This window comes from Pocillopora damicornis, chromosome 9 (genome assembly GCF_964200805.1).
Source record: "Pocillopora damicornis chromosome 9, jaPocDami1.2, whole genome shotgun sequence".
In the NCBI taxonomy this organism is placed as follows: Eukaryota; Metazoa; Cnidaria; class Anthozoa; order Scleractinia; family Pocilloporidae; genus Pocillopora; species Pocillopora damicornis.
This window is the reverse complement of record NC_142678.1, coordinates 21156137-21426136: the sequence shown is the minus strand read 5'-3', so window position 1 is coordinate 21426136 and position 270000 is coordinate 21156137. Positions and strand designations below refer to the sequence as shown.

The window sequence follows — 270000 nt, the reverse complement described above, 5'->3', positions numbered from 1 at the left end:
TTTAATTGTATACGTGGCTATGTCTCATCTGACGCCTTCTTCGCCGCCATTTTGCATTTTGTGACTCGCGCTACCTTAGCAGCTCCAGTCTACGGCTGGCCTCGCGGTCATCTCAATGTTGAATGATAATTACTTCATTTTGGTACATTTGAGAAGTTATGATAATTCTTCATTCAGGGAGGAGATCGTGTTGCCTCAAGACATCACATTTCAAGCAAGGTCTTTTTCAGTAGGCTTACTCTGATAAATGTTTTTTTTTTCCCTGTAATGTTCTTCTAAGTTTTTCCAAATTCCAGTTGTTAACAACGACGGTAATAAAACTGGATTCACTTGACATTTATTGATCTCTACGTTCCGAAGCGTCAAGAATTTTGACGTTTAACAATCGTCTTGAAATAAGTTCATCACAGATAACTCCGCAAAGTAAATTGACGAGCAAAATAACTTCAAATTATCGCCGGTAACGGCTTGTACCAATTGGGAGAATATTCAAGACGCCGTTTAATGCAAATAGCACCATGATTATGGAATATCAGTTTTAACAGCTGACAGCTACTAGCCTATTTCGGACAAAATTTCGTTTCCCTTAACTTTGTGGTTTTTTTTAGACAGATGCAAATTCAACTAGTGCATGTAAGATAACAAATTCTCCAAAAATTTTCCATCGTAGATTTTCTTAGCCTGTGAAAAGATTGGTCGTTATGAATGATAAAATGGAATAAAAACGACACGCAGTACAAAGTCATATGATGCGGATATTCAAAGATCCATGCCCCTTGCAAACCGGCCTAAATGTAGAGACAATTTTATTTTGCGTGGGTAATATTTACACGAGAAAAACAGTGGTTTCTTTCCCTCGACCTTTGAGAGCAAAAACAAAACAAAACAAACTGGAGCTTCCGTCCTGTGTAAGTTGGTGTCTTTCTCTCGGAAGTCTCCGCTGCTATAGAGCCTGGTTCTAATAGCAGTAGATCGATTTGGTGCTGTGGTATATCCCTTCCATTCTCCGTTCGTCAACTCAAAGCGGTGTTCCTTGTTCATCCTGGGTACTTGGATTATCGCCATGGCCATCCAGTCCCCTTTCTTTATCGCCAATGAACTTGTTCAGTATCCCACAGCAGTGATAGAGTGTGAGCCTCACTGGGAAAATGTCTTCAGCGATACTTCTGAATTCTTAGACTACGTCGTGGCAAATATAAAAGCACTTTACTATATGCCTATGGTGATGATTGCCTTTCAATACATTATCATTATTTGAATATGAGAGACGGTAAGTTTTGAGCTCGGTAAGGAAATAGAAAAAGATGTTTTTCGTCTTGTCACGAGCGTGGGACCAAGAAAACATTCGGAGTCCCCATGAGGAATCGAACCTCACACCATCGGATTCCGCCGTCCGATGCTCTAAAGCATGGAAGCGCGGAATATGAAGGTCTGAAGTTATTTTCGATCTCCCTGTCAAAATGTCCTGGATCTGCCTTTGTTTTATTTATTCTTTTTCTTCTGCGCAAAAACGATCTCGAATTTGATAACTTATTTACTGAATGAGAAGCTTGATGATAAAGGCGCTGTAAATATCATTTATACGGTGTGATCACGTGCAAGTGAACCAACTGTCCTCCCTCAGACATAGCGGAGGCTTTATCTGGCTTTCTCCCACCGACTTCAGCAGCTGAGTAATTCTGTTCGGTGACGATCACCTAAGTTTTCTGAAACTTTCCGACCCATTTCTTAGATGGTATTGATGAGATAAGGAATGCCTAATTGACATATCGACGGAGTACAGAACATTAAACAATATTGTTGTTAGCTTTAACGCCCACTTATTCTCTTTAAGCTGCGAATCGTCATTCATTAAGTGCGAAAATCGGCAGTATAAGCATTTATCTATTTACTTCATGTTTTCTTTTTTTCATAGAATAACTTGTCGTTCACATGGAAAGCTGGAAGAGGAACTCTTCAGTATCAATCCTTTACACGATCTGCTCGGCTGTTTTATCTCCTCGAGCATAGTGCAGGATGCTTTATTTGGCTATTTTTTTCGCCAGCTTCAGCGGCTGTAAAATTCTGTTCAGCGACGTACAAATTCTCTTCGTGGAGATAGAAAACTCCCCAATTAACATAAAAATTGTCCTGAGCCCTTCCCTTTCTTTATAACTTCGTGAAAAGCCGTAAAATGTACTTGAAAAACCTCCAACCAATCAACTGAGTAAAGAGCCTACTGAGTAAGTTCCAGGCTGGATTAAACTTTCGATGACAACGTGATTAAAAATGAGTCCTTAATAAAAATGTTGGTGTAGAATATTGTCATTTGATTGATTGGCTTGTTTTAATACGTGATCATCATCAGTAAACATCTGTTGCTGGGATATTTCTGGAGTCTTTTTCTTGTCATTTCGTCAATAGTAACAATAATAATTTCAATAATAGGAACAACTTTCGAAAATTCTCCTTTTTTCTCCAACCATACTCTGAATTGGAAAAGTATATCGATAAGATAACTCCGACTCTGGTTATCTGTTGGAGGAAGTTTCGGGTGTAGACTGCCGATTTTCTCAAATTTCTAGGCATGTTTAATAATTAAGCATGTTTTATTTATATAGATAGATATGATTCATAAGCTATGTTTTTCCGGCTTTGGTAGAATATAAGTGGCCTTCGCAGAGCTGCTGGCTGAAAACAAAACTGAACTCCTGGCACCGCAATATGTCAGCAAACGTGACAGCAACGATGAATGGAACACAGTCCCTGTCGAGCTGCTTCAACCCCACAGCGACAAGAATTGGTGAAACCTTTGCCTTCTGTCTGCTATTTGTTGTGTCGCTGGCTGGAAATATCCTCATTGGAATTATTGTCTACAAGGAGAAAGCTCTGAGAACACCAATCAACATTTTGATTGTAAACATGGCAATTTCCGATCTGTTGTTCTCGATTCTCAATTTTCCTGCACTTTCTGTAAGGTTAAACACAGCCAGCCACTGGCTGCTCAGCGGTCCATTTGGCCAAGCGTTGTGTAGACTAACGTATTTCGTTAGTGATGTCTCCTTTGCTGTGTCCATTCAGAGCCTAGTTCTAATAGCAGTGGATCGATTTGTAGCTGTGGTATTTCCTCTCCGTCCCTCACTGATCAGTTCAAAGCGATGCAGGCTCTTCATTCTCGTAATTTGGGTCGTCGCCATGGCAGTCTCTTGCCCACAATTGTTTACGTGGAAAGTTGTCGAGTATGCAAAAGGGCTGGTTTGTCAGCGGGGGTTGAACGACATATTTAGAAAGTCCTCATGGTTTAAAAACTACATTCTGGTAGGGATCATTGTATTCATCTATGTCCCTTTGGTTTTGATTGCCATACTCTACTTTTCCATTGCCGTAAGAATTAAATCGCAGCAGATTCCAGGTGAGCCTTTAGTAAACGCAAGAAAACAGCGCTTGAAGAGAGAAAGAAGTGTTCTGAAGATGTCCGTTGCCATCGTGTTCGTTTTTGCAGTATGCTGGCTGCCATCCAGTATCATTTTCTTCTTATTCTTGTTTTCATCAGACAGCGCCATGATGTCATCTTGTGCCTTCCAATACTCTAGACATATTGCCTTTTTTCTGGCTCGATCATACTGCGCTGTAAACCCTTGTATCTGTTTCATATTCAGCGGTAATTATCGTCAGGGTCTTAAGAACCTCCTCGGCTGTTTCTCTACTAATAGAGTTGCCCAGACATAGTTGTTGCCCCAATCTTTTGCATATTATTCAGCGTTATTCGAGGAATAATATTTGTTTCCCATGCCAACAGTTGATTGCGCACATTTTCAATCTTTGTTTTTGTTTTTCTAACTTGTAAGGTCAAACCTTTTTGTAAACTAGTGCATTTAGCATATCATATCGAAAATAACAGTCAAGCTCTTACGAACATCGCTTTATTGCATCCAAAATGTTTGAAGTAGCACTCAGTGAAAGTAAGTTAATAAATAGAAGAGAGTATTACGATTTTTCCTTTTTTCCTCGTTTATCTATTTTCAGCTGCACATGAAAAAGGACAACGTATTTTACCGAGATGAACTGCGATCTCTATAAGATACGTTAAATCCAGTTGTTTCCTAAAACTTGTAAATAATATTTATTTAATTCATTTACTTTAGTTTACCTTATAACAAGAGAAACTTTGTTCAACGGTTCAAACCGTCTTTTGAACTCTGACTTAAGGACTTCCGTTGTATTGTGTACAGTTTGCGGTTATTAAAGTTTTACACTCTTCGTGTAAAATAGAGAGGTTTCCAATCAATATGTGATGGAAAAAGAAAAAGTAAAATCTACTTGACATCTAATATTACAAATAAATATTATCAAGAAAGCAATGGGAACTAGTTCTGTTTCTGCTTCAGCTTCAGATTATTTGTTATCACGGTCATTCCTTTTTATGGAAAATTAAAGGTTTGGGGGAAAAAAATCTAATGGGTTAAAAAATTGCCTCTCTTCCTGAATTCTAACGAGTGCTGAGTTAACGTTAAAAACCTTTAGTCATATTTTTTTACATTGAGAGTAAATTTGACAGAGTCCATTAGGAGGCCAACCGAATTTAAAAAAATTCTCATTAAAAAACCGAACTTTTGACATTCTTCTGGGAGGAACAAACCCTGGAGAAGAAGAAGGCGACCTAATGATGAGGACTGTAACTAAAAGTATATATGACCGTAAGCAAAGTGCAGGCTCAGAACTTGTCTGACTCCTGTGAGCCTCATAACGGGGAGAGAGCCTAAAAAGCATCTGCACATTTTACTGCGCATGTCGAACTTCCTTGGGCTCATAATGGAAACCGTGTAGAGGGTAGCAAAGCTGTCTGACTCTCGTGAGTCTCATATTTTCCGCGCAGAAATATATCAATAGGTGTGATCTGCATATCATGGAAACTTTGAAAAGAGAACATTTTACCGTTTCAATGAGCGACATATGCCCAAAAGAGCCGCTAAATTACAGGGTGACCCTATTCAATGGAATGATAGAACGCTGGAACTGTGAATGGTAGAACGGCGGAATAGTTGAATGGCTGAATATCCCAAAACCTGTCTTGCAATAGCGGAATATCCTAAAACGTGGAATGCCTTGCTGTATGAAACAAAAGTCTCACAAAAATATAATTGTGATGAAATACGAAAATAATTCAGAGAGCATTTGAACTCTGCTGCTTGGAAAATCGGTTTTGGTTCGAGTTAACACGCGAGGTTCAAGTCAGCAGGGGAAGATTTATGAGTACATGCAGTCGTTTAAGGCAATGGGAATGGGGAAAAAGGGCTCCGATTTGACCCATGTTTTCTATAATCTCCCAAAATATTTTTAATAAAATTGGGAAAAAATGGCTGGTGTGAGTTTTTTTAAGTGTAAACAGCTTAAACAGACAGCTAAACGTTCAATAGTTACTATTAGCAATATTATTTGCCGTTAACGACACGCTTAATTTCTCTATTTTAAAACAACATAATCGAGGATTCTGAGACCAGCTGTCAAAATTCATTCATTATCAGATTTACATTCCCATCAGCCCTCGCGTTGAGCTATATTGCTTAGCAAGTAGCCACCATTTATTTGTCGAGGGATCTTCTTCAATGACCCAGGGCCATTATTCCTGTGTACGCCTCAAGCAAATTGAATAAGTAGTTTAGTACATGGCACTCGGACCAAACTTGTTTATTTTGAATTATTGTATAGGTCTTAATAAAAATTTGACTCTTATTAAAAAATAAAAAGTTCAGAATTGATGTAAACTGATAGGATACCTTCTTAATAACCGTCAACCGTTCAGACCCTAAAATTGAACCGTCGAAAGCCTTAAAATTAAACCCCTAACCGTCAAAACCGCAAAAATAAAACAATCGTCAACCGCCAGAACTACTGAGATATTGTCACAAGATGTTATGAGTAACTAAAATTAGGAGTGTTTTGGAAAAACCAAAATCAGGAGTGTTTGGGAACAGCTAAAATGAGGAGTGTTTGGAAACAGCTAAAATTAGGAGTGGTTGGGGGTTTTTCAGTTATGCCTGTTAATTAGTTTATCTCGAAATCTTTATGCCAGTCTTGTGAGCCTTGGTTTGTCGTGTGCTGCAAGACCACACACTTATCTTTGCCTTTTGAGTGATTTGTCCTGACCGTTGTAGGAGGGCTTAATTCTCCCACGATAATCGTCATCGCTAGTCGTGTTTGGGTTTGCCCTTGACCTTGCTATAAGTCTTCAACGGGGAGTTTTGTTTACGTTTTAGTTCTCAAAGATTGGTTGTTTTTTATTAATTTGTTGTTAATTTTGAATGTCTTGTGAGATTGTTTTAGTTAGCATTCTAAAAATATGTTTACTCCGCCAAGGTCAGTTGTCCCGTATGCCCGAACATGCCTATCGTAGGATATTTAAGAGTGTGTACTTCGAGCTGAATTCGTGAGAACAGAGACAGAAATACATTTCCTGAACAGATTCTTGGTGTCTCCCGTTTGTTCAAGTTGCTCAATCTAATGAACACCAAACAGTCCAGCAAAGAAAGCTATGCAACGAGGTAGGAGATCTCTTTTGCCACTACACAGTTTTGCGCGATAAATGAAATGCGATATATTTTACATTGGGTTTTTTTTTTAGGTTTCACTTAACTTTCACTTCAAGAAACGGCACTGAGCACTTTTTAAATGTGCCCTTACACTAGGCTTGATATGTTCCGTATTTATATCGATGCACAATTATCTACAAAATTGATTTTTCCTCAGATCGTGTTACTCTGAAGGAGATTAAAACATCTATCATACCACTACGAACATTGGACAACTGCTTGATACTCAAGCAAGTAAATGTTTTACAGTCAATTCATTATGAACATTTCATAAGTTTACACTTGTTTTCAGTTGTAGAGAAGTTGTAGGCTACAATTTGCATACAGACCAAAATTGCGGACAAGGCATAGAGGCACAAATTCAATTATATTAACGGCTTTAGGTCGGAACGTTTTCAACAGAAAAAATAAAATAAAGCAGGATCAGAGTAAATGCTTTGAAAACATTACTCGATAATGAGAGTCTTTCGATCAAGACGTATTACAAAAAGAATACAAATATGATAAAATCGAAAGAATAGATTAAGCATTTAACCTCAGTAATCTAAACTCGTGTCAGTTTAAATACTATATTTGTCGGTTCAGTGTGAAACCTGAAAAAATGGAAAATAAGGTGAAAAAAAAGGAAACTTTTCTCTTTCTCCATTTAGTTTAATGCCACATGTTGACGTTATTTTTTATTTATTTCTAAACAAACGCGTGCAAACAAGGAATCTGTTTGATATATTAATAAAAAATGACATTAATATGGTTATAGGAAGATCAGCAGTTAGAGATGCGTATATACGTATGATAGATGAGTATAATTACATGTACTTTCTTTAAATAGAGTATTGGTAGCCTCCAGATACCTACTGGCTGAAGAGAAAACCTATCTCACAGTTCTGAGAAGGTCGGCAATAGTTACTGCAACTATGAATGAAACGAGGTGCTTTAGTCAAGAAGCTGGAAGGGTTGGAATCACCGTGGTATTCTGTTTGCAACTTGTTGTTTCGTTGGTTGGAAATAGTTTTATCGCAATAGTTGTCTACAAGACGAAATCCCTGAGAAAACCCATTAACTTTTTAATCGTAAACGTGGCTATGTCTGATCTGCTCTTTCCGATTTTCCTTATTCCTGAGGATTTGATTGTTTTATACAACGGCCCCTGGCTGACAAGCGGTCCTCTTGGCCAACCCCTGTGCACGTTGGTCTTCTTTTCAGTAAAGATCTCCGTTGCTGTATCAGTCCAAAGCCTGGTGCTGATCGCCGTGGATAGATTTGGGGCTGTGGTATTTCCCCAATGTGCCCCACTCATCAGTTCCAAGAAGTGCCAGTTCGTCATTCCCGCCACTTGGATCTTGGCCGTTACTTTCCTTGGCCCCTCTTGGAAACTTGTCAGTCATCCAGATAGGCCAATGTGTGCGGAACAAAGAAACAACTCTTTTGAAGTGCCCTCGTCCTATAGAAACCTCGTTATGGCTATGGACGTGCTATTCCTGGATGCCCCATTGATATTGATCAGCATAATTTACCTAGTTGTTGCTTTTAAAATAAAATCCCAAAAGATTCTAATCGAGCAATCAGCCAACGCGAGGGGACAACGTTTACAAAGAGAGCGAAATGTTTTGAAGATGTCCATTGCTATCGTGTTAGGGTTCGCGGTGTGCTGGCTGCCATATAGTATCATCGTCCTCTATCCGTTAGACATAAAAGCATCTTGTGGCATCCAATACTTTACAGGTTTTGCTTTCATTCTGGCCAACTCATATTGCGCCATAAACCCATTTATCTGTTTCGTTTTCTGTGGAAATTACCGACGAGGTCTTAAGCGGCTCTTCAGTTGCTTCTATGTTGGTCAGAGGGTCGATGAAATTGCATCTTAGTTTGAGTCCTGCGCTGTTGTATTTTATTCACAACAATATTCAAGGATTTATTTTTTGCTAAGCTTTTTACACTGAGACCTACAAAAAGGCAGGTCTTTCACGTGAAAGTCCCGGTTGAGCAATCGAGCCGAATTGTGGATATTTCTTAATTTTGTCCATTAAAATAAATACAGGTTCCGGTCAAAGCCAGGTACCAACTTTTACTTCTCAAAACGAGATAAGTTCCTTTACTCGGGAATTTGAAGCCTTGTGAGCTAACTTGCATTTAGAAGGTATATAGTTCAAACTTAGAGCTTTAGAAACTTTTAGCACCGGTTAAACCGGATCTTCGGTTTAACTATTGCTTTGTGGCATACATTTTGAATACATGATTTGAAGAAATTATTTAAAAATGTATTACCATATGAGAATAAAAACAACAGTTAGAAGAAAGAAAAATAAAATAAACTACTTAACGGCAACTTAGCGGTGTCCATTTTGTTACCATGGTTTCCTCTTTAGTGTAATCTGCGACTTGAAAAATGAAAATGAATTCAGAAAAAATGTATTAAAACTTTCTGCTTCTAATGTCAACCAAATAATATCTTGTATCTTCTTTGCATGGAGTTGATTCCTGTGGTGCCATTCAAAAAGTCTATGAACCCCGAAGCACATGTAGAAATACAGCTAGCTCTATTTCGTGCGGGGGTCTGTAAACGGAGCGCCTTCAACAGTTAAGTTTGGTGCCGTAAATAAATCAACAAGTTACAAATTGGTCCTATCCTGGTCGTTTCTTCTTTGCCTTCGCAAACTCTATTCCGCGAAAAAATGTAAAATACCAAAAGTTAGAATCCATGCAATTTCTGTTTGAATGGATATTTGAAAATGTCGCGGCTTTGCCCGTTCAGTTCATAAACTAAAAGTTTAGGGTTCAGGCCAGAGACTAGCGTAAAACAAAGGAAAATTATTTATTTGCTTGAAAAAATTTTTTTTGACAAAGATGTGTTTCGTCTTGTCCCGAGCGTGGGACAGAGACACAGAAACTCCATGGTGAGCAAGGTCCATTACGAAGGTCATATTTTAAAAAAAGCGCTCGTTGATTCCGTGGGGATTAAGGGTGCCGATTTGGAATATAAATTTTTGTTCTAGTGTTTTACGGCTTTCCGAACTGCCTTGATTTCAAGACCGAGGTTGACAGTTTTTCACCATACGGACCGACCCTTAGCCGGTAAATAACATATTTATTTTTTTTAAACTTGACGAGATTCTTTCCGAAAGAACCCGAATGATTTAGGGCTGTAAATACGGCAAGATCTTCCATAAACTGAACAATTTTTGACCGAGTAACTGGTTAAAATAGAGGTGATGCAAATTAAAGAGAGATGCCTCACCGAAGCATTTTCATTTCCGCAACGATAAAGGTGATTTAAAAGGCTTCTTAACAAACTTTGAAACATTATTTTTACAAGTATCTGTCACAATCTGACACCTGTCAATTAGAGAGCGCGTAACAAGAAAAAAGCGCAAGAAGATTTGAAAAACAACGGAACTAGTTTGGCAAGGACTGTCACGACAATGTTTTCTTCAAAAACAGTCAATGATCTAACGAAAAGTATTATTCACTCTGATCGACGACTCATTCATGTTCGAAGATTTACCTCTGTTCATTATGGAAACGGCAAGGAAAATGATTGTGAGTAAATTCGAATTTTTTAATTTGAAGTTGTGAGAGTTTACTCGTTTGTTTGCTGCAATGGCGTGTGTAAATCTGGTCTTTCGTCCACAAAAACTAAATTCGAATGGCACACTCCAACGAGACACAAGGGGATTTAAGGCAGCCTTTTCTCAATAAATTCCTTCAGTTTCTGTTGTGCAATTTACGGTACAAATGTCCAAATTGAACGGACTTGGAAAGACTCACCGGGGGCGTATATTTGTTGTAGAACTGAAATTAAAACTTCTCTCGCTCTTTCACTACGAAAAATTGTTTGAGAAGATTCAGATATTAAATAAATGAAAGTTCCATCGTTCAGTTAACTGTAACCAAGTACCTCACGTTTTAACTTTCTAGGTATTTTTTGTGAACGAAATTTTTTGTTTACGGTACAAATGTCCAAATTGAACGGACTTGGAAAGACTCTCCGGGAGCGTATATTTGTTGTAGAACTGAAATTAAAACTTCTCTCGCTCTTTCACTACGAAAAATTGTTTGAGAAGATTCAGATATTAAATAAATGAAAGTTCCATCGTTCAGTTAACTGTAACCAAGTACCTCACGTTTTAACTTTCTAGCTATTTTTTGTGAACGATTAAAATTAATTGCAGACGGTTTATAGGCCGCTTGTCAACCGACGTAAGGACGCTATTGCTTACACAAATTCATTCTGAAACCAATGTTTTTCTGTCAACCAAAGTGATTTGAGAGAGAGAAAAGAGAGGATTCATTAGTTATTTATCGGCTTGAGGTAGTGGCCGATGTGTTTGCTTAAAAATACCACCCAGCCGGAAAAACGAGGTATATTTATGAAAAATGGTAACGAAAGTTGGGATGTACTCGGCGACTCACGAAAGCGTTACCGTGGCCCGTGGGCAGAGATAGGAAAATACTGACCGGGTAAAGAACCACTCAGATTGCAGGATTTGTTATCGTGCCCTCTAAAAAAAATAAATAAGAATGTTTATTGAAAAGGAAAAAGAAGAAAAAGGAAAGGAATGAAAAGACAAATAAAAAAATCGACGTAGCCAGGGCTCGAACCTACTACCTTCAGACTCGAGAGGAATAATGTGAAAATTCAGTTGATGCACATTAAATACATGTACATATTCTATTAATTTCCTGCCCTGTCCCCAACTTGTCAATAGTCCATTAAAAGTTGTGTATTTGGTTGCCAAGCCTTTTAACAGGAGTGGGGCTAAGGGTGACCTTGTTATGATACAAACCTTGCTGCTTTTCAAATTTAAATTGCTTTGTTGTTATACTAACTAGGTACTGGTCTCTATAACAGTAATGTCACCTTCAGCCTCACTACAAATAAAAGGCTTGCTGTTGCCCAGTGCACAAACTCTCGTCTGACCAAGTCTTTCTTTTCTCACAAGTTTGGCTTTGACATGAGCTATTTATCAACCTCTCTAAACATTTCACACTACATTGCATTTTTACTGATATTCTACACAACTATTGTAAGTCATGGACTGCCTTTTTTTCTCTTACGGTACTCGTATTACCATTACTTGCTGTAACCACAGGGATCTAGATTTGTCGCTCGACAATGTTTACACCCTAAATAGAAGGCTTCACCGGAGTGCAGAACGTAAGTGAGTTCATACCGGTCATCATGTTACAGCAAAGGAAAACGGAAAAAGTGAACACATGAATGGAATAAAATTGGCATTGACATAATCATTACAATTTCCTCAAATATAATTCACCTTTTGGGCTTTAGATTTCACGTGTAGTGTCACGTGACTTTTGGTGTAAACAAACCCCGAAAGTACGGACATTGAGTTGAGCTCGCAGCACACGACTCCAAACTTCGGCTTTGGCAATTTTTTTTTAAATAACCTCCTACTTTCAAGAAGCGTTTCTTTGCTCAAAATTGACATCTTTCTTGTATCATTGATTTGATTATGTATCAAGCAAGTTGTTACTTCGCTGCCGTTGAAGTAGATCATGTCGAAGAATGTGTCAGGAAGAATTGCGGCATGGAATAATCGAACTAGTTCTGCGTACGGCGATGAGTCTGATCAGGTATTTTCAGGGTGTTAAGCATTATGTAACCATTATGTTTAAGTATTCACTTACATAACAACTGAAATCGTACACGTTCATAGAGTTGAAATCGTTTTATTTTTGGGAATCAATGCTTACTTACGTTCTACAGCAATTTGTGGGCACTAATTTCCTGTCAGACGTGGGTCTATTCGACAATCTACGCAGGTAACTCCCAGACAATACGTGATCAGATACATCACTGTACGCAGAACTAGTTCGATTATTCCATGCCGCAATTCTTCCTGTGACATTCTTCAAAATAACTACTTGCTTGATAAATGATCAAATAAATGATAAAAGAAAGATGTCAATTTTGAGCGAAGAAACGCTTCTTGAAAGTGGGAAGTTATGTAAGAAAATTTGTCAAATTCATGTGCTACGAACTCGACGCAATGTCCGAACTTTCGGGGTTTGTTTATACTAATAGTCACTTGACACTACACGTGAAATCTAAAGCCCAAAGGGTGAATTGGTGCATTAGCTGTATTATTTTTCACTAATAACTCTGTGGAGTTGTAATCGGACAGTTGATTACGTTCACTCAGCTAAATCCACCAATCACAGTATTGATTATAGCAACAACAACTTACCCTATAAAACTGGCGAATTTCCAAGATGAATATGTTTTGGATAATTAATATCGAAGGCCCATTTTCAAATTAGTGTATGTGGTTTCTTTTTTCGGAAACTGTAATGGTTATGACTAGTTGGTAACAGGTGACTCAAATTTCCTAACTTCAAAATATTTTTAAATCAGTTGGCAAACATCGGTTTTTTTCGCATTTAGTGTGAACGTTTTCGTTTCCAGACGTAAACAGCTGACAGAGGACCGCTAAACACTCAATGATCGCCGTAGGCAGTACTATTTTCCGTTTACAGGCATGACGCTTTCTCCATTTTCAAACAACATCCTTTGTCGTACGCGATGATTCTGAGACATGCTGTCAAACTTCGTTAAATATCATTACATAAGTCTATTTGCGTACTCGCCACCTCGTCACGTCCTCAATTTTTGTTTTGTTTTAAATTCAAATCCAGCCTTGCATTTAGCTATCTAACTAAGAACGAGTCACCCGCATTCATTTGTAGAGGGAACTTCTTCAGTGACAGTATGAGAGCCAATATTCTCCAGTGCGGCTCAAGCAAGGTGGGCGAATAGGTCATTATATGGCACTCGGACCGAACTTGTTAATTTTGAATTTTATTTTGAAATTGGCTTTCGCGACCAAAATACACGGTTTATGACCGTTTGATGTTGTTTGCACCTGTGATATCGGTGACTAATGTATTTTTTGAAAGTAATAATTATTATTAGAAGCCTTACAAAACTCCTCTTCCGTTCATTTCTTCAGAGAAAAAACTGAATAAGTTTTAGTATAAATTGACTCGTATTAAAAAAAAATGAAAAGCCCAGAATATCGTTTAACTCGATACAGCACCATTTGAAGTAAAAAGGAGTATTAAAGGGGGCCAAGAAGACGAGATAGTTATAACTTTTTCGGTTTGTTTCTCAACGCTAAGAGGAAAAGTGGCAGCAGAATTTCGAAAAACCACATTAAAAGTAAACCCAGGTGGCTTGCTAGACATCCATGGCGACTTAAAAGTGGTCATTATAGTAAACTAAACGCAAAACAGCCAATAATTATGTCGTTTGACCGAGCGGACCTGAGAAGTTTATTTGACAAATGAGTGAAAATATTCTAAAAACAAATTATTAAGCACAAAATAATTCATTTGAAAGAGTATAAAACCTAGATTATCCTAAATCAAGATGACAATTATTGAAAGAGTTTTTCTCTTTTTTTTCTTGTTCTCTATTGTGGGTTCACATCTCAGGTACAATTAAGCGCGCGTTGTTGTAACTCAACTCAAGACATTTTTTCATCCTGAACGTAATTGTTCGTAGTCAGCCTCAGCTGAAGCTCAGTTCCACGAAAACTAAGATCCCTTGTAAATTTGGCCGTTAAATGGTTAGATTAACTGGCCGTAAGCTGTAAAGTAAAAACTGTCAGGACTCTCGATTCGTTCGAGCACAAAAACGTTGGACGTTGCGACGAGAAGGTGGTCGTATTAACCGAATGTTCATAAGGCGAAATTCTTTGGTGATTTATCGGCAGAATGACTTTAACTTAAGTTGAGGTTGGTAAAACTATATTTTCATTTATTCAGCCAGTTTCTTTTCAATTTTAAACGTCGTTATCAATGTTTTGCTGTCAAAAAATTGACATCAGTTGCAATTAGTGGTAGCCCGAATTGTGAATAATATTACCAATCGATCGTTATGGAAACTTTATTCGAGGCGATGGCGTGTAAACATCTTCATCAAATTTATAGTCACCTGAAACTTGCCATGAGAAAGTCAAACAGCCTGGATCAAGACTCTCTCTTGAGATCCTAAGATCTTCCTCACTCAAAGACAGGTATGATTCAAAAACTTTGTCTTCCAATGCATTTCCAGAAATTCGAGGGTGACACACTTGAGTTTTTTTTTTTTTTCTATTTTATTTGTTTTTGGGTTTTTACAGTTTTTACAAGTACGCAAGATACATCACAAATTTCTACATGCATAAATTTACATTACACTACTCTATTACACAAAGAAAATACCACTACACTGGACTACGAGAATAAAAGAAAAGAAAGAAAGAAAATTAAAAAAAAAGAGGCATCGCGTATTGATATAAATAATAAATTAGTTCAGCTATTGTTCTATCAGTTGAAGGAGGGGTTTCCATTTGTTGTAATGGATCTCAAGTTTATTATTCTTTCTGGCTATAAAACGTTCTATTTGAAACGTACTCTTAATTCTTTGTGGCTATAAAACGTTCTATTTGAAACGTACTCTTAATTCTTTGTGGCTATAAAACGTTCTATTTGAAACGTACTTTTAATTCTTTCAAAAAAGGATTTAAAGGATAGAGAAGTCTTATTTAGCTTGGTGCGATAAATAAAATATTTACCTTCTATTACAATATAATTAAGAAGGATTCCGTCATTGTCATGATTAGGCGCGTCAAAAAAACCAAAAACAATATCTTTAATATCAGGAGACTTCGAAGTAATGCCCTGTGAGTTTAACATGACAGTGACTTCATCCCAGAAAGCATGCACTCTTGGACAATAAAATAACAAATGTTCTAAAGTCTCTAACTCCTTTTCGCAAAAATAACACAATGGGGAGTCTACTTTCTTAAATTTAAACAACATAACATTTGTGTATAAGATTCTATTTAGTATTTTATATTGAAACTCCCTTAGTTTGGTATGCAAAGTTGTTTTAAAAGGCAGTAAATAAATCTTCTCCCAATCAAGATGAAAAGTGTCTGTATTAAATGCTTTGTCGTATTTCTTCATTGCAGTTGATATACTAGATATCTTAGAGACGAAAATCTGGTACAATGATTTTGAATAAAGCTTCTGTAAAGTCTTCTGTTCACCATCAACCCACAGGGAGAAATTACTTAGATTTTGGTATTGTGTGTTTCCGTAGATAGAAGTCCTATTTAGTTTCAATTCTCTACGCCACTCTTGTGGGAAAGCATTGAGGAGTTACCATAGTTAGCAATAAAGGGAACAACAAATGGTGATTATGTTACAAAGGTGCAAACAAGTGTTCTGATGACAATGATAACCTTTCAATTTCGAAGTTGACTTTCACCAAGAAATTGTGAATTTCTTCTTTTTCAAGTTTAACTTACGACGACCTAATAATCCAATACATCCGTACATACGACGACCTAATCATCCAGTGACCGTTTGAGCTCTCAGGATTGTTGACTTGTAAGGACGGAGAGCGGAGAGTAGAGTTAGCCTTCTCGAGATGTCTAGAATAGTTTTATTCCAGCAAACGAGCCACAGACTACTTGGTTTTATGAACTGAGTTGATAAAGTGAATTGACCACCATAGAGATTCTTGAGCGTTAGCCTTTCGTCAGAGCGAAGGTCTCAAGGCCTGCTGTTTTCGTGCTTGCTCATTCAGCAAAAACGAACAGTTCATTTCTGCTCAGTGTGTCGGTCGCACGTATCTCTGGCTTCTTGAAGATTACAGCTGATCTCAAGACTAAGTCACTAAAACATTCTAGACCTCAGAACAGTTATATACGAAATAACCGTGACGGGAGGAAATTGTCAAACACGGGTCTGCCAGAGAGTTATTTTTTGAACAGAATATTCGTCATTCCTAATACTCTGAAATATATTTGATAAAATGACCATGAATTGAAAATGAGAACAATGTAATTGAGCACTGTATGATTATTGCCAAAAAACATCTTCATTCTGATAACCTTTTCTTTCAGTTCTCAGAGAATGTTAATATTAAGGAAAGTAATGAATAAATTCTGAAGAGTTCTTTTGAGGAAAACTAAGTAAGCTTTTAGGCTTCTTGGTATTTGATATGTAAATCCTCTTTCAAATGGAAAATAATCTGAGAGTGTTTTACTGTAATGTTTAAAGGGAGGAAATTACAAATCACGTTCATTTGGAGTGCAACAACTGCTGCAATCCGAAACACAAATTAACAGGAGATGGAGTAGTTACTCTACGGGCAGGGTCGTTTTCAGCATACAACCTTTGACTTTGGCTGCGCCTCGTGTGCCACCGATGTTCTACCACATTTTGACGTCCTCTCTGATCTATTACTGAACAGACGCACGGCGAATCTATTCGTTTTATATGATAAAGAAATAAAAAAGTTTTAATGACGACGTCATCTATACGTCTGTCCTCCAATAGATCATAAGTGAGAACCAATCAGAATGCGTGCATAACTGAGCTTATTATATAATTGTAATTGTCACAGCCAGCAATGTCTCCTACGTTTTCTATTTTTGCAGGCCTAGCAAGGAAGAGAGGTTCTTGTTTGCCATGGATGAGTCAGAAAATGCGATTAACTCGACTGCCTCGCCAACCATTCATAATATTGATGTCTCACCAACTATGATGACATTTTCCATAATTTACGTCATCATCATCATCGCTTCGCTGTTGGGAAATATCATAGTTTGTGTGGTCATACTGAGCACCAGATCCCTACGGCAGTCCATCAACTCGTGCTTCATCCTCTCCCTGGCAGTTTCTGATCTGATAACAACTTGTCTGGTGATGCCGTTTGACTTGGAGCAGATCATTTCATTCAAGCGCTGGAGACATGGTGAGATCATGTGCAATGTATGGACGACAACATACTTAATTGCTGTACCCACGTCCATTCTCAGCTTGTTGGCTTTGACAGTTTATCGATACCGACTCCTACAAGAACCTCTGGATATCTACAAGGCATCGCCACTGATGACTCGTAGGCGCGCCTCTATAGTCGTTTGCTGTTTATGGGCATACTCCGTGCTCTTTTCACTCGCCCCAGTCTTTGGCTGGAAACGGCTTCCAAGAAGAGTTTATGATGAATACTGTTATTTCAACCTCTCTTTGACTTATTCAGTCTTAAGTTCGATGATAAATTTTGTGACACCAGTTATAATAGCTTCCCTTCTTAACTGCAGAATGTTCTGTCTCGCAATCAAGCGGTCGCATACTCAGAAAGCTGGCCGCAGAGATGGCAAGACTCATCAAAACCCAACAAGACCTACTAATCTAGTCCAAGACAACGCCATTTCACCCCAAAAAGAACAACAGCTCGTTGAATCCATGCGATTACAACATGAAGCCATCCTCATCAGAAAACTACAACGAAGGAACATTCGCGCAGCCAAGACAACGTTTCTAATCGTTTTCTCGTTCGTGGTCTGTTGGTTGCCTCACTCATTTCTTAGCATCATTAACGCTCTGTGCAGGACGTGTGCTTCAAAGATCCCATACTATCTTCAGTGGATCTTTCTCATGATGGGTTATCTTAATTCAGCTATTAACCCCGTTTTGTACAGCTTTCGGAGTTCTGAATTTAAGAAGGCGTTGAAAGATTTCAATAGAAAGAAGCGCCTCTTTCGAGGTGCACAAATCCGGGCCAAGGTCGCGCGCGCTATATCTATGAAAAGGCGTGCAGTACCTCTACAAAATATACCTTCCACTGACGATTTCGGAGTTAATTTGACATTTTACAATCAATTTAATAGTACTAAGGAGATTTCTGAAGTAAATTTTTAACTCACTCGTCACATACTTCTGGGAAAGTGTGAGTTAGACGAATGAGACAAATTAGAGTATTTGAGCGCAAGTTACACACGTACATGAAAATATCGGTAGCGAACACTATTATCAGTTTCGGAGAAATATTTCTGTAATTATGATAAAAAAAATGATAAAATAAACATCAAATATAAAGCTCTCAGCGTGTTTCTGTTTGTCTCAGGCCAGCTGAAAAGGGAGAAATTATCAGCATACCACTGACTTTTTTTCTTTCCCAATTTGTATTTGTTAGTTTCCTCTTTCATCTCCACTTATGTCTGGTTTACCACCCTGTACTCAGTAATTCAAATAAAGTTCAAATTGCACCCTCTCTTTTAAGGTTTGACCCCTGGGTGTTTATGATCGCCATTTAACAATACGCATCTACTATTTTCAAATTCTCATTTAATCCGATGAGTCTCAAGAACAGATTCTTTAGAAGCTAAAAATATCACATCTACAAGGAATAGGCAACGGGGTTTACATTAGAAATTGGTATCGTCACAAAACAGTCTTAGACAGCCATTACATTGTTTTTTTGGATCAATATCATTATCTGGGCAACTGCCCACCTACCCCTCCCCTAACTCAATAACAGTTAATGTTGGGTTAGGGGTAGGTGGGCAGTTGCCAAGATACTGATATTGATACATTTTTTTATTGAGGACTATAAACTTGATCAAAAAGTTATCAGAATCATGATTATAAGCCAAACCCTCACAGACTGTTCAACCACATTTGTTTACTTTACTTCCTTTTTGTTCTGTGCTACTTAATTCAAAACCTACCCTTCAGAACTTGTTAGATAAAATTTATTTTAAACTATTAGATCTATTCATGAATGGTGTATGTTTTGCATACTTCTAAGTTTTAAATCTAGAGTTTAATCTAAATAAAAGCAGGTTAGCGATAAGTCTGGTACCTTGATTTGTAAGTATCGCATCTGAGAACGCTCACTGGGCCAAAAACTAAATTATTTGCAGCGCTTACAAAAAATTGTACAGATCTCAGCCATTTGATCAAACATGCATGTAGATCAAAAGTTGATATTTTTATTGCTCGCGAGGGCTATAGCAGTTTCCAAGAGAGAGATGTTTCATCGTGGTTTTTCTTTCCTCTTGTAAACAAAATAGACAGGAACACCAGGGACGAAGGAAAAATGCTAAATTACAAACATTGCTCTCGCACACATACTGCAACGAAGCAAAAATGTCAAACTGGCATATTGCGGAGTGCAAAATTGTTCCAATTGTTCCATATATATGATTTTCTTATATCTACAATCATTATTCGTCACTTGGATGGTTCATTTGGCTCCAACATAATGAGCAGCTCCCAGTTGGCTTGTTAGCTCAGTTGGTAGAGCGCTGCATCGGTATCGCAGAGGTCATGGGTTCAAATCCCGTACGGGCCTGAATTTTTTTCAGGTCTTATTTCAACTACTAGTTCAGTAGTGTTCATAGTTGCGAGGATCTCTTATATTCGTTTCTTCACCGCAATGCATACATATGACTTGCATATATCTACAATCATTATTGTTCCAGCTTGTCCCAGTATTTGGCTGGAAACCACTTCCAAGAAGAGTTTATTATGAACACTGTTATTTCAACCTCTCTTCAGCATATTCAGTCTTAAGTTCGATGATAAATTTTGTGACATCAGTTATAATTGCTTCCTTTCCGCCTGAACTGCAGAATGTTCTGCGTCGCAATCATGAATCATGCGGGCGCATCCTCCAAAAGCTGGCCGGCGAAATAGAAAGACTAAACACACGACTAGATTCAAAGCAAAGAGAGGGAAAGTTTCAGTAGCAGAACCAGGAGGCATTGAAAACCCAGCAAGGCTTAGTACAGTCCGAGAGAGCTCCAATTCACCTACCTCAAACAAAACAACAACCTGTCGAATCTATGCAATCACAACATGATGCCATCCTCATCAGGAAGTTACAACAACAGAACACTCGCGCGGCCAAGACAACGTTTTTGATCGTTCCCTCGTTCGTGGTCTGTTGGCTATCTCATGCATATCTGAGCATCATGTACAGTGACATTTTGTGTCGGAAGTGTGCCATCGATATCAAAAAACATCCTTAATTGGGTACCGTCTTTCTTATGTTGGGTTATCTTAATTCAGCCATTAACCCCGTTTTATACAGCTTTCCAAGTTCTGAATTTAAGAAGGCAGCTAAAGATTTCATTAGCAGAAGGAGCCCCTCTCAAGGTGTGCAAATCCAAACAGAGAACACTCGCGCTATGGAAAGGCGTGCAGCAACTCTGTAGACTAAACCTTCCGTTAACGATTTTGAAATTAATTTGACATTAATTAGTGCTGGGGCGATTTGTGAAGCATAGTTGTAATTATCTCGTCACATACTTTTGAAAAAATGAGAGTTAGAAGGAGAGTGCAAACTGATAAAAGTGCTGCAAGGGGAGAAATAGTTTACATATAATTTCACTTTTTTTTTCTCCCAAGTTATTCTGTTTCTCTTTCCTTCTCACCTCTAATGTCTGGTTTAACACCATGCACTCCATATTCCAAATAAAGTTGAAATTGTACATGAACATTGTTCATGTAATCGCTACATCACAATAAATATCTACTGTTTCAAATTCTCGGTTATGGATCATAAGAACAGATTCCTCAATGGTTAGAAATATCACATTCAAAGGGAATAAGCAACTGGGTTTTCATTAGAACTCGGTATCGCCTCAAAATAGTCTCAGATAGTCTTAAACTTCGGAGAAAAAAGTTAAAATAAGAACTAGAATACAGAAGGATTCGTTTTGTAATATGATTATGGCCTTTGATAGACAACATAAATGAACAAGAAAGGAATAATAGCAGATTATTCTATTGAAATACGTCAAAAGAGCTGAACCAACCGTTGAGGTTTTTATTTGCAGCGACCAAACAAAAACAGACATTATCAAGGGATGTTATGTTACAGTGCTTGAATATGAATCTCACCTTCCAATGTTTACTGATTTACTCAACGAATATCTCGGTAAACCTTGCCAAAGATCCATAGAGAAGATAATGGGACTTTATTTCCTCTTGGTTCTAGGAATTGAATTTTACAAATTGGTCCATATACTTCCCTCCCTTTTTGTTTTATTTCCGCGTTTGAGAAGATTGGACCTCAACTTATCGAGGAAGCTTTAATTAAACGAAAGCCTCCATCAATCATTTTCCCGATGTGTTCGCGTGCAAGTCAGTCATCTGTCCTCCCCCATCAGACATAGCGGAGGCTTTATTTGACTTAACGTAATTTTTTTCAGTGAAAAACAAATTCTTCCGGTGACAAAGAAATCTTACCACCAAATATGTAAATTAGAAATCGGCTCTTTATTTCAGCTCTTGTTTTATATGAATGAATGTCAGTAATTAGGCCATTACTGTGTGATTCCCTTTCCTGTCTGATTTACATTACCAATTAAACCATTAGCTTCGAATTACACCTTTCGGTGGACATGAATGTAAGGCAGTACTTGCATTGCTTTGGCAGAATAACTTTAACTTAAGTTGAAATTGGTAAAACTAAATGTTTATTTATTCAGCCGGTTTCTTTTCTATTTTTAACGTCATTATCACTGTTTGCTGTCAAAAAATGGACATCAGTTGCAATAAGTGGTAGCCCGAATTGTGAATAATACGCTGGACGTTGTGACGAGAAGGTGGTCGTATTAACCGATTGTTAATAAGGCGGGGTTATTTTATGTTTTATATAGAGAAGATAATGGACTTTATTTCCTCTTGGTTCTAGGAATTGAATTTTACAAATTGGTCCATATACTTCCCTCCCTTTTTGTTTTATTTCCGCGTTTGAGAAGATTGGACCTCAACTTATCGAGGAAGCTTTAATTAAACGAAAGCCTCCATCAATCATTTTCCCGATGTGTTCGCGTGCAAGTCAGTCACCTGTCCTCCCCCATCAGACAGCGGAGGCTTTATCTGGCATTGTTCTACCGAATGTGAATAATACTATCAATCGATCGTTATGGAAAATTTACTCTGGGCGATGGCGTGTAAACATCTTCATCAAATTTATAGTCATCTGAAACTTGCCACGAGAAAGTCAAACAGCCTGGATCAAGACTCTCTCTTGAGATCCTAAGATCTTCCTCACTCAAAGACAGGTATGATTCAAAAACTTTGTCTTCCAATGCATTTCTAGAAATTCGAGGATGAAACACTTGAGTTACTATAGTTAGAAATAAAGGGAATAACAAATGGTGATTATGTTACAAAGGTGCAAAACAGTGTTCTGATGACAATGATAACCTTTCAATTTCGAAGTTGACTTTCACCAAGAAATTATGAATTTCTTCTTTTTCAAGTTTAGCTTTAAAAAATATGACGACCTAATCATTTAGTGACCGTTCCAGTTTTCAGGATAGTTGACTTGTAAGGACGGAGAGCGGAGAGTAGAGTTAGCCTTCTCGAGGTGTCTAGAATAGTTTTATTCCGGCAAACGAGCCACAGACAACTTGGTTTTATGAGTTGATAATGTGAATTGACCACCATAGAGATTCTTGAGCGTTAGCCCTTCGTCAGAGCGAAAGTCTCAAGGCCTGCTGTTTTCGTGCTTGCTCATTCAGCAAAAACGAACAGTTCATTTCTGCTCAGTGTGTCGGTCGCATGTTTGTCTGGCTCCTTGAGGATTACAGCTGATCTTAAGACTGAGTCAGTAAAACACTCTAGACCTCAAAACAGTTATATACGAAGTAACCGAGATTGTCAGGAGGAACTGGTCAAACACGGATCTGCCGGACAGTTATTTTTTGAACAGAATATTCGCCATTCCTAATACTCTGAAAGATATTTGATAAAATGACCATGAATTGAAAATGAGAACAATGTAATTGAGCACTGTATGATTATTACCAAAAAACATCTTAAAACTGATAACCTTTCCTTTTAGTTCTCAGAGAATGTTAATATAAAGGAAAGTAATGAATAAATTCTGAAGAGTTCTTGTGAGGAAAACTAAAGAAATGAAAAATAAACTTTTAGGCTTCTTGGTATTTGATATGTAAATCCTCTTTCAAATGGAAAATAATTTGAGAATGTTTTGCTGTAATGTTTAAAGGGCGGAAATTACAAATCACTTTCATTTGGAGTGCAACAACTGCTGCAATCTGAAACACAAATTAACAGGAGATAGAGTAGTTACTCTACGGGCAAGATCGTTTTTCGCATGCAACCTTTGACTTTGGTCTTAGCCAATCAGATGCCAGTACATGTATGTATATTTAACAAATAGATTCCAAGTTGTCGTACGCCTGTTTAGTAATAGATCGCAGATGACGTCAAAATGTGGTAAGAACAAAAAAGTGGCACACTAACTATTAAAACTATTTGTTTTATATAATAAAGAAATCAAAAAAGTTTTAATGACGACGTCATCTATACGTCTGTCCTCCAATAAATCATAAGTGAGAACCAATCAGAATGCGTGCATAACTGAGCTTATTATATAATTGTAATTGTCACAGCCAGTAATGTCTCCTACGTTTTCTATTTTTGCAGGCCTAGCAAGGAAGAGAGGTTCTTGTTTGCCATGGATGAGTCAGAAAATACGATTAACTCGACTGCCTCGCCAGGCATTCATAATATTGATGTCTCACCAACTATGATGACATTTTCCATAATTTACGTCATCATCATCATCGCTTCGCTGTTGGGAAATATCATAGTTTGTGTGGTCATACTGAGCACCAGATCCCTACGGCAGTCCATCAACTCGTGCTTCATCCTCTCCCTGGCAGTTTCTGATCTGATAACAACTTGTCTGGTGATGCCGTTTGACTTGGAGCAGATCATTTCATTCGGGCGCTGGAGACATGGTGAGATCATTTGCAATGTATGGACGACAACATACTTAATTGCTGTACCCACGTCCATTCTCAGCTTGTTGGCTTTGACAGTTTATCGATACCGACTCCTACAAGAACCTCTGGATATCTACAAGGCATCGCCACTGATGACTCGTAGGCGCGCCTCTATAGTCGTTTGCTGTTTATGGGCATACTCCGTGCTCTTTTCACTCGCCCCAGTCTTTGGCTGGAAACGGCTTCCAAGAAGAGTTTATGATGAATACTGTTATTTCAACCTCTCTTTGACTTATTCAGTCTTAAGTTCGATGATAAATTTTGTGACACCAGTTATAATAGCTTCCCTTCTTAACTGCAGAATGTTCTGCCTCGCAATCAAGCGGTCGCATACTCAGAAAGCTGGCCGCAGAGATGGCAAGACTCATCAAAACCCAACAAGACCTACTAATCCAGTCCAAGACAGCGCCATTTCACCCCAAAAAGAACAACAGCTCGTCGAATCCACGCGATTACAACATGAAGCCATCCTCATCAGAAAACTACAACGAAGGAACATTCGCGCAGCCAAGACAACGTTTCTAATCGTTTTCTCGTTCGTGGTCTGTTGGCTGCCTCACTCATTTCTGAGCATCATTAGCCATCTGAGCATGACGTGCGCTTTAAAGATCCCATATTATCTTTACTTGATCTTTTTCATGATGGGTTATCTTAATTCAGCTATTAACCCCGTTTTCTACAGCTTTCGGAGTTCTGAATTTAAGAAGGCGTTTAAAGATTTCATCAGAAAAAAGCGCCTCTTTCGAGGTGCACAAATCCGGGCCAAGAACGCGCGCGCTATATCTATGAAAAGGCGTGCAGTACCTCTACAAAATATACCTTCCACTGACGATTTCGGAGTTAATTTGACATTTTGTAATCAATTTAATAGTACTAGGGAGATTTCTGAGGTAAATTTGTAACTCTCTCGTCACATACCTATGGAAAAGTGTGAGTTAGACGAATGAGAAAAATTAGAGTATTTGAGCGCAAGTTACACACGTACATGAAAATATCGGTAGCGAACACTATCATCAGTTTCGGAGAAATATTTCTGTAATTATAATAAAAAAAAATGATAAAATAAACATCAAATATAAAACTCTCAGCATGTTTCTGTTTGTCTCAGGCCTGCTGAAAAGGGAGAAATTATCAGCATACTACTAAGTTTTTTTCTTTCCCAATTTTTATTTGTGAGTTTCCTCTTTCATCTCCACTTATGTCTGGTTTACCACCCTGTACTCAATAATTCAAATAAAGTTCAAATTGCACCCTCTCTTTTACGGTTTGACCCCTGGGTGTTTACGATCGCCATTTAACAATATGCATCTACTTTTTTCAAATTCTCATTTAATCCGATGGGTCTCAAGAACAGATTCCTTAGAAGCTGAAAATATCACATCTACAAGGAATAAGCAACGGCGTTCACATTAGAAATTGGTATCGCCACATAACAGTCTTATATAGCCATTACATTGTTTTTTTGATCAATATCATTATCTGGGCAACTGCCTACCCACCCCTCCCCTGACTCAATAACAGCTAATGTCGGGTTAGGGGTAGGTGGGCAGTTGCCCAGATACTGATATTGATACGTTTTTTTATTGAGGACTATAAACTTGATCAAAAAGTTATCAGAATCATGATTATAAGCCAAAGCCTCACAGACTTTTGAACCACATTCGTTTTACTTGACTTCCTTTTTGTTCCATGATACTTAATTCAAATGACTAAATTATAAACTTACCTTTCAGAACTTGTTAGACAAAATTTTATTTTACACTATCAGATCTATTTATTAATAGTGTATGTTTAGCATACTTCTAAGTTTTAAATATCTGGAGTTTAATTCAAATTAAAGCAGGTTAGCTATAAGTCTGGTACCTTGTTTTGTTCGTATCTGAGAACGCTCACTGGGCCAAAAACTGAACTATTTGCAGCGCTGTTGGTGGGCACACTCTGGCAAAGAACGCCAAACATTGTACAGATCTTAGCCATTTGATCAAAACATGCATGTAGATCAAAAATTGATATTTTCGTTGCTTGCAAGGGTTATAGCAGTTTCAAAGCGAGAGATGTTTCATCGTGGTTTTTTCTTTCCTCGCGTAAAGAAAATAGACAGTAACACCAGGGGCGAAGGAAAAATGTCAAACTGGAATATTGCGGAGTGCAAAATTGTTCCAACTAGGGATAGTTACGAGTTCGACTGATTGGAAGAAATGAAACCCGCGCTTTCATTGAAACTTAAAAAAAAAAAAAAAAAAAAAAGCTTTCAGAGCTGTCCGTTTTTTACCTTTTCAAGTGTTGGTAAAAATGAATTTCCATTTGTTCAGCAGGTTTATTTTCTTAATAATAATTTAACATCATTATCAACGTTTACTGACAAAAAAAGGACATTAGTTGCACTAAGCGGTAGCCCAAATTGCGAATGACATTATGGAAAGCTTACTCCGGGTGATGGCGTGTAAACATCTTTAATAAATTTAAAGTCATCTGAAACTTGCCCCCGTGTTAGAGTCATGCCATGAGAAAGTCAAGCAGTAGTCAAGACTCTCTATTGAGATCCTAAGAACTTCCTCAAAGACAGGTAAGATCAAAAAACTTTGTCTTCCAATGCATTTCCAGAAATTCGAGGGTGACACACTTGAGTTACAATAGTTAGCAATAAAGGGAACAACAAACGGCGATATTGTTTCTGAGGTGCAAGGCAGTGATCTGATGACAATGATACCTTTCAATTTCGAAGTTGACTTTCACCGAGAAAATATAAATTTCTTCTTTTTCAAGTTTAGCTTTAAAACATATGACGACCTAATCATCCAGAGACCGTTTCAGCTTTCAGGATAGTTGACATGTATGGACGGAGAGCGGAGAGTAGAGTTAGCCTTCTCGAGATGTCTAGAATAGTTTTATTCCAGCAAACGAGCTACAGACTACTTGGTTTTATGAACGCTGCACCGGTATCGCAGAAGTCATGGGTTCAAATCCCGTACAGGCCTGAATTTTTTTCAGGCCTTATTTTCACTACTGCCTAAGTAGTGCACATTACTGCGAGGATCACTTTCACTCACTTCTTTATCCGCAGTTCAAATATGTGACTTTCATATATTCTTAACCGTTGGTTTTATGAGTTGATAATATGAATTGACCTCCATAGAGATTCTATCACTGATGTCTCGAGCGTTAGCCCTTCGTCAGAGCGAAGGTCTCAAGGCCTGCTGCTTTCTTGCTTGCTCATTCAGCAAAAACGAACAGTTCATTTCCGCTCAATGTGTCGGTCGCATATATGTCTGGCTTCTTGAAGATTACAGCTGATCTCAAGACTGAGTCACTAAAACATTCTAGACCTCAAAACAGTTATATAAGAAATAACCGAGACTGACGGAAGGAACTGGTCAAACACGGATCTGCCAGACAGTTATTTTTTAACAGAATATTCGCCATTCCTAATACCTCGAAAGATATTTGATAAAATGATCAAGAATTAATAATGAAAACAATGTAATTGAGCACTGTATGATTATTATCAAAGAACATCTTTCATTTAGTTCTCAGAGAATGTTAACATAAAGGAAATTAATGAATAAATTCTGAAGAGTTCTTTTGAGGAAAACTAAAGAAACGAGAAATAAGCTTTTAGGCTTCTTGGTATTTGACATGTAAATCCTTTTTCACTTGCTGATGGACTTATGAAAAATAAGCTCAGAATGTTTTGCTGTAATCTGTAAAGGGCGGAAATTACAAATCACCTCCATTTGGAGCTCAACAACAGCTGTTATCTGAAATACAAATTAGCAGGAGATAAAGTAGTTACTGTAAAGGCGGGGTCGTTTTTCGCTCAGGTTTTTTTTCTTTTTTAAATATTATTCTGAAAACAAGTCAACGTAGTCAAAAGTACCCTGCGTATTGAGCAGAGTGACAATCAGTTATAAGTTTTCATCTGAGCTCTTTCCAAATTACTCGGAGACATTATCGGTTTGCAAATGCATTTCAAACTGATTTGCGATGGACGGTTTGGTTATTTAGCAAATTTGATTAAGACACCATCAGTGCTCGCGCAATTACCAACATTAATTAATTTTTCGAGCCAATTCATTTTGGTTTAAGCCAATCGGATGCTAGTGAGATACATAGAGCAATACCTCCTCCTTCTTTAATTTTTGCAGGCTTAACAAAGAAAAAAGGTTCTTGTTGGCCATGAATGAGTCAGAAAATGCGATAACTTAATTGACCGCTCACCGGCCATTTACAATTTGTATCACCTCAGTAGTCTAATTAAAGCTTTCATCTGAAATAATTCTTGATTACCAGTTGACAGTATCAGTTGACAACTGCATTTCAAACTTATTTAAAAATGATGGCTTGGTCACTTACCAAATTTGTTCAAAAGATTAAAACTGTCAGCGGAAATATCACATTGTAAGAAAAAATTATAGTCTCGTTTTATTCATGCAATCTTCGATTTTGGTTTCAGCCAATCAGATGTTAGTACATGTATGTATATTTGTAATTGTCACAGCCAGCAATGTCTCCTACGTTTTACATTTTTGCAGGCCTAGCAAGGAAGAAAGGTTCTTTTCGCCATGAATGACTCAGAAAATGCGATAAACTCGGCTGTCTCGCCAGCCATTCACAATCTTGATGTGTCACCAACTATGATGACATTTTCCATAATTTACGTCATCATCATCATCGTTTCGCTGCTGGGAAATATCATAGTTTGTGTGGTCGTACTAAGCACCAGATCCCTGCGGCAATCCATCAACTCGTGCTTCATCCTCTCCCTGGCAGTTTCTGATCTGGTAATAACTTGTCTGGTGATGCCGTTTGACGTGGAGCTGATCATTTCATTCGAGCGCTGGAGACATGGTGAGATCATGTGCAATGTATGGACGACAAAATATTTGATTGCTGTACCCACGTCCATTCTTAGCTTGTTGGCTTTGACAGTGTATCGATACCGACTCCTACAAGAGCCTCTCGACATCTACAAGGCATCACCACTGATTACTCGCAGGCGCGCCTCCTTAATCATTTGCTGTTCATGGGCATACTCCATGCTCTTTTAACTCGCCCCAGTCATTGGCTGGAAACGGCGTCCAAGAAGTGTTTATCGTGAATACTGTTATTTCAACCTCTCTTTAACTTATTCGTTGTTAAGTTCGTTGATAAATTTTGTGATACTAGTTGTAATCGCTTCCTTTCTGAACTGCAAAATGTTCTGCGTTGCAATCAAGCGAGCACATCCTCCAAAAGCTAACCGCCAAAATGGAAAAACACACGACTAGATTCAAAGCAGAGAGAGGGAAAGTTTCAGTAGCGGAACCAGGAGGCATTGAAGACCCAGCAAGGCTTAGTACAGTCCAAGAGAGCTCCAATTCACCTACCTCAAAACAACAACCCGTCGAATCTGTGCGATCACAACATGATGCCATCCTCATCAGGAAATTACAACAACGGAACATTCGCGCAGTCAAGACAACGTTTCTGATCGTTTCCTCGTTCGTGGTCTGTTGGCTGCCTCACTCATTTCTGAGCATCACGTACCTTCTCTGTTGGAAGTGTGCTATCGATATCGCAAAGCATCCTGAATTGCTTACCGTCTTTCTTATGTTTGGTCATCTTAATTCAGTCATTAACCCCGTTTTGTACAGCTTTCGGAGTTCTGAATTTAAGAAAGCAGTGAAAGATTTCTTTAGAAGAGGGCGCCCCTCTCAAGGTGCCGTGCGATTCCGGGCAGAGAATACTCGTGCTATGGAAAGGCGTGCAGCAACTCTATAGACTACACCTTCCGTTAACGATTTTGAAATTAATTTGACATTAATTAATGCTGGGGCGATTTGTGAAGCATAGTTGTAATTCTCTCGTCACATACCTAGACAACACAGACAACATAAATGAACAAAAAAGGAACAATAGCAGAATAATCTGCTTAATAGCAGATTATTCTATTGAAATATGTCAAAAGAGCCGAACCAACCGTTGAGGTTTTTATTTGCAGCGACCAAACAAAAACAGACATTATCAAGAGATGTTATGTTGCAGTGCTTGAATATGAATCTCACCTTCCAATGTTTACTGATTTACTCAACGAATATCTCGGTAAACGTTGCCAAAGATCCTTTATAACGGACCCTGTTGTGTGATGAACTTCCGTGTGGACTCTCCCAAAAGTTATCATTTAATTTACATCTCAACACTAGCATGACTAGCTGATTTCGCAAAAAACCGCGACACGTGGCAAAGGACTTGATCTTTAAAGGAGAAAAGTTCATGTTTTAAAAAGAACATGTTTGCCAAGATTTTTAAGGAACAACAGTTTTTGCATCATTTCATAATTTAATAATTTATTTTTTATCTTATAATCGAATCCTGTCATATTTTATATTTTAACTGTATATATATATATTTTAGCTTACAGTATTTTAGATTGTAAATAGTTGTGAGGGCCACAAGTTTATTAGCCTTTGGCTATTAAGTGCCACCCTCTTTAAATAAAGGCTTTATTATTATTATTATTATTATTATAACGTATAATATCGCTACAAACACAGCAAAGGTACTCATAAAGTTGACAGTCTCCAATTCTTTTAACAAGTTGGAACTTCTGAAAGTTTTATTTTTTACCGAGCGCGTTCTAATCTGAAATAGCATACCGATAACTTTATTCGTAATACAAGCTGATAGCAATAATTTAACTGAATTCTCGAATTTCAGGAAATCCTTTTCTAGGAACGTATGCAAATGGTTGGCTTTGTTTTCCCTAAACAAAGTTTATAGGCAGCCTCCAGAGAGTTGTTAACTTCAAAATAAATTGATATTCAGTTCTTAGAATGTCGGCAAACGTGACCGGAGCGATGAATATAACGTTGTCCATTTTGAGCTGCTTCAACTTCACATCACAAAGAATTAGTGAAACCTTCGCTTATTGTCGCAATTTGTTGTCTCACTGGTAGGAAATGCCCTCATTGGATTAATTGTATACAAGACGAAAATCCTCAGAAAGCCCACCAACTTTTTCATTGTAAACATGGCCATGTCCGATCTGCTGTATCCGATTTTCCTGTTTCCTCGGGATTTAGAACGGTTACACATCAATATTCAGCCTTGGTTAATCGGCGGTCCTCTTGACCAAGTGTTGTGTAAACTGATTCACTTCGCAATAGACGTCTCATCTACTATTTCAATTCAGAGCCTGGTTTTGATAGCAGTGGATCGATTCGTAGCTGAGGTATTTCCCATCCGTTCCCCACTGATCAGTTTAAAACACTGCAGGTTCTATATCCTCGCCACTTGGATCATTGCCTTGGCTGTCTGGTGCCCAAACTTGCTCGTCTATACCCTTGTCGAGTATCCAACGAAGCAGTACTGCATGCCACAATGGAATGGCGCATTTGATGACTTCAAGTCCTTCCTAGACTACAATATAGCATGGTGCGTTGTCCTCTTGTATGTCACTTTGGCTTTAATGTCCATTCTTTATTTTGTCATTGCCTTAAAACGTTTAAATGAACGTTTTCATTCTCAGGTGTAAACAGCTGAAAGAAGACCGCTAAACGTTCAATAGTCGCCGTAAGCAGTACTATTTGCATTTAACGTCACGCTTTCTCTATTTTAAAACAACGTCCTTTCTCGTGCGTGATGATTCTGAGACCAGCTGTCAAGCTTCGTTCCATATCATTAAATAAGTCTATTTCGCTACTCGCCATCCCGTCATGTCCTCAATTTTTGTTCGTTTTAAATTCAAATCCAGTCCTGCATTGAGCTATCTAACTCAGGAAGGAGCCACCATTTATGTGTAGAAAGAACTTCTTCAATGACTGCATGAGAGACAATATTTCCCAACACAGTTCGAGCAAGGTGGGCAAGTAGTTCATTATTATATTGCACTCGAACTTGTTAATTTTGAATTTTTTTTCTTGAATTTGCTTTCGCGTTCAAAATAGACGGTTTAAGACCGTTTCCGTAATCAGCAAAGTTTGTTTGCACCTGTGATATCGGTAACTAAGGTATTGTTTGAAAGTAGTCATCATCGTCAGAAGTCTTACAACTCCTCTTCAGTTCATTTCTTCCGAGAAAAAACTGAAAATAGCGTTTGGTATAAATTGACTCGTACTAAAAAAATGAAAAGCCCAGAATATCGGTTTAACTCAATACAGCCCATTTGAAGGAAAAAGAAGTACTAAAGGGGGCCAAGGAGACGAGAGAGTTGTAACTTTTTTTGTTTGTTTTTCAACGCTAAAGGGAAACGTAGCAGGAGAATTTCGAGAAAGCAAATTAAAATTAAGCCCAGTTGGCTTGCTAGACATCCATGGCGACTTGAAAGTGATCGTTAAACTAAACGTAAAACAGCGAATAATTACGTCGTTTGACTGAGCGGACCTGGGAAGTTTATTTTACAAATGAGTGAAAATATTCGAAAAACAAATTATTGAGCACAAGATAATTCATTTGAAAGAGTATAAAACCTAGATTGTCCTAAATCAAGATGAAAATTATTGAAAGAGGTGTTTCTTTTTTTTCCCTGTTCTCTATTGTGGGTTTACATCTCAAGTACAACTAAGCGCGCGTTGTTGCAACTCAACTCTTCAGCTTAGACATCCTCAGCTGAAACTCAGTTCCATGAAAAACATTTCCCTTGTAAATTTGGCCGTTAAATGGTTAGATTAATTGGCCGTAAGCTTTAAAGTGAAAATTGTCAGGACTCTCGATTCGTTCGAGCACAAAAAAACGCTGGACTTTGTGACGAGAAGGTAGTCGTATTAACCGATTGTTCATAAGGCGAGGTTATTTTATGATTTATCAAGAGAAGATAATGAGACTTCATTTCCTCTTGGTTTCAGGAATTGAATTTTTACGAATTGGTCCATAAACTTCTCTCCTTTTTTGTTTTATTTCCGCGTTTGGGAAGATTGGACTTCAACTTATCCAGGAAGCTTTAAACGGAAGTCTCCATCAATCATTTTCCCGATGTGATCGCGTGCAAGTCAGTCATCTGTCCTCCCCTATCAGACATAGCGGAGGCTTTGTCTGACTTTGTTATACCGACTTCAGCAGCTGCGTAATTTTGTCCAGTGAAAAACAAATTCTCCCGGTGACAAAGAAATATTACCACCAAATGCGTAAATTAGAAATCGGTTCTTTATTTCAGCTCTTATTTTAGTCAGTAATTAGGCCATTACTGTGTGATTCCTTTTCCTGTCTGATTTACGTTACCAAACCAATAGTTTCGAAGTACATCTTTCGGTGGACATGAATGTAAGGCAGTACTTGCATGCTTTGGCAGAATAACTTTAACTTAAGTTGAGGTTAGTAAAACTAAATTTTCATTTATGCAGCCGGTTTCTTTTATATTTTTAACGTCATTATCAATGTTTGCTGTCAAAAAATGGACATCAGTTGCAATAAGTGGCAGCCCGAATTTTGAATAACGCGATCAATCGATTGTTATGGAAAATTTACTCTGGGCGATGGCGTGTAAACATCTCTATCAAATTTAGAGTCATCTGAAACTTGCCATGAGAAAGTCAAACAGCCTGGATCAAGACTCTCTCTTGAGATCCTAAGAACTTCCTCAAAGACAGGTATGATCCAAAAACTTTGTCTTCCAATGCATTTCTAGAAATTCGAGGGTTACACACTTGAGTTACTATAATTAGCAATAGAGGGAACAACAAATGGTGATTATGTTACAAAAGTGCAAGCCAGCGTTCTGATGACAATAATAACCTTTCAAATTCGAAGTTGACTTTCACCGATAAAATATAAATTTCTTCTTTTTCAAGTTTAGCTTTAAAACATTCGCGACCTAATCATCCAGTGACCGTTTCAGCTTTCAGGATAGTTGACTTGTAAAGACGGAGAGTGAAGAGTAGAGTTAGCCTTTTCGAGATTTCTAGAATAGTTTTATTCCAGCAAACGAGCCACAGACTACTTGGTTTTATGAGTTGATAATGTGAATTGACCTCTATAGAGATTCTGACACTGATGTCTCGAGCGTTAGCCCTTCGTCAGAGCGAAGGTATCAAGGCCTGCTGTTTTCTTGCCTGCTCATTCAGCAAAAACGAACAGTTTGTTTCCGCTCAGTGTGTCGGTCGCATGTATGTCTGGCTTCTTGAAGAGTACAGCTGATCTCAAGACTAAGTCACTAAAACATTCTAGACCTCAAAACAGTTATATACAAAATAACCGAGATTGACGAAAGGAACTGGTCAAACACGGATCTGCCAGACAGTTATTTTTTGAACAGAATATTCGCCATTCCTTATACTCTGAAATATATTTGATAAAATGACCATGAATTGAAAATGAGAACAATATAATTTGGCACTGTATGATTATTACCAAAAAACATCTTCATTCAAATAACCTTTTCTTTTAGTTCTCAGAGAATGTTGATATAAAGGACAGTAATGATTAAATTCTGAAGAGTTCTTGTGAGAAAAACTAAAGAAATGAAAAATAAGCTTTTAGGCTTCTTGGTATTTGATATGTAAATCCTCTTTCAAATGGAAAATAATCTGAGAGTGTTTTGCTGTAATGTTTAAAGGGCGGAAATTACAAATCACCTTCATTTGCAGTGCAACAACTGCTGCAATCTGAAACACAAATTAACACGAGATAGAGCAGTTACTCTACGGGCAGGGTCGTTTTCACATTTCACAGGTATTTTTCTTTTTCAATATTATTCTGCAAACAAGTCAGCGCAGTCAAAAGCACTACACTTATTGAGCAGAGTCAATTAAAATAATAAAAAAAAAAACTATGGCCCATCGAATCAGTTGTTTCATCCCAGTGACAGTCAGTAATAATAATCATCTGAGCTCTTTCTTAATTACTTGAAGACATTATCAGTTTGCAAATGCATTTCAAACTGATTTGCAAAGGACGGTTTGGTCACTTACCAAATATGATTAAGACACCATCAGTGCTTGCGCAATCTGTTTCAAGCAACATTGATTAATTTTTCGAGCCATCGAATTTTGGTTTAAGCCAATCGGATGCTAGTGAGATACATATAGTTATACACCCTTCTATTTTCATTTTTGCACGCTTAGCAAAGAAAAAAGGTTCTGCAGTGTTTGCCATGAATGAGTCAGAAAATGCGATTAACTCGACCGCCTCGCCTTCCATTTACAATTTGCATCACCTCAATAGTCTATTTTAAGCTTTTATCTGAGATCATTCTTGATTACCAGTTGACAGTATAAGTTCACGAATACATTTTAAATTTATTTTAAAATGATGGCCTGGTCACTTACCGAACTTGTTAAAAAGATTAAAACTGTCAGCGAAAATCTCGTTTTATTCATGCAATCTTTGACTTTGGTTTCAGCCAATCAGATGTCAGTACATATATGTATATTTGTAATTGTCACAGCCAGCAATGTCTCTTACGTTTTCCATTTTTTCAGGCCTAGCGAGGAAAAAAGGGTTCTTATTCGCCATGAATGAGTCAGAAAATGCGATAAACTCGACTGCTTCGCCAGCCATTGAAAATCTTGATGTCTCACCAATTATGGTCACATGTTCCATATTTTACGTCATCATTATCATCGCCTCGCTAATGGGAAATATCACAGTTTGTGTGGTCACACTAATCACCAGATCCCTGCGGCAATCCATCAACACGTTCTTCACACTCTCCTTGGCAGTTTCTGATCTGATAACAACTTGTCTGGTGATGCCATTTGACTTAGAGATAATCATTTCATTCAAGCCCTGGAGACATGGTGAGATCATGTGCAATGTATGGACGACAACGTACTTATTTGCTGTACCCACGTCCATTCTAAGCTTGTTGGCTTTGACAGTTTATCGATACCGACTCCTACAAAAACCTCTGGACATCTACAAGGCATCGCCACTGATGACTCGCAGGCGCGCCTCTATAGTCGTTTGCTGTTTATGGGCATACTCCGTGCTCTTTTCACTCGCCCCAGTCTTTGGCTGGAAACCGCATCCAAGAAGTGTTTATCGTGAATACTGTCATTTCAACATCTCTTTAACTTATTCGGTGTTAAGTTCGTTGATAAATTTTGTGATACCAGTTTTAATCGCTTCCTTTCTGAACTGCAAAATGTTTTGCGTTGCAGTCAAGCGGACGCATGCTCCAAAAACTGGCCGCAGAACTGGAAAAACTAAACACATGACTGGATTCAGAGCAAAGAGAGGGAAAGTTTCAGTAGCGGAACCAGGATGCATTGAAAACGCAGCAAGGCTTAATTCAGTCCAAGAGAGCTCCAATTCACCTACCTCAGAACAACAACCTGTCGAATCTATGCGATCGCGACATGAAGCCATCCACATCAGGAAATTACAACAACGGAACATTCGTGCAGCCAGGACAACGTTTCTGATCGTTTTCTCGTTCGTGGTCTGTTGGTTGCCTCACTCATTTCTGAGCATCACGTCCATTCTGTGTTGGAAATGTGCTATCGATATCGCAAAGCATCCTGAATTGCTTACTTTCTTTCTTATGTTGGGTTATCTTAACTCAGCCATTAACCCTGTTTTGTACAGCTTTCGGAGTTCTGAATTTAAGAAGGCAGTTAAGGATTTCATTAAAAGAAGGCGCCCCTTTCAAGGTGTGCAAATCCGGCCAGAGAACACTCGTGCTATGGAAAGGCGAGCACCAACTCTTTAGACTATACCATCCGTTGACGATTTTGGAGTTAATTTGACATCTGACAGTCGACTTGATTGTAAAATGCTACGGCGATTTGTGAAGCATAGTTGTAATTCTCTAGTCACATGCCTTTGACAAAATGAGAGTTAGAAGGAGAGCGCAAATAAAAGTGCCGCTAGGGGAGAAATAGTTTGCATGTAACTTAACTTCTTTTTTTAGCCTGAGTTATTCTGTTTCTCTCTTCTTCTCACCTCTAACGTCTGGTTCAACATCATGTACTCCATATTCCAAATAAAGTTGAAATTTTATCTTCTTTTTTACAGTTTGACCCTTCGGTGTTCATGAACGCCACATCATAATAAGTATCTACTGTTTCAAACTTTCGAAGAACAGATTCCTCAATAGTTAAAAATATTACATCTACCGGGGCAGATCCAGGGGTGGCTCGAAAGTCAGTTCTCGGCGAAACTCGTGAATGATAGTACTGTAATTGGATACATAAAAGTATTAAGAATTCGGAGTTCTGAATTTCGGAATTAAGTAAGAATTAAAGCGAGTTTGAAAAACAGTTTTTAAAGATGTTTTAGCTTTGGTAGGAAAAGGTTATTAGACGACGCCTCTCGTTGGACAGTGAAGACTACATAACTAAAGGAACGACACAGAATCGAAACGAGAATAAGTTTAAAAAAAACGAGACAAACGAGTGCATCCATTATTGATGGATTCTGATGCATCGGTAACTGCCTCTCAGTTGACAAAGAGTGGAACCTTCATTTGCCTTCTTTAATCAAAACTTATGGGAAAACCACTCGTGAGATTTCTGTTAACTAAGGAAACTACGAAAAAGATGTATCAACATATCTCTCGATCAAGCTGTTTATTAAATACGAAACCAATAGAAACTTAAATTGAAAGAATTTTCCTTGATGTATCATGAATTGTTTCTATTCATAAGTGGCAGATAGGCGCCGAAAAAATTTATAGGGAATAATTGATGCGCAAGTCAGTAAAATTTCCAATAATTTCGTCACAATTTTTAATAAAATGGGAGTTCTATCCATTGCGTGAGCTAAGACAAAAAAAGTTGACGAAAAAAGGAAAACTGCAAAGATCAAACAGAAGTATGGTGATTGAAGCCTTAAACTGAGTTCGAGGCTATTCTGCAAACTATTTTCCTTTCGTTTCTCATTTAGAGAACTTAAAAGCTCTACAAACGTTGTGGCGTTCTTGGAGAGAACAGAGGGCGGCCAACTGGGGTAGGTGAGGCCTGGAACCAAGTATATGTGATCGCAAACGAAGTGCAGGCCAAGAACGTGTCTGACTACCTGGCTTTAGAAACAGGAACAGAGCCTTAGAACATCAGCGTATTTCACACAAACCATGGCAATGCAATTCTCGGGAAAAGGAAAGCGTACGCATGATCCTGTACGACGAGAACGGTCTGGTTCCAATTATTCCTCTCATGTGTATCACCCCAAAACATATTTAGTCTCATAAAGATCTCGACCCAATCTCTTCTTGCTAAAAGTTTCTATCCCATACCGCAAGGATAATTTTTGCTCTTTCTCGAGAGACCAGCCTTCTAACATTATACTTGGGAAACTGAGTAATTTTCAGCCAGAGGGGCTGATAAACTACAGTAAACAATGAAAGACTTGAAGAGGGAAAGGACAGTAGGCACACGAGAAAAATGGTGCATCTTAAGGCCACCAGACAATCCCCATTTTCACCAGATTTGAACAAAATGTTGGTGTTTCAACAGTCTCACAAAGAGAGTCAACAAGTTCCATGGTTACTTTGGAAGAAAGCATGTTACAAACATCTGAACAAAAACCAGCAAGCGTAGTGTGAAACAATACACTCCAGTAATATATCTGTCAAGATAATAACTTTGTTGATTTGTAAATCTATCAATAAATAATTTTAAACGTGGCTTCACCAACACTTTAGAGAGTCTACTTTAGACAACATAGTTTTGATTTCAGGGGAAATAAAGGGTAAGTGAACTTATGTACCACACCAAATGAATGACCAATATTGCACATATGCAAAAATTGGCAGGGGTCAGCTGTTCCTCTGACAACTAAAACTGACAATTGTTGCCAGCCTCTTATTTTTTCAATCTCCCCTGACTGAGAGACTGACACAGGCAAAAATATGTGAAAATCAGAAGGTTCAGTACATCAGATGACAGCTGTGTGTAGTCAGAGGAGTTTAATTTTGACACATGTTCTGTACATTTCATTGAATGCTGCCAGCATTTGAGGCAATCCTTGGCCACAGATCTGCACATTCCTTGGCTACAGGGCCAGTGATAGCAGAGCCTATAAAGATAACAAGAGACTTGTCACAATTATCTTTAAAAATACAATCACAATAAGGATGCAAATTCTATTACTTGATTTGACACCTCACAAAACTTCACCATCAATCTACACATTCAACTTTGATTCAGTCAACAAAAACACTTTGTTAACTAGCACCTTTTTTTTCAAATAATTCACATTGTTGTTCACCAAACTGTCAGTTGCGATAAATCCTTATCAGCTGCATCTATCTTGTATTAAGAGTCTGTCACAGTTTGCTTTCTTTTACCTTTCATCTCTCCTTTGTTATTCACTATGACTCCTGCGTTATCTGTAAAGAAAGAATATCCATACACAATTCTTGTTTACTCAAAATAAAATACAAAGACCCCATGAAGCCTAAGCAATGCTTGACAATCCTCAATTTTCCTTTTTCTTTGATTCTGATTGACCAAGAATGGAATTACAAGTATACCAGGAAAAAAGAGAGAAAGAGTTCTGTGAGTGCTCTATTTCACTTGAATTTTTCAAAATTTCCATGAAATGACAGACTTTAGATAAACCATGATATTGACACTAATCAGTTATGTGTTTGCTGCATATGCTGTCACTTCATATAAAATCATAAATCAACAATTGGTTCATACGTCAGCGTGCCTTCATCGAGATATGAAGCACGCAGGAAGTTTGGAGCATGAAAGATGCCTAAGGGTTGCTCGAAGCATAGCCGAGAGCAACTCTAGCTTCTTGAGTGCTCTCCAAACTTCCCAAGTGCTTCATATCTCGATGAACGCACAGCTGACATATGAACCAATTGTTTTATAACATTTTCAATTTTTTTTCTCAATGGATTTGTTTGCTGATGTCATGAGCATGCACAATAGGAATATGAAGCATGCTCACGCAATTGAATTTGATTACACAAATTTACTACCCATGTTATAATGTTATTTAATTCAGTCACTTGAGTCATGAAGCATACCTTCAAAGTAAATGAACAGCCCATTCTTCCTTCTAAATGCCTTCCGTTGTCTGATAACTACCGCAGGCATTACTAAAAAATAAAAGATTAAAAAATATTTACTAAAAGACAAGCAGAGACTTGGAGGAACATGGTTAATGTCTGAACCCTTTAAACCCTAACATCAGTATACAGATTCTCCACACTGTTCTCTATACATTTCCTAAGGTGCTGAAAAGGAGAATTTGTTTGCCAATCAAAAGGTTCCTTCCCTGGTGACCATTTCCATTATTCTTATGACCTTAAGAGAGAAATTGGATGCTAGTCACTCTTGGGGTTTAAAGGGTTGAGTCAAATGATGGCAAGTTTGGATCATTGTTGTATCTGAGAAACCTTGCACCTACTCCTCCCCTAATAGAGTCAAGTGATAACAAGTAAGGGTTAATGTTGGGTTAGGGGAGGGGTAGGTGTGAAGTTGCTCAGGTACTGACATTGACCTCCAGTTCTTTCAACAAGCACACAAAACAGACAATAGATAACTGTACAATTATGTTAGTGACAACTTAGCCAACATTTAATAGAATAACTTTTGTTTACTAACAATGCCATGCAAAATCACACCCTAAACAGTAGCATAGTGGTTTTTCCTGCTCATAATTACTCTTAACTCTGAGCCTTTCCTACTATGCAGTAGTACATCAAAACATAGCCAAAGAATTTTCCACAGAAGCCTGAAATATCTCCCATCTCCCATGGAAAATAAAGATCCTGTTATTGTACTACACTGCACAACTCACCCTTTTTCCTAAGCTCTGGTTTTCCTTTCTTCACTGTTGCCAGAACCATATCACCAGATCCTGCTGCAGGCAGTCTGTTGAGACGGCCCTTGATTCCCTTAACTGCAATGATATACAGATTCTTGGCTCCTGTGTTGTCAGCACAGTTTATTACTGCGCCTACTGGCAGACCCAGGGAGATACGAAACTTCCCTCCGGAAGAACCACCACGTCCTAGCATGGAAAATGACATCAAATAATTCACAAACTGGTTGTAAAAATGTGACTAATGAAGTTCTCTACAATTCAGTGTAGAGTTAACTCAATTGAGAATTGACTCTCACGTCCAATTGTTAAGGAAACGTTGGTCTTTGCTGGTAACAATGATGCACAAAACAGGCGCAGCTATAAAATAAGATGTATCAACGAATCTAACTCTCCACTTAACATGAAAATAAAACCTTTTACGGCTTACACAGTGTGACTAAGATTTAATATTTGGTGAAAAAATAATCCTAACCAAATCCCCTTGTTTCTTTCGACTGAGAATATTATTTTATAAGTATTATTTTGCCCTAACTGAGACAGTTTCATGCTTCAAACGCAAGCTATCGCATACAAAACTCCGTGTCGTATCTAAGGTAAGGCGCAGACTAAATCACTCAAATACGAATAAGATAATTGGCAGAAAAATTAAGTTTACTATTCTAACGAAGAAACTTCAACCTAAACGCAAGCTAAGTTTCAATTTCAGTCAGAAACAAGTAAAATGTGTTCCGTAAAGGCAGCATAATGAAACACATCTGCAATCAACCTCTTCGAGAACACATTGACATTCATCGATTAAACTTTCAAAGAAAATTTACAATTTCATCAAAATTGATACAATGAAAATAAAGTTTATTTATCAATTATTTCATACAAAAGGTCTTTTACGGTAAGATGCGTTTCAACAAGCCGATGAAACACGATTGCAATTCTTCTCTCTCTGTATCCTTACCTCTCTTCGACATGTTGGATAGAGAAAGAGGATCAGTCAAGATCACGCATGCGTCTGATAGGATAGGACCCAGTACCTCTGGATATTTGTACCCGTGTGGGGTCAAGTAAGGTTGTTTTGCCAGTCGATTAATCGTTCTGTTCTCGCCATTACTCGTATCTATTTTGACGAAAAAATTTAAAAAAATGGTAATAGAGACAAAAGCATGCTGTTTCACGTAGAAAATTTTCTGACCAGTTTGAAAGATAGAAGGCAAAGTAGGACGGGGAAGATCCAGAAGTGTATTACGAGTACGAGCGATCGGCTTGAGAAAGCTAATTATACTTCTCGGTCTTAATATTACTACAGTAAAAATCAAAACAATGGCATACTACCACTTGTAGTGCCACTGGAAGCGATATCACTGACTAAGTCAGTATCCTACAAATTTAGGCGAGCGCAACGAGGATACGTTTATACCGAAACACTCCTGTTAGGTGTGTGAAGGTGTCTCTCCACCGAGCGCGAAGCATCGGGAGTGACTGAATATGGAATTTTGGGTTGGCATTGGACTCCTAGAAAGGGTACCGAACCAGAGCTGTTACGGATATCACCAGATCAGCCACGAGGGCGATGCGATGGAGATATCTGTAATAGCACCCTACGCTTCCGGATACGAGGAGCCACCAAGTCCATTAATATTTTCGTTGTATCTCGGATTTCACAGACATGTGGTAGTGAGATTGTTGATTTTGTGCAGCATTGAGGTAACGAACTGAGATTCTGGGAGAATTCGAATCGTAACTACCTATGGTGGTTGTTACTGCGCTATTTGAAATTTTATGGCAATTATTACAATTTGGGTAAATTTAGGACCATCCTCATGCGCATGCGTTTCAAAGGGTCACAGTGATGTTAAATTTTAGTAGGCAACTAACACTTGTAACCTTCTCATTGTTGATGCATTTTTAAGGAGGAAAGTCTGTAGGGCCCCCTGCTCTATGAAGGAAATTGCAGACGGGAGATAAACCTTCACAGAACTCATTTCGTTACATGAAGTCCCGTGCTATGCCTTTTACAAAATACAACCCATACATGTCGTCTTCAGCGAACTTACTTTATCATTTGTTATTACTTATTAGTGAAAAACAAACAAATAATTAAACAAACAAAAAAGGGTAGAAGGAAAACGCGCCTTGAGGAGTTATTTCTATTTTGGTAACGGCGCGCGCTAACTAGGACTGTCATCACCGGCACGAGGAGAATTGAAGATACACAGCATTGTTTTTTCAAAGGGCTGGACGCTCGGAACTTCAGAACGCACGCTGTGATTGTTTTACCAAACAATCTGACCATGATTTGAGAAGAGTAAGGGGAGAAATAGGTTAAAGGGAACTTTCTCTACCTAGCGTGCGTAGCTAGCAGTTTTGCGTGCGCGTCACGGTTTTGTGTGCGTTGGATGAGCAAAGATGCTGCGAGTTTTCAAAACTATCTTCTGTCCCAAGCCTCTCGCAGCTTTGTTGTTCATTTCTTTGAAAAAAAAATCTGCAGGCCAAAGTGCATCTTTGGTCGGATTCTTGAATAACTAATAAACTATGAATATTGTGTGTAGCAATAATATCGAGCATATTTAACATTTTGCGTGGCTCCTCTGGTGACTATTACTTGAATGAATATAAGTAATAGGAGCTCATTACCTGAACGTAACGAGATTTGAAAATGAAAACAGGGTCAAGAGATGGAAAACCCCACATAAATTTGAAACTTTCGTTAGATCTCTCTTTTTGTTTTCGCTTTGCAGCACAACTTCGGTGGGAAACAGATACGGATTAAAAAAGGAACAAACAAAAGAGAACGAGAGCTTAGTATTGCATAGGCTTATTTCTTATTGTCTACAAAAATAACCTTACCTGTCATTTTCACAAAACTGACAACCATTGTATTCTGTCCCAGTAAAATTTCAGTATTCTAATTGTGTTGGGGATAGGGGAGGTCGCTATGTAACACCACGTGATAGAAAGATCCCGCTCTTATCTTACGCCCTACTTCGTCTTCCGTTTTCTGAAGATTTACTCGACCTATTCTGGCGAATTTATTATCTTCGTCTCGTCGTCTTGTAAGCTCAGCAATGTCAAAGCCAAGGGTTTTTTTCGATATCACCATCGGCGGAAGTGCAGCCGGACGAGTTGTGATGGAGGTAAACGACTGAACAATCTTCTGCAATATTCGACAGTACAAGAAAGCGTTGTCAGACAAAAGCTTCGGTATCTTAAAACGAAAAGGTCTCTCTGTACTTCTCTTCATCCTATTTTTTTCAATTAATCGTTTTCTTACCGTTCTGTTAACAGCTCAGAAGCGATGCAGTTCCCAAGACTGCAGGTTTGTGCGAAATTTTATTTTATTTTGTTTCCTAGTTGACTGTAAGGTAATAGATAATAAGTTTAATCGTTTGCACGAAACAACTCCGATCAGTCAAATTTCACGTGTTGCTGCCGTTGAATTTCCTGGAAGAGCTCCTAATTGAACAAACTTAACTACAAACGTCAAAATTAGTCATCTCATCCTGAGTGAAACAGGATTTTGTCGTTTCGCTCAAAAAAATTTGCACCAGTCAGGTGAAAACTTCACGGCACGTGTTGTTGGGTCTTGTTGAGATTTCATATTTTCCCAGATGGTACTGTTAATTTTGAGAAACCAATTCAAGAGTCTCTTCCCAAGTCGAGCAAATTTGAGGATTAATTTAGACACATTTCAGTCCCTCCTCTTAATTATCGATGAAATTAGAGCAGTTTTTCAAAGGAGTGGTTAAACGAATGCAGAATGGAACGAGCTTTGCTTTACGATGCTGCATGATCGGATGAGAAAACTCGTGTTAATCTTTCAACCAAGTGGATGCAAAACTAGAGCTAATTGGCTAGGTCACTCACATGTACAGATTGCTCGCTTTTCGTGCGAATTCTGATTGTCACCTTAAGATCTTTTATCATCCCTCTGATTGGCTGTTGTGACGTCTTTGATTTTGAAGCTGGAGTCTGAGCAATGTTTAAGCGAGAAGAATTTGTAAGGGTTAGTCTTTCTTGCCAAGGCCTCCAGTAATCCAATGGTTTTTTTCAGTTTTTGAGTCAATGGTGCTCAAGGCAATGTAGACTCCTTGTCATGGAGTCAGACTGTGAACATTCCTATCATTTTTAGCGGCCTTACACATGCAGACATTGTTACAGTAACTAATTTGGGAGAATGGCAGAAAGCAAATTTCACTCCTTGCAACCATCACTTAGTCACTCCTTTCCACTCCTGTCAACTATTTACCTGCTAGTGTATAGGGATTTTGCGTGTTCATTTTAAGTTCCTGCTTGGGGCTCAGCTGATAGCAGTCTGCTGAGGAAGAATGTGTACTTAACCAACAGCTAAGATCTGAGACCAGATAATTTTACTAATGGCTGAAAATTGATGAAAATTAAGACTGAGTGCATAAGGTCTGAAAAAAGGTTTAAACAAATTCTGCGCATACAAGGTGCTTGGATAAATTACTTTCAAGGGTGACAAGTTGTCTAACATTTCAGTATTTGTAGGCCTTGTTTTAAAACCTTGTCAATCCAGAATTTGAATACTCGATCACCAAAAAAACAAAATATTGATGAACTATATTCTTAAATGTTTAAAACCACACCTTTTTTCGAAGAGCAGAAGAGGAAAGACAAACAATTTGCTTTAGTAATTGGCTTCTTGAATGCTGATTTCTGCTCAGAAAAGGTGATGTTCTGGATGAAAACAGAAAAAACATGCTTTTGAAGAATACATTTAAAAACAGGGGAACAAAAGGAAAAAGAAAGACAAAAAAAAATTTGCTACTGTCTTGAGTTGAATCCTGGCCCTTTACTTGCGAGGAGAGGCACAACCTTCTGTGCCAAGGGAGCAAATGTGATTTGAGACAAACCACGTGCTGTTAGTGAATGGACCAAAAGTTTTAATTCGGTGACCTTAATATTTCATCTCTTTGTAATTCCTTTTCTGAGTTCAGTAGCCCACAGCCACTTAAAATTGTATGTTTGTTCGCGTTGTTTACATTTGGGTGCTTTTATAAGAGTCAAACTCAATTTCATCAGGGAAGTGGTAATTTTGATTTTAGGTGCACAATCATTACATTTATTACAGCATTCAATGACCTATTTACTCAGGGATAAGCCTTGTGCTGGTAGCTTTTTTCTGGTCTGAAGTAACAGTCTACTAGGAATTGGTAACATGTCATGGCTGCCCTACTGGTTTCATGAGTCACATCACCCTTGATTGCTTCCAGCCACATCACCTTTAGCTCTGCAAAATGAACTCTGTATGGGTTTGCCTTGTATTTAAGGGGCCCCTTTAACTAAAAGCAGCACTTGAGAAATCCACTTGGAGAGCTGAGCCTCATAAGAGGATATTTGAGACTCATTGTGAAAACGAAGAGCAACATACACCCTTGTACCCTTTGGTGCCTATTTTTATTGGTGCACTATTGACTGGGTGATGCTTAGTGTATGGAAGTTCAGTGAAGTTTATGATACCAATAAGCTATGATCAGGGGGTTGAACAGGTCTGTCTTTGACTCACCCAGTTTTAGCTATTGTATGTTTTTTTTTAAATGATATTCCTTTTTAGAGAACTTCCGTGCACTGTGCACTGGTGAGAAGGGATTTGGCTACAAAGGGAGTAAATTCCATCGAATCATTCCCGGGTTTATGTGTCAGGTAAGTTTCTGTTACTGCTTTAGTTACAAATATAAATATTATCTTACCTAATTCTTATTAACGCTAAACTGTAAATCATTTTTTATGCTCATTAAGTTGATCTTCCCCTCATGGCCACCTTTCCACAGTAACCTCCTCATTTGTCCCAGCAAGTGTCCCACACAGTAACCCTTAATTTGTTCAAAATTGTTTCTGTCGTACACACCCCTTCCTTGCCATAACAGTCTCTTCTTTACACTGGTTATTTTAAGGTTGCTGTTGTAGAGAAGTTCAAGGGTTTTCAACATTAAGAAGTCAAATGCTAATTAAAAAATCAGATACTGATGAGTTTTCTAGACATAATGTCCTTCTTTCTATGCATGTCAAGAGCTTATTCAACATTAAGATTTTGACTGTCTCTGTCAGACTGTAGCTTATTGAGTGAGTTATAGTATGTCTCTGATAGGGTACAAGTTGTTATATATTGATTTATAGATAAAGAGCAAATGCAGCCTTTTCTTGTTGGGAATTTCTTGGCCAAAAATTGGTCAGATTTGCAAATTTCTTGTGAGATAGGAATCAAAATCCAGCCAGCCTTTTCAACCTCCTTAGGCACTTCTCTTTAATTTTAAGGATCTGCTTCCCAAATTTTCTTTAAATATAGTATATTTATGGTGCTAGGTTGTAAATGCCCTTGGACAGCCATGCATTCAGTATGAAAAAATGGAATTAAAAGGATACAGCCATCATGTAATGGATAAACAACTGTTGAGCACATTATGTACACATGTAACTTTCTTTAACCATTATATTTAACTAGGGTGGAGATTTTACTAATGGCAATGGAACTGGTGGCAAATCCATTTATGGTGCAAAGTTTGCTGATGAAAACTTTTCCTTAAAGCATACTGGTGCTGGTAAGTGTTTGCTCTGATTTTGTTTATGTTTAAGGTGAGATTTAATTTTCTTTGACTTAAAATATATTTTAAAGTATCTTGTTTTCTTTTGTTTATTTTGTTTGTTAATTAATACTTAATTTTAGGGATCCTATCTATGGCCAATGCTGGCGCCAACACCAATGGATCACAGTTTTTTATTTGCACCTCTAAAACTACATGGCTGGATGGCAAACATGTTGTGTTTGGAAGCGTTGTGGAGGGTATGGATGTCGTCAAGAAAATGGAAGCGATAGGTTCTGAATCTGGCAAAACAGCAAAGCCAGTAGAAATATCAGATTGTGGGCAGTTGAATTGAAACAACCACCTTTGATCTGCTGAACATGTAAACTGTAAAATGGTAGAGATCAGGAAATAAAACTTCAAGTTGTTTTTGCAGTTTGTTAACTATAAATTGTTTTCACTGATCTGTTAAATAAAGTTGTTTTAAAAGCGCAAGTCTCTGAACATATTCACAGAAAACTGTTAGTGGTCTGCCTTGAATGGACAATATCCAAAAATTGGAAAGGTTTGTGAGTACTCTCAAAGGGCCTTCCGTTCAATAAAACTCTAAAAGTGGAGTCAGAGATGAATGATATGTGCAAAAATTAGCCTATAACTCCAAAATCCAACCGGTGTATTTCTGTTAAGTGAAAGGAATGTTGGACAGTTTGAAGAACACTTTCTGTTTATTATGATGTTTAACTAAGTAAAAGCAGTTTATACCAAGCTTTGCTGATAAGAACCTTCTCATTAATTAAGACTGTTCTAACTTCCACTAACTATTTTAACTTACAGTCTTTTCATGTTATACAACATTTTCAACTTTGATTGGCTAACTGATATCTCAACTTATGGATGCAATTAATGACTTCCTTTGTCAACTTACAATAAATATAAATATTTGCTTAACTTAAAGCCGATGCAGTTGTCTCCAGAAACCAATCATGTTGGAAAAAAAAAGTTTAAAATATATTATCTTCACAGTTTAAAAAAAAAAACATGCCCTTGCTGTCTACAGAGGGAATTCTACATCCTTCTATTGCATTTGCCTAGATCTTGTGAAATACGACTTCTTCCTGCATGCAGTAAAACTAGTGCCTGGCTTTATATGTAATTAAATCACCCACATCAGTCTTAAAATGGTTCTTCACCCATAGCATGCCCAAGTACACTAAGTTACATGTTAAATATATATTAATAAATATCTACAAAAAAAGGACTCCAGTTATAAAGTTTTAAAATACCACTTAATAAAAGACTTTCAGGTCTTTGAATAAATATAAGGAAAAAAAACAGTTAATGTGGATTTGACCTTTCATGAATGAGTTACAAAGAGATGATCAAAATTATGTATTGCACTGCAAAGGTAGTTGTCAACTTTCCGCATTTCTAAAAATACTAAAATGTAATACGAGCTGTCTTCAGGTGGCTGAGTGTTGTTGTGCAAACCAAAACACATTTAGAATGATCCTGAAACCTTTCGTTTGCAGAAGTGATTAACATCTAATTTCTCCCTGTAACATCCATACATGATCCAGTAAAAAGCTAATGAGAATACTCAGACATATGTAGAAGTTGTCGTCTTGATATAACACCAAATTCTTGTTGCTACTTATTTACAAGGAAATGTGTTACAGCTGGAGGGAAGAATTGACGATCAGATTTTGGGAGTTACAGGGTTAATACTGAATTTACTAAATTAAACACCTTGGCAGCAAGCTGAACAAATCAATTTAAGTGTTAAGCTTAACTTAGAGGAAAGAAACTCAAACTAAATTGCCTTTGCCATCCAAATAATGTGTAAAATCATTTTAAAGAGCCCTTTGCTTTAAACATGCTTTAATCGCATTTTGCATTTGGTAAGTTGTCAAATTTTGAACAGTCTTACTTATCTTCCTCACCAAATTGTATTGAGCTCAATTATCTGGTTCTTACATCACATCCAAATCCATGTGGCTATTATCATTGGTAACCTCTTTATTAACAACTTCACTTTCATAATCAGTTTGCCCATTCTCAGTAACATCTACAGAGTCTTCCTCCCTGACTGGACCTTGCACTTCTGATGAAGTTTTGCTTTCAACATTTCCTTGTCTTGCTGATGTACTGTTACTTTCACATCCTTCTGCAGATTTGACAGAATTATCTACATCATATGTATTCTCTGTAGCCTTCCTTAACTTGAAGTCTTGCAATGTGGAAGCTGATTCTTGTGTAGCTTCTTCATGTACCTGGCTTTCCTGATCATCTTTATTCATCTCCTTATTCAAGTTCTGATTCTCAAAATCAAACTGTTGATTTGTCAATGCCTTAAAACATTTTTCATCATCGCTCCTTCTGCTACCTTGGTCAGTCACAACCTGTACCTCTAAACCACATTCAACTTCTTTGTTATCAGAAAACTCACTTGCTTCCATTGTGTCCTGAGATGCACTCGCACAACTATCAACTTGTACAACAGTCCATTTTTCATCTGGTACTGAAGGTTTGGAATCACAATTAGAGAAATGTTTTCCCATGTTTCTTCCCTTTTCAACATCCTCAGAAGAGCCTGTTGGACTATTTTCACCTTGGCATACAACAGACACCTCAGATTCACTGATGTCCTTGGTAAATGATTCTTGAAGCCTTTTACTCCCCTTCTGTTCATCAAGAGAGTTACAACCCTCTGGGTCACCATCTCGCTCGCCCACAATCAACCCACTGTTTTCAAGTTCTGCCTCTTTTGTGGACGAAACTATTGCTATCTTGAACCCATAAGATGGTTTTATTTGCAGCATAGTCCCACCTTCCAAGTTCATTAAATCTGTGTCATCAGGGGACTCTGCCCCAACCCCCTCCTCTCGCTCAAGTAAAAGGGCATCTAGGCTCTCTCTGCTGCGTCTCATTTCATGGATTTCTTCACTGATGCCTTCTAAGTTCTTCAGGGCAACTGAGTATTTTTGTTTTGCCTCCTGAAGACTTGCTTGTGTGATTTCAACTTGACGCTTGTGTGCCTAGTGAGAAGAACAACTATTAATACAAATAAATTTGGCTAAATCATAAAAGGGTGGACAATTTATTTGATTTGTTACAAGCTGATAAGAGCTGGGATGTACACAACATGTATGTGAAATTCCCAAAACATTCCTGAACAAATCATTTGCAGCACAAAAACATAGTAAATTATTTCTATTTGATAATTTATGGGTGGCTCTGAATTTCCCCTTTAATTTTGTTATACCCTGCACAAATCGTTGCTGTAATCTCAGATTAGTAAGCTAACTTCAGAGATAACTTAAAGCAAAAGTAGCAAGTCAACATTTTGAAAGGTTACACCACTGCTATCATTAGTGTCTCATTACATCAAGTGAACATTGGAAACATTATTCAGTTTCCAGACAGTTTCTGGACAGATGTACATGTATTAAAGTACAGGGTGATGGTGATAGGTGATGTTACTCAAAGGGACAAAAATGCTATGAACTATCATGTTACATGTGAGTGAAATTCATTACTAATCCGGTTTTATTTGCAAGGAATGTTTACAGTTAATTCAAGTACCTCTAATATTTGATCATACTTCATCTTCAAATCAAAATATGGCCTAGAAGTGAAGAGGGAAAAAAATTAGTCTGGTTTTACAGAGAAATTGCTATAGGTAGATCAGGTACTAAAAGGTACTAATATCAGTGAAAGTGCCTGACATTTCAACAACTTCATGTGAAGGTCATCATTACAATCATTGCTACTGATAGTCTCTAACCATGACACTAGACTTTAGCTCAAGTTGTCGAGACATCAGTCCCTAATACTGAAAAATAATCCTTTAAAGAATTCCTCTCATCTCAATGATCACCTAAATCAACTGTTACTTCTGGGTTTAATCCTTTAACTCCCAGATCAAATTTGTAATTCTCCTTACTATCAACCATACAATTCTTATAATGTTACCAGAAGTTCAGAGAATTTAGTATTGGATCAACTGAATATCCCAAAATTGATATTTTTCTATATTCTCATCACTTAGCTGGTTGATTTTGTATTGATACTGTAAGGAGAAATTCTTTCTTGGTCACTCATGGAAGTTAAAGGGCTAAAACTGACAGTATCTAACAGAAGTTCATGTTTGTGAAGACCATGATAATAATTGTATACCTTGACTTGTTGATAGCAGAATTCAGCTTTGATTTCAATTCTGTCACTTTTCTCCCAGCTTCACTGAAAGCTTGTGCTGTCTCAAGATGTTCTTTTTCACTCAAAGCTCGCTCTTTATCAGACTCCATAACCTACCATTAATAGAAGAGAAATGATTGAAACTCTCCATCATGTAAGGTTAGAAACCCAGACTTTCTGATTTAAATTCTAGTGGTCTACCAGTGAGCTAATAAATAATTGATGGTGAACTGCAGTGAAGGCGATGACCAGGTTTATATGTAACAAGCACCCAATACACTACTCAGATCAAAAAGGTTGGTAGTATCATGAAATTGACAAATTTTGAGTTCAATGTAGAAAGTTGTTATTCTCTGTGTCATATGAGTGTGCACCAGTTGCGAACACTAAAAGTTCTCTCAGTATGATTATGTTGGTCACTGAATAACATCTTCTTTCACCTAAAATGTAGGTGTAAAAATTCACCATCTTCATAGACACTATCCTTGTGCATAAGCATCACATATCAACTTCCTATCTAAGTAGTATGCAGAAAGTTTGTCTCAATGGACTTAATTGGATCTTTTTTAGAGTAATCTTTCAAAAAAAAAAATCTTTACTCACAGGTAAAACAAAAGACAAATTTTATACAGGACCCCCAACCTTAAGAACAGCTTGATTTAACATTTCTTGCCATGTTGGGTCCAGAACTTTATGCTCCTTAGATGTGGAGACAAGTTTCTGTTCTGCTATGGACAGCATTTTCTTGGCTGCCTGATGTGAGCTACAGGCCCTCTCATATTTCAGTGCAGCTTTCTGAGTTTCAATCTGTGACTAATAAAAGAAAGACGAAGTTGTCTTACTCTGAATACAAAACCATTAAATAATACATAGATTATACTTAGAAAAAATTGTTTTTTCATTTGGCCTGGGTACTTTACGCTTGGGTTTCAATCTGGAAAATTCCTCAAGCAAGTTCTTGAATTGTAATTAGACCCTTTAACTCCTATAACTGATTAGCATGTAACTTCTGCTTGTAATATTCATACATTATCCAAAAATCAGGTAAAGAGAATACTCAAACATATCACGTAGAAGTTATCTTGATCTAACACTCAATTCTCATAACCAATTAAGAAGAAATGTTTGTTAGTTAGATGGGAGAATTGGCAATCAGATCGTGGAAGTTTGAGGGTTAAGTGGACATTTAAACTTATTGTCTTATTGACATGGAGATGTGTGGCAGCTACACAAGAGAAGAACCCTTGTCCATGCCATATGTTAACTGACTGTAATAATATACATGAACAAATTATGCACATCTAATTGGCAGGAAATTAGTGAACTTTTAGTGTGACACAAGTGTAAAGTTGTAACATGAGTGAAAATTACAAACGGCGCACACGCTGATGAAATTTTGTCTGTTTTTCATGTAAATTATTAACAGTTAATGACATGATTTCTCATGCAATTTGGTGTAAATAAGCACTTGTAATTTTTCAAAGACTACAAATTGCACTTACCCTACAGGCACATGCAATTTTGTTGCACTCAAAATTGTGTACTCGAAATCATGCTGTTACCTATACCAATAAAATTACTAAAGATCACATAGAATATTCAGGTTTAATGATTGTACTTGAGAGTCAAAAAGTTCAAACCTGTTTTGCTTTCAGTACTGCATTATAATACGGCCGTGCTCGATCTATACATTTTGATCCAAGAAAGGTGGCTTGGCTTTTCAGAACATATGCTGACTCTGTCAGTGTCTGTCTGAATGTTGCTTGAAGCTCCTGAATATTTAAAAAAAAAAAAAAAGGCAAAAATAAATGATGCAAATCAATTGGAATTGTTGATAAGTAGTGGCCCTTCCATGGAGCAGCTCTTCAGTTTGAATTTGGAATTTTGAGTGTTAGTCTTTAATTGGAGGGAGGAAAAGATGAGCATATTGAAAAAAAGTTCTAGGAGCAAGGATGAGAACTAACAAAAAACAACAATCAACCACATTTGATTGATGCCATGCGCAGGAATTGAACCCTGACTGCTGTGCAGGTGAGAGGCTAAGTGCTCTCACTATTGAGACAGCCCATTTTCCAACCCAAAAAGGAATAATATTTGATACCGAAAAAAAAAAGAAGACCGTTAACATGAAGTTGTAGGGTAACTAATATATAAAGTATGCCCCTTATACACATGGCCTGCGTTACCACAGCTTATTATTATGGAACTCTCTCCCAGACACTTGCAAAACATTAAATTTTCAAGAATTCAAGTAGGAGATCCTCAGATATGAAGCTTTTCCACAAGTTATATTTTCCTCTGCATGCATAACGTTTTATATAGTTTATAAATAATATTGGAATTGTAATATAGCATATTTTATTTTATTTTAGCTTATTTTCTCGAAGATATTAGCTCTAGAGCTACACTGTGAATTTCGAATATAAATAAAGTATATGTATGTATGTATGTATCATCATTTCATCAACGGAATTTTAACCGAGTCCTTAACAGTAACCAAACCAACTTCAATATATCAAATAATTTGGAAACTTCTGATGTTCGATATTTTACCACAAATACAGTCAAATCCCTGGTATGTAGCCAGTAATTCGCAAAAGAATCTGAATAAATGCCAGTGAAAGGCTCAAACCGACGACTTCTGGGCTAAAGGCCCGAGGGCTAGCCCTCAACTTCAATGCTGAATACGTTTTATACACTAGTTCAAGCTCGTGACATTTGGAATGGACATCTTCAATATAAAATTATTGTGATCAATATCGTTAAAGAAACATTTGGCTCGATCGACCTTCAGAATCAACGTCTGCATAAATGTAAGTCTGCATCTATCTAGTACATCAAAGATAAACGCAAGCATTTATACAACTATTTTGATCGTTAAGCTGCACGTTATGATATTAATATACATATTCTTACCTCAAGATCGTGTTCCAGACGATTGATTTCTGCGGTCGAAGAGTTCAATCGCTCTAACTCCCCCTGTTTAAATATCACGAAAAAAACTCGAACACATTAGAATTGAAAAACATGTGTAGGTAATAAAGAAACACTGTTACTGTGGTAGTTTTCCAGGCAGTCAAAACTAAAAGATAAATATTAATGTGTACAACGGTAAATTTTAGGGTGTTGTAATCATTTAAGATAAACAACTGACCGTACGTGTCTAGAAACTGTCTACCTTCACTCGGGGATCTAAGACATCTTCACTGTCTTCCTCGTCTTCAGCATCGCCATCAGCGCTAAGAAATTGCACTTTACTCTCTGAATAGGTCTGCGAGGCACCTGAAGCCATATTCTAGGGCGACATAATGAAAAACAGCGGTGTAAATCGGTTATGTTTGAAACGGGCAGAAATAAGCGGTGACTCACACCAGGAGCAGATCAAAACAGGTGTATTTTGATGAGGCCTCAATCTCGAGCCCAGGCTCCTTTTGGCTTCTTGTTAGCATTATGGTCGGCAGTTGGCTTTCTTGAGAACACGTTTTCTGCCGCTTAAATTATTTTCCACTTCAAAACGTCAATTATTGTTTCTGAAGATGTAATTACTTTAACAGAATCTAGCAGAATATTTGGGAAGGACTGAAATGGGAGCAATGTTAAAAATCACACAAGGTGACACTTTTCAAAGCTGGCCTTTTGGAGTCCACAGCCAATGATTCAACTCAGCTGATCGACATGACCTCCGATAATGTCTGGTTCAAATATTTGTTATTTTGTACCAAGGCGATGGCGCGTTGCCGTTTTTGCCGTTGTGCTGTTGATGTTTGCCTATCTTCTCCTTGAACCGATGATCAAATCAAATTTGCCGAGTGATGTCGGATGTGAATACGAAATAAAAGACGTGATTGTAACGCCAGAATCACTCGGAGTAGGCCATTGCCCTGTCTGTTTTGGTCGCAATGAATCTATCTGTGAAGGTGTTATACACAATACTGTACGGTTACGCCGTAAAAAGAGGGCTTCATTGGGAGATAAGTGGAAACCAAAAGCTCTTGGTATATTGAATAAAGACAGAATTTCGATCAAGCATTTAGGAAATATCAGCGAGTTCCACAAGCTTGATAATGAATTGTGTAGCATGGTGGGAACGGTAAATGCTCCATGCGAAAATGATGTAGTTCGGAAACCGTTCCTTAATCTTTCATCAATAGAGAGGTAAGTGATGTTTTATCAAATTTTGAAAACTTCACTTTTTATTGGGATTTGTTACTAAATATTGATCGAAGTGTCAAAACAAGTGCTATTGCTACTATACTATGTATTGTACGTCACGCAATGCAAAACAAAAATATTTTTCAAAACAAATTATGGAGCTAATCCAGGCAAAAAAAAAATGATGGTCTTAGCAGGATAAGTGCCTTTTTTAGTGTAAACAAATATTGAGTAATGTCGGAGGTTGAGTGTGACACCTATTATACTCTTAAGGAGAGTGTTAAGAGGCTCTCCCCCAAATACTGATCAGGATTACCCAAAGAACCTTCCTTAATACCGATCATTTGGTTGCGCTAAGTAGTTTTATTGTTTTAATTATGGAAGGGCACAGCCTTAATACACGTTATGTTTCCTTCCAGTGATAATAGAGATTACAAAGAATCAAACAAAATGGCTAGAAAATCCCACTTGTGTGTCTCTCTGTGAGTCACTTTATTTGACAGAATAGTATTACATATTATCACTATTATTACATCACTGGCAGTACCCATGGGCAATATGAAGCAAATCCTGTGATCTGTTTAGCTACCTGAGTGGACAAGATGGGCCCATCTTGTCTGCTCTTGATTGCTTGCTTTGGTCCCATGCTAGATAGAATATTCCTTGGAGAAAACTTACAAAAAGGTTCATAATTTGGGGGCAGTGTCGCTGATAGAGTTGCAAAAAGTGGTTGAAGACAATCAAAATAAAGAAAAGGAAAAAGACTCCCATGGGTTTATTGAGCTACAAAACAGTTGACTGTCTTTCCCTTCTCTCGAAATAAGCAAGTCATTCTTGATGCTTAATGAACTTAAAAATTAAATGCAAAATCTTTGCTCTGAAATAAATCCTTTATTGACCAAGTTTTTTTTTGGTAAAGATGGCTTAATTGATATTAGCGTCATTGTTTTATGAACCTTGACTTAGTCTCAGTCCAAAAAAAAAGTTTTTAAAAAAACTCAGCAAATTTCAAGCTATCTTGACCTCACACTTGATCAATAACACATAATTATATAGTATGTTCAGTGTACTCTCCAAGTACAACTTTATAACTTAGTTTTTTCAACCCTCAAAATTGATGATATTTTCAGTTTTAATGGTGTTATCTTTCTTAAATTAACTTAAATTGGTAATGAAGAGAATTTGGTCAAATGAAGGGGTCCTTGGAATGAAGCGCTAAGTGACTTCTGATGCAAAATTTACCTCTCCCTATGTTCACAAGATAATACCTTACAATTTTAAAGCCATTAGGATAATTTTGGAGCATATCATGGGCTGTGGGCTTTCTTCTGCACACTAGACTGCAAGTGTTTTCTTTTTCTCTTGAGGAAGGGTGAGAACTATTCTCTTGAAGTTGAGCAAAAACTTTGGTTAGAAAAGATAGCGATGAGATGCAGCGTAGACTATGCTTAATTAATTCTGGCTCATGCATCTTATTTCCTTACACCTCTAGGAACATGTTACGCCTCTAGGAACATGAAAACTCGATACTTCTCTTTGTCTCTCAGTGCACCCCTTCAGATAAAAATCCTGATGCTGACAATTTTTTTTTTCTCATCATCTGTTAGTTTGTATTGTTGTAGTAAAGAGAGGTTACATATACAAGTTAATGATTCCTTATTGTTGAAGGTTAAAACAGTTATGTTTTAATTTACAGTGTAATGAAGGAAACCATGTATTGTCCATCAGAGAGATTCATCTCCAAAGTTAAAAATATTTATATAGGAGAGAAATTACAAAAGAGCCAAACCAGTCTTAGAACTCTGCATCTTACTTCCACACTTTATGTGAACCAGGAACCCATAATTTTTCAGGTGAGCAAATGCTATCCATTAATGTTTGTAGCCTTTTTCTCCCGTTCTTTAACAAACTGTCCAAAGTTTTTGCATTCTCTAACAAAACTTGTTCAAAGTTGTGGGCCAAAATACAATTTATGTCTAATGCTAGGATCAACGATGCCCAAATCATTCTTTGAAAAGGAAATTATGGAAATACAGTGGAAAAAGACAATCATTGTTCTTAAAATCCTCATGGTTTTAATTTTAGTGAATCGATTGTAATTGAGTACGATATTTTCTTCCTTTTTGTATCTTTTTTTGTAGGTTTTTCCTTCTGAAAAGGGTTGGCCTTTCCCCAAATTCTATGGAGCTTGTGGCAGAGTGATTATAGTTGAGGATGCAGGACTTCCTCTTGATTATTTTTTGTCATATCCCTGGATAGAGAGAGCAAAGCTGGCCCTTGCAGTAATCAAGATTGCAAAGCAGCTGTCAAATAATCCAGAAGATTGGGGATTGTATATGACAGAGATAGCACTGGATAATTTTGCCGTATCAAATGGAACAGTGAAACTTGAAGATGCAGATGGAATTTTAGTGGCTGATCTATCAGGTTCAGGTATCAAAGGTAAGGTTAGCAATACTGTGTAATTTTGTTTTTTGAATTCTTCTACGTACTAAGAAAATTTGGTTCTATCAACTGACAAAGTACTAATCCACTCTAGTGTATTAAACCAAAATTATCTTGTCTACTCTCCCTATGATGCAGCACCACAGTTTCTTGAGAAACTTGCCCCCTTTATTAATTTTTCTTTCAAATACCAACTTACTGGTGAGAAGAGCAATAACAGACAATAGATTTTTTAGGGTCAGTTAATGAACAATCTAGATTGAATGTAGGGGCTACATGGTGAAATGCATTTTGACCCCTCTATCCCTGGGGTAACTAAGGAGTACTATCTTCTTTTGATATCCATACACTATCAAACTTATGGGTGATATGAATAAGGAAATAAAAGATGAAGTAGAGGATATCATCTATTTAAAACTAAATTCTTGGAACTAACATAGTAAGAAATGTCTTGATAACAGACAGAAAGGAGAGTTACAGATAAATTAGAAACATCTAGAAGTAGAACCTTACCATGACTTGCGCTAACTCTATTTTATAGCCGAAAGAGAAAAGACTGTGGATGTTTGTGACTGGGAAGAGACAAATTGCTTGTCCTCACACCCGGCTGAGCTCTGCAGAGGAGTCATACGAGATCAAAATTATTATGCAGTTTGCCGCAGTGTGTTATCAGATATAGGAAGTGGAAAAGGACTGTTACACTCCCCTCCTGAAGAAGGGGAGTTTAACAATTTGCTCCAGGAGGCACTGACAGAATGTGTTACAGCACAAACATTAAAACGAAAAGAAGCTCTTGATCTGGTAGTGAGTTTACTTCAGAAGCAAATTGAAACATGATAAAATGCTTAAGCATGATGTTCATAGTAAACAGGTAGCTGCAATAATTCAACTTCTTATCCTTTCCAAACTCAATTGTTATTGTGCCTTTTCATTAACAGGAGACCTGTTAATTGACCTTTCCTTTGTGGAATTGTTGGGATGTAAGTGTGATATTTCACAGGGCTCCCAGCATTCTAAGACCACTTTCCTTGTGTGCTGATTGGCAATTTTTTTTTGTCTCTGCTTTCAGATGTCAGAAACATTTATTTAACCCTTTAACTGCCAAGAGTGACTAGCATCTAATTTCTCCTTAAAAGCTCAACCCTGAATTACACATTAAGGTAAAAAGATTAAAGGAAATTATCACTAACTAAAGAAACTCTTGAATGTTAGGTAAATTCTCCTTGTCAGCACCTTAGGAAATGTATAGAGAACAGTAGGGAGAATATGAATACTGATGTAAGGTTGTAAAGGGGTTGTGGTTGCTGGGTGGTAGACACTTTTGTGATGAGTACATCCTAAGACCAAAACTAACTGACCTACCACTGACAGTGATTCAGAACAACTTTCAACTTCACATGGAGCCAATGGAAAACTCATAGGAAAGGCATGTTAACTATGTAAAGGAGCAAAGAATATCAAAGTACCAGTGCAAAATTATCATTTTCAACACTTAATCTACCTGCAGTGCAGCTCAAAGATAAGGGGACCAAAATGTGCCCACTTAGAACTAGTCCAAGACCAGATGCAGACTAGTCTTGACAGACAAAGCAGATGCATCCAACAGTAGATGCGTCTGCTTAATAAGTATGTTAATGAGCTAGCTGATTGTTTTCTCTATTGTGGAATGATTATTGTTTATTTCAAAGGGCATTGTATTGGCAGAGTTTGTGTCCCTGAAAAGCATTTGTCTTTATGATTATTTATGCATCTATTTGCAGCTCCCTGTGTTAAACTGCTGGTGTTTTATATAATGCTTTTTGTTTCAGTATTCTCTGGAATCTTTATTTATTATTATAAGTGAAATACTTACTATTTGTGGTAATATATATAAGTTATTTAGGCAAACTTAACTCTCAAGACAATGGCACAACTATTAATATAACACCCTGTTTACCAAATTATTTGGATGCAATAGGGTCATATTTACATGTCATTGAGCAATTTCTTAAGACAGACATTCATTCATACTTGGTATAATTATAGAACACTTTGGACAAGCATCCAGTCTGTGCTTAAGTCTCAATTATTGTTATATATTTTGTAATAGACAGAGTAACCAATGAAATAATATTAACTGGTTACCTTCAAATAAGATGTTGTTTAATTTTTTTGGCAGGATGAACAGTTTTTTGCGACCCCTTATGCGCCAAACGAATGGTAAATAATTAGGAATTTTTTGACATGCAGATGAAATGTATTTACTGTTATTTATTGTTAAAGTAATGAAAGAATTAGATGAAATTTTTTTTTATTTTTATGAGCTACTTAGTAGCCAGAGTAGATATACGTATCAAGTTCATATGGAATTACAGAGAATTAGCTTATATCTTCGAGAAATAATAATTAAAATAAACATTAATAAAAACAAAATAATGCAAAAGAAAGGAAGTAGTGTGTGTATATATATATATATATATATATATATATATATACACTTATATATACACACTTATATATATATAACTAACTGCAGACAGTACTGTTTCGGCCTTCTGGACCTCATCAGTGCAGTGCTGATACTAGGATGGAGGTAAGGCCATAAAGCCACCCCAAGTGATCTCACACATGTGGTATGATCTAAGCCATGCCAGAGTGCTCAAACTAGAAAAACTAGTGAGCATGCATATATATATATATGTACACACACATACAAGATCTACAATAACCGTGCAAGACCTCTACTTTTCTTTTACTGGATTAAGGTATCTAGGCCTTGTATTTGTCTTCTATTTAATGATATACCTCGAAGCTTTGTTGCAGTGTTGTTACTTTATTAAAGTTTTGTTAATGACAATCGAAAATTAGGAAATGATTAACTAAGAGATTACTGTTGTCCTAATTTAAAACCATTATTTTCAGGAATCTCTCGGGGACATGAGAAGTAGTCTGCAGAGCAGCCTTAATTTGTTTTTTTGCGTTTTTTAGTGAACGGAGGCGAGCGCGAATTGTGAGTCACGCGCGAGGAAGGAACGCTGGCAGGCGTTAATTTTTTTTCGCGCTTCTCCCTTCGCGCGTGACTCGCACTCTCCTCCATTCGCCTTGCTCAAAGACGCAAAAGAAAAAATTCGCCTATTCTGCAGCCTATGCGAAACGAGAGGTTCATCTGAGGTGCCGCACGGAATTCCTCGCATTTTGCGGAAGTCGGGAGAGAAAAAATTAAAAGTTGTCACCTCACTAAAACCTCCGGAGAGAGCCCTCCCTCCTTAAAACATGTTTCATGCCCTTAGTGCGAGTCACTTCTCTGAAAAAGTGTGTTATGCAAAAGTCAGAAAATCCTCCTTTTGACACTACTTTACTCACCTTTCTTTTATCTTTCACGCTAAAAGAAAATATTTTGAACTTCTATAGGAACATCTCAAGGCGTACTGCCAAACAATCATAATTGCCCAGTAATATCCCGCGAGAACAAGAGACTCGCGGGTAAAATCTAGGATGAGAACTGGGATGACAGGTGATCTGGATGCAAGGAATATCGCTAAAAAGCTCATCATAGTTCTCAGTGGTATAGTCGGTTGGTTCTAAAGTACCCAGTCACTTCGCCGACATTTTAACTCCCTGACACCATAAGTCAAGTCGCCGACACCTAAGGTAAACTCACCGACAGTCCCTCTTTAGTCTTTGGTAACATACCAAGTAACAAATATTAGGGAGTTTAAGAAAACCACGATAGCAACGCGGCAACGGGAACGTCACTTAACAAAAGGTTTAATGAGCAGAACAATGACTGTTTACGTGCGTTAAAAAATTTTTGTAGATTTCTCTGCGTCCTCTGCAAAACAACAACGTGTAATGACCAAACTTTGCGCTGTCTGGAGAACGTGAACATCGACGGCTAATTTTTTAAATTTCTATTTCTAATTTAAAGCTGTGTTCCATTTTCAGTTTCGAGATAGTTTTGACCGTGAAAAACAAATTAAATGACTTTTGAGTATATCGCGAGATTCGTAGGTAAAATAAAGGTTCGCGTTTTAACCGACGTTGTCCACGGCGTCGCCGTCGTCGTCGTCGTCGTCGTTTCTTAAATTCCCCATTACTGTTGGCGAGTGGACCATTGGTGTCCGTGAGTTCTTAAATTAATGGCGTCAGCCAGTTATCATGTCGGAGAAGTGACCGGTAACCCTGTATATCGACAGTGGTAGAGCATCGAAGCGTGAGGGTCCAAGCTTTGAATCTTTGTTGGGTTTTGGGTTCTTCTCTTTAACACGTGCTCGTCATGAGAAAATTCGCATCTTTTTCTAAAATGTTGGAGCCCTTTTTTTAGTGCTCATATTGAGGTAAACTGTTGGGAAAAGCTTTCAAAAGTTTACTCCTGGAGCGAAACGACTTATTATCTGCGGCCAAACGACTTCGATTTCTCTCGGTAACGAAACGACCGTAAACCATTTGCACTTCTCAAATTGAAATCACCTGGCATCTCTGAAAATGCATCTGATATTGTCAAGAAGTTTAATTGGACGAACTTCTGTGAACTTTAATGACTGTCTAGTGTGTGGTCTATATAATATTTAGCCTCAACATAGGGTCAAGATCACCCTATTTACTAAAATAAACACCAAGAAAAGTTTTAAAGTATTTTGATTCCAGTTAATAGACGATGACAATTTACAAAATAAACAAAGAGTTCAAATTGAATTTATACCTTTCGGCAGTTGTGCTGAAGGAATAATTTTTTAAAATTCCCTTCTGGAAGGAGAAAAGGGAGTTAGTTTCCGCGCGATGTTGGAGTGCGCTTTTCCTGTCAGTAAAAGTCTTCACTTCTGCAGTCTCAAATAGTCATAATAAAAAGGTTTAGTATGCGGTTTTCTCTTGAGGATGAAGTTTACACTAAAGTGATTAGTGTAGAAAAAATATACTGGCGAAACTAATTAAACCTTTTTTTTGGCTATTAGGACATCGGCACTGCAGTAAGATAACACAATCTGCTCAAACAATTAAAAACCATCAATGATTCTTTGTTGTCAAGAAATTGTTCCTGTAGTTCAGGTACTGTAGACTTGGTCTTCGACTGTCTGTGCCAACAATGACAAGGACGAAAGAAAAAAGAGATAAAGTCTAACCGCAATAATTTATCTCGATGTTATCAAAAAAAACTTCCTCTGGAAAACAAGGCAGGTTAGTACGATTGCTATGCGAAGCTCTCTGCAGCCCGTGGTTGATCAGATAAATGCTCTCCACGTCAAATAACTGAATTGAGAGAGCTTCCGCTCTGATCATTTCTCATGTTACATAGCCATACCAGACTAATAAGTGAACGCCTCTTTATGATAAAAGCGAAGTAGCGGAGATATTTTCAACGCCCTGGCGTGTTGCGAGAAGATCATTTAACTTGGAACATCAACAGAACTCTAGGTGGCGGCTTGAATCCGCAACGATTTGGAAGAAAATGGAGACCGAGAGACTTTTTTACATCTCCGTGCTTCTGTGTTTATTTTGCATCTGCCAGGTGAGCACGTTGAATGCCTGTTTAGAATGAACTCCTTGCCGTCTTTATGATACTATCGATTAGGAGGGTTAAGAACGAATAAGCATTGATGACAAAATCAAAGTGACAAAAAATTAACTCCTGGTGTTGGAAACCGACTTAGTGAAGCATTACTGCGCGGTTGTTTAGCAAGAGGCTTACCTCAAATAATGCTGGATAACTGTTTTTCTAGAGTGGATTAATCGATCGGAAAAGCTGCTTTCTTCGAGGGATGTAAAACAAAATGCTCAACAAACGGACGGGTTTTTTTCGTCCCAAGCCACACTTATGGCGCCCCATGTGTACTAAGCAGAATCATTGATATCTGACCTATTTATGGTAATTCTGACTCACGGACTAAATCAGAACCTTCCACCTCGAGAGAAGCTGCATTTTCAAGTGCATTGATAATCCCTGTGTGAGAGTTTGCACGATCAATATTTATTCTTACAGATATTTAGAGATTGATGTTTATAACTTTTCTCAATAAGAGCAGAAACAATAACGTTCCTTGTTAACAGATTTCCCTTGTCGATTGACTAGAACACATTTTTGTATTCACCAGTTTCTTAACTCAAAATGGCCGAGCTTCTGCAAAGAAAACATACCGAAGAATTTCCTTTCGCCTAGTGTAAACACCTCTAAGTACCTTGGGGAATTTTGAAAAATTAACAAAAATATCAGTGATTGATGATTGTTATGACACTCAATCAAGACAAAGGAGGTCAGTTCCTAATTCATCTGGAACCTATCTCGCCTACCTCATTAGTTTCAGAAGTCAAATTTAGAGGAAAATTCCACCTCTCGATACAAACGAAATTCCCTTTGGTACAGGTTTTCCTGTTGAGAGCGAGTTCGTACTTTTTTTGATTTAATATCGATTTATACAGTTAACTGGAATGTACATTTTTCGTACCGTTTAGGAAATCATTATCCATAACCTGTAAGCCAGCTGATTTCTTGTAAAGGAATCCATAACAGACTCTGAGCTGGATTCTGTCTAAAAAGCTCTTGAAAGTTATTGAAACCTCTTGAGTTTTTAATGGGCGTAAAATAGAATGCTTTAGTAAATGCCTCAAATCCTCTTGATATTTTGATACCGAATACCTTTGAATCATCGGAGGTTCTGGTATTCGATGAGCTGTTTCTGCTTTGATTTGCAAATGTTTTGCAGCGTTTTTTAGATTTTTTCATTGTTTTTTTTTAAAAGCATACTAGCCTACTGAGATGACTCACTGGCATGTGAGGGTATAAATGAACTCCAGAAACTCTTTTGGGTAGAAATCTTTCAACACAAATACCTTTGCCGCTTTCGTCGCTTTCACAGATCATAACATAGCGATTTAAATGATTCAATGATTAAATTTCTCCAAGGGTACCTTGTTGTGGGCCTGTCTACAAGATCTTAAAATTCAGCCAACATGGAAACCCAAATGCCCGTATAGTGAAGATAAACCTATATTTATCGGAAATGAGGTATAGATTTTTTTAAAATGTTTTTTCTATAAGGATTGCAGCAATGATAAAAGACCAGCTGTTTCGTTGATTGCAGTGACCCAGGTCATAAATTCGTTAATTCTGCCTGGTTGTTTTCTAAGATATGACAATATGATAAGTAATATTTTTAGAAATTTTAAGGATTAACCCGGCTAGATACATGTTTTTGCCACGAAACTTCTTGAATGTAATGCGGTAAAATTTGAAAGACACCGCCATCAGCGACCTTAAAGCCGCAAAACTTTTAAGTTCTTGAAGTGAATTTTCCCTTGACTTTCCAGCAACTAATAAAAATTACGTAGATCGAGGTTTTAGGATCCTCGAATCTCTGACTTAAGACTTCTGCTTCCCTTCTCTTGTTCTAAATTTGTTTAGCATGTTACAAATCCGCTAAATAGCTCTCAGTCGTCTCGAATATCAAGCTTAAGCGGTCGGCTTTAAGACCTATCAGGGTGGTCTTTGCACATGGGCGTGATACCTGATCCACTCGAGAAAAACACATCTCCCCGCAGCTTTCTTCCGGACACTGGACAGAGAAATGCAAATGACTCATGATAGACTTTGAACAGTCAGTCTATCTAGGCACAATAAATCCGTAGCGCGAGTCTAAAAAGAATGGCTCATGAAAGACTTTGAACAGTCAGTCTATCGCGGCACAATTATGACGCAGCGCGAGTCCAAAAGGGAAATACCTCGCTACCCCGGAACTCGTAAACATTTTTTTCGTGGCCGTCTGCTACTACTGTCTCTTCGAATTGATTATTCGATGTTTAGGCTTCTGGAAGAGGGGGGGAAGGGATTTAGGCTGTAGTTGCGCTTGATTCTTTAATCGCTTGAGTTTTAGTCGACCTGGAGCTTGGTGGAAAGGACGTGACGGCTAGAACGAGGGGACCACAAGGAAAGGGGCGCAACGAGAACAGAGCGCCTATTCTTCGTGTGGTCTTCCTTCGTCCTTCGTCCAAATAAAGTGGATCGGAATGAAAGTATCGCTCGCATGCAATTAGCTGAAGGCAACCATTTGAAAGTGTCAAAATTTCGTGCTTGTTATATTTAAACAGACAAGGTGCTTGTCTCATAAAACGACAATCGGAAGTGACTGGTTATCTCCACGAGAAAATAACTCCATTATTTTCTCATGCAATCACCAAACCCAACTTATCTGAAAGTATTGTAAGAAAAAATTCCAATTCGGGAGAAGATTCCAGGACTTTTTATCTCGGCAGGTGGATATTTCATCACCCATATCCTGTTTTTCGCCCTTAGAGGGCTGATTTAGACAGCAAAGTTTGTTTCGCCTAGTTTCTATGATCTGCGAGGTCGTTTTGAGAGTTTTTTTTTAACGGTGGAGCTGTAGGTACCTGGAAAAAGGAGATGGAGGCTCGAGAAATTCACATTAACAAGCTAAGCAGGATATATATAGTTTAAAACGGATTAAGAATGCTGTACCAACACAATGCGAGCCCATGTATTTTACTCTATCAGGTGCACGGACAGGACGAAGATCCTTGTAAGGGTGTGGTCTGTCCAAGGGGGCGAATGTGTGTGTCCTCCACGGACAGCGGTGAAAGCTACACTACTTGCGAGTGTCCAGAAGAATGTTCATCAGACTCTGAACCGGTTTGTAGCTTTTATCATAGAGAGTTCAACAACCGATGCGAAATGCACAGGTACGCATGCGCACACGACCTGACAATGAAAGTAATGAACCGAGGAAAGTGTCCGACAGAGAGTAAGTGAAGCAGGTGTTACTTAATCTACCAGTTATCTTGTGATAAGTCGTTGACGAAGATATACGAGTTTAATTAATAGAAGAAAGTGAGAAATCATGAAAACCGACAAGTCTTTTTAACCCTCTGGTTTTTCTCGATTCGTATTTTTCCGTTAGTTTTTTTAAACGTTTACTGTTGATTGCATGAGATTGATGAGAGCTTAAAGCCAGTGACATCCTAACCGGTGTAGGGTGAGAAGAATGGTAGGAAGGGTGGAAGTGTTGTTATTTTTTCTTACTATCCTCTCCCCTCCCTCCCTCCCCCCCCCCCCACCCACGCGCTCTGTACTCGAAACTTCAACAATTTCAATTTGTCGTAAGTGATTAGGCGTTAATCCTTTAACTCCCATGAGAAACCAAGACAGAATTTCTCCTTACAATACCAATACAATATCAACCAGATAAATCGTGAGGAAAGAGAAAAATATCAATTGGGGGATAATGAGTTGATCTAATACTAAATTCTCTGAACTAACATTAGAAGAATTGTATGATTGAAAGTAAGGAGAATTACAAATTTGGTCTAGGAGTTAAAAGGTTTAGGAAACACAGACGGTTAACTCTGTACCGACTTAAACTCGCGATGAGGCCTTAATTCAGTTTGTAACCTCGCGTAAGAGATAGAGGGCAGGCGAGAACTATTGTCGATCCCTTCTGTTCAGACTTCCCACAGCAAGCCCACAGGTTCCAAAGGCGCCCTATTTGTGTTTCCTCAATAATTTGTCACGTCAAAATACGATGCAGTCAGAATTAATGGTTGAAACGCATAAATGACATCTTTTTCAGATCAGTATGCCTGTTTAGACCAGTTTCTGCTTCAGTTCCCGACTCGCTACCTAGAATGGATCACAATCGCACGAGAACATTCCATAGACCCCACCACCTCGTTGGACTTCAATGCACGAGCCGACGGGCTCACTGAAGACGAACGTAAAGAAATTTTGTCGGTGAGTGCGTAGTTAGGGGTGAATCCAGAAATTTTTGATGGGGGGGGAGGGGAGGGAAGGGGTTGACTTACAAGTTACTCAGGACAATCCGAAGAGGGCCTCGCATCATATCCTTTATTGAAATTTTTTCATTTCTTCTTTTATTTCAGTGGGAATTTGAGTACATTGACCGGGACAAAAATAACGTTCTGGATACAGCGGAAATTCAAGATGTATTTTCTGACGTTCTTGATTTCGAGCCATGTCTCTATGGCTTTCTCAAGTCGTGTGATCTAAACGAGAAAGAGGGAATTGATAAGCGCGAATGGGATTTCTGCTTTCCAAAGACAGGTATTTCTAGAACAATCAGAAATATTCAAACAATTCATTCCTAAAGTAAAAAAAAGATGTTTTCTCGAGCTGTAGAGAAGCTCGTATATGGTATACCACGCCTGAACGTTATCTGTAGTTTCTTAATCTTGAATAAATATTGTCGTGTTGTGTTACATTATGTAATGTTACGTTACCGCGGCTACGTTGTGTTATGACAAGTACTCAGGTAGTTCGGTTATTAGAGCATTACATTGCGTGCAGGCCATCATGATCAGCGCTTCGGTTCAAATGTTCCTTCGTCCGCCAGCTGGCGAGACATCCGCAGTCTGCAAAGGGTCTGTCATTGAGTATTAGCCAGATTCCCGGCAAGCCTCTCCCAGACTCGTCGCATATTTCTCCAAGGGCAGAGAAAGGCGCGTCTCGCATGGCTATTATTGGCTATTGTCAGGAGAATTCTTTTGCTATTTCAACATCCGAGCCGGAACGCGTAATCGTAAGAACTTCATTTCAAATCGGCAAGGTTGACGCAGATGTTTCTTTCTGTCCCTCGCTCGAAACAGATGTTTGAAGTCTTTCGTGGTACTTTATCTTGGTGTATGAATCACATATGGGAAAATGTTTACATTTCAGTTTTTGTTTACTTTTCAGGTACTGCTTTCGAGACCAGGAAATGAAAAGGCTTCAACTCACGATTTGGAAAATACATTATTGTACAATTTGTTTGACTGGGAGATTGCTGAATTTTCTCATAATGTTACGTTAAGGCTGGAAGAGCCAAATTTGTTGAACGTTTCAGTTTGTGTTTCGTGCTTGTCACGAACGCTATTAGATGTTTAGTTAGTTCATGTAGGTCACGGAATAAACACAGGCAGACGGGCACAAAAAGCAGATATGTTCACTCCTTCCCGTCCCTACTTTTCTTTGCCTCTGACCATTAGAAATTACTAAATAAACGAGAGACTACAATACGAGCGCCCTAATTGGTCAAAATCCTATTGTTTATTGCACCGGTAAACCATAGAAACACACTGCCCTTTCTATCGGTTGACCGGCGTAAAAAACCCATTTAGCTCTTTCTTTACAATTTTTTCCAGTGTTCTCTCGACATTCCGCGCCGGTAAACGGATAGAAAATGTGGTCTATTGCTTGAGCAGCGCTCTAGTTTGTCAAAAAGCGTCCCATTACTGTAACATCTCGACCTCTCTAAAATTCTTCTTTTCTAACAGAATAGACACAATTCTTGATTCATTATGAGGGACTACTGTCCATCTCAGTCAAACTGTTATGAATCATTTCTTTAGTTTCTTCGTCCTTGGCTTCGTTTGCTAGTTTCAGCGCACTCTTCAAAGCTTCCTTAGCTTTCACTACATTTCCTGAGGGGAGACAAAAAATTTTTTCAAAAATCATCAGAAAGGGTAAGGAAAAGGGAAGAGTCCGCCAGAGAAATTGCGCGGGCCATGGTGTCTTTAAAAGAAAGGTACACCCCTTCGTTTTTCTTCAGTTGAGCAACCTTGTGTGCAAAGGAGAGATCACGCGCGAGAGGATTTTTTTTTCGTACTTTTCCTCTTGCGGGTCACTCGTTCTTCGTGCACGCCTCACCACAAGTACGGAGAATGTGGCTGCAGGCTAGCTATTCCGTGAAAGAATCAACTCTAATTTAAAAAGTTTTTAGATCATACCTTCCAAATTAAGAATTGTTCCCAGGTTGGCCATAAACCGAGAGAGATGTGTGCTTTGTGTCTTCTCGGCGATGCGTATCGCTTCTCTAGCAAGTTCTTCTGCGTGTTCATAGTTGCCACTTTCCGCGTGGGCTTTTGCAAGGTTGTTAAGGATCACTGTCGTCTTAATGGAACAAAAATCAAAATCAATCGTAGGGTTTGCATCAACATGAAAAATAATTAATTGAAAAGCTAAAAAATAAATAAATAAAAAATACACATACATTTACCAAGACAGAAAAAATAATGCTAGGTATAACTAACAACTATTCACCCAAGTGAAGGTGGCTGGTGACCGTTATTTACCGAGCCACAAAGCGGCGAGGTGGATATCCACCACCAGCCACTAACACTGAGAAGAAGAGTTGTTTAACTAATACTAAACCAGTGAGATATATTAGCACAAAAAGACGAGTTAAACTAATTTGTTCCGGCAATGCGGAACTCACGAGTTGCTCAGAGGCGAATAGCAGGGGATTTGAAGTGTTTGAGTAGTCAATCAGAGCGCGCCTTCAACGCTGTTCACTGCTTTATATACTGACTAAACCTAGACAGCGTCTGTTTTGGCATGGAAAGGGAAAATTGATCAAACTGAAGGGAATTGAAAACAACAAGAGGGTGATAATTCCAAATGAGGCATACCTAAAAATATTTCACTCCATGTTGAATCCCTCCGAGAAATATTGTCATTTATTTGCTCTAAAGACTATTGTCAGACGGTTTCCCAAAGACACAATGTTCTGTTCCCCAATGTACTGTTCCTACCTGTTCATGGTCTTCTCCCAACACATCCTTGGAAATATTCAAGGCTCTTGATAACAGTTGGGCTGCCTGTACGGGCTTATCGTGAGCCAGTAGATAAGTGCCCCAACCTTCTAGACATACACCTAACAGTGCCTTACTGAAACAAAAGACACGCACTAAATAAGCCAGATAAGAGCGGAATAAATTGTTAAGTTCTTGTTTCGTTACCTTATCTGGGTACTCAAGCCACAGGCACACCACGCAATGCCTTCATGGTTAATAATTGTTGACTTGAGAAGAACAAAATATTTAGCGAAATTACTTTTAGAAAGGGAGACGAGGCTTGCAAATTGGTGGCCGCCAGCCGCGATCTTCTCCTCTTCAAAAAGTAATTTCATGCAAAGACACTTAAAACAGCCCATGAAGGCAAAAAATACCACAAGTTGAACATTCTATTTAACGTTATTGAGATATTCAGACCAAGATGTAATTTAGGTCTGCAATTTTCAGAGCTTTATTCATAACCCTCATAGATTTTGTTTGTCTCGTGTCAACAATCATTAACCACGAACACATAGCGTGGTCTGCCTTTGCTCAAGGTATGGGAATCAGTAAAAAAGCTGAAAATAATAACAATAATGATACTAGTAGAGCAAACCATTTTTCAGTTGCAACATGATTATAATTACCAACCTATTGTCTGTTGTAGCTGGTAGCTCATCCACTTTCTTTTGTATTGTATTGGTAGCCCACTGGAAACCTTGTATGGCCAGAGCATGCCTGTAAAATAAGAAAGAGTCTGTTGAAAAGTATTGCAAAACAGTCTCAAATAATACAAAGCCTCTTGGGTTTCAAAAAAATTTGAAGTACACAGCAAAAACTGCAAAGTAGGCAGTTAATGAAATTTTTTACTCCAATGTTCTTAGTTTCAGACAAAATGGGGGCCAATTTTGCTTGACAGAGATGGCAAATCTCTCTGGTACTGAAACCAATCCGTCTGTTTTAGTTGGTAAACAGCTCACCAGGTAGCCTGCCCCAAATAACAACAACATTTTAAGTAATTTACTTTTCTCTATCTGGTTAAAATCGACTTTACTCACTTGTCTTGATGAGCACATGCAATAGCCAGCTTCAGTGACACCTCAATGACACTATCATCATCCTTTGATACAAAGAAACAGAGCACCCAATAATGTTGCAGCACCACTTTTTTTTAAGAATAGGAAAGATGGCACACTTGAAGCTTTGTAATGGAATGAGAAAGTATGTTTTTTGTCAGGTCAAGACCTTGGGATAAAGAAAAAATTCTGAGTCCCCACAAGAAATTGAAACTCAGAAATTAGGAACTGGAAGGAGACTAAGACTTTGTTTTCTTTGTCCCATGTTTTTGACCTGACTACAAACCATCTTTCTTTAACATGCTTTTTATTAAACTGTTGACCATCACTGCTAAAGCCCAGTAATAACAGTATTTGCGAAACTATCTGTTCTCCTAGTGCTTCTTCATACCTAAACATTGTATATGTGTGAGGTTACCAAAAAGCAACAGAAATATTCTACTAATCTTGCATTAAATGTCTCTACTTAAACGTTTTGTTTGAGATTGTCTCTGTCTTTGACAGATATCAACTCTGCTAGAGAATTAATTTCACAGCTGTTAAAATGATGACAAACATCTTTACCATGGCCAATAAATACTTCCCCTAGTTGGCCTTTACAGACATTCCTGCCATAATTATTGAGATATAATTTGTTACGTATTTAATGATTCACAACACTAAAGATTTAATTGCCACTCACCTTAGGAGTTTCCTGTGACAACAAGTCTCTTAGTAAGAGGCGGAAATAATGCTCTGCCTGAATCAAGATTGAAGAAAATCAATGGTTTGAAAGAACATAATTATGAATGCTTCTATTAGCTACAAGCTCAAAATCTGTTCATCCACACATCGTCCAGCAAACAGGTAGTGAGAATACTCAAACTCATCAGGTGCAAGATATTAACTCAATCAAACTTTAGATTCTCCTAACTAGTTTACAAGGAAATGTGTAGCAGCTAGAGGGGAGAATTAACAACCAGATCTTGGAAGTTAAAGGGTTAAACTATGCTGCTGTCAGGTTTCAAAAACAACATGCTCAATAAATGCAATGGCATATGGTACCTCATTCCATCTCTGAAGCTCAAATGTGAGATTTCCCAGCTGCAAGTAGAGACAAACACATGAATAAAGTTATATAGAGTTCGCAATACATGCAACTTGGCTCAATAGAAAATAGGACAATTTGGTTTTCTCAACTGAGTTTAAAATGCAAACTGGCCTCTGTAAAGAGTTTTTAAAGCTAATGTTTTGAGTGTTAACAAAAAGATGGAGTGGTTACTGGTAACATTCAAAATGTCAACTTTGGAATCTCTTTATAGTGGCCAACTTTCCGTTGATAGGACCAAATTATCTTGTAATATGTCCCACTGACACAGCACCAGAGGTTGTTTAGAAATTTATTGCCTTTTGAAAATAGGATACTTTCAACATTTGATTCAGATTTAAAAACCTTCTTGTTCTTACCTGTTCCAGTACATAAGTGAGGTACTTTTGCACTTTTATTGTATCCTTGTCATCCAGATGAAGTTCTTCACCTGAATCTTGCTTAATTTCTTTAAGATAATCATGTATAAGATCAAGAGCCTCCTTCAGCAATATGATTGACTGTGTTTTGTCTCCATCTAAAGCTTTTTTCTATTAGAATAAAAATTGTTTATAAGTATGTTGGGTATCGAAAGGATGAAAAGATTCCAGTATTTTGGGTCATGTAGCTCTTCTTGATCAATATATATTAAGTCTTTAGTTCGGTGAGCAAACTTTCTGCCAGCCTAATGGTACAGAACAAGACAGTGAAAAAGGAATTTCTCTTTACAGTTTCATTACTATATTGCACAGTTGAGGGATGAGAGGACAAAGGAGTATCAAATAGGGGGATGTTTTGTAATTTAACTCTTCAACACCCATGAGTGACTTAGAGAGAATTTCTCCTCACAGTATCAATACAACGTCAAGCAGACAAGTAATGAGAATAAAAAAATATCAATTATTAGATTATCAGTTGATCTGATACCAAATTACCAACACTAACATCATTAGAATTGTTTGACAGACAGTTAGGATCTTAGGAGTGAAAAGGTTAAAACCAAATTCTCAATGCCAAATCTTTTAACCCTTTAAATCCTATGAGTGACCAAAACAGAATTTCTCCTTACAATTCCAAGACAATATAAGGCAGACAAGTGATGAGAAAAACGAAAAATATCAATAAGGGGATCATTAGTTGGTCCAATACCAAATTCTCCAAACTAACATCACAAGAACTGTACAGTTGACAGTAAGGAGAATTCCAAATGAGATGTTGGGAGTTAAAGGGTTAAAATTACAAAGAAGAGAATTGACATTTAGATGTGTAGATTGCAAGGATTAGGAATTAAGTTTTAGCTCAGTGTGGAATTTCACCTTCAAACTCCTAATCAGTAGTCCAGCACCCTACCAATTTACCCCAGCAGCCAGAGTTAAAATTGAAGGAAGTCAAATTAACATCTTTCAAGAGTTAATATTCCATGATATTTAGAGTCCTACGTTTTCTTACCTTAGCCATCTTTAACTTGTTTTGCAAGCTTGGGGGGCTCCTTTTGCCATAAAGAACTTTTTCATATTGTGTATATGTAAATACGAGAACACCACCCAGTGCTGTAATAACAAACATTGATCTTAAAATTTGCTTCTATAACACCTAATATATGTTTCAGTTAAAAGTGAAATTCAATTTGAAATAATTTCATACTAGATTCCTCCATTCTTTATACATTACCATGATCCCTTAGATGAGGAAAATAAAAACTGAAGCAGTTGGAAGTAATTTTCAATCAGAAACTCTTCTTAGCCCATAGTAAGTAATGCTAATTAAAAATATTTGTATAGCATTTTAAAAATAAGATCAGAACTATGCTACTTAAGTTCTAGCACATTTGAAGACTGTAATCTTGGTAAGAAACATCTGTTCAGTATGAGACCAGTGACAAGTCTTGCAAGTACTGCCTTGCATGAAAATTCAAATAATGAGGATAACATTGATGGTATGGTGAGGCAGGATGATGATGGTGATATTAAAAATACTGTTGATAATTATAATGTTGATAATAACAAATGTATGATTTGATGATCAACATGTAATAAAACCTCTGGGAAGTCCATCTGGTAAATAACATGGGAAGATCTTAGGCTAATATTCTGCCTAGGTCACCAAAGAGATCTGAAAAACTTAGAGAAGCACTTTCCTGACATTTAGGCATGCTGTGGCTCAGTAACTCTTAGTTTTACTTTTCTGAGCTTTGAACACATTGTCATAACCTAAAGGAAGACAGTACTTAAACTTTGTTGACGCATTTTAAAATTAAAAGATATTACATACAGATATAATCCCCATAGTTCATCATGCATGTAGTATTTGGATTAAGAAAACAATAGAAAACAAAAGATTACCCTTGGCAATACGCCCTTGATGAAAGTAGTATGCAGTAGATACTGCTATTTTTCCAATTGAAAGTTTTAACTATATCATATATTGCAAACACCTATTGCTTTTAAGGGCGATAGTCTTACCCACAATGATAATTGACCATATTTCATCAGGTAGAGTTTTTCTTATTCTTGTTAGTCGGCTGTCTTGTGATAATTTTGAACACTGTAAAGCTGCCGGAAATGGACGTTTTGGCGGAAAATATTTGCCAGAATTTATCATATGACCACATGTGAAGGTACCTCCTCGTTTACTACATGTTGTAAAAAGTCTTGCATTCGAAATACACCGGCTAGTGTCGATTACGAGTTTAAAATATCTGCTGACTCGGGGCATAGCATAAACGTTTATATTTTTGGTACTAAATGGATGGAAAATATCTGGAAAACGCGAGGAGGTACAGATTGTCCGCCATATTGGCTTGGTTACGAAGTCAAGTGAAGACCCGGTCACTAAGCAAGATGCAAAACGCGCGGGAAGTTTGTATAAGGAAAAATAGAGAAGGGCAGGTTTTCGCTTGTTTCGGGTTATCATAGAGGTTTTGTCTGGGTTTTTGAGGAAGATTTGAGAGATGATCGGATGGGAAAACACGAGGAGTGCCTTAGGAAAGCTGGAAGAATTGTTAACATGCAAAGTTTGGTATGTATTTCTTGGAGCACCGCGATTGTCTTATGCAGTTCCATAACAGGAATGCCTTCGTTACACGTTTTATGCTTATTTCACTTTTATCTTTCTATTAGTGCCAATCTTGTGTCTGATCCTTGTTCTCTTGAAGCTTGTGACCACATTTTCTGTCGGTACGTATGTGAATGATTGTATTTTATGAGCGGAGAGTTGTGTCAAGGTTATCTTGAACATAAATGCACTAAACAGCTGAATCAATTGTAACATGTACTCATGAATGTAGCTTGTGTAGTATGGATGTGTCCTGTGGTGCAGGTAAGTATTCTCAAAATTCCAACGAAAACGCGTTTCAAAACTTCTATGACGATTTTTGAGATATCGTTTTGATGAGCTCAAACCAGTACCAGTAAACATATTAACTAAACCGATATTTATGGAACTTACTTTCTGGAAGGATTGTGCCTCAAGTAAAAATGTCACGTTTCCTTCCTTGACATTGTTCTGTAGCTATAATGGGAACTTTAAAAAATGGTTCACAATAGTATTTTTAGTCACATTGGACAACAAATAACCATGAATCCACAAAATTAAACCTGGGTGAAAGTTGTTTGCTACAGGGGATATTAATGCCCTCCACACCAAGTGCCTGTTTTCAGTCTACAGGGATTGTAAAGGTCCTGGAAAACCTGGAAAGTTCTGGAATTTTATTTTGACATTTTCCAGGACTGGAAAGTCCTGGTAAAAGACCACAGGTCCTGAAAAGTCCTGGAAATCTGCTTAACTCAAGCAATAAAGTTTTCAGAATATACATTGTAAGAAATGTATGAAGACCATAAGGAGAGTTGATTTTGAAATCTTAGCAACAAGAGGGTTTAAGGTGAAATTTGGAGTCCTGGAAAAATCAATCTGAGTCCTGGAAAAGTTCTTGAAATTTGTTTCTGAAAAAGTATATGAACCCTAGGTCTGAACCCTTTAACTCCTTCTCAGGAACTGCTACAGTTATCTGACTCCAAATTGTTCTAATGATTTATCCTTTTTTTGCAGTAACTGTGTAGAAAAATTGGTTGGGGCTGATTCAAAATGCCCAGAATGTGGAGCATTTGCTTGGGTGAAGAACTTGAAAACCAACCGTCAACTTGCCAACACTGTCAGCATGTGTACAAAGATAAGAAAGCTTGTTAGATCAGATGATCATGATAAGAGTAGTAGTGGTGATGATGATAACAATGTCAAGTGCATCTCAGACTTGAATAACAAACCAGGTGATAATGACAGTTAATAAGATCTTGAAATACCCCAGAATGTGACAAATGATGGACATCTTTCTTCTTATGACAACCAAACTTTATCAAATCAACAGTGTTTTAGTGTGGTCTGTACTCCTATTTATTATTTGCACTATAATTATTTGTTGCAGACTCACTCAGCTGTGCCTCATGAGTCAAAAAGATTTTGACCACTGTGATGATGAATATTGATGTTGATAAGAGCACACTGAGAACATGCTAGGCCACTTTCGATTTGTTAATTTACTACAATATTGACATCAAATAAAAAAAATCTTTCAGAGTGTGACCATTACCTGACATGTTGATGCAAGCAATGTTTGTACTTGTATCAATAAAGACAACTTGGCCAATCAGATTGCAACATTACTGCTAATTGCATTGAAGAAAAAAAATCACCATCTCTTCTATTACACTCACAATACTTTAAGTTTTTATTGGACTCTGCTGATTCTAGGTATATCTACCATATTTACTCATTGCTCTGTAAATCACATGTACAGCATCCATCTGCAAAATCAAAGGATCTAAGGTTTAAATTATTGTAGAGGAGAAATTCTTCACAACACTTTATTTTTAATGGATGAACAAGCTCATATTTCCAATCTTTCTTTATTTTTTTGCAACCATGAGAATCAAATAGTAATGATGATACTGATGAGGATAAATGTTATCATAATGATGATGAGAAAATAACTGTTAGTGATGATTTTTTATTCACTCTGTCCCCAGAAACTAAAGCAATCTGGGAGGAAACACAGTCAGTGTTTGATCAAGAGGCTGATTCTTATCAATTCTCAACACCTGAAATTGTCATCCCTGCTAAGGCAACAAACAAATGTGATGTTGCTGTGCAGGAAATATCACGTAACAACAAGAAACAATCTAAGGAACCCACTCAGACAAAGAATCTCAGCAGGAAAACACAGACGAACATTGCAGCAAAAAGGGTTAGTAATGGGAAAGAAATTACAAAACAAGGTCTCTGCAGGGAGCTCGGTGAACAGGACAGTGAAACGTGTCCTGCAAATGAGATCCTCGCAAGTGGACAGGGATTCAAAGAAATTGTTGAAACTTCATTGTCAGGTAGTTCAAAAGATGAGATAAGAACACAAGCAAAGAAAAAATGTTTTGGAAAACATTTAAAGAAAACAAGATTAATAAAGAAAACATGTCCAGTTGTCACAGAAAATGATGTTTATGAAAATAAAGGACAGACTGATCACGTGTTAACAGAAAATATTGTCACTGAACAGTTTGAAGTTACAGATGAGGGGGGAAACAATACTGATAAAGAAAAAGACAAAGATAACCCTGACACAGGATGTTTTACAAGGCTAAGATCAAAAGGTCCACTTACTTCTGATGGCTCAGTTATGGTGCAAAATAAGGGACCTTTACATAAAGGGAGTCCTAAAGCTGTAGAAAGCACTCCAAGGACAAGGGCTCAAAAGAGGAACTTGAGAGGAACACCACAGAGTTCTTCACTTTGGACCCTGCCTCAGAATGAGCTGCAGAAAAATCTTACAAATGAAAGAATCTACAATGAGCAGGTGCTTATGAAAAAGAAAAAGACAGAGGCTACCAAAGAAATTCCTTTGAAGTCCCAAGGTTAGATTAAAATATGCTAATACAGCTGCTGTAAATATTTAATGATTGTTTACACTTGATGAAGGAGTTGACCATTTTTAAAAATATTGCCAATCTGTTATTCCTTGAAAACTTCTCCATGTTTAAGCATATGCTGTAGCTCCTATAAAAATGTCATGAATTATCTCTCTTATTTACTTTACATTGTTCATGAATTTATCTCGGCAGGAAATAGGAAAAGAAAAATGCCAGAGCAGACTTTAAGCAGCCCAAAGAATTGTATTCTCTGTCCCCCTGAAGTCAAGAGAAATAAACGTGGAGAAACACCTCTTCATGTGGCTGCCATTAAGGTACACTGTGATAAAACAGCTTTCTGATTAAAAAAAAATTGGAGATTTGGTTTTTGTGGAGGAAGGAAACTCGGAGAACAAATCTTAAACCAAAAATGAGAACCATCAGTTAACTAAACCCACAAGTAATGTTAGGTAAATGGGATATTGAATCTCTGCCACAATGGTGGAAACCAAGTACATTCTTTCACTTCACCATCCTTGCTCCTTTACATGTAGCCCTTATTGTCATATACAGTTTTCTTTTTCTTTTGTCATTCATAACATATCTCTGATGATCATGTCTAGTAACTTTTCTTATCTAATATTATCACCTTCATAGGGCTGTGTGGAAACCGTGAGAAAGTTACTTGCAGGAGGAGCAAATCCTAACACCAAAGATCATGCTGGCTGGACTCCTCTGGTGAGTTACATTCCTGACTATAATATGGCAAATCTTACCTGTTTCATTGTTCTTCCAATCTTAGGTGACCTATATTTACAGAACAGAAACACTCTGTCCAAATAGTGATTTTCATCTTGATATCAATTATTCCTTAAGTTGTATCTCTGACCTTGAAATCCTGCATTTTATTTTATTCTTCAGCATGAAGCCTGTAACCATGGCTATCTTACCATCTCTGAACTTCTGTTGGAACATGGTGCAATGATTAACACTCCTGGAGGGTTTGATCATGATACACCTCTGCATGATGCTGTCACCAATGGAAGAGTGGAAGTAGTGAGTCTGTTGATCTCCAGAGGAGCTGCTCTTAATGTCAGGTGGGAAACTCAATTAACTATCTCTTAGGTTTCGGTTTAAGAATTCTCTTCAATGACCTTATTTTATAGGATCCTGTATGGTGTACATGAAGATAGCCTTGGTTGAAATCAATAAACTAATTTAATTGTGGATTTGTTTATTGGTCAGCAGGTGACCGACTCTCAACAGGTAGTCAGCTTAGTCAATGCCCCAATAGTGGTTGTCATCTTAGTTTGGATGTAGACCAAGGTTTTTTTTTATGAAGTTTGAAAATTGGCTGACCACTGGTTTTCTTAAGGTTGACTACTGTACCAACCAACTGAGGTAATGACTGACTGTTAATTGAGATACATACACAGTATAATTATTGACCAAGACTGACTATAGCACACATGATCTCTTTACCCCCTCCCCCCTCTCCTCCCCCCCCCCCCCCCCATCTGTATTGACCATTTCATGTACTGGTAGTTCCAATCTGATCCTCAAACTACCTGCTGATCTTTTTTACTCACTACTGTAGAAACAAACAGGGACTCCTTCCAATAGACTATGCAGCCACTGAAGAAATGGTGTCCATTTTATCAACATCATCTCCCAATAAGGAAATTGACTCCTCAACAACAGTACCATCACTTCCAGACATGAAGGGTTCATCAGACTCCCCTAAGGTGTTACTTGCAACTGGCCTTAGCTCAGAACAAAAGGTATCATTTATTTACTTTGCTAAGTATCTAATTGTGCTTGTGGTAAAACAACTCAGCACATTTGATTTGTCATTCCCAGTCATTAGTGTGAATTCTGCTATAACTTACAGTAATCTTTGGTAACAGTGTTACCTGAAGTTGTTGTGATGATATCAACAATGTAGCAATGACCTTTACTGAATGTGTTTACAATCTCTGTAGGTAAATATACAAAAATGTGCGAGGATTCTAAATGCAAGTATTGTCAGCCAATTTTCTCTGTCTGGTAAGTAAAGTGTTCCTGTTCAGTCTGTTGTTTCCGTAACACTGATTACAAAGAGTATATACAGTATGACTAAATATTAATCAAAAGTTAAAAATGTTCGAATTATTGCTGTTTGTTTAGTGACACACATTGTGACAGCAACCAACAACAAAGGAGTTTGCCCAAGGACACTGAAGTATTTGAATGGTGTGTTGACTGGAAAATGGATTGTGAAGTATCAATGTGAGTCCATGGTTCATTACATTAACTGGAAAAAGCTTTGTTGGCATATAATCTACTCTGTCAGAAAACACCTCCACATGCTTCATATAAACCTCCAATGTTAGTCTCCGCCTTCCCTGGGTCACATCTCTGGATTATATCAAGCATGTCTCCTAAGAAAAAGTACTTCAGAGTGGGTGATTTGATCTTACATTCGATTGCAAATGTACATAATAAATATTACCATTCTTATGTCCCTGCTAAAGAGAACCTCCTGTTTTTCCATGAAAATTGCCTTCCTTGGCTGATTAAGAAGAGCATTTAGGGAGTTATCGTTGGCAAATGATCTAAAACTTGCCTATTGTTCAATTTTTTAATCTCAATTTGTCTCACTCATCTTCTATGTAGGGATACTGAAAAGCTTGCAGAGAAAAACCTGGGTAGATGAAACACCTTTTGAGGTTAAGGGTACCAATGATGCCATGATGGATGCACCTAAAAGAGCTCGCATCAATTCTCTGAAGCAGGTTGGTTGCATACTACATTCAACATCTTGAAAGAGCCATTAACAATGTTTTGATTTTTTTATAATTTCCAAGTGACAAAAGAAAGGTGTTGCAGCAAAGTGGTTGATGAACTTGTGTACCCAAAGTTTTACCAAAGCTGTACTTAAATAAAAAAAGAAAACCAAACAAAATTGAGGGTAAAAAAAAAATGAGGACAAAAACCAAAATGTGAAAAAGCTTAATGAAAATACAGAGTGACTAAGACTGCAACTTGAACTTTGTGGATAACACGCAAAATAACTCTTTTCATTTCTCATTATATTTTCCAGCTTCCTGGTTTGTTTGATGGATGCCAGTTTTTCTTCAATGGTGAATTTATCCCTCCTCAACCTTCAAAAGAGGATCTAGTACAGTTGGTCAAATATGGTGGAGGCAGAATCTTATCTCGTGAACCAAAACCAGATATTGATGAATCTCTCTGCTTACCTAGAACTCCTGAATCTAACAAGGCCTCTGTCACCTTAGCCCCTGTTGCTTACCATGCAAATCCAGACACTAAACATTACAGATGCACTCAATTCATCATCTATGATTCACTGGCAGAAAAGAAGCCTCACATTTGGGACACCGGGTCAGTTTGTAGCATGCCCTCGACATGGCTTATGGACTGTGCTTCAAACTTTCAAATACTGACTTTAGAGTGAGACTGTAATGCCTGTATGGTGTTCATTGACTTCATTAGGCAGAACAGATCTGGTGATTCTTCTGCTACTGCCCAGAATTCTCCTGCTAAATTTTGATAACCTGAGCTGCTAGCTATTCAAATGTGGAGAATATTCTTGTTACTTACTGCTACACCCAGGTTGTTTTAACCCTTTAACTCCCATCAGTGACCAAGACAGAATTTCTCCTTACAATATAAATACAATGGCAAGCAGACAAGTGATGAGAATAAAGAAAAAATCTTAATTTGGGGATTATTAGTTGATCCAATACCAAATTCTTTAAACTAACATCAAAAGAACTATATTGCAGACAGTAAGGAGAATTACTCATGAGATCTTGGGAGTTAAAGGGTTAACACCTTAATTGAGAAGAATGATCTGACCTCTGCCTATAATGACTCCACATCAAACATTTTTTCTAGAAATATTGTATTTAATATTTTCAAATTTCTAATGCAACTATTTAACAATGCTATTTGTCAGAGTTTTCATTAAAAAGCATTTAAGTCTTATCTAAGCAACCACTAATATGCAAATGAGGCATATGGTGCATTCTTGTGCAGTGAACCCACAATTTTTCATTTTGTTTTTGTCAAAGCCCTTAAACCTCAGAAAGAGAAAAATATGTAACTTCTCATCTCAATTTCATTACATATCTACCAAACAAGTGAAGAGAAAATGCCGTTTCATTTTCTAGAGGATCTATGGTAATATAACAACAAATTGGCGCAGTTATTTTACAAAGAACTGTATCTTCACCAGAAAGGAGAATCGCAGTGACTTTATCAGATCTTAGGGGTTACAGGGTTGAAACAGTGCGGCTTCTTTAATGTTAACTTTGGAAAAAAGTTAGGTATTGATTATAACCCTTCATGTACTGCTCTTCCTTTGATTCATCATTCAAACTGAAAAAAAACTCTAAAACAAATGTTATAAAAAATTTAGAGGACATACAGAAGATACTGGTATATACACTGTTAACAGTTACAAACAATATGTGGTTTGGTTATCTTGTGAAAAATACATCTTCTTTGGAGGAAAATGCTATTTAATTAAAGTAAAAATAAGGCAAATAATTAAGTAGCATTCATACTGTCTATTCTGACAAACAAAAGGCATAAAAAATGAAAATGAGCTCTTTGTATAAACATCCTCCTTTAGACACCTTGTAATGATAAGCATACAAAAAATCTATGCCATGCCAAAAGAAATGTACCCATTAACTAGCTACCCTTAACAAATGCCATGAAAAACAACTTTAGAAAAATGTCAAAAATAAAATACAGTAGCATCAAGTAAAAATTAACATTACTGCAATAAAGTATAGCAACCAATTAAATTGGTCACAATCTTCTCTCTTTATAAGCAGTAATGAATATATATTCATCTGCTTTATTTAAAATGATTATGTTCACCTACTGATCTATTTATGGTGCTGTTCAAAAAAGAATTGCCTTTCCCCCATTTTCACACAATTTATAATTTTACCCCAGATTAGTTCTCACTGCAGCACATATCTTCATAACACTACTTGTACCACTGAGGGCAAACATGGCATCCAAAGGAAAATCACACAGAAAGGTTCTAAAACTAAGAGACTAAAAAAAAAGTCTGAGAGGTTAGCCCAACATAATTATACTCAAGGATCCAAAGAAATCAAACGATTCAGGAAAAGAAAATGGCCAAGACAAAAATACAAAAATTGGTTTCCTTTAGACTGTCTTTACTTTTATCACTCAACTTCTCAGCTAGTAGTTAAGCTGGAGGTTGGGTTGGGATGGGTTAACGGTTACTTGTGATTTAAGGTTAAAATTTACATCTTATTAACTACTTCTCAACCAACGTCTGATTGCATCTACTGCAAGAATGAATCTCACAGGTGTTTGAGGCTGATCCAAGAGTCATAATACCATTATGACCACAACTGATATTCAGTCAGCCCTATGTGCTTCTTGGAATTTCTGCCTCTTCTTGTAGCTTTCACTACATAGTATTTACTACCCATCAGGGATCAGGGAACTTTCTGGCAAAGATTCTATGCCCTTCTACCAAGATGTGGAGAATACTTTTTCTAATACTGCATTTCTTAATGAACACCTTGCACTATGATATCATAATACTTGCATGTGCTTAAACCATTTTACGCATCAAAGGTCTTAAAAGCTAAATGTTTCTCCCATGCAGTGTCCAAACCGATGTGTGCTTTTAGGCTTACAGCAAAGTTGGTTCTTGTTAGTAACTGAAATGACAGGAATTTGTCTCCTGCCAACTTTAAATAGGGATTTATAGACAACCGTTATCAAACAAGATAACAATAAATTAGATGATCATCTAAGTCTAGAAAACAGTCTGAGTGTAAGCTTGATTTTGGCAAGCCCTTGATGCACACAAAGAGGATCACATGTTCAGGCCCTCTTAGAATTTGTTCCCTACCATCAGCCAAATGAGTGATACAGCTTTCTGTTGCTGAACACCACTTGTCTGGAGGTCTAACCAACTCATTCTGTAATAATGCAAAACAAGTTGTACCCATGCACCTCTGTAACTCTGTCCATATTGTTTGCAAATCTAGTCTACTTTAGGAAGATTACTGTCTGTTGTAACAAATTTAAGCATGGTATCCCTTGCCATTATCCAACATTCTGTCAATTTCTTCTGGGTCAGTAATATTCTTGTCAAACTTTTGTCGCTTGAAAAAACCAAGCTGAAAAAAAAAAAAAAAAAAAAAAGCATGAAATGTAATTGATATACAATTTAAAAGAATATAAAACCACTTTAAAAGGTTAACCCAGCATGCAAGGACCACAACATCACTGAATCACTGATAGCATTCATATGAGAACTGACCATCAGATGACACGAAGTCTAGCTATCCTAGAAATCATATTTGTTGTAATCGTCCAGTTGCCAAGTAGTAGGTTTTTTTTTTGCCTTTTAAACCCTAAGAGTGACCACCTTCTAATTTCTCCTTAAATATCACCCCTGAATCAAACATTAAGGTCGCAATAACCAAGGAAATGATCACCAACTAAAAAAGCTCTTGATTGTTAAACACATTCTCCTTGTCAGCGCCTTATCAATTGTACAGATAACAGTGTGGAGAATGTGCATACTGATGATAGGGTGTAGAAGGGTGTAAGATCATATCAACTTGCTGAGACAGCAATACACAAGGTGCAGTATGTCACAAATTTTAATTTTCTCTTTCATGTATTCTTATGCTAAGTTTATAATATCATTAAAATATGAAAAGCAGTTATGCCCTGCTCACTTACCTTGTACAGACAAAAGACTATTAGTACCAAGAGAAGAACAGCACTAACTACACAGACTGGTATAACCCATTTGGGGAGACCCTTTGAAGGAACTGCAACATTGGCATCTGGGTTTAGTTGAGTACCAACCTGGATGGTTGAAACATAACAAATATGTGAATTCCATGAGCTGACAGTAATTGAATGATGATGAAACAGGGTGATATTGACCACTGAAAATCACAATTCCTGTCGCAGTCAACAGAAAATGATGCATAAAACTCTTACTAACAAACAAACAAACAAACCTCAACAGTGAACTTAATCCAAGTTTTTAGGTTCAAAAGCTGGATTTTTTTGTTGCAATGATGGAAACTCTGAATGTTGCAGCCATGAAATAGAAAATCACCTCAGGTTACACCAAAACTTCCAGCTCTAGCTTTTTCATTTTGTTAAGTCCTTAAGCGTAACACTTTGCTTAACTCCAGGGAATGAATGGGTGATAACAAACTGTCAGATGAGATGCTGGCGGGGGGGGGGGGGGGGGGGAAAGAGAGGGGAGGTCAGGGAGTGATGGAATATCACCTCATATAGGAAGAAAAGCAATACAAGGCTTGTGTGCTGACTTTTAGACAGTGTTTAATTTACCTGTGCTTTGTTGTTTTCCTTGTTAGTTTCTTGCACAAAAGTATTAGTTGATCTTACACTTGCATGGGATATTACTCTTAACAATTCACCTTGATAATCCTATGAAAGAAAATGAAATAAGTATAATGCAACCCTGTTTACCTCCCTACTTACCAACTCAACTACTCTGTTATCAGTGTTGATAATACCCTGCAAGCTTTTACAACTGTAGGGTTCCTCACACTACCATAGTCATTTGGTCATCAGGCACACTGTCTTCAATAATTTAAGTGTTGACACTTTTTATCAAACACAAGATGAAAGACTGCACAGAAACTCAGCATTTTCACATGGTGATGACCAAAACAAATATATCTTAACCCTTTGATCCCTAACAGTGACTAACATCTCATTTCTCCTTACAATATCACACCTGAATCACATTAAGGCAGGTCACAAGAATACAGGAAATGATCACCAACTAAAAAAGCCCTTGATTGTCACACAAATTCTCCTTTTCAACATCTTAGGAAATGTATGGAGAACAGTTTGGAGAACATACATACTGATGTTAAAGTGGAAAGGGTAATGTCATATATAATCATCATCAAAGTACCTAAGAATTGTCAGTAGCCTACCTCTATCATGGTACCATTCCAAAGACGAGATATAACTGTAAATGTCACATCATCACCAGCTTCCAAAAATTTGATAGTGCAATGTATATTTGTACACTTTGCAGATCCTAACTTGCAGTCCTATAAAAAAGGAAAATCAAATGCTTATCCTGGTTAAATAAGGAAAGTAGATTTTGATATTTGAATCAGTTAAAGTAGCAAAAATTGAAGCAACACTAAGATGGTGTTCTAAAAAATCAGCAGGCAAGAAAGAATATCAGCTAGGTGTCATTTTCAACCCTTTCCCTTCCACTGTTCTAAGGTGTTCATATAGCATTGGAGATCACAAGAATCCACTGGCTTAATTTCCATTACTTGAGCTATTATTGAATTAATCAAAGAGAATATTCTCCACCTTCTAGCATTATTCTTATGTGATTAAATTTCTTATTTTTAAGCAAAAACATTTCCCCTCTGAGTATAGTAATAACATACAGCACCTCCCCTCCCTCCCCCCCCCAAAAAAAGGGTCCCAAGTCAAAGTGATTACACCATATTGCATTCATGTTATTGCTTTACTTGCTAGCTTTTAAACAAATGCTGAAAGTTTCACCTCAAACTATTTAGGAGACCTTCACAAAGCAATCATTATGCAAAGATGTATAGTAGAATTTACCAGGTCAGACTGAAGCTTCTCTGGCTTCTTAGGGTCAGTTTCTCTTTTGACTTTGGAACTTGACTCTGTCTTTTCCACTGCACGCCTTCTTCGTCTTTCTACCATTGCATCAACTGATGTGTCATTCTGTTGCTGTCCTGAGCTGCCACCAGATGATGTCTGAAAGATTTCAACAAGCATCACTCACAATCAGTTAAATACAGTAGAACCCCACTAACTCAAACAGTTTACTAAAATCCCCCCTGTAACTCAGACAAGAGCCTGATACCCCACAACATCTGATATTTAACAATGACCAATCTTGATATTAAGAAGATGCGAGACTATGGAAAGGGCAAATGAAGTGATTTCAGTTATTTACCTTTAAACCAAGCATATTCAGTTGCCCAGGTTTTTTCTCACAATAAGCCCTATTTCCATCAACCTAAAAAGGGAAAATACCATGACAACATTAAACCACCTCTACTAGCTTGAGTTAAGGAGACATGATGACAGAAGGTTACCATAGGGCATGACCACCGCTGGGTTGTTCAAAACACAATTAATCTTACACAGGATTAGTGTAAACTTTTAATTGAATTTAATACCTTTGCAAAGGGATTTTTCTTTTGTATGTTTTTTCCTGTTAGTTTCAATTCATACTAAGATATAATCCTGAAAAAACCTGCACTCTTCTACACAAGCAACTAAAGCCAAGGTTAACTGTTAATCCATTGATGTTGACCCCCTTTCGAACAACCCGACCCAGTGTTATTGAGATGTAGTCTTGCATAAAACACTTCACTACATCAGGGTCTCTCTCTTCCAGGAACCTGTCAGGGAAACCAGATCAAATGCTGGAAGGTGAGGTGGAGGAAGGAATGGTTGATAGATGAGCAGTAATAATTCTTAAGACTAATTAAAAGTGATCAATAGCTGAAGACCCACCGACTACAAACATTAATGTGAGTAATCTTAAACAAGAAAACTGAGGTAGAAAACATTTACCTTAACATTCATGAGGTAAAGTAAATGTTTCCCACTTGGCGCTTCAAAAGGCCACTCTATTATTACTTCTGTGTGGGGAACTGGATCTGGACCACGATTTTTCACCTAAATTAAATTCAAGTTATAGATATTGCATAATCAAACTGCTTCTAATAAAATTATGACCAGTAAGTTGAACAGATGGTTAACATAGAAACAAACAAAAAAATTATACAAGGATCCTTTGAACAGAAAATAGGAAAGAAGAGAAAATTTTTATTCTTAAACATGGAACAATCAGAGCAGTTAAAGAAGAGCTTTACATGTGCATCCAGTTTTTACATATGCATCCAGTTTTTACATGTGCCCCCAGTTTTTACATTTGCTCCCAGTTTTCTGCATAGCCTGTTCCTTTGATATCATCAAATGTATTCAGTTTAAAATAGCCTTTCCTTGGGTTTGCTGGGGAGAGACGTGAATTGCATGACACAAAACCAGAGAGGGAAAAAAACTCTCCTGTTTACAAAGCACAAGTGAGAGAAAGATACAGCTACTGAAATCTACTCCACACCAATGATCACTGAATAATGGTCAATAGAAAAATATGAAAGAAATTAAAATTCTTGTGAATTAAACACAGCTGTTTAATGATCCTACAAATGGTTAGTCATACCACAATAAACATTCCCATGAAGGGTCATGTGCATGGTCAGTTTTCTGACATGAATGAAACTACAAAACATATTAAGGTACTTACAAAATACTTGTGAATGACCTCATTACCAATGTCTTCTGCATTAACCATGGCACTTTCACCAACAACCTTGCCTCCATAGGCAACTTGTTCTTCAACTGTTGTACTGTAACAGATAAAAACACGATTATCATGAATAAATAAATTACCAATTGAAATCAGATTGACAAGTAACGTTTCCTTATCCATATCTAATTATATACTTTCAAGCGATAAATGAGAATTTCCTCACACCATCTTTAATGATGATGATAACAGTCACTTACCCATTAATTTCCAAGTCTGCCTGTGACTTGATAGATATATTCAAAAAGCGATAGTTGTCAACTAACGTGTTGCTGTCCTCTTCATTCGTACTGCACAGAAAACAATAAAAATTCACCCAACCTGTCAGTAAGTTACTATTTCAACTTTTCGCTCTCAATTTCAACTTTGTGCACTGTTTGTGGTTAATTGATGTGTTCTGAGCCAATGAGCATGCTGAAATTTTTGCATGTGTTGTATCAAGCCAAAAAATGAGAGCTGATAAGAACCACTCATATTTGAGCATTTTGTTATTAACACAATAATTTGACAATAAAAATCTGCGATAAAATATTATAAAGCATAACACGACGTTTCGACGTTTCCAGAACGTCATTATCAAGTAAACTAAAATAATAAAATCGAGTATATATATAATGAAGCGGTGAATAAATTACAAAGCGTTAAAAGTTAAACAAAGAGTTTGGCCCTAATGGAATCGCTCTGGGTGTTTAAATTAAAACAAAAAATTAATTTAAAATTAAAATTTAAAATTTAAAATTTAAAATTTAAAATTAAATTTAAATTGACACAATAATTATCATAAAAAAAGACTCTTTGTAGAAAAACCCTGACAGTATCAATGTTGAGTCCTTCTCACCTGTTTGTGCTAAGATGTATTGGCAGGAAATCTGGAGTGTCACTGTATCTTGAGGTGTCTAAATCAATTTGAATTGGTTGCTGAAATAAAAATAAACCACAGTTGTTAAAATAAAAACCTCTGTGTCCATTACTATCACCCACCAAATGTCTAATCCTATGATTCTTCATCCATAAGTTCATGTTTTTCCCATGATTTTTCAAAGGCTGCAGCCTCGAAACTTAAAGCTCACCAATAAAAATCTTAGGCCCAAGAACAAGTTAGTTATTAAATAAATCTAATGAGCTTCTTATCAAGACTTATTACCATTTCATGAGATGGGAAGTAGATTCTGAAGATTGGTTGATAACAAAGGAAACCACCAAATAGCTCTACAATAAATGGTTTAGTCAAGATCATATCTGACACACGGCATACTGAGTATCACCATACCTCTTTCTTCTTGAAGGGAGTATTCAGCTTAACAGTCACAAAGGTGTCATTAGAGGCCAGTGTTGTTATTTCAACAGCTTTTCCTTTAAATATCTTGAAAGAAAACAAGCATACCCACTGATAAGTGCTTAAAGGGGGTAAGTTTCTAAAGAAACTGTGGTGCTGTGTCATTGGGAGAGTGTAACAAGGTAATTTAGTATTATCAACAGTCAGAGTAGAAAACATAAATTGGCCATCAAGACATAAGAGTTCCAAAGTTGACAATTTCAAGTGTCAGCCCTTTGTCAGAGCAAATGATAAGTGTTTATGTAATCTTAAAATCCTTTACACCCAAACATCAGTATGTGTATTCTCTGAACTGTTCTCTATAAATTTCCTATGGTGCTGACAAGGAGAATTTGTTTATCAATCAAGGGTTTATTCTTGTGAGCTTAATGCATGATTCAGGGGTGACACTTTAAGGAAAACTACACGCTAGGCACTTTTAGGGCTGAAAGAGCCAAACAGCTTACTTCTTTATCAACACTGAAGATTTTTCCTATTTTTATTCCTTTAGGGATTGTTACAAACAACTTTGCATTGTAAGCATCATCTCCTTCATTCTTTACTGTAACTGCCAACTTGTAGTTTTTAGCACCAACAGCAAGTGTTCTATGGTTTCAAAAAGGAAGTAAAATGTTGATATCAATATGTATTTCAACACTGATTATATACATGTAGGAACTTAAATTTTGAAATTATGCATGGCTGGCTTTGCAAGCCAGAAAGACAAAACAATGGTATAGAACATAGAAAACTCACTGTTTACTCTCTTTGCCATCAACACAGCGCTTTATGAACACATTTGTAAATAGGTTGATATTTAAGCTCCATTTATTGTAATGATATACTTTTTAATTCATAATGTGTATGTAGATTTCTGTAGTTTTTTCAATTCATTGTAACATAAGATATGTAGTTTTATCTTATGATGGAATAAAGACTATAAAAATAAATGGCAGTGTTCTCGTTGGGTGTACAAGCAGGCATGATGGGCCTATTCAACAAGAAAAGCTTTAATTATGCAAAAAGAAAAAAATTGCCTGGTGCAAGTTTACAGTGACTAGCTTCTAGGAAAATTTATTTTTATTTCCTCCAAGAAAAATGCTTTTCTGGCAACAACTAAGTCACAAGTGCATCTCTACCTCAAAACAAAGGAAAACTTTTGGTTGGTAAATGCATTTGGCAGTTTTTTGACCCATGAAATCCCAAGTCTCCTTACTGTCTATCATACACTTCTTGCGATGTAAGTGTGGAGAATTTGTTATTGAATCAACTAATAATCCCCTAATTAATATTTTCCTTAAGTTTTTCTCAGCACTTGTCTGCCTTATATTGTCTTGATATTGTTAGGAGAAATTCTGTCTTGGTCACTCATGGGATTTAAAAGGTAAAGGCAACCTTTCTGTCTTTTTTGTTTAGTCAAAATGTCTGAGTGAATAATGGTCTCCATCTTTTTGCATTTTTCTTGTATGGAACTTAATCAATAAAAATGCATATAAAACCAAGGTTGCATAGAATAGCTGAATACAAGGGAACTTACACAAACCTCTTCTGATGATAACTCAAGAGACAACCTGAACCTTGACCTAAAGCTCTCTTTCTTTTTTTCCCCAATATCTTCCAATTTTAAGACTTCAAGAACATAGAAAACTCACCGTTTACTCTCTTTGTCATCAAGTTTCAAATCAGGAACACACTTCTTGCAATCTCTCTTGAATGAAAGCTAAGAAAAGGAAAAAGACTAGTAATAAGGCCATTGTGACTCTGAAACAATTCACTTTCACTGCATACAGACCTAACCTAGCGACACAAAGTGTAAAAGTAACCTCAAAAGACAAGCCATAATTGACCCACACAGCCAGAGATTAATATTTCCTTCAATCCTGTAATTTTTCCTGCCCCCAAAACACTCAATAACTCCTCCCTTCATCCAAAGAAGTTGTTCATGATCCAAAGAGCAAAAGATTCCTTACAACTGCGGTGGCTTCCTGTGGCTTCAAAGGATCAAAAACTGCAAATGGGACAAGTGAGGGTACATCTGTAGGGTCACTGACATTTGGTGTTGGTTCCTTCACAATCTGATAAGTCAGTGTAAACTGGATGTCAGGATAAACATCTGCATCTGTCACCCCTTCCTGAAAACCAAAGTGAGATCTAACATAAGCTTTTAATATCAAGCAAGATAAGTCCACTGTTGACACAAGCAAATATCTGGTCTTTGTGGTCCTTTTCAAGGTCGCACCACAATACAGTTCTCAAAAACATCTGAAAACAAAGATATTCAAACAAAAAGTTACTCACCCTTATATAAGCAAACCAGAAAAAGCAAGTATCATTGCCACCTATTGGCTCCGTTCGATTAATTTCCTTTTTCTGATTCTTTTGGAACAAAACTCTTGAGTCTGCTTCCCACTCAGGATCTGTGTCAGACTTCATAGTTAGAAGTACACCTGAAGAAATAAAAGTTTTCATGCTTACCTTAAATACATCATAACAAGTAGTTCATACTTGCCTTCCCTGACACTGCACAGAATAGCTGATGTTGGGAACAACTTACTTTTCAAGAAAAGGGCTAAATCTCCGGTTAAAATGACTTAAAACAGTAATGCAAAACATTCCTACTCTTGTGTATTCCAAACAGTTGGGAAATGTAAATACTCAATCATGGTTATAATATTATGTTGGTTTGTGTGAACACTTTCAATTTAATGTGTCTCCTTGTTGAAAATCCTGGAGATGTTGAAGTTCATGACAAAACAAAGGGAAAAAAAAAAAAAAAAAAGAAATGTAATGCAGTGGCACTTTTCCTGGATAGAATACTTGTTATAACCAATGAAAGGTTATCCCCCTTCCTACACCTGCATTTCTAGGGATTTATGACCAACCACTGGTATTGATTTAATATACCCTAACATGAGAGTAGCATGGTGAGATCAAATTATTTTGCCCAATTACAAGGCACAATACCCCTCCTGAGGAAGGTTCCAACACAAAGGCTCATAACACAAACTCAAACTATAACTTTAATTTATTACAATATTCAGCCTAACTAACTCACCAATTTTTTCTTTCACTTTTCCTGATCTCTCAGTATATTTTGTACAAACTTTAATGTCAAAGCTGATTATGAGAAGAGAAAAGAAATAGAAGACTCTTTAACCCTTTAACTCTTAAGATCTGATTGTTAATTCTCCCCTGTGGCTGCTACACATTTCCTTGTAAATTAGTTATGAGAACTTGGTGCTAGATCAAGATAGCTGCAGCTTCTACCTGATAAGTTTGAATATTCTCATTACCTGTTTGCTGAATATTGTATGGATATTGTAGGGAGAAGTTTCATGTTAATCACTTCTGGGAGTTAAAGGGTTAAGGAATATTGAAAGTAATTGTTCAACACATACAAAATGAACTGTAGCAATGACTGACTTTATTAATCTATTAGGTTAATATTATAGTGATGTGTATACAAGCTTTTTCTGGTGTGACTGTTAACCATTTCACAATGTTCAGAGCTAGGGCTCGTTTATATGAAGAGTTTATCTCAAAGTGTAGTCTTACCACGATGTGGCAAATTGTTTATTTCCTTCCCGTTCAGTTTCATTGCAGGTCTTACGGCCCTTGATGTCAAATGTGTCTGGGCTAATTGTGATTGTTGACAACATCGAAATGACAGGCTTTGCCCTGTAGAAAAAAAATATCAGTGAATATCTTTTTTGGAACAACTTCAGTAGGTGCTAGGGAACTGAATTTGAGATCACCAAATGTCTAAGATAACCAACATTAATAAAAATATCTGGGATCGCACCCTTTATTGACATACCTGAGAAGAACTGCAGTATCTGATTGATAAGCTCCAATGACAACATCTGGAACACGAATACACAAAATTCAATTTTAGTGAATTGTTTTGATGCCCTGAAACCTCTCACTGGTTTTAAGACCATCATCAAGAAACTACACTGACCTAAACTACCTTTTCTTTCATAGAGAAAATATCATGGCAATAAAATCACAGGATTTCATACAACCATATTTTTAATTGATTTACATATTATCCTGACACCATTGATGGTATTTTCTAAATGATGACAATTCAATTCAGTTCCTATCTTTTTAAAAATTTAATTTTCTTTACTTTGTACTAAGTGTTTTTTATTGTAATTTTAGCAGGTCCACATCATCTTTTTTTGCCATTCTCCTCACTGAAAGAACCAACTTTCATAATTGCATAAACATGTGCATATACATAAAAAAATTTAAAACTTCTGAAATCTGTGTTTTTATTCTTTCTCTTTTCACAAACAAACATGATCATGGTGACATACAGAGGATAGAGGCAACTGAAAAAAATTACAAACCAGTTTAAAATTATTTTGACTGGAAATTGATTTCCAACTAATACTGGTATTCAGGATAAAGTAAAATGCAAAGCCGACACAATCAATCAATTGTAACAAAAGTCCAGAGCCTCACCTGGGTAGCCATTGGTATCCAAGTCAAGTATTCCAGAAACGGAATATCCGAATGACTGAATACCTGCTGACACAGAAGAACCTTTGATAACCTACATGTAACCAAGGAAAAAAAAAAGTAACATTGTGATGTAGACAATGATTTGGTTGGTAATCAATGCTGTTACTTTTGCGCCCTTGAATACCCTCTCTTTAGACAGTGCCATTAATGTCTTCTTCAAATGGTGCATGGATGCTAAAATAGGGGGAAAAATTTTCCCTAAAAAGCCTAAGACCACAGTGACTGTAACAACTATTTTGAACTGGTTCCAAGGGTTGTTTTGTTTGTATTGAATTTATGTTGGTTGAGCATTGCGACAGTATGGGAAAATCCTCTTGAAGTTTGAAATGGTATTTTGGTACTATCAACTGAGTTGATAATGTAAATTGGCCACTGACTGTTAAGAGTTTAAAAGCTGAAAATCTTCACAGTGGCCAATTAATGTTATCAACACAGTTAATACTACCAAACTACTTTGCTATACTCTCCCACTGACACAGCACTACAGTTGCTCTGACTAGAAACTTACCCCCTTTATTTATTTGAAGTTAAAAATGATCAGCTTTTTGCCAATTTCAGGCTCCCCATTCAGTTATAATTTTACCATTAAGACCATTTTGCTGCTTAACTCAAATATGAACTTTCAGTGACTTGTAATGACCACCACACATACCTGCATTGGTGTTTCAACAAGGCCTTTTTCTGAGCCTCTGTAGATGTAAACTATACCCTCGCCACTATCCTCATATGGTGCCCCAACAGCAACATCTGGTAAAAAAATTCATTTAAAGATTATGCTGTGAGTTAACAGTCAAATGAACTTCCATTGTAACATGACTTCCACAAGAAATAAATCATGTATATAATACTTCTCCTTACAATAATTTATATCAAAGAATTATTCTTTGTGCAACTAAGTGATAAGAACACACAATCTGACAAGTAATAGTGTGTTAAATTCTCTTAACTAATTTACAAGAAAGAATACAATAGCAAGAAGGATGAATTTCTTATCAGATGTTAGAAGGTTACCCATACCTTGATATCCATCAAGATCAATATCACCAACAGAAGCAAGTGCGCGTCCAAAATTTGCTCTCCAGCGATCCTTCCTTCCACCTGTGGGCAGTTTGTGAGAAAGAACCAAATTTCCATTTCCTTTATTTTCATACACATACACCCTTCCTTGCTCAGGGTATAAATCATCAGAATAGAAAGGTGCACCAACTAAAAGTTCTGAAAGTCTGAAAGAGAACATAAAGTAATTCAAAGTTATAAGTGACATTGTGAATGAAAGTGATCCTTGCAGTAATGTGCACTACTTAGGCAGTAATGAAAATAAGGCCTGAAAAAAATTCAGGCCTGTACGGGATTTGAACCCATGACCTCTGCGATACAGGTGCAGTGCTCTACCAACTGAGCTAACAAGCTAACTGGGAGCTGGTCATAATGTTGGTTCTAAATAAACCCATGAAGTGATGAAATAAACGGTTAAGAATATATGAAAGTCATATATTGGCAGTAGTGACATTGTTAGTGACATTGACATAGTGTTAGTGACATAGTGTTTATAGTGACATTGACAAATTGTTAGTGACATAGTGTTAGTGACATTGACATATTGTTAGTGACATAGTGTTAGTGACATAGTGTTAGTGACATAGTGTTAGTGACATTGACATAGTGTTAGTGACATAGTGTTAGTGACATTGTGGTAGTGACATTGTGGTAACAAGATAAATTTTCTATTTTTAATTATTTTACCAAAATTCAAGTGATAGTTTTTGAAGGGCAGGCAAAATCAAAGAGCTGTAAAGGGCATGCTGTGAATGGAGGGTTAAATTTACATGTTCTTTTACAGGGAACTCTAACTTTCAACCCTTTGACCCCTAAGAGTGATTAGCATCTAATTTCTCCATACAATATCACCTCTAAATCATACAATAAGGTCAGGAGAATAAAGGTTATGATCACCAACTACAGAAGCTCTTGATTGTGAACAAATTCTCCTTGTCAGCACCTCAGGAAATGTATAGAGAACAGAATGGAGAATATGCAAAATGATGTTAGGGTGCAAAGAGATACTAGCTTTGGCCTGTGATGGCAAAATCATGAACAAATCTCTCACCCATCATTGTTGAGGTCCTCAGCACACAGAGCAATCCCAAATCCAGTTCCAGGTTGCCTACTGCCCTTTGCACCATCTTCAACTGGAGGCAAGAGGAGAGAGGGATCTTTTTGGAAATTTCCTGATCCTAAGTTTCTGAACACTGCCACCTTACAATCAAAAATGAATTAATAATTCAATCAACTGACAAATTCATAATGACATCAATTGGCTGGTAATATATTGAGTGATGAAATTTAATCAATGGGTTGTTGCAGGAAGATTTAGCAAATAAAATGGCCAACAAGAACATTGACTAAAACCCTGGTTTTCTCAAAATTCTAGTCATTTCAAAACTCAGGGTAGATCGAATCCCAAGCATTAAAATGCAATGACATTCTGGACATAGTACCTCCTAATCTCCTTACTTATAAAATCTTACTTCAACCAAACTATTTTTAAGACAAAATGCAAACAATGTGTTCACCAAATACACAAATTTTGTTAATTGGATTTAGGGACCTTGGAAAATTTTAAGACTAAACTTGGAAAAGCAAATTAAAGTTATCCATGAATGAAGGTAAACATGCAACATGAAATACAAATCATGACACAGTTTGATTGCTGAATCCTTATTAACAATACTAGTACACATTAAGCAGTGGACTCATCACCCAGAAATACTCCACATATTATTATAAATTCCCTTAAGAATGAAATTAACGATAACTTTATTGATTTCTTTATAAAAGAAGTTATCTTACCATGCCATGGTGGTCAAATCTAGGTGCACCAGAGGCAACATCTGAAAAAAATAAAACAAACCATGAAGTTAAAGATATGTGGTATGGCTAATTTTGAGAAATTCATAACTTAAGAGTAGATAATCACTATAATTGGATCACTTAGACGAAAAATTGGAAAATTCAGCTTTTCAGTGGTTACCATATGTCTTAATTTATTTAATGAACTCATCTGTTGGCAACATTAAATCACAAAATGTTCAGCAAAATTAACAGATCAGTCATCATGAAGAAAAACAACAACAACAAATACATTTTTTTACTTGCCATGGCAACCACATGCTTGGAGCATTATTGTATTGTAGAGGAAGATAGATTGATGACACTCAATTTGTTGACTTTACCTCTATGTGTTTATAAATCAGCTCAAATAATTAACCCTAATATCCCACTTATTGACAGGAGAGGTAGTTAATGTCAATATTTTCATAGAATATTTTGTAAAGCGCTTTAGAAATGTAAATTATTATTATTACTATTATTATATTATAAAAGATGAATGCAAAATGTACATTGTACTTAGATGAAGGAGTGAGATGGACTCACCATTTGCACCTTTTTTAAAAAAGCTTCCCTGGGCAAGTGCATAACCTGCAAAGATACAATTATTGTGGTGTCTTGGATGACAATTTTTTTTTAAAAATAATTTTGCTTCTTCTTGAGCTTGGTGAATAATAAGGTCATGAAGTGACAACAAAGATAAGATATCAGCTTTGGTTTATCATTTGTTACCATTGAAAGGAATTGTTGAAATAATTGTTTGAAGTAAGATTCCTTAAACTTGTCTGTCTAGACTAGCATTGGCTAACTGTGGGCCAGGAGAAAATTGTCCCTGCTTAATTATGATAAATATTAACTTCTTACAAACCAAGCCCATAAGGGTCATACTGGGAATTATTGGCCTAAGGTCATAACACTATGGACTAAGTGCAATGAGGTCTCTAAAAAAAACAACAGAGGGCTAATTTTTCTCAGTATGGCTTGGGCAGGCAAGGCTGGTAAGTAGTTTATTATATGGCTTTCCCACCTAACTTGTTGATAAATATACCTTGATATCCATATGGACTGTTATCTTTGTAGACTTCCTTCTGTTCTCTACTGTGATAAATAAATTCTCCTGAAACAAGAGACAAACAAAAAAGGAAAAACAGACTTTCTCTCACCGTCATTATTATTATTATTATTTTTTTATAAATAAGTGTTTGGAGCAGGCTAGCATTGACAAAAAGCTTGAGTGCATTGCACTATGTTACTGTCACCTTCACACTCGCATAGCATGCACAACTATGCAATTAGCATAAGCACGAGCATCCCACTTTGTATAAATTATAATGATTTTGTAACGAATTAAGGTTGTCAGTTTTAACATGAAACTGTGCAAATAACAAGTGCAAAATTGTATGACTCAAAGAATGTAATTTACAACAAAGTGCCAAACCTTGATAGTTATACACTCCAGGAGCTCCTACCAGTGGCACATTTTCACTCAGCTGCACATTATCAGCCTGTGGCAACAAAAGAAAACATGAGGAATAACTAAATAAATATGTAGTAGTTAATGATGTTGTTGTCTTTTTCTTAAAGGCAATGTTCTAAAACTTCTACAACATTAACAGCTCTGACAGAAATGAACTACACTGAGAGTAACAAAAGTTGTTATACGTTAGACCTACAAAGAAAAATCTGATTGGTCAAGAACATTCAATCAATATAAAATAGCTTGTAAAGTTGACATGATAAATTCATTATCTGCAGCAAATATTGCATTTAACATGTCAAGTTCAAAATTTGCCTAGTTTCCAAGCCTCTTGTCTGTGTTCTCACACTCTTTCAAACTCAGAAAGAAGTGTCTTCTTTTGCAAATTGTTAAAAAGTGTATAATAAAACAATTATTGAATTCAGTTTTTCAGCCTGATGTTTTGGAAAATGACTCAGACCTTGATTTTGATAAGTCATGATATCATGCTCAACCTCATCCAAAAATTGCTTAACCCTTTAACTCCCAAGATCTCATTAGTAATTCTCCTTACTGTCTGCCAAACAATTCTCATTATTTTAGTTTGAAGAATTTGGTATCAAATCAAGTAGTAATCCCCTAATTGATATTCTTCTTTATTCTCATCACTTGTCTGCTTGATTTTGTACAGATATAGTGAGGAGAAATTTTTTTCTTGGTCACTCATGGGAGTTTAAGGGTAAATACCGAACTTATGTGAATATAAGGAAGATGTTGTAGGAGAGAGGAAGGAAAAAAGTGAGGCTGGAAGGGAGGAAGAAAAAATGCTGAGTAAATCAAAGGATGCAAATCATGGAAAAAGAGGAAGGCAGAAAATAAACAAAGAGGAAAGAAGGGATTTGTGGATTAAAGAAATGAAAGTAGAGAGGAAGGAAACAGAAACAATTATTATTAATAGAATAAGCAAATGTACAGGAGAGGAGAAGGTATGGGGTAAGTATGGAGGTATGAGGTCCCAAAAAAAAAAAAAGAAAAAAAAAATCAAAAGCCATGTGAGATAACATTTCAACTTCTTGTGGCTGTTTATGGTTTGCAATAAAATCTCACCTTTAAGTGGGCAAGGGAAACTCCCATTTGACAATATTTGTGATCTTTGAAATTTATTGTGGTTGAACCTCCTTGATTTGCCTGATCTGTACAGAGATAAATGCAAAAAAAATTTTCAATAATAACTCACCAATGCACAATGGGGGATGGATGAATTTCCAAGACAATTACTCACAGTAGCAGTTTGCTGCAACTCATAGATGTTACACCTCTGTGCAGAGAGAGGAATTGTGAGGGTTAACTGCTCTGCTCCAGAACACAACATTGTGATCCGACAGGAGTTCAAACCAATTCAAGAATTGAGGGTGCCCATTAAAAAGTGACAAATCTCACCAACTACAATTTCAAAGCAACTGGATAATATCCTTATTAGCTGCAGTTGAACAATGCATGTGACTTGTTGAAGACTTGTTAAGTTTCTAAGCTCTCTCCTGATTCACCTTTCAAAGAAACATAATTTCCTTGTAGAGAAGTTGATGAGAATTTATTGCTGAATCATGAAAATTCCATCTCAATAATAAGTTTGCCATTCTCATCAACTTGGAAACTGCTCTGACACATAGGAAGAAACTATGTTACATTGTTTCATCCATTAACTGGAAACAAATGATGGTATGAACAACATTTAAATTATGTTTTAGTTCTGTAGGGGGGAGTTTAACCTTCACCCTTTAACTTCATGAAGTGATTAACAAGTAACTTCTCCCTATAATATCTAAACATTATCCAGCAAACAGGTCATAAGAATATTCAAACTTATTGGGTCGATAAGTCTTGGTCTGACACCAAATTCTCATAACTTATTTACATGGAAATCTGTAGCAGCAAGAGGGGAGAATTAACAATCAGATCTTAGGAGTTAAAGGGTTAAAGCAAATGAACCTACTTTGATTCCTTGATTCACAATAGTCTAATGTTCTCCTCCTTCCCACATCTCCATCATCAATTGGTGCCCTTATGCAACGACCAGGGTAGGTATAGAAGGAGCCTTCTATATGAAGTAGTCGATGAGAACATGCCTAGAAGTTATTTGTAAAATATGTATGTAAAATGCTCTTGACTAGAGACCTTTCTTGAAAGAGCAACAACAATCTTTTCAAACCTTTTTAAGGTTCAGAGAAGTAATCATTCAAGGCTTGGAGGAGTGGTTTCTTGGTAAGTGACAAATTTTTGGGCAAAACTTCAACTACCTTTGAGGATATTATTAAAAAGGTTTTTCAATTTCACCTAAATTCTGTCTCTTCTGGTATAGCTGGAGTATCTGTAGGATTTACTTCACAGCCAAAAAGCCAAATTTTAGTGAGTATTTTTTTTTTAAACAATCACAAAGTGAGCAATCTCAAGCAAAGAAGATAACCCACTCATGTAACCAATCAGCACAAAAGATTGGTATTCTTGGTTGTGACATCATCTTCCTCCAATCCCACATGCATGGACCTCTTTTTTAACATTCAGGCAACTTTTTACCTCAAAAGTACCTACTGCTGGGGGTAAGTCCCTTTGTATGGATGTAAAATAAGAATTTCATCCAAGTAATACCAAATTGCCATTTAGCAGATTTATCTTGCTTACCACAACATCAGCATCATGTCCTTCACTCATGACAGAAACTCCAAACCAACCATTTTCTTTCCTATCTCCATTTTGATTTCCTGCAAAACATGAAATAAGGAACAAATTTATCTTCCCAAGGAAAGCTGGAATCCTTTGAAAAATATATATATCTTTATTCTGTAAATTAAAATATCAATTAAAAAAAATGGGTTTAAAAAAATACCCTAACAATCCAAAAAAGTGTTTGTTCCATTTCTTTGAAAGATTCAAAGCTTTGAAACTCTTTATGGTAGCCAATTTATGTTAATAACTCAGTTGATACTACTAAATTACCCTGTTATATTCTCCCAGTGACGCAGCACCATAGTTTCTTTGGGTACTTGCCCCCTTACTCATTCCATCAATCATTCAAATGACTAGAGGTGGTAAGATTCTAAAGAAAGTGTGGTGCTGCATCAGTGGGAGATTATAACTGGGTTATTTAGTATTATCAACTGAGTTGATAATGTAAATTGGCCACTGTAAAGAGTTTCAAAGCTGATGTTTCAAGCATTAGCCCTTTGACTGAGCAAATAGAGGAATTGTGGGTTGTGTGTTCAGCTTTGAAACTTTTTACTGCAGCCGATTTACATTATCAACTTAGTCGGTCATTCAGTCAGTCAGTCAGCTAGTTACAACATCATTCAGTCAGCTAATCAGTAAGTCAGTCAACCAATGGTCAGTAAATCTGCTAAACAGATTATTGATCACTCAGTTAAGCAGTGAGTCTGTCAGATTGTCAGACAGTCAGTCAGTACATTGGAATGTCAGTAACTTATTCAGATCATTGTTCAGTCAATCAAAAATGAGTCATATTAATTTGAGACAATAAATGACTCATTTGGTCAGTTTTTCAATACCATAAACTAGACTATCAGTCAAACAGTCAGGTATTAAGTCAACCTAGCCTATCTCAGGAGTACAGCTAGCAAAATAGAGTGCAATAGCGAAATTAAAAGCATGATAGCAGCAATAGAGCTAGAGACTAAGATCAGGTCCAGAAGGAAAGGAAGATTTGGGTAGGGGGGACATTACACAACCCAAACCAAAGCTCTCCTTTTCTCAACCAGAACCGAGCCTCCCCCATTTCCATTCTGCTATCCATGTGAAAGGAATAAATTTATGTCTACAAAGCAAAAAAAAATTGAACTCTACAAGATGCAAATCAGAATCACAATATATACAAAGAATTCCAAGGGTTCCCCTTTTGGTTGCCATGGCAAGTGAAAAAACAATATGGCTTCTTACTCTGTTATAAATTTTGCAAATTTTTGCCACTTCTATTTATAGAAATGTAATTAGCTATGTTCTATTGAGCTAGGTGGTGAAGGCCACAGTATCTATGTTGTGACACATTGCACAAGTGTCCCAAATATTGTTATTTATTCTTAGTGACTTATATTTCATTTAGGTAAAAATCCTGACTCAAAAGTAATTGGAGCTTGAAACCCTAATAAAGCTGGATGGAAACTGCAGTAACATTTTTTCTGACTGAAAATTCAAAATATCCTGAGCAAGTTTTAATAAAAAATTAAAAAGCCAAGCCATGAAGAGGATGAAAAAAATTTCCAAACAATTCTATATTTAAAACCGACCAATTTCTAAAACTATCCAAATGAATCCATCATACATTCTTCACTTGAAATTCACTTTGAAATTTTTAATATCCTGTACTGTAATTGAGAAACTTAACTCAGAGATTACCCCCAACACAGTCAAATATTCGCTTTCAGAAAGTCCCTTCCTTACATACCACCCAGTGGGAAAATAATGGTAATTATATTGTTAATAAGGGTAATCCAGGTGATTCCCCTATCAAATCCCAGTAGGGTGATTGACCCATGCTGGGATACCAAATCAAAGTGATAAGTGAGAAAAAAATAAAAAACAGAGGTCATCACGAACAACAATAAATATTCCCCTTCAGGTATTATAGACTTGATATCCACATCATATCTGACTGGCATAATTTAGAAAGTCAAACTTAATCAAACTCAAGTGATATACTCTTTGTGATAAAAAAAACTGTGTACATTGGTATTAAAGATGATAAAAAGAAAGAGATGATGACATAAATAATGAATGAAAGCAAATGAAACTTGGGATCAAAAGAAATCAGCAGAAATAGCCACAAAACAGATAAAATACTCCAAACAGACAAATCAAACTTATATCCAATGCTTTTTTTTTTGTTCTTTCATTTCGTTTGTTCCCTTCTTACAAAATAAATATTTGCCTTAAAAATGATGAGTCTGATGAAATTGAGGCACTCACGTAACCAGCTGAGATCATTTAAATGCAATATCTAGACAGGATAATTTTTTTTTCCACTTTATACATTCCCCGTTGACAGTGGATAATATTTTTGCAGTACAGGTAAATGTATTTACATCGACAACGAAAACGTGAATCTATGATTGGTCAGAAATATAAGCTCCCCTATTAAGGCCGCGATACTTATCTCACGAACATTCAAAACAAATTCACGATGGCGAAAAAGCGTTTAAGGGGGGCAGAAGTAAATGAAGTAAGCGTGAAAGCAAACCATCCAAACAAAAAATACTCTCTCACAAAGAGATAAAACGATTTTTCCATTAGCAGAAACGATAATGGGCCATAAAAGCCTAATTTCTGGCTGTCTACCATTGCAAATGTAGGAAATTCGCGATCTATTTTGATTAAAAAGTCCATTAGGGAAATTCGATTTTTTGAACTTTCTAAAAATAATGTTCCAACCTTACGAATGAGTCATTACGTTATTAGTTTGTTTTATTGATGGTGTGAGGCTAAAATGGTACTAGAAAATTCTTGGCAATCGACCTAGACTAATATTATTCAACCTACGAAAGGAAAAACATCAATATGAGACGATGACTCTAAGAAGTCCTTAGCATAAAAATTAAAGATGGGCTACAAGCCATGCATAAATTCGCTTAAAAATGCAAACTTTGCTTCACCACCGCGAGCAGCTGCCTCGCATGAAGCCGCAAAAATAAATTTATTTAACAATATCAGTATAATCGATATTGTTCTAACAGTGGCAGAAATGACGATAAGATGTCAGCTGTGTTTTCCTTTGTTTACTAAAAGAAAAGGCAACACAAAAGTCATTCGGTAAATACTCATACAATTTTCCATCCAAGCGATCGGCTCTTCGCAGCTGGCACAATAGAAGAAAAGTCATTAATCTGCTCCCTAGTGAGCTCACGTGAAAACAAAGGCAGTCCTCATTCACGGGATTGGAAAATTTTTTGTCATCGACAGTAATGGGAAGCTCTCTCCATCTGTGCACAGAAAGAACTGCTAAAACGCCTAACAGTTGACGCATGTATGTCAAAAACTAACTGACAGTGTCAAATTTACGGTACTTTAAAGAGAGAAAGGCACTTTTGTTTGACATAAGTTGTTTTTACCTTCTTTAGTTAGCGTTATTGACATAGGGGATCACGATTTTCAAAACATCGTACACATTACATAAACCGCGGACCACATATTCAAAGTGGTTCGAATTAAAGGAAAGCGAAAGATCTGTTTTATAGCTTCATCCTGCTAGATTTCCCTTTCCACGCAGGTTTCACAGGACAGATTCAAAATTTGAAATTTCTAAGGTACAAGCCCAATAGTGAATTACTTTAGCAGGTTCTCCCATAGCTGATCAAAGTAGACTGTTGATCAATTTAGACAAGAATGCTTGAATGAATTTGCTCAAATATTACAATAAACTTTATTCTCTAAACTGCCTTTTGTTTAAAATTTAGTGACACCGGCTTAGAAAAAAAAAAAGACAACGGTAATTCCGATGGAATTTAGGACATAGCAAGCGTGCATAACACATCACGTAGCTATAAAATTGTCTGTCCGTGACTTCCACGACTACCGCAAAAAGGAATTCATCGGAACGCTGCAAGGACTAACACGAAGCTACTATAATTTCAAAACGCTTTGGAGGACATCAAAGTCAGCTGAGAATGAAGCTTACCGCTATTGACAAGTTCCAGCTCTGAGCACTGCGGATATGTAGCAAAATCGCATTTGTATACAACTCCGGGACTTTCAATTTGCGGCAAAACCGAACTGTTGCCTTTAGGGGCACCGACCAGAATCCTGCAGAACAGACAAATATTTCAAAATTATTCACAAGTTCGTCTCGTGAAAGGTGGCCAAATAAAGCCATACTCCTACCAAGAATGATTCCTCTTCGTCGTGAAAAGATCCTCATACGAGTGGCTGGCAACAGAAAATCCAAAATAGCTCCCCGTATCACCTCGTCTAATTACTGGTAATTCAGTCTCTAGGTTATAGCCAAAGGAATGTTGAATAATGCAGGATAGAGCAGCGAGTAGAAGCAGCATCTTGAAGGCGAAAATGAAAAAACAGATTTCCGGCTGAAACTTTGCTAGTGAGTCTTATTCAGCAAAGGAACAAGTGATCATCTCGATTCGTTGCCGTGCAAGCGGCTGCGTTACTTCATCACGTTACGCATGCCTGGCGGACACGAATAATCGAAATTCCCAACGTGACGCGGTCGCACCCAAATATCCTACGCCTTTTGGACCGGAAATCGCGCAAAAAAAGTCCGTGATCTAGACTCTTTCTTCATCTAGATCGTTCTCGCCAAAAATGCTGCTTTCTCTCGATAAAGCACTTCGTTAGGCCGCGGTATTATGTTGAGTCAAAAATAATCCAAAGCGCGGTTGTGTTTGCAAATCATTTCGCGCGCTAAGTGTAAACTTGTTCAAGAGGCTTGTTGATATTCAACAGTCAATCAACCAATTGCATCACTGACTTTTTACAACAGACTTTTACATTAATTCTGTCTTGGTTAATTTCACTCCGTAGTAACCAGAAATTAATATATAATTGTCTAAAACAGTAATGTTGCCCGATTATTCTCAAAGGGAATTTAAAATCGCTTTTATTCCGGGCCTCATGTTCGAGTTGTCCTCGGAATGTGCGCAAGTGTTTATCTTAGGATTACAGAACAACAGGAAAACAAAATCCTCTTGAATATAATGAACAGAAATGCCATGTTCCTGTTTTCCATCTTTAGCCAGTAGTTTGCGGTGTGATGTTGTGTTATGGTAATGTAAGTCGGGAGGCTTTCTGATGGTCCATAGCTCCTGCTGATGGCTTAAAGTCTCGCAAACTCCCCCCACTGGACAGGGCATTTTAACTTCCAGACTCTTTTCCGCTTGATTATGATCAGCAAAAATCAAAGGTTAAAAGAATGGCTGATATGACTCGTACTTTAAACATATGAGTCACAAACTTTCTTCAGAACAAGATGTACTTTCAAATAATTGACTTTTTCGCTTTTCGTGTTCGTCATGTATAAATGTATGATAAAATAATTGCATCCATGTCTACCACTGAAAGTAAACTTACTTACAAAAAGCCGATAAGGCTTTTCAACAATTTTTCTTTTCTTTAATTCACCAACAAACAGGCCGCCCCTTAAAAATCCATATCAGCGTTTTTATCGATGAATACGTAAATTACAAAGGTTAAAAAGCCAAATTATTAGGGCAATTTTACTTAGGAAGAGTGAATCGATAACTCAGACGACAAAGTCGCCGATGAATTTGATGAATTTAGTAATTAAGAAAATAATTTTCAGCTCCACAAATATTGAAACTCAATTTAAAATCTCATCGCCATTTTGTCAGTCGCAAACGGAACAATTTAAAAATGTCAATCACGTGTTTGAATGGGTTTCTTTTTCTAAATTAGTAGAAAACGTTAATTACCACGGTGTTTGTTGAAATTGAACGGAAATAAACCACAAAAGTGGGTGTTATTAGACAAAAAAGACTGATGGCAGATTTCAAGACAAAAAAAGATTGTATTCACTGAAGATGGAGTCACTGATGAAACTGAGCAAACTATTTTAACCAGGGAATTATTCCATGATCTAAAACAAAGAGAAAATCCTTATGTAGCTGGACTTGAGAAAACCTTCATAATTTTAAGAAAAGTAACAAAGATAAGAGTCTTTGGAGATTACTGTTAATCCTGATAAAAAAGAGTACCGCCGATAAACGGATCTAAATTTGCAAGGAAAACTGTTCTAACAAGGGTTTGTCAATGCAAAGAAATTATTCATACCTTGATATAAAACGTGAAAAATCTCTGAAAATATTACCTCTATTTGAAATTATTGTACCGCAACTGATATAAAGTTGTACCGTTCAACAGTTAATTAATGGAGAAAGAGTCGCAACAGCGAGGATTTGCAATGAATTATTACTTATGCTGCGATTTGCTCACCCAAGCTTATAAAGAAGTAGAAAAGGTCATTCGTGATTTTCCTTCACCGATCAAAACACGTTTAAATAAACCTGAAGTTACATCCACGTTGTTTTTTTGTGTTCGTCGCAAAACAGCTGCAATCAATGACGTCGTTAAGAACTAAAACTGTTGCCATCTTTATCCGAATTTGACTATCGCCCATTAAAGAAGCGCCAAAAAATCGACATTTTTAAAAAAGCTTATGCAGTCAGTCAGTAAATTCATGTCAATCTTTAGTTGCTGAACGAATCAAGGTCGAAATATTTCGTAGGAGATTAATTAGGGCTCCTTTTCTAACTCGGCCACACCCATCTAAAGAAAGTTTGTCAAGTCTGGTTCTTAATCAATGAATTTAAAACAGCGTCCAGCTAAAATCATTTTAATCTGCGCATTCACTAAACATCTGATTACATCCATTTTCATTTCACCTTAAGTTTCCTTGAGTAACCTGGAAGTTGCCGATAACAGACATAAAAGGAAAGTTTTGCTTCGCCAATATTTTGTGGACTGTCAAATTTTTGGCTGGTAAAATTATATTATTGTTTTAAATCTGCAAGAAAGGCAGAACGATACAGAAACCGGAAAAGCTGATAAACAAAAATAGTTTTGAATACTGTAAAGCTGAGACTGTGTGATGCGGGAAATGAACGCACCATAAACTAGTAAACTGGGGACTAGTCAGTCGATTTCAGGTCAACTTTACTGTGACTAATCTTACTTTCATCGACCCATGACGACCAAACGGAGATTCCAGAAGGTGAAATCTATCAGTGAAGGTCGCGTTTACAAGATTCAATCAGTTTGGAGTCTCTGTTGTTAGCTTAAGTCAACGACGTGATTGTTGAAATGATTCTCGGCGGACGATACTGTCTAACACACCCTGTCTGTTTGTAGTTTTGTTTTTGTAACTAATTTTTCCTTTTCCTTTTTTTTTTTTTTTCTTTGAGAATGTAACGCGCATTATTTGTAGTTCGTTTCTCTGTTCAAAACATCGCAGTGGCCTTTAAGAAAACTTATAAAGAAGAACGGGAATGGAGGGGAAACGAGCAAAATATTGAATGAAGATCTGTCAACTCCTCAGCTTTGAAAATTTCGGGTCACGTAATGATGAAAAGTGTGTGAGTTCCGGATTAGAAGTATTATCGACATTCTTCTGATATTAACGAGGGTTTCCGACGCAAATGTCAGAAAGACATCCTATTAGTCTGCGACATTTAGGGATGCCACCATAACCACAACTGATAAAATTAGCTTCGTCGCGTGGTTGAGGCGTGGGGGGGGGGGGGAGTAGGGGAGGGGGGAGAGGATGATGCTTAAAACTGGGTATTTCATTTAAAATCTCAACTATCGGACACTTTCGGCGATTCTTCAAAGTCCTAAAACAGACAATCGCAAGTTCAATCTCTCTGTATTTGAGGTTTTTCCAGAATTACTGCTTGTTTGAAAACCTTTTTTAGATGAACGACGAAAAACTGAGGTGGTTAGGGGTCGGGAAGGCTTAGTCATGGTGGTGCCACCATAAACGTTTTCAAGGGTGTAAATTTTAAAGGGTATTTGTGTGAACTTGGAAAGGTGAAATTTATCTTTCAATCCGTTTATAGCCCGACGCGACGTTTTTTGTCTGAGCCCTTTTTTTTGCACGTCTTAGAAACTCATGTAAACAATTCAAGTTTGAAAGCATTCTGAAAGGCGGGCTGTTGGTGCACACAACTTCGGTCTGCTCTCTCGTGTGCGCTCGGCAAAAACACGTGCGCGCGCGTGAGAAGACAAGTTGTGCACTCGCTTGTGTTAGTCGGTGTCACTGAAATAAATCGAGAACCCACGTAAACATGTTCGCCAAAATGATGAGACTAAGGTATGAAGTAAACTCCGATAATAATATTCATAGTTATGATAGGAAGTATTTTAAGGACATCAACCTTCTTTCAAACATAGATTTTGCTCTTTGGAAACATTGTGAAATGGTCAAAACACCGTCCTCTTCTAAAACGACAAAATAGTCCTTACAGCTGGTGATTTTTACGTGGAAAACATCGCACAGAAAGTTAGGAATACCGCTAAATCAAATAAGCATGTAAACTTCTATCTTTTTTTGTAACAAGAAGAAGTAAAAGATTAAAACTAACTTTCTTACATCTGCCTTCTATCCTTTTCACTGGCGAAGGAATTATTCTAAGAGCCTTTCCTTCGCAGGGCAAAATACGTTGCCCGTACAGCACAATCTGTTCTTTCTTTTTTCATAAGAATCTTTCTTTTACAAGATCGTTTAGGTTGAGATTAACCAAAAGTTTAAGAACATATCCAGGTGTTTTAAGAACGTCTTTATTTTCATCATTTTTATTTTCGAGAAGTAGAAAATAAAGGTCAAATAAAATGTAAAACTATCTGGTTTAACAGGCCAATTAATTCAAACAATAAGAGACATTTTTTCAGCTTTAATAATACGGTTCTCTTACTGCACGATGCACTAAACCTTAAGAACATGTTGAGAATGTTTTCTTACCGCAAAAAATTAAAAAATAAAGGAATAAGGAACATTATACACGTTTTTATAAAAAAAAGAGTGAAATTGTCCTTAAACGTTAAGTCTCTAGATTTTAATGAATATGAGTAATGACGCAAATGAAATCCATTTAAAAGAGAAACCAATTAAAGATATCATAACATTGTAAAGTTCTTTCTTTGTTTGACGAATGACTTTACTTCGAAGTTCGCAACTTCGTAGTTTTGATGTATTTTCTTTATCTAAATTAAACTGAAATCTAAAATGATACTTTATCTAAAAGATAGAATAATTTAGCTGCTCTTGATGTAGTCGAATTTACCGAAAATGAACCATCCGATTCAAATTTGGATTATCGACCGGAACTTGACTTAATGAATGCCAATTTGTGCTGGAAATGGAGTTGCGCTTTACAAAAAGGACAATTAATCATCGAACGACTCCAGCGGGTCTGTTCACCTTAGATGTAAAGTAATACCAACAAAACCCCGGAGGCTTCTTTTCCGCAGATGAAAATTTCTCTTTTTGGATTGATATTTGCGCAACACAAATCAATGATTATTATTATTTCCGTCCAGAGTAGAATAGAAAAGGTTGTTTTGCTTTTCGAATTTGTATGAGTTTGCGTTCTTTATCTTCCTGCATACGGTTGGGGATTTTAAGTCGAAGCTTGAGATTGCGCAATGATTTCTACGTCATGAAATACTGATTTTCCGTTTATATCTTCAAAAATTGTCTTTACCAGTAGAAACTCAATATTTAATAGTTTTTCAAAATGGACAAACTAAAAAGAGACGAGAGGTGACGAAAAGAGGGAGGAGATTTAGCTTATTTCAAGGTGAATAAGATTCACAAGAAAAAAAATGGAGATGAAGCTTAAACTATCTAGACATGCACAGACTGCGACTTTCGGTGTTTGTCGACGTGCAGAAATATTGAAATTAGATCAATATCGAGAAGGCGGAAATTTTTCCAGACGTGGTAAAAATATCTTCTGTAAGGAAATATAATATATCGTGATGATGTTGGTCACTTTCGTTTGGAAGAAAACCATTAATTTATTTTGCAATATGTAATTTGTTCTAGATACTCACTAAGTTAGAATTCCTTCGGGCGACGATCTTATCAAAAATAAATTAAGTTGAATAAATTCACACTAAAATTTCTAAATATTTTTAAACTATTTTAAATTATTTCTTTGCATTAGTTTTACTAGGCCCTCACAAGATAAGAGATCCTTTCTGAGTCCTAACCCTAATATCTTCCTCTACCCTCGTCCGCGGAAGTTTACCTAAAAGTTTTTATTTACATGAATTAGAGAAACCTCAACCACCAAACGGTGAGAACAACCGTAGCTTTGGTGGCCACGGAGAAAATAAATACCAATAACTAAACATGTCTTCAACACCGAAGACAACTCCAGAAGGAAATCAAGAAAAAAACCTCATCGAAATAAATAAGTTAGAGACCTTATTCTAGGAGAGGAAAGCGTAGTAGAAATACCATCACTGACAAACCTACGGCCTCCTCTCTTGCAACGTACCACTTTAAAAATAAGTCTTCTTGTCTTAAATAATTATGTTTTAGGTTTAAATAAGTGCGATAATCATTTCTTCCGCGTTTGTCCATTTGCAATGCGCCTTTTCAACATTTCATACAATTCCTCCGTAGTGACTTCTGTTGTTAATTGTCAAGTCTCGTTCAGCCGATCAATCACGCAATGACCCCGACCCATGCTCTTCTTTCTCCTCTCAATGCTCAATTGTCTCGTTTTCGTCTTCGCTTATTTTCTCATCTTCATCAGCAACAATGTCACACTTGACGCCCTCGAACTCTATCCACATGTCTACGAAATTCAACATAGGGTCAGGTGAAGTACGTCATGGAAGTAACTACACGAGAACATATTTAAAAGTCCGAAAGGGAATGTTTCAAAGCATGTAACTCTCACATTTGCACAGTTCGTGCAACAAAAACCTAAAAGTTAAACATGACCGGTGAAAATTTCAAAAACGTGTTATTTGTACCACACCTGTTCCAGCGATGGCCTTGGTACCCTCCGTGGGAAATTCGTATGGCATTACGTCTCCTCCCTGGAGAGTAAGAAGCACTAATGGCAATACGCTTTCATAGCCAAGCGCAATACACTGACCCTCTCCCACGGGATGAATTGCTGTCACCTGCAAAATTGAGGAAAAGGAATTGTCCACATGCATAGAGGTTGAAAGCGTTTTCAACACCTCGCAAAGTGCTTTCTAAGTTATACAGCTTACAAATAGACTCGAAACTGGTAAAGTATTTAGCTGACCTCAAATTTGAGCTCAAAAGAACGCATCATTCCTCAGTATCAGACATAACTGCCTTCTGAATACATGAGAAGCAAATCAACTGCGTCTGACTCGTCTTCGTCGTCGTCTCTTCCTTTTCAGACACGGCCACCGGCTAGTCTAGTCGGCTGGTCTCTCGCGACCCCGGCGGGGCCACAAGAGACGAGCACTACCACGAAGGAGGGGATGATGGGTAGGAAGAGGAGAGAAAGAAGAAACTTGGTTTCTCCCATTTTGCCCTGCGCATCTCTCGAGCACTTCCGTCGTTGATATTTAAAAGAACGTAGATTACTGGGGACGATTAAATAACCGCATTTTTTGCACCTCAGTGGGAGTACGTCTTACCTTATCTGCGGTGAATGTCGCCTTCTGTGCGCCCGCCCTCATGTCCCACATGATCAGCGTCTTTTTGTCATAAGAAACCACGATGTCTCCTTTGGAAGCCATGATGTTAATTCGCAAATTACTGAAATGGTTGCTGGGAAGAATATGGATAGGGGTTGCTAGATTGCGAGAAAAACAAACAAAAAGTTATTTAATAGAGAGATAAATGGCACGATTAAAAGATGACACATGAATTCAATAAATACTACCCGCGGAAGTCAGGGGAGAGTCTATCAGTGATGTTGCAGCTTACAACAGGGCCCAGGTTTACGCGGCCGGAGAAGCCCATGGACTAAGTCGAGAGATATTCTATGATACTCGAATTCATGCCCCATGACAAGAGAGCTTACCTTCCTCGATATCCCAACAAACAATGTTCAAATCTTTGTGTGCTGTTATCACCCGGGTGTTGTCCAAAATTGTCAGAGAGATTGTGTCTGTATCATTTGGGTAACGCAAATCGTGCAGTAACTCCTCTGAAATTTTAAAACACACTTTTATGTTTAAACATAAAACGATAAAAACGAACGATAAAATCCGACGTTTCGGAGTAGTCATGGCTCCATTATCAAGGTAAAAATATATAAGATAATGCAAATTACAGCATTTAAAGCGATTTTGGGGCGAAAAATTAACATCAAAGGGTTGATATCAAAGGGTGCGAAGATCATGAAAATACTCTCGCCCGAATGGAGTCTAATTGTACGTTGAGATTTGGCTTTAAAGCTCTTATAAAAAGCATCTCGTACACTAAACAGTCAAATTTGTTTCTGCATTTCTTGAGCACTTCGAAACGCTTTAGCAGGCTCTGAGGCATCGTCCCGTGCACGTTTATGGCAAGTCGGTTATCTAAACCATGTGATAAAATTTTCGTTAGGAAAAGAAAAGCACCTAGTCATACTCACTTTTCCTCATATCCCACACCGCCGAAACCCGGATATAGCTCTCTTTTTTCCCTTTCTTCGCACTGGACACAAAATAGTCACCGTCCGGTGTAAACCCAGCGTGCGTCAATGTTAGTCTCTCACACCCCTCCCTCTTAATAACAAAAATTTGCTCTCTAGTCTCCAAGTCCCACACGTGCAATTGGTCGGCCGGCTTGGGTGCATCCCATACGACGACTGTTCCTTCTGAGTTCACCAGAAATGAACGGATATCATGGCCTGATTTTAACGTGGCCACTTGATCTCCCGTTTCGATGTCGTACAGCGTCAAATGTTTACGATCGTGTGAGTAGGTAAGGATTTCAGTGCTATCGTTCACAACACAGACATCGTCTACACCGAGGAAATCATAAGGAGGGATTTTTCCTTTAAGGACGTTGACAACCCTCCACGTATGTAAGTCCACAATTGCTACGTTTTCTTTGACGCGAATAGCAGCTCTTCTGTCGTTGATGATCTGAAGGTAACTTGTTGTTATACCAGTTACCTTGCGTAGTGGTAACATGGTCGCTAAATCCCATATGGTCACACAGAAATTGTCAATCCCTAATCGTCCCAGCGTTACCAGGTGTCGAGAATCACCAGGAATGGAATAAATGTTCAATACTGTCTCGGGTTTTTCTACTTGTTGATGGACATCTTCTCGGGTCAAGTCCCACACTCGGACGACATTGTCGCCGCCCGATGTTAAAATGACGTCATAGCCGACAGCAAAAACTCTCGAAACGAAGTTAGGGTGGGGTAGGACATCTTTCCTTTCGCCGCTTTCGAGATCAAGAAGGGCGACTTTATTTTCTTTAGGAAACACAAGCATATTCTGGGCGGGGTCCAGGGACAAGTTTCGAATCCAATCGTCTATTTTGCATTTGTATGTTCGCAAATGCTCACCACTATCGACCGAGTACAAATCTATCTTCATTTTTTTGGCAACAAGGACTTCGTTGTCAGATTTCATTGCTACTTGGGTAAGATGAAGGAATTCTTCTTCGTCCTTCTCACTAAAAACCTTTATCGCATGAAGAATTTTGTAGTCAGACGTATCGATCACCTTCAAAGAGTTTTCATCTTCTTTTGAGTTACATATTACGGAGTCGTTCCAGGAGGTTAGTAAACTGTTCTGACCTGCGCCACCGACTGGAAAGATGCCTGAAAATTGGTGCAAAAACTTTCCAGAAGAAGCAGAGATGACGTGTAAACCTTTTTCTTTGAGGAAGACCACTTTGGATCCCTCTTCGCCGGCTAGTGTAAACGGAGGACAACCCTCAAAGAACTTGACTTCCACTCTATTATTCAAATTCACGAAAAGAAAAGAAGCCAAGTCATGTTACTTCCATAAATTTGGTAAAATCATAAGCAACTGAATCTTAGATCAAAAAGGGTGTCCTTAAGTCGCGACAAGTTTAAGTTGTTAAGATGTCGGTTAATATAATCATAACATAGGATTATAGAGCAATTTTCAATTGAGTTATTTTTGCTTTGCCTCGCTCTCTCTCCAGGAAACTCACACTATTCTCTCCACCATTGAGACGCAAATCGACTACTAATCGTGGCTGGAACACCCGCGTTTTCCCGCGCGTTTTCTCGCGCGTTTTCCCGCGCTTTTGCCGGATAGTTTGCCTGTTTTACTATGAGTTCTCAACGGCTAACGATAACGTTTTCTTTTGTGATGATTAGGCGTAGTGATCACTTTGGTTTCGGTTTTTCGACGATCAATTGATACTGTTCTCACAAAGATAAAAAAAAAAATTCAAAGTAAAAACACGGAAACAGCACGCAGCGGGGGAAAAGGTAAATGACCTGGGAGTGAAGGGTTTGAATTCTGAATCCAATGATTATATTGTGAGGGTGGTGCATGTTTTCTGGACCAATAACAGAGAAAATTAAAGTAAAACCAATGTACTCACGGATCACCATCGACTTTAAAAAATTGAAAACACCGCTATGTTATGACTAACATGGCAAAAACATAACTACTGCAATCAAATATCACCTTTGAAGTATTTCTCCAGTTTCAAACGAGATCAAACTAATTCCAGTCTTAGAAGACACGATGATGACGTCATCGTCACAACCACACGTGATCATTCCAATCTCATCCCCAGCCTCCGGTACGGTCAGGAACAACGAGCCGTCGTTATTGTCCCAGACCTTAACGACTCCCTCTTGTGAGCCTACACCAAAAAAAAAAAAACGATTAGCTGGGATCTTATTTACAGTTAAAAAAAAACGATTGGTAGAAAAAGTAGGATTTATAGTCCACGTTTAAAAACTAACCTGAATTTAAAAAAATGGAATCGTCGTTGTTTAACAGATGTTTAGTATGAGTTACGTTAAGTTAAACAAGCAACCCCTCCTGAATTTCAGGATGAGGGCGAAATAGTGTCTCCAATGGGGTTGTTAAGAGAATTGGAGTTGATTTTTAAACTACGAAATTCTAGCGAGTAAGGAAAGTAAAATACCTGTGACAACGTATTTTCCGTTGCTAGTTGCCGCCAATCCATACAACACACTAGCGGAGTTAACCACGAGTGTGTGAACCAACTGTCCGCCTGGGGGGGTTAAGAAACCTCTGGACGGTATGAGTACCGGCTCCGGAGGGTTGCGAGAATCCTGGACTAGTTTGACTAGGACCTGATGATGAAAGCGTGCCACCAATTACAAGCGCGGGAAAACATATAACCGGTGACATGCGCGGGACAACATTCCAGTGACATGCGCGGGAAAACATATAAAGCGCTTACATGAGCGGAAAAACATTTGAGCGCTGATATGCGCAGGAAAACATGCAACCAAAGACACGCGACGGCAACATGTTACCGTGGACGAGCACGGGAAAAAAAGTTACCGGAGACATGCTTGGAAAAGTATATAACCAAAGACAAGCCAAGAAAAGAAACAAGTATTCAGTTACTTATGTGACTGACCTTACAATGAAGGCACTGATTTGCTTAGAGTCACACACTTACCGGGGATAGATTGGTTGGAACAACATGAAATGGATCCTGCACTTTACACTGAAAAAAAAAACAAAAAATACCCACATAAGTGTTGAAAAGCTTACAGAGGCCAATTGTACTAAATTAAACAAACGAAACGGAACCTAAGGGAAATACAAAAGCTTCAAAATCAAAAGATTTAGAATATGTTAAATAATCTCTTGAGAAATAACCATGCGAAGTTAAGAGATACGACAATACTGTGTCGAATTGCGAATGGAAAGGAAATTCAGGCTCTTTGATGTAAAAAATAGGCAAAAGAATCGTTAGATCAGCGTGTAAAACGTTGTGGATTATAAAGATATTCTTTCGGATATAAAGATATCTTCTCGTACAGCAAACGAAAGACAGAATAAACCATGATTACAGCTGCAAATAGGACACTGAGAGCATTACCTCGTAGAGCCTGCCTACAAACTGCGCTGGTAATTGGTTGAGGTCGCTCAAAATAGCGTCTTGTGCGAGTTGGAGAGTTTCTGCAACAGCGGCAATGTCTGGATCATTGAAAGCGTTCATAGCTGAATGGAAATTATCCAGCACCGACCTGTAAATTTGACAAACAAAAAATTATTGCTGTATTACTGGTGAAAAAAAAATTGCAGCAGATGGGATAGCAAGGTTCGCATATATTATCTCCAACGCAGTTAGCTTGCGAGCGGTTCCTCGTCAATAGCTCTTCGGCACGAGCGGAGGTCTTGGGGAAGGCGAGCTGGGAAGAGGTCTAGGAATGGTCTAACATATTTAATCATTAGCGCCAGACCTCTGAAAAACCTCTTCCCGACTCGTCCCAAATCTTCCCGCAGGCGGAGAAATGCTCCCCGCAGCGTAATGATGAGGGCGGGCTCGCTGGCTACAACAAATTAAGGGTTTTTTTTTAATCTCCTTTCTTACCTCAGTGTGCGGACTTCTATCTTGGTACTTAGCCACTCAAAGTTGCAGAGAACTTCACTCTTTAGCTCATCCAGCATCTGGCTGCGAATCAGTTGTACGGGAAGTTCATGAAGTTTTCTTAAATTGTAACGACCTTTGGATAATAACAAGGGCTGTCCTGAAATACTCGCTAAACGCACTTGCTTGCCGTGAATCAGGGTCGTTTCTTTGGTGTCTTCCTCTGTAAACAAAAAGAACGTTTCTTGACGAGAAACCGCGGAGTTTCCACCTAACAGATGCTGTTTCACGTTACCTAATGTAACTCCCTTTGGTTTCCCTGATTTACTATGACATTCGCAGTGTGTTAGTGCTTAACACAATGGTGTTAACTCTGGTGTTAAATTACTCTGCATACGAACTGAAACTTCAAAAGCGTGACTTGTATGCTAGAATCTAAACACAAGGGCACTTTTTCTTTATTTCAAAATTATGCTGGTTTATAAAAAGCTTCGGCAGCTTTTATCTAAAAGGAATTACCCCAGCATGGTTACTTACCGACGTAATTTCTTCCCAAGAAGTAATCAGCAATATGGGTGTGTAAACGCTTCTTCTCCACTGCATCTGACAAGTATCTGTCTTCCGCAGCCTGAATAAACTGACGGTGATACCAACACGTGACCTGAGTTCCATCCGCTCCCCTGTCCACTAAGTAAGAGGAGAGATCCGCCCTTATTCTGACCCACAGCAAGGGGGGGAGACGCCTGATCGGTGGGGTCCAGTACTGAAAAACGTCATGGAGTAGGTCTTCATCACAAGACAGGATATCCTCGAGTTCGTTTGTAGTGAGACCAAGAGAAGCTGGATATAAAGGGAGATAATAATCTTATTACGCAAAGAAGTAAAAAATAAACAAATAGACAGTGTACACTTCACCGTCCTAACTAATCCATTGCACCGGTTTTGCTCGACGAAGGTCTGTGATTGGCTCCTTGAGTTACTGTCCTTTGCTCTGAATGGCCACCGAGATTTCTTTGCTCTTTGAGCCACTCCGTAAATATGCGCTCTAAAGCACAAAACAAAACCAATTTCTCACGACTTTTCACCAGAGAATGCAACGCAAGGAGCCACTGGTGTTTGAATGTCTGCTACGCAGACATGCCTTTAGTATGGATTTCCATCCGTTTTCTCGACTTGTGGGCCTGTCATCGATGTCTTCCCATAGTCCGCTGTTTACCGCCAAAAACTCGCCTTTCCATCCTAACTCCTGTAACGATTTTTCATCTTTTCCGGAAAATTTCAAGATAATCTACCCAAGATAATCTACGAAATTATATTAAAGTTACCTGCTGTAATATATCCAAGAGCGCGTCGCACAAGAACCTCGCCATGGCTTATTTCGACTCTTTCCAAGAGCTTGTCAATAGCCTTTCGTATGGTCGTTTCTAAACAGGTTTCACTGATAGTGGAATATGATCTCCAAAGTCTGGTCTCATCATAAGAGATCTTTAGAAACAAAGGAAGGGGACACTTTTTGAAGGCGTCTTTGAGCACCTGCAACTGACGGTCCTGGAGGGTTCTGTTCTCAGACTTCAGCCAGTTGGTCAATATATCACTCACGTCATCTGAAGACAGTTCAGGGACCGACACGAAACATTTTGGATGTTTGAAGAGAGCCTGAGATAGAAAAATGATTAATGAACAAGCTGGACAGAAGTTCAGGAAAATTAGCGCATGATTGCGCTAATTTCGGAAAAAAAAAAATCACAATTCACAATTGTCGATCAGAACAAGAGAAAAATATTACAAACAGCCCACAACAACTCTAAGCAATTTTAAGCAAACTGCCTTAAGTAAGGGAAAATCGCGAGTGTTCAAGGTGGGATTGGTTTTAGTTTTGCATCTTATTCGGAACTACGGGATTGACGTGAGTTTCCGCGACCCAACATTGAGCGAAGTAAAGCAAAGCCAAATAAATCTCAAATCATTTCAGGATTCCTTTTGACACTCCATTACAAGTTGTTCAGGTCAGTAACTGCCTCTCAATTCTGGATTCTTGCTCTCTTTTGATTTACTCCTACTGGCTTGCTTGAAAATGTGTATCAATAATTTGATATATGTTTTAGTTTGGGGTCCGTATAATATTTCAATTTCCAGATAAACTCACCTTAAGAATTGGAAAACATTTGTATTCTTGATCAGGAAGAGTAGATACAATAAACTTTACATGAAGAGGAAGTTGTCTTGGAAACCATATTAATTTCCAAGCACCGTGCAGTGGAGAAAGTTGATCCAAAGAATCCAAGATGATTATCAATGGGTTATCTTTAGTAGCGCTGGACAAAAAATTTGGGAACTGATCAAACACTCCCTTGGACGACTGAAATAAAAAAAAAAAATAACGATAAAAATGGAATCAATGCAGTCAGTGGGGGGGGGGGGGGGGGGTGGGGTGGGGTAAGGTACAGCTACACGTAAGCCACCGCAGGACACGTATTTCTCCGCTCGCAGAAAGATTTGAGAAGAGTCGGGGAGAGGATTGCCTGGGGTCTAGCACTAATAATTATCAGTACCAAATCCTTTCCAGCTCGTGTATATCAAGACCTCAATCCTTTCTCGCCGGCGAAGAAACGCTCGCGCTGAAGCATTTATGACGCCTGCCTGGCTACATCAAGTGAACATGAATATCTTTGGATCCGGAGTATTCCCCCGAAGCGCTTGATACTCACACGAGGAATTTTCGTTGTCAGACCGTAGACGTGTTTAATCTGTAGCATGATCGACTTCAGTACACGGAGGATGGTGGAACTTTTGGGTGTTGTGCCAAGAAACCTGCAAATTGATAAATATTAAACTTTTACCTTATAACTTTGACTGTTTCACAAGTGAAGGATCGATGTGTAATAGACACAAAATAATAACGATGACAACAATAGATATAATATTAATAATAATAATAATGAAAATATTAACACGAGATAATTAAAATGAATTATCTTGCAAACTATCAACGAGTCAGTAATTTACTTTCAGGAAAACACTATTAAATAATCAACAATAAGTGAAGATTCCCTGCTATTTTTTCTGAAGTTTAGATTATTGGTGAAGGAAAAACGGTGAAGCCAGAAAGAGATATTTTTCTCAAAAAATTAACAACTATTCACTTAAGTGAAGGTGAATGGATGCTTTCTTTCGCAAAAAGAGAATTTTAACTCATTTATCCCTGCTAAGAGTACAATATTTTCGGCCGCAAATCCCGCGCGCGTTGCATGGGGGTGAAGAACAAAGGATATTCGGAGTCTGAGTAGCCAATCAGAGCGCGTCTTCAACGCTATCCATTGTATTAGTATAGGCTAAACCAAGTCATCAGCTTGAAAGTGGAAGGTATGCGTTCCCCTGTCACAATTTCATTGTGAAACAAACCAAAAAGCCAAATGAAAACAAGTTCTGTTACAGTGGTCATTTCAGTGTTTGTTAGGGAAGTACTTGATATGAACGTAAAAAACTTTTTATTACCTGAGACATATACAACCTTTCTGATCCAACAGTTCACTTATGGACTTGGCCGCCATGGCAATAACGGACGTTTTGCCACAACCAGACTTTCCATGAATCACCAGGGGGTACCTACTTGGACTCCTGACATAATCTTCAATTTCCTATAGGTTAATGAATTGAAGTTACCACATGTCTGCCTCTGTGTCAACAGCATGGAAACCTTATTGTGGTGGGCTTTAAGTGAGCCATGGAGGTGCAAAAACCCTTTGAGGTTAATCATATGCCAATCATGAGAGTAATGAGGACCGTGACAGTGGTAAAGGAAGATGATGACGGTAATATGGCGAAAATGTTAGTTACAACAACTTAAGCTGGTAAATGACTAAAAAAGTTTGAGTTAACCAAGTTTTAGCAGGCGTGCTTCTACAGTAGGATCATTGATTCTTGACTAGTAATTCCAATGTTTTTACCCCAACGGTTGACTTTCTTCCATAAACAACTTGAAGTTTCCTCTTACAGAACAGTGTGTGCTGCACCACTTCAGAGTACAGTAAATTGTCTTTTTCAGCCTCTTTGTGCTCAGAAATACCCGCTGATATCATGTCCTTTATCTTGTTCTCAAAGTCTTTACAAAATTGATCAAGATATTTCTTGTGTTCATCAATACTTGGATCAATACCTTAAGATAAAAACAAGTGATTTGTTAGTCATGTGACGAGCTACATGTACATGACAAATCCCATTGAGTGGCAGGGGGGTGGGGAGAGGCTGCCTCATTGCTGGTAAAACTGGGATATGGGACAGTTGCCCCATTTTTGATGAGGGGAGGGGTGGGAATGAATCAGCAAAGTAATTTGCAATCTGAAATTCTTGCATGGCATAGTAATAAAACCTACAGGTCTAATGAAAGGGATTCATACTTCCCTTGCCTTCACCGGCCATGACAGCTGCTTAGATATCAAACTACAGTGTTACTATGATCATCATTAGGACATGAAAAGTTTGGCGAATATAACAGGGAAGTTGTACTTAATTTGACAAAGTTCCAATCCAAGAAATCAAGAGTAATGAAAAAAAGTGTGAATTTTAATAATTCTATGTGCATCATATTTATCATTTAATAAAGCCCAAATATAAATTCACTCATAATACATTTATCAGATCAATAATACTGCACAGAATAGATAATAATTTAAAAAAATTCTCACCATTTGGTGTCCAAGTAACATTGTAGGCGAAAGTATTTTCAGCATCCACAGCTTCCTTCATTTTCTCATTTTTCAAGTTGTGTAGAAGAGCCTGAGGATGGGCACCATCATTAAGACAAATTCCACCAGGACAATGATCAGTGTATTTCAACGCTTCTGGGTTGTCTGAATCAGAGTCCAGACCATTGATTGCACGGTGAAACCAGACACAAGATCGTTTTGGGTTTTCAACTTGTAGGAGTCCCTGTTTTATTTCCACCTCAGAAACTAAAACGTGATACAACATTCTCAAAGACAATAACTAAACATTTGAAAAACACTGAATAATTTCATCTGTTTCACAATGCTGGTAAAAATTTAAAGTCATGGCTGAAAGACTGAGAAATTTAATAAGCTTTTCCCTGAGATAAAAATTCAGCTGCAACATAAAAATTGCATGCTTTGGATCAATTTACCTGATATGACATATTTCTGCCAGATATCCTCATCATTTAACACTTCCTTTGCAGCTTGCTGGAGAAATTCCTTCATCAGATTATATTCACTCTCCCACTTTTTTTGTGCTTCTTCCTTCTGAGACAGATCACAGCTATCATTGAGGAAGTTTGGTATCCAAGTTGTTACTGGCTGGAGAATGTATGATACAGGAAAACAGTTTTCATCCATCTTGTACCACCTACAATCATAAAAAAAAACCTGTTTATATTTGACTTGTATGACCAAAAGATATAAAAGCCATCAAATTAAGTGCCTTGTGAGTATTTAGCCTGTTGGATGAATTGAGGACATTTGCCCATCAGGGTAAATCCTTGAATTACCACCTGTGTACACAAAAGGGCCTTCTCTAAATATACATTAAATGCTGTCATACAAAAAAAAAACCTCATATCTGCTAGGAATAGCATAAATTAAATAAGCCTCCCTGCCTTCTCCACTGCTTCCTTTCTTACTTGGTAAGAAGTTCATGTATTTTGTTTTCAGAGCCTTTACTGAGAATCAACTCAAACTCCTGAGCAGTAATTGATGGCATTAAGGGTCGATAACCATACTTTTCTGACAGCAAAGTCTGTTAAAAGAAAAGTCCACAAAATAGAAATCACTTGTAAAGTATATAAATGAATCCTTAGTCATTCCTTAGTTCAGGTAAACATTTTATTGAAGAATTTCTTGTAATGTTTATTTCCCTCCAGCCTCAATTAGCTTTGCTATTTTGCAGGTAGGGATTGTTAGATAATTATATATTTTAATTCCTAACTAGGTAATTAAATTTTGTTGTTGTTGTTGTTAGCAGTGAATATTTTTATGTGGAAATCAAATGACAATCAGTTACTAAATGTAAGAGGTATTAATTAATTCAAAGCATATAATAGAGGTCTCTTGATTAACCTCTAAAGAAAGGAAAATGAGTTTTCGATCAATCCAAATACTCACCACAAAATTTGGTCCTACAGAGATTTCTTGACAGGCTTTGATTTCCCGTAAACACAGCTCAGTTGTCATGTGTGCATCTGTAGCATCATCTCGTACTCCCCAGCGCATGTCTACAACCTGAAGTTAAAAAAAAACAAAAAACCAAAAAAGTCATGAGATTGGTGCTTAATTTGTATAAGAAGTATCGCATATTAAGAATCTTTTTATTAGATCATGCCCTTTACTGGTAATAAGGGGTATCTGTCACTAAATAGTCTGTTTAATTGACTGATGGTTGGTCAATGTCAGTCTCGATGCCTTGATAACCAATGGCTAAGAACATTTCTCTGACATCAACTGACTACTGATCCAGTTTCTCTCACCCTTCATCTAGCAGCGACCAACTTCAATATCAACCAAATACTGACAGATGCATGGATAATTCATGACATGGAAGTCTAACTTAAGTGCATATGTTATTTACATTTAGGCTGTTTGGTAAACATTCAGGAGATCAGAGAATTCTCTGCCTACAACACAGATTTCTCTTGTAAAATTACAAACTGCTGTTTTTCACCAACACTTGTATTATGTCCTACAGTTATTTTTCATTACATTTTACCCCTCACATGATATTTCTTATAAATGAAAACCCTTCACTGACAGATTGGTTTTAATCAGTAGCAGAGTCTGAGGAAGAGTTATTAATAACATACAACAAAGAATATGCTCTATGAGCTAGAAAATACTCAATTTTAGAATTCTACCCACAACTCTGAGGCTGGTAAATGGTTACGTAGAATCCAGCAACTAATAAAAGATCTTTAATACAATAATTAATTACTGTTCAGTTGAGATTCACCTGGAATTCGTAGCCTCTCTTCTCACAAAATTGTCTCAGCTTTGGATACACATGTTCCATGAGAGCATTACGCTCATGTTCTGTGTCTACAAGTTAGAAAACAATGAACATAGTTTATCTTTAGAATGTAATACAACACAAGAACAAAAGATGGAATAAACATTAGCAGTACCTTTAATCACTCTGTATCTCCAACATACCATAGTCAGCCTATACACTATATAAAAGGAAGTATGTTCCTCTCCCATTTGGTTTAAGTCATCTCCCTTTTAGCTAAGTAATGTTAAGTGCCATTCCTTACCAGTGAACGTGGAGCTAAGGAAGATCCGAACGGTCCTTGAATTCAGAGGGCAGTTTTCTTCTATGAAACCTCTCAAAACTCTCTCAGCCCTTTGACCTAAATCAGATCTAGAAAACAAAAACATATCCACTGACTACTATGATTACTTTGGGAAAATTTTGTTACATTCACAGCAAAACTGGTTTACCTTTTTACAAAGTCTAGTAACTGCCCTAAAAGAGCCACATCCTCATAAAAGGAACTGGATACTTAAGCCTGTTTTGACTGCAAAAATAACCTCTTACCAGAGGCCTGTTAACAAGTCAAAAATGGCTTTTGTACAAAACTCAACTATTGACTGCAAAATGACATGACATACATGTACCTTATTTAAACTGTGGTAACATACATGCAAAATAAATCACATTATATGATTCAAACTTACCTGGTTGAGAGTTGGACACTCTTACGAGCAACATTTTGTCGGTCATTACCATTTGTAGCTTTCTTCAGTGGCACAGTTTTTGATGCTGGTTTCTTTGACTCTGAAGTTTTTGTGACTTTATTTACAGCTGGTTTGCCCTTATCACCAGATTTTTCTGGCTTAACAGGTTTTGGAGAAGAATTTTTTGACTCACTGGGTTTCCCTTTCTCTTTTCCTTTTTTAGAAGATTCTTTTGTGGTGGTAGTTGAAGTCTGAGAAACAGGCTTCTTGTTACTTTTCAATTGCCTGTAACACAGAATGATTATATCGTCTCTTTAACCTTTAATTCCCAGAAGTGATTGACATGTAATGTCTCCCTATAATATCCATACATTATTCAGCAAACAGGTAATGAGAATACATAAACATATCAGGTAGAAGTTGTTATCTTGATCTAATACCAAATTATTGCAAATATTTACAAGGAAATGTGTAGCACCTGGAGGGAAGAATTAGAAATCAGATCTCAGGTGTTAAAGGGTTAAAAAAATTCAATGAAGGACTTGAATCACAGTTATAGGATTACTAACCCTTTAACTCCCAGATCAAATTTGTAATTCTCTTTACTGTCAACTATACAATTCTTATAATGTTAGTTCAGAGAATTTAGTATTGGATCAACTAATCATCCCCAAAGTGATCTTTTTCCTTATTCTCATCACTTATCTAGTTGATATAGTATAGATATTGTAAGGAGAAATTTTATCTTGATCACTTATGAGAGTTAAAGGGTTAATCTTAAAGCTGCCAAAGAAAGTTTGAAGAGGAAGACTTTTGTTTGCTGCTCTTAAGAAACGAGCAAAATGAGTGAGAGTTTAGAGAGAGAGACTTATTGAGAGTTCATAAAAGGATAAGTTTTTCAAATATGCTTTTAGTTTAATTTGGTTATTTGTTGGTTTTTGATTTGTAATTGTTATTGTGCAAACACCTTGCGACTCCCTTAAGTCAATTCCTTTCACTTAGTAGATAATCTCAGACACAAAATTACGACTAATGGACTCTTGACAATTTAAGCTCCAGTGTCTAATTACCAAGACTCAGTAAGTAACAATTTGAGTTTTTTCGGTGAAGTCTATTATTTCTATTCATTTGAAGTGACTCACGTTATATCTATCTTTTGTACTTTACATTTGTGATAACTTGGATCTTGATCATTTCTGTAAATAAGTGAGAGTAACCTTTGATTTTGGGCAGTAATGGTAATATCAGCCATGCAAACTCGGCGTTTGAACTTGGCCTTAGATGAAAAAAGTTAATGTGATTTTGATTGAGAAGTTTAGTTGCCGGGTTCAATATTCAATCACCAAATTAAATTATGAAAAGTCAAAAGTAAGAGTAAAGTAGAGTTACTTTTGCAGCAGTACCTTCCTTCGACCTCCATATCATTGGAACCCTCAGCCTGAGTAGTCTGTCCTTCGCTTGGAGCCAAGTCTGACGCTGAAGACTTACGAGAAGGCGTATTCTTTTTCAATCTGACAGTACCCACAACTGCGTGTACAGTCGCCCGGGTACCCTTCGAACTCACCCCCGACCCCATCTCTCAACTGAAGGAAAGACACAAATTGAGGATTAAGAAATATATAAACAAAGATATCACTAGGAGAGGACGTCATATGTTTGATAGTCATCACCTGCAGACTTGACTGAGTTCGATTCAGCTGTTCAAACACAAATTTACAACTTGACCGCATGCCGTCGATCGGCCGTCCTGATCAAAGATTCCTCAACATATTGAGGCAGACAATCGAAGACAACCTTCATCTCATTAATAAGAATTACTTGTCCTAGACAAAAACGCAGGCTTGACAAACATGCATACAGAATGAGAACCCGGAACAACAGCAATAGGTAAACACGCTGAGTCAGGGATTAGTGCGGTTTGGGAAGGGTGTTTGTGTAATGCTATCGAATTATCCCAAACTGTTAAATAATAATAAATAATAATAACTTTACTTAAGTATCTGTGTATTTTTTAGCACTGCTGTGCTAATTGGGGACACTGTAAATAAGGAAACAAATATCGTAAATGAACAGAAACTTGTTAAAACCCCCAACTGGTAGGAGGCAGACCAGTTGGCTATTTACAAAGCGTGCAGGAGTTGAATTCGGGGCCACCGAAGACAAATCCATCCAGTGGCAGGGAGGAGGACTTGAACCCGGGACCTCCGGCTTACAAGTGCAGCGCCCTAACCACTAGGCCACGCTCGCCTCCTCGCCTCCTCCTGTTTTAATAACTGTTAAGGAAAATCGTGGAACCTGACATCAGGCACCTCTAAGTGTCCGTGAGAATTTTGAAATCCTTCACATCAGTTTTAAACCCTCATTTGCAAGATTCTCATGCTGGATGATAAATATTCTTCAATCTTTCCTGTTTATAGAGACTCTAAAGACCCTTTACAGCATGATATACTCTCCTAGCCCGATCTTGCCACTTGCAAATGGCTTCTTAATCGGCTAGGGTTCTTTTAGTTGTGTTGCTAAAGCATGTAAAACAGAATAAATGACAAAAAATCTACTCAGACGGCTGACGCTCAAATCGCTTGCTTATAATCTCTCTATGGTGGCAAATTTGCATCATAAACTCAGCTGATAAAACCCAAACTCAAATGTCCCCTCCATCATTCCACAACCATCCCAGTGAGGCCGGAGAGGGTCACTACTTTGCTCCATTTTATAGATGTCCCGTGGACATCCTTAAAATCAACCCGACTCGAGCGCGAATTCTCTCTCAACGTTTATTTGTGTATCTAATAATGTAACCACATTAATGGAGAGCGATCTCTTCTCTTTTGGAAAGAAACCCAGTTTCCAGTAAGTCATTGGGTTTCTAGGGAGAAAATGACATTTGATCGTAGAGTGTAGACTGGTTAATCTGAGCCCGCAATGATTCCATCGGAGTGGCAATATGGATTCTAAAGGAGAGGAACCACCTCTAAAACGATACAGAGGATCCTTCCAACCCGAAACAGCAATTTTTGGCGCCTAAACTCTTAAATGAAATGGATAAATGCTCAAGAAAGGAAAATAATATCTCATCGGACGACATATTGAAAGCTTTAGATCGTTTCGGTAATGGCTCCAAAACTCCAAGCCCTGTTGGGGAAGACAGAGGTAGGCATCGGAAGTCTCGATTTGAGTTAGTTTTGTCGTAAGTGATGACAATTTTCCGCTATGTCTGTATGTGGTAAAGAACAATATAGTACATTTTTTTAGTGGTATTAGTTTGAAAATGTGTGAAGGAAAACTTGATCAAGATCTTCTCCGATCGACCCGATGTTTACAATCAGTTACAATGTTGCTTCATGTGATATGCGTCATGTCATTTACCTTATTGAAGTTACGTTATAAATGGATTGTCGATCTTGACTTATTCAGTCTTCGAATAGAGAGATATTTTCGTCAGCTTTCTTCCCGGAATTACCAATTTTTTTATTGTGTGCGACGTTATGAATTCACTTCGAATGAGCCCACAGTGAACTTTGCAGACGACAATATATGCTGGTGGTCCAATTTCAATTCCGGTTCTTGGGAAAAAATTGACACATGAAGTCGATTTTCCGTTTCAGTATAAATAATAGTTTTGCGCTTGAAATCAAATCAACTCAGATTAATTCTGAAGTGAACTTTGAGGTTGAAGTGAGCGCACTGAACTAAAGATTAACTAAGAACTAAGCTTATTTTGTTTAAATTTGATTCGATTCAGAGTAAAAATGTCTCAAGACGTCCTAGCTTTTTTTAGATTTAATGAAGCCATTTTCTTCCAAAGGGTAGTTTATCAAAACATTTTGCAGCGCAGTTTTTTTAAATGGCCGCTGAATAAAATGTAAAATTGTTTTTTCCTTTAACAAGGATGAAACTGTGTGGTAATTTCTTGTGAAGATGAGTGTTTTTATTGCCTATCCAAATCTGTTTTTTTTTTGCGCGATTTTCTCGCCGCAGTATGATTTGTTTCAGTTAGTTTTAAGTCGGTCTCCTCTGACGGAAGAAATATTATTTCATTACCAAGAAAGCAAGAAGGACTATCATGTTTAATAATTCAGTATCCTAGATAAATAGTTTTCTGTTGAAGAAAATTCCAGAAACTGATGCAAATCCAGGTTCTGATAATTAAGAATTCAAAACTGTCATATGTAGTTCATGCATGTATATTAAGCATTTTTAGATCTTTGAAGACTGAATAATCAAGGTTCTGAAATCATACTTAATTCAAAAAGTCTTGTCTTTATTTATTTTTTTAACCTTAAAATTGATCTAATCTAAAAAGGTTTCGGAGTAACAAAAACTATATTCTAATAAAGGTATTGAATTTTCTTTTCTTCCCATTGGAATATGATCATATTTTGTCCTAAAATTAACACTTTCTAAAACAACAGACAGTAGTCATGAAGAAATTATTGTTTCTGTTGGCAGCAGACAATGAGCAAACTGATCATGACTGTGTGCATCAAACACTAAAGCAATGTCAATAATTTAAATTTTTTGAATGCATTTATAAATGAATCAAATAATTTTTTGACACAACTGAGAAAGAAGAAACAAGTTATTTTTGTTCTGCCATTAATTTCTGAGAAAACAATTTTTTTTGTTTAGTGTTAAGGTTTATCCTTTGGGATCAAAACAATGCTAGACATCTATAACATGATGTTGCTATCGTACAAAAAATCTACAATTATTATAATCATTTCATGTGGATGAGAACAGTCAAAGTGTAAAGTTGCATTAAAATGTAGGATTCTTCTCGAACTTCTGTTAATTACACAATCTATCACAGCATTGTTTTTTATTAAGGTTATGGTTTTGTGGTCATTTATATTAATGAGATCAGTCAAAATAAAAAATTGTATTCAAATCTGGGGGTTTTCTAAACTTCAGTTATTTATGTAACCCATCATATCTTTGTTTCTTGAATTAAGATCATTATTAATTTTAGATTTTTCTAAGAGCTAATGGTAGTGATTATGGATGTGGTTGATTAATTTTTTAAGGTTTTTGAAAGTTTTTTTTTTTAGTAAAGAAAGTTTATTTTTTTACTTGCCAAAAGTGTGAATATATTACTTTTTGTTTATGAAACAAACATGATTGCTTTGTGCCACCATCTCAACCAATCAGATTCAAACTAAATCCAATCACAGCTTAGTCACTCAGATATTCCCAGGCTTCATGTAGTTTTCTTGATTTCACTTTGAGTCCTCATTGGTTAATGATAATGTAATTCCTAATTGTGATATGGTGGCTGGTTTTACCCAGTTTGTGTCGGTTTTTCATTACCCAATGGAAAACTGCTCTACCTGTATGCTATTGATAAAAAAGTTATAATGTGAAAAAGCAGAACTTGAAAAAGAGAGTTTTGATATATTTAGAAACCACTACATGTTATCAACTTAAATTGCATTTTGCAGATGATCCTTCAGTGCTAGGAAGATTGTCATTTCTTGAAGATCCTCTGGGTACACAAAGACTCAGTTTTATTTCTGCTGATGGGAGTGAAATTGACTCAGATTACAGCTCAGCCAGTTCAGTGGCTCATTTGTCTGAGGAGCAGAAAACCTTAGAGTACGTTTTGCTTTCCATTATGAAACCTGATATTCAAGTTAACCCTTTAACTCCCTTATGTGACAAAGACAGTTTTTTTCTTACAATGTTCTTATTGTTGTTCAAATTTGTTTTTAAGGAGAGAGTGGGAGGTTCTCTTTGGTTCAACTACGTATTACACTAAGGTAAGACACTCCTCTCTTTTTATCAGGGGTAGTTCAGAAAAATTCAAGATTACTGTTGGCGACAGTCTTACAATCCCTGGGAAAGGAAGAGTGATGTATTCTCTTCAAAGTGCTGCTGGCCAAATACCCACTGCACAAAGGAAGTTGTGTGTGAAGTGCTGGTGTCTTTTTCATGTATGAGTATCTTATATCAGTATCCCTGGATGTAAAAAAAATTGACTTTAATATAATGAATTTCTCCCTTTGATTCCTAGATCAGACAACATGCTTTGGATGGCAAGCTTCGGTTGTGCAAGTTTAGGAGTATTTGCTGGAAAGTATGTGCAATTGGTATCAATTGGTATTCATTATTCAGGCATGAAATCCTCTTTTTTGTGTGTGTTGAGGAGGGGGGAGGGGGGTGTGTAAGGAGGAGGAGGGAGATGATATTTTGTAGGTTTTAGGTTTTTCAATTTCTATAAACCAGCTAAAGATATATATTAGGAGTGAACTAAAGTGCAGGTTGTTGGTGATGTGTTGAGTGCATAGCAAGATAGAAAAAATCATCTGGGGAACATGATTTGATTTAACTCCTAATTCTCAGAGCTACAATCCTAACAAATATATAAAAGACAGAATTGTGATGGTAAAAGGGTTCATGAGATGTATCTTTTTTTATGTACTAAGTATTAATTGGACCTTGTGGCTTAATTATTGGTTTTATGATCATACAAAATTTTCTCAGGTTTTCTTGGAGTGTCTCCCTGAACGAAAGGATGAATGGATAACAAAGACAGCTAAACTCAGAAATGACTATGCCATGTTCAAGAACAATGTAAGATATTTCCATATTTTATGCGTAAAAATATTAAATAATAGCAACAGAAGTTTTTAAATCAGCTTCTACTCAATACAATCAGCCAATTTTTTATTTTTTGTGAGAGATAAGGTAAGGGTTTTTTATGTATTTTATTGATAATAAATATTGAAAAAAAAGAATTTGGGTTGTCAATTTTGATATCATGGGGATATGGTAATAATGATATTCCTGATACTGTTAAGGGTTGGAGGCCCAGTAGCTTACAGCTACTAGTAAGTATGTTTATTCTGACCAGTACAGTATCAGAGTTCTCTGATATTTTGCTAGTACCCAAATGTTTAACTCTTGTTTGGAGAAGGACACTCAGAGATAAAAGTGTTTTTCCTAAGAACACAACACAATGATGAGCACTTGAGCTTGGATCCAGGGGTGAGAAGTCCTGCATGCTAACCATAATGCCATTACATCTCCAGCTTATGTGGCTGGCATTCAATGTGGGGGGTGGTGGAGGTTATATGAGCAGAAAGCACAAAGTTTGATCATTAGAATTGGGAGAGCAATACAATCATACCCATCATGCCTGCTTACCATATTTCCTCGAAAAACCACATGGTTGCTTATCTAAAAATTTTGGCTGAAAGGAGAGGTGCTGATTGAAGGGTGGTCACTTAACTGAGGGAGGTGCTTGTTAAGAAATTATGAACCTTCACTGATCCCACATAGCTGAAGCTTAAAAAGTTGTTAATAATTCAAAGTGGCAACAGAAAAAGGTTTTCCGTGTATGCCTAATATTTAAGAAAGTGAAGGAGGATAAGGGTGCCCTTTTTAGAGGAGGGTGCTTGTTTGATATTATGGCCTTGGGTTGGCACTTTTTCTGGGAGGGCATGTGTCTGTTTATTCAAGGAAATACAATATTTAGTTCCCCCTCCCCCTCCTTCCCCCTCCCTCCCCCTCCTTCCCCCTCCCTCCCCCTCCTTCCCCCTCCCTCCCCCTCCATCTCTGTATCTTGGCCATTCTGGTTACCACATGTCATTATTCAGTTTTGTTGCAAAAGAAAATTGAACTTAAGGTCTACTATTTATATTAAGCAATGCTTTCCTACTAAATCATGAAATAATATTATGTGTTCTTTTACTTCAGTGCCTGTTTGATCCAAATAAGGAAAAGAATGAGGACCTGGATTTGTCAGTCTTTAATCCTCTCTCACAAGAGGAAGCTGTAAGTACAATTGTGTGAGGCACAGAAAAAAACATGATATGAAATGAATACGTTTTTGCGGTAAGAGTGCCTGGAACCTTGTTCTAGAGTCTTTTTGCAAGTAGCTTATCAATGAGAACTTCAAGCAGTTCAAGAGTTTGAAGGATGCCATGCATTGAATATCCATCTTGGGCCATTACTTCAATTCTTTAATCTGGTCAATCTTACATCAAGCTTGAGCTTAACAGCAGAATTTTGAATGCTGCTACAGCTCAGTTGTTCCTTTTTTCATCCTTCACACTGACAGCTTATACTGTTACTATACTAGTTAATGTAATTCTGATTGCATTACTAATAACCTGGGCCCAGTCATATAAAGGGCGGATAATGCTATCCAACAGATAAATTGCTATCCAGTTAGTAGTGTTTCGTGACCTTCAAACAACAGGGGCCTGTACATTTAAGAACTTGTGATGCAGCATTGTCATTGCTGAATGTTTAACAAATCAGTTGTAATTATGATACATGTAGATATAATTTTTCTTACCTTTTAGAGCCCATGGAAACAGTACTTTGTAGATAATGAATTGAAGTCGACAATCAAACAGGATCTAGATAGACTGTAAGTCAATTCCTCATGTAAGCTGTGTTGCATCAAGACAGCTACAAGCTCAACTTTTTGACATTGTGGGGGATGCAGTGGTCTAATCGTCAGTGCACTGGACTTCTGGTCGAGAGGTCCAGTTTCAAGACCTGGCCGGGTCAATGTGTTATGTTCTTGGGTAGCCCCTACCTTTACTTTATTCCATGTCTTTAACTCATAACTATGTCACCAGAAGTTTGGTTTTAGTTTCCATAATAAAACTACTGAGCAAAATGGGTAAAGCTTGGAGTGTAAATAAGATCTGATTAGAAGTAATTTAAAACTAAACCACTGTATGATGCTTGTCTAGAGCTTTGATTCCTTTAGTCACCAGTCAGAGGAAATGAGCTGTTACCATGTCTCAGTGGGAATCTACTGAATATACATCTGTACAGCATCCTCCAATAGGCTATTTTACAGTTGCCAAGATTACAGCTACTTAGTTGCCAAGCCTTTGATTTGGAGTAAGGCTGAGGGTGACCTTATTGTGATAGAGACCAGTATCTAGTTGGCATAATAACATATTAATTTAATTTGAAAATCAGCATCGTTCTTATCACAGCATTCATCCTTAGTCTCACTTCTGTTCAAAGGCTTGGCAACCAAGCATGCAACTGAAAAATGGACTATTGGGTTTTACTCAGAGATCTACTGAGAGACAGTTTGCTATGATGATTGTAGCCAGTAAAACAGTAAGAAGTACTGGACTATGTTACTAATAGTTTCTGCTTATACTGGTGTATGATGTGTGCCCATGCAATAATGCTTGAGAAGTAATTCTTAGTCAAAGTAGTTCAAATTAGCAATAAACACTTGTAAACAAAAATGACAGAGATTGATCTCACTTTGATTTCCTGGTTTATATATATATTTTGCAGATCTCCAGAAATTGAGTTTTTCCAGCAGTCAAAAGTGAAGTAAGTGGAACATTTAACACTATCCACCCTACCCCTGGTTTGCATATTCTTCTTAGTGTTCTCTATGCATTTAGTAAGGTGCTGACAAGGAGAATTTGTTTAACAATCATGAGCTTCTTTAGGCAGTGATCATTTTCTTTGTTTTTTGTGACCCAAGTGTGTGATTCAAGAGTGATGTTTTAGAAAAAAAAAAGTTACACTGTACCACAATCACTCTTATTGGTTTAAGGCTTTCAAGAGGCTCAAGTTTTGCAAAGAGATAACCATTTAGTCCCTATGTTGAACATATTTTTTTTCTCAGGGAAATGATGCTTAACATACTGTTTTGTCATGCAAAAAAGAATGAAGCTTTGAGCTATAAGCAGGTACAATGTTCAGGGTTTTAAATATTTGTTATGTGCATAACCCAGACGAAGAAGAACCCTGTGTTACTTTTGGGAATTTGAACCCCAGTCAGTTATGATTTCACTGTTGGATAATCTTTATCAAAATATCTGCAAATATTTTTCTGTTAAACCATCAGTTAAGAGGTGTATCATGTGCCCTAACTTAAACCTCAGCCTTTCATGAATTTCTTTTACAACTATTCACAGGGAATGCACGAGCTTCTTGCACCAATTGTGTATGTCCTAACAAAAGATGCGATGATCTATCAGCATATTGAAGGTTCAAGCTTGTAAGTGAGCTCCTTTTTAAAATTCAAAGATGTTTTCTTGTTTGTTCTGTTAAATTGCATGCACTAGGAAGGTAAAATGATGATACTATTTGTGTTTATTTCACAGGGGGATTGCCAAAGTTCTTATGGACCCAAAATACTTAGAGCATGATGCTTTGTGAGTGTTCATGTTTTTTTTATTATTTTTTCTCATCAAAAGATTCCAGATCTCATTTTGTAATTCTCCTTACTGTCTGCTATACAGTTCTTATGATATTGGATCAGAGAATTTGGTATTGGATCAACTGATAATTCCCTAATTGTTATTTTTCTTTCTCGTTACTTGTCTGATTTTCTAAGGAGAAATTCTCAATTGGTCACTCAACTTAAATGTAGTTTGCATTTGATTACTGGAACTTTCTGGAATTAAGACTTAAAAACAGATGATTTTAACCCTTAACTCCCTCAAGTGATTGATATGAAACTTCTCCCAACTATATTCATACATTATCCATCAAACAAGCAATGAGAATACCCAAACTTATCAGTTAGAAGTTCTTATCTTGATCTAACACCAAATTCTCATAGCTAATTTACAAGAAAATCTAAAGAAGCTAGAGGGGAGAATTGACAATCACATCTTGGGAGTTTAAGGGTTAAGGACTCCAAGGAGTAAACCATGGGTGACACAGTGGTCTAATAGTCCTGGGGTTGAGAGTCTAGGTTTCAAGATCTGGCCGGGTCATTATGTTGTGGTCTTGGGCAGGACACTTTCCTCTCACAATGTCTCTCTCCAACCAAGAGTATAAATGGGTTCTGGCAAATTGTCAGGGAAGCCTGATGAAATTCTGGAGGGGGGGGTAACCTTGTTATGGACTAGCATCCTAGCCAGGGGGGAGTAGTAACACACCTAGTCACTTCATGCTCCATGGAAATCAGGAGAAGCTGCCGCTGGTTGTGCCACTAGGCTCAACTACAGACTTTTAAGGAGTAAGCCAGTTCCTGTAATGTAGTTGTTAATTGTATCACATAGTATCGTGTTTTTATAAGTGTTGTGGTCCGAGTATTGTGTCTTAATTTTGTTTCATGGAAAAATAAAAAATTGGTATATGTTTGTGCCATTAGTGCTCTGTTTGTTCAACTCATGGACCAGACAGAAACTTGGTATCTTCAGTTACCTGTGAAAGGACTTCCTGAGAGAAATAAGGTTAGTACACCCGTCCTGTGTTTTGCGTAACGTGATAAAACATGGGCTGTGCTTGTGGTTTGTGAATTTTCTGGGAAGATTTTGTTACAACTTTCTGAAAGTCAACACAATTTGAGTTAATTTATTTATTTTATTTTTGTTATTATTTTCATTTTTGTGTATGTCTCTTTTTTTTCACACTTCAGAAGTGCCACATGATTTGACACTTTTTTTTTTGTTAATGCACTTTTTGCTGTTAGTTTTTGGATCCACATGTTGAACCGTTCACAGATCAAGAAATCATTCCAGTAAGTTACACTCAACATGCACACTACTAACCTGGTGTTCAGGACAGACAATTTTGTATTCCGCAAATTTTCACAGTGTGGTTTGTATCAGGGTATCCATTGTCAATGTAATCGCCCTTGGGAGAGGTTCATTGGGATAGGGAAGTACTTTTTATCCCGGTTTCCGTGGCACGACGCGATTTGGTTCGTCATCCTGCCCTAGCTTCTCCTTACATTTCTACTGGACAGCTTATTGATATTGTAAGGAGAAAATTCCTTTTTAGTTAGTCTTGGGTTTAATCGATCGGACAGTCAGACCCACAAAGACGCAAAAATTTTTGTTGCGTTTGAGGGGTAACATTTATTTAATTGTGTAGTCGACAGCCATTGTAAAGAAACTGAATCGAATCCAAGAACACATGCTGAGGAAACACGACCCTGAGTTGTGGGTTCACATGAGGAACTTGGAAATTACTCCACAAGTATATGGACTGTAAGTAAAAAACAAACAACCGCTATCCCAGATTGCTTTCAACTCCTATTTGGAATCTACTTTGACAGATACAGATATGATATCCCATTGAAATAGTCGCTTACCCTGGTGAAATAATAATTTTTCGTCGCAGGGGGCGGCTTCACCTTAAATGTCAGGAAGCACAAAAATATATCAATGGTATCATTACTTCTTATATGTTTGTTTTAATTCGGCAGTCGCTGGATTCGCCTACTTTTTGGACGTGAGTTTCCAATGGATGACGTTCTCGTGCTATGGGATGCTTTGTTCGCTGATGGTCCCATGTTGGACTTGGTAGATTATATTTACATTAGCATGCTCAAAGCCATTAGAAAAAAACGTAAGTTAAATTTGACGAAGGTTTTTACGGTACAAAACGCCGACTTTATTAAAGAGTTTTAATTCCTTGCCGACGCCTTTCCTCTTGTAGCAAGAGGAAGCTTGAACGATGGGTTTGGTGGAGCCAGAGCGCACGAAACGTCGTTTATAAAACCACATTTTCGCGAAATGCTTGTTCCTTTTGGTGTGTTGTCACTGCAGTCTGTGTGTACTCCATTTCTATCATAACTGAAATGGCCTAAAGAACTAGAGCATTAAGGATATTTTGACTCGTTGTTTTTGTTTATTTGCGACTTAAATAATTAACCGGAATATGTATGCATACATATATATATACAGAAAAGATGTAAGGAAATAGCCTCATCTTGGTGTTAAGCGCATAAAAATGGTCTGTTTGGTTTGCAAAGAGCGCCTGGTCTATATTTTTCTTTATTAATTTTTATTCATCGCTGACCTACCGGTACTGCCGCGATGCTGAAATGAGGTTTTCAAAGATTAAGAAGTCCCCTCAAAGATGGGGAACTTAAGACAGATTACAAATAACGAAGATAACGACCTCGGGCAATATTTTATTAGCATTTTATCACGAACGGTTGCTCAGATCCTTGAAGAAGGACGATGGAGAACTCCCATTTCAGTAGTAGCTTTCCATGAACGGAAATTGTACTCTTGTCTGCGCTTATCCATGGCATTCTTTTTATTGCGAACATTATTGATTTGCATTGGCCACTTAAAACTTACACTTGAATTTTGTGTGTCTGCAGTGCTTTCAGGAAGTTACACGGTTTGTATGGGTTACCTGATGAAGTTCCCACGTGTCTACGATGACGTGTACCATTACGTCAAAGCGGCGTTAGCGATGAGAGAGAACAAGGTGAGTTGTGATTGAAACGGTGTTCTCTGTCCTTTTTATGCTTCCAGAAACTCGTGGATCAATGTTGTGCCGGTCGTCTTGGAGAATACCATACGAGATTGAATGATAGGTAGTTTTAGATATCACGACGGCTACACCTAGAAAAACTTTGATTTAAAAACGAGCTTCCATCTCTTCTAAGAATCTTGCGAGCAGGTCGGTAAACGCGACTGACCTTTTTTTGCAGCATTAAATGTTAATGCAGAATTGAGTTCGCTTTGCAAAAGTAAATGAGTTGCTGTGAGAGTTTCTGATCTCAGACATGGTATAGTTCGATGATTTCACGTTGCTGTTTTTCAGAGGGCGGCTGGAAAATGCAAGGAGTTTCAAAACGCACGTGCAGAGCGATTTTTGTTTTTGCTCAGTAAAACCTTTTTTTACGACACTCTCGTTTCTCTCGCTGTCGAGGTTTTCTTGAATTCTGCGCAACAGCATACTTTAGAGAAAACTGTTACCTTAACATCTTTGTCTCTTCATCCAGCCGTCATCTACTCAGTCCAGTCCCGGCATGTCAGGTCCGTCTGCTTCTCATCCCTTGGACTCATCCGGGACACTTGCACCGAGAAAGGTAAGACTTTTTGTCACGTGACCTTTCAGGATAAAAAAAAAACATTCTTGAGTATTATTCTTAACCATATTCTGGTGAAGAAAAGTTTTTTCAAAATTGATCTTCTCTGATGTTCCCAGCTTAAGCTTTTTCCATTTCTACCTTAAACTTTTTTGTTGCCGTAGAAACAGGGACCAAATAGGCCGCAATCTGCTTTCACGTCATTTACCAAGCGATATCAGCAGTTTGTTGAACCTACAAGACCTGCATCTGTGAAGCCTGCTGGGAAGACCGTTAGTCAACAGTTCTCCAGCTTCAATAACAGGGCTGGTTCAGAGGAGGAGCTCTTCTCCAACAGTCCACGGCCAGCCCGACCTGCCTCTGTTCCAGCTCCCGAGTTGAGGGAGCGCGCGGACTCTGGGACACACTCGGCCGGTCCTGGAAAGAGCTTGAAGTCGCTTAGCAATCCCCTCAAAGGGAAACTCATGGCCCGGCCCAGGACTCGCCCCAAAATTGAATATGAAGAATTGGCTCAGGTTAGGTAGCAACTCGTAATTACTTGAGATCTTGCTTTGGAGAATTTCAAAATATCTACTTTGTGAAGTGTTTACGGCTCTTTTAAGTAATATTTCATTCGCTTGAACCTCAGCAAAACGACGCTTTATCTTTGTTTTCTGATGTAGGACCACGAGCGACTCCAAAAACAAGTGTCTTCCCTGAAATCAGAGCTCGATAAAATGCAAGGCTTGTATTTGTACTGCGGCAGGAAAATGGATTCGTACATTGGTGAGCACCAGTGCATAACCTTTATTTTTGAAAGTTTTAACGGCTTCTGTTGTTCGTTTTCATGCATCTGGATTACAAGAAAGACGGTGAAAATTTAGCTGAGTGGTCGAAAAATGAAAAATAATATAAATGCACACAGGAAGTACCCGACGCTGTTGATCTTAGTAGTAAGCAGGAAACTTCTGAAATGCGAGGCCTCGCTCGCTAACGAGTCCTCTTTGCCTCGGTTGTTAGAGGTTAGGACCGTGATACAAAAGGTCTGAGGCTCTCATCTTCGTTACAAACCCAGATTTTTTTCCTTTGTGTCAAGTCGTGTAAGATATTTGCAAAACTACTTTTACTTATAGCCTCTTTTTTTTCTGTATTATTTCCTCAGATCTTCTTCAAGACGAACTTACGAAAGACGAAGATTGTGTTCGAGACATCGTATATCTGTGTTTAGCCGGCTTAAAACAGGCAAGGAGTATTGATTGTCTGTGAACTTAAACTTTCGACATGGATTTTGTTTTTTCTTTCGTAACCACCTTCAACTCCGACAGAGTTGGTTTTTTTTTTCATTTTTGACGCTGGAAGGCTGATGAAAAGATAGAAGTCCTAAATTGTAATGAAGTGTTCTCGAGAGCACTCTTAAGTGAAATTTCCCAATTGGTTTATGATCGCGGTACTTTCTTGGACACTGTGGAAGCCCCACAACAGATAACTGGTTTGCAGGGTTAAACATTTTAGCGGTCATATTAGGTTAATGTAAGAAACATGGACGAGGAACGAGAAGTGGGAAAAACGAGAGCCTCTTGATGACGCGAATAAGGAGAGACTGATGCGAAAGACGATTTTAGAGATAATCGGAGCTATAACAAAATTCTCGAACGTGATTGGTTATCACCAGCCGATTTGAGCACCAATAGGACAATGTGCGCGTCATGCTTGTAATTGGACAGTGTAATAGGACAGTTAAAGGGACAGTTGACACGTGGACAGAACGCGTCATCTGCGCCTTTTTGTCTCGCATTTCGCCGAGTTAACTGGTTTTTTTTGTTGTTGTTGTTTTTTAATGAAAACATATACCTAATGTCCAGTTTCTTTCTCAAATTTTGTCATAATTTTGATTAATTGGTAACAGGACTTCGTGTCGTCCAATTCTGACTGTAATCATACTCGTGACCGACAAATCAGACTCCCGCTTCGCGGTGGTCCGATCTTGTTAATCACCCATTTGATTACAAACCGAATTGGACTTTACTCGGTCCCACAACCATAATTAACGATACATTTTATTAAATTCAAAATAAATGTTCAACAGGTTCGGGATTTATTGAAAGGAACTTTGGCATTTCGAGGATCAACAATTGAGACAGAGTGTGATTTTATGGAGATTGATAACAACATTGCTTCTCGGCTGCAAATTCCGCCACAGAATCAACAGAAACACAGTGAAATTCCTGAGAACCTCCCTGTTCCAATGATGGCCAACTTTGGACACTTTGAGAACTCAGATGAAACTGAAAGCAGCTTTATGTCTGCTGGTGTTAAGCAAGGAAATATTCAGGAATCTGAGCATTCCAGCGAGGCAGACAAGGAAAACAACGGAAAGGAGTTTTCAATGGTTTCGGCTGAGATGGAAAGCATTCAACAGCAGCTAAGAGAGTTAGAAAATTTAAACGCGGAGATTTTCGCGGGAAAACATGATGGAAAGGCAGAAAACCTGAAGGAAAATTTTGCTGCTCTTGAAGATGGGGAAAATGTTGGTGCAAGAGATCTGGTGTTTAGATTTGGCGAAGAAACTGGAACCTTGGAGTCGACTCAATCTACTCGTCTGCTTCAAGGAGAGGATAAAGTCGGTGATACAACGGCAGAAAGACGTTGAAAATTCCGATCTGCCATCTCATGATAAGTTAAAAAGAGAGAATGAGAGAAGCGAGGGCGACAAAGATGAGTTAAAAGCAAATAATTTTCAAGGAATCGTTGGTAGCTTAACTACGTCATATGACACCGATCATCTGTGTAACGCAACTAGTCCACTTTCACTGCCCATTTCTAACCCATTGACCGAGCGAAAGAACAATAACGACAATTTTCTTTCAGGAGTGTTACGGGGCGATCCTCTTGACAGGGAATTCGTGTTTGTTAATCGAGACGGCACAGCAGAGAGTGAGCTCAAGCCTAAATGGCACCCTCTGGAAAGCAGCGGTGAATCTTAGCTTCCCTGAAAACAATTTTTGAATTGTAGATGAAATTAAGGAAAATTTAGTTATAATTTTATACTTACCTTAGTTTTTTCATAGTTTTATTGAATCAAATTTTTGTTTTGAATCGCTTTGCCATAAAAAGCGTCAAATTTGTAGATTGTCCGCTTCGCAGCTGTCACTCAGTGACACTGCTTTAGTGTCACGCAACGTACCGGTATTTGAGGATGTGTCGTCGCGTGACATTCGATAAATTGGCAGCGAAATTGACCAGATTATAGGAGATTAGTAAATTTTATCACAATTTGTCACGTGAACAGCGACAAAGGGAAAAGTGCAGCTTATCGAAGAACTCAATTCCATCATTAACTGGTGACTCGAGTGACTCGAGGCAAAAATTTTTAAAAACCTGGGAACGTTTTCTTTACAGTTGGGACACGGATTGCTTTGTAAGCTACCGTGCAGGAAAGAAAATATAAAACTATCCTAATATTTACCATTGCAAATGTTCAGCTGTCCTTTCAGAAGTCATGTCGTAATAGCGGTCAATTCGACTGATCACAGGTCTGTTGATGTTTGATGTTAATTTCCGGTAGTCCAATTTCTCCTGCATGGTTGTGGTTGGCTCCAATTGGACCAATTAAATGATCCAAAAAATGTTTGAGGGTCAGAGGACCTTTGTCATTGGAAATGACAGTGTAAAGAGATGTAATATCCATAGTGAAAAGAAGTTTTTCTTGGCTAGGGAAATAAAAATTTTAAGTGCGTGTTGGCTGTTCTTGATTTATGATGGTAACGTTTTGAGAGTGGGTGCCATAATTTTGTGCTTTCTGTCTGTCAAAAATAAGTCAGAACCAGACTGTCTCACATAAGTTACTAAAAACCACACAAATCCAATATGTCACGGTATTTTTAAAGCGTGTAACTTTTTTGATCTATAGTAAATCAACAGGATACCCGTACTTGAATAAGCTTTGCGCTCGAAAAGTCTCAAGCTTTCCTTTTCGCTTCTTTTGTTTCTCGTTTACAGATTTCTACGAAAGTTTCAATTTTCTTTCGCTTATTTTGTTTCGCAAAATAAGCGAAAATCCTTCGAAATTTTGCTCGTGAAATTGGCGAATAGCCGGCTAGAATTGATCCCCTCGAAGATGTTCGATGTCTAAGCGCTATGTCACTTGCGCATGCTCGACGTTTGACGGCTAGCACGGAAGCACTGTGGCAGGACAGAGCAGAATAACGTCGGTGCATCCGCAAGGCTTTAGCGCGAAAACGTATTCAGAGTTATTTGCACGTTCGATTTTCTATTCTGTTACTTCAAGGAGTTGTTTCCTTGCCGCTTTTCACACCCTTTCAGAAATATTTTCAAACAATTTTCTCCTTAAAAAATTAGAAAATACCTTCAACGACAACAAAATGCCTCGGTTTTAAATGCAAGCCTCTTTTTTCTTCGCAAATTTCGCTGAATTTTTAACCTCGAGTGCGTGAGCCCGCGTTATTGACCTCAAAGCTGTGACGAAGCATTTCTTTATTCAGCTCTGCCCAGTGGCCGTAGAAACCGTTGCTGCGTGAGCTTGGTTCCGGAGTCCTCCTTTAAATTAATATCCATCTTATTTTTAAGCATGTCTCACACCTTCCTTAAAAGTTTGCTCTGATCCATTCTCATTGAGTTGAAACCCTGTCAAAAAAGCACTAATATCTATTTTTGAAGGTTTGAAGGATTCATTTGATGATTCAAAGAACCTCAAATCCCATTGTCGCTACGAGTTTCGTGTTAGTATAATTGTCATAACTTATTCATCTTATTTTTCCCCTAATGCATGGTTAATTCTAATTAAATTACCTTTTTTTTTAATCAAGATTAGGGCCATTCAGCGGTAAGATGGGTGGGAAACTTTGGGTGTAACTGTTACACCCAAAGTTTCTCATCAGAAAAAGTGTTTCTCGTCAGAGAAAGTCCATCGTTCTTCTTTAAGAAATGGCTGGCGCAATTGTCATCAATTCCACGCCGTGATCAACTACAGGTTTTAGAAGCATGTATCATAGAGAAGAGGTTTAGAAAAGCAAAGCGTGGTTTTCGGAAAGCGTAACAATGAGATGCTCCAACGCACTCGGTCTGAAAATCGCGTGATCACACATTTTTTCTCCACGTATTTGTGGTTTAGTTAAAAAACCCTTCTTTATTAAGATAAACTATGCATTAAATTTTAGTTTGTGAGGTTTAAAAAATTCTCACACGAAAGAAAAAAAAAAGGAATTCCACCATGTTTCCTACACTGCTATGATATATATACCGACCTAAATATACTCTCGAAAGTATTGCTATATTTATAATTCTATAGAGGCTCTTTTTTTAAGATAACTAAAAAACGAAAAAGTTTAGGTTTAGAAAAGCAAAGCGTGGTTTTCGGAAAGCGTAACAATGAGATGCTCCAACGCACTCGGTCTGAAAATCGCGTGATCACACATTTTTTCTCCACGTATTTGTGGTTTAGTTAAAAACCCCTTCTTTAGTAAGATAAAGTATGCATTAAATTTTAGTTTGTGAGGTTTAAAAAATTCTCACACGAAAGAAAAAAAAAGGAATTCCACCATGTTTCCTACACTGCTATGATATATATACCGACCTAAATATACTCTCGAAAGTATTGCTATATTTATAATTCTATAGAGGCTCTTTTTTTAAGATAACTAAAAAAAGAAAAAGTTTAGGTTTAGAAAAGCAAAGCGTGGTTTTCGGAAAGCGTAACAATGAGATGCCTAAACGCACGCGGTCTGAAAATCGCGTGATCACACATTTTTTCTCCACGTATTTGTGGTTTAGTTAAAAACCCCTTCTTTAGTAAGATAAAGTATGCATTAAATTTTAGTTTGTGAGGTTTAAAAAATTCTCACACGAAAGAAAAAAAAAAGGAATTCCACCATGTTTCCTACACTGCTATGATATATATACCGACCTAAATATACTCTCGAAAGTATTGCTATATTTATAATTCTATAGAGGCTCTTTTTTTAAGATAACTAAAAAAAGAAAAAGTTTTGCGAAAGGAGAAAAAAAAAAGAAGGAAAAGAAAGAACAACACAAACCCACAAAAGTTCTGCAAGGACTATCAAAACTCAAACGCTCTTGGAAATTATCTTGTGAAATAGAATCTACTAGCAACTGATTTCCCAGGTTTCCCCTAACATTATTTGGTTTGCTAAGAATCACAAGAGATTTTCTGCGGTAAAACAGAGGCGTCGCTCTCTAAGAGTCTTCACTTAACCTAGCGTTAATAACACACGGCCAAGATGTTCCCTAAGTTGCCCGGATGCGTGAAAATATTCTCCAAATAAGGACAATTTTGATGGAAACGGGAATAAAATGAAGTGGCACAAATTAGGCTGAAATTTTTGCGTGCTATGTTACTTCAAACTGGAGCCTCTCCAATCATAATCATTTGAAGTATGGGAGAATATGGCTACAGAATTCGAATGACCACTATGTAGAAATTATGAAGATAACTAAAAATAATTATTATATATTTAAATTATTCGGTGTTTCCGAATTATAAAGCCGCTTGCTAATGATGAAACAGATATCTTGATCAGTGACAAAGATGTCAGCAAACTTAACCAAAACAATGAATGGAACACAGTTCGTGTCGAGCTGCTTCAACACTGAAGCACAAATAATCGCTGAAATCTTTGCTTATTGTTTGGTTTTTGTAGTTTCGCTGGTTGGAAACACCTTGATCGGAATTGTTGTTTACAAGAAAAAAGCGCTGAGAAAGCCCATTAATTTTTTGATTGTAAACATGGCCATGTCCGACCTGCTGTTCCCGATTTTCCTGTTTCCTAACAACGTGATATGGTTACACACCAGCTCTTGGGTGTTCCGCGGTCTTTTTGGCAAGGCTTTGTGCAAACTTGTTCCCTTCTTCATAGAATCCTCCCTTGTTGTCTCTGTTCAAAGCTTGGTTCTGATCGCAGTGGATCGATTTGGAGCTGTTTTTTATCCTCTTCGGTACCCACTCATCAGTTTAAAGCTGTGCCGGTTCCTTATTCTCGCCACTTGGATCATCGCCATGGCTGGCTGGTGCATAAACTTGTTCACCTTTAACCTTGTCGAATATTCAGAAAGACTGGCGTGTGTGCGAATCTGGAGTGAAGCATTGGGAAAGTACTTTTCCTTTGAAACCTATATTGTGGTAATGCATGTTGTATTCCGATATGTCCCTTTGATTTTTATAGCAATAATTTACGTTTCCATTGCTATAAAAATCAAATGCCAGAAGACGTCAGGCTTGCAAATAGTCAATTCAAGAGAACGCCGTTTGAAGAGAGAAAGGAAAGTTCTGAAGATGTCCGTTGCCATTGTGTCAGTGTTCGGAATATGCTGGTTGCCTCACACCATCGGCTGGTTCCTTATCACATTTTCATCGAATACCACTATGATATCGTCTTGTGGCTTTCTATACTTTAGGTCTGTTGCCTATTTCCTTGCTGTGGCAAACTGTGCTATAAGTCCTTGCATCTGTTTTACTTTCAGTGGGAATTATCGCGGGGAACTCAAGAACATTCTTAGCTGCTTTTTCTGCTAATCCGAAGGCTTACATATACAGTTGCAAAATAAAATTGTTACATAATCAGGCCGAAATGAATTTCCTACGGATAAGAGACAAATTGAACTCGGTAACAAGCCTCCATTAGATTACAACCCGACGACATTGTGCAATTTCTAATTCGTGATTTCAGTTGTTGTTGTTGTTTTTTTCAGCCTAAAAACAGTTAGCCTCTGAGAAAGAGAAATGCGATCATCTCTTTTAACATACACACACAAAAAAACGTCTAGATTCTATTCCTCTATCTATTCCTTTTTCTACTTCCTGTTTATGACGTGTATAGATATAATCATAAGCCGGAATTATCTGTATTTAGCTGTAAGTTTTATTAAAAGTGATTCAAAGCTGCGCGTGGACCTAAAATTTGTAAATATTAGCCTTCACAGTAGGTCATAGATCAACTTATCACACTCAGCACCGTTGTTAAGTGAGATTCATGTTTTTTTTTTGCGATTCGTGAAGTTTAACAATTGTTCTCTTAATTTGTTATTTGTGGTTCACCTTGATAATCCAAAAACCCTCAAAAATCCGTGTACCTTAGAGCCAACCGATTTTCAGTTGTATAGGAAAATGAAACGCAAATTTTATTTTCGTTTTTCGTTTTTCTTTGCAGCAAAAAAACGAAATTGGACTTCCATTTTCGTTTTTCATTTTTTCCCCACCGGCAAGGAAACGGAATTAAAATTCTCTTTGTGATCTCCGTTTTTCCTTTTGTAACTTTTGAAAAAACGGATTTCAATTTTCTTTTTCGTTTTTCGTTTTTTATTTTCGTGCGGAATTTTGATAACGGATTACAAGTCGTTTTTCACTTTTCGTTTTCAGTGAAACTGACAATCTTTGTTTCAGCGGGAATATTTAGGAAACTAAGATGGCGGCGATAGAAAATGTCTTAGATAAAGACTTTGTCCGTCGGTTTCTTACCGAACAGAAACATATTTCCGAGGAGCTTGTCTCTGAAATCAAGGCTCGATATCCGAATCTAAAGGGCTGTAGTTTACGAAGCGTTAAAAGGTTTTGTAATCACCAAGGAATAAGGAAAAGAATGCCAGTTTCGTATGAAGCGCTTAAGTGCCGCTCTCGCTAAGATCGCTCCTCTCGACTTCCCGTCGGAAAAAAAGTTTTCTTTTATTTTTTTCCCGTGAAAAGGGTTTAGGACACATGTTTTAAAGATAGTTTAGTTGTTCTCGAATTCTTTTTTTTTTCCGCGTCGCCACAAGCCAAACATGATTTTTGGCCAGACCACCCGTGTGGACAGCGATCGAAAGAGTAGAAATTTCACAGATTGTGTCCAGCGCGCAGCGACTGCAAAAATATAGCTCACGGAATTCTATCTTGCTACAAGTTACAAGGTGCCTTCATTTAGTTCACAGAAAAAATATGGAAACTTCAGCTGAAATATTTTTCATACAAGCGTGATCATAGGAGAGCCTTCTCTTCGACCTTAATTTGCATATAAAAATTCACCAATTTGTACGAAAGGATTCTCGAAATGCGGGCGTTAATCGAGCTAAAAGAGCATATCAGTGTATAGTTTATACACCAATGAGGTCACCGATTGCCTCAAACCCGCGGTTGTATCTGTAGCTTTCATCCACCAACATTTTAAAAACAACGCAAATCCACGTGTTCGCTAAATTGCGCTCGTGTCAGTGATAATTTGCATAATTCTGAAACTCGACGAAGATCTCCCTTTGACTGTTCAAACTTGGTTTGTTTATCTTCTACGTTCTACGTTCTACAAGTTGTAAATACGTTACAGTGTTATTTAAAAAACAACATGCATACACTCTGAAAGAATTCTAATAGTTTCTCCCGAGATTTTGCACACGGAACGCGATGGACTAGCCCTCCTTTCTACAAGTTTGTTTCCATCATTAATGATTTTACGCTGTTATGGACCACAACGGTTTTGTGCAGATAGACCTGATATTTCAACGAAAATTATCGAGAAGGCGCCTTCCGACCTCCTTTGTTAACTTTGTAAGTCACGCAAGCGCGCAAGCTTTACGACCGATCACGTTTACACAACGTTTTAGGACAACTCGGCATCTATTCTCGGCAAAAACTAAAAGAAAACTTTTTTCCGACGGGGAGTCGAGAGGAGCGCTCTTAGCGCGAGTGGCACTTAAGCGCTTCATCCAAAACTGGCACTCTTTTCCTTATTCCTTGGTGATTAAAAAACCTTTTAACGCTTCGTAAACTACAGCCCTTTAGAAAAACTAAGAACGAAGATAAAATTTGTGTTTCATTTTCCCATACAATTGAAAATTGGTTGGCACTAAGGTACACGGATTCTTGACACTGCTTCAAGTTGAGGTGAGCGTATGCGGGAGAGCATGAGTGGTAATAAAGATCGAGATTTTGAGAAAACTTCCTTTTGAAACCAAAATATCGAGATTAGACAAATGATTTGGTTGCCTAGTTCATATGGACACGTGCATGGACAGGTGACTATTAATAGTTAGTTTTCATATTAATTAAACTTTGTATAAACTTTGTAAATCACTTGAGTTCTAGCTGCCCCGCACAGAGTTAGGAGACTAGCTTACGTTAAAGGTCCTGTTGTATTTCGAAGAAACGATTAAGTAAAGAACGTGGATAGACAAGGAATTCTTATCATCAACAAAATCTTCCTGGTCAACTATGCTGTAACCTGAGGTTGAACTTAAGCCTATTTTTCTCAGTTTCTCCTTGCAAAAGCAAGTACAAGGCAAAGCTGATACAACCGAAAATAAAGAGTGGTTATCCATTGATATATAGCTTTAGCACTATCACTGTAGATAGTAAAATAAATCAGGGCTCCATAACATTTTTAAGAAACTAAAATTTGCCAAAGGGACAGTTAAACCATCTCTTGGACTTCACGAGCATTTTATCGAATGTATATCTCGTCAGCCTTGAATATTTTATGCAATCAACTTGAAATGAGAAGATATTGTAATTCAGTAATAATAAAATGGGAGGAACAAAAAAAAAAAAAAAACACGTAAACTTAAGAGTCTAAACAATTGCTTCCATATCGCCCATACGCCTCTAATTAACTGCTGTTTCGTTTATTTCAAGAGATATGAAGCACACGGGAAGTTTGGAGAGTACGAAAGATATGTAGATTGCTACGAGTTGCTCGAGGTTATGCCTCAAGCAACTCTAGCTTCTTGAGTGCTCTCTAAAACTTCCGAGTGCCTCATATCTCGATGAATACACTGCTGAAGAATAAACCACTTGTTTTATAACATTTTCAAAACAGTTTTTTGACAGCTGTTTGTATAGGTAATCACATGATTTTGAGTGCAATTTTGGATAAATCAGCATGAGTAATATTTTCGAAGGCTAAAACAAATTATACACGTTGACTGCAATTTGTAGTCTTTAAAAGATGTACGAGTGCTACAATTTATTTCAAATTGCACGAAATGAATCATGTGGTTATTAAGAAATAAAAAACGCGCCGAGTGCGTTGTTGAGTTATATATGCACGCGGGAATTTTTAAGAATTCGAGAGAAGTGCGGAGAAGCACGAGCCGAAGGCGAGTGCTTCTCACACTTCTCGAGTGTTCTTAAAAATTCTTACGTGCTTATATGACTCAACAATGCTCGAGGAACAAGTTTTTTTCATTTCTTTTATAAAATGTATTGTGAATTGCGCGCGCTTGAACCGATGACGTAGGCTGCGTGCATTATTGAAGAAATGTAAAATGGTTTCCGTGTTTACATAGCCTGATGTAAACACGCGGGAGGTTGGGAGAACACGAGATAAGCGTAGGAAACCACGACGCGAAGCGGAGTGGTTTCCAGCTTATCGAGTGTTCTCCCAACCTCCCAAGTGTTTACATCAGGCTATGTAAACACGGAAACCATTTTACATTTCTTTTATAAAATAACTAATGAAAGAGGAACGAAAACCGTGTTTACATACGCTCATGTAAAATGGTTTTATGGCCAATCAGAGCGCACGTACTATTTGAATTATTTTATAAATCTCAACAGTGCACTCGTGTGACGTAAGGCACGTGCTATATGGAAATATAATAAACTCGTTCTAACCAATCACGGCGCGCGTATTTCTCTCAACTTTTTATAATTATTAATAATATACCTGCAAAAAATTCCGACTGTTTTTCTTTTGAGTCGCTTGAGAGCAGTAACAATCACAAGTTGGTTATCAGGCTAGTAATCCTCCCCATGTTTCTTAGGAACTGTCGGGTAAAACTCCGAAAAATTTGTTTAGATGTAGAAAATCTCTTTCGTTTTTAAATTTCAAGGAACAGTTTTTCTTTCCTTTTTTTTATATCAGTGCGCGCGGTGCACGTGATTTCACAAATTAGCCAATCACATCACAGAACTCTAACCTTGACATTGGAAAACTGACGTGGACATTTTTCGCGTACTTTTCTTTTTTGTTTTTATTGAGTTTAGTTGTTCTTTTTGAGCTTTCGTTGGCGCAAATTTGTTACCCCTTTGTTTGGAATCTTAACATTTTAGAAAAATGTTGTGGTTCATTTAAAAAGTTTAATACATATTTTCTGCGGAGTTTGGTCTCTAGCCTCTTTTTTTGTAAATTGGATTTTTTACAAGGGTGTCCAGTTTACACGTTTCAACACCTTCGTCATAGCTTTTTTTGGAAGCCCAAGACTTCCAGACTTATGCCCAGTTATTTATGATTTTTGGAATGTTTTTGTTCTTACCATTCTCCTTCCAACTCTGAATCAAAACGTTGTTCCTTTCCGTTGACCTGTCCACTGTTTTTTTTTTGTGCGTTCGCGACTTTGCAATCAATCAATTTAATTTCAACTTTCTGTACTCAACTTCAACTTTTTTTCAACTTTGCATGCATATCATTTTCCTAGATTAAAATTTTTGAGAAACACAGCGTACAATAAATATATGATAAATCGCCTTTTTCCTAAGTTAAGTTTTAATTAAACAAGAAAAGTTAAATAAATTGTTGCTAAAGGAAAATAATGATATTATTAATCATTATATTTTATTCAGAAATCAAGATTTGGAATAAAAATCAGAGCATGTTTGCAGACTCTGATCAGACCTCAAATTCAGTATAAGAATTGTCGGAGTTCTCACATAATAGCGTGCTAAGAAGCAAGGCAAAGCTGACATAGAAACATTACGAGACAACAACTTTATCAGAAGAACAACTAATTTTACTATTAAGCAGCGACAAACGTCGGAATTTTTTTTGATTGTAGGTGACAAGCGTATTTGATTGACGATGCATGAGTCGCGCTTTATTAGACTTCGCTGCCCGAAAATTGCGTGGCGTTGTGCAGAGAATTCTGAAAGCTGTAGGATTTAGAATAAACACTTCATGATCAGTTAATAAATACTTTAAGGACATGTCAACACTTAAAAATTAAAATTTACCGGTGCAAGGAATGATCCAAAAGTGGCAAGGCCTCACTTAGAGTCAGCAAGTTCAGTCTTCATTTTCCATTCCCAAGTGGTATCGCGTTTGGGAATCAAAGTGTTGTAAACTTGAAAGCTAATTTCGTCGCTTTAAGGGCTTAAATGTCCACTGTTTTCCAAATTGAGTGGTCTTCAATAAACTTACTTTTCATTTTAAGCTCCAAAACATCTTTCTCAACCGGAATGGAAGAGACTACCGTCTTGAAAACTTTGAAACTCGTAGCTAAACTGCAGTCAGTCGCGTAGCAAATGATTCCTCTTGGGGCATTTGTTTGTTGACGTCATAAGCGTGTTTAATTACGACAATTAAGCACGCGCGCAAATGAATTTGATTACACGAATTTACCATCTATGTTATATAACAGTTGTTCAATCATATAATCAACGAGTTTGTCGTTACTAACTATTTTTGTAAATCAAACTGTTAATACGCTTGGAGGGGATCTGGATACAGCTATGCAGGAGCACAAGACTATCATTCATAGGCGCTTAGGGCAGGTCACGTGGTGACATCTTGGCCAGGAAAAGCAAAAATATCATCGAATCCCTACAGACATGAGAATACTCGATTCAGTGAAGCAATAATTTATTCCCATTTCTAACTATGTACAGTCTATTTCAAGAAAACTATTATTATGCTTTACATCGAATACTTTGAGTCTATTGAAGACTTTTCTTTTTCCCAAAGTATTCAAAAATAGACATATGGGCTTCATTGAAACTCTAATTGCAAATTGAAAATGGAGTTATTTTTCCTAGTAAGAACATGACGACCTAACTTGAAATTTCAAAATTATTATTAGTTATTCAACAGTATGAAACTGAGGTCTTAAGAAAAATACTTTAAGTTGATATTATCAGCAAACTAGCGATCACGGAATGTTTTGTTAACTCAATTTTCAGCCTTGGTTGTTCAGGTGCACCTGCATTCCTGTCCACACCCTGGTATCACAGCGGCCAAACGTCTGCGCTGGTGCAAAAGTTGAAATCCAAGATACCAAGAGGTATCCAATTGTGACTGATATCAAAAAAGAAAAAGCAAAACACGCCGGAAAACCACAGTATTAATCAGTGTTTTTAAACGTACATCCGTTTTGGTAATACTCAAGTTTCGGTAATTTCGTCAGTTTCTAATACAAAATTCAGCCCTAGAAATTAGGGCACTGCTGGCTTTAATTGATCCAATTGCACATGCCTAACTTTTGAAATAACGGTGGTCTGGAGAGGATCGTGGGCGCGCATAAACACTTATGACCAAAGACTGAGCTTGCATGTTTGGGCGATGCGGTAAATCCGCTCATCTCAATTTAAAACTTTACATCTTGTAATTAAATATTTTCGAACTAAATTTTTTCTAAACGTCACAGATTAAAGTTGATGTAAGGCTAGTACGTTCTTTCTGCTTGTTGTAAATCCAATCAAAAGACGGTTATCTAGACAGCCATTTCTGCTGTCTAAAGCTCGGCTTAGACTTAAACACGGACTGGGCCAGATTTGCCGTTGCTATCTGAGCTTGGTTCCAGTGTCCTCATGGGCGTCAATTCCTCCTCGGCTACTTCATCCTTGTTAAAGCGTTTTCGTTTAAAGAAGCCGAACTGTCAGGGAAAGCAAAAAAAAAAAAAAAGAAATCTTTTAACAACGAATATTGACTATGCCATTACAGAATTGCAAGTGGGAACCAGAATAAATGCTAAGCGTGCTGATCTCAAATTGTTTAGAACTGGTCAGAATGCAGTGCTTTCAGAGGTAATCATCGTGTTGCTGTCTAAGGGGAGATTCACCTTTTCACGTGTACTGATGATAACTTAAACCAGCTTGATTGGTCAACTCAATAAGAACGGGAGGGGGGGGGGGAGAGGGGCAGGTAAAGCAAATCAATCTCTTTTGTGCCCACTATCCCATTCTTATCCTTCCTGGATTCGACGCTGTATACGCCCATGTTGGGGGAAGGGGGGAGGGGGGGGGGAAAGAGATTTAGGTTTCTTTCCTAGAGACCCAACAGTGACTACAGCGTTGTTTTAAGGACTATCCCAACCAGGGTCGGTCGATGCGGTGTCCTATGCCCCATTTATGAGGCCAAATAACCGGGCAATATATCTTAGTTGCTGCTTTGCAAGCCTGATACTACAATTTCTGGAAAATCATATCTAAAGATGTCGCCCATTGTGATAAAAATTTCGGCGAAAGCAAACATCGTGATAGCCAACTTACCTTGTAAAGGGCGAATCCTACCAGACAGAAAAGTAGAAGTCCTCCTAAAATAGACACGATGATGATCCAGGCCGCCACCTTTCCTCCGCCGCTTTTTGGCGTAGTCTTTGGATTGGCAGTCAGTCGAATCTGTAAAAAAATAAACAAACGACTCTAGTTACTCCAGCAGGCCCTGAGTACACTATTATCACAATGTGTGCTGCAGTCTTTTATTGATTTCAATTCGTTACAAATGATAACTTCTTTTTACTTTTACAAAAGTTTTCTCCTTCGATCTCGCACCAAAGTTGTTGGCAAACACAATACTACCCAAAAGGAAATGATAACTATCTCCATAAAAAAATTTAAGAATGATATCTGTCCTCTCTGTAGTTGAAATAACTAGCCCATAGCGGTTATTTAAATGTCATCATGCGATATCACTCTCGAAAAAGGTGGATAGTTTGGTGCAACAATAAAAATAACAGCAAAACGTCTACTTGCCCTATTGCAACAATTTTCCCAGCACGTCAGCCAATTAAAATTTACCTTTTACATCTTGATCGAGAAAGAAACCGAGGATTGATATAGCATAATCATTATGTGACTCTCTCTATGAAGCTACATGATTGTCTAAAATGTTCCCGCACCTTTTTGCATGAGAAATGTTTGCAGCAGTCTATACAGTAACTTAGGCGTAAAAACAGCTATATATTTACATGTTTTATAGACGATAAAAAAAAGAAAAAACCAAGATAGTGTAAGTTAAATTAATTTTTTATTTATCAGCAATATTAAACCACGCTGACCCAGTTTAACTTCAAGTTGGTTTGAATGGGGCCTGCGAGGCCTGTTTAATCATTCTCCCACACAGTCAACTCCTTATTAAAAAGCCTGCGTAATGAAGATGACAACCATGCTATTTGCCGTCTTCTTTCTTATATTTCTATGGAGATTTCAATAATCCTCAAAGAGCATCCTGGGAAGTAGCGAGCCATCTTGGCAGAAAAAAAAAGGCAAACTTAATTTGACCGAGCTGCTTTGGTTAATTTTGTCCTCAACCACTCTTGGACAATCAGGTGAACGTGGGTAAAAAGAAACGGATTGAAGAACGTAGCAACGTAACGTGGGAGAGAAAACCAAGAATCAAAGAGCGAAGGAGGCAGTGAATAGCAACATGTGCTTAACAAGATTGACAAACGACTTTCTCAATATGATCCTCATCATTTTCAAATCAATATTAATAGTTTCTATCACGCCGGAAGTCCGTGAGGCTGAATATTCAGTGGATTTCCATCACTGCATGCAGCTAAGACGAAGACTTGTCGCTTCACAAAATGAAAGGGAAAAATATAAGATACCTCGTTGTAAGCAAGTAATGTAAGATTATTTGGTGGCAATGCTTTTCAAAATCGGTAATGGTAGTTAATATAATCTTTAGCGAAATCAGAAAAATCGATGAAGACGTCACATCAAAAAGTATGCATTAACTTCAGAATTTTATCGGAAATGAGATATAAAAGTCATAAGGCATACCATTTCCTGATCATTTTTCAAACCTACCACTAGCAAAAAGATGATCGATAAAACGTCAATAACGTAAGTGAGCCACTCAAGAACGGAAAGAGAGCAGCTGCGTTCATATGCTAATCTATTTATGACTTTGCAGAATACCGTCGTGTCTTGCTAGAGAACAGAAGCGTGCTATACTGATCAAAAATTCTTCTTGGTAAAGGACTTCAACCGCGAACAGAATCCTTCTAACTTCCCTTCATTGCCTGAATTTTCTTTGGATGATCTTGCATAATTGTCACAGTGATGAAATATTAATATTGACGTAGTATACAATTCAAAAGCAACTCCAACTCAGCAAGCAAAAGACAGAACTAGCGAACTTGTGGTAAGGTTTTTTTCTGAACCGTTCCTCTTTAAACTATCCTATGGCATTTAACAACACGGTACCTTTTGACAACAGTTCAATTTCTTTGTCCGATCACGATGTGGCTTTCGCAGTCTTGTACTCCATGATCATTGCCATCGGCATTCCCGCTAACTGTGTTATAATCACCATTGTTCGAAAGACACCTTCAATACACACCACAACAAACTATCTCCTGCTAAATTTGGCCATCGCCGATCTACTGACTTTGATTCTATGCCCTGGTAGCTACGACTACCTTCTTACCAAAGTGCATTTTGATAAAACAATTGGAGATTTTGTCTGTAAAGTCTTCGCGGGAAATGCATTTGTTCCGATCACGATGAACGCTGCCGCCTTGACAGTTAGCACAATAGCTGTGGAAAGATACTTGGCGCTTGTCAGACCCTTCGAAATTGGTTTAAGACTAACTAAAAACCGACTTCCTTACGTGGTTGCCTTATTGTGGATAGTATCCGTCTCATCCTGCGTTCCTGACTTGTTATCAAATACTGTGGACTCAAATCCTCACTCAGGCTATCCGTGCAAACGACCTTGGAGAATTGACGAATATTATCATCACGAAGGCTTTATAACGTTCACTTCTATTGTCTTTGGAATTGTTCCAACCATCCTTGTAATTTTCTGCTATTTCGAACTTTTCCGTGGATTTTTCATCACGCATACAATATGTGCAGCAGCTTTGCAAGGTTCGAGCAGCCAAGCGTTGGCAGAACGACGCTCAAAAAGGCAGCTCTTTAAGCTTCTTTTGTGGGTTATGCTCCTATTTTGCGTTTGCACTTTGCCATTTTCTTTATTCTTTATATATCTAACCACTATCGACAAAGAAACCGCTGCAAGTGACCGCCCTCGCCTGTTTTTAATTCATAAAACCGTTCGGTTTCTTCTGATCGCCAATTCATTTTGGAACCCTCTGATTTACGCGTTTCAAAGCTCAAACTATCGACAGGGATTCAAACGAATTTTCTCCTGTAAACTGTTTCCCCAAAGAAATGCAAGACAACACAAAGATGACAACATAGATAAATAACGCCAACTTTGCCAAGGTCAATTTTTTTTTAAACAGTTTTAATGAAAAACATCACTTAAATGAATGACAAAGATGAAAGGTAGTTTTGATCATGACAGATACTCTTTAGATAAAAACAGACATCTGGAGGAAGAAGAGGATTTCTGACCATTGCAGTAACATATAGTGAAAAAGAAGTCTTTCGATTTCGCTATGTTTTTTTTTTTAAAAAGGCATTTAAATTTAGTTAAATTTCGTCATTTTGCCCCCGGCATGACATCGCCAAACCCAGGGTAGCATACTAGCTAGAAAACCGGGGACTCTCCTCAGGAATGAATATGAAAAGACGGGTCGTTAAAGAATGTACAAAAATTTTGGAAAAAAAAAAAGAAAAAAGCAGTTGGCACAAACCTTAACAATGTTATCTGTAGTTTTTGGTTCTTTAACACCAGTTGGAGGAGTCACTTGAGCCGTCGTTGTAAGGTTCATCGAGCCAGCGTTCGTCTATGAGCAAAGAAATACTTCAGTGTTCAAAAACAAGAAGTCTTTTGGAACCGAAAGCATTGAAAGGCGCCTCTCAATTAAAAGGTACCTTAATGAGAGTATTCTGCCAGAGCCGGGACCTTATCTGTATCTTCACATCATCCCCTTTCTTCATTCTTCCCAAGACGCAAGGAACCCTTAGGCACGTCATGGCGTTATCAGATTTGCATGGCTGAAAAGTAATTTCCACAAGTGCTGCATTTAACAATTTTACGATAATTTTGCAAAAATTATTTTGTTATTGAAATATTGAAAACAAACTGGTAATTTACAATGACTTTCCTAAGTGTTGTTGAGTGCCGTGGTTTAACATTTGCAAAGCTCTCTACTTTTTAATAAAATTTGAAAGCGAGGTTTCCCGCGTTTGGTGTCGACTTTGTACTCTTTATCTCAAAAACTGTGGTTTAAGCTCCACTTTTCGTTTAAAAAAGACAGCGATTTTTCTTACGTCCTTTCTATTTTTGCACTGGAACATAAAAAAATCTTGTTTCTTACCAGTTCTTCGTTTGTCTGTTCTACTTCTCTCCGCCTTCTTACTTTTGAAGAACTGGACTCTTGTTCACGTTGACTGTTGTTGGTATTCAGCTGGGGAGGAAAAAAATGAAATTTAATCGAGAATTAGGGTTACTTGCCTTAAGTAAAGCATGCATTGTAGTAAAAAAAAGCTGTTGTATTCTGCTTTCATACTGAAGCATTCACTTTTGATTTTTTTATCCTTTTGTACCATTAGAACCCACAGTCTTATAAAACAAAGCCTACGAGCAGACCAAAACAGGACGCGCGTTTCTCCGCCCGCGTGAAGATTTGCCAGGAGTCTGGCACTAATTATCAGTGCTAGATCCTTTCCAGACCTCTCGGTGGCTGGCGTTGCTCACGGTCTCATTTCTTTCCCGCGGGCGAAGAAGCTTGTGCCGAAGCAGTGATAATGAAGAACTGCTTCAAGCTATATAAATCTCTAAATACAACTCACCTGAAGATTTAAAGGATTGCTCTTCACATTACAACTTCCTGCATTTCCGAGAACCTATTGATGTAGTGAAATAAAAAATAAGAATCTTGAACGAACTCGGACCAAACTCTTGGCAAAATTACTTCCGAAGGTTATCCTTCCGAAAGTTTCCGAAGAACAACGACGAGTTCAGCAGTTCACGAAACGTCACGAGGATATTTCGATCAAAATAACTTTGACTTACGTCTACTCCCATCAAATACAGCAAGTAGTTTGGACCTTCCTCCTTGTTATACTTAAATGGAACCTCAATTGTAACCTCTGCATATTCGATAGGACTGGGACCGTTGTTCCTTACCTAGAATGTAAAAACAGGTTCAAACAGGTTTTAAAGGGGCAGTTGCGATAGAAAGCTTACCGACTGTGAGCCTCTCCAGCCAGCGAGATTTAAAAACGACCAATCACGCATGCGCACGTTTGTGGGGGGAAATGGAAAATATGTTTTACGGGAATCGTGAGTGATCAAGTTGCATGGGTTTTGCAGCTGATTGGTTGCGATCGAAGATAGCACGATTTTGTTTTACCAATCACAGAGGGTACTGTGGTAAAAGTAAAGCATTCCTGTAGTAATTTTCATTTGGAATGAAAAATGACTCAAGTAGCGAGACTAGGCATCTGTGGTAACCAGGAAGTGATAGAAGAATCACGAATGTGAGCACTGTTGACCAGCGATAATAATAATAGCCTTCTTATCATTATTATAATTATAATTCAAATGATAATTTTCAGTATCATTATTATTTGCATTTTTATCATTGTTATTATTAAGTTTTCAAACTTCCCACAGAGAAAGGAAAAGTCAGCGACTTACTGTTATGGTCTGCTTTACTGAAGGTCCAATATCAAAAGCATTCTTGACCTCAGAAACTTTATCCTTGTACACCACTTGATCTGGATTAGAAAATCTGAAGAGAAAAAAAGAAACGTAATTCTTTTACCTACATTTGGGAGACGATCGGTGGTCAGATATTTTACATTTTATGAAGTTCCCATGGTCAACAGTTAAGCCGCACCTCTTCAAGCTTGGTCGCAGGGGAGATTTTCAGGTAGTTTTTATCGGAAACGCAGCAGTTGACTTGTAGAGTCTTACAGTGCATGTCGTACTTCCAAGTTAAGTTTCTTTTTCTGATAAACCAATTTTATTAAATTCTGGGTCAAGCCTACTTTCAATGTAAAAACAAAACAACAACAACAAAAAATGATCGCATGGTCTAAAAAAAATGACTTATGAGAATGGTTGGAACAGACCAAGCTGATGCTTAATGTCTCGTAAATTTTGAGAGAGGAGAATGGTAAAATGTAACACTTACCCAACAATACTAAGATCTGCTTCAAATTTGACAAGAACTTGGAGACTTTCCTTGTTATTAGATTTGTCCACGTCTTCACTGAGACCACTAAGAATATGAAAATAAGAAATTCATTATCAAAGAATCGTAGTCAACCACGCTTCAAATTTTGTTTACGTCTTGGAAACCTCGAATATTTCTTTTTGGTTATCGACGAAATTTTGTAAAATAGAGAAAAATTGAAGTGCAGATGATCTTCAGAGAGAATGACGGCAATCCACAAAGAACAAAGTACTGTTGTTTATAGGTGATTAGGATCCGTTAACACAATGTATACCCTCTTCTTTGACAAAAAAGCCCTGGTTTGTATTAGTTACGTACATTTCAATAGCTTTTCCGCATGTTAAAGTACTGACCTTGTAGCCTCAAGATGAATAGTAAACTGAGTTATGTTTCCCGTGATTCTTTGGGCGTTGAATATGACATCGAACTGTTTCTATTTGTTTGAAAATAAAATGAAAATAATGCTTGACAGAATAACTCTCCATTTAGAAAAATACCAAAGCTGGACCCTAAACATACGTCTTGGGGCAATTTGACTAATACGTAACTGAATAATTGAAGAATGAAAAAAAAAATGTCTTTCTCTTTTCTTTATTAGCTTGTGGCTACTTGAGGCTTGTGAAGCTGTAATTCAAGTTCTGGTCAAGTGAAACCGCAATAGATGTCTAAGGCTTTAGCCAAAATTTTTTTATAATGATATAGAAAAATGTATAAATAAAATAAATAAATAAATAAAAAATAAAGAAGAACCTTCATCGGTTAGAAATGAATGAGTGAAAAGGTCAACCAGAGAAACTAAGCGGGTTTAATTTTGAATTAACCACGACGTCAATAAAGAAGGAGAGATATTTTTCTCTCGTGCACTTTAGGAGAGACGTACTTTTCTCGTACGACTTTCAAGACTTCATTCGTGTACATGAGAGTTAGAGAGATCATTCCGAACATGTTCTTTTTTTTCACTTTGTTTACCTTAGTATTTCCCCTGAAAGGATTTCCAATGGCGCACTCTGCTTGCCTGTTGCCGTCCTCCAACAACTTTGTTGAACAGGATACATCCTGCCAAAAGAATCAAGGAAGATTATATTAAAAAAAAACCGAAAACAAAGGCAAGCACAAAACAAAAACAAAATAAAACAAGCAAATCGTTTACACTCTAAACCTAGCAAACAAGTAAACAAAAATAAATTAGACCGATCAAGAAGTTTTAGTTATTTTGGTGTCTGTTGTATTCTCTACTCAAGTATAGGAGATTTCTCAACGCAATATGGTTATAAATTATATCCTTTCCACTTAATCTTTGGTATTGTTACAATTCTGTGAATTTTCCGCATTTGGTATCAAACCGTTTACAATATAAATGTACGCTGGTTTCTCACGAGGAAACAACTGGGCACGTCTGTATCCCACTGTTTCCCCCCTGGCCGAGGCCTGACAAATAATACCAGCAGTTTTAAAACGTCATCGATTTGAAGAAACCCGTTATTAAGGGACGCCAAAACAAACAAGCCAGTACGATAACTCTCATAATCGCGAAAACTTAAGCTATATGTAATTTTCATTACAAAATAATAGCAAAGCAATCCGAGCATTACTCGACGATGCTTCGAGCGGTCGACGTTTTCCATTGAGTATACTTAAAACTTTTCCATTTTACATAAGGACGAACCTCACTGTAAGCGTAGTCGATGAGGGATGGATATGTCACCATGACCTTTCCAGGGTAGGCTGCGTCCTGTGCTTTGTTCTCTACCTCTACCCGGACAGTAAGTGTTTTGACATCCCCAATCAGAAGCTCGCTTTGCTCCCTGTGATAAGGTAGTACAATGATAATAACATAATACTTGCTTCATTTTAACCAATCATAGCACGCGTTTTATCCAGTTCATTACATTACAACTAAGCAATCCTCATGGAATCAAAGATAAAGATTTCTTCTTGGAAAATGAGAAATATTATATCAGTCTCGTCTTAGCGGGGGACAAACCGATCCAAACTGGAGAGAGTAAGCATCAGTGAGACTAAAATTGAAATTTTTTTCCGTCTGCTGGCCATTTTTTAAAATTTTGATAATTTGTCTGATATGATTAGACAAATAGCGAATATGGAAAAAAAAAAGATGTCTAGTGTAATAATTAAAAACCCTATTTTCATAATCTTAAATAGCGTATGGCAGACAGTAAGAAGAATCCAAATGGTAAGGTCGATATAAAACTCACCCGTCGCCGTATATCAGTGATCCTTTGATAGCTAAGTCTGGTTGACAGATTTTGTCGTTTCCACATTGCTTGACAAAGCCTACCTGTAAAAAGTTAAAAATATTTAACGTTACCTAACATAGAGACAGCGCGGCTGCAAATAAATGCCAGGCTGAAACGTATATGGTTTTCTTTTTCATACACTTACTGTGGCTCTAAAAGACCGCTGAGCAATGTCATTGTGGTCGTTCAAAATCGGACAAAGTGTACAGGACGGTGACTGAGAAAGATCGTAGGTCAGATTAAATGTTAAAGGATCAAACACGTCCTGGAGTTGGTCCTTTTCCTGAGGGGGGAAAAAACTTGTTTTTAATTACACTATGAGTAAGAATTAAGTCGGCAAGTGGGGTTGACTGGTAAATTTTTTAAGATAAAAAAGCCGTTAATTGCCAAGAATCGATGTGCGTCAAAAGGAACAGAATTTCAGGCAGCGCCAAGCAGTTATCCCAAGATAATTTTTGTGCAATTTTGAGAATTGTATTTTGAGAGCTCATTATTAGGGTTACCTAAATCACTTTGAGTTTGAAGCTCAAAAGTTGTTCTAAGCTACAAGCTCGTTAACAGTCAAAAATAATCCAGGATTGCTCTTGATGGTTTTATTTCACCAAGCTACTAACATCAGACAGTCAACTAACCAGATGCAAAACTGGTTGATATTTTGGTTTCATTCGCGCTTCATTGTTTCCTTGTGTTGTCGACCTTTCTTATGACGCGCTGCGGTAATTACCTAAGATTTGGCACTCAATTATATAATCACTTTAATGCTTAATTAAGAAGTCAACTTGATCTTAGAAAACGTACCCTGAGGTATGCTGTGTCAACTAACTGGCAATGCCATTCATTCTGCTTCGTTAATACTACATGCCGTGTGATAGAGAATGTAGTTTTGCCTTCTTGGAAGAAGAACATCCGGCGAAGATCGAAACCGTCTGTGAAGCGATCTTTGTCAAGTTCGACTGAGAATGAGACGTTTGGCTGACCTGATTTGATATAGAACGAAAAAAATGAAATTGTCTTTAACAAGGTGATGGATAAATCGGTAATCAAATCATTTTAAAAGTGACTCAACGTATGCAGAGTCAATTAATTTTCGGTTATAATACTGTAAAAGAACAGATACAATTTTTGCTGGCTAACTAATAACTTGTCGGTGGCCAGTCGGTTATCTGTCACTCGAGATATCCAAGCCAAAATATTGTGGTATCAATCAATTTCAAAAGTGACCAAACGTATGCAGAGTAAGTTAATTTAGGTATATTGCTGTAAAAGTACAAATACAATTTATGTATTGGTTAACTGATAACCTCAGTTGTCGGTAGCGTGTCGGTAGCGCGTCGGGAGCGTTTCGGTGAACTGTCGGTCATCTGTAGGCTGACACTTTGCCGATAGTCGGCTGACAGCTTATTTCAGGGAGCTGTTCTACACAATTACCCATAAACCATAGAAGTATGATCTAAATGCAAAGAAACTTCAGGAAGTTGAATGAAGAGAGAGAGGACAGGTAGACAGACACACTCAGGAGAGATAGACAGACCGTGAGACAGCCAAACATACAGTCAGACAGACAGACTAAAAAACAAAAACAGAAAGACAAACCGACAGACAGACTGCCAGGGAAGAACTGAATCAGGCAAGAACCAAGGCGGACGGACAGATAGACAGACAAGTTGAGTTGCACACAAACAAACAGAAAGAAACGATGAGACAACCTACCAAGGGACGACATTTGATTCTTGTATTTCAAGCAAACGGTCACATTGATACTGCAACCAAAAAAGTCAAATTAAGGTAAAGATTTTTTTGGCAATTGTATTTTCAAGTTATTTCTATCGAATTCCTTGTCGATTGAAGAGAATACGTCAGATTAACCATTAAATAATAAGCTCAGTTCCATATTTCAAATTGCTGATTTCAATTCCATGTTGAATCTTTTCCATCCGTAGCCCTCTTTGTTTCCTTTTCTCTCCGGCGTTTGGCCACTCTCGAGTAAAATTATTTAAGGCTTTTATTTTAGTCAACAACAATTCTCAACGAGCCCAACCTCCAACATACCCTCCCCTGGTGAAAAAGTACCTTTTTCGTGACACGCCGTCTGCTGCTAGCTGCACGGTTTTATTGTCTTCCAGTGAAATTTGAGTCACACTCAGTTTAAGTTCACCTTCCATCTCTACAATTGGTCGTGATCTATCGAGTAAAAAGATTTAGATCATTGGTATTAAATTTAATTACACAGTGCAATAACTGAATATTTTGAAAGTTTTCTTATCTTTTACGATTTTTTTTTGCAGATCAAGTTTCAATTGCACAATGACAGGAGCGCGAAAAAAAAGTTGCCTGTATTTGCGTTAAAGACGCAAAAAAATTACGCGTGTTCTGCAGGCCCCGCAAGGGTGTTTAAGGCTACTGGCAAGATCAGTCCAGCTACGACAGGTGTTAGTTTGGCATTCCGTTGATCAAGATATACACTTTTTGAGATTTTTGAGATATGGAAATGAAATCCGTTTAGTTTTACCTTAGAAGGAAAGCTCTGTCAGAAGAATAAGCACCGACAGCGAGATCTGTGCAGAGAAGGGAACATTAACAAAAATGGTGAGAAGCACGTTGTGAGGTAGAATATTCGAGTCAGGTTGGTCATCATAAGACAGAAGAATACTCGTCACCAGCTCTCCTGTTTGTGCTTACATAAGGAGAACTACAAAAATTTTCATTGGACTTCTATGTACATGGCGGGCCTCTAGGTACGTGCAGTTAGTTTTTACTGTGGTCTACTGGCATTCCTTTTTAAAAGTAGTTATGTATGGTGACTCTTAAAGAATTATAGGAAAACCTTGCCCGCGAGATTCTCATTCTGTTCTAAGTAAAACAGTTAAGGAATCTATGACGTCCTAAAATCTCACATGCACAGTCACTGTTCTCATAGTTTACTCTATTGTTGCGTTACGATTTTTTTGCCTTCCCTGTTCCACCAAATGAAAGTCCCACCGCCCCGGTGTACAAGAAAACCTGGTGTTTTTTTATTTACCAGAGGACATCAATAAAATGCTCAAATGGGCAAATTCACGCGATCCGACTGACCTGGATAGCCATTGTTATCCACATCAACATTACCCGCCAGAGAAAATCCAAACGTCTTCACTCCAACAGAAATGTCGGATGCCTCAATTGCCTGCGTGGAGTGAAAATAGTAATTCAATAAAATAGATGCAACATTCGGTACAGTTTTTTTTATGACCTATGGTAAGACGCCGTTAAAATAATTTACCTGTCTAAACGAACTTTCAATGCCATCTTTCGTGCCGAAGTAGATAAATACAACACCTCCTCGATCTTTACCACCATACGGTGCACTTATTGCAACATCTGTTTTTGAAAAGGAGATGGAAAAAATAAGGTTAAAAGGTTGTTTCATGTGAATCCAAAATATATCTTACAAATCCAAATCTTTTTCTTGTTGGGTTGAAAAATAAGAAACATCTTACAAGACAAAATAGTAGTGAAATTCAACACAGAATCAAAATGAGGTAATTTTTGTTCAACTGTGGTGAATATTTGAATCTGCGACCGCCATCTAGACTGAAAAAAACCGTTTCTATGTGGCGTAAAAGCACAAGTAATATCGACCGAGGATTTCCGCTGAACGTTACTCCGAGTAACAAAATTTCTATCACGCTTGCAATTTATATCAGGGTAAACTAAAATTTTGAAGTCAAAGATCAAGTCAAAAATCCTTCATCAAAACCTTCATTTATTATCCACGCCGAGTGTTCTCACGACCTACTTCAAAAAGTGCCTGCCTGAAACTATAGCTCAGACTCTTTTTCCATGTTGTCATCCGCCATTTAGAATTTTGATGTAGATTGTCGCTGTATTTTCGGTTCCAGACTCCCTTTCCCCGCTTCCCATTTCTGTTTTTAGTAACATTCGATTTCCTTTCCAGTAAAGAAAGTTTTTGCCGTCTACCTGTAAATCCATCCCTGTTTAAGTCTCCTGCGACAGCCATCGCGTACCCAAAAAGAGATCTCATCGTTTTTCTCCCATCCAGTGTCATGGATTCCTTATGATTAAGAGTCCCAGGGGTCTGAAACACAAACAAATTGATTTCATCACAATTCGATGACTCAGCTGTAGAGCATGTGCAAGTAGATCAAAATTTCAATCAACGACCGCTGTCACGCAAATATTACGTTTAAAAATTACCTTTCCGCTATTCATGTAAGTATAAACTCTTCCTTCATCTCCGTATTCACTGTGCCTGTAATAAGGAGCACCTACCAACAAGTCGGAAAAACTGCAAAAAAATTAAATCAGAGTTGATTGTCATGGCTTTATCGGCTTAATCGAAGAATGAATTCACCTGACAAAGGACATTCCTTACCCGTCATTGTTTAAGTCCACAACACAAAGGGATTGACCAAAATTGCTTCCCAACTACGAAACAAAACAGAACAAATAGAGAGATGAGACAATCAGCTAAAATTAAGAAATACAAGGAAGCTGTGTTTTAGATCTTAGGGCAAGGTGATGATCTGCCTTAGAGATTCTACCGTCCGTGATTGAATCCGTATCATTTCGTTAACTTTAAATGTGATGTAACGACTCGGTTATCGTTTTTAAATTTTTCTTTCCATTCAATTTAAGCAATGAAATGAATCTTTCGCCCCGCAGAATTTTTCTTTCCGTACATGTTTCTCATACACTCAACTGCGTGCGAAAACTTTGCACAGTTAAAATCTCTCCGAATGTGTTGAATATAATTCGACACAGAGACTTTCACTTATCGGAGGAAAGGTTTTTAAGATTCAAGTTGGGATATCACCCATGTGTATGTCTTACGTACTCCATCGTCGTACATGGGGCATACTTAGTCTAATGATTGGGTTTAACTTACACCAATCGCGCGCGAGCGACATTATAGCATTGATTTTTAAATTAATTGTATTCTCTTTTGTTGGTGGTGATGAGTACCTGAGCAGTTGCGGGCAAAGGAAGAGTAAAGCTGACGGACGTATCAAAGTTGTCCGTGTTCACATCAAATGCTACAACCTGATAAAAAACAAAAAAACCATAAAATCACATAAACGTGAATGTCTGTCGTCCCCTCTGTTTAAAACTGTGATTAGATTACCAAAGTAGAAGAGAAAATCGGAAAAAAAAATATATATCCACAGTTCTGCCAACACAGAAACCGTGATAAACTACAGTGAACTCACATGCCTTAGTGCGCCAGTCAGGAATCGAAGTGACAGTATGCGACCCAAGTCAAGCGCGGAAAAAACAGGTCGTAAAAGATGCGCAGCACGTACCGATCAAATCAAGAAAACCGTATCTTCCTTCAGTTAAGATGGGATCTGTGCTTTATTCAAAATTAGCTGTTCAATTCTTGACGATAGGACTTTTACACTAATCATTAAAAAGATACTTAATGTTCGGTACCTTTCCCAGGAGATTATTAGCTCGCGTCGAACTCGCCAGAAACTCTGGATTATGAATGAAAATAAAAACAAGAAAACAAGCAAAAGTTAGATCATGTTTCTAATTGGCAGTGTTTTCGCCAGTGTGTGTCACCGGTTTAACAAGAAGGCGCTTTTAATCTAAATTGGATAACTTAATCGTTTGTTTTTATATTTCTAAGTCATACTGTAATACAATGGATGTCAAGCGCTTAGAACGCATGCGGATAAGCGCTATATAAGTGTTAAGTGTTAATGTTAAGTGTTAAGGCATTCAACAGACTTTCATATGTGATGGAACTTCATACCTTCTCTTCTCTTATTTTGAGATTTGAAATTTCCAATTCCAACGGCGTAACCTAAAATGCAAATAAAATCGTGAATTAATTGCCCAAATTATTCGCGAATTGTAACTTTCCTCAATTCCTTCTAAGGGGAGTCGGAAATATTGGGCCTGCGTTGAATAAGACTCAATATGGTACTACTACAAGGGTTTGTAATCACCGTGACAAATTTCAGTAATTGAGGCACAGAACTAAGCCGTCTTAACTCGAAAGTAATACAGGATTAGATGGGTTTGCTACACTGCACCCTGTGATTGGTCAAATGTACCCGCCTCACCCTCTCAACCAATCAAATGCCAAAACCAGTCGGGACTTGGACCCTCGTGCTTGCGCGCGCTGGAGTCATTCGCGAATTTACTTAGGATCTTATTTGCTTTTTGGCGTATTTTCTTTTGATTTGATTAACCAACGTAACTACTTAGGTTTTGGATTTTTCGATGCAAAAATATTAAAAATATAAAAAAAAGCGATTGTCCCATTTAAACTCACCCAAAGCGCTACCACTGCTAAGATCAGGATACAGAGCTGAAAAAGTTCTAGCAGAATCTTGAGTATCAGAATAGAACACTGAGATTGATCCTAATTGGGAAAAAAAGGTAGAGATGTACTTTTAGATACGTACCGTGATTGAAGGTTACAACAAATGTAAAGCTATTTTCGATATTTACAAAAAATTGGGGCATTTGAACAAAATTTCAGCCCCGGGGGCTGGAATCGAAACAAACCCATCCTCAAAAGTTCAAATACCTGGGGGTTGCTCAGGGGGGAGGGCGGGGAATGTCGAAGCTTCGACTTGATCGACGCATTATGGTTTCATCTTAAGTAGTAGTTTCAAAGATGCACCGTTAATTAAGAGACTTCAAATAATATAAAACATAACTCAGTGCATGTGAACACAGACAAATTCAAAAAGGACTCGCTCTGTTTTCACGGTTCATTTCTCACAGCACCTTAACGTGGGAATTTAATCTTCACAGATAAATGTCCTAACAGGAAAATCTAGGCTTCGAAAGGTTCTGAACCTGTACATCCGAGATACTAGTTGGGCGCTATTACCATAGAGCAAATTTGTAAGGGTTAGATTTTAATGATCAGATCCCTCATTAGAACCAAGAACCTATTAAAACTTGCCTCACTCTAAACAGAAGTTTCGTTGCTCAATTAAAATAATAAATATAACGTATATCAGAAACGCATATGGTTACTGTAGAGCTCACCATTCAATAAGTATCTCCCGGGAGCACCCATAAGCACAGTTAACCCATCCTGTGACAGAGCAGCACTAAATCCAGCCTCACACGCCCCTTCCTTATTTGCGTTGTACTGATCGCTATAACCATTGTCTAAATTGGACAAAAATGAAAAAAGATCTTAATAACACTGCTCACACTCTGGTCTCAAATAATCCATACTGAAACAATGAGGTCAGTCGGTTATCTTTATATACGCACTACCGTGCTCGCTCAAGCGAAGCAGAACTGTGCTAACTCTTCATTACTCTTGGTAAGCAGCGTTTATTACAGTGAAAATTTCTGGTCATCCGTCGTCCCTGTAAACGATGCCTAATGTAATAAGTTGAGCAAATGATAAACATACTCACCGCCGCGATAGCATGGCCGAATACCGTCCGACGTTCTACCAGACAAGTCATTTCTGACTAGAAAACATTTTCCCAACAGTAACTTTCGTCTATCTTCAGGTCTAGCGTCAGGAATGCGCGCAACCTCTCCACGGAAAGTGTACTTTGGTGCACAGGCCTAGGAAAACAAAAAGGTTATCTTTAACGGACGAACAGGGATGTTGTTCGAGATTTTGAATGAAGTCTCTACATGAAACTAATTTGGATATGGCTCACGGTTTCCAGGGACTGGAAAGATGAAGACTGGGATAAACCGTTACTCCTCAGAGAGGGCAAGAAAATTGAGTTTAAACCTACGATCAAACGTTCCTTTTCTACTAACGCGAAAAGCGCATCTCCTTTGAAAGTATCGTATTGTTTGTGCTGAAAAGAGAGCAACACTTGATTCTAGGCTAGTTGTATCTGAGAACTTTCAAAACGCTGGCCAGTACGTACCAACAATGCGCCGTCGTCTTGGGTAGGTATGCTGTCCAAAGTTGCTCCAAGCATCTGGCCGTTTTTCTCTTCTAAATTCGCCGTAAGGGTGACGCCATTTTCATCTCTCCAATAAGTTATCAAAGGATCTGTTAAAATAGATTTACAGTAAATCAAATGCTAACAGCCTTGTAGTGGTAACGTCTTTCAGCGATATGCTAGTCTCCAATCTTTGCGCGGTATCAGCTAGTTTTCGCGCCATTTAATAATCAGTCAGAATTTTTCCTTGAGTGTCTCTATGTCGTTTCGTAAAAGAATCCCAACCGTCAGGTATGTTCTTGTTTTCCTTTCTTCGTTTAATTTTCATTTACCTTGTTTGTTATCATTGTAATTACTGTTATCTAAATCATTTTTTCATGTATTTCAGATATCACTGGTTAAATAATAAAAATAGGTCAATTTATCGGTGCTTTCGCTACACTAGTCCCTTCACGATGTCGGCTCAATCACATTTGGTCCTGACCTCACAGAGAAGCTCTCACTTATCCAAGACTGCGCACAGATAATAGCAAAATGAAACTGCTGGGTACCAGGCTATATACAGAGAATATCGCATCCTCAAAAGCCGCATTACAAATTACGATCAAGAACTGGTAAGTGTCTGACTGTCAAAACTCTTTAAAGAATAGCTTCTCCGTGGTTTCAAAGGAAGTTGAATGAATGAATGGAACGGACGACAAAGCGCGAGGCGATCATGGTTGTTAGTTGTCAGTTGTCAGTCATAAACCGGAAGACCGAAACACCAAAACATGTAAGTTCCCACACATTTCCTAATCCTAACCCCTCAGCGGCTTTGTCACTACGTTTCACAGGGCACACAAAAGCACCAGCAACGGTGACTTCCTCACAGGCTATGTAGAAAGTACTTACTGCTGTTGTCAATCGTTATAACTTGACATGGATTTGACTGCGAATTTGAACTACATTTATACACACTTCCATAACCAGTTCTTTCAGTGTCTCCTGACGTTTTGTTGCCAAATGGTGCACCCACAATTACCCTAGAAATTAAAATAATACATTGACGTTTCATTAGTAAATCAAAGAAGGCGCCAACTTCAATTGTTTCTTTTCTTTACCTTTGTCTCCCTCTACCACTAACTTCCCGCGGGCGTTGTGTTTACATTCTCCTCGCATTAGGGAATCAGGAAATTTCTAACTATCTCTAATAGTGGGTTGGGCGAAGAGGTTGAAATATTGGCTTCTGTTCCAAAATAACTCCTCTAATTTTTTAACTTCTATAAATGGTCACATATTATTCATTCCATGAAAGTCTGCCAGGGGCTTTTTGTATACTACCGTCTCGATGAAGTAATCCAAATGTATCGTGCATGAATTATATGGACACATGGACATGGTGATTTTATACCGACTCGAATATCAAAGAATGGATGAGATTAACGAGGTTTACCGAGGAAAGAAATCAGTGAATAAAGAATGAGTCGTCAATATCGTTATCTTTTGTATTTTATGCGCATTAATCTACAGATATGATAGCCGTGACCACAGACACATGCAACACCTTATGAAATGAATAACTCATAAAATTAAGTCAATTTAGCAGAATCACGATTCATAAAATTGAGTTTTCACAAACCAACTAAGTTTCCTAGGCAAAAAGCTAAATCTGAGTTGTACCTGGCCGCAAATACGCAAAATCGGGCAATTCAAAACAAACAGGAGAGCTAACACTTGTTGCTTCTCTTTATAATTACAATTATTGTCCTGAAAAACTGTTTTCCGTCAGTGTTAATTCACATGAGAAGACAGGCTCGACAAAGGTCGTTAACACTTCAACGTTTTTTCAAGTATAGAGCCTTAAGACTAGAGCTCGCGGTAAAATTTCCGCACAGCCCCATACTACATTATGCATTCAGTTCTTGGATAGAGAAAACAATGAATAAAACAATACATCGCCATTGGGAAAACAGATTTGTTTTTGTTTTTTTTTGTATGGGGCTGTGCGGAAATTTTACCTTACATTTAAACTAAAAAATTATTCTTAGTGTCATAAAGCGTAAGTAAATGAACCAATCGATTTGATAAATATCGCGATCTCAGTTGGTGTAATCGAGTGATAAGTATTCAAGGTTTTCCAAACAGTTCATCTTTCAACATTCTGTCACGTTCTACTTGAGAGATGGTTATTGAAGCGTTAGGGAGAGCTAACAAACGAAATCCATAACATTTATTATGATCACCAGAACTTCAGTATCATGTGATTACTTTACTCACCTTGACAAACTTTTCAAATTGAAGATTGTGACTTACCAATTTCCTACAGCTCTCTGCCTGTGTAGCACAACAGTATATCCAAAATATTCCCCGGACGTGCCCTTATAGATGAACGGATCTTTTACATCCAAATTAAAAGCAAAAACTCTTGTCAAACACACAATAACAGTCAAAAATACAAAGCGACTGCGAGTCATCGCCAAAAGTCTGGAAAGCCCAATGCAAGAGCTTAAAAAATGCATTCAATAACGTAGTAAACTTCGCCAAGCAGTCGCAGTCAGAGAACGTCTGCCTCACGTGTAATGTTATAGGTGCAAATGTAAATTAAAAGTGTTTATATTGCTCTTCAACGTGAATTCCAATGACCTGTGTCACAGTCACAATGGTGCTCAACCGGAAGCGGAAGTTATACATCACAATTCATTGAAACTATCTGTGTTCGAGAAAATTGAACTATGAGTTGACACTCAGACGCTCTTAAAAATTATTTTTTTATATACTATTTGTCATCTTCGTTATTAGTGCGATCGATGAAAAATATTCATGGCTGGATTTAATTTTCAGATATCAAATGACCGTAGAAATTTGTTTAAAACGTTTTTTGGTAGTATCTCCTTCACATTTCAAATGACTGTAGTAGTTTATTTAAAAAGCTTTTTGTTCCAAAGTACTTAAATTTTTTACTCCTCCCCTCGATGTTAATTCTCTTCCATGTTCAAGACCTTTTTTTTTTACAATCGTGAGAACGAGTGCATGGTCACTTCCGGTTATGTCGAAATGTCACTTCCGTTGTCGTCATATCAACAATAACGCCCTCGTAGATAACTTTTAGTACTTTTTTCCTCCTCTCACTCAGTTTTCAGCTCTATTTTGATAAGTTAGCTTTCTTTCTCGGAACTAGAGGAAAGACCAATTTCATTTAGTAAGGGCCGGTTAGGTCTCAATTCCGGAAATATTGACCTTAAATCTCTGAATGAACGAATTTGGGAAAAACTCCGCCACTCACAGCAAATTGATGTTTTCTCGAATTGGGGTTAACGTCACTGACAAGTCACCAAAAATAAAGAATATCGTGTTTAAGTTTAAAAAAAGTTTATTTAAATCATGGCCTATAAATGAGGTATTTTTTTTATTACATACTGCAATTAAATAAACATTACTTATAAAAATAGCATTTGTCATATTTCACGATTCTTTCAAAAACCCTAGTAAGAATAACAACATCGGCACTTAAAAAACCTATCTATAAAACCTGCTACATGATTTTCTACAAGAATTCAATTATGTGCGTTGATTATATGGACCAAATGAACAACTGCTGATAACTAGGGTTATCAGCAGTTGTTGACCACACAAACTTATTTTAAAATTCAAACTCCTTGAAAGCAACGATTGTGCAAGTAATATTTATTTGAGTTTTCATTTATCGCGAAGGTCTCCAAGTTTCGTTATTCACTAAAAACAGTTCCTTGTAAGTGTTTCGTTATGGTATAATGGTAAATAATTTTGTTTTGTTTAAAAAATTGGATTCTAGCTAACAAAGTTCCCTTTCCCGAGTGTTCCATGAATATAAAAATACGCACTTTACATGACGTTCAGTTCTGAGGTACTCGGGCCTGAGATGTCTTTTATTCGTTTTCTCTTGAAAAATCCACACTAAAAGGGAAATAAAACAATATCAAAAAAGAAATTAGAGAGCTTTAAACTGTAACATTGAACTATTTACATAAATATATATAAATCACGTAAAATAACGTAATTTTTGTGCTTACTCAATGTTAACTGGGACTTTTGGTTTCAACCATCCTGACTTTAATTGACTTGAAACTGCTTTGGCAGGTTTTTTTTCAGACCCAGTTAAAATAATACATAGCTTCGCTTTTTTGACACAGCATTTTAAGCGGAAGCATACAGGTATTCTAAGAACTCCTGTCTGGTTTGTCGCATATCATTGGATTAAAATTACCATTTTTAATTAGTCAGTTTAGTTTAGAGTTATGTCTGGTACAACTAACTAGGACCAGACAAAGTTTACGGTTTTTTTTTCTCGTAAACAGTTCTGCAAAAACTCGAACAGCCTTTAACGCACACAGATTAGAATGAACCATGACCAGAGCAAGCCGGAATGGAACCAGAAAAAAACCCGTTCATCCGGTTTAAATTCCGTGTTATCAGCTTCATTGGAGTGTCGTTTAGTCTACAGTAAATGGCACAGGTTCATGAAACGAGTATTTTTTTTTTCTCTACCTACTTACGGCAGTGAAAGGCAGATATTTTATATTCAGTGAATAAAATGTTACACTGAGGCTTAAACAAAGCAACTAAGAGACGAGTTGCTTATAGTGATTTACGTGAAAAGTGGGGAAAGATTCGGACTAAAACGATAATGTTCAGTTCATGCATCTAACGTCACGGTGGGTGAGATGTCGTCACATTTGGTCCTTACTCTGACGTCACGCAAGTCACGCTCATTTTGTTTGCGCCATTGGTTCTCTCTCTTCCATAGGACCCGAGATATCTTTTATACGTTTCCTTTTGAAAAATCCACACTGGAGAAAAAGGCAAAAACATTCACAAGGCAGAAAATTCAAAAGAAACAAAACACGCGAGGTGAAGTCACTGGAAAGTGAGGCGAGAATGGCAGAGTGAAGTACAGTGGTACGATGCAGATGAAATCCATGCAGACTGTGGTTTAAAGGTGCTCGTGGTTATGACGCACAACAAAATGATATCACTTTTGTTGACCAACCAAAATCCAGCAGTAGATTAATCCAGTGATGCTTAGCTTTTAACGATAGTAACAGCGATACATGGCCTCCATAAAGCTTTGTTCACACAAGCCCTTCACCGAACACAAGTTGTTTACAAACATGTATAAACAAACACAAACCCTTCACCACTACCAAATATTGTTTACAAGCAGCTTAACAAGACCAAGACTAAACAGGCTTTCTTGTTTGAAGTTTCATATTTACACTGAAACCTTCTTCTTTTATAGCTTATTCTAAACTTTTATTTAACCAAACTAACAACTAAAAGCACCATACATCCAAAAAGTAAGAGGTTGAGAATTACGAAATTCCACGCGGAACGTTATGAATTGTGTTGAATTGACGTGCACGTGATCAATGAGGACGAAAAAGAGTTACCCACAACACATGTATCATTTGATTATAGTTAATGATTAGTTCAATCATCATAGTTAATGATTACTTAATCATGTTGCTGTAAGTTACAACTACTAGTTCACGAAGCATTAGCAATTACAGCTACCGTTTTTAGTTTGGATTCGGGAGTAAAATTGGATCGCGTAGTCTGATCGTTCGGTTGAGAGTAGCTGTGAGAAGGACTGTTATCGATATTAGTGGGACGATCAGAAAACGTCATCCGCATGAGCTTCGGCGGTGAACGACGCAAAGAAAATTATTCTTCTTGTAAAACTCGCTAGAATCTAACGGGATTCTTTTACAGGTCTAGTTGTTAGCAATTGCTCTAACTGGGATCTGACGTGGCAAACCCAAAGACTTGATGGAAACTAAGTCTTAGCATGGCCTTGTTCCCGAGTATTTCTCGTTCAAATTTATTACACGAAGCGCTAGGAATCTACCGAAAAAACACGTCGAAGGCAAAGAAATACACGACTTATTGAAGTGGGCCAATTTTTTTCTACCACCTTGAAGAGAAACATTACCCATGATGATAACGCACGAATTTCTCATGCAAGTGATAATCGAGGTTTGGACACAAACACCGTCCAACTGCTTTGGTTAATTCGTTGTTAGGGCCCGTTTAGGCCAGCAATCATTAGTTATACTTCGTGTGTTTCCTTTGCGGCACCAAAATCATTCTAAGTCACCAATAAAATCATTTTAATCGTCAATAAAATCACTTGAAAGTACTTGAGGAAACTCAATTTCCTTACTTTGTACAGGCCTGCGACGACCCCGCCCACCAAGAGAACACCACCAAGGACAGAGAGCAAAATCACCCACCAGGCTACCTTCTTTTTCTGTGCCTCGGTCTGAGCTGGTTTGGCTGTTGTTATAATCTGTGACACAGAGATATAAGGGTAGTAAGTCACGTTAGCTGTCGTTTCAATCTGTGACACAGAGATATAAGGGAAGTAAGTTACGTTGGCTGTCGTTATAATCTGTGACACAGAGATATAAGGGTAGTAAGTCACGTTGGCTGTCGTTACAATCTATGACACAGAGATCTAAGAGCAGTAGGTCACGTTGGCTGACGTTATAATCTGTGACACGGTGATATAAGAGAAGTAAGTCACGCAGTCACCAAGTTTACCATAGATCTGTAAATCTGTAAGGGAAGTACACGACTTCAACAAACTTCTGTAAAATAAAAATTGCACTCCTTAGCTACCGCAAATGCTGAACTATGTCCTCTGAAGGGGCTCCACGCAAACAGACATTTGATTTAAGGTTTTTTTAACTCCTTAGGCAGCTACACAGTGCGAAACAACTGAAAACTAGCACAGAAGATCGATTGGGCGGCGACACGATACGAAATACAGCCACAGACATTCAGCCGACACCAGTAAATTGATCCGAGTCGTAATAAAGTTCTACTCTGGAGGCAGGTAAGTTCAATTTGAAACAGAGCGTTGTCCCATCCATGACCTAGACGCCGTCACTTCGCCTGTCATGTTCTAGGATGGCAAGCGTATAGATACACAATGTATCACATGAGTTTGCAGTTTTCTTCCCTGTACGTACCGTAACCTGGTCATTGTTCAGGTTTGGCTGAGTAATTATACTGGGAACTTTTATCTTGGCTGTGGTCTCGAGGTCAACGGCTTTGGGTGGATCGAGTTCCTGCCAAAACAAGTTCATGGACAGACAATTTAAATTCTTCAAAGTAAAAATACCAAAAGGACACTCAAGCATTTGCGAGCTTCAAGTCCCTCATCGGCTCAAGCGTTTGACAACTGAGGGGCACTTTGGTGGGTATGTGTTGCTGAGGTCACCAGCTTTGCCCCTTTAACAACCAAATCTCTACGCCACACCCTTTTAAAAGTGCACGTTCCTTATTGCTCAAGCGAAGAAGCATCATCCCCTGTCCATGAGGCTGACGACCCTACTCCATAGCAAATACTCTCTCAGTATTTCTTTAACCAAATTTTCAGAAATTTTTTATTCGGTCACGGATTATTGCTTTTATTGCTGTGAAAATAAAATGTCACGCCCAACAAAAACAAAAACTGAACACATAATGGATGCTATTCTTATTTGAAAGTCAAGGCAAACCTTGATGAGAGTGTTTATCCATAGGCGGAAAGTCATCTTGATATCCACCTTGTCACCTAACTTCAACTGACCCAGATTGCAAGAGAATGAGCTGCAGCTTGCGGTGCGGCAGCCCTGTAAAGTTATCGAATAAAAAAGAAAAACACAATTAATTGGAGGAAATACTTTGAAGATTTCCAGAAGATTCCAGGCTTGCAATAAATGATTTTTTCTTTCTTGAGGAGATTCAACTGTGTCGAGCTGTTTCAGAGCAACTTGCTGTACTTCTAAGAAGATAACAAGATCATTTAGCTTTAAATGCGTCTATCGCGTTTGGACGCGAGCCAAGAAAACTACCTAGGGAATATCAACCACAAAGATCGGCTAAAAAAAATATGAATTAAGAAGAATTTGGAGATTTAACTATCCTGAGAAGTTTACTAACCAAAATCGTGTTTTCTGTGTCACGCCGTTTGCGTGATTGCTTGTTATCCACTGATTCATCAGTGGAATTAGACTCCTGAAGGAAAAAGTTCGACAAAAATTTAAAAGTTAGTACACAGGTTGGGACAATGTCAAATGTTAATGATTTCACTACCTGATTTTTCAACGTCCTCAAACGCACCATCTTCCACTAAACGTTGGTGTCTCATTCCAAATTTCGTTCTTTACATTTCCTTACCTCCTACTTGAATTTTACTTCTTAGAACTGTAGCCGTAATACTAATAGATCAGGGATTATTAGCCCCATCCAGCATTTAGTTTATTTGGCTGCGACTATATGAAATTCGATGACAAAACCTACTGGAAAGTTACCAACATTTCTTACGATGCACGTGTAGAGTTGGAACGATTATCATGTGCAGGGAGCGACTGGTCAGTCCGAAACATTCATGGAGAGAACTAGTCATTCATCAGAACTGTACATGAGTTATTTTCTAACTTTTGTCTTCTATTCTGATTGAATTTTACAGTCTTGTTTTTTTGGTGTCTATTCTTTTGCTTACCTTAAGGCCCAAAGGGTTGACCTTCGCATCACACGTCCCTGAGGCACCTTCAAGCTGCAGGCAAATTAATAAAATAATATTCAATAAATGAATATATTTGCAGTTTTAAAAGCAGACTACCACCGCACGACTTTTCCATGAATGGATGATCTACCTACTTAAACAAACATGCGTGAAGAGATGACGTTTCAAAAGTCAACTGGAGCTATTAACTTACTTCAACGTGTATAAGATAGAGCAGGTAACTTTTGGGGTCCGACGATTTAAACAAGCTGGGAAAATTGACGGTAACTTTCGTCCCATCAACAACACTCGGACCCCTGTTCCGAATCTGCAATAAAGAAGTTAGAATGGGCAGTTAAAAGTCATGTTATTCCGACAGGCTATCAAGTATACAATTGCAGTTTTGAAAGACGTTTCAATGAGACTATAACGAAATTGTTTGTACACATGGTATTTGTAAGGATCCACAAGATGGAAGGTCGAACAGAGAAGAGAACGAAAGAGGAGAAGTAGGTTGGGAGGAAAGATGTCTCTTACGACAACCGCCATTGAGAGCGCACGTGGGGCGACGAGGCCAAACAACGGCTGCAAAGAAAATAAGTGAGGAGAAGGCACCATTGGACAGTAATGATCATGCATCCATGCGACCACAGAGCTCGGTGGAAACCCATGTGATTGGTGTGGTGCAAAGCGCGGGAAAATGTAAACGGTGCGCTGCCAAGTGCAGGAAAATATGACTCGGTGCCAGGTCCCGATTCTTTATAAAAATATCATGCATTTTAGAACAATTTACAAGTGAGGGCAGAGAGTAATCTTGGATTGCTTCAGTTTCCTTTCTGTACTCTGTTATTGGCCAAAAAACTCGCACCACTTTCTCGTCCAATTGGCTCGTTGTGATATTTTTCCTTTTCAGCGACTGGTCCTTGTCACTATTTCGATTTGTATTTACGACCCTCAATCTAAAAGCGCTCAAAACATGAATTCTCATCAGCTCCTTGCGATATTTTCTCTTCATTAGATTGGTCATGGTCATTATTTCGATTTCGGTTACTACGACACTCAATAGGAAAGCGTTAAAGAAGAAGGAAAAATAAAACCTAAGTACCGTCAGCGTTGTGATCACTTCTGGCCCAATCGACTCCAAATTGTTTATGTCGTCTTTCACAGGTCCTGTATATACCACTTGATCTTGTTTAGTTGACCTAGAAATGATACAAGAAATACATAAACAAACAAGTATATCAATAAAATAAAAATAGATATATATGTAAATACAATTATAATATCAAAAAAGATCTCTTTCCTCATCTCATAAATTTTAGTTTGTTTTCCTCGCCTATAGTCGTCCCGCAATATATCCCTCCCCCCGTGGAGGGGGGGGGGGTGGAAGGGCGGGTTCATTCCTTGCGACGTAACTGATGACCGTTTTACACCGCAAACAAGCCTTGCATCCTCCTAGGAAACCCAAAGTATTTCCTTGTCCCATGTTTATCAACTTTCTGTATGTAACCCTTTCACTCTCAGTAGTGACCAAAATCAAATTTCTCCTTATAGTATCAATAAATTTTCACACATGAAGGTATCGACAAGAGCGAAGAATATCAACTAAGGTGTATTGCATGAATTACGATCAAACTCTGAAAGGCGAAAATATTTTAGGTGTAAAACAAAAATTACTTGGAGCTGATATTTATATCTTTTGGATGACACGGTTTAGGAGTTTTTTTAGATTTTTTCCTCCAATAAGTGGCAAAAGTAGCTTCCACCCCCCTCAAATTCAAAATAACAAACAGAAATAATGTAAACTTCATGTCCAATAAGCTACTTGAAAGTCTCTTCCCCCCCCCCCCTCAAAAAAACGATGCTGCCTGAGGGTGATCATTTTGTGAACAACAACAAGAAGCAACATTGAATTTGAGAGAGGGAGAAATAAACGAGAGCGGACTAAAAATTTTGTCAGTCATTGCAGGTAGTGTGCTGATTGTTTTGCTGTGTCCACATACCCCTTCACTTCCAAATCCGCTTCAAATGTTACGGGAACCATAAACTCTATCTTGTTGTCCTTGTCGTTGCCATCGGTATCTTGACTAAAGAAAAGCAACAGAAATATGATGAGCCGGTTATTTATACGAGGTCTAACCTAAACCACGGTTTTACGTAATCAGTGGGCCTCAGGTTTTCTTTATAAAAGGGTTGATTTAATGGAAGAAATGTCCTTCCATGGTTGGCTTTCGGCCCTTTTGACGCTGTTCACAAAAACGAATTTTCAGATAGAAGGTTCAGCTAAATTGAGGATTGTTAAGAACGTGGTTTTTTTAAACAACGACTAAACTTAGTTTAAATAATCAGACCGATAAGTTTCAGAATATTTCACGACTTGGCTCAATTGACCAAAACGTAAAATTAGTAGTTACCTTGATGCTTCAACTTCAATCTTAAAGTCTTTTTTCACAGAACCTGGTGCAAACTTGACTCCAAATGTTTTCTACAAGAAGAGAAAAAAGTGAATCACCCAGAAGCCGTGTATTTCTATAACATGTGGCGAAGAACCACGAATCCAGAGCGTGAGAAACTGCGGGGAAAAAAAATATCCTCTCCAAGCAGCCTCATCCCAACGAGAAAGGATCGCGTTTGTTGAATCCCACGTATACAAGACTTTCACAGTTTCTTAGATCAACAAATTCAATATTTTAGACAATCAAACTCTAAAATGACCTGATCACAATTTAAGTCTCAGTAAGCTTTGCAAGAAGAGTACGGCACTTTCCTAGCGTTTCGTTGTTCTTCCAAGATATGCTTCAATTTTGATTGGACACTTTTTTTGCCAGATTTCATTTAACATACGCAAAAATTTTGGCAAGAGCGCAAGAAACACGCGCGCGAGAGACAGCTGACATACGTGAAAGTGACTTCCTTGGGCTTCCCGCGCGCGCGAATTCTCGTCAGAGTGTGCCGGTCTAAATCTTTAGCGCCCAGTAAAATCAACAGGGCCGGGTTGTTCAAAGCTGGGTTAAGATAACCCAGGGTTAGTGTGAAATCCGATTTCAGATCTAAAAGCTTTACAAGAAAATTCAGTCGAATTCTTTTTGTTTAGAGTATGACTACTTGATGCTTTAAAAAGGACACTGAAAATTTTCCCAAAAAGGCTTTTGAGTAAAGGAATAAAGAAACGCAGATTAAAATTTAACCCTGGGTTAGCGCTAATCGGCCTTCGAACAACTGGGCCCAGGTTGCTAAGCAGGTTATAAACATGTTATGGGTAAAGTCACTTGTCAGGTGAGTGCCGAACATCTGTGGCGGAAGCAGCAACCACGAACTTACCCTGACTTTACCAAGGAGTGGGTTGCCAACGTTACAAGTTACAGCAACGGTTCCATTGTTTGGATCACCTCTTTCACATTCTATGAACTAAAGCGCAAACAGAATCCTTTACATTAGGAAGGAAATGACAAAAAGAGCAAAGAAGAACTCAAAGTAAAAGCAAACATACTACTCGAAGCGCGGGAAAACGCGGGTGAGCAAGGCGCGATTGGTTTTAGTTTTGAAGCTGATTAGTTGAGAACGTGGTGCGAGTTTTTCTTTTGACCAATTAGAGAACGAAGTAAAGCAAAACTAGAGCAATCCTGGGTTATTTTCGACACTGTTGAAAATTACTCTTTAACCTGTGTGGGTCCGATGTAGTCCAGATCAGCAGGGAGTTTCAATGTGATAGTGGAGTAGTACGCAGAATCTTCAACTTTATTCGTAACAGTCAGCATAACAGTGAAATCTCTGATAACCCCAATTCGAACTTCTTTAAGCTTCAGGTCACTATGAAAGAAACGAATCAATGTAAACATTGTGATTAAGAGCGTTTGGTCAACAAGAAAGTCTAGCAATCTTGAGTCTACAGGATAACTTTTTGAAAAATTTTTTTAGAGGATATTCTTGATTGATTCAGGAAGGAAATAACGTATTGTGAATATATTGGGATACAAGTAGCTTAAAGAAATCACGGGAACTAAGAAATATGCCACAAGTACGAGGAAAATGTTTTCCGTGGCCCCATAGAGCATGGGAAAGTACTTCCTGTGGTTTCCAACATGCACGAAAAAACATGTAACCGTAAACAAACGCGAAAAACAAGCTACTTGCAATAAGTATGGAAAAACTACCATTCTCTAACAATTGCGGTAAAAAATATTCTCAGTAAAGAGAGCGTTGGAATCTTTCAGTCATGGAAAGTGTGGGAAGACATGAATTCTTACCTGGGTGAATACAAAATGCTACCATTAACAGCCAGATCTGGCACACAAGCTAGCTGATTCTTACACTTCTTTCTAAAAGCAACCTGTGAAAGAAAGAGACTAAGAACAATGCACAGAGGAAAACGTGTCATGGAGGGTTGGGTCTCACTGAGTTTACCGTTCAGCCGTTACGCAGCAAAAGAAATTAGCCGTCAGGCATAAAAATTTTTAACCGTTGGCCGTTAAAACTCTTCTTTCAACAGTAAAGGATAAAAATGAACAGTTGGCCGTATAATGGCCACGATTTTAATCGTTAGCCGTAAGAGTCATTAACTCACAGAGAACCTCGTTATAGCTCTACTACTGAGTTCTCATGATTATTCCAGGTAGCCTGTACTCCGGCTGATTTCAATGGCCGGTCCAGGTAATTATTAGTAAAGGAAGAAAGCAGTTACAGATTGTTCTTGTTGTTGCTGCTGTTCAGTGTTGTTGTAATATTTCAAGGAGATCCGCCTTAAAATTTCTTTTCGCTCATCGCCTTCCTGTTTTCGGTTAGGATGAGAGCTTTTGCGGCACGATATTTCCACTGTAATAACGATGTCACTGAGAACTCAAAACCTACCGTTCCTCGGTAGTTATCAGGCAGATAGCTGTTGAGAACCGGACATAAACCAGTACAACCAGTTGCGGGCAATGAGAAGCTCAAGTCAAAAGTGAGCAGTGTGCCGACATCTGCAACTTCATTCTTATCCTACAGTGGGAAAATACATTCCTCCTATTAAACTTACATGTTTCAAAGGTGCTGGCCAAAGTCGCCGAGATGTATGGCTCTTCTCATAACTTAGGTTTGTCCAAAAAATTAAATTTCGCGTGTTTTCAATGCAAGAAGTATTTGCACTTTTTTAAATTTGTACTCAAGCTTCGAAAGTAATCTGTGAGTGGTCCACGCGAGTGTACCAAAAGAAGAAAATATTTATCCTACTCAAAAAACAGACCCAGCTAGGCCTGGACCGATTTTAATCCGTACCGTCAATGGAAGGAGCTCGATTGCAACATTAACCAACGAATCTTAAAAGAAATTCCAGTTTTCCAGTAAATTTCAACTCAATATGTATGAGGGCGTCATTCAAAATATTCGCAATTCATTTACAATTGTTTAGCCCCATTTGGAGATGTGCATCTTCCTTATATGACGAGTGTATTTTATTATTGAAGCATTAAAAAAAAATAATCTTCATACCAACAGATATACTGTTTCTGTAGGAAGGGAATAAAATTGGTTCTGAGTCGAAATATTGTAGGTCCCGCTCATGATGAAGCTCTTCTTTTTCGTAGACGGGTTCCAAAAAAACATACGACGCAATGCATCAGATTCCTTTCCCTTGTCCAGTTCCACAGAATACCTTAAATTGTACAGACCTGAAAAGTAACAAGCGATGTTGAAGAAAAATAACTATAAGACTTGCATTGGTTAGAAAAACTTAGGAACGAGAGCCCTTGTTGAATTACGGTAGATTCAGTGGCTTATAACGAAATTGGACACCGTAGAAAGTTTCTAAACTGAAGACGTTTCGATTGTTAACCCTTCGTCAGTGTCGGCTCTACGAACTTTTTACAATGGACAATTTACATCAACAACTTAGTTGATAAAATCACATTTCTTGAGATCGCTTTTCGTTTAAGTCTCGTAAAACCAAAATCAAACCTTTAGCGCGGGAAAACACAGACGACCAAGTTCAGTATGGTTTTTGTTTTGCATCTGATTGGTTGGGGTAGTGGCGCGCGAGTTTACTGGACCAATTACAGAGCGTAGTGAAGCAAAATCAGAGCAATTCCGGATTACTTTCGACACTCATTTGAAAATAGCGGTATGTTCATTTGACAAAGTTGCTACGCTTTAATTAAGTCCTTCTCCTCTTACTCTACCTTGGCTGCCACTCGACGAAACCTGATCTGTGTACTGGAAAACCACTGTCATGTTCACACTGCAAAACAAGAGGAAATAGTTAGCCTTGCAGTGCTTTAGTTTTCTTCCAACACTCAATCAATCTGACGGCAATAAATTGTTTTAATCATTTGGCCGGTTTTCTAACCAGATACCTGCATATTCTTACCATTTATGTTTGGCACCATCCACATCACACAAACTGTCGTTGCCCTCCAAGGTTATCTGGGACTTACTCAGCTGAATGACACCTTTCACGTTCACAATACTTCTTGTCCTACATTTCATGACGATAAAAAAAATATATACATCACTAACTTATTGACTGAGTGGTGGGACCGACGGGAATATATGTAGCTCGAAGTCCGTGCCTCAAGTCCGCAAGCCAGATATTTTCCCGTGCGGCCCGACTTATCTTATACAATAAGCATATTAACACACGACCATCGCTCTTTCTATTTCTTTCCAATTCTTTCTTATTTCATCACGCGGGACAATAAACTTATCCCTACTGCTTCATCAGGCCGTTCTCGCGCCATCGAGCACGACCCTCAGAACGGTCGTTGAAATATTAACTCAGTTGTTCCAAGCAGAGCTAAGAGCGAAATAGATTGTGAGTGCATCTTAAATTTCCAGAGGAGTAAAGAATTCTCTTTGAATAAAACGCCTCCATGTAAATATACCATGTGTATGTGTCTCCATTACCCTGTACTAAAAAAATAATTGTGTTGATTTCACTGCTTCATTCACTGAGACGAACAAAGAATACTATTGAACAATCATTGGATGAAGTTGAGCATGATATCATGAATTATCAATACCGAGGTCTGAGTTATCTACCTAAGCCGAAGCCGAAGGCTGAAGCTGATAACACAGATATGAGGTTTAATAATTCATGATATTATGCGAAAACCGAATTCAATAATTGTTTTATGATACATTTTTTAACAATCTGGAAAAAAAAAAGATACTTGGAGACAAGGCAGACTTTGAGTTCAAAATGATAACCCAATATCTGCAGCTTATCTGTCAACTTTACACGCTTTTGTACTGTATTCTCTCGACCAATCAGCATTTTCGCAGTAAGTATAATTTTTAATAATTTTGACTATTCGTAGTACATCAATTTAGAAAAGAATATAAAATTTGACATATAATTATTCAAAGTTCTAGATTCCAACAGTAAAGCAGCATTTCTATATAAAAAAATTGACAGAGACACGAATAAATATTTGAGTTGTTTACCTCACAATAACAGCTTGTTCTGATCCATATGCTCCAACTGCAATATCTAGTAATACAAATAATTTAAAATGTTCAAAGCACAGGCTCGTTTCCTCTCGGAGAGATCACATAACTGTGTATAACCAAGGTGCTACATTCTCCTTCTACGCTTTGATGATGGATTTTTTTAGTTTTGCAAAATTAACTTTTCAAAGTCCACATTAAAATAATATCAACACAAGGACAGCAAACATACAGTCATGGGAATGACCCGAGTGATGATGATCCAAATAGTTTTTTTTAGTCGATCAATCCATCAACTACCCAATCAATCATATTTGTTAGCCTGCGCTCAGCGCTGCAAGACGCGTGTTTCGCCGACCGAGGTAGGATTTGAGACAAGTCGAAGAGGTGTTTACTGGAAGTCTGGCACTATAATCATGCTCAAGGCCTCGTACTTTCTCGCGGGCAAAGAACACTTATGCCGAAGAGCTAATTATGAGGAACCGTTCGCAAGCTATCAGTTTTTAGAAAATATACAGAACATAAGTTACCTGGATATTTGTTTTGATCCACGTCAACACCACCAGAGATCGACACCCCAAACATCTTGATTCCTGATTTAATTTGTGATCCTACAATTTTCTGTAAAAATATTTTTTTCGTCCGTTATTTGATATTAAGCTTTATCATCTACATTTTTTAGACTTTACAAAATAGGGAATAATTGAAATAAAGTTTGGGTGAAATCTCATTGCTATCTCAGAAGGCATGGTGATAAATCCAGCAATCTGATTGGTTCTTGGTGCACTCTGGATTTTCGTGTCTCTGACCATTGTAGGAAACTCATTGTCACCGTGATGCTTTCGTGAGTTTTAGTACAAGTGTGAACTAAAATTGAAACTATTTTCTGCACACAAATTTTTAGCCAATTTAGAAAAATATTTTCATTAGTCCAGAAAGTTTAACGAGTATTTAAGTAATAAAAAGTTTACTCTGTAAAACATTCAGTTTTTCATAGTTTATTTTTTATTAAGCACTGCTAAACGCGATGTTTGCGTGCGTGCGTGCGTGTGCGTGCGCGCGTGCGTGTATTGAGAAGATCAACAATTTTGAAAACCATTTAAGAGAAAGTGGTAAAAAAGTAAGTCGTTTACCGGCGTAGGATTATTCTGTATGGTGAAGAACGATGAACTCCTTGATTTAAATCAAACTATTACGTACCTCCAACTATCATTTACTGAATCAGCCATTAACCGCAACACACCTGTCTATAGTAGGTCTCAATTCCTCTGCTGCTACCATGGTAAATGTACACTGCACCACTTCCATCCTCACCTTCAAATGGGGCTCCTACAGCGACATCTTTCAGAAGTAAAGAGAGTAACAACCTTAGCACTGTACGTTTTATCCTTGATCATGCCTGCACCATACCGAAATAGGCATTTTTTTTTTCGAATTCAGTGCATCACTCGGCGAGCAGGTGAAAAAAAAAAAACAAACTAGTCATCTAAATTATGTAATAGTGATATACAATCACATGCTCTTAAACTTATTCAGAAGGTAACATACAGCAGCTAGTAGAGTGAATTGGTTATCAGATCTTCTGACTGGTTCAGTGAGCCTGGGTTGGAAAATCTTGCTTGGTTAATGAGGCAACTAGCAGCCCGAGATGACTGTCTTTCCTCTAGCAAGGATAAGTTACTTAATTTACCTTGGAATCCATCTTGGTTCAGGTCTCCCACTGCTGCAATGGCTGCTCCAAATTGGGCATTGTACACCTTATCTCCTTCAAGAACTTCATCTTGCAAATTAAGAGCACCCTGGAAATAAAACGTTTGAACTGTTTCAGTACATAATGCTAAAGCCAACGTAATCACAAAGATGAACCAGAGAGCTATCAATGAAAACAAAAATGACAATATATTAGTAACTTATCTTGAAGAAGCGAAAAAATTTGAGTGGCAAAATTGCAAGTAATTTTAGTGCAGATATAGTTGTTTATAAATAAGCCCAAATTTTTCCAGACCAATCACAGAGGGGAGGGTAGCAAAACCATTACATTCCTAAACTACTTTGGTTCAGTGTTCTGTTGAAAAGTGATCAAAAGGCAAGCTCGTTAAAATCACCTCTAGCCTATCACTGGACAGTTCATAGATAAAATTGGTACACAGACTGGTTTAACAGCTATGAACACACATGTATAGGGAAAGTCAAATAACATGGGATCTGACAGTTGACAGATTATACTATTAGCAAAGGAAAAATTTTTTAATAATAAAAAAAAATTTTCACCAACCTGCTTATTATTTAAGTAGATGTAAACTCGCCCCTCATCTTTTTTGTAGGTATAGTAGGGAGCACCAACGAGAATGTCCGAGAACCTTGGCACAAAAATCAGCATCATTAATTAAGGGTACTGTAATGAGCCCATTTGTGACTTCAGTTAAGCCACATGTGTGTGCGTGTGTGTGACATTAAAACAATGGATTTATAACTATTCATGAAAATTAGAGCAGGAGCACCAGTAACCTACACTGTTGCTGGAGTGACACCAAATTTTTACAATGCAGATTTTACTTTTAGTGATATACCGTTTTTTCTCATCAAAATAATTTTAAGCTTTACATGTGATCTGCAATTTATCAAGTACAGAATGATGTACTCTTGACTTTGCCTGCAATTATAGTAAAATTCAGCATGCAAAACTTACTCATCTGCATCAAGGTCTACTGCACATAAGACACTCCCAAAATAGGTGCCAGTCTGAAAACAAATTTTAAAAAAAATTCAACGCATTTAAGTGATGAGACTACTTTAATTTGCAATCATCTACATGCTTTTGAATGTATATAACCTTCTCAGGTTAATATTGAAACATAATACGAAAAAAAGTATCAAAATAAAAACTTCATGTAAAAAGAAAGAAAAAACTGGAAACAATAAATTTTTCAGAGACTTAACATTATGCAAGACATACCGGTATATTTTTAGGTTGAGGCAGAGGTGAACTGACACTGATTTGTTGCTGCTGATCGTTAGACACATCATAGTTGTAGATAATAACCTAATTACAAAAGGAAAGGAATATTCCTTGGTATTGGCAGTTGTTTAAAGTTCACCTGACAACCTTAGTTTATGTTCATGAACAGCATTAACAACTGGAACCCAATAAAACAAAAATATACTCTACTTTTCAAGGTGATAAAATCCAACACCTGAAAAGAGGCTGTTAGTCAGTTTCTGTTGTTGTGGTTTTTTTCAAATCAGAATTTAAAAAATGGGGGATGGAATAGATCAAGGCCATAGGCTGGCCTTTGTTCATAGAACCCAGGACTCCAGTTTGAAACAAGAAATTAAAAAGAAAAAAATTAGGAACAAGCCTACTGCTTTTATTGCTGATTAACAGTTTTAATGAGTTCCATGTCATGTTTCTTATTTTAAAAAAAAATTGAAATTAACTTTATGCTCACAATGAAAAATCATAACTACCTTTCCCTTCAGTCCTGCACCTCTTGGTGCACCACCTACAAGCTCTGGAATATACAAAACAAAATACATGAGTATGACTACCACAGAATTACACCAGCCCTGCAGCTAATTAACCATTAAGGCAGGGTGTTAAACAGATTCTGACTGAAGATCAACCTTGACCAAACCTACTACATCTATTAAAATAAAATAAAAATAAAATAACTAATTAAAGTAACTAATCAAGAGTAAAATCTTTTTTTCTCCTCTGTTTTGATTCCCTTGAGATGTAGAATACCAAGCTTTCACCCCAAACAGGTTTAGTGAAAGTGTAAAGATAAATAAATAAATAAATAAATAAAAGCAAATAAATAAAAGAAAAAACAAAAAAAGATGGCAGAAAAAAGACTGACATTGACAAGTCTACTTGTACTGTCATCATGATGATTACTATGGCAGAAACTGTCACTGCTGACTAACAGTGCTGCTACTATTCAGAACCAATATTAGCTCCCAGTTGGCTTGTTGGCTCAGTCGGTAAAGCGCTGCACCGGTATTGCAGAGGTCATGGGTGGAAATCCCCTACCAGACTGAATTTTTTTCAGGCCTTATTTTCATTACTTCTTACAGTAAGTAGTGTTCCTAACTGCGAGGATCACCTTCATATTCATTTCTTCAACCGCAGTTCACATACATGATTTTCATATATTGACAGTCATTTATTCAACACTGCTAATGTTCAAACTACTGTACAGTGTAGGCTAAACAGTGACAAGTTGAGGAAACCATGATGAGTGCTCAAGGCACAAACTTCCTGGGATCTGCAGCTGTGCCTTACCACCTTTGCATTTGAAAATATACTGATACTTTCAAGAGAAATTCCCTGGTCACGCCTGAAAGTGAAAGAGCCATTGAGCCAAAAACACCATCTTTCTGAGATAAGAGCATACACAGGCACCCAGTGATTCCCCTATGAAAACTGATCCAGGATTGCTAGTGCTGTGAATCAATGGAAGTCTAGTTGTAATTAATCAAACCTGTATTTGATGGGCTTGAGAAATGACCACTAGTCACTGAATAACCTAAAACAAAATTACACAAGAATACAGTTTTGTTATACATGCAAATTTGACAACTCCTTTCCATGTATAATTATTATTAGTCATAAGATATAGTGTTAAATCAAATGAAATAATCAACATGAAGTTCATTTTTGCCAAGAACATACTAGTTAACAACATACCCATGTAATCTCCATCATTGATTTGGTCTTGTGGTGAAACAGCGTGAGTTATCGAACTTCCAGTGGAAGGAGAGACCCACACTCCACCTTTAATCAAACAAAACCTCTATAAGATCAGTGGTTCTATAAAAATTTTTAAATCAAGTTTAAGAGGGTGGTTAACTTCCATTGTTAACTAATTATGCCAAACAGTTTTAAGTTGCTGTTTGAAAACTCCATATTTCAGTCCGTCATTCAGTCATTTCAGTGTCATCAGAACCTTTCAAAATCTGTCTTCTCTGACATGTACATTTTGTAACTATTGTGTAAAAATGGAAGAATCAAAGACCAGGCATTCTCTTTTATTTTTTTCCTTACAGTGGAGCTAGAAAATGTTGCAATGAATGCCTGATCAAAGGTTAGAAAAACTTCTCTAGCTCTAACCTTTCCATCGGGCAATTCCGACAGCTCCCATTACCACATCTTGATCAAATCCAACAGTGTATTCTGCACTTATCCCAGCCTCACAGTAACCATAATAGTTGTTGCCCTTTGATTCTGATAAAAAATGAAAAAATGAACAACTTACAGAGTAAAACCTGTATTAAGGAGCACCACAGTAAGCTGTCGCCCTGATAATACCCCTAATCTGTGGAACCTGTATTAAGCAGTCAACCTGTATGAAGCAGTCACCCTGACAGTCCCTGTGGGTGACTGTTTAATACAGGTTCAATGGTCCAATTTTACAACTGCATGCTTGGTTGCCAAGCCTTTGAGCAGGAGTGAGGCTAAGGTTGACATTGTTATGATACAAACCTTCAAGTTGCTGCTTTTCAAATGCCAATTACTTTGTTATCATGCTAACTAGATACTGGTCTCTATCATAACAAGGTCACCATCAGCCTCACTCCAAATCAAAGGCCTGGTAACTAAGTACATGGCTGCAAAATGGCTTATTGTAGTTACATGTGAATCACTACTCTATTATTATTATATGTGTTACAGGTAACTACTTGATATATATTTTTCCTAAGTTAACTTCAAATTTTGAGCTTGGAATTTTAATAATATTTAGTGTTATCATAGATGGCACATGGCACGTAAGGTCGGTGTTCAAGGGAAATTGATCCCACTGGTAATTCATATGTGTATGTGAGTCAATAGATTGTTGACACACTGTGGATTTAGGAGTCAAACTTGTACATTGCTGACATTAAGTTTCCTTTGATATTACTGGTCTTACATCAAATGTGCCACTTACATTAAAATTGACTGCATCAATTTTTTGTAGCTTTAACCTTTAACAAGGTCCTTGTATCCCATTCAAATCATGAGAATTTTATACACAAGGTTAATAATTGAAAGAGTGACCTAAGTCCCACTAAACTGCTCCTTTGCACAATGAGTGATTTAAACTTACTTAGAAAGGTTCATGAATAATCTTCTCAAAATAATTTGAATTGACAATTTATTTTATGGATAAGTTAAGAAATTATAAACAAGAGAATATCAATCAATTATGAAACCAATTGTCACTAGATACGAAGAAATTAATGATCATCTGTCATAAGAATTAGTAATAGGTCAGAGTATGAGGGTTTCCAGTAAAGAAAAAAAATCATACCACTGATGCAAGGCACACGTTCACTTGTTGTAACTGAAAGATCACTAGAAATGAGGAAACACTTTCCCAACAGCCAATAGTAATGCAGGCCAGCAGCATTGGGCAGACCTCGATAAACATATCTGGGTGCACAAGCCTAAAAAAAATAGAGAAGTTTCAATCTACCAGTAACTTGTTTTCAATAAACACCCTTCTATGGCTCTCAAATCACATGTGTTTTCAATACATCAGACTATTTCCCACAGCCACTTGACAAATTCAGTGGTTTAGCGCAATATGTACTCTTATGGACAATGATAATCATGAAAGAAATTCATAGTTTACTCTATCATCTAATTGTTATGTGTACAAAAATCAAGCAACAAATTATTTGTAACAGGAAAAAAACTTTTAAATTTTAAAATAACTATCTAATTGACCAACAAAAGAAATAATTTTTGACCTCTAAGAGTGATAAACATGCACCTAATCTCTTCTTAAAGTATTACCTGGCCTGAGCCAAATTTTATGGTCACAAGAACTGAGGAGATGATATTTTAATTCAAGAAGCCCTTGATTGCCAAACAGTTACCAAATTGTCTTTGTTAGTACCAAAGATAACAGTATTGAAAATATGCATAGTAATACTGAGGTGCAAAGGTTTTAGCCTGAGGTATATGACTGTTTATCAAATAATCTTGGCCCTTTACACCCTAACATCAGTTGGCATATTCTACTTCATTATTGTTCTCTATAAACTTCCTAAAGTGCTGACAAGGAGAAATTGTCCATGAATCTAGAGCATCTTTAATTGGTGATCATTTCCCTTATTCTTGTAACCTTTACACATGATTCAGGGGTGATGTTGTGAGGAGAAATTAGATGCTAATCACTCTCAGGGGTCAAAGGGCAAACAAATTACCAAAGCTCTTCCATTAGTGCCAGTGCTGTACACACTGCCACCAATCCACTGTCCACTTTTAACCTCCACGTCCACCAACTCATTTGAACTGAACTCTTTTCCAACAGCTAAAAAGTAAAATGTAAAATAAAACAACATGTCAAGACTGTTGTTTCTTATAACCACAACTGCATGAGATAAATGAGAAGTTTTTCTATCTTCATTGATTTACTAACAATACAAACTGTAACTGTATGCAGGGACCTAGCCAGCCTATAGTTTGCCGGTAATTAAGCCCAGGCCTCCAATTGTTTGCACCCACTTGACTTTTATTACTCTTGCAAACTTTGGAACAAAAATTGAACTTTTTTAAAGTACAGCCTACAATACATTGAACATTGAAGAGTGGGCTATGTCCTTGATATGAGCACATACTAGCTTAGCCCTTTACCTCATAACACAAGTATCCACACCTTCTATACTGTTTTCTAGACATTTTCTCAGTTATTAACAAAGATAATAATAGATCAAAGCTTCTTTGGTTGCTGATTTTACTTCAATCATTCTTATGATGTTAATAAAAGATTCAGTACTATAAATATAGGGAGAAATTAGTTTCTGGTCTCTCAAAATGATGATCAAAATTACCTAGTACTTAGTATAAGTCTTTTGAAATAATCATAATTGTAACTAAAGGCACAACTTATGCAACCATACTCTCTCAAAATGCCCAGTATTTTTTTAATGTAAACATTAACAACTTACTAAAAATCTTTTCCTGCTAGCTGGAGAAATAATACCTGTAATCCAACTTATACTTACGCCGGTTGTCAGTTGTAATGACTTTACATTCTTGTAAGCCAGTATATTCACATCTGTAGACAGCTCCATACTTGATTAACTGTGAGCCATCATAACCTGTAACATTACTGAGTGGGGCACCAACCATAACCCTGTCAATAAAAATAGAAAAAAAAAAGTGCATTTAACTTTATCCCCTTTGCCCCCTAAAATAAAGAGCAGTTTTAAACACCAGCACAGGCACTGTTTTGGGGTTGGTGTACAGTATACCGCTACCTGTTGAGTTGTATTGTGTGATAAACCTACAACTGTAGATATTGCTTTATAACTTAAGATTGTGCATTGTAGGTCAAGAACTGAAGCTATAAGTAGAGATCTCATGAATTAAACTTTAGCTCTTGTATTTTAGCTCAACAACTTGAATGAAAAGTAAGGAAGTTGCAATATCTATTAGTTTTCCTGGTATAACATTAATAGCCCCTGCAGGATTTCAGGAGAACATGCCACACAATTTACATACTTTTCAGTGTTCCCCCAACATTCCATGTGGTTAATTAGGTTGGTAAACCAAAAGAGAGTGCAGCCTATAACTTTTACATATAAACTTCATTATAACATAGCCAGTAAATTTGTGTAATTAAATTCAATTGTGCGAGTGTGCTTCATATTCCAATTGTGCACGCTCATGACATCAGCAAACAAATCCCTCAAGAAAAAAAAGTTTTCCATTGTGTTGAAAATGTTATAAAACAATTGGTTCATATGTCAGCTGTGCGTTCATTGAGATATGAAGCGCTTGGGAAGTTTGGAGAGCACTCAAGAAGCTATGCCTCGAGCAACTCTTACGCATCTTTCTTGCTCTCCAAACTTCCCGTGTGCTTCATATCTCGATGAACGCATGCTGATGTATGAACCAATTGTTAAATTTACTATGGGTTTACTGATGCATTTAATGATAGGTTTTTAACCAATCTTGGTACTCATAGAATTTCATTTACTTCATAAAAGTTGATATCTTGCACTATAGGTCATGCTGTCATGTTACAAGCAGTTGAGATTGCTCATTATTAGTCTAGATTATAAATCATACCAAATACACAACCCTTACTGGCCACTACATAAATCAACTGGTAACATGCAAGTCATGAAATTTAAATGAGATGAAAAAGGGATTTGAAAGTGGAACACTTTTGAAAGGAGTCATGAGTAAACTATTCGCAGTGATTAAATGACGCATGGCTGTCGGTTTGCGGGTGCCTAAAGCTTTGAATGTTTTGGATTTATTATAAAACAAGATGTTTGTTCTGTATTGGGACAAAGGGAAGATCTAGGACAACTTATAGAGACAGGTTTAATACGGAGTTGTTGTTGTATTGCTTGAGGGCAACCGTATTTCTTTCTTCTCCACATGAAGCCTTTTCAAATGCAACAAAACTCCTTAATTCAATTGTGCAAAGCTTATCTTTTGATGCCATGGAAATTGTCCATTAATAACTGTCCGCCCGAGCTGATAAGATTTTGAAGACTAAAATAACACTTCGTTAATACGCCCGCATCTTGATCTCAATTATCATAATTTGCACCAGAAATTTTCGTAAAAGAACAGTCAATAAACCGATCCTAAAACTTGACGTCTAATTGACTTGATGGTCTTTCTTTAAACACATTTATCCGGTCAGCGCAACGAAAACAAGCCCTTTTGTTTAAGCCCCTTGATTTTGTTTATATATGGCGATATAGGAATCCTTTCGCTTTACACACACTCTTTACTCGCACAAGAATGTTTTCATGAGACTGATTTGCGTTTTTATCCAAATATGGATATTCAAACAAGATCACGCTGAAACTAATCGCTTCAAAAATGCAAAATTTAAATGATTTTAATCTAGGCGTTGTAAAGGAAATTTATGGCAGGTCCATACCAGGTCTTGGGTTGCCACAAACAGACCTATCTTAACTCGCGTTGGCCCTTCGTCCAATCACTCTGACGAAGGGCTAACGCTCGAAACGTCAGCATTTTTACCCTTTACGGTGGCTAATTTACGTTTTCAACTCAGTTGTTAATACTTAATTACCTGCTATGTATGTACTAAATGCACAACTACGGAACATTCAGAATGAATGAAACCGAATTGTCAAGGAATTTCATGAGCAGCTACAAATATCATTCACTTGCCGATATAATTAATTGAAGTGAGTGTACTTTCTTGAAGAGGAAATGCATTTTTTTCCTGTTACACCGAAAATTTGAGAGCTATGTAAGGAGAGTTTAAAGTTCTAATTACACTTGGGATTAGGTCTCACAAACGACCTCTTGATGAAATAAAAGTAGAATTGAAGCGTGAACACGCCGAGGCTAATTTTGAACACACCTACCAGAATTTATTCTGTCGCGAATGAAGAGCAACCGAGTATCCGAAGTATTCACTCTTCGGAGGCCCATCGAAGACTTTAGGCGAGGCTGTATCCAAGTTAAAACCATAGATGCCTAGAGACTGCAGTAGAAAAATTAATAATGCTAGGAACGTCCGAAGGTCCGTGTCAAGTATTGTCCTCATTCCTTCGCTCACTTCTTGATCTGAGAACAAATGGTGTGCCACTTGTGATTACTAAAACTTTCTCTAGTTCTTTAACACAGCAACTTTGCAAATAATATAAGACGTGATGTCAGATGACATTCCTTTATGAACAGGTGATAGAGAGATTAATACGTCGGATCCGGAGCGAGATACTCTTTGCTGAATCAGGCGGCGGATGTGCGCGTCTTTAGTGTAATGGAATGTCGGAGTTTAGAGGCTGATGTTTTAACCCCCGTTTCGAAACCAGAAAGTTTGCAACCACGAAAGAGAAAATTTTTCTCGTTGAACCTACGCCACTCCTGAAACAGCGCCAACGAAAAAGCCCTTAAACGAAACTAAGGACCTTTCTAGATCTCATGTACTAAAGGTCGCCTGTCTTTGTCGGTTCTCTGTCACGTTGTTTGCGAGAGCCTTCCTAAGGGTCAAGATTGGTCCGCCCGGCGATTCGTGCCAATAAAATCGCAAAAGTCGTTCAACTGATGTATATTGGCGAGAGGAAAGAAGATGCGATTAAAACTTGAGCAAAAAAAGCTAGACTAGCAAACTAACTCTTCCTTGCTGATGCAAAGGAAGAAATGGGTCTATTACCATCTATCGTCTGTTAAGGTCAAGTGATTTCTCTAGTCAAATGACGTCATGTGTTTGCGCACGGTAAGTCACGCAATCTGAAAGCTAAACTTGAGTATAGTAAATGTTCTTTAAAAGATAAAAAAAAAACAAAAAACTACTGAGCGTATCAAAGCAAACATAACAAACAAAACCTTGGGATAGCCTTGAAGGTAGAATAAGCTATTCTTCTGGTCACTAGCTATACTAATGTATTTGTTATTTACGACCGGTAACCAAGAAATAAACCGAGTAATTCCGGTTTTATATCCGCGTGCTCTTGAGTGCATCTTTTGTTTTTTCAAGTTGATTTCAAACTTTGGATGATGGGAATAAATCACGCAATATTGTAACCATAAATTGCTTGACGAACAAGTATGTATCAAATCCCCGTGGCAATGTTATACAGTTTTGGTGACAGTAGTTGTTGATGCTGACATTTCGAGTGTCGAAATGTATTTACAAGTGCACAGCCTTTTCTAAGTTGGTCAGTATATGCCTCTGATGCGATGAAACAAAACATTTAGCAGTTTCACTATGGCTAAGCTGAAGAGAATAAAAGAAAAATTCACAAAAAGAGCTGAAGGGCTCTCAGAAATACGAAAGAGTCAGTGGGACCCCATGCAGATTAATTTGTTAATTAACTGTTTCACTCATAGAAAAAAAGAAACTTGTGGAGTAAGGAGAGACATATACAAGGATTGGCAAGGGCTAAAGCGGACCTCTGAGTTAATTTATTTCACGCGAGCGACCACTGATTTGTAGTGTAACTGACACGATTTTTTTTTAACCAATAACAGGGTGTAGCAAAATGGATTATTCCGACATTCAGTCTAAAAATGTTCAGTTCCGCCATATAAAAATAACTAAGCTACCGACAGTCCAGCCGTATTGAAGTAAGAAGAATGATAGAGTGGGTGGGGTTTACATCCTGGCTCGACAGGCGTGTTGTCTCTGTTTGGCTTCTAATCCCCACGAGGTCTGGGATGAAATAATTGTTCACCGAAGTTGAGGTGAATAGTGGCGGATATTTACCGAGCCGCGAAGCGAGGCTGGTGCAGAAGTGAATAATTATTTTAGTACATAACACAAAAATACCATAAAATAGGTTTATTTCTTTAAATAAACCGAAAAATGGTCTAAAAGTGAACTCTCATCGGCTGCTCAGTGAATAGTGCTGGCTATTCACTTTCGAACTAACCAATCAGCGCGCGCTAAAAGCATTCTTCACTTTTTTGATATATACTAATGATAATGATAATAATTGTAACAATAATAATGACAGCGAACATGATAATGAATAATTAACCCATAACGATATTTATTTTATTGCTTCCGTACTATAAATTATGGTATTTTACGCTATAAATGCGTCGTTATATCGAAATCGAAGAACTTGAAAAGATTGGCGAAATGTAAACATTGGTAAACAGTAAGCAAAGCGTGCTAAAGTTTTATCCAAAAAATAATTATTTGTATACTAATCCACAAGGATATGTTTCAAGTGCTGTCATATAGTTAAGCTAGATCTCAGCCCCAGGATCTGCCGGTATAGTATTTCAAAGCAATGGCGTCATAGCAGCTAGGCAGAAAATGCTATACCACCCATTGTCAGCCTCGTGATCCTTCATCATATGAAATATTCAAGCCAGCACGCAATAAGATTACCTTATCATTTATTGCGTGCAGGTTGAATTTTTCCCGGTAGGAATTCGGCACGGTAACACGGAATTAAAGAATTTTTGCCATTGCGATCCTTTTGAACTCTTACAACACAGAATATAACCCGAAATATGGAACCGAAAAGCAAAGGGTTGACCGGCAATTTGTGATGATAGTTGACAGAACCCTTTTTTATGTGATCTCTTTTTGTGGAGGGGTGCAAATACATTCTTATCAGCAGGATAGGCATTCAACTGATCTGGCAAAGAAAAAAATAACCACAGTCAGAGCTTCTCGCACTAGATTGCGGAAAGACCCTTTGCGTCATTTTCAACGGTCGAGTCAATTTTGTGATATAGATGTTGAACAGAGGAAGAAGCCTTAACGAACCGGGCCAGGCCATGTACTTGTTTTGTGATGTTGTTCATCAACTTGATTTACTTTATGATAACACTATACCTAGAAACAACAAAAAGTTTCTCGACAGAAAAGGGAAGATCTACGTCTAGCGTTTTGTGTCTTAAAAAAAATCGGGCTGGAGTTTTTCAGTAGCTGTCTAATGAACAATTGTCTCCATTTTACGCCCTATCCTTAAACCTTTACGGTCTTTCCTTATCTCTCTAGTCTTCTCTATCTTACTAAAAAAAATTTTGTAGTCACCGGCAAACTTAAGGTTGTTAGTCCGAACTGTTGTAAAATATATCTCTCATGTCTGAAATGTCCACCTTTTCCCAGGCCCCCGCCAGCTCACCACCCACGCAGAGGACTGGCAGTGAGGATAAAACTCGATCATGTTATTCAAAAAATGCATAATGACAGAAGACGCAAAGGCGTCACAGGAATCCCCATGAATTGATGTTTCACATATTTTGGGGGCGATCGTTCATACGCCCTCATATGTCTTTCTGTCTGAACCCGATCCGTTTAGAATTTGCTATTTTCCTACGTTTGAACTTCCCCAGATACCTAAAGACCTTCAGTTATTTGTCTGTTATGTGACGTAAAATGATTAAAAGTCGATCTTCTCTGGGTAATGGCTTGCTATTATTCACGCAACAGGTTGTCTCATCTGCTTTAAAAGACGTTTAAAAAAAAAATCTTTTCGAAAAAGCCATAGAGTAAAAATCCTCTTCTTCGTTGTTAAGAAATTAATATTGAAAATTTAATTTACTTTAAAACCATCAAGACTTAGTACTATGGCTCTTCGGGGGCAGTTACTTTGAAATGGGGAAAGTTTCATGCGTTGGACAGATCTGGTTCGTATTAGATTGAAATCAAGGAATGCACACAAAATATAAAGCGTGACTTTATATTGAAATTAAAACTTCCACGTAAGCCAGCTGTGTAGCTTATTCAATTTAAATCACGTCTCTCACCGAGATTCTTGAGGTTCGGCTATACATTTTGTTTTCGGATAATCAAATGGGTCTTTTGATCAAATTGAAAGTGCGTGTTTATTTTGCATGTTAGAGGTCAACTCAAGGATGAAGCCAGAGGAAAAAGTTTAGCTAAGATTTCAAGTACCCCAAACAATTTGAAGAGCTAAAACAACAAATTTATCTTTAAGTTTGATCAATTGGTCAGTACGGTAAAATTGATACTTCACAATGGACGAAACTCGTGTTCATGAATCTGTTTTTTTCTTGAAAGGAAAATGGGAGATATCACCTCTTAATATTTTTTAACCGCAATTAGTGGGTTCTAATGTTATCTTCTTCAAATCAAAAGTGGTTTATGACTCAATCGATCTACGCCCACTGTAATATTTGGCGGGGTCGCTTGCTATTCAGCCGGAATTGTGACGTCATTTGTGAAAACTATCTATAAGTCTTCCTCTCACTTCAGTTTCGGTCAAAACACGGCCGACATAAACTTTGAATTTGAAAGCAGCAGTCACCTTATTATTAGCAATGGAACTAAGGCCATCGACGAATGTCCTTCATTTTGCATTTATTTTAACTCTTGGTAAAGTTTTCGCCTTCAACTTGGACGTCAAATCGCCGGTTATCTACGATGGCCCCGCTGAAAGCGACCTCTTTGGTTATACTGTAGCAACACATTCCTATAACGGTCAGAAGTGGTAAGTTTAATTTAAGTGCCTTTAAATTTGGATGTTTACTTAGGAAAACCTTCTTTGTGGTTATTCTCTGTTCGTAAAATTTTTCATCGCACGTGATTTTGAATATTCCGTTTCATATATTTACATTGAATTGCTGGTGTTCAATACTTGGCGGAAAATTAATTCTGAATGGACTGTTCGCTCAGTCTGAAGGCACTGATGTCAAACGACATGCAAGTGATTTGCTAAGATTTCATATTAAGTCTCACTTCTTCGCCTGAGGTGATTTTTACCTTTTATATCTTCTCAGAGAAGTAGACGCCGGCAAAATGTATTCCTGAGTCTTCTAAACAAATATTTATGTTGAGCAACTTTTACAGCAAATTAACCACAATACTTGTATCTTTGTATTTCGTGACTATTCATCGGCGGTTTCCATGAAGCTGATCTGAAGCATCACCGTGAAGCAGCGCTAAATCTGTCGAAATCTTCTTAAAAGCTTAGAAATAGCGGTTTTTATGTTCTCAATTACTTACATGCGATTTGGAATCTTTGCTACAGACGTTTACAAAGAACTGTAAACACCGTGAGACGTTTTACCTCGCACGGCCTGACGGCAACGTCTTTGTAATTATTAATTTTTCCTGTTTTATCCGGCGGTATGTACGACTACTTCGATTTTCGTTTCAACTCAACAACTAATCATGGATTATTAGAGAGGCTTGGTCTTACCGAAGGGTCACACTGAGTTTGGATTGTCAGTGTTTCTTTGCTAAGAATCAAGGCAAAATTTAATGCGCAACAGACTATGACTTATGAACTTGCTAATAGCTTGCAGTGTCAATTAAGATTACAAACACGCATTGAGGCAGATTCAGACAGTACACAAAAGCATAGAATTAGAAATTTCCCTGAGGGAGAGTTCAAATGAAGAAGTAGCTGTGACAAATAATTATAGTGTTGTTCTTCGCAAATCTAAAACGCCTCCGTCAGCAGAAACGTTTCCAAAACCGGTATAATTTTTCAACCGGTGGAATTTTTACTTTGTAACGTGATTTTCAACTCGAGAAAAATGTCAAGCCTTTTCTGGGTGTAACCTGGCACATCAGGAAGTTTTAAGAAGGGTTAAAATGTTTCCTTAGAAAATAACTGGATACCTACACTTATTTTCCCCGTAGACTGATTGAACGATAGAAAATTTTTGTTTTTGATTAGGTGTTATTTTTACGTAGTTCCTTTTCCTTGAGCGGAAAAGAGACGCATGGGAAATACTGGCGAAGAAATATCTTTTTCGCGTAGCGCACGCTTTTAAAGGTGAATACGTATTAATCTTTGTTTACAACGTGTTGATGACATAATCTTATTTACATGTGTTCGTCGTTTACTTGGGAAAATGCAAGGTCTTGTGGTTGAAAGCACTTAGTATTTATATCTGAGTGTAAATCGGGAAGGATCTAAATATTTTGCCCGTAAAAAGATTCCTTCTCAAATCATTTACGTGCTTCTAGGAACTAAACTACGACACCGCATGTTGAGAGAGAAACAAAGTTAGGCTCTCAATTGCTTCTACGTAACTGCCCTCCGGAAATATCCTATGAATCTTAAATCACCGATACGAAAGGGTCTAAATTAGAGTACTCTTTGTCAATCGACAGTTAGAAGATGACTTTTTGACCCTTAGCAGTGTGGTCAAACGGTTGACTATAGCCTGTTCTAGTCTGGAATGGTCGAGGTTGATGATAAATATTATCATCAAAAGATTGAATCACTATATCTACGAAAGAGCTTACAGTATTTGATAATCCATGAATGAGTAATATTTACGACACTGCACCATCTAATAAACAATTATTCCACGAGCGCGCGTTGGATTTGAGATGATAGATAGCAAACGAGGCTCGTAGGGTCGAGTTAGCCATAATTATCTCATATCCAACAAGCGCGTGTGAAACAATCGTTTTATTAAGAACGCCCCAAAATATAGATAAATCTTGCAACAGTCTATTGTTGGAACAAACGGAATGTTACAATGTACAAAAACACTTCCGGTTTAATTCGTCTTCGTGCGAGCGCATGGCATAATGGGTCATAACCTATGAAGGCTAAGCCAATGAAAACTCATAAATTGCATTATCCAATGATCCAGTTTTTGATAATCTTGGTTATTCCGTTTGTTCCTACAAGTTGGGAAGATCTATGTATATTTTGGGTCGTTTTTGATAAAACAATTATGTCACTCGCGCTTGTTGTACGGCCCTCGTTGGCTATTTTTCATCTCGTATTAACGCGCGCTCGAGGAACAATTGTTTATAAGACACTGCGTTGATTGACAACTTCTAGGTGATAATAAACGAGGTATTTCACTACCCACTGACTCAGCACGAAAGTTTATTTTCAAATAAACTCTTCAGCACGGGCGTTTCTTCGCCAGCGGGAAAGTATGAGGTCTTTATGATTAGCAACGCCAGCCGGCGACATGTCTGTAACAATTAGTGCCAGACCCCCGGAAAATCTCCCTTTTACTCGTCTCAAATCTTTCCGCAGGCGAAGAAATTCACGACCAACGGCGCTAGTAATTGGGGCCTGCTCGCAGCTAATAAAAACGTTAAGTTTTCAGCAAGAGAATATACACTATGATAGTCAAAATGTGGGGAAGCCCTCGATAATGCTAACCACCACTGAAACTTATAAGATTCATTGAAGTTCACCAGGCAACCAGGTGGACAATCAGACATAGTTTGATGTTACTCTGGTTTACTTACTACCTGACGTCTATTTACACCTCGTCAGAAAAAAGGCAGCTAATTAATGAGAATATAAAAGGACCTCTTGCTGCAGCGATTAGATCACCCCTGATGAAGGCACTAGACAGGAGTGTCGAAACATTGGGTCTATGAATTGTAACTTCTCGGTTACATTCATTAAATCTTTAAACCAGAGTAGCCTCAAACCTTGTCTTATAAGATTCAGTTTACGATAATTTTCCTTTACATTGTTCTTCTGTTTACAGGTTATTAGTTGGAGCACCTCTCAGTAACGTGACCTCATCAAATAGCCAGGAAACCTTAATCAAGTACGGAACTGTGTTCAAATGCGAATACAAATCCGGATCAAAGTCATGTTCAGAAATCTTGATGGATCATCAAAGTAAGTTCCTTTGAATCATTGTTCCCCGGTTTGTGAGAGCAATTAATTCTTATTTTTTCAGCAACACATCCGGCAACAGATATCCATAGTCAATCTTGTTCTCAGGATCTGTCTTCACCTAAGGGGCAGGGAGAAGAGAAATCCTGAAGGGAGACATCTTTAACGAGAGTATAGAATTTCCACAAAGCATAATTATAACCTGCATGAGTTCAATCTGCCTTATGATGGAATAGTGATAAGGCTTATTTCAAACGTTTCTGACTGATTTGGTATGCAAGGTAGGCAGAAGTTTGAAGCCTTTCAGTCAACGGAAAACTCAGGCACGCCTCCTTCGAATGGAATCGAGTTTTTAGGTTCGGTTGTCCACAAAACATCCGCTCTACATTTTAGTATTTGTCCCATCACAAATTATGCTTTCACAAACCACACTAAAGTAACTCGAGCGTTTTTATCGCAGCACCAAAGAAGGAGGTACATCAGTTGGGTAACAGGACCGTCACCATTGAAGTCGAAAAGAAAACGGAACAGTGGCTAGGGGCGACGTTGCATAGCTCTGGCGAGAACGGAAGAGTGGTGGTAATTCATAAATTTGTGTTACGCTCGCGGTCCGCGGAGACGACGGGAAAACACGTACGACGGAAGTCTGGAAAGAAAAAAATGACCAACAGTCCAGCTATTTCCCATTTGCGCCTACCCGCTTTTCCCGTCTTCTCCACTGATCAGGAGTCTAATCCTGGTCTCTTCTTTTCTATTCTATTGTTGCTGTTGATTTGTTTAAATAAAAGAAATATTTTGGCAACTGGTCGGTTTTACTTTAGGAGGAATTAAGGAAGATACACATATATAATTGTTGAGTGCGGAGAGCTTTCCGGAGAAAAATGAAACCCAGACCCATGCGTCGACGAAGGTCTTTAAGCTTAACTTAAGTTAACGAAGTCCCTAGTCTGATCAAGTTAATTGACATAGTATCTTAACTTTTTGTATCAATCTGAATATTTTCTCCTGCATGTGCCCCTGCAGGTGCCGCAGCGCTAATGATAACTTAAAAACCTTTCGATCAATTTAATTGTATGGCATTCTTTTACATGTCAGACTTGTGCTCCTCGATACACGGAGGCACCGTTCACGAGAAAGGAAGGAATGATCGATCACCGGTACATCGCTTTGATAGGAAGGTGTTTCTTGATGTACGGAGACCTTAGTATTCAACGAGAGGCGATCTCCCCATGCAAAGGTATAAAAATATAGTAAATAATGGCAGTATTGTTTTTGCGTTGAGCAATCGAAGTATTCCACAAATTGGCATTTCATATTCTTTGACCGTTTGTTCGGGACTGTTTCACTGTTACTTTGCACTGTTATTTTTCTTAGGCGGAGTAGGTCAACCTTACGGTTACTGTCAAGCAGGGATCAGCGCCGAATTCAGCGCAGGTGCCGAGGATTTGCTAATGGGTACCGTTGGATTTTCCTCCGGCAGAGGTAAAAATGTTGATCGAGTTAGTAAAGTAAAGAATGGCTAAACTAACTATCTTACCCCTAGACTTACTGCCACTTATCTTTTTTTATTCTTAGGTGGTTTGGCTGCCTATTCTTTACCTGCGAAAAAGAATATTTTCTCGCCGACTGCTTCCCTGAAAATACACGCGTACATGGGTATGGATGATTAATGCATTCATTTTTAAACAATCTTATTTGCTTCCGGAAGGAATTGTGAGTCTTGAATTTCGTTTGTTTTTATTTTCAGGCTACGCAATCTCAAGTGGTAATTTTTGGAGCCAAAAATCAACAGGTAAATGATGGTGTGATTTTAAAATAATTTTCCCCTTCCCTTGACTTGTGAAACGACTTTGGCGTATTCATTCATTTATTTACTTATTTTGATCGTCGCAGAATTTATTGGAGGTGCACCGAGAGGAAACGACATGCGTGGAAAAGTGAGTACGGGGACCTTAATTTTTCGGTCTTATAATTAAGATTTATTACCAAACTTTCCGTAAATAAGCAGATATTATTTACCAAAGCCTTGTTAACATAGCGTAGACCCAAGGCTTTGACACTAACATGTAGGCTTGTTAGGTATGGTAGTTCTTTTCACACTTTGCCGACACCTGATTTGACAAACAGTAGGACCGAAAAGTCAGAGAGTATGTCAGCGTAAGTCTTTTCACTCCACCTTGATACACCTATTACCCTAGATATTCAGAAAACAGTGACTGAACTACGATATTCCCACAGGTTATGATGTCCGCGTATTCGCTTGACAGAAATGACATACAAATCAAGTCAGAGATTCTCCCGCCACCAGGAATTAAAGTAAGAGAAATGAGGGGAACAAAGCGCTTTTGGAATGAGTCGTCAGCTATGTCAAACCCGTAACATCGTAACAGCCAATCAGAACAAAGGAAACACCACAAGGAGATTAAGAGGGCTTAAACCGTATTTAAAGTGCTCGAAGTGCTGGGAAACGCGGGAGATCAAGCTGACAGGGTGCATAGCGCTGGTTTCCTTGACCAATTAACTGATCAATCTCATAGCAAAGTAAAGAATAAAGCGAAATATAAGCATTTGGTGGATTACTTCTACCTAAAAACGATTCTGGCTGAGTTGTCCGTAATCATAGTATATGAATTTTCTATGTGAAAAGTCTTAGACTATTGGAGATGGCTTTTCTAAACCAGCGTACCCGTACAATGATTCGAAGCTTAACCTGTTTTTTTACTTTTCTTACTCAGGTTGGGAGTTATTTTGGAAGCGCGATCTGCGTGGTTGATCTAAACAATGACAAGTCAGTATTATGGACTCACCACACGATTATGTGTATATCTCATACTCAATAGGCTGGGCAAGAAAAGGTTCTAATTTTGTTTACCTCTCCGTTCTCTCAGATTTTCAGATTTACTGGTCGGTGCCCCACTGGCCTCAGACAACGATGAGGGGCGGGTGTTTGTATACGTTAACAATGAGATGGTAAGGTTACTTTTTTCGTTTCTGAAATTTTCTTCCTTCGTAGATCATTTCTGTCGTTATATCTTTTTTCTATTTCTGAATTCCCTCTCAAAGTCCGTTTATAAGCCAATCAGTCACTCAGTCAGCCGGTCAGTCAGCCAGTCAGTCAGTGCTTCTTCCCTTAAATCATTCAAAGTCCGTTTGGAAGCCAATCAGTCATTCAGTCAGCCGGTCAGTCAGCCGGTCAGTCAGCCAGTCAGTCAGTGCTTCTGCTCTTAAATCATTCAAGTCATCAGTCATTTTTTCAATTTGTCTTGTTAATCATTCACTGCGAATTGAACGGATGTCATCATCATCAGGCACAGTCATATTTTAGACTAACCTGGCTATAGGTAATGGTCATTACAACTAAAGCGCATGTGATATTACTATAGACTAAACTTCTGAGCGACACCAAATTAAGAGAGATATTGTGTTTCTTATCAATATTTAAGGGTGCACTCGATGTACAAGATCCTCTCGGTCTCGTTGGTGACAACATACCTTATGGACAGTTTGGTAGAGCAATAGCAAGAGTAGGAGACCTAAACAAAGATGGCTTCCAAGGTACAGTTTACCTTAGGAGGATTATCCTTCATTTCTTAATTACGTCCTTCCTATATCAGGCTAACTTGGTACAGAATTAAGGTGCTCAAAATTGAATGTAAGAAATGTGTGACAGTAGCCAGATAAGACCTTATAATTCCTTTGTAGTTCTGAAAGCTTTTAAGGTGAGACACAAGGCTTAAGTGCTTTCCACTTTAACCCCACTTATTGACTGGCAGATGTTGCAGTTGGTGCACCTTTCGAAGGCAATGGTGCTGTTTACGTTTACCACGGCTCCAGGAGTGGAATTAACCCTACATACAAACAGGTTTGTCTTCAGGCCAATTCAAAGTTTTCCTCCAACTAATCTAACTCAAAATGGTGTTAAATCGGTTTGTCCAGTCCTAGTCTCAGCCATTTGAATAGAATTTCCCATCTGACTATAATAAATTGCATATAGTTTTACTGCTCCTATTGATTTTCCTTTAATTCGAAATCCAGGGGAAAAAGCACAAATAGTTGATTGGAAAGTTTCGGCCATGATATTGTTAAACCCGGCTGTTCTCAAATTATAACAATTGTAGCCATTGGTCCTGGATTTGCGCCTTTCAATAATCTACTCTTGGGCTTGGGTGCTTAGTTGAACGCTGTCCCTCAGTCTTTGTAATCTTCTTTTGAAAGAGTCGACTTGAATTGCTTCCCCCGTGCCTCTAACTTTTTTAGCTTTTCTTTCTTCTATTTCGTTGCAGAAACTGAGAGGTTTATCCGTGGATTCAGGACTGAGATTGTTTGGCTCAAGCCTTGCTGGAATTGTTGACATGGACAGCAATGGGTATCCAGGTAGAATATCGTTTATTAGTCTACATTAGTAGTAGTCAGGAATTTGGTAGATGCACCGCTTTTAAATCCCTTGACCTTACGTTAGTGTACACTTGTTGTCAGGATGTAACGGTGCCCTTTTTAACTCGTGAATTGCGCGCATGCGCAAGAGCGAGTTATAGATACGATGTGGGGAATGGAATTCGCTCGCTCGCTCGCTCGCTCGATTGGTCGATTCCTGTAAACTTTTTTTAGATTTTAGGCTTTTGAGTGCATTTTATAGTTTTTGGCGAGCAATAAACAGACGAAATGGCGACCTTTTTTGCTAAGAATAGTGGTGGGGGGAAAAAGAAGCCAATGATAATCTTTAAAGAGTTTTTTTTTTTTCGTTTTAGTTTCAACAAGCGGCGCCAGCGACTGGCAGGCATGTAAGGATTCACACTGAAATAACAGAACAACCTTCGTTTTTCATAAAATTGTAATTTACAATCCTTGAACTTGAAAACAATCCGAAGATTCATTGAAAATATCACTTACTGCGAAGCGCTCGGAGTTTACAGATGTTCAAAAGCTTTTTCTGTTATAGCGTGAGATTGAGGACAAAATTGATCATTACGTTTCGTCGCGTGTGTTTTTCCTGTGTGAAGCAACAAAAGATGCCGGCGACTGACGAAATAACAAGTTAACACGAAAATCAGATAACACCTAAACAAACAATTTTAGCTACCGATTTCAGTGAATTTTTTAAGAAAAATTTTCTTTTAAGTTTTTAGGACAATTTGAAGATTCAACATACATACAACGTACTAAAATGCGAAAGTTACACACCACGAAATTGATAACTACGCCTGAAATGAAATTCTATCTTGTTATTGATTATACGTTGCCTAGCACGTGACTTAAATCTACCCAGGCGGAGATCCAAAATGACGGTGGCACGCTTGGCTTAATTATATCACTCAAAACTCGTTCCCGTTTGTCTCATTTGATAAAGAGGGAATCGTTAATGTTTTTATTAAGACAGTATTGCCTTGATTTTCTAATATTTACAACGAAAGACAGTAAATTTCACTTTTCACCCACATTTACTTCCAACCTTTTCTTTTGAACCAGAAACAAAAATGATAGACGTTTAAAACACATGACATCATCCACCTTGTCAAATGTAATAGCATAATCATTTCAATTGTAATGCCTTCTTATCCCAACGTTACTTTGTTTCTTTGCTACATTAGCGAACACTGAACTACTGCTCGTACTCTAGATATGACAATCAACCACAAAATTCCCTAAACCAGATAACATTAAACATAATCTAAAAAATCATGTGTCAATTCACGAGTTTGCTCACAGAGCACTTTGATCTGTTTCCGTAGATATCGCCGTCGGTGCGTACGGATCGAATAAGGCAGTTCTATTTAGGTATGTATTGACAGAAAAAGTATTCTATCAAACCAAATTAAACGTAAGTAGATATCCTGCTGAAACCCTTGGCTCGAAAAAAAAAAGAAACGTGCTTGACAGTTCTTTTTACGCTGTGCGCTTATCACTTCGCCTTCTACCCATCTCGCCACTTTGAAGCTTTTCTTTCATAACATTATTCAAAGAAATATTTGCTATTACTACTTGATTTAATTTGAGTGGCTTTGATTTTGTTTTCAGCATCAGTAATCGTTGTTTTCTGCCCTTTTTGCCACAAAAGTAGCCAATTTGACGGACTATGAACGTTGTAAGCTAATATTCCTTGCTCGTGTTGGATTTTTCAGAACTCGTTCCATCGTGAATGCCGAAGGAGAGATTCAGCTGAGTAGGAACCAGATCGTTGTTGAGAGCGACGACAATTTGTGTCTTATGGATGGAGCGAAATATTATAAATGGTAAGTTATGCAATGGCTAGGAAGAAATTTTTACGGGGACTTGATTGGATGTAGATGTACTAGTTCTCAATAATTTGAGTCATTGTCAGCGTGCGATGTGCAAAGGTACCTCAGGTCGAGAAAGACTACAAAATATTATTTTAATGACACATAAAAAACACCAAAATAAGATGTGGACGAATGAACCAAAGTGTAACGCCCTTGCCACCTCCCCTCCCCTCCCCTCCCCCCCCGTATTTTTTCTTTGTTCGTTTTTCGGAACAGGCTACCCATTGACTGTCACCATAACGTACCGTCAGTAGTAAAATTCCTTCAACACAACTTGTTGATTTAAAGTTATGACTGATCCGAGAGAACTGAGCCCTTTTTTTGTTAAAATTGTTTAGTTCGTTTCTTCAAGATTGCTTAATCGATATGTTTCTTCATCTTTTAGTTTGAACCTTTCTGTGTGTTTCTCAAATAAGGATAAAGGAGCTGCAAACTTTGCAGGTACAGTAACGCTTTTTTCTGTACTAATTTTTAAACAAAATTTCGAAAATTCATGGTCTACAGATTGTTGATATATCATGTGGCCTCAGCTAACATATTACGAGGTTGTTCAGCGGGTAATGAAACGGAGATGTCCCGTTCTAGGGCGTTCGGTTAGCTAAACAAATTGCGATAGTAAACGGCGCGATATTAGTGTGGGAGTTGAAAAACGAGTTGGGTTTGGGTCTACGCGACTCGACCCGAATCTCTCTCGTTTTCGCTCCGCCTCTACTATCGCAATGTTTACTACTTTGCTCTATTGTACTGTAAATCCAGATCTGTTTACTGGTTCAGTCACCATCGATTACAATATTACAATATCTCGTCGAATTTCCCATGCTCTTGGTAACATATCCGCTACTATTTTCTCTTGTAGACCTGGGGATAACCTATTCAGTCGATCTAGACCGCGTGAAAGTTGTAAGAGGGACAAACTTTTTTCGCCGCATGTTCTTCTTGGACGAGAACAGTGGAGACAAATTGCACACAATAAATGGCGTCCTAAATGTCACGAAACGAGGAGGGAGTCAATGTACCCCACCCCGAACTGTCTACCTAAAGGCATGTAACGTATAGTGCATTGATGTGTCGTAAGTTTTGGAACAGTGCGGAACTCACAAAAATGTTTGTTTGTGTTTTTGTTTAGGAAAAAGACAATCTTGCAGATGTTGCTTCTTCATTGACCTTTGATCTTGACTTTGGGTTGGTTGAGCCTTGTGGCAGCACTCTTTGCCCAGTGTTAAATGATTCTCTTCCAACGACTCACACGGCGAAGGTAAGGAGCAGTGTCAAATACAACTGGCAATTGTTTTGACGCTTTGAAGCTACGAGCGGTTGGTTTCCGCGGCTACGCTGCCTCCGTTGACCGCTAAAACCGCTAGCTACTGTCGACGATGTTAATGAGAAGAGACTCAAAAAAACCATTATTTTCTTTTTGCTACGCGATGGATTTGTGCTTACATTTCAACTATACATGTGCCTGGCAGAAAGAAGATATTGTTATATTTGGCAATTATAAGGGAAGAAAACTATTAATCCAAACGTGTCTTAAATTTCCTGAGCTTTTCTCTTAGTCCTGATTTTCAGTTTGTATTGTATTTGCTTGGTATTTTGTCATCGTCTTCCTAATATTTCTGTTATATTATTGTCACAGGCATTTTTTATGAAGAGGTGCAAGAATCAAAAGGTCTGTGTACCTGACTTAGCAGTTGACGGAAAAGTGGTTTTATTGGGGTAAGCAGGAAAAAACAAAAACCGTTTGAATTCGGTTAATCTGCACTTAGCTTTGTCATTGGATTTCACTGGATTGAACACAACTGTCATGAGTCGAAATAATTTGGAATTGGGGCACCCTTTTAACTTTTTTCAATTAGATGACAGTTCCGTGGCGATTATCGATTTTGCTTTTGATTTTTGAGACCCTTTTGAAGGTCGCTTTAGAGGCTTCAATCGCGTTCTATGTTTGTCTTTGACAGGCATGACGAAAATCGCAGATTTGACAGTCAGCTACGATTAGGTCTCGTGAAAGAACTGATGCTACAACTGACAGTATCAAACAAGGCTAGCGATTACGCTTATTACTCCAAACTCGTAGTGAAATACCCGAGTTCACTGAGTTATCAGAGAACTGGCGACGTAAGTAAAAAATATCTATGTTTTGAGCAATTTTCAATGAGGTGACAAGAATAATCTGGGACAGTTATTGGTTGGGAAAACTTGAACCACCCTCGACCAATCAGATGCAAGACGGAAGTCGATCGCGACCTTTCATGTTTATTTTGAGTTCTAGTCGATTCCCTGTTAAATTTCTAATATTCTAGTTTGTTTGGTCTTTTCACGTTTTTTCGAGATACATCTTTAAACTTTCTCATCTATTTTCCTTTTCAACATTTTAATTCAGTGCGAACACGACCGCAGCTTAGACAATGACACTCAGTCCCAGCTCTCCGTCATCTGTGACGTGGAAAAGGTGGCTCTTCCAGGACTTAGTAATGTAAGTGGCCTATGAAAATCTTTACCGAAAAGTTTTGAGATGGTGTTAAGAATCGCCAACGTGTTTTTCGTAAGTAGATACCGTGAGCAGATGGGAGTCTTTCTTATGACAGTCAAACTAACATTTACGCCTTTACTAATTTCACCTTAGAAAACATTCAGTATCAAATTTTCAGCGGCTTCAGTAGAGGAAGATATCTCCATTATTGTCACAGCTGAAAGGTGAGTTAACTCACATTAGTTTTCTTTGGTGATTACCATCAATTTATGTCCATTACGTTTGGGTGTCAAAGGCAGTCGCTTTTAAAATACTGGGCAAAGTTTTGTAAAGGCTTTTTCTGTCAAGATTGAGAACTTTCGTGGTCAAAATGATCGATTAAGTTGTCGGATGTTATAATCAGAGTAATACTTGTTGCTATAGCGCAATTTCAAATCATTATCGATTGTTGTCCAAGATTTCCTTGTGGTTTTGCTTTCCATCGCTATGTGGTTGCTTAGGAACTTGCGCCTTCCCACTCTCAACCAATCAGATGCCAACCTCTCGACCAATCAGGTTTACGACCAAAACTAATCATAAGTTCCTAATTCGGTCAGTTGCATTTTCCCGCGTTTGAGGCGGTAAGCCTGCATTTACTTTGGGTTCTTCAGTTTTGACTCCGTTGATGTTTTTCCTGGCTTTGTTGGCTATCGCAATTGCTTTAGTTCGTTTTATGACGCTGACTCAAGAAAGCGTCTGGAAAACGCTATCTTGGTGCCGTATATTGTGTGAAAAACTTTTTGGTATGTTTATAGCCAAGACTTAGATGCCAACGAGAAAGACAACAGCAAGGAATTCTTTATTGCCGTGAAGTATGAGGCAGATCTGGAGATTAAAGGGTAGGTATTGATTGAAGTTGGTACACCAATCCGCATTACTGTATCATACAACCGCCGCCTGGTTAGCTCAGTTGGTAGAGCGCCAGTCTGTTGTGCGGGAGGTCGAGGGTTCGAGCCCCAGACCGGACCAACACTCAGGGTCTTAAAATAACTGAGGAGAATGTGCTGCCTTTGTAATTGTACCAGCAAATGGTTAGACATTCAAGTCTTCTCGGATAAGGACTATAAACCGTAGGCCCCGTCTCCTGCATCTTCAGTGTTACATGGTCAGCAGGGGACGTTAAAGAACCCACACACTTGTCGAAAAGAGTAGGGGGCGTAGTTCCCGGTGTGGTGGTCTATCTGTTGTTTCATTGTACATTTCATGCATGGGCTGGGTGGGTGAGTGAGATCAAATATGGACTGATAGCGGCAGCCAGAGGCGCCTTTACAAGCTGACGTTCGATCTTACTCAATTAGAATTGTAAACCGCCTTGAGACAGTATGTGATATGTGCGGTATATAAATACACATTCATTCATCATTCATTCATACAAAGTGTCTGTTACGCATGCCTAATTCGTCGCAGTATTTCACTTGTGCGCTGAGATTGATTATCTTCAAGAAGTATGGTACTAGTCACAGTCTGTCTCCACTCAGTTACTCAAAACCAGACCAAGTCATTTACTCAGGATCCGTGAAAACGCAGGAGAAAGTCAGAGAGTTTCAAGAGGAGATTGGACCTGAGATTGTTCAAACTATCAAGGTATACTGATAGCGATGTAGTTAATTTTGTGTTGAAGTAAAATTTTGCCAAAATATGAGAAATTGGTGACATGAGCAAAGCAAAATTTCGCCAAGGAACGTTCTAACTTGAAGTGAGCTTTCCACAGACTGCACCTTTTTAAATGCTAGGTACTGGTTACAAACTGATGTGGCTGTGTTAATTATACAGCACTTTTCTTTACATTAGGTTTTCAATCACGGTCCCAGCGTGGTAGACTGGTCTCAGTTGACGATCACTGTACCTAAACTATTGAATAAGGACGATCCTGAAAGTTTTCTCATGTATCTACTTCAAGTTGAGGTGAGATTAAAATTCGGGAATAATTATTCTTTGTATTTGTCTTTGTAGAGGTGAACGCAACCAGAATGAGCCTGATCAAACATACGAGATATTCTTTCATTGATTGTTAGAAGTACTGTTCTTTTTTAGGTCATTGGCTCAGGAAGCTGCAATGCTGTTGTGAATCCTTTGAACATTAAGGTAAAGTATTCACCTTATGATGTACAACCCCCTCCCCCGGGGGTTGTGAGAGAAATCTGTTATCCAAGAACGCGTGAAAACGCGCTGGTAATGAAAATTTCATCCACGGGTCACAATTAAGAACTATCCACTACTTTCACCGACACTGAGGTGAATAATTATTTTTGTACAGTCTACACAGATATCAAAAAGTCAGTTTATTTCTTTCAATATACTTAAAAAAATTGGTCGGAAATTAAACCTTTAATTGACGCACGATTTTGTCTCATCTGCTTCTCGGAGTTGAATACTACTTGTCACTCACTTCCGAACTAGCCAATCAGTGCGCGCGAAAATCACTATTCACTTAATTATGCAGTGTATGCTAATACAAGTTATCGATAATTTGATGATAATAATAATATAACATTTTTTGATATAATAAAATTCATCTCGGTTAATTGCGAATGAATATTACAGCTATCTGTAATGCACTTATTCAGCCTTTCAATTTTCGTTTCTTCTGTCTAATTTGTTTCTTCAGTTCATATTCTCTTGGTTTCTTACAGTCAGTGCAGTTGAATGAATCCATCAGCACCGAGAATTCCGTGAAACAGAGGCAGACACGTGACGTCAAGAGACTGGTAAGTACATGAAATACGAATGGGTGTGTATGATTATAAGTTCTCGACGGCTACAGGCGCTTTCAAAATATCTCCTTTTGAGCGAGTTTACTCAAACACAGTTTTACCGTAATCTAATATAGGCGGTACGTTTTTAAGGAATTTTGTGGTACTACGTGGTTGGAGGGGTGTGACAAGATAATTTGATTGTGACAACTAAGCGCAAAACAAATCTTGCTATAAACTTGGCAGATGCTTTGATAATCTGTGCGAAAAAATGTGTTGCACGCGGTTTCGCAACTAATTTCAAAAAGGTTACTTTTATGAACATTCACTCGGCTCACTTAGCCAATTTTTCTTTCACGAGAGAGGTGGTGATGAGAGGTGGTGGTCAGAGGTGGTTAGCACACTTGGACATCGAATTGCGGGAGGTCTGGGCTTGAGCCTTGGCTGGGGAGAGTGTACTGGGAGAAACACACAGGATACAAGTTGAAAGATTTTGTGGGGGAGGGGGGGGGGACTTGGTAAAGGTGGGACGAACTTGTCATATTTGATAGGGCGAACCGCTCGTCTCGAGGTGAACTGGTATGGGGCTAAACTTCTATAAACCAATGTACTGTGTATTCAGGCAAGAATGAGTGTTATGGGTACACAAGCCAATTATCAGAAAAACTCGACGAATTGCCAGAGAATCATTTGTTATGGTTCAGTATTGCGTCTGAGAGGACTAGCAATACTCCTAAGCGCTGAAAACTAGGCTCTAAAAAAAATAGGTTAGGTATGTTCAATCTCTAACAACCTATTACTTCGTAGAGCTGTGGAGAAGTCGGTTGCCAATCATTCCAGTGCAGTTTGGGACGTCTGAGACAGGGTGATAAAGCAGAGATCAAACTAACATCACGGCTGTGGCAGAATACACTCATTAAGGTATTCTTAATATTCCGTGATCTATATTGTGTTTAAGAATCGTTGGGCAAAAATTTTGCATGAGTTACCATACCTTCTCAATAATGCTCTGTTGCAAAACAATTCCCTACTTTGCCTTTTTTTTTGTCAAATCTATGAACACGAGTCATCGTCAGTCATTTCAAATCACCAAATATCATCTCTTGATATCACTTATAGAGTGTCATTTTCAATGCCTTTCTTTCTGTGATATTTTTGTGTTATTTTAGTAGTATAGTTAAGTAGATAATTGACCCACCTCGCCTAGTATATCTTATTTGCAGATCAATTGAATTTTATAAGATGAATATGTGACAAATCAAGTGCTGTGTGTACGTCAGAGAAAACCCTCCAACGTTAAAATATTCGTCGAAATGTGCGCTGTGGCACTTTGGGGTTGAAATATTGGATTAAAATCTTTGAGAATCTTTCCTTCAAAAAAAACCATCTCTTACATCATCACCTTACCCTCTTAGGGAGCTTTGTGACTTTACAACCCTCCTCCCTCCTTATATGTCAATATACTTGATGCTACCTTACAGCTCGATAAGCCAGCAGTAGTGGAACTTGAAACGATCGCACGAGTACAGCCTCCAGCGAAAGTCACTCAGCCGGACGTAGGAAATGATGCTGTAACGGTGAGTAGCTTGATTATACTCTTTTTAAAGTCTGTTTTTGAACATATTTGACGACACTAGAGTGTTGAAAATTTGGTACTGAATGCAACTAACTTTGTATTTTATTTTTTTACGACCACTGTGTGATTGATCGATCGAAGTTGATTAAGGAGACTGAGCCAGGGGAGTTGATTCGTTTTCCAATTTTCGGCTTAAATTGAATGTACCAAATGTAAAATTACTAGGCAAATTTACATAAGCATCCTTCATTTGGTAAACCTTTAATTGAAGTTCTGTCCGGACAACAGTTAGGAAAATGTGAGCTCGGGTTTTTGGACCATACAATAACCTGTTTTGATGAGTGTTTTCCTTATAATTACTTTCTAGGGTAATCACCATTTGGAAATACAAAACCAATCGTAAATTCTCTGAACGAAAACAATCTCCCATGTCTTCCGCTGGCCATGTACGTCTATTTGCTTCGAATTTTTACAAGCCAATTTATAAGTGGGCAGTTTTCCTTAACTGTTCGGTCGGTCTTTGAAAATTGCTTTAGTTACAGTTCTGCGAGGTTTTTAATTTTCATTAATAGGAGGTACTGTTTCTTTGGCAGATCATTCTCACAGCCAAGCCTGAACGCCCTGTTGCCGCTAAAAAATCCACCCCGTGGTGGGTATACTTGGTCTCAGTTCTGGGTGGTGTCATTTTGCTCGGAGTCGCAGTTTTTATCCTCTATAAGGTTTGTATGTTGTTAATTATATGTCACCGAAAAAAGGGCTTGGAAACGTAAGTTAGAAAGATCAATTTTTGTACAAATAGACTTAAATTGGATTTAATGTATGACATTTACAAAAAATAACATGTGATGTTCGAGGATTGTTATGACTATGTGGGGTATCTTTTTTTGGCCTGTTGGAAAATTCTCGTTCACAATAGAAGCTAAAGAATGAATTTTTTTTGTGGGGGGGGGGGGGGGGGAGGGAACAAACACAAAGGCTGCGAGTTGAAAATGATCCAAGGCGGAACGATGATGGGTGAGGTCGGCACTAGGAAAATTTGCTAAATTTTTCATTATATATGCACTTTGACGCTACGTCTTTTTAAGTCAAGTTCATCATGTGTTTTTACAAGCTGAATTGCCTTCACCAGCATCGGATCGTGAAATCCGAAGATCTGGGGTTTAGATCCTCGTGGGAAATGAAGTATTTTTCTTTAGATTTTTTTAACCTCCTTCTTCATTTACTTGTTTTCAGCTTGGTTTTTTCAAACGGAAAAATAAGTCACTGGAGTTAACACCCGAGGAGCTTCTTCCTATGAAGAAAGTATAATTTCTAGAGCAATTAAGATTCAAGTGAAGAAGGTGGTCTCTCTTTAAAAAGGTCTGAGCTGCTCAGAGGACACTAAAATTAAAACGATACTGTAACAGTCAGATTGTGGTGGGGAGGGGGGGGGGGGGGTTTGATCGGCACTAAGTTGGTGAACTCGACCGAACGTGGTATCCAACGATTTCAATGCGAACAATGTGGGTACATGTCATAGTTTAGAAAACGAGTTTTTACGATATCAGTTGAAGAGTCTAGTTAATTTATTATTTATAAAGTAAAAGCTATTGTAATTATAGGTAAATATGAAAGAGCCCGCATTGAAACTTCTTGCTTGTTAGATAAGCGACTTTAAATTAATTTTTGTGAGAGGTCTGGCGACCGAAGTTGTAAATAAATAGGAACATTTTCTACATTGTTGTATTCCGAGTGGCTATAAAGGTTTGGTTAACAATAACAAAGTATTTATGTCCCATGAACGATTTTCATTAGCGACCTTTGGTCTGGGTTGCATCTTACCGCGGTTCTACGCGAAACCCTACATTTAACAACACATTTAATAAAAATCGCGCAATTGGAAAGCGCAAAAGCTCGAATTAAGACAGTTCTAACTCAGCGCTAGAGTCGTGTTAGTCTTTAGGTGGCCATGATAAAGTCAGTTCGCTATGTTTGCTCTGAGGAATCCACTGTTTCAGGGTAGCTAATAAAAACTTCGGATCTTTTTTTAAAGCGGCCATAAGGGCAATCTTGCTATCGGCCTTCCCGTTCACAAGTTCACTTAGTAGGATTTCGGTCCTCGGCTGTAGTTTTGCCCAGGACTTGATCATTGTAACTGGTGGGCACAACAGGAATGGCACAAACTTTGCAAATGCTGGGATTACTTTTCCCTCGAGCAAGAACTTTGCAAACCACTTGTATCTATCGAGTCCCGCAGGATATTCAAGCTCCTGAGGGGGCACCTGCCAGGACTTGGGTCCAAATGAACATTTCATGTGGCACTTGACGACGCCAGCGTCGGAGTCATAACGAGGCGGATGTTCTTCGAGGGGTTTGGAGAATGTGCACAAACTCGGGACCAGAATTGGGATCCAATCGGACTCAACAGCAATAACACCTACAGTGAAGAAAAAAAGATGAGTCTAGATTAACAACAGAGACCTTGGCTTGCAGCATTATGCAATGGGCATGTCATGTAGCTACTTTAACAATGCTTTTTTAATGTCTGCATTCAATCCAGAGGGTAAAAAGTTCTTGGGGGGAGAGGGGGGGGGGGGTTAATCGGGCCCGCGAGCTCAAAGAAATCGGTGCAAAGAATTTCCCGCCGCACTGTGACGCGGAGGTGGGATACGTTTGACCTACTGACCTGCGCGACAGATATCTCAGTAAAATAAGGCCTGTTCTTAGTTTCACTGTCATGAATAAGTTTTCCTTCCTTGCAGTTTCGTTTTGACAACACTTTCAAACCATTACAAACTAACCTTTCATAAAAAGTTTTGAGGTCTCGACGATTTCTTGATAAATCACGTATTCTGGTAACACTTCAAAGAGCGCAGAGGATGGGTGAATGAAGACAGGCTCACCCAGGGACATGCAGCTGTAAGCATTCTTTCGTTGTGGGTCATTTCCTGTGGGGTTCTTGCGGGCTACATGGCCGCAAAGGCCCGATAGACATATCTGCCGAAGGGCAACGCACTGGGCGGGTGATGGCGGGCTCATCCGAGGGTTAAGCATCACTTTTGCATCTGCATTGACAAGATTTACCGAGTTTGTAAGCTGGGCACGGAGCTTTCTGATCTCGATCATTCCTTTGTGACGAAGTCCATTCTCAGAGCAGAACTTTTCTGTGCAGCCGGCATATTCACAAGCCCCAACAGCTCTAAGAAGAACCATTGCGTCTCCGAGCTTCTGGGCGTCACCTTGGCCTGCCCAAGTCCGCCGCAAGCGAGATATCTTTCGCCGATCTTCCTTTGTTACCAGGCTCGTTTCTTTGTCGTTGTCATCTGCAAAGATTTCTTTCACCGTGAGAGCGGATACAATAGCGATGACGTATTCCATGCAATTTTCCTGATGCCCCAGGCAGAGCATCTTTGCGTATCTTGGAGACACAGGAAACTTAGCCATGGCGCGTCCAAGAGGAGTGATCACTGCATTCACATTTCCCTTCATCGTCTTCTTCTCCTCCAGCGCACCTAGATTTAACAGCAACCTCTCTGCGCTTTGCAACGCTGTTAGGTCAGGCGGAGTGGGAAAGGGGAAGTTTACTACTTTGTCAATGTTTAAGTCCTTCATCTGCAACACAAGGTCTTCCACTGGACGACGTGATATTTCAGGTGCTGAGAACTCTTCAAAGTCGTTGGTAAACACGGCCGAAGAATATAAACGATAGCAGTGTCCAGGCTCCACTCTGCCAGCTCTACCTGCTCTTTGATTGGCTGAGGCCCTGGATGTCCACGTGATTTTAAAAGAAGACACTCCAGTGATTTTATCGTAATAACGCCTCTTTACCATACCCGTGTCCACTACGTACTTGATGTTGGGAATTGTCAACGACGTTTCTGCTACATTGGTCGCTACGACGCACAACCGAGTCCCGTCGGGGGGTTGCTGAAATACCTTAGCTTGTTGTTGGCTCGAGAGAAGCGAATACAACGGCAGAACAAACATGGGTAAATTTTTATCGATCGACGGCGTAAACGCGCCGTCGTCGAGATTAAACTCACTATCGCTGTCGTTGAGGTTGTATTCACCAAGATCTTCGTCTTCAGCGTCTCTATCTTCCACAGCCGGGTTTACGGAATAATTATCAAGATCGAAGTGATCTTCATCATCACCTGAGTTTTTATCGCTCGCATCTACCTTTTGTTTCGAATTTTCCTTGCGCAGGTTGCAAGGAAATGTTCTCTTCAGCTTTCTACATAAACCGTGCACTTCGGCTTGACCTGTCACAAACACCAATATCCCTCCCGGGGGTAGGGTGCGGTGGATTTTGCAAACTTTACGGAATGCCTCATTTAGGTAGTCATCTGGCGTCCTCTTATTAAAGTGTACAGTTACAGGAAACTGTCTGGACTCCACGGTCACCACCGGGGGTGGGATGGAGAAAAGACGCGTATTACTTGTAAAATCTTCCACACGAAGTGTGGCGGACATGATGATAAGTTTGAGCTGTTTACCTTGAGTTTTACGCATTGGAACTATTCTTGAAAGCAGACCCATTAAAATATCAGTGAATACACTTCGCTCATGGGCTTCGTCGATCACAACGACCGAGTATTTTGACAAGAAAAAGTCATTTTCAATTTCCTTGAGTAGCACACCATCTGTCATAAATTTCATGATGGTATTTTCTGTCACGTTACCTTCATAACGAATCTGGTAAGACACCAGCTCGGTACTCATATTCAGCTCTAGTGCTACCCTACGTGACATTGTCACGGCAGCTACCCGGCGTGGTTCTGTCACGCCAATCAGTCCTCGTGTAGTGTATCCACCTTCGTATAAAAACTGAGGGACTTGAGTGGTCTTTCCACTTCCGGTTTCACCACAAAGGATAACTACGTCATTATCGTGGATCGCTTCCATAACAGCTTGCTCTTCGGCGAGGATCGGAAGCTGAAGCCTTGCAGTCTGAATTTCTGAGTTCCTCTTTACTTCCATGAAAATTGCCGGCTTAGATTCCTTTTTTACGGTCTCCACTTTCTCTGAGATCGTTTTAACTGTTGATTCTGCAGAATTTTCCCCTGCATCCTCTTTAGATTTTGAACGATCACTTTTGGTTTCATCTTTTTCCTCTATGTCTGTAGTCTGTTCATTCAAAGGTAAACTTTCCGCGAGTAGATTCTCCTCCTGCAACGAATCGGGGTTACCTCCATCCTCTTCTTCGCTTTCTGATGATTCTCCAGATTCTATTTCTTCCTCTATCGTCTTTGCAATCTTAGCAGGAGCAGGATCGAGGGCTTTTCTCTCTAATCGCAGTCGTTTGCCTTTTTTACGACCACAGCGAACACTTGAGATGACTACTTTTCTGGCTGCACTTTCATCAACTTCCGAAATCGTTCTTTTCTTTGTTGTGTTAGACTGGCCTAGATCAGTAGTAGAACTCATTTGAGACAACTCTTTATCACTGACAGCATACTCGGAGAGCGCTTTAATCAATTCTGCTCGCTTAGCTTTCTTTTTCTTCGTCTCGACAATTTTTTCCAGTCTCTTTCGTTGTTTCTTTGTTAGCTTCTTTCGCTTATCACTTGGGTTCTTAATGGCTACCTTAACCTTGCCTTTCTTACTCGGGGCGACGAGAATGTTGGAATCGTCATGGGAAAATTTGTAGTCGTCATCTACCGTGGACGTTTCCAAAACACCTTTCTGGTCATCAGTAGGCGCTGAATTCGTGTCCTTTTTCGAAGCCTCTGGCTGCAATCTTGCCTTCCAGTTATGCCTCTGCCTCATTCGACCCATGACTTCGGCTTTTTGTAATAATTAGGTTGTTTCAGATCAACGAAGAAGCGAATTCTCTCATTACACGTGTTCGCTTAGATGGTCCGCCATATTGCAAAATACCTCTAAAGGGAAATTCCGCTGACTAGTGATTTATCGTCTTGCTTGAGTAGCCCTGGGACTAGACAACCAAATCTCGTTTCAGTCTTCCTCCCAACGTTAGCTGCACGTTTTCTAAAATGGAGGCTGATCTGTATGATGAATTCGGAAACTACATTGGTCCAGAACTCGACAGTGACGAGGAAAGCGAGGAGGAAGAGGACGCAGACGAAGAAGAGGCAGTAGAATATGTAAGTGATCAAGTCTTGATTGACTCCAACGCGTAAGAAATTTAGCTTCGATAACTTTTTGTTCACCGCTTGCCATGCTCGTTACAACAATTAGCGACTCAAAGAGCGTGTAAAGCAGCATTATATATGTGGTGAGGTGACATCTTACTTCTTTTTTGTGTAAGTGGTGAGTCTGTAGCACGAATCATGCATCATATCTTAACCAATGTAGCTTGGTAACGCAAACACCTGAAAACTCTATTGGCGTTGTGTAATGTATGTAACTCTGTCAGTTTGACAGATTGATCCCATCTTACCGTGCTTCTGCTGCATGATAGATCACAGATGACTTCGAAATGTGATAGGAACAAAAAAAGTGGCATATTTGGTGCGGCCTATTGTGTCACTGACGTTCTTATAGCGTTTTGATGTCTGTTTGATGACTGCCTATCACTGAACAGACCCATGGAAACTTTTTATCTCGTGATAATGCCGCCAAAAGATGTCATTGGTGACATCTTTGATGCATCTGTCCTCAAATAGATTATAACCAAAAACCTATCAAAATGTGCAAATAAATCAGCATTTTCGAAACTCTTGCATATTGCTAAGGCCTCATGTGCTTAACTGGGCAAAGAGCTTGATTGACTTTTTGTATAATTACATTCATCTCAGGGATTATTAGCACTGAATGATAGCCAAGTATTTTAATGTCATGTATTTCAGGCAGAAGATGATGAAGATGAGCAGATGGACCAGGATGAAGAGCCTCAAATGCAAGTGGTTTTGCACGAGGTACAATGTTGTGATAAACTTTCCTCTTACTAGACTAGGGCAGTAATCTGACAAAGGGCTAACACTCAAAACATTGGCTTTAGAAACTCTTTACATTTTATCAACTCAATTGATAACATTTACAATTTACATTTATTAACTCAATTTATAAAACCAAATTATCATGTGTTACCTCTTACTAATGCAGCAGCACCAAAGTTCCTATAGAAACTTACCCCTTTTATTCATTCAGAGTGGTGATCCTCAGGTTTCTACATAAAAGATAAAAATGATGCACTCTATTGGTAGCATAGCTACATTATTTTAATATTCTCAATATGTGTCACTTGATACTTTATGAAAGATGACCTATCCCTTTGACCTGTAAGGATGACTAGAATCAAGTTTCTCTGAAAAAATGATCACCAACTAAAGGACCTCGTGATAGTCAAACAAATTCTCTTTGTCAGCTGAGAAAAATGTATAACGAACAAAAAGAAGAATATGCATACTGATGTTAAGGTGTTAAGTATTAATTGAGGCAGTTTTGATCTTCTGAGGACTGTTAAGGTAAACTTGCATGTTGTTAAGTTTAACTCTCAATTTTTTTTTCAAAGATATATCTGCTGTGTGAGTCACCGTCTCTTTGAATGTTAATTATGTTTACAGGACAAAAAGTATTACCCTACTGCAGAAGAGGTCTTTGGTCCAGAAGTCGAGGTAGGAAAGGAGACAAAGTTGAGATGTTATAAAATGAAGTGCCTGTAGAAGTTTATTACTATGTGTGTTTATTAAATGAAATCACTGTCTGCCTTGAAAAAGTTTTGGCACTTATATTTGGGTTATTTCTTTAGACTGTTGTCCAAGAAGAAGATACACAGCCATTGACAGGTTTCTGAAAATATCCTTGTCTTAGTCGTGTTTGAATTTTGTTAAGTAGTAGTCCTAATGTAAAGTACAGGTTTACAAACAGCATGCATGTCTTTTTTTGTTTTGGGATAGCTTCTCCATGTGCCTACCTTGCTTGCCTTCAGTGTGGTGTCAACCATGAATAAGCTAGCTTTTGGTGCTGCGTTTAGCAAATTAAATGTCATTGGGTTCTTTCACTGACCACTCACATAGATTGGCAATACATTGTTTGTAACAAAATACTGTTGATCTAAAATGCTGCCAAAGGCATTTTTTTTCTTTCAGTCTTGTACTGCATAGTCACATTATGATGAGAATATTACAGTTACATCATTATAACCTAAGTGTACTCAGACAGAACTATTAATTTTCATCTTTTTGCTTACATTTGCAGAGCCCATTATTAAACCTGTGGCAAAAAAGAAGTTTTTCCATGAAGAGCAAGATCTACCTACAACAACTTATGATATTGAGTAAGGGGGGAGTAATTTAATGTTTGTCACCTTAACCTATGACATTTATCATAATCATTATTAATGTATATAACACTGATTGCCATAAAAAAAAGGTTTCTTTGTGGATTTACATGTAATTATGCATTGAGTGGTCCATGATAAATCCTGTTTTTATCATAGTCAATACTTTAATATTTATAACATGAATCTTGATATGTTTTAGCAAATCTGACCTCCTGTATCATTTTAATTCCACTGTAGATATTTGGCAGATTTAATGGACAACCCAGATCTTATCAGAAATGTAGTCTTAGCAGGACATTTGCACACAGGAAAGGTAGAATTGTAGATGCAAAATTGTAAACTTAATTGAATCACAAATGTTGTTTTTGTTTTCAACTTATTTGGCCTTGAAAAATACTTCTCACTGACCAAGTTTGAGGTCTGCACTGTAAGTTGCAGACCAAGTCTTTTCTACTTGGATTTATGGCCCAAGTGTGAGTCATGTAGGTCATAAACCCAAGTAGGAAAAAAACAATGTCCCGTACTTATATTACAGACCAAGAAAACAAGGTTGGTAAGATACTTCTTTATATCTCTGGGTTCAAACAGAGGGAGGAGATTTTAATTTGAACAAACTTTTCAATTCAAGGGGGCATTACAGTGAAGTGATAACTAAGAGATATGAAAGGAAGCTTAAGATTAGTTCTTTGTGATTTGTGTATTTGCAGAGTGTTTTTGTTGACTGTCTTTTTGAACAAACACATCCGGAGATACAAGCAAAAGAAGGGAGTGATGTAAGTCTCCGAAATAGTAAAGAAATTGTGGGTACATGTACTTTGAATGGTGACCTCTGAAGAAGAGCTTGGTCTTCTTTTTGGTGTGATGACTTAGTTTAAAACTTTGATAAAGGAACTCTAATTATAATAATTGTTAAAAACTGATTGGAAGTCAACCAAGTGGTTAAAAATCACTCTGAAAATTAATCCCACATAAATGGATTTAGGAGCAGTAATATGCAAATGGTTAGCATTCTCTCAAAGGATATGTACCTCTAGTGCAAAGCAAAGCTGACATTTTGATCATTACCCCTTCATCAGCTTTAAAACTCTTAACAGTGGCCAATTTACATCATCAACTCAGTTGATAATACCAAAGTATATTGCATGTGTGTTGTGTCTAATTTGAGGGTTCTAAATCTCAACTTTTTTCAGTTTCCTATTAGTTGACTTGAATCATGAAATGGTGGCCAGAAAGAGAATTTTAGTTGTTTGAAAGGAAACAAAAATAAAACAAAATAAAAACAAATAAGCAATGTCATGCCATGTTACAGGTATTATTTCCTGCAAATGTAGAGACCAGAATTTGTTTTTTACTCAGTGGCAACTTGGAGTGTAGAACTTGAAAATTTCATGCCTGTATGGCCTAAAGTTCATAATTATGTAAATTCAGGGATACATGTAATTTGTATTTCTTTATTTTTTTACTTTTTTCAGCTTCGTTACAGTGACACACTGTTTACTGAACAAGAGGTAAGATGTTGTCTATTGTGTTAAAAAACAACCTTGCAGTAAATTTACCTGAACTAGGGACTGTCTCATTGCAATCTGCCACTTCTATATACAACTTGCGTGTATTTTTTTCTTTTAGAGAGGTCTGAGTATAAAGAGTGTTCCAGTGTCTTTAGTTTTGCCAGACACTAAGGGGAAGTCATACCTCATCAATGTCTTTGACACCCCAGGTAGGTGAAAACGCAGCATCTACATGTATGAGTGCTAGCCAAACTTTTTGTGTCTTGGTCCAAAGTGATAGGTGTGTTTTCAATGTGACAATAATGATGCCTAGTCCTTAGATGGTTAAAAGTGATTAGCATCAAATTTCTCCTTACAATATCCCCCCTGAATCACTCCTTAAGGTCACAAGAATAAAGGAAATGATCACCAACTAAAGAAGCTCTTGATTGTTAAACAAATTCTCATTGTTAGCACCTTAGAAAAATGTATAGAAAACAGAATGGAGAATATGCATACTGATGTTAGGGTACAAGGGTTGAAATAAAATACACAAGTATCACAATCATGCAATTTTAGGGTCATGTGTCAAACACTGATGCATCTTGGACGGTCTGAGCATGTATGAGGACTTTAATTCTCTTAAATAAATTTAACAGCATTTTTATGATGTCTCTTTTTTCAACCTCCCAAGAAAATTGGCACAGTATTTGTAGGAACAGATTGAATAATATGATTTCTAAATATTTGGTAGAACAGTCCATCACAGAAGTAACTGATTAAGATAACAAAGTAGTTGCAATTTTTATCACCTCTTGCATTGGAAATGAGTAGATATCATAGATTTGGAATGTGAAAAGCATGGTTTGATATTGATCTTCCAGGACATGTAAACTTCTCAGATGAGGTCACTGCGGCAATAAGATTGTGTGATGGAGTTATGATCTTCATTGATGCCTCTGAGGGGGTGAGTTATTTTAATTTCCCCTTAACTTCCAGGGTTGTTTGGGGTTTAGGATGTTTTAGGTGGCATTTTGAATTACTGTACCTGTTCCTGTTTGACTTATAGAGAACATGCTTTTGCTGTGTTGACAGACTCAGCATGCAAAAGTATTGAAATAACACTGATGTATGACTGGTTGTCATCTCTTTGTTTCAGGTGATGTTGAACACAGAGCGACTGCTAAAACATGCTGTTCAAGAAAGGCTTGCTGTAACTATTTGTATCAACAAGGTACAGACTGATTTTTGTTGATGAATATTAAAGGCCTCAGAGCTTCTTTTTGATTGTACATGGAACAAAATAAATGGCAAAAGAGTTAATTGTCTTAAGCAATGCATGTATATTTGAGCTTGAGTTGTTGTCACAGACAGAATAACAGAGCCTTCTTTTCCCCTCATTTTCAGATTGATCGACTGATGTTGGAGTTAAAACTTCCCCCTACAGATGCCTACTACAAATTAAAACATATAGTGGATGAAGTGAATGGACTACTCAGGTATGGATGTCAGACTTCATGTGCTGTGCAACTGTTTGTTGTGAGGCAATGAAAATAATACTGATAGTAAATTTGAGCAAAACAAAAGAATCAAGCACTCTAAGTGAAGTACCTGTGCAAATTTGTTTAATCATCTTCATGTTCCAGTATTTTTGTGTTTCATTGATTACCATGCAACAAATTATAACACACTCTCACAGTTGAATAGTTTATGTCCTCTCCTCTACAATTTCATGACTGTTTAAAATTATTACTTAAAAAAATACTTCTTGTTGCTTCATGCTATGGAAACTGGGATAAGCCATGGCCAGATGGGCCACTTGACTGGGGTACAAACTTAACCTTTTTTTACTGTTAATTTCAATTGGCTTCTCTTTTGATGGAAATGCATGTTTTTTTTTTACTCCTTAGTGTTTACTCTGATGGTGCAGATGACTATGTCATGTCTCCTTTCCTTGGAAATGTCTGTTTTGCGAGCTCACAGTATAGATTCTGCTTCACACTCTTTTCATTTGCTTCTCTTTATGTTGACACTTTTGGTGAGTATTCTTCAGATCCTTCAGATTATTAGCCTGTTCCAGGCATTCAGTGAGCCAAACAAAGCACGTTAGTGAACAGCACAAAAGTGGAGAAGTTGAAAATCAGGGGAGGTTTGGGTCTGGGTCTGGTTGCATAAACTTCCCTCATTTATACTCTGCAGCTGCTGTTGCACCATTTACTATGTCATCGTTTTACTAACTTATACTAGGAACAGGCTATCAGATTATTTTTACGAACACCTATGATAAATAAAGAATCCTTGAACAATGATTTTTTTGTTCGTTTACCAAGGTGTCACAATTGATCCAAGAGACTTTGCTAAGCGTTTGTGGGGTGACATGTACTTCAATTCTAAATCGTAAGTACATTGAAAATGATACAGTGTGATGCACTTGACGCGAGTCTCCCTTATGTAGATTATATGTGTAGGGGCCAGCTCGCTGGGCGAAAATAAATACGACACAACATTTTGTATGCGTGCAGATTCCCTGCATTCTTTTAAACAACGATTAACATACGAGGATCTATCCTGCGACGATTCGAAGTTATTGCTTCTTACAGGATAGCCTGAAACCCCTTAGCTAATAACTTAACTTGGAACAAAACGGTTAAAAAATTACAAACGACGCCCAAGCAACGCACATGGATTGGGAAACTGCGCCCTAGGTATATTGGCAGCGGTGCTATTGACTGTAAGTAAATTCAACGAATCATACAATTGGGTATGATAGTCTCTGTTGAGGTGTTAAATAAATATACATTTTAGATATTAAATGTTAAAGAAATCTAGCTTATGATGTGACAGATTTGATTGAAAGTTTTTCCTTTGTTTTTGCCAGGCGTAAGTTTACACGGAAAGCCCCTTTAAGTACTTCTCAGAGAAGCTTTGTGGAGTTCATCTTGGAACCTTTGTATAAGATCTTTGCGCAGGTAATGTGTACGATGTAATGTGTGTAATTTCCTTCAAAGGATACACTATTTCCGTGCATGATTTACTCTGTAGTCGTAGGAAAAGTTCCCAACAAGATATTCAATCTTGGTTTGCAGAGCTTCGTGAACCTTATACACGTATGACGTCCTGCTCAATATACATTAAATTTTGTTGTGTACAATTTACAGCACTTTGAATTTTCCTAATTGTTGTTTGTTCCAGGTGGTAGGTGATGCAGACACGAGCCTTCCAAAGCTTATGGACGAGTTGGGTTTGTATTTAAAACGTTGTTGTTGTTGACTGCCAATAGCATGTATGTGTTGTCTGAACAAGAATGTTTCCGTATCTATGACTATCATGCTGTGGCAAAAAAAAAACATTTACGCAAGAAACTAAAAAGCGTTTCTATTGTATTTTCACTCTTCCCTCCTTTTCTTTCAGGTATTCATTTGTCAAAGTCCGAGATGCAGATGAATATCAGACCATTACTTAGTCTTGTTTGTAAAAGATTCTTTGGAGATTTTACAGGTATGAAATTGTCAGTAATTACTAGTGTACTTGATAAACTTGATGCGGAACAAGAAAAAAGTAATTACAATTTCACCTTGCAATAAGGGGACGGCTCGATCTTCTTTCAAGGAAGAATACCAATGAAAAATAACCTACGTTTCCATCCAATGCCGATGATTTTTTTCATTCACATTTTGTATCCGCTTAATTTAAAGGATGATGGACTGTGCATGGAAAGGTCTGGGCTCAGGCCTTGACGACGTCGTTATGGTGTGTTCTTCGAGGAGACACCTCTCTCTCGCAGGTGCTAGACCCCTTGCAAACCTCTCGCAGGTCGCTCTACTAGGGCTTTAAATTCTCTCGTGGGCAAAGGAACGGTCGTGCCGCCGGGATAATTATGAACGCTTGCAGACAGCTGGCTTTGCTACTAAGGAGTTAAATTGATTCCAACAAAGAATGATAATGAATTAGTTGCTTCATGCTGTAGAAACTGGAATATGCCTCCCGCAGCTTTACAAGTCAGTCCTGTAACATGATATACAAGGAGTTAAGGCAGTATTTTACCTGATTAACATGTTTTTCTTCGAACTCTCTCTCTTCAAGGATTTGTAGACGTGTGTGTTCAGCATATACCTTCTCCCAAAGCAGCAGCCAAGACTAAGGTAAGCGACATCAATGTTACACTTTATGGTTAGCCACAAGGAACTGTCCATTTACTTTTGGGCGGTACTGTACGTGTAAGTTGCCTATTCTTAACATAATGTCTTGGGTTTTTTTCATGCAGATAGAACATGTGTACACAGGACCGCTGGACACCGAAGTCGTGGACGCCATGAATGACTGCGATCCTGATGTAAGTTACTTGTGAACTTGAACATCTGTTGTGTGGTGAAGAGAACATTTCATATTCGTTTGAAGATCTTATTTTTGTCGTTTTATTTAAGAGAATTTGTCAGTGTTGATTGGAGGTTACATATGTAACGCTGAAGTTCTCACTATGTGAAGCATTGTATTGTGTTTTTCTGTTTTCCGATCTCTCTAATCTTGAAAGCTATCTTTCCAAAGACAAGTAACTGTTTGCTGTTCCTTTGTCAGGGACCTCTCATGCTTCATACGTCCAAACAATATCCTTCCCAAGATGCCACAGCTTTTCACGTGTTTGGACGAGTCATGAGTGGAACAAGTATGTTGGATATTAAGTCAGATTCAAAAGGCTACTTCGAAATGTACCATAATACTCTTCAAAACGCATTTTTGAGTAGTACTTGTTGTTAGCCTGATTCTTCCCATAACTATTTTCTAAAATCTTTCTATTTTCCTCGTAGTTTATGCTGGTCAACAAGCTCGAATACTCGGTGAGAACTACACTATCGAGGACGAGGAAGACTCTCGCGTTGGAACGGTGAGAACCAATTCCCTTTTTACCCTTTGATCATGAAAGTATCTGAGTACGCGTTTGTTTATTTTGTAAATGTAAAATTATTCTTAATTTTGCTTTTGTGTCTTGTAGGTTGGAAGGTTGTGGATCGCCGAAGCAAGGTAGCGTTGCAATAGCCGCAGTTGCGGCGTTATAGCATATAAATGTTTCGATCAGATTTCCAGTTAATTTATCGAGAGTAAGAATCTCATTTCTTAGCAAGGTATACATTAAGTAGCGATGATAAAAAGAAGAGAAGACTAGGCGAGATACCATGTGGATTGAAAAGAGAGACGGAGTAAGATTAAAATTGACGATTTTGTAAAACTAATGCCGTTCTACTAACGAGCTGCACTATTCCTGTACAGGTACAACATTGAAGTTAGCCGTGTACCGGCAGGAAACTGGGTGCTAATTGAAGGAATCGACGAACCTATCGTAAAAACATCAACTATCACTCAAGTACAAGGCAACGATGAGGTTAGTTAACTGCTACGTAGACCTTTGACATAGTTTTCATATAGAGGGCGTTTTTTTGCTATATTTTGGGTGATTCTCTACTTTTCAGGCGTATATATACAGACCGCTGAAGTTTAACACATGCTCAGCCATTAAGATCGCTGTGGAGCCTCACAATCCTTCTGAGCTGCCTAAGATGTTGGACGGTCTGAGGAAAGTGAATAAGAGCTATCCCCTGCTCACCACAAAGGTAAAATATCTGCACTCATTTTCTTCTTACTATATCCACGAGGGATGACTAATTAAGAAAGATGGCAATCTTTTTGTTGTGTTAAATTTTTTTTCCGCTAAGTTTTTCTTTGGTCTGGTCGTGCACGAATGATTGGAATAGCATTCAAATAATTTTGTGCCGACTTTCTAATCAAAACTTAACATTAATCTGTTCGGTAAAATTGTATGAAGGCCTCCTTTATATTCAGTTGGTGACGACTGCTCCCCTTCCACTCCCCCTGAAAACCATGTGAACCGCCCATAGTCTCCCGACCCCTCTCCCCAGGTGAGGAATATTGACTGGCCCCTTCGACGAGTCGAATGTCATCTCAAGATCTCGAAGTGTGTCATGGGTTTTTTTTGTATTCCTATCTTATTTGATGTTCGCGGCGAACAGGTTTAACCGGTTCTTGATCCTGTTCCTCAGGTTGAAGAGTCAGGAGAACACGTGATCCTCGGTACAGGAGAGCTTTATTTGGACTGTGTCCTGCACGATCTGAGAAAGATGTACTCCGAGATAGGTGGGTCTTGGCCATACTTATTCTCTCGTGTTTAAAGAGTGTTCCTTGGGAAGAAAGTCGTATGAGTCACAGCGAACTATTAAAAAAACTTCGCAAATTCTGAAAGGAAAGAGACTTCAATTTTTTTCTTTGTGGGGAGCTTTGGTAGTTTCTGTCTTTTCCTTTGCAAAATTGTCCATATATTCGGGAGAGGAATGTTAATGTCGCTTTATTTGATTTTCAGAAATCAAGGTCGCTGATCCTGTTGTGGCGTTCTGTGAAACTGTGGTAGAGACTTCATCACTCAAGTGCTTCGCAGAAACACCAAACAAAAAGTGAGACGTAGTTCTATGGTTTTCTTTGTTAATTTGCCTGGATTTGACGTTATATACTTGTGTTTTCTCAGCTTTCCGTTTGCTACGCTCTCCCGTGACTTGTATAGCTCTGAGTCCCTCAATTTTGCCGCCTTTGATTCCGGCAGTTTGCGCGGGTTCGAATTTAATGTTTTGGTGTATGCGAAGAAACGAAAGAGAAACTATTCATTCCTTCCATTTTTATGACTCATATCTTCTTTTTATATTTTAAGGAACAAGATTACTATGATTGCAGAACCTTTGGAGAAAGGCTTAGCTGAGGACATTGAAAATGAAAAAGTTTTAATTACATGGAACAAGTAAGTCCGAAAAAAATGGACGACAACAACAACAATAAAACAAGTTTAGTTAAAGTTGTCTTTTGGGCGGGAAGATTCACTTTTCTTCTTTCACCTTCACAGGAAAAAGCTTGGAGAATTTTTCCAAACCAAATACGACTGGGATTTGTTGGCAGCTCGTTCTATCTGGGCGTTTGGACCTGACAATTCTGGACCAAATATTCTTGTGGACGATACGCTTCCGTCTGAGGTATGACCTTGAGCAACTGAAATATTTTAGTTCCAATTGCATTCCCATTCGTTGCACTGAAGGGTGTACACACATTCAAGTGTGGATTAAATGCTTTTGGCGATAGGCTGTCATTTTACAGTTATAGATGAATAAGCACATTATCTGAAAACATTTTTCTTCTGTTTTCAGGTGGACAAAAGTTTACTCAACACTGTGAAAGATTCAATTATTCAAGGTTTTCAGTGGGCTACGAGAGAGGGACCACTTTGTGATGAGCGTAAGTCTTTTGAAACCGTTTTACTCCCATTGTTAGATAAATAATTTAGCTGTTATTATTTTACTCGTACTCCAGCAATAAGGATTTGACGTGATATCAAGAGAACAATTTCCAGCGGATAAGATCGTCCTTTGTCAAAGTCTAAAATCCGTTCTCGATATACACAAAATATTCTAAGGATTACGAAAACATTAGCCTTATTCAAGATTGAGAATGCAATCGTATATTTGCTCTCAGACATCATCTATGTCTTCAATCTCACATTTTTCTCGAGCTTCGCGCTCGAAATTGTTTCGTTCACGGTAAGATTAATGTCCGCAGAAAAAAATCTCTGAGAAAATTTCGGAATTAAAGGAGGCTTTTGTGTTTGAAAAGTGTCTTTTTACGACTGAAAGATTTTTAGCATGTTTTCCTTATTTGTACATACTGATTTTCTGATGAATTTGTTCTTTTAGCAATAAGAAATGTGAAGTTCAAGATCCTTGATGCTGTGATCGCTGGCGAACCAATCCACAGAGGAGGAGGGCAGATCATTCCTACAGCTAGGAGAGTGGCGTACTCTGCATTTTTGATGGTGAGTAACAATCCCGTTTCTGAATTTCACCCACTTCTTTGTTAAGCCAGCGATCTTCGAAAGAGCCAAATTGCAAACCGTGTTATTTGTTCCAGTGACCTCTCGTTCTAGATATCATTCATGGCATCAATGATCGATGGTTTCCGTACTACTTATATAACTTATTTGTCGTATGTTGTTTTTTGCCAGGCTACACCCAGGCTGATGGAGCCGTATTTCTTCGTTGAGGTCCAAGCTCCAGCTGATTGTGTGTCCTCGGTATACACCGTGTTAGCACGTCGAAGGTGAGTTATTGCATTCGACTGAGTTACTCTCAAGTAATTTATCGTAAAGATCAGTGATTGAAGGATTCCTTGTGCTCTTTAATGTACTTGTTGCCGCCTGATTCAGATCAGGTGAAGATGTTTTTGGAGGTAGTATTTATTAATTTGTGTGTTTGTTTGTCTGTGTTTTTAGGGGTCATGTAACTCAAGATGCACCAGTTCCCGGTTCTCCACTGTACACAGTTAAAGCTTTCATTCCCGCTATTGACTCTTTCGGATTTGAAACTGATCTGCGGACTCACACCCAGGGACAGGCGTTCTGTCTGTCAGTATTTCACCACTGGCAGGTAAGCGGAATTTTGTTAAAGTTAACTTTGTTCTTCTTCATTGGGCTGATCACAGCGCAGCAATTCAGGAACGATTATCGTTGCTATCGAGCACGGCTTAACCCTTTAACTCCCAAGATCTCATCATTAATTCTCCTTACTGTCTGCCATACAATTCTTATGATGTCAATTTGGAGAATTTGGTATTGGATCAACTAATAATCCCCTAATTGAGTTTTGTCTTTATTCTCATCACTTTTATGCTTGATATTGTATTGATATGGTTAGGAGAAATTCTCTCTTAGTCACTCATAGGAGGTAAAGGATTAAGGGTAAAATTATAGCACCGCATTTCCAACTTTCTTCTCATTCTTTTTATCGCACGCTGCATAGGTTTATATCTAATAATACGTCATGTTATTCGTACGCAGATCGTCCCAGGAGATCCTCTGGATAAGAGCATTATTATTCGTCCGTTGGAACCACAACCAGCCACTCATCTGGCCAGAGAATTCATGATCAAGACAAGGAGAAGAAAGGTCAGCTGATGAGCTGTATACGTCCGCCTCTGTTAGCTGACGCAGGTCGCTTAATTGTTCTTGCCTTTTTAATTTTTTTTTATAGGGTTTGAGTGAGGACGTAAGCATCAACAAATTCTTCGACGATCCTATGTTGCTGGAGTTGGCCCGACAAGATGTCATGTTCAACTATCCAATGTGATCTACCTGCTTGTTAAAGGGACACCATTCTACAGATTTTCGCGTATTTAGCAGTTGCCTAGTGACCACACTCTGTGCTAGGGATATCCTGGCAGGGCTGTTTCCCTAAGTCGCTATCACGTTGTAACACGTCTCTATAATATTAAGAAAAATTTATAAATCTGCGCATTAGTAGAGGAGCAAATGAACTCAGAGACCTAACTTCGCCCGCCTTGGTAGACTCTCTTTTCTTGTCACGTATCAGTCACAGTCACATCACGCTTTTGAGTTCAAGATTGTGCGACGGCTAAAGTAGTTGCTAGTCACTCTTGGAGAGCAATTTTCAACTAAGGGTCGTTAGTTATACGGATTACATTTGTTTTGCTTTAGTGGGCTCTGTGATTGGATTGGGAAACTCGCGCTACATCCAATGGCCAATCAGAAGCACAGCGAAAACCGCCCTTGACTCAGTCACTTTCATGTTTTTAGTTCGAGTTGTTATCGGCTTGTTGTGACACCTTTGATCTGATTGGCCATCGAGATGACTTTGGTTTACCTCTGCTGTGATTGACTGTTACGATGACTTTGGTTTTGGTTCTGCGACACTCAGTGACATGAGAAACGGTCAAAATTGAGTACTCACGTTGATCGTAACTATTACTTATACAAAGCACAGTTTAAGTAAAAAGCACTGAGATGTAAAACCTATGTTTTTCATCCTTTAGCTTGTAAATACTTCCTTTGTAAGTCTTACTTTTCTTTGGAAAAAAAATAAAAAGATTTCAAGTTGTAGGCTTGTTTAGAGAGTCTTGTTTTTCTTTACTTCCTGTTCAGTGGTTAACTGAAACCCCAACAGCATCCATAGTTTACAGACGATTCGAAAAAAAAGAATGAAAGGGATCAGATAAATATTGAGTAATTTTAAGCATTTTGACTGGAGTTTAGTGTTGGAGACGCCGCTTAACTTTTACGTGGCTCAGTTCCCTTTACGGCTCACAGTTTTTATTAGGTCACTAAAAAAGTTATCCGATCTCATTCTGGGGAACGAACAATCATTTCTACGAAATTTAATTGTGCAAATCCAAGAGTAGAACCAAAGCACGTAAGAATGGCAAAACATTTAAAATACATTGCTCGTTTTCTGTAATGAGTTCGACTAGTTTTGTGCAAGTTACCATGGTACTGTAAGTCTCACTAAAATGTTTGAAACAAGGCGCCGCCACCTCTTGTATGTGAACCTTACCTCTTCCGTACTTCTAGACGCAAAAAGTTCGCAAAAACGGTGAAAGACTCGGCACAAATACGCAAGACAAATGAGAAACAGACACACAACAAGTGCATTATTAAATGCAACGATGCGCCGCTAAGCACGTGAATAAACAGCTGACATGTAGTTTTCGAAGTGGCTTCGAAACTATGGTGATCCGCCCCTTGTAGTTGAGCTCACTGATTATCCTTAGAATTTTGTTAAATTTTTAAGATACAACATTCATATTAGTTATTGATCCCCAAAGTAATTGTTACACATTTAAGATCTGGAAGCTTTACAGTATTCAGAATATCTTTTGGAGCTTCTTCGTAGTTCAAAAATTTGTTGAGATCGTTTAGGCTAATCGTGTGAAGGAGAGCAGTCTGCAGAAGGACTGCTGTTTGTAGTAGTGACTGACCGTTAAGAAACCCGTGAGGGTTCAGGTCTTATATAATGACGTCCGCAAAAGTTGACGAAACGTCATTCGCTGCCACCGATGGCATTTCCACTCAGGACTACCCTCACCCGGACGAACAGGCTACACGATCGTATGTTAATAATAGTAATATTAATACTAATAATGATAATAATAATAATAATAATAATAATAATAAATAAAAGATTTATACAGCGCCAGTATCCTTTAAAGGCGCTTTACAACACCAGCGAAAATCTGAATTAAGACTCCTAGAAAGAAAAAATTTAAAAGTGCCTACAAAATGCTTTTTTTTTTAGAAAAAGAAATGGTTGAAGTCTTGAACAAACGGACTGACGGAATGTCTATTGCTACTGGGTTCAAGCCAATTACTGCAAAATTTAATTCAATAACCCGCCCTCACTTCAAAAAAAGGCCTGCGAATGTTAAAAAAGACTGAAACAAAATTATGATTAACAGCCACAAACGCGACTCAAAGTAATGATCTCACTGCCCGACGTGAATCAATGTCATCACGCTCATGACACCGGTTGTCCGGTCGTCCGCCACTACCTACCGGAAACCTAAAGCTAGCCCTGCGCAAAACTCTAGTTTGATATTTGAGGATTAAATGAAGTATTCACGAGCACGTGACAAAGAAAAAACTGAGATGTATCTCGTTCGATCTGTCGATGTTTCATTGAACAGATCAAGTAGTTTTCGTGTTGACATCGGTTGCAACTTCTTTGAAATCAACAACATGCTTCAGTTTGTCGAACCATTCAATTCGCGAGAAGGGAACGCAGATTACTCCCCACTGTCAGGATTTAGAATATTCTCAAACGCTTGAGAGGTTTCTTACACTTGATATTTTGGCTGTAAAAAATCGTTTAAAATCGTACTTAGAGGAAATGATGCGAAAAAAAGCTTTTGTGTTTGCTAAGACTTAAGCGTCAGCTTGCTTTAACCCTTGCAAAACCCGACCAATCAACTTGCGAGTTATAATTAGAATTACTCGGATATTATGTCACTGATTTGTAGGGGCGCCACGGCACCAGTAAAGATTACTTCAGTTATTTCCTTGTGGTGCGTTCAAGCGTTCTGGTGGATGTTAGACTGTTTCGAAAATAAAATGTTGTAAGTGAAAATAATTCCCCTTCAACAAAATTTGGAATCAAGACACACGGATAAAGGTAAACGTTGGTAATTCTTGCATTTAATGTTCTCGTTTTTGCTGAAAGGTTGAGCTGTCTCGTTGACATTCAACTTCAAAGGCGTACCAGTTTTGACACCCAGAAGTTTACGCGTCGGTGATCACAGTCATTTTTAACCTCTGAAGCTTTGAGCAAGCATTTTGTTAGCAACTAGAGGACTTTTCTGACAGTCTTGGTTTTAACTTTTTTTAGCCATTCGAGCTAAGAGATCAACAGGTATAAACAAGATATGTAAAATTAGTTCGATGTCTTCCGTTCTGTCACAAGGACTTAAACTGGGTTGTTTTGTAGTTATGTTACTTGTTTGTTCATTACCTGTTTGACATTATTTTTCTTGGTCCTGTAGGTTTAAGAAAACCTATTTTCATCGTCGTTTGAACACGGGAACATTACCACCCAACTTGTCATGCCTAGTCTCAGATTTCTTGTGGCGCTTTTGTTTGGACTTCTATTGGCTTTTGGTATTCGACCGTCCTCCTCGATGCCAATTGAGGGAGGTAAGATGTTAGACCATGTTTTTGTAAATGCCCGTTTATCATACCTGCATGCCAAAGTAGGCCTTCTACAAGGAACATTTACTGAACACTTTCCAATTTCCACAATCAACTAAAATCACTTAAGTGTATGTGATTTGAAACCAACCATTGAATTTGTTTTCTCATCCTTCTCAAAATCCCTGAGATCTTGTTTTAGTTTTTTTGACTTAGTGACCTCTGTTCATGTATAAACAAGCAAAGACACAGGTGGCCAGCAAAAGAGAATGAAGAAAAAGGCGTACAGAATTATATCTTCTGGAAGTTGCACAAAATTTATTGGAATACTTGTGACAAAATGACATGAAAAATCCGACAGCCAGCTCAATTTTCGTTTACTATAACGAGCTAGGCTTGTGTTACTGGTTGATTGTGGATTCGGGAGTGTAATGGGATAATAAGTCAATTTGAGGTCATACGAGATCTGGTGCCCATTCTCCCTTCCGTCTAGGAGCTGAACGAAAGAAATAAAAAAAGTGAAAATTGAGAAAAAGTTTATAAATTTTCCAGGAAAAATCCTTAAATGTGAGTTTATTTCCAGTAAGGTCTGATGCAAATAAGCCGTACGTTCCATTAAGCTATCTTTATAGATATCGACTCACAGGCTACAAGTAAGTGGGCAGCCATGTTTGAAAGGGTCTGATTTTTTTCGCAGCCAAAAATAGTGATAAATACGCGGCTATCTACAACTTGATAGCTCAAAGGTTACAGAACTTGAGCCAGGTTGATCAAGGAAGCGATCAAAACATTCGAAGAACATTTATTCCGGAGACAAAGGGTATAAAAACTGGCGCAAGTTTAGTTTCGCGGAACCAATCCGATTTAAACAGCACAACAGTTCCGTTAAGAATCATTAATCAAAAGAATCAAACAATACACGATCAAAACAATCGACGATCATATGTTCCATCGGTTGCTGGCTATACGGGTAACACACTGGCGGGAAACCGAATGGCGGGAAATCCACTTGCAGGAGTTTTATTGGCGGGAAATCGACAAATGACGAATCTCCAAGTGGGAAACCAAATGGCGGGAAATTTTTTGGAGAGGAACCAACTTGCGGGAAATCCACCGCTGACAACTCAACTGGCGGGAAATATTGTGGCGGGAAAGCAGCAGGTGGGTAATCAACTGGTGGGAAATCAGTCGCCAGGAAAACAATTGGCGGGAGTTATTACGGCAGGTAATCGACCCATGGGTGAACAACTGACTGGAAGTCTGGCGGGAATCCTATCAACAGGGAACCCATCGAGTAAAGATCAACCGGTGGGAAATCCGTCGACAAGAAACTTGTCAGCTGGAATTTTATCAGCCTCCGGTGTAAATGGAACCAAACAAATTTCTAATTATTCGACAAACCTAGGGGATACTGGTGTATCCATGTTTCCTACCTCGCTCAACGACGGTCTAACCTCTAAGGAAGATCAAAGTGGTATCATCACAAACGTTTACAGACAACAATCAAATTTGGATAGGAAAAATACAATTTATTGGCCTCCACCTGGCTTTTTCAGCCCAGAAATAGTCGAAAATTTTAGGAAAGTTTCAGGTAAATCCTCAGCTGTTAGAAAGACAGATATTAGTCAACAATCCTACCCGCACATTCGTAACCTTCAGAAACCTATGGATCACAGCAAACTTAGCTACCGACGGTATTCTGGCTTTCCATGGTACTCAAACTACCAACAACAAGGATGGACGCGTGGATACACAGCGAGTCCTGGTTACCAAGTAAATTATCCGGGAATGATGCCAAAGAGTGCTTTTCCAGTCGTAAAAGACGTTCGTGATAGAGTCCCTGCAGATCAGGAGAAGAACGTTCCAGTGACAAGTTATTTCCGAGACAATGATAAAGCTATGCAGGGTAAATTTCACGGTATGCTGTCTCCTCAGCCATCTTCGATGCAAATAAAACTTCCCATCAAAACTGTCACAAAGAGTACAACCCCAAGCATTCAGACCCCTTTCGTTCTTCCGAATGATATTCCGACTTCCGGCTCTGGTAGCTCGGGGTCTGGATTTGACGAATCTTACGACATGGATGATAACGCTGACTTAAAAGAACCAGAGCCGGAATTTGATGATACGGCTGACCTGAAAGAGCCAGAGCCGGAATTCAGCGGAAGTGGAAGCGGATATGACGAAAAGGACTTAAGAGACGATATTTCCAAAGTGGCATTCATGTTAGCAGGCACGAATGATAACCCAAATATGCCTCCATTTCCAGTGCCAGGCCTTCCCATGAACTTGACGCGGCAACAGGCCATTGATATTTATAAATCAGCCTTGTACTTCGCTGGTCTGCTGCAAGGAGATGGTGAGTAGTTGACACGATGTGCGATGAGACTTTTCGTCCACCAGTAGCAAACAATTGAGCAAAACACAAAATAACTGTTCGAAGAGTTTTCTTCGACAGAAATTTCAATAGAAATAAAAAATCGAGTGATCGAAGATCACTTCCCAAAAAAACAATTTACGGCTCAAACAAATAAAAAATGAATAAAGATCGAAATTAATAGTTTAATAGATTAATAGTTTTTTCGCTTTTTTACATGGTCTCATCGCCTTTGTGTTTTCCCTACAAGACATTATGACAAAGACTTTACTCTTGAGATGACAGCAACCAATTCAAGACAGATGAAGACAACAATAACTCTTAGAGGGACACAATACAAATGACAGAACCATTGCTTAAGTCATTTTATGTACATCACAGGGATAAAAGACAAATCATCATGAAAGACAAATCCACTTTTTAAGCGCTTCGAATTTTCTATGAATTGGACGAACTGTTCAGAGTGATCATGAGGACACCACATGAATTAGACGCTACGTCGACATTCCGTGAACAGCATCTTACAATGATCCGCTACGATAACTGAAAACAAACTTTGGTGACAGAGAAGGTGGTTCAGGTTCACGCCTTCGACTGTACTGAGTGAGTCAGGAAAGTACGACGGAAGACATGACATGTACATTCACTTGAGAAAGCTACAAACCGACGGCCCATTACGTACTAAATGAATGTAAAAATAGAAATAAAAATGACAAAACTTAAGCTTAGTACTTTGCTACAAGCTACTGTCTACCAAACCTAAGCATTTTTATAACGACTCTTTCACCCTCTGTAGTTTAACTGTTTTATTCAGCATGATACATTATCCTAATATGTTCCAACTTGCTTTGTTTTAGATAGCAATGATATTGACAAAGCAGGATCAGGTGATGATGCTGTAGACGAAGGTACTGATGACGACGACAGTGAGGACGATGACGAAACTATAAGTGACAATGACGTCAAGGAAGCTCTTGCTGCTTCAAGCGGGGAACTGATCGCTAGTGGCCAGGAAATCAGTGACGCAGAAGCATCTGGCAGCGAATCAGAGTTACCTATTGAAAAATCAGATAGTAAAGACAATGAGGTGGTCCAAGGTGATGATGACAAAACGAAAATCGATTCAGAGAAACTTGCCAGCGAGCCTCAAAAGGAAGTTAAAGAAGCACAAGCAATTGATGAAACTTCTAAAAAAGCTGACAGTGACAGTGTTAAAGATGAAGAAGATGGTCAGAAGGGACAAAACGAGGAAGAACAACCTGAAACAGTCGAGGACATTGATGCAGATGTGCCCCCACCACTTGATAGTGACACGCAAAGAAGTGATTCCGCTGCTCAAGAAAATGAAAATCCCCCTATAGACGAGACCAAACAAATGGCCGAGGCGCAGTCAAAATATGCTGCAGATCAGCAACAAGAAAAAGCCTTGGCCTATCTTGCCAATAGTAAGAGTTAAGAGTTTTTATAAAGTTTATGAGGTTGTCGAATGTTGTCCAATATCTGTTTGTGTATTACATTCTACATCTAGCTTAAACTCGACCTGAGGCTTGCTTCGTTGCTAAGCATCAGAAAATCATCGTCAGATGCAGTGTTTTAAACGTTCGAATTATATTTTTAATCTTAAACTTACCATAAAAACAAACAACAACAAAAAAGGACTTTTTTACGCAAGCACTCCAAGGAAAACAAACAAAAAAAATAAGTATCAAGAGCAAACCTGGCGGAAGATTACGCCTGGCTAAGGCAAGATCGCATTCGGTTTGTAACTGCAATATGGTTATCGTGAATGAGCGTTGCCTCATAAGCGCCATCGAACTATTTTGGCCGATTTTGACAAAAGTTGATTCCTGTCTTACCTCTCTTTTCAGCTCGTCAAAGTGGAGTCTTTTCCGCCCCATCTCAAAGAGCCATCATATGCAAAGACACGATACAGAAAATATCTTGCCCGCCCGAACATAGGATAAGGGTGTTAAATGCTGATTTTGGTGACATGGGTGATGTCGGTTGCCTAAAGGAAAACAATCCGATGCCGGTGGGATTCTGCCGCACTCCTGGAACTTACGAAAAGGTGAAGAAACGGTGTGATGGTCTGGAGGGCTGTGATTTGGCTGCGAGTAATGACTGGTTTGGCAATGCGTGCCCGGACGCTAACAAGTATTTGGATGTCAACTACGACTGCGTGAATAATCCGGGTAAGTAAACTGATGGGTAAAATGAGGTCCGTATTCGAGACTGCTTTAAATGGTCTCCGGCAGCTTATCTCGATCAGAAGAAGTGACACGAAGTATTGCTATTCGCACATGGATTGGATGCTTATCCACCCGAGTCTACCCCTCCCCTAGAATTTCGTCAGGTTTCTCTGACAGATTACTAGCACCCACTTATTCTCCTGGGTGGAGAGTGGACTGGGGGAGAAAATGACCTCTTTCCAAGAACACAAATAAATGACACGGGGCGGGGCTAGAACTTAGAGTCCAGTCCAGTTCTTCCCAGCCATAATTCTACCGCATCTCCAAAGCCCGGAGACGCATTCGATTTTGGGCGGTAGTGAATTACAATAAACAAGTGTTTTTTTTTAAATCCAGGTGATAAGGCAGAAGCACCAGTCTTTTATAGACCCAAGGAGTTAGATTTCCTTTTGAGAAGAAATAAGACTGAGTATCTCAAATATTTCGGATCTGGAATGTCCCGTTATGTCGAAGTTAAAAATAACTTTCTCTCAGTTCTGCTATTAAGCCCTAATGAGCAGCAAAGTACTCCTTGGTTGACAATTGAATTAACTCATTAGGGTGACAAGTTAAAAAATAGAAGCTTTGTTCGAAGTTTTTTCTTTTTTATGTCTCTTTTCATCACTCTGCAAAGATGCGATACAGAGGAAGGGCTAGAAATTAAGAAGGCTGATGATGTTTAGTTGTTGTCTCAGATGTTTAGAGGCTGTAGCTGTTGTCCACAGGTTCTTAAAAGGCTCTTCCCTTCGGCAAAGAATATAATGGCACTTTTAAACGATTACTGGTTAAAGAGTGAAAATGAATCGTTTGTTATGGTACTTGCCAAGAGATTATAATTTCTTGTTCTGGCTATGAACTTAAATCAAAGTGCTCTGTGAGCAAACTCGTGAATTGACACATGATTTTTTAGATTATGTTTAATGTTATCTGGTTTAGGGAATTTTGTGGTTGATGGTCATATCTAGAGTACGAGCAGTAGTTCAGTGTTCGCTAATGTAGCAGAGAAACAAAGTAACGTTGGGATAAGAAGGCATTACAATTGAAATGATCATGCTATTACATTTGACAAGGTGGATGATGTCATGTGTTTTAAACGTCTATCATTTTTGTTTCTGGTTCAAAAGAAAAGGTTGGAAGTAAATGTGGGTGAAAAGTGAAATTTACTGTCTTTCGTTGTAAATATTAGAAAATCAAGGCAATACTGTCTTAATGAAAACATTAACGATTCCCTCTTTATCAAATGAGACAAACGGGAACGAGTTTTGAGTGATATAACTAAGCCAAGCCTGCCACCGTCATTTTGGATCTCCGCCTGGGTAGATTTAGGTCACGTGCTAGGCAACGTATGATCAATAACAAGATAGAATTTCATTTCAGGCCTATTTATCAATTTTGTGGTGTGTAACTTTCGCATTTTAGTACGTTGTTTGTATGTTGAATCTTCAAATTGTCTTGAAACTTAAAAGAAAATTGTTCTTTAAAAATTCACTGAAAATCGGTAGCTAAAATTGTTTGTTTAGGTGTTATCTGATTTTCGTGTTAACTTGTTATTTCGTCAGTCGCCGGCATCTTCTGTTGCTTCTCACAGGAAAAACACACGCGACGAAACGTAATGATCAATTTTGTCCTCAATCTCACGCTATAACAGAAAAAGCTTTTGAACATCTGTAAACTCCGAGCGCTTCGCAGTAAGTGATATTTTCAATGAATCTTCGGATTGTTTTCAAGTTCAAGGACTGTAAATTACAATTTTATGAAAAACGAAGGTTGTTCTGTTATTTCAGTGTGAATCCTTGCATGCCTGCCAGTCGCTGGCGCCGCTTGTTGAAACTAAAACGAAAAAAAAAAACTCTTTTAAGATTATCATTGGCTTCTTTTTCACCCCACCACTATTCTTAGCAACAAAGGTCGCCATTTCGTCTGTTTATTGCTCGCCAAAAACTATAAAATGCACTCAAAAGCCTAAAATCTAAAAAAAGTTTACAGGAATCGACCAATCGAGCGAGCGAGCGAGCGAGCGAATGCTATTCCCCACATCGTATCTATAACTCGCTCTTGCGCATGCGCGCAATTCACGAGTTAAAAAGGCTAAATAATTAGAGGAAAACCCAGGGATTTTAAATTTGCAGTGAAGATAATCTTCAGGAATGTTCTTTTCGAAAAGTAACTATATAACTAATTTTTAGTATAGAAATTGCCAAACAGAAAAAAAGCCTGAATATTTCCTGAAACCTTGGCCTACAATAACTCTAGATCTTTCTCTTGCGTCAACTGAGCGTTCATTCCTTTTTTCTTGCTATTTGCGTAACCGGGGAGAAAATATATTTGGGTTCGATAAATCAATTAACACGCCCTGCTTTGAGCGCGTAATGTCATCCCAAAAGAGCTATTATGACTTGATTTTCATCAACCAATCGCGTGGAGTTAAAATTAATATCTACCCGCAAAACAGACACTTAGGGGAAATACGTAACCTGACATAAAAATAAACATTTTGTAGATTGGAAGCTTTGATCTGGATGAAACTTCGGGCTACACGATGAGGAATTCCGAAGTGGAAATTTTTGCAATTGTTTCTGTTGCGTTTTTAAATTTTGCTTTTGCAGGTATTTCAACTCGAGTATCGACTACCAAATTGGCTAGATTTTTTTTCAACAAAATGTGCCTAGGAGTCGGAACTCTTGATCATTTTTCGCATTTTTTTCAGCTCCGTCACTTCAGTGGTACGATCTTTGGAAATACCATTCAAAGCCTAATGAACAAGGTTTAAGCTCGTTTTAATGGATAAATCAGAGTTTATGAGTCTTGATCTTTCGTGTACGGATTAATTTCCATGACTGATATTTTTGGTAATTTTATATCGGTATCAATAGCAAGCGAAAAACGCGAGCCGCCAGCACAACCGATAGTGCAATCTTCACCTGGTCCGCTCCAGTCAATAATTCAATTACCGCAGTTTATTTTCCAAGGTGTTTACATGTGCTTTAATGTCGTTTTCAAAGATCTTTGAAATTGTTGCTGTTGGTATTGTTTCTAATCTCATGGTATTATTGGGTTTTTGTTACAGTGCCTTACCCGGCCCCTCCTGCTGCGGGATTTAGTCAAGGTGAGTTATTTGGAGCCGTATTGTAGTCTAAGTAAATTGTCACAATAAGATAAAAACTTGTGTCCATAGTTACTTTGTGCTTTTAACATATTTTTTCATGTAGCGCTTGAGTAAGATCTGTGCTTATTCTTTGCCATCAGTGAACGTATTATAGGCGTGAAAGTAACCATAATTATGGGAGCTTTGACAAAGGATTACTAACGTGTGATATATTTCATCTATTAAGTTATTCGCTAAAACGTTTTTCAAGTAGAGTTGTGAGTAAATGTGGATTTATGTTAACAGAAATTTTTAGAAGATTAAATTCGTTTTAGTATTTCGAATTTTTCTTTTATTAAGGCGCCCTGTTCAGATCATCTTCTCCAATGATGCACTATGTTCCCAAAGTAAATTAGGTCTCACTTTATGAGAAAATTGCTAAGTGAAAGCAGAGAATTACCCTATTAATAGCTAGATAAAAAAACCAGAACCATTTTTCTTTCATAAAGATCCCATCGAACAGAAAAAGCCGCCATTTGGTTGATCTGAGAGCGCCAAAAAAAAATACCCGCAATAATGTCTTCAGTAAATTAAAGACATTTTTCGTTCTCTATCTAAGGATAACTTTTTATGTCATTGGAAGTTGGGTAAATTTTCTTTACAGCTAGTTACCAGCCCCCTCCAGCTCCGGCCGCCTATGCCCCAGCTCCTTATGGTGAGTGGTATTATTTCTAACTTTTCTGGGTTTGTCTGTGAGTTGTTGAGTAAGATTAGAGTGTCAAACGGCAAAAATTATCTCCAATTCTGTTTACTTTCCCCATAATGATTTATCGATCTCTGAAGAGAAATCGTAAAAGGATTCCTTCTTCACTCTGAATGTACATCACTTTCATGCCTACCCTAACAGACAACATCAACTTCAATAAATGCTGTTCACCGTGAATGCAATGCTTAACCTCTCCAATTATACACGATAAATCTACTGGATTTTAGCATGACTAAATCTCATATCAGTAATATCTATCACATTCTCAGCCCAGCCTCCCTCGGCATATGCCCCTGGTATGGGAGTCCCGGATCTCATGTCATCGAGTCCTTACATGGCTCCACCAGACCCGTGTAGTCCGTGTAACACGTGTGCTCAATGCTCGTTACCAGTCTGCAGCCCATGTACTCACACCTGTCAACCTCTGACCTGCGCTCCTCGCATCCCAGCTAGTTTGCAGCCTCTGTGGCAACAGTGGAATGAAAGGACTGCAGGTAACATATCAATCAAAACGTTTTTTTATTATTTTTTTTTTCCGACGGTATAGCTATATTTTTCTTCAAAGTCATGGAAAATGATGGCTGGCTTTTTTCGTTGAACACTTTGTCGTATTACGTTCTAAGCTGCATTAGCCCAAAGAGAAACCATCAATTGATCACAAATATTCAAATTAACTTTACCTTTCCAAGAAATACAACGTCGTGTTCATACGCCCACTTGAAAATCTTTATATCCACAGCGATACTATTTGTCTTTTATTTCAGACATGAGTCGAATGGAAATGGCAGCGCTTATTATTTCGCCTCTTCCCAAACTTGCTGCTCCCACAAAAGCACCTGAATCTGCGCAGGTGTCGGGCGGAGCTGAAGGCTCTGAGTCTGCGTCAGGTGAAACAACTTCTGACCTTGATGAGGACGCTCTCTATGAAGCTAGTAAGAGGTCTAAAATTCAGCAGGTGAAATCAAAACAGACAGCAAAGAAAGTAACTTTGGCAACGCATAAGAAAGCTCATAAGGATGATAGTGAACAAGGCTTTTTGCGAAGCAGTGATTTGTTGGTTTCGTCGGGAGATGCAAGCAGCGGCTCATCTTCATGAAGTTGGAGGATAAAAAAGTTGCAAAAAAAGTTATCCCTTTGAGTTGTAACTAGGAATGTTGCGTGACACCTAAGTGAAACCCCGGCGCGTTACTTAATTTTAAAGAACTATTTTTTAAGTCATGAAAATAATTCGGGAGGAATACAGCAGAGAGAAGACTACGATTTAAGAGGTTTTTATGATGTCCTTGAAAAAGTGCAAGTTTGCAATGACAACATGAACTTAGAGTGAACACTGTTTTGGAACAGTGGTACTGACTTAGTAACAGATTTAATGATTATTTTTTCCCTCTGAAACTTTTCGGCTCACAATTGTTGGTAGTTTATAGTATTTGTAGGACTCTGCAGGATATTCTGTCCAGCAGTCAATAATAAGTGATTCTGTTAGCATAGTCAGTTTTATAAGCTTTGTACGGGCTGTCGTGTGCAATCCAAATAAGGAAGAATACTTCAAAATTTCAGTTTTGAGGAGGATCAACTGGAGATGTCATTCGCGCGTCATAATAATAATAATGATAATGCTCGGATTCTCTCGTGTGTAGTGATTCCTAAAGATGTACATTAACTAATCATGTGTCGCAAGTTGTGTTTGGATATTCCATGCAGCGATTTGTGTTTCTTCAACAAAGGATTCAAGCGACTCCCTTGTCACGTGCAGCATGATCCCTAGGAGAACAGATACCTCGAATCTAAAAATAACTCGAGGGAATTAACTCTGTAATGAGTTCTTCTTGGTCTCTTAGCCCGATGCTCCCCTGAGGTAATCCTCAGAGATGAATAGGTTTTAATGTATAGCTTAGTTTTGAAGTGAACAGAACTTGGCGTTACTGGTAAACGTTTGCGACATTCTGTCAAGATTCTTTAAAAGTCAACTTATCAAAACGGAAATCCAAACAGAGAAAGTGATGCTTTTAATTCAACATTCCCACCCACATTTCAATAGAGCTCTTAGATTTACACCATATAGACGTATTTTTGTACACGAAGGTTCAGATGTATCGACAACGTTAACAGTATGCTAAACTGCTGAAATTTAGTTCAATATTAAAACAGAATCTACATTTTCGTGTTGGCGAAAGTCTTGTACATATAGATAATGAGGTTATAAAAATGTTGGTCGGAAAACTGTATTTTTAATAATAAAAAATTAAGAAAATGTCAATCGAAAAGCCCTCTATATTGTGTTTGTCTCCTAGACAGCTGCTTGTTTTTTAAAATGCCTGGTTCACGACCTTTGTCACTGGTACCTTAAAAACATTTGAACAGTACCTGGTTTTGCAGTGGGCGTGGAGCATCGCGTCCGCCACGTTTGGGGCATGTGCTGTCAGCTTTTCCTCATTTTTACTTTTATTTATTTCAAAGAACATAATGAATAAAAAAGCAAGAATGATAGGGTAACTTTAAATTGAGAGTTTCAAGTGATGCTAGACTGCTTGGTGTTGGTTTTAATTACTTTTCGTTGGCACTTAAAAAACTCGCGCATCAGCCAAATGCTACTTTCTACTACTTTCGCTGCACCTCAGACGATTTGTACACCCCAGAGAAAATAACTCCTCATTTGATATATAGTGGTTAATTTTCCTTTTAAACCAACATCATTTGCGATGGAGGATGAGCTGTTACTCAAAAGCACCTGGTTATACTGACAGTCTTCTCATGCAGTGTGACGCTGAATTGAATTTATTTATTTGTTTGTTGTCTAAGAAGGATTTGTTTTATTTCTCCAGCATAGCCATCTTGTTACAGTGGAAGTAGTAACCTTTTTCAATAAAACTCTTCTAAATAGCCTCCACAGAAACTGCAAATATCATATGCCTGATTTGAGCGACAAAACAAATTTAAATATAACTGACTCTAGGACTTGTCAGTAATAGTGTTTTTTTTCGTGTGTGTATCACTCAAGATTAAGTCGTTGATAGAAGCTAGGTGACCATGTTCAGAGGGTGAATTTTTTCTTTGCTGCTAAATTCGAACGAGTTTTCTGTTGAATTCTTCCACGCCTTTTGATAGGTTAAGAAAAGGAGAATTGCGTCGGTAGTTGAATTATTTGCCTTTCGGTCTGTTTGTTAATTGCCTCTTTGAAAACTCTCTTGCCAAAATGCACCCATGCGAATTAACTGATTCAAATGTCAATTTTCCTGAGTAAAGGCTCTTTCAAGTATAAACATTATTCATAACTTAACACAAGGTTAAAAGAAAAAAAAACCGTCTGGATGACATGAAAGTCAAAGCAATTTTTCACAACACACTGAGTTGCGATAATTTTTTTTGTTCAAAGTTTGCATTCAAAATAAATTGCATCGTTCAGATAAAATGCATCTTGTCCAGGAAACAATACCCCGATTTCTGTAGTTAAAGAATGTTCGCTTGACAATTAACACACACCACAAGCAAAGCGAACAAAAGATTGCATTCAGGTTTCACTCGCCCATCGACTTACAAGTTATAGGTTTGTTTATCATTGATTTCTACAAACAATTTATCTGTTAGCACATTGTCAACAGCCCTCTGTCGTAATTTTTCTTCCACTTTCCAAATATTAAGATACGACTGTAAAAGATAAAAGATCCAAATATCGATTTCTGCTAGACAAAGCGAGGTGTCTTCAAATCGAATGATCCGTATGAACATCAAATTTGGTAGTCGTGGTTTAACAACAGGGCGTGTACCCTCGATAAACTTCCCCCTTTTCTTAATGTCGTATCATTATCACGCCAATGATGGTTGGAAAAGCACTTCAGTTATTGAAATAACGTTAAATAGCAAACGATTAACTCTTTTCCACTAACAGGTATTCCAGACGAAAGTCAAAATAAAATGTCTTGGTGCGAAATTATTTTGTTATACGCTGGAATCTCAGTGATTTCGGACTGCGAAATAAAGTTTATTTCACGTGGTAATAACTTTCCTCTATAAAGATGTAGGGGTCTAGATTAGTAATTATGTAAGGTTTGAACGCACAATAGAGGATAAATGGGCTTCCAAAGCGGTTTTCCTACAAATTTCTGGTGTTTCCTTGTCATTTCTAACGACACAACTGGTGAATACTGAAATATTAACAACACGTACTGACCTGATCCGAGAACTGTAAACTTAGATAATGACCTTTCGAAAAACAATACTAATGGATCTCTATCACTGAAAATCACATGATAACATCGGTCGATATTTCAAGCGAAATCAAAGTGTCCAGCAGCAAAAATTTCGTCTTTTTCCCGAAATATGAACTTACGCGCGAGACCCAAATCACCTCACTGGTCGTGAATAATTAACGCCCTACGGTCCTGACCTTAGTGAATCAGGGATTACAAAGACTGGTAAATAATTTAGTGTTACCGGGGCCCTGGCATAAAACGTTTTATTGCAGTTTATCATAATTCAATCCGAGTTTGCGGGAGTAGCCACAGAGATACGGTGAGTTTCACAAGTTTTATGATACAGTTTCCAAATGGAGAGACTAAGCTCAAGAGAATTGGTACAGCTAGCCAAGCTAATAGAAAACAGACGAGCAAAAAATCGCGTTTTTCACTTTTATTACAATACAGCGTGGGATTGTGACTTGGTAGAAGAAAGGGAAACGAACTGCTTACCTCAGACTTGTTACAGGAAAAGAAGTGTTTGTCAACCCACTGTAGACAACCTACTTACTTATCACCAAGTCTCAGCGCGGTCTTTAATTTACACTCGTAAATCAAATAGTGAAACTCATCTTGCCTATGTGATTTACTCAGATCTAATATATGGCTTTTAATTTTGCATATTCTCAGAGCCCAATCATGGCTACAAAGGCCCTGTTAGTCTGTCTTTTAATAGCGGTCGTTGTCTTCGTAGAAGCCGGCAAACATCCAAAAGCTAATAAAATCAAGAAAGGTAAGCTTTCAGTTTTAAATTCAATTTAAATTAGTGACAGAATTTTGAATTGTGAAATAACCGATCACTTTTAGAATATCACTTCCCGAGATAAAAGAGATACTGGGGTAAACTCTGATCGAAGGTTTCCGAAGAAACCGAAATGTCAGAAATTATGTCAATGGATATCTTTCCTTCATCTAAGGCAAGAATTGGTAATTCGCGACTTGTAATTGTGTGTTTATCATCAGATCTTGATCTTTCCACTTGGAGAGACAAAGAGATCTATAGGACACTTTCAAAACATATCTTTGGTATTTGTAGCATCCTTGTTTAGTTTTAACAATGATATTATTTAAAAAAAAATTGAACCTAGAGGCAAAAGTGGACAGAAAATATATATATATATTATATAATCTCACATTTTGTAAAGGAAACTGAAAAATTCTTGCCACATGTAGTCCACCGTGTACCACCTGTTACGCAAAGCCAAATGTGTAAATAATCATTTGGTTCATATTAAACCCGTGATAAACGGCACAAAGCGTTACAAGAACGAATTAGTCTTTAAATTGAATGCAATTACTCATATTTTCGTTTTTTTTTATCTTGCAGCTAAGGCCAGTCCAGGATCCAAGAAATGCGCCGGCCCATGTGCAGTGTCATGTGCACCTCCTTGTCCTCCTACATGCTGTCCCCCACCACCACCCCCACCGTGCCCACCACCCTGTCCTCCCCCTTGTCCCCCTCCATGCCCACCACCCCCTCCCCCATGCCCACCACCTTGTATGACCCACAGTGTGCAACATTCTCATAGTCATGCGTGGGCACCTGCTCCTCCTCCACCATGCCCCCCACCATGCCTCCCTCCAGCTCCCCCTCAGGCTGTTCACCACATCCACCATGTAACACATCACCATATGCTGCCTCCTCCTCCACCACCTCCACCTCTGCCATGCCCTCCACCATGCCACACCGCTAGCGTTATGCACCATCACTCCCACCAATGGGCTCCTGCTCCACCTCCACCCTGCCCACCTCCTTGTCTCCCTCCTGCTCCTCCCCAGAGAATCCACCACGTTCACCAGGTTGTCCACCACATTGTCCACCCACCACCACCACCTCCACCCTGCCCTCCCCCATGTGTCCAAACTTGCGCACCATCCTGCCCAGTGGCCTGTTGTAAGAAGAACAAGGTAAAGATCGAGGATGAAGCCTCTGGCAATGCTGATGATGACGATGACGTCAATGATCAGGAAGAAAAGAAGGAAGAGGAGATTGCCAAGCAGGAGGACAATGAAGAGGAGAAGCAGGAGCAGAAACAAGAGGATAAACAGGAAGATAAACAAGAAGACACAAAAGAAGAGAAACAGGAAGATAAACAGGAAGAAAAATCAGATAAGGCTGTGGAACAGAAGGAAGAAAAGAAAGACGACAAAGACGATGATGACGATTAACTTTTCGGAGCTTCATAGATAGGTTTATTTTCGGTGTATGTTACACGAGGTGTCTAGCGTCCAGGACGATGCGCTGTCGATGCGATATGCCTTTATTTGGCATGCTTGTACGCCTGTGAATATAAACGCAGTCCTCGATTCACCAATGTGAAGTTTTCAGCGAAGTTGTACATGTGCTTATTGTTGGTATTTAATTAAAGGTGAAACGTTTTAAACTATAATTTTTGTTATTTTACTGTGTTTATTCGTATATTCTCAAGAGTAGCGGACCGCAGCCAAAGATATAGTTTTTATGAAAATATTGGAAGAAAATAAAATTCTGAGCTCCTCAGACATTCGGCACATTTATATCTGGACTTTTGGTCTCCTTTAGAACATAAACTTTCATCAATGAAAGAGATCATTTATGATACAAGAAAGAAAAACAGGAAAAACCTAACCAGCCACACCCCCTCCCCCCAGTCCTTCTTGGCTTAACCAAGTCTACCATCATAGGTTGAGTGACTGCATGCCACACATATCGAGCGGTAAAAGTGCGTTGAAATAACATCAATATCTGTTTGTTCGGTATTATTTTCCAGCTTTAGGCTGTTTCGCGCAGCCCCAACCTGACAGGAGTTCAGGGGTCCCCTCCTTACTTGGTAAACGAAGGAAATATTAGAGCACATATCTTATCTGGTATTTCGCAGAAATCTGTACACAAGTCGTTTACTCAAAAAAGAAAAGACAAGCAATTTAGTCCTCCGTTATAGTATAGCCGATTTTACGTTATTATCCATAAAAGAGTATCTATATACAGTGAGTAGACAATCCCCTGTCCATCTAATTCATTGGTACTTAGGTTAACAATGATATTTGAAATTTCATAAGGGTCAGTGACCCCAGTAAACATGGTCATGACTTATTTGTTTACCAATAAACAAAGAGTAACAAAAAAAAAGTCAGATCCAGACAGAATGGGAAATTATTCAATTAATTGTCCTTATTCCCCTGAATCCCGTTGTCTTTTCTAAGATCAATACTGCACGTTGCTCAATTTTATGGTCATGGTGTTTGGATAAAATTGGTACTTGTGTCTGTTCTCGCTCCTTCCTAGACTTCATATATTGCTATCTCCTAATTTTAAAGTGAAAGTAAACATGGGTACAGTATTTACTGGAGGCAAAAATCCAGGGTGTTATAAATATGAAGTATTCATTTGTTTAACGGTCATGTAAAGTTGCAAGACTTTTTCCTTGTTATGATGACACCATATTTTCAATGGAAATCGAATCTCTCGCAAAGTTTAATTACCTAGGTATCGAACATGGCACTCGTGACTCAAAGTATTTCCATGGAAATTAACCTCGAATATTTATATCTTGAGAAAAAAATTGATCTTGTTGACAAGGCTGTCTTAAAATTGAAACGATCCTTTAACGCCAAATGAATTTGATAAATACAAGCACCAGTCCTTCAGTCAGCATAACATAACATTGTGCCAACAAATTTTTCCACCTACATCAGTAGGAGAACTTTAAATATTTCGTGGAAATATAAAATATGTTAAAAGAAAACTGGAGCTTTTAGTGGAACATTAGGAATTTTGCGACAAGTTTTTCGGTCTCCTGTGATGCAACGGTTGGCTACACCCATCATACTGGTACCTGATCTTCAAACGAAAATGTTTTGGTTTATGTCAAACAATAACCAGGTGCCAAACGACAAACAAAGAGTTTATTTTCGTGCATTTTCTGAATCGATCAAAGGCAAACAGCAATAAAATATCGCCGCTCACAAAAAAAATCAAAACTGGACGCATTCACGAGGTCCCCATGGATGTTTTTTCCACGAAATTAACGCGCCGGCGCCTCACAGCTTCCACATTGACACAGTGATGTCGATGACTTAATTCTTGAGTCATTGGGGCTTGCATAGGGTCTCATAGGTGTGCAATGAAATCAACCAAAACTATGAATAACTCATAGACTTTCTTCAAATCTTGTGATCCGAAGTCATCGCCAGCCAATGGGAATCCACTGATCTGGCTAAGACCTGCGACTGGTCAAATGTCGACATAATTAATAAGATCCTCTATTCGAAATCAGTTCTCAGCGCGCTCAGTAGATCGAGATCCAAGCTCTGACTAGAAGGTAAGTTACTAACAACCTCATAGCCGATAACGACAAGTGGTTCTACGACTTGAGTGACTTTGTAGGTTTGGATTTTAATTTAATTGTTCTGCTTGCGATCATCATTATCCAAGAGAATCAATTGTAAAAACGCGTTTTAAATGTTTGTTTGAAGATCATAAAGTGTTCTTAACATTATCTGTTGACGTTAGTACCGTAAGATACTTTTTGAACACTCAGGAATATCTTTCACGATTTCTTCATAATTCGTGTTGACTCTTTTAAATCTCTTCTCTTTTTCAGTTGCAGAAATGGCCCGTCTTGTTGTTCTCCTTTTAGCCGCCGTCGTGTGCGTCAGCGCCAAATCTTTTAAAGGTGCGTACTACCGAATTCGCTTTACTTCTTTACGTAATAATCAAAGTAGAATTTCTTCTTGATTATCATGCTAATCGCGAAGGATTGAGGAAATCCGGAGCGAACTTGTCCTCTAGGGTTTCGCTAAGGTCAGAGGAAATCAGTTAATATTTCATGCTTGTGTTGTCACGGTTTCAAATCACAATTGATAGGGATATTGGACAGTTTATCGCTTCTTTAGAGCGAAAAAAATCCTTTAAACAGAATTTCTCCATTTAGTTTACTTTCTTAAAAAGTTTCCATGTACTGCTATCTACACGACACAAGACAGTAAGCTGAACAATTCAAAACAAATTGTGTGATGTCGCAGTACCTGTGTTGAATAACCACGTGATTATAAGTAAAATTGTAACGACCTTCGCCTTTACTATTCCTAGTACCTCTTGCTGCATGTAAAGGTTTTGAGACTTTTCTGTAAAGTTAAGATGACAGTGGTGACAAAGTTAGAAAATGATTATAGACACAGCTTTTGTAGAATTTCTCATGGGTTGGAGTAGTCTCCAGGGAAAATCATTCAAAATTAATATCATGAGTTGTTTAAAAATTACTCATATTTGTTCTTACACTAATATACGGATTTTAACAAAAGTGTAAAGTTATACCACATGAAGTCGTCGATGAAGTGACCCAAAGTATAACGTTGTATCTCAACAGAAAAGAGAGGAGCCATCCCATGCGGATACCAATGCACCGCCCCAATGTGTGCACCAACTTGCCCAACTTACTGCTGTGCCCCACCACCACCACCCCCTCCCCCACCACAGCAGATTCACCACACCACCCACATCCACCATCACCACGTTCACCATATGGGACCTCAGGCTCCAGCTATGCCTGCTCCTCCTCAGCCAGCACCTCCACCAGCCACCGTTCAGAGCCAGCAACACGTATGGGAATACATGCCACCACCACCACCTTGCCCATGTCCAGTCCCGGCTCCTCCCCCAATAGTCGTGCCTGCCCCACCATGCCCACCACCCTGCACACCACAATGCTGCGCTCCCGCCCCAGTCTGTCCACCAGCCTGTCCACCCATGTGCTGCAAGAAGCGATCATCATAAGTTATCAGCCGTGTACATACAGGGACAGTGACTGCGAACCAGATGTTGTGATATATGGGGTTGTTTTATGGTGTATCTTTATGGCGTCGGCGGTGAACTCTACTTCGCCAAGAAAACGACCGAATGGAAACTCTTTACGTTGACGTAATAATAACATCTATGTACGGACGTTTTGTAGAATATTTTGCGTTCTAGTGACAAATTTGTGTGCTCCTTTATGAAGCTTGAAGTTCCCGTCAGAATTCAAATAACTTAATAAAATGTTGTTAATGAGAAACATATTGAGTGGTTTATTGTACTTTTCTACAATACAGTTAAGAATTTTTCGCTCAGTTGCACTTCCTGCGCTCATTAAACGCTTCCTATGTTATTCACTTTACTTGGTAGGTTTCTGCCAAGTGAATAGGTATGTCAACATACCTGCTGCAGGACCGAATAAATAAACAAAGAGGAAAAAAGACAAAACAATCACGACAAAAAAACAAACAAACAAAAAAAATACAACAACAAAAATCACTAAACTAAAATGGAATGACCGGATTGAAAGTGAAAATATTGCGCCACGCGGAATCTCGAGAAGATGAACAAAGTTTTTCCAGTAATTCCTAGAAAAGAATGAAAAAACAAAACTCTTTTAGACCGATAAATGTTCTAAATTAAAAGACGCGTTGAACACTCCTCACTCTCAACTTCAATTTGTTTCTTTGCTTTCTGTTTGTTTTAGTACCTTTCATAAAAGTAGAGAAAATGTTGGTAATTTACCATAAACGAATGTCAAGATGAACTCGTAGAAAAACGTAGATAACTGCATAGCTACTCAAAGAAAATGGTGTATACAGGAGCCATTTAGACATGACTGGGTTTAGAAACGCTATTATTTTATGAATTACGTTTTTGAACATTCCTTAGGCACTTCATTTTAAGGAAGAAAAGGACAGTGCAGAAACGCCAAATTTCCTTGCGGCCTATTCCTGGAAAATGACTCGAAAGAGGACATTTGTCTTCTTGTATTGTCGGACAAATCTTTCATATTTTTGCTTTGCTGGCAATCATAAAAAGTTTTCCTCGCCTTTAAGTTGCTTTAGATGCATCAGTACCCTTAATGTTGATTTTATTTGGTAAGTGAGTTTGAATCTTCTGCAATTGAATAGCAGATATTTCATGATCAGTCTATAACAGGTCAAGAAGTCAAATGATAAAAAACAAGTGGTCAATTAAAAAAACAATTGTCTGTGACAGTAACATAAAACGGTTAAAGCTATGGTTTGGAAATTGCATGGAACGACCTTTACGGATTATTGCACCAAACAATTTTTCAACGGTGACTCTCCTAAGCAAAGGTTTTTATATTCCTTCATGGTCCATAAATTTTGGTATACATATGGATTCATAGCTTACAGGTTGTTTTCATCGTCTCAATGAAAACACCATGAAAGTGTTGAAAAACTGTTATGAAAGACTTGGATATAGGATTGTTTGCATAGAACCAGCCTCTTAGAGACAGACCACCGGTAAGTCGTGAATGATTAATGGCCAGCGGTGTAAACGGGCGCCTCGTGTCATAGACCATTGCTGTTCGATTACGTCGTTAGATTGGATCGTTTGGTCATGCATGAATAACCATTCACAAGCCAATCAAAAGCTTTAACCCCGAACGGGTAGTGCAAACGATTAGCGCATCCTAACGTCTCCCATTTAAAGCAAAGAAGCAATTTCTTGATTGTGTTGCCCGAGGAATCAGGGATTTTAGGTTTTCCTGAGAAAAAGGTAGGCGTCTTTATCTCAGATTTTACATAATTGCCATAGTGATAATCACAAAAGACATTTAACTCAAAACTTGTTTCTCATATAACATTATAATATAGCAATATAACTACAGTTTTTTTCTGTTTCTGTTACTCAACCACTCGAATTGTACGAATTGCATTATCTCGTAAGTTGTGTTTATTTTATCAACTTGAGGCCCCGTCACTGTGTGTCTTAAATGTTATCGATTATAATAATCTGAAATGGAAATCTAAACCTAATTGCTACTTTATTTGTAGCTGAATGTCCGAGGGTAAATATTTTAACCTCCCCGTTTGGCAGAATAGTTAAGAGAATGTATTTATTAAGAAAGTTCAGCAATGTTTTAAGATTAATTGTATATCTGTGTTGGTGTAGTTTCGTCGAATATTTGACAATCGTTACGGCGATAACGGCGATTTGGAAAGATCTCTTAACGAGAAACCATTACGAGGAGAAAATAATTTAATCTACTTGGAAAGTAGGGAAAGAACCTTAGCAAAGCTTGGAATGTACTTGCTATAATTTGTTTCTTCTTTTTATCAGGCAACATGGACAAGCGAATCTTTCTTTTGCTTATTGTGCTGGTCGCCTTCTCTGTTGAAGCAAAAAAGAAAATCCTCAAAAAGAAGCTAAATCAGCTTAAAGGTAAGAATTTAGCTATTCAAAGTTCATCGTGTCTGATATTTATTAACTGAAATAACTGAGACGAAAGAGTTGTTATTGAGCGTTTTAGCCACAATTGTTCGCAAAAAACCACTTTAATGAACTCAGTGGGGAGAGTGCTTTTGACTAACTGTGATTTTGATTAGCTGTTTTTACAGTTTTTAATAAGGAAAGACGGACCATTTTTAAACTCAAAGCGAAAAAAACATTTGTATCAAAATATGTGCGTTTGAATGCAAACAAATAACACAATGCCAATAGGTCATAACACAGGAAGGTAAATTCGAAAACTGATAAACGCCTTTTCTTAAAAGCTTGTTGGCTTGGTTATAAACATTTGAAATTATTGATTGAAAAGAATCAATAGTCTTAAGAGAACGATGTTAATTTTATTTTTGAGGAATTAAGCGAATAATCAAATGAATGAGACTACCTACGGAATCACCAACAGGTTACAATCTCGTCACTTGACAAGGTAGAGCAAACCACCAGTTAACAGACGAAAGCATTTGAACCGATGTGAATAACCGATTTTTAAAAAAAAAAGGAATAAAATTTTTACTTCCCTGACAACCTTCGGCGATTTGAAATCAGCAAAAGTGTGATTTATTAAACCTCTGTGCTGAATGAAGAAAACAAACACAGGAAAGATTCGAAATTGCACAAAAAGCAAACTAAACAAATGCAAGGCAACAACAGAGATGAAGAATTCGTCCTCTCAATCTTCATACGCTTGAACATCGACGCTTGAAGATTTTAACGCCATGACTGGAACGCGCACTAGTTTCATAAAGAGCGGAAATTTGTTTTTTTTAGGCCATTCAGTCAAAATTCAGAAACTACCTGGTCAGGGCAATTATCCTGCTTGTACCACTGGTCACATGTCTTCGCGCGCTCGTCCTCTTGACACAGATCTTGAGTTTGTCGTTGATGACATGTCGCTCTCTTGTTCTCTGTCGACCAGTGCAACTATTTAGACTTTCCTTAAGCAGACATTCAAGATCAGTTTTCAATCTTGCAGCCGTAGAGTTAAACTGCAGGGACTACAAAAAAATAGGTTACGAAAGGCTTAACTTTACTCCCTCCTGGGACTTCCAATATTGTGACAGAAATCGATCATCGTTTTAGGAAAAATAAACGAAGATTGAAAATTCTGGGCGAAGGGTAAATCAAAAGACGTGTTTTCTTCTTTCAACAAACAAACAGACGTCCCTCTGCTGGCCAAGAAGTTTTTCTTTTTCTAATCACTTCCTCTTTGGGTTCATTTTCTATTGATTAAATCAAAAGTATATATAAGAAAGCTGTTACTTGATATTTTTGTTTAAGTTTAGAACAGCGTTTTGCTAGTCATTAGAGTATCTTAATTGAAGGATTATTCATAAAACCAATTAGGTTAGATTAGTGACAACTAATTGTCTCCCTTTTCTATCATCTCTTAGGTGCAAAGAAATGCGGATACGGATGTCCATCAAGCTGCCCTTGTCAGCCAACCTGCTGCCCACCACCTCCACCTCCCCCGCCCCCACCTCCAATATGCTGCCCACCTCCCCCTCCACCTCCTCCTCCACCAGTAGCAACAAGTAGTCAGTCAACCCTTTACCACCATCACTTCCACCCAGGACCACCTCCCCCTCCTCCTCCCCCACCAGCTCCATGCCCACCACCATGTCACTTTGGACACACCGTGCACCACCACGTGTACCACGCCAGCCCACCAGGTCCCCCTCCAGCACCCATGCCCTCTCCTCCACCCTTCTCCACTGAATCACACGCTCATGTCTTCGTCCACCACTCACATCCTGGACCTCCACCACCTCCACCACCTCCACCTGCTCCATGCCCACCCCCATGCCACACTGTCCAGACAGTCCACGTACAACAACACCACTTCCCACCACCACCATGCCCACCACCCTGTCCTCCCCCATGCCCTCCACCCTGCCCCCCTCCCCCTCCACCCTGCCCACCCCCATGTCCTCCAACTTGCACCCCACCTTGCAGTGCCTGCTGCAAGAAGGGAAAAGTAGACAAGAAGGGCAAGAAGAACGATGAAGAAAAGAAAGACAAAGAGTAGATATAAAGATTGAAAGATGGCTGCTCATTCAACGCTGCAATGACTTTGTTTCAAGATGAATTGCGGATAAGCACCCATTGTTTGGGTTTTCGATCGTTGGGGCGATGTAACTGTGTTGAAAACATGTTTTTAAGCTATAGTTAGTGGACTAACTGGCGTCAATCTGAAAAGAGTTCGAATTCAGGATAAATGTCTTTGTAAATAAGGATTACTCCAATGTGATGAAATGGAACTTGACTATATGTCTTAGTTGGATTCGAGCTCTTGGGATCGTTTTGTTGTCAGAGCAGCTGTTACAAAACAGCTAAGTCTTATATACAACTGATGTTATGTTGTCAATTAAATTATGTTGAAACAAAGGACTTCGCCTGAGGCATTTTCATTTGAGGATTCCTTCTCATGGAGAACATCTTATTCTCACTATCAATCCCCTTTATGACAATTAATTTCTTTTGTAGTACTATTGACTTTCAGTTTTTCAGCCTTTTGCAAAGATAAGCAAGCCTTTTCTATTTCTGTTTCTCTTAGGACAAAATAGGACGTTTTAAATCAATTGCTGAGTATCTATGTGTATTCATCCGAAGAAAAGAGACTTTATTTTTATAGAAGGAAAGAGTTCAAATCCTGTAGCATTGACTTGGATGCCAATACTACGATACCAATATCGTATTAATTAACATTATGGCGGCGATGTAACGTTGAGTGAAAACGATTTATAGGACAAATGGATAAACACTTCAATTTAATGGGATAACAAACCGTTCGAGGCGAGAGAAAGTTCAAAAAGAGCTTAATAACCTGCTCATGGAAAAATTAAAAATAATTACAGCCTTCTGCAGCCCAAGATTGACTGGAGATGCAAAACCATGCACTAGCCGGGAATCGAACCCGGGTCTCCCGCGTGGCAGGCGAGAATTCTACCACTGAACCACCAGTGCTTCAGTTGCATACTGAAATAAAGACTTTGTGCGTCCTGCTTAACATGGTACAAAATCACTTGTTTGGCATCAATGCATAAGTCTGTGGTACGGCAGATCGATATGTCACCGGTTTAATCCTAGTTTCCTCATTTACATATTTTTACTCTTTTCAATTTCGTAAGTACCTTTTTTTTCCTTTACTTTCTTTGGGGCTAAAATTAGGGAGCGGAGACCCTGCTAACAAAACGTTAGCAACATGTACGCGTCGGGCCTGACACTCGACATCTGTCATCGTTGGTTGATGTGATCATTCACAAGGATATGCACAGCAGATAAGAATGATCTGCGGAATCAGTTGTACTTTAGGAAGCAAGGTGCACCAGTCGAGTTTTGCAGGACTGATGTTGAAGCCCAAGGTTAGCGAGGACAAGGCTGTGGTGGCTGGCCGTTTTCATTAAAAGAGTGTTACAGGGTACGGAAGCTGTAGTTTGGGACATGGAAAACGGAAGATCAGGACAGGAGATGGGGGCATAGCTCAGTGGTAGAGCATTCGACTGCAGATCGAGAGGTCACCGGTTCAATCCCGGTTGCCCCCTCATTTTATTATTCATGATCATCATCACATTTTCACTTTTTTAAAGGATATCTCTTTCATGAAACGAGGTCTTGTTTGTAAGATTTGAATTTTTTGGGAGAATGCGCCTTACCTGAGTAAATAAAAAGGTTGAAACAAAGGACTTCGCCTGAGGCATTTTCATTTGAGGATTCCGTCTCATGGAGAACAACTTATTTTCACTATCAATCCCCTTTATGACAATTAATTTCTTTTGTATTACTATTGACTTTCAGTTTTTCAGCCTTTTGCAAAGATAAGCAAGCCTTTTCTATTTCTGTTTCTCTTAGGACAAAATAGGACGTTTTAAATCAATTGCTGAGTATCTATGTGTATTCATCCGAAGAAAAGAGACTTTATTTTTATAGAAGGAAAGAGTTCAAATCCTGTAGCATTGACTTGGATGCCAATACTACGATACCAATATCGTATTAATTAACATTATGGCGGCGATGTAACGTTGAGTGAAAACGATTTATAGGACAAATGGATAAACACTTCAATTTAATGGGATAACAAACCGTTCGAGGCGAGAGAAAGTTCAAAAAGAGCTTAATAACCTGCTCATGGAAAAATTAAAATAATTACAGCCATCTGCAGCCCAAGATTGACTGGAGATGCAAAACCATGCACTAGCCGGGAATCGAACCCGGGTCTCCCGCGTGGCAGGCGAGAATTCTACCACTGAACCACCAGTGCTTCAGTTGCATACTGAAATAAAGACTTTGTGCGTCCTGCTTAAAATGGTACAAAATCACTTGTTTGGCATCAATGCATAAGTCTGTGGTACGGCAGATCGATATGTCACCGGTTTTATCCTAGTTTCCTCGTTTACATATTTTTACTCTTTTTAATTTCGTGAGTACCTTTTTTTTCCTTTACTTTCTTTGGGGCTAAAATTAGGGAGCGGAGACCCTGCTAACAAAACGTTAGCAACATGTACGCGTCGGGCCTGACACTCGACATCTGTCATCGTTGGTTGATGTGATCATTCACAAGGATATGCACAGCAGATAAGAATGATCTGCGGAATCAGTTGTACTTTAGGAAGCAAGGTGCACCAGTCGAGTTTTGCAGGACTGATGTTGAAGCCCAAGGTTAGCGAGGACAAGGCTGTGGTGGCTGGCCGTTTTCATTAAAAGAGTGTTACAGGGTACGGAAGCTGTAGTTTGGGACATGGAAAACGGAAGATCAGGACAGGAGATGGGGGCATAGCTCAGTGGTAGAGCATTCGACTGCAGATCGAGAGGTCACCGGTTCAATCCCGGTTGCCCCCTCATTTTATTATTTCACTTTTTTAAAGCATATCTTTTTCATGAAACGAGGTCTTGTTTGTAAGATTTGAATTTTTCGGGAGAATGCACCTTACCTGAGTAAATTAAAATGAGTGTCGATAAACATTACTAAAGATGGTCGCTCATGACACTATGGTGACAGAAAAGTTTTGGTATTTGAGGAAAATTATATGCTTGAAGTTAGATTCACGGCTTTTTGACAGATCCAGAGCGAGGAGAATTTACGTCAGGATAAATGTTTAGAACCGTTTCAAAAGAACGATATTCAAGGCTTTTGAAACAAAAATCTTAACAATTTTTATTAACCACCCTATTTAGCACAAAGAGACATGCCTAGTTCAGTTTAATTGAATTGATATGATGAGCAGCCCAAAAATGAGCACCTTTTGTGGCATAAACAAAAAAGACTGTGGTCCATTATTTACAGCAGAAAAGGAAACGAAGAATGGATATCTTCGACTTTTCCTTCGATTACCCCTATGCCTAGGGCGTCGCCATTAGCGCGTAGTTGTCCAGTCGGTGTATGGTTGACTCGAAAGCCAGAGTACTTTAGTTCTCAGCATTACGCTTCCTTTTGTCGCAACATTCAGGTTTACATTTTGGTGCGCATGATCGGGCACAGGGCGCGGGGCAAACTGTCTGTGGAGGAGGCATCATCATCATGGGTTGTTGAGGGGGCATCATCATTGGAGGAGGTTGCATCGGAGGTGGCTGCATGTTCATTGGAGGATAAGGTGGCATGATCATTGGTTGAGGAGGTGGTCCCTGGCAGCAGGTGGGAGCACAGGATGGCTGGCATTGCTGCATGGGAGGCATCGGTGGCATTGGTGGTGGAAGGGGCGGGAGTGGTTGAGGGTTGCAGCACCTCTGTGAACAGGCTGGATAGCAAGCCTTAGGGCAACCTGGAGGGCAAGGTGGTGGTGGCTGAACTGGAGGAGGAGGAGGTGCTACCATAGGAGGAGGAGGGCCCATAACCATTGGTGGTGGTTGAGGCGGCATCATTGGTGGAGGTGCACAACAGCCTGCCTGCTGGCACTGATCAGGACAAGGAGTAGACTGAATTGGAGACACTTGAGGCATTCCGCCCCCTGGGTTGATAGTTGTCGTCCATTTCAAGCAAACGGGAGGACACTGAGGAGGAGGAGCCGGCATTGGCATTGGCATTGGTGGGGGAGGCGGTGGTGGTGGTGGAGGAGGCGGTGGTGGAATTGGCATACAACATGATGGCTGACACAGAGGAGCACAGGATGGAGCGCATGACGCCCCACATGGACTCCCTAAAAAAAAAAGAGAGATGATATATTAACGATAAAGAGCTCAATGATGAGTTGAATATATTTACTTCAGTAAATAGATATCATAGTTTCGTATCCTATTGACTTTTGGAGAAGTTTCCTAAGCTAATTGATCGAAATTATATTCATTATAATTCTATACTTACTCTTTGCCCTCAATTCCGCAAGCTTGCTCTGAACTAAAAGTAAAAAATACATGGTAAGAAACTTGAATAAACTTTTGGTGAGATCTCCGTCGTCTTACATGGCATATGTTGCTTAAAATTCTGAGTGAGAAAAACAAACAGTTTTTTCTAACTTTGTGCTAATCGTCGTATGTGGAGAGATTTGACGTTTCATTCTTATCCACATGCTCGGGCATTTCGGCATAAGTTTCTATGAGTGTCAGTCAAGAAAACAGGGGATCATTATTTCCAGGAAATGCATGGGGTGTTCCTATTCATTGCCAGTTAATAATAGGAAAAAACTATCAGTTATGCCAATTGTAGCATAACAGTTGGATGAAAGAAGCACATTGAAGTCGTAGAACTGAAATCACGTATTAGCAAAAAGTTATGAACGATACAGACAGGAGTGGTTCTTTCTTCTTCTTTTGTCTAAAGAAGTTTTGGTGCATATTGAAGCTGTACGCTGTAATGTAACGCATGAGCGGAAGTGCACGAAATTCATAGGACTTTTCAACAGAAAAAAAATTCGTTTCCTGTCGGTATAGACATCGCGGAACAAAATAATACGGTTTAGCCAGCTTGTTGCCAGTTAACTTATTCTAGATCACGAAAAAAACAGGTTTCTCCATTTCTTCTTTCGGTTGTGACAGGTTTTCCGCACTGGTGGCTAATAAAATTGATCAAGCGAAAAATTGTCTTCGCTTGTACTTGGAGTTCAGAAGTTAAAAACATTTCTTTGAATAATATTTTTTAGTCCTTGTGTGATAGATTCGAGAGGTTATCATTGGAGGAACTCCTACAGATGAAATATGTTTAACAAGTAAACTGACAGGCGACGACTTATAACTTTAACAAGCCGTGGAACCTTTGTAAATCATATTTATTCTAACTGCGAGTGACCTCAGTGATATCGTTTAGCCAGTCCTTGGAAATTCGAACAGCACACGAGTTTTGGTCATAGATGAGGGGAATAATACGAAAACTTTATTTTTTGTAGTTGATTAGAGTAGGAAGCAGAGAATGGGTTGTTATTAAACTTATCAAGCTAATTTACAAAATAGAATTATTTCAAAAGTTCCCTTGTTCCATACTTACTAACTGAACTCTCCACATGAAGTACCACGACCAAAACAATCGATGCGACTATCGCTATCCGGGTCTTCATTTTCTAATATATCTAAAGCAACAAAAAGGAGGAAAATTCAAGTATTACATTACCATGTTAGAATAAAATATAGAATTCTAATTTGTGAATCAAAATATTAAATCAGCGTGACAATTTGACAGACTCTCTTGACTAAGAAATTATTGACCATGTGAAACGAGCCATGGTTAGTGAAATCAATGCGAGAACAAACCAACTTTTTCTTCGGAGATTAGTTATCGTTTGACTTTTTTTTATTTACAATAACCCTCTCTAGGACAAAAAAATACCTGATATACGGAATTTCCTTTCCAACATAGAAAGTTGTGGTCTTTAAACTAAGATTATAATCTTGAATATTTTTTTTAATCAACTAAGAACTGAAGATAAATGCCATGTATCAACTCTTACCTGGAGATGCTGTCGGTAACTCTCTTCTTTCAGAACTTCTCCGCTAAATTAGATCTTTGTTTGCAGAGGCAAAGACTACCGGTTGTTCTAAGCGGTGCTTATTAATTTATTAAACAACACCTCAGCTCACAAATGTCGTGGAATTCCATTTCTGTCGCATAATCACGGCAAAGTGTAAAACCGTCCTCCTAACCGTCAACAGAATTGGATCAGCAGAAAAATAATTTCTTGTTAGTCAAGTCATCCTCCACGGATATTTCGCGGAATGCAGATAAATTTGTAACAGATCTTTCTCGCTTCAAATAATTGTAAGGATCTCTACGAGTGATAAATATTTCAGATGTCGTGAGTAAAACAACCCGGCGATTTTTCTTCAGGATTAGAGACTTTGACCACACGTAGAACAGCAAACAAATCTACGGGTGCTAAGAAAGAGCATTGTTGTTGATTGGTTAAAAATGCTCCCTAGAAAAACATTTTTGGGAGATTGAGAAAAATATATTTTAAGAGCACCGTTATTTCCATCTGAGACAATGGCATTCTATAGTCCACTGTTTTAACAATTTTCAAAACGAGTCATGATCCAACTGTCGAAAGATTAGGTTAAAAAAATCTATCTTATAAGAATATGGGAGGATTTCTTTCTTTTTTTTTAACAGGAGAGGCTTTTTATCATCGGAGAATTAGCCGGGTAATCCTGAAACGAAATTATTGCGAAAAAAAAACTGTGTGATTTCTAAAAGACACTGATAAAATCAGTCATTATATGCAATTTATAAGCCAAGGGGACAAACTCTATTTACATTAAAACAATAAATCACGATGGGCAGTTTCACTTCACCATGGTAACTTGCCAGGGCTAGTTCCGTTAAGGAAGGAACCATTTTGAAATG

The 270000-nt window shown here is 38.0% G+C and overlaps 26 protein-coding genes, 1 long non-coding RNA gene, 5 other non-coding genes and 2 pseudogenes across 40 annotated transcripts; 22 read left to right on the top strand and 12 right to left on the bottom strand.

Annotated features, from left to right (window-relative positions):
- Positions 1-1482: 1482 nt before the first annotated feature.
- LOC149040621 (QRFP-like peptide receptor) lies at positions 1483-4340 on the top strand. The gene has a single exon (XM_089181452.1). It carries the CDS (start codon positions 2704-2706, stop codon positions 3706-3708), a length of 1005 nt encoding a protein of 334 aa, XP_089037578.1. The 5' UTR covers positions 1483-2703; the 3' UTR covers positions 3709-4340.
- An 8852-nt stretch (positions 4341-13192) lies between these two features.
- Positions 13193-18461, top strand: LOC149040620 (alpha-1A adrenergic receptor-like). The gene is made up of 2 exons (XM_089182559.1): positions 13193-13332; positions 17021-18461. The coding sequence occupies exon 2, from the start codon at positions 17052-17054 to the stop codon at positions 18282-18284; it is 1233 nt and encodes a 410-aa protein (XP_089038685.1). The 5' UTR covers positions 13193-13332; positions 17021-17051; the 3' UTR covers positions 18285-18461.
- Positions 18462-19813: 1352 nt separating this feature from the next.
- Positions 19814-20584, top strand: LOC149040619 (dopamine receptor 1-like; annotated as a pseudogene).
- Positions 20585-23838: 3254 nt separating this feature from the next.
- Positions 23839-25283, top strand: LOC113679650 (alpha-1A adrenergic receptor). Its single transcript, XM_027196610.2, has one exon. The coding sequence runs from the start codon at positions 23866-23868 to the stop codon at positions 25096-25098; it is 1233 nt and encodes a 410-aa protein (XP_027052411.2). The 5' UTR covers positions 23839-23865; the 3' UTR covers positions 25099-25283.
- A 3475-nt stretch (positions 25284-28758) lies between these two features.
- Positions 28759-29956, top strand: LOC149040618 (5-hydroxytryptamine receptor 1D-like; annotated as a pseudogene).
- A 1898-nt stretch (positions 29957-31854) lies between these two features.
- On the top strand, positions 31855-37083 carry LOC113679661 (5-hydroxytryptamine receptor 1D-like). The gene is made up of 2 exons (XM_089182558.1): positions 31855-32035; positions 35590-37083. The coding sequence occupies exon 2, from the start codon at positions 35622-35624 to the stop codon at positions 36819-36821; it is 1200 nt and encodes a 399-aa protein (XP_089038684.1). The 5' UTR covers positions 31855-32035; positions 35590-35621; the 3' UTR covers positions 36822-37083.
- A 998-nt stretch (positions 37084-38081) lies between these two features.
- On the top strand, positions 38082-38747 carry LOC149040617 (uncharacterized). The gene is made up of 2 exons (XR_016179782.1): positions 38082-38242; positions 38566-38747. It is a non-coding gene; the product is annotated as an uncharacterized LOC149040617 (long non-coding RNA).
- A 255-nt stretch (positions 38748-39002) lies between these two features.
- LOC113679692 (large ribosomal subunit protein uL14) lies at positions 39003-41876 on the bottom strand. Its single transcript, XM_027196659.2, has 5 exons — positions 41847-41876; positions 40868-41080; positions 40092-40163; positions 39399-39440; positions 39003-39127 (listed from the first exon to the last, which is right to left on the bottom strand). The coding sequence occupies exons 1-5, from the start codon at positions 41857-41859 to the stop codon at positions 39045-39047; spliced, it is 423 nt and encodes a 140-aa protein (XP_027052460.1). The 5' UTR covers positions 41860-41876; the 3' UTR covers positions 39003-39044.
- Positions 41877-43851: 1975 nt separating this feature from the next.
- Positions 43852-47874, top strand: LOC113679698 (peptidyl-prolyl cis-trans isomerase). Its single transcript, XM_027196664.2, has 5 exons — positions 43852-44022; positions 44174-44204; positions 46464-46552; positions 47352-47448; positions 47574-47874. Exons 1-5 carry the CDS (start codon positions 43954-43956, stop codon positions 47783-47785), a joined length of 498 nt encoding a protein of 165 aa, XP_027052465.2. The 5' UTR covers positions 43852-43953; the 3' UTR covers positions 47786-47874.
- Positions 47875-48136: 262 nt separating this feature from the next.
- Positions 48137-55035, bottom strand: LOC113679695 (SH3 domain-binding protein 5). Its single transcript, XM_027196660.2, has 7 exons — positions 54803-55035; positions 54541-54603; positions 53265-53396; positions 52267-52437; positions 51607-51737; positions 51013-51055; positions 48137-50465 (listed from the first exon to the last, which is right to left on the bottom strand). The coding sequence occupies exons 1-7, from the start codon at positions 54914-54916 to the stop codon at positions 49401-49403; spliced, it is 1719 nt and encodes a 572-aa protein (XP_027052461.2). The 5' UTR covers positions 54917-55035; the 3' UTR covers positions 48137-49400.
- An 11-nt stretch (positions 55036-55046) lies between these two features.
- On the top strand, positions 55047-61057 carry LOC113679696 (divergent protein kinase domain 2A). Its single transcript, XM_027196661.2, has 4 exons — positions 55047-55779; positions 57473-57629; positions 57918-58218; positions 58763-61057. The coding sequence occupies exons 1-4, from the start codon at positions 55313-55315 to the stop codon at positions 59056-59058; spliced, it is 1221 nt and encodes a 406-aa protein (XP_027052462.2). The 5' UTR covers positions 55047-55312; the 3' UTR covers positions 59059-61057.
- Positions 61058-63224: 2167 nt separating this feature from the next.
- Positions 63225-69214, top strand: LOC113679660 (testican-1). The gene is made up of 5 exons (XM_089182557.1): positions 63225-63706; positions 66704-66950; positions 67776-67936; positions 68086-68266; positions 68897-69214. The coding sequence occupies exons 1-5, from the start codon at positions 63647-63649 to the stop codon at positions 68920-68922; spliced, it is 675 nt and encodes a 224-aa protein (XP_089038683.1). The 5' UTR covers positions 63225-63646; the 3' UTR covers positions 68923-69214.
- Positions 69215-69228: 14 nt separating this feature from the next.
- On the bottom strand, positions 69229-75715 carry LOC113679697 (tetratricopeptide repeat protein 19, mitochondrial). The gene is made up of 10 exons (XM_027196662.2): positions 75357-75715; positions 74344-74444; positions 73275-73445; positions 72873-72911; positions 72511-72567; positions 71811-71872; positions 71404-71490; positions 70732-70867; positions 69928-70090; positions 69229-69621 (listed from the first exon to the last, which is right to left on the bottom strand). Exons 1-10 carry the CDS (start codon positions 75607-75609, stop codon positions 69497-69499), a joined length of 1194 nt encoding a protein of 397 aa, XP_027052463.2. The 5' UTR covers positions 75610-75715; the 3' UTR covers positions 69229-69496.
- A 21-nt stretch (positions 75716-75736) lies between these two features.
- On the top strand, positions 75737-83605 carry LOC113679658 (BRCA1-associated RING domain protein 1). The gene is made up of 12 exons (XM_089182556.1): positions 75737-75912; positions 76014-76070; positions 76942-77159; positions 77916-78794; positions 79002-79123; positions 79446-79526; positions 79710-79885; positions 80386-80569; positions 80771-80834; positions 80955-81056; positions 81444-81562; positions 81871-83605. Exons 1-12 carry the CDS (start codon positions 75845-75847, stop codon positions 82243-82245), a joined length of 2445 nt encoding a protein of 814 aa, XP_089038682.1. The 5' UTR covers positions 75737-75844; the 3' UTR covers positions 82246-83605.
- LOC113679645 (integrin alpha-6) lies at positions 82679-106543 on the bottom strand. Its single transcript, XM_089182554.1, has 31 exons — positions 106299-106543; positions 106096-106220; positions 102096-102175; positions 101410-101542; positions 100524-100609; positions 99399-99465; positions 99009-99077; positions 98507-98551; positions 97922-97962; positions 97179-97327; positions 96089-96294; positions 95724-95818; positions 95012-95102; positions 94359-94404; positions 94097-94219; positions 93597-93658; positions 92840-92988; positions 92512-92673; positions 92194-92261; positions 91009-91147; positions 90497-90589; positions 90065-90144; positions 89427-89516; positions 89164-89266; positions 88428-88532; positions 87802-87864; positions 87441-87599; positions 86786-86905; positions 86169-86267; positions 85542-85670; positions 82679-84970 (listed from the first exon to the last, which is right to left on the bottom strand). The coding sequence occupies exons 1-31, from the start codon at positions 106466-106468 to the stop codon at positions 84875-84877; spliced, it is 3243 nt and encodes a 1080-aa protein (XP_089038680.1). The 5' UTR covers positions 106469-106543; the 3' UTR covers positions 82679-84874.
- On the bottom strand, positions 96409-96481 carry Trnat-ugu (transfer RNA threonine (anticodon UGU)). Its single transcript has one exon. It is a non-coding gene; the product is annotated as a tRNA-Thr (tRNA).
- A 5402-nt stretch (positions 106544-111945) lies between the features above and the next one.
- On the bottom strand, positions 111946-128047 carry LOC113679657 (NACHT and WD repeat domain-containing protein 2-like). Of its 2 annotated transcripts, XM_027196618.2 has the most exons (25): positions 127799-128047; positions 127532-127711; positions 126129-126413; positions 125705-125811; positions 125404-125489; positions 124563-124679; positions 124082-124197; positions 123587-123807; positions 123132-123398; positions 122394-122602; positions 121942-122084; positions 121155-121257; positions 120593-120805; positions 119772-120102; positions 118984-119286; positions 118450-118669; positions 117955-118102; positions 117529-117576; positions 117022-117193; positions 116553-116733; positions 114524-115845; positions 113969-114094; positions 113580-113737; positions 112940-113087; positions 111946-112753 (listed from the first exon to the last, which is right to left on the bottom strand). In XM_027196618.2, exons 2-25 carry the CDS (start codon positions 127702-127704, stop codon positions 112659-112661), a joined length of 5292 nt encoding a protein of 1763 aa, XP_027052419.2. In that variant the 5' UTR covers positions 127705-127711; positions 127799-128047; the 3' UTR covers positions 111946-112658. The 2 variants fall into 2 exon arrangements, with proteins under 2 accessions (XP_027052419.2, XP_089038675.1); XM_089182549.1 differs by lacking the exons at positions 124082-124197; positions 127799-128047.
- Positions 128048-129041: 994 nt separating this feature from the next.
- Positions 129042-143617, top strand: LOC113679667 (TBC1 domain family member 5-like). Of its 4 annotated transcripts, none has more exons than XM_089182550.1 (21): positions 129042-129278; positions 131567-131720; positions 131839-131884; positions 132139-132201; positions 132609-132698; positions 133824-133901; positions 134435-134502; positions 135402-135440; positions 135742-135805; positions 136034-136116; positions 136223-136273; positions 137221-137302; positions 137542-137589; positions 137946-138061; positions 138280-138422; positions 139186-139295; positions 139816-139902; positions 140067-140417; positions 140565-140667; positions 141044-141123; positions 141968-143617. In XM_089182550.1, exons 1-21 carry the CDS (start codon positions 129167-129169, stop codon positions 142529-142531), a joined length of 2532 nt encoding a protein of 843 aa, XP_089038676.1. In that variant the 5' UTR covers positions 129042-129166; the 3' UTR covers positions 142532-143617. The 4 variants fall into 4 exon arrangements, with proteins under 4 accessions (XP_089038676.1, XP_089038677.1, XP_089038679.1 ...); XM_089182551.1 differs by having other exon boundaries at positions 129050-129278; positions 140073-140417; XM_089182553.1 differs by lacking the exon at positions 137542-137589 and having other exon boundaries at positions 129051-129278; positions 140073-140417.
- Positions 143618-145139: 1522 nt separating this feature from the next.
- On the top strand, positions 145140-147799 carry LOC113679677 (RYamide receptor). The gene has a single exon (XM_027196642.2). It carries the CDS (start codon positions 146447-146449, stop codon positions 147428-147430), a length of 984 nt encoding a protein of 327 aa, XP_027052443.2. The 5' UTR covers positions 145140-146446; the 3' UTR covers positions 147431-147799.
- A 5642-nt stretch (positions 147800-153441) lies between these two features.
- Positions 153442-173643, bottom strand: LOC113679675 (integrin alpha-V). 2 transcript variants are annotated; one of them, XM_089182546.1, is made up of 32 exons: positions 173348-173643; positions 171947-172077; positions 171038-171165; positions 170564-170720; positions 170181-170306; positions 169453-169542; positions 168928-168978; positions 168603-168646; positions 168135-168212; positions 167545-167597; positions 167367-167457; positions 167130-167247; positions 166432-166529; positions 166245-166335; positions 165682-165727; positions 165243-165353; positions 164883-164932; positions 163971-164149; positions 163318-163455; positions 163131-163213; positions 162581-162719; positions 161884-161970; positions 161268-161347; positions 160873-160959; positions 160374-160467; positions 159747-159860; positions 159524-159577; positions 159049-159138; positions 158603-158725; positions 158422-158514; positions 155084-155212; positions 153442-154467 (listed from the first exon to the last, which is right to left on the bottom strand). In XM_089182546.1, exons 1-32 carry the CDS (start codon positions 173551-173553, stop codon positions 154345-154347), a joined length of 3282 nt encoding a protein of 1093 aa, XP_089038672.1. In that variant the 5' UTR covers positions 173554-173643; the 3' UTR covers positions 153442-154344. The 2 variants fall into 2 exon arrangements, with proteins under 2 accessions (XP_089038672.1, XP_089038673.1); XM_089182547.1 differs by having other exon boundaries at positions 173312-173618.
- On the top strand, positions 157003-158161 carry LOC113679676 (tachykinin-like peptides receptor 99D). Its single transcript, XM_027196641.2, has one exon. The coding sequence runs from the start codon at positions 157003-157005 to the stop codon at positions 158029-158031; it is 1029 nt and encodes a 342-aa protein (XP_027052442.2). The 3' UTR covers positions 158032-158161.
- A 743-nt stretch (positions 173644-174386) lies between the features above and the next one.
- Positions 174387-198145, bottom strand: LOC113679678 (integrin alpha-9). 2 transcript variants are annotated; one of them, XM_027196644.2, is made up of 33 exons: positions 197334-198145; positions 194979-195109; positions 194178-194284; positions 193277-193412; positions 192097-192210; positions 191674-191760; positions 191468-191512; positions 190452-190495; positions 189940-190026; positions 189673-189725; positions 189259-189343; positions 188674-188782; positions 188227-188324; positions 187514-187604; positions 186981-187026; positions 185905-186012; positions 185717-185775; positions 185031-185209; positions 184413-184541; positions 183812-183894; positions 183227-183374; positions 182886-182972; positions 181979-182049; positions 181568-181651; positions 180670-180766; positions 179779-179892; positions 179562-179615; positions 179000-179074; positions 178576-178689; positions 178045-178143; positions 177234-177359; positions 175758-175860; positions 174387-174967 (listed from the first exon to the last, which is right to left on the bottom strand). In XM_027196644.2, the coding sequence occupies exons 1-32, from the start codon at positions 197513-197515 to the stop codon at positions 175780-175782; spliced, it is 3123 nt and encodes a 1040-aa protein (XP_027052445.2). In that variant the 5' UTR covers positions 197516-198145; the 3' UTR covers positions 174387-174967; positions 175758-175779. The 2 variants fall into 2 exon arrangements, with proteins under 2 accessions (XP_027052445.2, XP_089038674.1); XM_089182548.1 differs by lacking the exon at positions 175758-175860.
- A 3452-nt stretch (positions 198146-201597) lies between these two features.
- Positions 201598-219778, top strand: LOC113679642 (integrin alpha-4). The gene is made up of 32 exons (XM_089182544.1): positions 201598-201884; positions 204874-205010; positions 205468-205586; positions 206103-206244; positions 206382-206489; positions 206583-206663; positions 206755-206799; positions 206901-206944; positions 207246-207323; positions 207743-207795; positions 207896-207977; positions 208451-208562; positions 208781-208869; positions 209291-209381; positions 210737-210782; positions 211127-211237; positions 211671-211726; positions 212142-212326; positions 212412-212540; positions 212919-212998; positions 213241-213400; positions 213666-213758; positions 213909-213979; positions 214550-214633; positions 215273-215378; positions 215586-215699; positions 215829-215879; positions 216428-216502; positions 217295-217408; positions 217969-218064; positions 218657-218782; positions 219297-219778. Exons 1-32 carry the CDS (start codon positions 201715-201717, stop codon positions 219369-219371), a joined length of 3123 nt encoding a protein of 1040 aa, XP_089038670.1. The 5' UTR covers positions 201598-201714; the 3' UTR covers positions 219372-219778.
- Positions 219607-223932, bottom strand: LOC113679641 (putative ATP-dependent RNA helicase DHX37). Its single transcript, XM_027196601.2, has 2 exons — positions 220844-223932; positions 219607-220479 (listed from the first exon to the last, which is right to left on the bottom strand). Exons 1-2 carry the CDS (start codon positions 223818-223820, stop codon positions 219995-219997), a joined length of 3462 nt encoding a protein of 1153 aa, XP_027052402.2. The 5' UTR covers positions 223821-223932; the 3' UTR covers positions 219607-219994.
- Positions 223933-223997: 65 nt separating this feature from the next.
- LOC113679643 (116 kDa U5 small nuclear ribonucleoprotein component) lies at positions 223998-237717 on the top strand. The gene is made up of 34 exons (XM_027196604.2): positions 223998-224149; positions 224855-224923; positions 225572-225622; positions 225757-225793; positions 226206-226284; positions 226528-226603; positions 226998-227063; positions 227763-227798; positions 227917-228007; positions 228662-228744; positions 228937-229011; positions 229185-229276; positions 229688-229815; positions 230108-230174; positions 230656-230746; positions 230970-231018; positions 231189-231275; positions 231861-231919; positions 232042-232110; positions 232353-232440; positions 232583-232659; positions 232768-232796; positions 233043-233154; positions 233243-233383; positions 233831-233924; positions 234148-234238; positions 234490-234576; positions 234679-234805; positions 234977-235064; positions 235520-235638; positions 235828-235922; positions 236095-236248; positions 236659-236766; positions 236852-237717. Exons 1-34 carry the CDS (start codon positions 224039-224041, stop codon positions 236945-236947), a joined length of 2922 nt encoding a protein of 973 aa, XP_027052405.1. The 5' UTR covers positions 223998-224038; the 3' UTR covers positions 236948-237717.
- A 1939-nt stretch (positions 237718-239656) lies between these two features.
- Positions 239657-251007, top strand: LOC113679702 (uncharacterized). Of its 2 annotated transcripts, none has more exons than XM_089182327.1 (9): positions 239657-239782; positions 240150-240300; positions 240992-242653; positions 243529-244116; positions 244540-244863; positions 247967-248005; positions 248649-248699; positions 249020-249244; positions 249515-251007. In XM_089182327.1, the coding sequence occupies exons 2-9, from the start codon at positions 240210-240212 to the stop codon at positions 249844-249846; spliced, it is 3312 nt and encodes a 1103-aa protein (XP_089038453.1). In that variant the 5' UTR covers positions 239657-239782; positions 240150-240209; the 3' UTR covers positions 249847-251007. The 2 variants fall into 2 exon arrangements, with proteins under 2 accessions (XP_089038453.1, XP_089038454.1); XM_089182328.1 differs by lacking the exon at positions 239657-239782 and adding an exon at positions 239943-240019.
- A 2213-nt stretch (positions 251008-253220) lies between these two features.
- LOC113679699 (uncharacterized) lies at positions 253221-255372 on the top strand. Its single transcript, XM_027196665.2, has 3 exons — positions 253221-253259; positions 253613-253715; positions 254310-255372. The coding sequence occupies exons 2-3, from the start codon at positions 253622-253624 to the stop codon at positions 255149-255151; spliced, it is 936 nt and encodes a 311-aa protein (XP_027052466.2). The 5' UTR covers positions 253221-253259; positions 253613-253621; the 3' UTR covers positions 255152-255372.
- A 1731-nt stretch (positions 255373-257103) lies between these two features.
- LOC113679703 (uncharacterized) lies at positions 257104-259014 on the top strand. Of its 2 annotated transcripts, none has more exons than XM_027196670.2 (3): positions 257104-257283; positions 257566-257637; positions 258331-259014. In XM_027196670.2, the coding sequence occupies exons 2-3, from the start codon at positions 257574-257576 to the stop codon at positions 258735-258737; spliced, it is 471 nt and encodes a 156-aa protein (XP_027052471.1). In that variant the 5' UTR covers positions 257104-257283; positions 257566-257573; the 3' UTR covers positions 258738-259014. The 2 variants fall into 2 exon arrangements, with proteins under 2 accessions (XP_027052471.1, XP_089038452.1); XM_089182326.1 differs by having other exon boundaries at positions 257227-257344.
- Positions 259015-260305: 1291 nt separating this feature from the next.
- Positions 260306-263624, top strand: LOC113679700 (uncharacterized). Its single transcript, XM_089182315.1, has 3 exons — positions 260306-260504; positions 261069-261170; positions 262628-263624. Exons 2-3 carry the CDS (start codon positions 261074-261076, stop codon positions 263260-263262), a joined length of 732 nt encoding a protein of 243 aa, XP_089038441.1. The 5' UTR covers positions 260306-260504; positions 261069-261073; the 3' UTR covers positions 263263-263624.
- Positions 263625-264129: 505 nt separating this feature from the next.
- Positions 264130-264200, bottom strand: Trnag-gcc (transfer RNA glycine (anticodon GCC)). The gene has a single exon. It is a non-coding gene; the product is annotated as a tRNA-Gly (tRNA).
- Positions 264201-264706: 506 nt separating this feature from the next.
- On the top strand, positions 264707-264778 carry Trnac-gca (transfer RNA cysteine (anticodon GCA)). Its single transcript has one exon. It is a non-coding gene; the product is annotated as a tRNA-Cys (tRNA).
- A 645-nt stretch (positions 264779-265423) lies between these two features.
- Trnag-gcc (transfer RNA glycine (anticodon GCC)) lies at positions 265424-265494 on the bottom strand. Its single transcript has one exon. It is a non-coding gene; the product is annotated as a tRNA-Gly (tRNA).
- Positions 265495-266000: 506 nt separating this feature from the next.
- Positions 266001-266072, top strand: Trnac-gca (transfer RNA cysteine (anticodon GCA)). The gene has a single exon. It is a non-coding gene; the product is annotated as a tRNA-Cys (tRNA).
- A 290-nt stretch (positions 266073-266362) lies between these two features.
- Positions 266363-269433, bottom strand: LOC113679701 (uncharacterized). Its single transcript, XM_027196667.2, has 4 exons — positions 269108-269433; positions 268648-268729; positions 267532-267564; positions 266363-267367 (listed from the first exon to the last, which is right to left on the bottom strand). The coding sequence occupies exons 2-4, from the start codon at positions 268715-268717 to the stop codon at positions 266640-266642; spliced, it is 831 nt and encodes a 276-aa protein (XP_027052468.2). The 5' UTR covers positions 268718-268729; positions 269108-269433; the 3' UTR covers positions 266363-266639.
- Between the last annotated feature and the right edge of the window lie 567 nt (positions 269434-270000).

Excerpts from the sequence above, each read along its gene's own strand:
- LOC149040621 (XM_089181452.1), top strand. The coding sequence starts at position 2,704 with ATGTCAGCAAACGTGACAGCAACGATGAATGGAACACAGTCCCTGTCG.
- LOC149040620 (XM_089182559.1), top strand. The coding sequence starts at position 17,052 with ATGGATGAGTCAGAAAATGCGATTAACTCGACTGCCTCGCCAACCATT.
- LOC113679650 (XM_027196610.2), top strand. The coding sequence starts at position 23,866 with ATGGATGAGTCAGAAAATACGATTAACTCGACTGCCTCGCCAGGCATT.
- LOC113679661 (XM_089182558.1), top strand. The coding sequence starts at position 35,622 with ATGAATGAGTCAGAAAATGCGATAAACTCGACTGCTTCGCCAGCCATT.
- LOC113679692 (XM_027196659.2), bottom strand. Across the intron at positions 40,164-40,867 it reads ACCAGAGCTTAGGAAAAAGG|TAATGCCTGCGGTAGTTATC; the intron begins GTGAGTTGTGCA and ends TTTATTTTTTAG. Across the intron at positions 39,441-40,091 it reads GCTGTTCATTTACTTTGAAG|ATAACGCAGGAGTCATAGTG; the intron begins GTATGCTTCATG and ends CTTTCTTTACAG.
- LOC113679698 (XM_027196664.2), top strand. The coding sequence starts at position 43,954 with ATGTCAAAGCCAAGGGTTTTTTTCGATATCACCATCGGCGGAAGTGCA. Across the intron at positions 46,553-47,351 it reads TTCCCGGGTTTATGTGTCAG|GGTGGAGATTTTACTAATGG; the intron begins GTAAGTTTCTGT and ends ATATTTAACTAG. Across the intron at positions 47,449-47,573 it reads CTTAAAGCATACTGGTGCTG|GGATCCTATCTATGGCCAAT; the intron begins GTAAGTGTTTGC and ends ACTTAATTTTAG.
- LOC113679695 (XM_027196660.2), bottom strand. The coding sequence starts at position 54,916 with ATGGCTTCAGGTGCCTCGCAGACCTATTCAGAGAGTAAAGTGCAATTT. Across the intron at positions 53,397-54,540 it reads GTCTGGAACACGATCTTGAG|GAGCTTCAAGCAACATTCAG; the intron begins GTAAGAATATGT and ends TTAAATATTCAG. Across the intron at positions 50,466-51,012 it reads AGTATGATCAAATATTAGAG|GCACACAAGCGTCAAGTTGA; the intron begins GTACTTGAATTA and ends TCTTCTCACTAG.
- LOC113679696 (XM_027196661.2), top strand. The coding sequence starts at position 55,313 with ATGTCTGGTTCAAATATTTGTTATTTTGTACCAAGGCGATGGCGCGTT. Across the intron at positions 55,780-57,472 it reads AATCTTTCATCAATAGAGAG|TGTAATGAAGGAAACCATGT; the intron begins GTAAGTGATGTT and ends TTTAATTTACAG. Across the intron at positions 57,630-57,917 it reads AGGAACCCATAATTTTTCAG|GTTTTTCCTTCTGAAAAGGG; the intron begins GTGAGCAAATGC and ends CTTTTTTTGTAG.
- LOC113679660 (XM_089182557.1), top strand. The coding sequence starts at position 63,647 with ATGGAGACCGAGAGACTTTTTTACATCTCCGTGCTTCTGTGTTTATTT. Across the intron at positions 66,951-67,775 it reads AGGAAAGTGTCCGACAGAGA|ATCAGTATGCCTGTTTAGAC; the intron begins GTAAGTGAAGCA and ends CATCTTTTTCAG. Across the intron at positions 68,267-68,896 it reads TTTCTGCTTTCCAAAGACAG|GTACTGCTTTCGAGACCAGG; the intron begins GTATTTCTAGAA and ends TTTACTTTTCAG.
- LOC113679697 (XM_027196662.2), bottom strand. The coding sequence starts at position 75,609 with ATGCCCCGAGTCAGCAGATATTTTAAACTCGTAATCGACACTAGCCGG. Across the intron at positions 74,445-75,356 it reads ATGGTCAATTATCATTGTGG|CACTGGGTGGTGTTCTCGTA; the intron begins GTAAGACTATCG and ends TTGTTATTACAG. Across the intron at positions 71,873-72,510 it reads TGTCACAGGAAACTCCTAAG|GATGATGATAGTGTCATTGA; the intron begins GTGAGTGGCAAT and ends TTTGTATCAAAG.
- LOC113679658 (XM_089182556.1), top strand. The coding sequence starts at position 75,845 with ATGATCGGATGGGAAAACACGAGGAGTGCCTTAGGAAAGCTGGAAGAA. Across the intron at positions 77,160-77,915 it reads AGACTTGAATAACAAACCAG|AAACTAAAGCAATCTGGGAG; the intron begins GTGATAATGACA and ends CTCTGTCCCCAG. Across the intron at positions 80,570-80,770 it reads GCCTTAGCTCAGAACAAAAG|GTAAATATACAAAAATGTGC; the intron begins GTATCATTTATT and ends CAATCTCTGTAG.
- LOC113679645 (XM_089182554.1), bottom strand. The coding sequence starts at position 106,468 with ATGCTGCTTCTACTCGCTGCTCTATCCTGCATTATTCAACATTCCTTT. Across the intron at positions 102,176-106,095 it reads GCTGGAACTTGTCAATAGCG|GAAATCAAAATGGAGATAGG; the intron begins GTAAGCTTCATT and ends CATGTTTTGCAG. Across the intron at positions 99,078-99,398 it reads TGGAGTGTATAACTATCAAG|GAGAATTTATTTATCACAGT; the intron begins GTTTGGCACTTT and ends CTCTTGTTTCAG.
- LOC113679657 (XM_027196618.2), bottom strand. The coding sequence starts at position 127,704 with ATGGGGTCGGGGGTGAGTTCGAAGGGTACCCGGGCGACTGTACACGCA. Across the intron at positions 118,103-118,449 it reads ATAGAAGTCCGCACACTGAG|GTCGGTGCTGGATAATTTCC; the intron begins GTAAGAAAGGAG and ends TCAAATTTACAG. Across the intron at positions 113,738-113,968 it reads TTGTTGGGATATCGAGGAAG|CAACCCCTATCCATATTCTT; the intron begins GTAAGCTCTCTT and ends CTCGCAATCTAG.
- LOC113679667 (XM_089182550.1), top strand. The coding sequence starts at position 129,167 with ATGGATAAATGCTCAAGAAAGGAAAATAATATCTCATCGGACGACATA. Across the intron at positions 134,503-135,401 it reads AAACAGGATCTAGATAGACT|ATCTCCAGAAATTGAGTTTT; the intron begins GTAAGTCAATTC and ends TATATTTTGCAG. Across the intron at positions 138,062-138,279 it reads ACTCCACAAGTATATGGACT|TCGCTGGATTCGCCTACTTT; the intron begins GTAAGTAAAAAA and ends TTAATTCGGCAG.
- LOC113679677 (XM_027196642.2), top strand. The coding sequence starts at position 146,447 with ATGTCAGCAAACTTAACCAAAACAATGAATGGAACACAGTTCGTGTCG.
- LOC113679676 (XM_027196641.2), top strand. The coding sequence starts at position 157,003 with ATGGCATTTAACAACACGGTACCTTTTGACAACAGTTCAATTTCTTTG.
- LOC113679675 (XM_089182546.1), bottom strand. The coding sequence starts at position 173,553 with ATGCATTTTTTAAGCTCTTGCATTGGGCTTTCCAGACTTTTGGCGATG. Across the intron at positions 169,543-170,180 it reads CGGGAGATACTTATTGAATG|GATCAATCTCAGTGTTCTAT; the intron begins GTGAGCTCTACA and ends TTTCCCAATTAG. Across the intron at positions 167,598-168,134 it reads CTTTGCCCGCAACTGCTCAG|TTGGGAAGCAATTTTGGTCA; the intron begins GTACTCATCACC and ends TTTGTTTCGTAG.
- LOC113679678 (XM_027196644.2), bottom strand. The coding sequence starts at position 197,515 with ATGAGGACAATACTTGACACGGACCTTCGGACGTTCCTAGCATTATTA. Across the intron at positions 182,050-182,885 it reads CACTCCTTGGTAAAGTCAGG|AAAACATTTGGAGTCAAGTT; the intron begins GTAAGTTCGTGG and ends CTCTTCTTGTAG. Across the intron at positions 175,861-177,233 it reads TCGTCGCAGGCCTGTACAAA|TGTGGATTTTTCAAAAGGAA; the intron begins GTAAGGAAATTG and ends CTTTTTCTCCAG.
- LOC113679642 (XM_089182544.1), top strand. The coding sequence starts at position 201,715 with ATGGAACTAAGGCCATCGACGAATGTCCTTCATTTTGCATTTATTTTA. Across the intron at positions 206,945-207,245 it reads GAAACGACATGCGTGGAAAA|GTTATGATGTCCGCGTATTC; the intron begins GTGAGTACGGGG and ends ATATTCCCACAG. Across the intron at positions 208,563-208,780 it reads AAACAAAGATGGCTTCCAAG|ATGTTGCAGTTGGTGCACCT; the intron begins GTACAGTTTACC and ends ATTGACTGGCAG.
- LOC113679641 (XM_027196601.2), bottom strand. The coding sequence starts at position 223,820 with ATGGGTCGAATGAGGCAGAGGCATAACTGGAAGGCAAGATTGCAGCCA. Across the intron at positions 220,480-220,843 it reads CTCAAAACTTTTTATGAAAG|GTGTTATTGCTGTTGAGTCC; the intron begins GTTAGTTTGTAA and ends TCTTCACTGTAG.
- LOC113679643 (XM_027196604.2), top strand. The coding sequence starts at position 224,039 with ATGGAGGCTGATCTGTATGATGAATTCGGAAACTACATTGGTCCAGAA. Across the intron at positions 226,285-226,527 it reads ACAACAACTTATGATATTGA|ATATTTGGCAGATTTAATGG; the intron begins GTAAGGGGGGAG and ends ATTCCACTGTAG. Across the intron at positions 233,384-233,830 it reads ATCCCCTGCTCACCACAAAG|GTTGAAGAGTCAGGAGAACA; the intron begins GTAAAATATCTG and ends CCTGTTCCTCAG.
- LOC113679702 (XM_089182327.1), top strand. The coding sequence starts at position 240,210 with ATGCCTAGTCTCAGATTTCTTGTGGCGCTTTTGTTTGGACTTCTATTG. Across the intron at positions 242,654-243,528 it reads TGGTCTGCTGCAAGGAGATG|ATAGCAATGATATTGACAAA; the intron begins GTGAGTAGTTGA and ends GCTTTGTTTTAG. Across the intron at positions 249,245-249,514 it reads GTGGAATGAAAGGACTGCAG|ACATGAGTCGAATGGAAATG; the intron begins GTAACATATCAA and ends CTTTTATTTCAG.
- LOC113679699 (XM_027196665.2), top strand. The coding sequence starts at position 253,622 with ATGGCTACAAAGGCCCTGTTAGTCTGTCTTTTAATAGCGGTCGTTGTC. Across the intron at positions 253,716-254,309 it reads AGCTAATAAAATCAAGAAAG|CTAAGGCCAGTCCAGGATCC; the intron begins GTAAGCTTTCAG and ends TTTATCTTGCAG.
- LOC113679703 (XM_027196670.2), top strand. The coding sequence starts at position 257,574 with ATGGCCCGTCTTGTTGTTCTCCTTTTAGCCGCCGTCGTGTGCGTCAGC. Across the intron at positions 257,638-258,330 it reads CAGCGCCAAATCTTTTAAAG|AAAAGAGAGGAGCCATCCCA; the intron begins GTGCGTACTACC and ends GTATCTCAACAG.
- LOC113679700 (XM_089182315.1), top strand. The coding sequence starts at position 261,074 with ATGGACAAGCGAATCTTTCTTTTGCTTATTGTGCTGGTCGCCTTCTCT. Across the intron at positions 261,171-262,627 it reads GAAGCTAAATCAGCTTAAAG|GTGCAAAGAAATGCGGATAC; the intron begins GTAAGAATTTAG and ends ATCATCTCTTAG.
- LOC113679701 (XM_027196667.2), bottom strand. The coding sequence starts at position 268,717 with ATGAAGACCCGGATAGCGATAGTCGCATCGATTGTTTTGGTCGTGGTA. Across the intron at positions 267,565-268,647 it reads TCATGTGGAGAGTTCAGTTA|TTCAGAGCAAGCTTGCGGAA; the intron begins GTAAGTATGGAA and ends TTTTACTTTTAG. Across the intron at positions 267,368-267,531 it reads TGCGGAATTGAGGGCAAAGA|GGAGTCCATGTGGGGCGTCA; the intron begins GTAAGTATAGAA and ends TTTTTTTTTTAG.